At 47.0% G+C, this 288,358-nt stretch overlaps 2 protein-coding genes across 7 annotated transcripts; one reads left to right on the top strand and one right to left on the bottom strand.

Moving 5' to 3' along the window:
- Positions 1–104,581: 104,581 nt before the first annotated feature.
- USO1 (USO1 vesicle transport factor) lies at positions 104,582–253,111 on the bottom strand. Of its 6 annotated transcripts, XM_075351394.1 has the most exons (27): positions 252,929–253,111; positions 227,714–227,800; positions 223,577–223,641; positions 214,193–214,266; positions 205,351–205,392; positions 204,950–204,961; positions 196,681–196,781; positions 194,956–195,058; positions 194,405–194,460; positions 188,379–188,499; positions 186,872–187,050; positions 178,185–178,325; positions 157,232–157,320; positions 156,721–156,875; positions 155,658–155,863; positions 154,994–155,014; positions 150,967–151,077; positions 144,213–144,331; positions 141,036–141,217; positions 131,415–131,536; positions 122,654–122,792; positions 122,294–122,457; positions 121,011–121,082; positions 119,633–119,737; positions 117,927–118,028; positions 110,497–110,712; positions 104,582–105,904 (listed from the first exon to the last, which is right to left on the bottom strand). In XM_075351394.1, the coding sequence occupies exons 1-27, from the start codon at positions 252,995–252,997 to the stop codon at positions 105,812–105,814; spliced, it is 2,946 nt and encodes a 981-aa protein (XP_075207509.1). In that variant the 5' UTR covers positions 252,998–253,111; the 3' UTR covers positions 104,582–105,811. The 6 variants fall into 6 exon arrangements, with proteins under 6 accessions (XP_075207509.1, XP_075207513.1, XP_075207517.1 ...); XM_075351398.1 differs by lacking the exon at positions 154,994–155,014; XM_075351402.1 differs by lacking the exon at positions 205,351–205,392.
- A 45-nt stretch (positions 253,112–253,156) lies between these two features.
- On the top strand, positions 253,157–265,807 carry LOC142312492 (uncharacterized). Its single transcript, XM_075351443.1, has 2 exons — positions 253,157–253,257; positions 261,778–265,807. The coding sequence occupies exon 2, from the start codon at positions 261,788–261,790 to the stop codon at positions 262,703–262,705; it is 918 nt and encodes a 305-aa protein (XP_075207558.1). The 5' UTR covers positions 253,157–253,257; positions 261,778–261,787; the 3' UTR covers positions 262,706–265,807.
- The last annotated feature ends 22,551 nt before the right edge of the window (positions 265,808–288,358 follow it).

Below are 288,358 nucleotides of genomic sequence, written 5' to 3'. Positions count from 1 at the left end.
ACCAAGGTGCCAGTGGCCGGCCGCCTCGGCTGGGTTTTTTCTGTTCCCTCACCCGGGGTGATGTTCTGTGTCACTTTCCTCTGCACAGTTTTTAGTTCTCTTTGGACTTCCCGGTGTGGAACACGGGAGTCCACTCCCAGAACTACGGGTGGGAGCTTTGCCTGCAGATGTTGACCCGTGGGATCTAAAGGGGCCCTGGCAGATGCCCTATCCCCCGTGGTGGGCTGCCGGTCTGCTCTTTTAGGACTTTAGGTGGGACAGGACCTATAATCCTGTCCTCAACTGGTTAATTAACAAAGCCGGAGGTTCCGGTCCTTGCTTCAGGGTCCAGGTACCCCCTCTGTGCACGGTTTCCGGGTCGGTTCTCCGGGGGCGGTACCGACGGGTTCCTACCTTGCCCCGGTCCACCTCGGACCTCTAGCAGCCGTCTTCCCGTCTCCAGACAGACACGGACCACCGTCTGCCACCTAGCCAGCACGCCTGGGCTCCAACCCCAATACCTTTCCTCTCTGGCTTCCACTTGAACTTCACTTTCTCCTCTCCTCTCTCACTCCTCACTCCGAACTCTCTGCTCAGCACTCCACTGCACTGCACTTTTTCCCGCCCCAGATTCTCTAGACCCCTAAGTGGGCATTTCCTTCCACCTAGTCCCGCCCACTTGTGTGCCTTTTCTACCCTGGGGGGTGACGGCTCGGTGTAACCCTATGAGTGAAGGTGTTGTGTGGGGGCCTATTTTGTGTGTGACCACCTGGCAGCGCCAAGGCGTCACACAGGCACTACCGCCCCCATCATCACTGCACACACCGTCACTACCACCCACATCATCACCGGAGACACGCAGGCACTACCGCATCCATCATCACCGCACACACGCAGGCACTACCACACTCATCATCACCGCACACGCCCCGGCAGTACCTCAGTGACGTCCAAGCTGACAGTGCGACTCACTTCAGTTGCTGCGTGGAGCTCACAGGAGCGGTGGTGTTCTACGGCCACGACTGTCAGCTTCATGTAGCAGAGCTAGATGCATTGCGGGACCTCGTGTGGATTACGTCGGACCTGGAGGGGTATTTGGGGATTAATAAAGTGGTGAAAGAGGGTATTTTTTGTCTTTTATTCAAAATAAAGGATTTTTTCGAGTGTTTGTGTTTATTTACTTTCACTTACAGATTAATCATGGGGAGTGTCTCATAGATGCCTCCCATGATTAACCTAGGACCTAGTGGCAGCTATGGGCTGCCATTAACTCCCTATTACCCCGATTGCCACTGCACTAGGGCAATTCGGGATGAGCCGGGTAGAGTCCCGGGCCTGTCGCATCTAATGGATGCGGCAATTCCGGGCGGCTGCTGGCTGATATTTTTAGGCTGGGGGCTCCCCATAATGCGGGGCTCCCCATCCTGAGAATACCAGCCTTCAGCCATGTGGCTTTATCTTGGCTGGTATCAAAATTGGGTGTTTTTTTAAATTATTTATTTATTTATTGTACTGCATGATATAGACCTGCCCACCGGCGGCTGTGATTGGTTGCAGTGAGACAGATGTCACTCAGCGTGGGGGCGCGTCTGACTGCAACCAATCATAGGCGCTGGTGGGCGGGGGAAGCAGTGAATACGAGATGGAATAATGAGCGGCCGGCATTTTCAAAAGAGGAGAAGCCGCCAGAGCAGTGTGACAGCTGTGCAGCGCCGCGTCGGTGATCAGTGAGTATGAGAGAGGGGGTGAGAGGGAGAGACCGACCGACAGAGAGAGAGAGACCAGGAGTGATTTTAAACGATTTAGATCATTCTGCTGGACATGCTGATCATGTTCAGTAGAACATAACAGAAACTGTCAGCGGATTCCGCCACTTAGCGCATTGCGGCGGAATCCGCCACCATAGACAATCATTAGACACCTTGGCGGATTCCAACAGAATCCGCTAACGTGCGTTGTTTTAATGACACCAAAAATGCTACATGGTGCATTCCCTCCGCCTGGCGCTCAGTCAAAATAACGACTCAGCGTCGGCCAGCGGATGCAACGTAGACACTTGCGTCACAGTGCATCGTCAATACAAGTCTATGGAGAACAGCGCAGTCCATTAACTGACTGCGCTATTTTCCATAGCGGCGGATTGCGATGAATGCAAGTGTGAAAGCACCCTAACAGAGAACTAAGTACCTGAGCATGCGCAGTAGAGGATTTTCGGGATTTAGATCCTGAAACAGGCTAAACAGCCTGAGCATGCGCTGTGGGATCTTTTAGGGACTTAGCCTCTGGCGAAGGTAATTCAGGACACGCATGCTCAGTTGCCAAAACTCGACACTTAGTCGCAGAGACAAGAGCAGCAAGCTGAACCAACCTTGGCAGTGTCAGGATTCCGAGGTAGGTGCCCAGGCGGATTAGGAACCACATCAGGCTGTTTCAGGCATCTGCGGCGCCGGATCATAACAGAGACTTTGTTTAGAAACCACATCTGAATGGACTGTCATGTCTAGGACTTATGTTATGCTGCTACCAAGTTGGACATTTTTTTTTTAATCCCTGTCTGAAGTTAGACTGTGCATTTATGTTTGTGTACCGTGTGAATAAAACACTGACCTTTTTTACTAAAACCCATGTATGCCTCTTTTCTGTGTCCCTGCCATTGCCTACCAGAGCTGATTCCCTACACTGTACCCATCCCCCTTGCTTCCCACACTGTGTCTACACCCATCCTTCCCTCTCTCCATACTGTGTCTGCATACATTCCCCTATTGCTTCTCTTTCTGTTTCCTCATATATTCTCTCCATCACTCCCCATACTATTTCCTCATACACACCGCCTCACTCCCCACATAGTGTCTGAACCCATCTCCTCCTTTGCTCCTCATACTGTATCTGCATACATTCCCCCACTTGCTCTTTATACTGTTTCCTCAAACAACCTCCCCTCGCTCTCCATACTTTACACCCATCCCCCTTGCTCCCGATACTGTGTCCTTACCCATGTCCCCCTCGCTTTCCATACTGTGCGTGCACCCAAACCCTCCCTCTCTCCCCACCATACTGTGTCTGCATACATTCCCCTTTGATTGTCATATTGTTTCTGCACATATTCTCTCCCTCACTCCCCATACTGTTTCCTCATACATTCTCCTTCACTCCTCATACTGTCTCTGCACCCATGCCTCCTAGCTCCACATATTATGTTCACACTGATTCCACCTCGCTTCCCATACTGTGTCTGTCCTATGCCTTCCCTCTCTCCCCATACTATGTCCACATATATTCCCCTCTCACTCCTCATACTGTTTCCTCATATATTTTCCCCCTTGCTCCTCCTTTGCTCCTCCTTTGCTCCCCTTGCTCACTCTTTATACTGGTTCCTCAAATATCCTACCCTCACTCTCCATAAAGTGCCTGCACCCATCCCCCCTCACTTCCCATACTGTGTCTGCACCCATCCTCTCACTCTCTCACCAAAACTGTTTTCTCATATGTTCTCACTCTCCATATGGTTTCCTCATACATCCTTCCTAGCTCCCCATACTGTGTTCTCACCTATCCCTCCTCTCTTCCTACACTGTCTGCACCCATCCCCTCCCTCTCTCCCCATACTGTGTCTGCATACATTCCCCTTTGCTTGTCATATTGTTTCCGCACACGTCACAGTCACTTTGCCACTGGCAAGCGTATAAGTGGTCAGAAAGTATGTAAAGGAATATACAGTATTTCCATCATTCAACTCAGCACTCACAGGAGGATGACGTTACCACCGACAGTAACACAATCAATTTGAGTCAGTGTTCTGTACAGTAAACCTCCTCCGCCACCAAACCACCTAATCTCACACAGCAGCCTTTTAATTCTGTTACCTCTATCCATTCAGCCAATTAGTCCTCTAAATAACAGTACTCCAAAGGCTAAGGAAGATATTTCACAATAACAACTTTATTTTATTAATTTATTGGATGAGATGGACATGATGCCTTTGTACTCAAATGATATTGGGGCCAGGGGACATAGAGGAGACAAATCAAATTCCTGTGTTGTTGGTTCTGTAACATTTTGTGGTTGGGGCACTAGCAGTGGTTGTGGCCTTCTGAGCTAGGCAAATCTCAAGTTGTGAATCACACTGGGGACAAAAAGCTCTGGACACTTCCGATATTTAGACAACTTTAGCAGTCACAATTAATGCTGCTGAAGATTGAGAACCAGAACAAGGTGGTGTTTTCAGAAAGGGAGGGTAGTGTAGTTGGGATTAAAGAGAAGAGACAATGTCCTGTTGGCAGATCTCCTGCTGTAATACTACTGGAGAGTGTACCCTCTTTCGAGTACATAAACATGTAATAGCATCAAAAATAGGGATAATTTTTAATGGCTTGTTTTCTGACTATTGCTTCTTCAATTTGAAAACAGCTAACCTATTCCTGTTCTCTAAATAAAGGGATAATTTTTGGAAAATCTTGGAAAAAGCCATTGTAACTGATTAATCATTTTGAGAATAGCTAATCTGTTATAGATCCCTAGAAAGGGATATTTTCACTACTAGTTGAGAAACCATTGCTTCTTCAACTTCAAAACATCATGCCTGTTTCTACTCCCTAAATAAAGAGATTTCTGAATGACTATTCAAAGGCTTCCTATTATAAATTAAACAACAATAAATCTAAACTTCTTCTCTTTTTCCTTAAAACTAGTACTATTAGTCTCATTAAAAACGTTTCCTCTTTTACTTGGGAAGAAAACTCATTTGCCTATTTAGGGATCAAAATTACCAATAACCTGGATTCTTTAGTGGAAACAAATATGGAGGACCTAATTAAGATTACTCAAAGAAAGATTACAGAAATGCCCAAGAACAATATAAGTTGGTTGGGAAAAATTATGGCATACAAAATGATTATATTACCTAAGATTTTATACTACTTTAGAACGATACCCCTCTTAATCCCATTAAATTATCTATACAAACTACAAAGTCACTTGAATGAGTTCATCTGGGACAAGAAAAAGCCAAGAATTGCCAAGAATACACTGACAAAACACAAAAGAAGAGGTGGGTTCAGCTTACCCAACATATTATGTTACTATAAGACTAATATCATCAAACAGAGTATAAATTGGATTCTAAACATTCACTCCCTCCCATGGCTCGATTTGGAATTATCCCTCAATAACTACTCTTCCCTGCGATCCCTTATCCTACTTCATATCCTGAACCCTAAGCTACCTCTCCCAAACTCCCCTACAATTGCATCCACTTTATCAATCTGGAAAAACTTTCCCAAGCAAAAATCCAAATTAACCAAATTTGAACAAATCAGTAATTTCCCCCTAAAATTCCTTGCCTTAATGACAAATGAGACCATTCCTGAAACATGGAATGCTTTGGGTCTAAAACTAATAAAAGACATACACAATGGCAGAGATTTCATCTCATTCTTAGACATTAAAATAAGATATGATATACCTGACTCTGACTTTATGTTCCTAATTTCTCTGAGGACCTCCCTCCGGAAAATCCTATGCACTAACTACCCTCTCCCGGACTTTATTAGTATCCTATTCTGCAACTTAGAGAAACAAAGCGTCTGGAGTACTAGTAACATATATAGATTCTTAAATGATGACTATATATTTTGTAAGCAAACCTACATGGAAAGATGGGAGAAGGATTTAAAGATGTGTTTCTCTGATGAGAAATGGCAAAACTGCCTAAAAGCTACGTATTCCTCCACCATCTCCACTATCTTACAAGAAACCTTTTATAAAACTTTATCAAGATGGTATCTTACTCCGGTCCGTTTAAACAAATTTGATAAATCAAACTCTCCTGATTGTTGGAGAGGATGTGGACATAAGGGTAGCCTATTGCATATCCTATGGGAATGTCCTAAAATTGGAAACATGTGGTCAGAGATCAACAACCTCTTGAATCGAATATCTCCTTCAAAGGTTACAGTCTCCCCACAAATGGCCCTTCTGTCCCTAGATTTGGAGGACACTGACCCTGCCTTGGTTCCCATATTTATACATATATTTCTGATTATTAAGCAACTGTTAACAGTAAACTGGAGAAGTAATGTTATTCCTACCACCTCGGAAATAATTAAGCTAATGAATAAACACCAAGAATATGAGAGAAAGTATGCAATATACAATAATCTTTTCAGTTCATACTACAAAAGATGGAGTCTATGGCCTACTAACATCAGTAATGCCTCAATGTAAATGGAATGAACCCTTCCCCCCCCCCCCTTTTTTTTTTTTTTTTTTTTTTTTTGTATCTTTATTTTTCTCTCTCTTCTCTTTTTAATTCTTAGCTTCTTATTGCATTTAAATATGTCTTCACAGAGTCAAATAATAATGTAAAAAATAGCAAATGTTATGGGTGTCAACATCTGCAAGTCTACAATATTCACTAGTCTGATACAATTTTTGTAAATAGTTTAATCCTGTTTGTTTTCCCATTTCCCTCCCCTTGTGGTTTTCCCTTTACATTTCCAAAATTCCCCCAACAAAAGCCTTGTTCCTTATTTTTCCTCCCTCCCTTCCAATATCCTCCTCCCCCTTAAATTTCAATGGTTAAACATCTTTATGATTACTTATCTACTTTTGGATATACTTACATAAGAGTGTTTGAAATTCTATGACTGTTATGTTATGTTATGTTATGTAATAAAAATATTGAAACACTAAATAAAGAGATTTTTTCGATAGCTAGTGAAAAAGAAATTGCTTCATCATATAGCAAAGAATAAATCTCTTCATAGCACCCAAACAGTAATAATTTTTGCATGACCCCTTGTGAAAAAGCCTTACCTTCTTTTTACACCACTTGTGTATAAACACCAGCAAAACAGACATCTTCACCCCCTCCAAAAGCAAATTTTTGATGTGTTTACAATTTAAGTAGCCTAAAAAGCATTTTAGTATTGTGTTGTTTAATAGGCTATTGTTTACCAGTTCCCATCCTTTTCCCCTAGCTAGATTGTTTGATGTCACTTGGACATTAAGAAGGCTTTGTTTGTGTTTAAGAGCCCAAAAGGGATTCCATACAGTACTAAGAACCCTCAGAGGGTTATACACTTATTTTTCACGCTTTGCAGTATTGAGATCAGCGGCAAATTTATTCACCGTAATTTAAACTTTTTCGAAAAATGTATTGATATTGGTGGATTCGAATTACAAAAGATAAGCTCATCTCTAGTATTCATATCATTAAAATATTGTAACCAATTGTGTATACTTTAGAACTCTGTATATTGCACTTTTCCAGTGTTTGCTGAGATGTAGCATCTCTCAATCTTGTGGACCAATCCTTGTGAACTGTTTGAGTTTACATTGCAGAAATAAAACAGGATAAGTAATTGGCACCTTCTTTTGCTGAGCATATGTCTACTCCTAGTAAATATATGCATACGGTAACAGTTACCAAATGTATTAGTTTAAAGATAGGTCACAGACATATCCATTGTTTAGGACTAGTGATGAGCACTACCATGCTCAGGTGCTTGTTTCTCGTAACAAACAGTTAATGCTTGGATTGGTGTAACTCGAGTAGAATGGAAGTCAATGGGAACTCAAGCATTTTTCTGGAAAAAATTTTAATATCATAGAAACATTTGTCTGAGTTGACCAATTTTACTGTATTTTTAGCAAGGGACCCTAGATAATTAGTCTTGTTAGCTGTAAGCTGTAGGGAATATCAGCAGGAAGGGTTCATTTCTTCTACAGTGCCTCCAGAGGGAAATGAAGCATTACATAATTGCAATAGTTCACCACTATTAACTGAAGAATTACCTTATATCTCCTAACACCTATTACAAGATTTGACAATGGGTATTATAAAACAATCAACTCTATTTAAAGGGGTTCTCTACAACACTGATATTGATAACATATCCATAAGATAGGCCATCAATAGGGTGGAGGCGGCACCCAGCACCTTCTCTGATTAGCTGCTAGAAGCTCTGGCGGGATCCAGATGTAAACATTGTATCGGAACGGAACATCACTACTCAATGTCACTAGTGGCTGCTGTTGGGTGCTATAGAATTCCATTAATTTGGATAGGAAGTGTTGCAGTACCCAAGAGCAGCCACTAAACTGTGTAACAGAGTGATAGCATTATTCTCCATCACACTGTTAACATATGGCCGTTGTTGATGCTACAAGCATTTTATAGGTAGGAATGTTGGTTGCCAGACTAATTTAATAATTTTGACATATCCTAATGTTAGATCATGAATTAGTACAATTAATAGCGGCAGACCACGTGTCACCTATGGGGTCTGTGAGCTGGGTGGGCCCAGTGCCAATTGGCACCACTTCACCACACCTGCCATCTCAATTTCAATAGTACCCACATCTTCAGGAGGCACATAGTTGAATAAAATGGTGAAACATGAAGTCATTGGCTTCCTGTTCCACCATTTAGTCTGTAAATATGAGTCTCAAAGCAGCATATGCAATGATATCAATAGATTATGCCTACTGGGAGAAGAATTAGTCTACATGCCCCGCAGTACAGACCAGCACATCAATGGAATAGGGCAAAGTGAGAAGTTTTTATTTAATTTGTCATTACTTGTAGAAGGCTGTAAGAGGCATCATTTCATGTGTAGGAGTTTGAGGGGCCATCTTACTCTGTGGGAGGCTGTGGGGGTATCATACTATATGGAAAGCAGTGGGAGCCAACATTCTGTGTGAGGAGCTGTGGGGCCCATAATTCTGTTTTGGGGGCACTGGGTGGTCATCTCAGAGTGGTATGGGTAGTGGGTGCCATCATATAGTGTGGTTGGGGCATTGTAGGGGCATTACACTGTAGGAGACTGGGGTGGGATCAAACTGTGTGAAGAGGATGTGGGGACCATCTGTAGGGAGCTGTGGGGCCATCATTCAGTGGTGAGAGCAGTGGATGCCATCATACAGTGTAGTGGGTGCTTTGGGGCATCATACTGTGTGAAGAAAACTGTGGGGGCCCTTACATTGTGTGGGGGCCATCATACTATATAAGGACATCATACTGTCAGGAGGACTGAAAGCATCATTTTGTGTGGGAGGTCAGTGATGGGGACTATGGGGGCATCAAACTATGTGAGGGTCATTGTGGGCTCATAATGTGTGGGGGGAAGTATGGGGTCATAAACTTATGGGGGATGATTGTGGGTCCTAATAATGTGTGTGGGGAACTGTGGTGGAATATTGTTTGGTGGGCTGTGGTTCATTATGATGTTTTGAGGTACTGTGAAAGCATCATTATATATTGACATTTTACTTTGCTGGGTGCACTGTACATTTGAGGGTACTATAACAGTATCATTCTATGTGTGAGGCGGGCATCATACTCCATGGAGGCCATAAAAGGGGTATCACAATGGATGGAAACACATATGGGCTACAATAGGGGTAAAATTACTGTGAAAGAGCAGCAATACATGATATTCTCGCTGTCTTTTAAGATTTTGGAGGTATACCCTTCTGACTGTGCCTATGCTCTGTGATCCCTCTTACTATACGTAATTAGGGGAGGGCTGGAGAGAGGGAGCCATTTTAGGACATTTACAATAGGGCCCCATAATTTATGTGTACGCCTTGTGAGGTAGCAGCGTTGCTTGGGCAAAAACGTGAGGCAGTGAGGCAGCAGCGTGTTCACACCAACAGTCTATTTATTGTTGCAGCATAAATAGACCAATTTCCCACTGTCAAAGTCTCTTCCGGATCACAGCCGGTGCATATAGACAAATTCTTTGCATCAAAAAGTCTTGTTACCTTAGGACCCCGTTAACCGCAGGGATCTGTGTAAGGTTCTCCTAGGCTCACACTCTTGGCCTGTGTTCACTCCACACAGAGCCAGCCCAGCTCACACGGCATGTGTTAGCTTCACCAAGCCTGGCTCTCAACTGAGACACACCCTGCTGTGCTCTGCATGATTTTAAACGAAAATGCCGGACATGAGGATTGCTACAAAACCTGGACTGGGAGGAGGGATCTGTCTCCCTGTTACCCTTTGTGCTATACTCCCAGTAATAGCTATAGCAAACTCAGAGGGTTTCCAGACACATTCTGGGGGACACATAGCGGTCTTCAAATATTACCCCTGTCACTGCCTCACATATCCCCCCCTCAGTTCAAACGGGCGGGGTTGAACTTTTGCCAACATACAGGGACCTCTGGACAGGGCATCCGCATTGCCCTGCAACCTACCAGCCCGGTGTTCCACAGAAAAGTGAAAGTTCTGCAAGGAGAGAAACCACCTGGTGACTCTAGCATTTCTCTCCTTAGCATTCCTCATCCAGACCAAAGGGGAGTGGTCTGTCACCAGGCGAAAGTGTCGCCCCAGCAGGTAGTAGCGTAGGGATTCCAGAGCCCATTTTATGGCCAGGCACTCCTTCTCCACTATGCTATAGTTCTTCTCTGCCGGGCTGAGTTTTCTACTCAAATAGGTGATCGGGTGCTCTTCCCCATCTACCTCCTGGGACAGAACTGCACCCAGACCCACCTCAGAGGCATCTGCCTGTACTATAAACTCCTTTTGAAAGTCAGGGTTGACAAGGACAGGCTGACCACATAGGATAACCTTTAGCGCCTGAAAGGCTTCCTCTGCTTGTGTATTCCAGTGGACCATAACCGACTTCTTCCCCTTTAAGAGATCGGTCAAAGGCGCCGACCTTCCAGCAAAATTGGGTATGAATCGTCGGTAATACCCCATTATACCCAGAAAGGCTCTTACCTGTTTTGTGGTAAGGGGACGAGGCCAGTTTTGAATGGCTTCGATTTTGTTTACTTGTGGCTTGATAACCCCTTGGCCTATCACATACCCCAAGTAACGGGCTTCTTTGAGACCCATAGCACATTTGCTTGGATTCGCCGTCAGACCAGCAGCTCTGAGCGAATCCACTACCGCTTGTACCTGAGATAAGTGGGTGCTCCAGTCACTGCTATAGATGATGATGTCATCCAAATATGCGGAGGCATATGGTTGATGGGGTTCTAACACTATGTCCATTAATCTCTGAAACGTGGCCGGAGCACCATGTAAACCAAATGGCAAGACGACATAGTGATAGAGCCCCCCTGGCGTGACAAAAGTGGTCTTTTCTTTTGCCGCCTCTGTCAGCGGCATCTGCCAGTAACCTTTAGTGAGATCGAGAGTCGTGAAGTACTGGGCCCGTCCCAGTCTCTCTATCAGCTCGTCGACCCTGGGCATGGGATACATATCAAATTTCGAAACCTCATTTAACTTTCGGAAGTCATTACAGAATCTTAAAGAACCGTCTGGTTTCGGGATCAGCACAATGGGACTGGCCCATTCGCTCGTGGATTTTTCAATAACCCCTAGTTGGAGCATCTTTTTTACCTCCTCCGCAATGGCTTGCCTACGAGCCTCTGGTACCCGGTATGGCCTCAGGCGTACCCTTACTTGAGGCTCGGTGACAATATCATGGTGGATTACAGTTGTTCGACCGGGTAGGCTTGAGAACACATCCGTATTCCGCTGCACTAACCTCCGAGACTCCCGTCTCTACTGTTTTGAGGGAGAATCCCCTATCCTCACTCCCAATTCATCATCAGGGGACTCCTCCTTTGTTGTTGTCAAGGCACCTGAAAAGGTTAGGTCCAACGTTACGTCAGCCACCATACATTCCCTGTCTTTCCACGCCTTCAGCAGGTTTACATGGTAGATTTGCTCTGGTTTTCTTCTACCTGGCTGATACACCTTATAGTTTACTTCCCCCACTTTCTCCCAGATCTCATAGGGACATTGCCATTTGGCTAAGAACTTACTTTCTGCAGTAGGTATTAGGACTAAGACATGATCTCCCGGTTTAAAAGACCTGATGGAGGCCTTTCTATTATACTGAGTACTTTGGGCTGCCTGAGCATCCAGCAAATGCTCTTTAACAATGGGCATTATTGCCGTGATACGATCCTGCATACCCATAACGTATTCCACTGTGCTTTTGTGAGGGGTGGGCTCCTGTTCCCAAGTTTCCTTAACTATATCCAGCAGTCCCCGCGGATGTCTGCCATACAGTAACTCAAATGGCGAGAACCCGGTGGAAGATTGTGGGACCTCGCGGATAGCGAACATTAAATAGGGCAATAACATGTCCCAATCTTTCCCCTCTTTGGAGACCACCTTTTTCAACATAGCCTTCAGAGTTTTATTAAAACGTTCCACTAGACCATCAGTCTGGGGATGGTACACTGACGTGCGTAGCTGCTTGATCTGGAGGAGTTTGCACAGTTCCTTTGTAATTTTAGACATAAAGGGAGTGCCCTGATCGGTCAGGATTTCTTTGGGTAACCCCACGCGACAGAACATAGCAAACAACTCCCGAGCAATAAGCCTCGCCGAGGTGTGACATAGTGGAATGGCCTCCGGATAACGTGTCGCGTAATCCATCACTACCAGGATGTGCTGGTGACCACGGGCTGATTTTACAATGGGTCCGATCAGATCCATAGCAATCCGCTCAAAAGGCACCTCTATAATGGGTAAAGGTATCAGAGGACTACGGAAACGGTGCGTTGGTGCGGTCAACTGACAAACTGGGCAGGACTCACAGAACCTCTTAATTTCTGCGCCGACCCCTGGCCAGTAAAACCGCTGAAACATGCGTTCCCGCGTTTTCTCTTCACCTAGGTGCCCACTCATTAGGTGGTTATGAGCCAATTCCAAGGTCTGACGGTGGTACGGCTGAGGGACCACCAACTGTTCCACTATTTCACCCCGGATTGTATCAACCCGATAGAGCAACTCTCGCTTTAGAGCCATGTAGGGAGTTTCCAGCCTGGCACCAGGCCGCTGGGGTACCCCATCAATTACCTGTACATTTCCACGTCCAGGAGCCAATGTGGGGTCCCGGAGCTGTGCTGTTCCGAAATTATCTGGAGACACGTTCAACTCTGGGATGGCCTCGGGTGGCTCAACCTCTCCTGCCATTACCTCTAGGGGGAACCTGGCAGGGTTACACTCTGTCCCTATACTGGTGACCCCTACGGCAGGTATCCCTGAGTCGGGATCGTCCGGCTCAGGGCCTGGTTCAATCATACACCTCGGAGGGCTAGGTCGCCTCCCACATAATGTCCAGAACAGGGGCAAGTCTCTTCCCAAAATAACAGCATATGGAAGTCTTTTCATCACCCCCACTTCATGTTGAACCTCTCCACACGAGGTAGCAATGGTGACCCTTTTTCGGGTGTCTGACTTTGGGGAACCGGGACTCCGGCTGACCTTAGTCTGGGGTTTACTCTCTGCCAGGGCTGAAGACGGGGCAGCACCCGAGGAGGGACGGGAGTCTTTTACCAACTGTGAAGGGGGCGTATCCCTACGGAGTGCCCGCCGTGAAGCAGAGTCCCGGACCAACTCCTGGGTAGCTGTGTAGCGTTCTACCAAATTCACTAGCTGGTCTAGGGTACCGGGTCCCCCTGTCCCACCCACCGTTGAATGGGGGCTGGCAAAGTCCGCACAAACCATTCAATCACCACCCGCTCAATCATCTGTCCGGGGTTCAAGGTCTCCGGCTGCAGCCATTTTTTTACAAGGTCCAGTAAGACATGGGCCTGTGAGCGTGCACGTTTTCCCTCCTCAAAGGACCACTGATTCACTCGTTGGGCCCGGAGATAAGTGTTAACCCCCATTCGTGCAAGGATCTCACCTTTCAGTGTGCCATAGTCCTTGGCATCCTCCGTGCTGAGATCCAGGTAGGCTTTTTGGGGTTCACCTATCAAGAACGGGGCCACGACATCAGTCCAACGGTCGATAGATAATTTCTCTCGCTCAGCGGTCCTCTCAAACACGGAGAGAAAGGCTTCTGGGTCATCCTCTGCACTCATCTTCGTAAGTGCTGCCCTTACTCTGTCCTGGGCCGCAGGAAGGACTGGATGACCTGGAGTTACCGCTGGGAGCGCTTCTCGCAGAGCAGAAAGCTGCTTAGTCAACAAGCTGTTTGTCTCCTGTTGCTGAACTAACGCCCGCTGGAGCTGGACATTGGTTTGTTGCTGCTGAGCATTAGCCTGTTGCTGCTGAGCATTAGCCTGTTGCTGTTGTGCACTGGTTTGTGCAAAAGCCTGCTGTAGTTGAGCAGTAGACTGGGCCAGCTGCTTTACAAGATCCTCCATAGTGGCTGCTGAGTTAAACTGTAACTTTGCAGGCTTGATCATAAACATGTGAAAACCGGGTTGTTGCCCCTAGCAACCAGGCTGCAACGCCGGTAAGCTTCGTGGACCCGCCGATCCACCGCAAACAGTCAGTAAAAAAATTTTTTTTTTTTTTTTTTTCCGGGTAAGTACCTCTTAGGCCATTGCCCTTAGCAACCAGGCTGCCATGTCCGCATTCTCCACCATAATGTGAGGTAGCAGCGTTGCTTGGGCAAAAACGTGAGGCAGTGAGGCAGCAGCGTGTTCACACCAACAGTCTATTTATTGTTGCAGCATAAATAGATCCAATTTCCCACTGTCAAAGTCTCTTCCGGATCACAGCCGGTGCATATAGACAAATTCTTTGCATCAAAAAGTCTTGTTACCTTAGGACCCCGTTAACCGCAGGGATCTGTGTAAGGTTCTCCTAGGCTCACACTCTTGGCCTGTGTTCACTCCACACAGAGCCAGCCCAGCTCACACGGCATGTGTTAGCTTCACCAAGCCTGGCTCTCAACTGAGACACACCCTGCTGTGCTCTGCATGATTTTAAACGAAAATGCCGGACATGAGGATTGCTACAAAACCTGGACTGGGAGGAGGGATCTGTCTCCCTGTTACCCTTTGTGCTATACTCCCAGTTATAGCTATAGCAAACTCAGAGGGTTTCCAGACACATTCTGGGGGACACATAGCGGTCTTCTAATATTACCCCTGTCACTGCCTCACAGCCTCCATTATCAATATCAGTGCAGTGGAAAAACCCTTTAAGCTAGTGAGTCCTATTCCTTCCCTGAGTAACTCCTGATAGAGTAGCTTGCTTCAGAGACTGAACTTTATGGTTAATGTGAATTTCTTCCTTCATTGATTAAATTAATATATCATATCTCAATTTTTTCTGCAGCCTGCCAAATTTACTATCATTTACACCAGAAATTAGCATAAATGATGGCACACATCTATAGCAGCACATGGCTGCAATACATTTGATTTACCAACTCATGGATTTCAAGATATATGACTAATGGTGGCCAAATTGTAACTATTCGTGTTTGGATTATTTGTAATGAATCCCAAAGTACTGTTCTAGTAGTCATCATGAATAACGACCCTAATGCAAGTCAATGGGGGAACCTGAGCATTTTTCTTGTCTTGAAGAATACTGGAATAGGACTCGGTATTTGGTAAGCATTATCCAAACACAAATAGTCCCAATTTGCCCATCACTAGATATGACTAATGTATCACGAGGCTCAATAAATTATGGGCATATTACCATGAGATGCTTTTTATTAGGAGCGAAGCAAATGTGGCGCCCTGGACAAGCCAGGACGTCACAAGCACAACACCAACACACCCCACACTCCTGGTTAGGCACACCGAAGTCAGACAAAAACCCTTGTTGCCTTCCTCCAGGGGCTGATTTCCACACCAGGGGGTGGGCCAGGCTGTTGGCCCCGCCCACCGAGGAGTTCACAGTCCTGGAGGCGGGAAAAGTAAGGCAGATTAGTTTTGGAAGTACAAGTGGAAGGAGGAAAGTGGCAGTAGAGAAGCCTGAAGTTGGTCCGGGTGTGTGGCCCGGACGGATCAGCAAGGTTGGCAGACGGTGGTGACCGTCTGCAGGAGATGCCTATTGGAGCCAGCCGTAAACACCGTGGACGGGCGGTAGCCCGGCGGTACCGGAACGGTACGCAAAGAGAAGCCAGCACCATCCGGCAGGGGCTTACGGACCCCGGCAAGGCTAGGAGTCGCCGTGAATTTGCCAAATCCGTTAGCAAAGGGAACCTCCTGGGTTTCCCAGCAGCCAAGTCCCGACAGAAGGCAACAGTCCAACCGAGAGAGGGAAACACAGTCACCGCCAAGGCTAAAGTTCCCAGGGCCAGAGCCTGCGGGCAAAAGGGGCTCCTTCAGCACCCATCCAAGCTGGGGGAGCGGATTACCAGTGGGAACCCATTGCAACCGTACACGTTAAACAGGTGTAGGGAAAGGCAGTCACCATCAACCTGCCGGGAGGAGAAACACCGCAGCCGTCTGTGGGACCCGTCCATCCAGCCGTGTGTTTACCGAGAACTGTGTCCTCATCATTGGCTGAGTGAGTACCACAGTGCCGTGCGGCACAGCGCTGCCCCCGCGACCCTGCACCTCACCAGGCCCCGTAACCCGCCTGCCATTCACCCCTACCCCCATCACCGGGCCCCGGGACAACCAAACCCCCCCTACCCACGGAGGGGAGAACTAACATCCAGGCTGCTCCCTGTCATCACTCCCGGGATCCCCGTCCAGAGCAGCGGTGGTGTCACCAATATCACCACAACCGTGGGTGGCATCACGGACAATATCCAATCCCCACAATCAATCCCCACCCTTTTCACTTACGGGCGAGGAACGCCGCTCGAGTCCCCGGGATCCGGCCCATCGCTCGAGCCACCACCGAGCAGCAGCAGCAGCCGGACCCGAGCAGTGGGAGAGCACAGCGTCCCCTCCTCCGCCCGCGACACATACATTTCCAGACTTAAATTTCCAGAGAAAATCCAGCTCCATGGACATGTGTGGCGCCCCTGAGGCTTCAGTCACCATAGAGGTACTGCACCTCAGCCAGAGGTGTAGTATCCCATTCCCGGGTAAGGAGGAGGTCACAAATAGGTGCACACACAAACACAGCTACACTCTCATTTAGCAACACTCCATCAGACCAGGGTAATGTCGGCCTGCTGGGAGAGGAGCACACTGTAGAACATTAGCCAGTGAGGAAGTGGACGCAGAGGAGTGAAGACCTGTGATTTGGAGCTGGAGCAGCTCAGCCCAGGCATTGGACAGAAATGGTCCTAGAGCCCACGGAAAGTGTGAGCTACATCCGTGGTCTCGTTCCACAAATGGCATACCGGAGTGGAAGGACTTGGCCACAGTAGGGGACCGGCCCCTCAACTAGTGGAGAACTACACGACATATCCTCTGTAAATAATCCCACCACCATAAATAACGACACCGCCGGGGTCACGGAGCCGGGCCCTGTCGCTGTGACATCCTCCGAGCAGAACAGAGCCGACCCAGTGACGAGTAACCGTCAGCCATCAGGCCCCGGTGCGGGCATGTCACATGCAGACTTCTTTGTATGGATATGTATAACATATGGGACATACTGCTCTGGATGGCAGAAGACATATCAGGTGAGCTTTTCTTTTTACACCATACAGTGGCATTTAGCAGTCTGCAGGATCCTGTCTCTTTAAAGACAATAATGAACATATGCGTGTCTTGAAGTAGAATGAAACTCTGTTGTAAAACTGCATATTACATGGAATACTGAACCCATGCCTTCAATGTACAATTAAACTAATGAGACCATATGAAGTGCTTTGCCTGCATTACAATCCACCTCAGCCAGTTGTGTCATAATGTAATAGCTTCTTTCTTACCTGATTGGCTGTTTTTCACATTTAAAATGGTTTAAATTGAAGTCTTGGCAGAGAATGGACATTTATTTATGGGATGACAGCATTGATTGGGGAGATCTTTACAGAATAGAATAGCAGGAGTCTGGACATTGAATTGTAAGTTGACTTTTTATTTGGTATGAATGAACTCTATCCTTAGGTATATCCAATATATCATTGGATCGCCATGCTCGAAAACCTGTAATGCCTATTTGTAGTAATTTTTTCTTGAATAGGGGATAGAAATCATATGTATTAATGTGTCAATCCTTAATTTCCTTAGCAAAAGGCATTTTGCCATATCAGATAGCCTCTGGCTTTGGCCACTGGTATATAACTTATGATTTAGCACAATAGTTTCCATGCATGTCAATCTGACCCATCATGAAATCTGGCTAGTCAGGGTCAGTTACTGGGATCCTGAGCATAGGTTAGCTTCAGATGTCTCTCACAAGTCATTTACTAATGACGTATTTCTTCATATAGATACCTCAGAAGAACAATGGAGGAACTGGCAATGATGCTGTGCATGTTCGGAACTGTTTTCACCTATCCAGTAAGTACATTCTGACACTGCGTAGTATACTTTATTTAAACATGGTAACCCATGGTTGGCAAACTCATTCCACTAATTGGACATAGGTCAAAGGTTTACAATGTGAAATCTGTCCATCGTACGTCCGCTGCTAACATACTATGAATGTACCCTGTGATACTAGGAGGGACAATACACTGATAATGATATATTTATATATATTTTTACCTCTTGAGATAGCCACTAAACTAGTCTAGATTTTTGCAAGATATTTTTTATTAATTTCTCTCATTCCTATGTACACTGGCCTCTTTTTTTTCTTATTGGAGTACTCTTCTATCATTTTCCACAATAGTTCCTCACAGATGTCATTATATTGCTATTAAAATGCAGTATGACAAATAAAATTGAACAATAGTCACACAGATTCGCAATAATTTTATTCCTGATGTAACTTATTTCTGGACCAAAAATACAGTAAATAATATTTGTATAATTGTTAGCATTTCTTTTGTCTCAGACATTTCCTCAGTCAGCGGGAACACATGGAATAGCCAGTATGAGCCTAGAGGTAAGTTCATTCACAGCACCTAAGAGGTTCCCCCTTCTTCCAAGAAATGCGTTTTATATTCTTCAGTTCAGTTGATATAACTAAAGAAGGGTTAATATTGGCAGGAAAAGTTGCAGTTGAGTGACAGTTTTAATTTCATGATACAATGCACTAGAGCACAAGATTTGGGGGGGGGGGGGTATTTTTACAGTGTTCATTGCGCAGTAAAATGGAGCTTGGAACACGAGTTTTCAAGTTACTACAATTATGCCAATACCAAAATTTTAGTAGATTGTGTTGTATTAGGGCTTGTTTTCTGTATGGCGAGCTGATGTTTTTATTGCTTTATTATTCATTTTGAGGTACATATGATGTTTTGATTGCATTTTATGGCAAAAAGAGCAAAAAACATTTCTGGGTTTTATTTTTATTTAATTTATGAATGTGTCAATAATAATTATGCTTTTATTTTCTTAAATTTTAAAGGACGCATTTCATAAGTTTTTAAACTTTTGACAAATATATAAATTATGTACAGTGTACTTACAGACAGTGTTCACCCTTATTTTTCAAGACTTCTGTAATTGTCCCTGACATGCTGGATATCAGCTTCTGGGCTAAAACCTGACTGATGACAACTAGTGATAAGTGAGCACTACCATGCTCAAGTGCTCTGCAATCATAAGGAGTAGAAATGAATGAGTATTACCATGCTATTGTGTTCAGTACTCGTAACGAAATGTTGGACACTCAGATGAGCTCGACTCATGTACCAAGTATAAGGGAAGTCAATGGGGGACTCAAAAATGTTTCTGGAATATCGAGTTCCCCTTTGACTTCCATTATACTCGTTAAATGAGTCAAGCTCATCTGAGCATCTGACTTGTTACGAGTACTGATCACCCAAGCATGATAATCCTAACTCATCACTAGTTATGAGTACTGAGCACCTGAGCATGGTAGTGCTCACTCATCCCTAGTTACAAGTACCGAGCACCCGAGCATGGTAGTGCTCACTCATCACTAGTTATGAGTACCGAGCATCTGAGCATGGTAGAGCTCACTCATCACTAGTTATGAGTACCGAGCATCTGAGCATGGTAGAGCTCACTCATCACTAGTTATGAGTAACGAGCATCTGAGCATGGTAGTGCTCACTCATCTCTAGTTATGAGTACCGAGCACCTGAGCATGGTAGAGCTCACTCATCTCTAGTTATGAGTACCGAGCATCTGAGCATGCTCCCTCATCTCTAGTTATGAGTACCGAGCATCTGAGCATGGTAGAGCTCACTCATCACTAGTTATGAGTACTGAGCATCTGAGCATGGTAGTGCTCACTCATCACTAATTACAATCCATTCTTGTCTAAGCGGTTATTGGAGTTGGTCATAATTCCTGTGTCTTTGATTAATGATTGACCACAGTTTCTCAAAGGGATTTAGATCTGGGAAGTTTCATGGCCATGACCTAAAATTTTAATATTTTGTTCACCAAGCTACTTAGTTAACATTTTTGCCTTGTGGCATGGTCTCCATCATGCTGGTAAAAAACATTGTTCATCACCGAATTTATCATGTATCGTTTTGAGAAGTTGTTTTTGAGGGATGCTTAGATTTCATTCTTTATTGAATGTTTGCATAAACTCAGAATCCTCAATAAACTATAAAACTTGTAAGATGCTTATAATTGTACTGTAATAACCAAAGAAACATCCGTCTAAAAGAAACAGAAAACTGTATTTCAGTAATTAGGGATACTGGGGGTCTCCTTTGAAGCCCCGCCTAATGCTGGGCTAGACGGAAGTACTAAGATGGCAGCTACAGAGGCTTTCAAGAGGCAACCAGAAGGCATGGCAATCTAATCAACACTTCATGTATGGAGTGTACACTCACTGAAACCACTTCATAAATGAAGCAGGCACCCTGCTGAGTACACTCCAAACACCGGCAACCAACATAGGACATACCAGTATGTCCTGTGTTAGGATGAGGTTAAATTAGGGAGCATTTAAGGAGTAATTAAACTGCAACTGCCATAGTTGTATCAACTCTACCAAGTAATGGGCAAGGGAATGTGTGTTTGGAACTATAGGGTCCATCCGGGGTACACACTGTTTATGGCATCTGAGCTTGCACACTGATAATCTCACTGGCTGTTTTCATTGCAATGGTTTTTGCTTCATTATATTTGTATGTTGTACCTTTATTTCTATATATAAAACAATAATGGTAAATGTCATTTAGACCCTGCAGCAGCAGCAGGCTGCCAACAAGCTCACTGCTTTGCCTCAGGTAAGAATCTATTGTTATAAATAAAAATAGAACACACGAAAATGAGAATAAGAATTATGAGGATCACTACATTTAGCATTAGGAGTGTTACTATAATAACATACAAGCTGTAATACTCCAAATTCGTCAGCACTTCTTTTTGCATAGGGCCACTATTTTGAGGATGTCCTCCATTGGTGGGTCAGCAATAAGAGCTTGTACTGTAAAGGGTGCTTTACACGCTGCGACATCGATAGCGAATGCTAGCGATGTCGCGAGTGATAGCACCCGCCCCCGTCGTTGTTACGATATGTGGTGATCGCTGCCGTAGCGAACCTTATCGCTACGGCAGCGTCACACGCACATACCTGTTCTGCTACGTCGCTTCAGACACCGAACAATCCCTCCTTCAAGGGGGAAGTGCGTTCGGCATCACAGCGACGTCACACGGCAGCCATCCAATAGCAGCGGAGGGGCGGAGATGAGCGGGACGTAACATCCCGCCCACCTGCTTCCTTCCGCATTGTCGGTGGACGCAGGTAAGGAGAAGTTTGTCGTTCCTGCAGTGCCACACATAGCGATGTGTGATGCCGCAGAAACGACGAACAACATCGTACCTGCAGCAGCAACGATATTATGAAAAGGAGCGACGTCTCAACGATCAACGATTTTGGACGTTTTTGCGATCGTTGATCGTCGCTCCTTGGTGTTACACGCTGCGATGTCGCTAACGGCAATCTATCGTTAGCGATGTCGCAGCGTTTAAAGCACCCTTAAGCCTTGTGAGTTTGATGACTATATACCATGTAAAGTTATGAGAATACAACTTTATTAATACATTTTATAAGAGTAACTACAGAATAATGACACAAGCTTAAAGGGGATATCCAGTGCTTTTTTTTACAAAGTGCCTAAACACTAATAGGCAGCTAGTTGCTAACCACCTGCCTCTGGTGCCCAGTGCTGATCTCTGCCAGCACAGAGTGGTCACAGACATCATGTTGACAGAGCGGAGGCTTCTTTTTTTGCTCTGCTCTCTTGATGGGGTGTCACTGCCAATGTCATGCTGATTAACAGCCGGCTCCTGCTGCCAAATTGTCAATCAGTATGACTCCAGCAGTTGCGTCATGTTGACAGAGTTGCCCAAAAGAGAAAGAGCTGCTCTGTAGATGTAGAGTAGCTGAATCACCGGCAGAAGAGGTCAGTGACTGCTCTGAGATGGCGCTGAGTACAATAAACAGGTTGTTGCCCCTGTTCGCAATTAATTGCAATTAGGCACTTATTAAAAAAATAAATGATGGGTAACCTCTTTAAGAAAACCTGTCAGAATCGTTCCTTTAGGAAATACAAAAACTGACATGTCAGGAGGGGTGAAAAGTCCTCTTAAAATACTATGCTGTTTAACCACGTGACAGTAGTATGTGCATTTGTAACTTCTAGTACTTCAGATTCTATAATGAGAATCCCAAAAAGTAGACGTAGTCCACAATTACAGAACATTTACTCTTTGATAGCCACAGATGATCAAATCTGAAAAAGTCTGCCACATCGGCTGACACATATTGACCACCTTTACAATTTGACAATAAAGTTTGAGATACAGATCTGAATTTTCATTCTACAATAATTTAGCCTGACTGTCATTGGTATCTAAAAGGGAATTTATCAATGAAATAACGTGATGAATCTCCTTTATACAGACATTTTTATTGGTTTATTTGAAGCTTTAATAGCATTTTTATAAAGAAGGGAGGGTATTGAAGTATTTTATTATACAGAAGTTAGAAATAATAGATTGATGTCACAGTTTATATGTTATTTTGTTATGGTACAGTTTATATTCTTCCTTTTTACGTAGTTTTCAAGATTTGGATATAATGACCCTTATTCAACTCTGTGGCTACATGGGCTGTTGCCGGCACATACCACATTTCCTTGGCTTCATCAACGATCTCAGCTGCCAGACAACCAACAGGTATGTTTTCTTGTGTGTTATACAATATATATGAAACTAATCATCATCTAACCTTCTTATAGGACCCCTTAAATATTCTGCTTAGGAAAGAATAGAAGGGAAATTGACAGCTGATTCATTCTGCCTAAACACATTTAAATCCCTCTGGGCATCATGCTGCTCGGGTGACTAGTCAGAGAAGCCGGTCCCTGGTGGCTTGTCCCCAACTGCTTTGAGTGACAGATCTCTCCCTATTCAGGACATCATACTGCTCGGGTGACTAGTCAGAAAAGCCGGTCCCTGGTGGCTTGTCCCCAACCCCTTTGAGTGACAGATCTCTCCCTATTCACACATGTAGAGAAATAAATTTCACTCAAGGGGAATGGGGCAAGGAGAAGCTGCTGGGAATCCACCTCTTGGACTAGTCATTCACGAAGCATGGTCCCTGGCCGACTCTTAGCGAAAACATACATTTTAAGAGTAAAACATACTCAGGCAGCATGAATCAGCTGTAAAGTTTGCTTTAAAGGACAGTTTTCAAACTTTAACCAAATCTGATCATTTTAAAGCGTCTCCTTAAATGTGTAGTACCTACATTTTGATGTGGCAAAAATATGGGAATATGCAACCAATTAGAGCAGCACAGAGCATTTCAGAATATATATACAGTATATCCTGATCTTATATGTGGAAGCCAACAGAACATGATGACAGAAGGATTCTTTATTTCACTGCCGTTTTCTCAGTAATTAAACAATTCTTTGTTCTTATTTTGTAGTTTGAATATGCTTTGCCCATACATCCTCCACCTTTACCTGGTGTAGTTGATCCAGCAAAACCAGGCCAGGATACACAGGCCATTCCACAAAATCCACTAACTACAGAGCAACTCATGCAACCTCTGTTACCTCTGGGATTCCCAAGTCAAGTGGATCCGACTCTGACTCCTCCAAGGGGTGGTCCAGCCGATGGTCAAATCCAAACGGTAGCATTGTTTATGGTAATCATTACCACTGCACATATGGTTTTATTCAATGTATTTCAATATATTGTACTCACATACACAAACTGTTAAAACATACAAGACAAGAGATAAACTCTTACTGTCCTGATCAGAGATATATTGAACATTACTGGAGACACATTGTCTGCTTTAAGCCATAACGACTATTCGAAAGGAAGACTCGGGTATAAATCAAAGCTACTTACAAGCAAAGCACTACGTAGGGTTTAAGGGTTTTTTTTTATATAATGTATAGCTTTTCAAAACATTTATTGGCAAAATATTAATCATGGGGAAATTGTCACGATGTGACTGCAGTATAGCGAGGGACAGGGGGCTACTACACTGTCTCTCATGCTAAGGTACCCTAGGCTATTCCTATCCTCAGGGTTACCCCTAATGGTGGAGATGCTTGAGTCCTGTGTCTGACTATTCTCCTGACCAAAGCTAATCTGTTCTCTCTCCCCTGGGAAGTTATAGGCAGGAGTGTGATGGCAACAGTAGGAAGCTAAGGAGAAAAGCAAAAGAAGTAAGACACCAACAAAAGGACAACAAGGGTTAACACTACAATCACTCACAGCAATAATGCACATAACCTTCAGTAAGTCTGGATCAAACCACCTCTCCAGACCAGTATAGATAAACTATAGCTGGCACTAATTGAAACATCCAGCCAGCATATATAGGGGGGAGCATATGTGATCAAAGTAGATTAACAAGCAGCCCAGCAGAGATTAACTCTTACTAGCCTGCCTATGAACTGCAAATCTGTGGGTTGACACTCAAGCCTCCCTGCGCTGATCACAGAAATCAGAGAAGTTAGCAATCAGAGTGCAAGCATCTGTAGTTTCCACAGATCCTGATGCTGCCATGACAGTTACCAATGCTTACAAAAACCTTCTTGTGATAGATTTGCATGGCATAAATGGTTAAAGGCATTGAAGCTTTTACATCTTTTGCTTCCTCTATAATTAGGCCCTGGGCAGCACAATGCAGTCACATTTTGACTGTTCAAATATGCCAAATTTTCTTAAGAAACGTAACAATATTTTCTTAAAAAAAAAATCTATAATCTTGGTTGCCACTTCTGTGTAGTGACATAATAGTAAAATTCCAATTCATCCTGTATTTTCCCTATGTTTATTATATTTCTTTCTTAGCTATATGGAGTGGAATTAATGCTCAATATAAATAAGTAAAATAAAAATACAAAATAATTAAATAATGTCTGCTATTTAAATTATTGGGGAAAATGAGTTTTTCCACGTACTGTATATATGGAAAGAAGAAATACTGGCATACTTGCATATGTAATATTATACAAGTATGCCAATATATCTTCTTTTTATATGTACGTGTAAAAATTAATGTCTTTCCCAATAATTCAATTAGCAAGTATTATTTCTTTAATTTTTATTTTTATTTTACTCATTTACTGTATATAGAGCAATTCATTCCACTCCACATCCCATATAGCTAAGAAATAAAGGTATTTACATTCATTTTACTTACACATGTTTTTTTTCTTTAGTACCAGACAATAATGAATAAATTACTGCAACAAGGAGCAGCAGATCCTGTGCCAGACCCTGCGGCTGTGCCACCGATGCATCAGCATGTGAGTGAGCTATTCATTACACTTTATACCAGGTAGATGTTAGAAGTAGCACATAGTAGGTGATTAGTGGTGGCCATACACATTAAATTAACAGCTTCTTAATCTGCCAATGTCAACTAAAATACAGACTGTGCTAGAGTCCCAACTTTCCCTCACGGCAGATGTCAGACATAACAATCAGGCTGTTGAACTTCAATATACCCAATTCTTTTGTTCTCAAGAGAGAAAAGTTGCTGAAGAGCAGTCTTCAAACCATTCACATTAAAAATTGTTGGCCAAATGATCGTTCGTCCAACAGGTATCTCCCTGAATTCACCCATGCGCTACTGTGTTCTCTATCAAAGACTGGCTGCTAGACTCCATTGACACAGGCATTTCTCTATGGAGAACATGGGATTTCCAAAATCCATCTGTTCTCCAACATCACTTGTCAGGTAAAAGTCATAGAGGCCTCCACACAATTTAGATTGAGGGCTGATCCTGCCAATTTTGCGCTCTTTTACTTTTATCTGCCTTTCCCTTTTTCTTTCTCTCTTTGATATGTAAATGTTGGCATGGAGAGCTTTATCATTACATTTTTTTCTATTATTTTTAGCCATATTCTGGACATTATCCTTTCTTTATGAATTACGGAGGAGGACCTGGAGTAAGTGTTGTGTTTTATTTTCATGCACGCAGTGGTTATATACATATTTACAGTCATGAGAAAATCTAAGTACATATATTATTATTATAAGGTCTTAAAATTAGGTCATTTTTTTTGTCATACCATGAAGATTCATTTGTTAACATTTTAAATGGACTGCACTAATGCGAACCGAGTCTATGGAGCAAGTTCGCGGGATCTCAGCAGTTAATGGGTGTGTTTCACTAACAATTGCAGGTAGAGCACCTGTGATTGTTAACTTGTTAAATCCCACTGTCAAACTCTGACAGAAGCATTTAACACGCGCTACCATGGAGGCACACCATTTTAAGCTCCCATTGGAGCACTTGTGATGTGATCACAGGTCAGCAATGGGTTGAAATTACAGCAGTGCGTTAGCTGAAGACCTCCATGCTTGTCATAGCAGTACTCCTTTGAAATCCTGCCCGTGGCCAAGCTTCAAAGGAGACTGTGATTTTTTTGCTATATACAGTAATGATATGGCATTGCTGTATATAGCACAAGCGATCAGACAATCAAAGGCTACAGTCCCTTACAAGGACTGTTAATAATAATGAAAAGTAAAAACTACTAATTAATATTCATGCCAATTTGATAATGCTTTTCTTTCAGGGACCACCAGCCAGGCTTGGAGCCATGAGTTCAGAGGAAATGCAGGTACTGAAAGCTTTTGCTGTGAATTCATGCTGTATATTGTTATATTATTTACCACAATCTAATATATCAAGCTGAATGTGTGTATGTATGTGTGTGTGTGTGTGTGTGTGTGTGTGTGTGTGTGTATGTCTGAGATTGGCATCTGCACCGTTGCAGCTACAGCCACAAAATTTTGCACACTCACACTTCTGGACCCCGAGAGCGTCATAGGCTATGTTTTGAGGGGAAATTTTAACCCCGCACTTTACAGTTATTCACCAAAAAACCTGCCTCCGTTAAAGCGAATGGAGCTGGGAGCCACAGTGCAGCCAGAACTTCAGAAGAATGTGCAGCCACGCCATTATATGGAAAGTTGCAACCAGGGAAAGAGACAGACACAGACAGGGAAAGAGGCAGACACAGACACGGTAAGAAACAGACATAGACAGGGTAAGAGACAGACACAAAGAGACAAACTGACAGGGAAAGAGACAGACAGTGAAAGATAGGGAAAGAGAGAGAGACAGGTTAAGAGACAGACACAGACAGGTAAATAACAGACACAGACAAAGAGACAGAAACAGACACAGGGAAACAGACTGACAGGGAAAGAGAGGGAAAGAGACAGACAGGGTAAGAGACAGACAAAGACAGGTAAAAAGACAAAGAGACAGACACAGGGAAAGAGACAGAGGGAAAGAAGGAAAGAGACAGTCAGGGAGAGAGACAGACAGGGAAAGAGAGGGAAAGAGACAGACAGGGAAAGAGACAGACAGGGAAAGTGACAGAGATAGACAGACAGGGAAAGAGATAAGTAGACAGACATGGAAAGAGATTGAGACAGACGGAGAAAGAGATAGAGACAGTCAGAGACAGACAGGGAAAGAGACAGACAGACAAAGAGATAGAGAGAGAGACAGAGAGATATATACAGAGGGGGAGACAGACATAATTACATTTATATATATTTGTTTTGTGGTTTTTGTGTGCAGAATACATTTTTGTTAATACATTGTATTTTGTTAACAGCAGTTATTAACCCGGGCGAAGCCGGGTAGTACAGCTAGTTGCAATATAAAGTGAAACTTAGAGATGAGACCCTATCTAAATCTTTATGAGGTCATATTAAGATATTTAGGTTGGATATTAACCTGTCAGTGCTTCTAGCAATTTATCCCCCACCCCCATAATACAATGTACTATTACATTGACACTACTCATTGAGGCTAATGAGTGTGTGAGACTGAACATGACTAACTAGCAGGAAAACTGTACATGAGTTTCTTTTCATATATGATAATTGCATGATTTTTTGTTTTCTAGGGTGGACAAGCTGGGCAAGCTCATGCCCTAAATTCCTTGTATACAGGTCTGCTAGGAATGGGACCTGGATTTGGAAGATTCCCACAGAATCCTGGAACTGCAGGAGACTTCACTATAGAAGATGATTCTCCAGGAGCAGGAATAAAGCCAGTAGGCCAAGGAGCAGCAAAGAACCCAGTTGAAATGCCTTCAGGTGTAGGGTCCAATCCTTCCATACCAGTATTTGAGGGAATTCAACAAAATCAAGGAGATGCCACCGTATTCCCCAACTTTAATCAGCCTAACATGGTATTTAATCCCATAGGGCAGAGCAAGATGCCAACAGCCGTTACTCCAGCCTATACCCCAAAAGTAACACTTGATTTTGCACAATATGGTATAGATGACACCTTAAGTTTTGGTATTCAGAGAGAAATGCCCACTAATGTAGACATGACTCACACAAATAACGTTATTGATGTACCTATAATGCATAATGACATCCATCTACAGCATCATTATTTCCAGGAACCATAATACAGAAGATATATGAAAGAAATACTCTAGGTAAAATGAATGCTTTGTGTAATTCCTAGTTCTGGGCCTAAAGGGCAGTACATGATTCAGGGATTCCAAAAACAACCAAAGAGATGATTCCTGTGCCATACTGGTCCCTCAGGACATGCACCAGGCAGAGCATAGGGTATTCTTTTCAGCTGGAGTATTCCATCAACAGTTGCCAAACAATTTCTGGCTGCTTTATAATAATAATTTATGCAATAACTCTAATTAGTAATAATTAAAATGACTTTCATTAGTACTCATCTTTTATTTCAAATACATTTAGCTACCACCTCAGGAACGATCCCCTATGAGTCTGGTTGAAATCCACTCTTTGAAAGGTTCGGCAGTAAAGGAACTTGTTGCAATAAATAAAGGTTCCATATTCATCCATACAAGCGTGTACATATGACATAAAGCCCTTACACACATAGACAATTGGAAGTTCTCTCATTGTTTTTATAGTTTGCTTCACCATAGATTTTAGATATTTTTACAGATCCTAATAATAGATAGATAATTAATCAGATGTCATTGATGCTTGGCACACAATTGTCCAAGTCCTGCCATTGGGAGCAATGAATCTTCTTAATTAATCATATTGATAGGCTACCATTGGGGATAAATCTCATAAGTACACCTGACAATAACCAAAAACTCTGCTTGCACTTATCCTTAAAAATCTGCCCAGTTGATTGGAACGTTTTGACTCTATAACTATGTGAACTAATTCATGTAAATTTTCCAGTAATGGAAGTGTAGTAACAATTGCAGCAAATATTATCTCTATGTATTGCTCGGAGGTAGGATGTAACCATATGGGGTCAGAGGTAAGAGTCATAAGAAAACCACTGGACAGAAATCTGCATCTAAACCGTATCTGATACTATGTTCCAACACTCATTGTGGAATTGAATGCAGACTTCATGCAATGTTCTTGTTGTTCTTGTTATTAATATCTGCAATGTTCTCCAGCTGTTAAACATGTCTTCCTTATTCTATTTATATCTGTTTATGAAAAATGTGATCACCCCATGGAAGATCAATGTAAAAAATAATCATTTCAATCAAATTATATGTACTCAGTCAAATTAAGGACTTTATTAGATACTCATATTTTCTTGCTTAGTTCTGTGAAACGTGCCATATGAATATGTATGTGATTTTATGTTTAATCTTATTGACTGTGTTACTCTGTGTTAGGTGAATTGCTTTGCTTATTAATAAATACATTGTGGCATATAGAATGCATTGTTTTTAGGTTTTTTTGTGTTTGTTTTTCTGATACTCTATCAGCAAGTCACTAGTCATTTAATGACAAGCACCATACGTGTATGGCTCTTGTCAGAAACAGGGGTATGGGGTGGGCTCAGGAGATAAGCCTGCAGCGTTCCTGGCAGGTGATGGCTGTATTATTTAGCCATCATCTGCCTCTCACCATCGTTATCATCAGCAGTGAGTGGAGCCAATCTCTGGACAGTGGCATTTACAGCAAGAAGGCCTTTCCACAATTTTTGGGTGCTGGTGGGTTGTCATGGCAGCCATCGTTATGCTGAACACCCCTGTGCCTGTCATGAGGTGATCCTATGAAGACGAGTGTGTAGCTCAGCATCATAAGGTGCAGGAATTTTTACTATTTATTGCAATACTCTGGCATTGTAGTATATCGCATAGGTAATCAGACAACCATATGATAATGTCCCCAGAGGTGCTAAAAATATGTTTAAAAAAAAAATAAAAACATAAAAGTTTGAATTAACCCTCTTTTCCTTATGAAAAATAAACCTACAGTGGGCGAAATGAGTATTGAACACGTCACCAATTTTCAAATTAAATATCTTTCTAAAGGTGCTATTGATATGAATTTCTCACCAGATGTTGGTAACAACCCATCCAATCCACGGAGGCAAAGAAATCAAGCCGTAGATGTCCATAAATTTAGCGATGTGTAATAATGATAATTGACACAGGGAAAAAAGTATTGAAATTCAATTAATACTTCTTACAAAAGCCTTTGTTGGCAATGACAGCTTCAAGATGTCTCTTGTATACAGAAACTAGTGGCATGCATTGATCAGGTGTGATTTTGGTCCATTCTTCCACACAACACTCTTCAAATCCTGAAGGTTCTATGGGCTCTTTCTATGAACTTTGAGCTTTCATTCCTTCCATAAATTTTCGATTGGATTTAAGGGGGCTTTACACGCAGCGACATCGCTAGCGATGTCGCTGGAAAAAGCACCCGCCCCCGTCGGTTATGCGTCACGGGCAAATCGCTGCCTGTGGCGCACAATATTGTTAGGAGCCGTCACACGGACTTACCTGCCTAGCGACGTCGCTGTGGCCGGCGAACCATCTCCTTTGTAAGGGGGCGGTTCGTGTGGCGTCACAGCAGCGTCACTAAGCGTCACGATATGGTGAGTATTTTCCATGGTTAACGGCCACTCGTTGGTGTCACACGCAACGACGTCACTAACGATGACGGATGTGCGTCACAGAATCCGTGACCCCGGCGATATATCGTTAGATACGTCGCTGCGTGTAATGGGGCCTTTAGGTAAGGACATTGGTTGGACTATTCTAGCAGCTTTACACTGTGTGCAGAATTATTAGGCAAGTTGTATTTTAGAGGATTATTTTTATTATTGATCAACAACTATGTTCTCAGTGAACCTAAAAGACTCATAAATATCAAAGCTTAATATTTTTGGAAGTTGGAGTGGTTTTTTTTAGATTTGGCTATCTTAGGAGGATATCTGTTTGCGCAGGTAACTATTACTGTGCAGAATTATTAGGCAACTTAATAAAAGCCAAATATATTCCCATCTCACTTGTTTATTTTCACCAGGTAAACCAATATAACTGCACAAAATTTAGAAATAAACATTTCTGACATGCAAAAAAAAAATTAAATTAAATAGCCACCTTTATTTATGATGACACTCAACAGCCTACCATCCATAGATTTTGTCAGTTGCTTGATCTGTTTACAATCAACATTGCGTGCAGCAGCCACTACAGCCTCCCAGACACTGTTCCAAGAGGTGTACTGTTTTCCCTCCCTGTCGATCTTACATTTTATGAGGGACCACAGGTTCTCTATAGGGCTCAGATCAGGTGAACAAGAGGGCCATGTCATTATTTTTTCATCTTTTAGACCTTTACTGGCCAGCCACGCTGTGGAGTAGTTGGATGCATGTGATGGAGCATTCCCCTGCATGAAAATCATATTTTTCTTGAACGATACCGACTTCTTCCTTTACTACTGCTTGAAGAAGTTGTCTTCCAGAAACTGGCAGTAGGTCTCAGAGTTGAGCTTCACTTCATCCTCAACCCAAAAAGGGCCCACAAGTTTATCTTTGATGATAACAGCCCATACCAGTACCCCACCTCCACCTTGCTAGCGTCTGAGTAGGAGTGGATCTCTCTGCCCTTTACTCATCCAGCCTCTGGGCCATCCATCTGACTCATCAAGAGTCACTCTCATTTCATCAGTCCATAAAACCTTTGAAAAATCAGTCTTAAGATATTTCTTAGTCCAGTCTTGACGTTTTATCTTATGTTTCTTGTTCAAAGGTGGTCGTTTTTCAGCCTTCCTTACCTTTGGCTTATACCTGAGTATGGCACACCTTGTGCTTTTTTATACTCCAGTAACGTTGCAGCTCTGAAATATGGCCAAACTGGTGGCAAATGGCATCTTGGCAGCTTCACGCTTGATTTTCCTATATTCATGGGCAGTTATTTTGCGCCTTTTTTACCCAACACGCTTCTTGCGACCCTGTTGGTTATTTGCCATGAAACACTTGATTGTTCGGTGATCACGCTTCAAACGTTTGGCAATTTCAAGTGTGCTGGATCCCTCTGCAAGACATCTCACAATTGTGGACTTTTCAGAGCCCGCCAAATCTCTTTCTGACCCATTTTGCCAAAGGAAAGGAAGTTGCCTAATAATTAATCACACCTTATATAGGGTGTTGATGTCATTACATCACACACCTCGTCAATACAGAGATGCACATCACCTGTTTACTTAATTGGTAGTTGGCTCTCAGGCCTATACAGCTTGGAGTAGGACAACATGTATAAAAAATTATCATGTGATCAAAATACTCATTTGCCTAATAATTCTGCACACAGTGTATTTTCTTTGAAGCCAAATGAGAGTTTCCTTGGCTGTGTGTTTGGGATCATTGTCTTGCTGAAATGTCCACCCTTGTTTTATCTTCATTATCCTGGTGGATGACAGCAGATGTGTATCAAGAATATCTTGGTACATTAGTCCATTTATCTTTCCTTTAATTATGTGAAGTTTATTAGTGCCGTTTGCTGAAATACAGATGTCTTTGGGATAATATGCAGGGCTTTGTAGGCTCCAAACATGGCATCCATACAGTTCAATTTTGGTCTTATCCGATCAAACTATATTCTCCCTGTATTTCACAGGCTTATCTAAATATTGTTAGGCAAACTTCAAACTCACTTGAACATTCTTTTTACTCAGCAATGTATTCTTGCATGATGAGCATGCATACAGGCAATGGAAGTTGAGTGCATTACTCATTCTTTTCTTTGAAATAATTGTACCTGCTAATTCCAGGTCTTTCCATAGCTCTCCACAGGTGGTCCTTGATTCTTGGACAACTCTTCTGAAATTTTTTTTCTACTCTGTCTGAAATCTTGCTGGGATCTACTGGTTGTGACTGACCGTTTATAGTGAAATAATCGGGATTAAGGCCTCAACAGTGCTCACTGGAAGCTTCAGTAGTTTAGAAATTTTTCTGTATTCCAATGCTATCAATATGTGTTCCAACAAGAAGGTTGTGAAGGTCTGGGAAAATTCACTGGTTTTACCCATCATGAGATGTTTCTTGTGTGGCATCTTGGTAATGAGGCACCTTTTTGTAGACCATCAGTTAAAGCTGCTAATATTTTTTCACAAAGTGGCAGGATTGCTTTCTAATTACTGTGAGACTGTGACCGGGGTTGTCTATGATGGCCGGTATGTCTCGCCCCGGTTGTGCTCACTCCATGATAGAAAGTAACTCCACTCCAGGGTTAATGCTGTTTCCCTACAGGCTGAAGGAAGGGTTAAAAAGGAAACAGGAACAAGGGCGGGTGTGCCGGGTGTGAGGGAGTGAACACAACTCCCTGAGTTCTCTGCCGGAGAGGCACATGTGTACTGTTGTGGACTTTTTGTTTGGATATTAAACCGTGTGCTGTGACCCTTGGTGCCTGGATCCCGTGTCTTCTGCTGCGCAGCCGACCACGCTACCTCACATATGGTGGAGAATCGGCGGCCATGCCAGCCCGGTGAGGTGTAGCTTCCATTTCTGGTGACCCGGTAGCACATGTCCTGGATTCAAGCGGCTATACTACAGCCCAAACCCGGCAACGCTATGGAGGAAATACTAAAGCAGCAGCAACAGATCAATGCACACCTGCTCCGGTCGTTGGATCATCAGCAGCACTCTTTGAAATTGCAGGAACAAAGGCACCAAGAACAGATGGTTCTCCTGGCCAAGTCGATCCGTGCCGGACCGGCAGCAACAACCCCGGGACCGGGTGACGACGGCAGCGTCCGGAAAGCGGTGAGACAAGCATTGCAAAAGATGACCCCGGGGGATGATGTGGAAGCGTTCCTGGCGGTGTTTGAGCGGGTGGCCGAGCGGGAAAAGCTGCCGACCCCCCATGGGCTGAGGTATTGTCGCCCTAATCTGACGGGGGAGCCCCAAAAAGCATACCTGGACCTCTGTACCGAGGACGCCTTAGATTATGCGACCCTGAAAGCCGAAATACTTGCTCGGATGGGGGTGAATACCTATGTACGGGCTCAGCGGGTAAATCAGTGGTTCTATGAGGAAGCCAAACCCGTACGCTCCCAGGCCTATGACTTGTTGCATCTCGTAAAGAAGTGGTTGCAGCCTGACACTCTGAGCCCGGCGCAAATGGTGGAAAGGGTAGAAGTTGATCGTTTTGTGCGCACCTTACCCGTCACCATTCAACGGTGGGTAGGACAGGGCGACCCAAGTACCCTGGACCAATTAGTGTGCTTGGTGGAGCGGCATGTGGCTACGCAGGACTTGATATGGGACACTGAGACTTTGCGTGCCGCCCATCGGTCCAGCCCCTCCAAACCTCGGGCCAAGGACCCACCGCGGACACCGGTGCGGGAGTCCGCTACCATCCCGTCTGAGGCCGCGCCCGCCGTCCCTGAGGTCCGGAAGGTTATATACCCTAAACGACAACTCGTCAAGGGGGTTTCCTTCCCTATTAGATGTTGGCGGTGCCAGCGGGTGGGACATATGGAAGCCCAGTGTCCACTCACCACGGAGCCCATGGATTGTGGGGTTACCCGGTGGGGTTCAATGTATGCTCAGGTGGTGTGTACCGCTGACCTGGTCTCCCCAGAGACTGAGCCCCACTTGTGCCAAATACAGGTGAATGGATGTCCGGTTACAGGCTTGTTGGATTCCGGAAGCTTAGTGACCCTTGTGCGATCAACCTTGAGGGCTAAAGTAAAGGCCACAGGACGTACCGTGGGGGTGGTTTGCATACATGGGGACCGCCGAGACTATCCCACGGGGATTGTCACCATCACAGCACCTTGCGGTCAGGTGCAACATGAGGTGGCACTTATTAACGCTCTTCCCTATGACGTGATCCTAGGAAGGGATCTGCCCTATTTTTGGACTTTATGGAAGTGACCTCCTAAGTCCCCTCAGATATTGGTCAGTCCGGGACCTGAGCCCTACAATCATGAATCCGGGACGCCTGCCGTAGGGGTCCCCATGATAGGGACAGAATGTGAACCCGATAGGTCGCCCCTAGAGGTATTGGCAGGAGAGGCTGAGACGGTCGAGCCCATCCCGGAGTTGGAGGCATCCCCGGATACGTTTGGGACAGCCCAACTCCAGGACCCCTCATTAATACATGCCCGGAGTCGGGTGACAGTAGTTGACGGGGTGGCACAGCTGCCCGGTGCCCAGGTAAGGTACCCCCATTTCGCTCTTAAGCAGGATTTACTCTACCGGGTAGATGAAATACGGGGTGTGGGGGTAGAGCAGTTGGTGGTGCCCCAGCCGTATCGCCGGCGGGTCCTCGACTTGGCTCATAAACACCTGATGAGTGGCCACCTAGGGGTCAAGAAAACGCAGGAGCGAATATTACAAAGGTTCTATTGGCCCGGGGTCTTTGGGGAGGTAAAACGGTTCTGCAAAACCTGCCCGGAGTGTCAGCTTACCGCACCCCTGACCCACTTTCGCAGTCCGTTGGTACCGTTACCCATTATAGAAGTCCCTTTTGAACAGATAGGGATGGATCTGGTGGGGCCCCTCGTAAAGTCCGCTCGAGGGCACCAACACATCCTAGTGATCGTTGACTATGCCACCCGGTGTCCAGAGGCGATACCTCTCAGACATACTGCGGCGAAGCTTATAGCTCGGGAGTTGTTTCCTGTGTTCTGCCGGGTGGGGTTGCCCAAGGAGATCCTTACGGATCAGGGGACCCCATTCATGTCTAAAGTAACCAAAGAGCTATGCCGGCTACTCCAGATCAAGCAGTTGCATACGTCTGTGTATCATCCTCAGACGGATGGGTTAGTAGAACGATTCAATAAAACCCTGAAAACCATGCTCAAAAGGGTGATCTCCAAAGACGGGAAAGACTGGGATATGATGCTTCCCTATTTGATGTTTGCCATACGAGAGGTGCCACAGGCATCCACGGGGTTTTCGCCTTTTGAATTGTTATACAGGCGACATCCCCGGGGATTGTTGGACCTGGCAAAGGAAACATGGGAGCAAGAGCCCACCCCCCATAAAAGTGTGATTGAACACATTTTAGGAATGCAGAACCGCATAAGCGCGGTCATGCCAATTGTGAAGGAGCATTTACAGGAGGCTCAGGCCGCGCAAAGCGGCCGCTACAATAGACACGCCACCGTGCGGACCTTCAAACCCGGGGATCGGGTGTTGGTTTTAATCCCCACGGCGGAGAGTAAATTCCTGGCTCAGTGGCAAGGCCCCTACGAGATAAAGGAAAGAGTCGGGGTGGTCAACTATAAAGTATTGCAGCCCGGTAGGCGGAAACCCGAACAAATATACCATATCAACCTATTAAAACCTTGGCAGGAACGGGAAAGCCTGATGGTTGTTTTCTCCCCATCTCCCTCCTCTTCGGGTCGTTCACATCCGGCTCCAACGACCTCCGGAGAGGACGAACTGGAAGTAAGGATTGGAGAAGCCCTTACCAAGACACAGAGGCGAGAGGCCAGACGGCTGGTTCAGCAGAACCCCGATGTCTTCTCCGAGCTGCCTGGTAGGACCAGTCTGATACGACATGACATTGTCACCGAGCCTCACCTGAAGGTACGCCTGAAGTCATACCGGGTGCCGGAGGCTCGAAGACAAGCCATATCAGAGGAAGTGAAGACAATGCTACGCCTGGGGGTCATCGAAAAATCCCGGAGTGAATGGGCTAGTCCCATTGTCCTAATACCAAAACCCGATGGCTCCTTAAGGTTCTGCAATGACTTTAGGAGATTGAACGAAATATCCAAGTTCGATCTCTACCCCATGCCCCGGGTGGATGAGCTGATTGATAGGCTGGGACAGGCGCGATATTTCACCACGCTCGACCTGACCAAGGGGTACTGGCAGGTGCCACTGACGGAGTCCGCCAAGGAGAAAACCGCTTTTGTTACGCCGGAGGGTCTCTTCCACTATGTTGTCTTGCCTTTTGGGTTACATGGCGCTCCGGCCACGTTCCAGAGGTTGATGGACTTGGTGCTGGAACCCCACCAGGCGTATGCATCAGCGTACCTTGATGACATCATTATTTACAGCTCCGATTGGCAGACCCACTTGGAACAGGTACAAGCGGTGGTGGACGCGCTCCGAACAGCCGGATTGACAGCCAATCCCAAGAAATGTCCGTTGGGCCTCACGGAAGCCCGCTACTTGGGCTACGTAATAGGCCAAGGAGTGATTAAGCCCCAAATTAACAAAGTGGAGGCGATCCAGAAGTGGCCTAGACCCCTGACCACGAAGCAGGTTAGGGCCTTCCTGGGTATCGTGGGGTACTACAGGAGGTTTGTAAAGGATTTTGCGGGACTATCGGCCCCCTTGACAGACCTTCTCAAAGGCAAGAAGTCCGTCATGGTGCGCTGGACTCCGCAGGCCGAGGACTCCTTCCGGGCCCTGAAGGGGGTCCTGTGCGGACAGCCCGTTCTTGTCAACCCTGATTTCCGGAAGGAGTTCATAGTACAGACTGATGCCTCTGAGGTCGGCCTGGGGGCAGTGCTGTCTCAGGTGGTTCAGGGGGAGGAACACCCCGTCACCTTCTTGAGTAGGAAGGTCACCCCTCACGAGCGGAATTATAGCGTAGTGGAGAAGGAGTGCCTGGCGATCAAGTGGGCCTTGGAGTCCCTACGCTATTACCTGCTGGGACGACAGTTTCGCTTGGTGACTGATCACTCTCCGCTGGTCTGGATGAGGTCCGCCAAGGAACGGAATGCCCGGGTTACCCGGTGGTTCCTTTCTCTGCAGAACTTCCGGTTTATGGTTGAACACCGGGCCGGTAGGTTGCAGAGCAACGCCGATGCCTTGTCCCGCGGCCCGTGTTTGATGGCGGGAGTTCAACCCCACACGCTTGAACTGAGGGGGGGGGGGTATGTGAGACTGTGACCGCGGTTGTCTATGATGGCCGGTATGTCTCGCCCCGGTTGTGCTCACTCCATGATAGAAAGTAACTCCACTCCAGGGTTAATGCTGTTTCCCTACAGGCTGAAGGAAGGGTTAAAAGGAAACAGGAACAAGGGCGGGTGTGCCGGGTGTGAGGGAGTGAACACAACTCCCTGAGTTCTCTGCCGGAGAGGCACATGTGTACTGTTGTGGACTTTTTGTTTGGATATTAAACCGTGTGCTGTGACCCTTGGTGCCTGGATCCCGTGTCTTCTGCTGCGCAGCCGACCAACGCTACCTCACATTACGGATAGATTTCAGCTGGTGCCATGACTTTCCATGGCTTTTTTCCACCTTTCTTTCTTCATGTATTAAATACCGTTTCACTGTGTCATTTCTCATTATTACACATAAATTAATTTATGGACCTCTATGGTTTCTTTGCCTCTGTGGATTGGATGGGGGTTGTTACTGACATTGGTGAGAAATGTATGTTAATAGCACCTTTACAAATACATTTACTTAGAAAATTGATGACATGTTCAATATTCATTTCATCGGCTGTATTTTGGTCCATAAAATTCCAATTAATCAAAATCTAAAATGAATTAATTAATTAGTAAATGTAAACGGGAAAAAAAATGAAATGGCAGAATTGCATTTTTTTCGGTCACTGCAACACTGCAATAAAAATGCAATAAGAAGCAATCAAAACGTTATCTATCCCAAAATTATATCAACAAAAATGTCATCTCTCCATGAAAAAACGCCCAAATAATCACACAGCTCTATTGACTAGAAAATTAAAAGTTATGGGTCTTGAATGATGGCAGAACAAGCAATTTTTTATGTTATGATTTTCTTAATTTTTTTGTTTTCATCAAATAAATGTAAAAAAATAAAAATGTATAGGTTCAATTTCATCATAACAAGTCATTTCTAACATATAATAAATGCCATAAAACAAAACTTGAAAACTATTGCAGAATTGCATTTTTTTACAATTTCACCAGACTTTGAATCTTTTTACTGTTTTTCAGTACATCGAATGTCCAAATCGAAAAACACAAAGATTCAAAGAGCAACATTGGCGGTCCCTAAAAGGTTAAAAGAAAAAACATGATAAACAGAGATAAATGCATTTGTATATAGGTAAAAAATTAGTCTACTTACAACTTGCATTTTAGAGCAGTGCTACTCAACTCCAGTCCTAAACGTCAAACAGATCATAAGTTGAGGCTTTCCTTAAAATTGTACAGGGGATGTATTCCTAAAATCATGACCTTTTGGCATAGATCCCAGCCATTCCATGGGACTATCTTGATTAATGGAAGCTGTTCCGCTGTCCCAGGAGGTCTGTTGCGTAGCTTCTATTCACTTGTGCAGTCTTCTCTCCTACCGTCTTCACTGCTCCGTAATAGCTTCTCACCTCACGGGTGGGGGGCAGCATTTCTCCAAACTCCACATACTTACATTTGAGTAAATAAAACATTATTTTCTTTTCATTGGGATCCAAACACCAAATTTGCATAATTGTATGCATTAGCATTAGCCATTAGTGATGAGCTACAGCCTGCATAGACTACTTAAATGTGCATCGTGAGCTCCAAAATTAAAGGCAGATTACACTAATACATAGAGATACAGCTGTATATTTCAATATCCCTGTATTCTATAGGGAAAACAAAAGTCATATTTTTGTAGTCAGAACAGTCCAAACAATAGAGTGAATTGGTAAATGGCATAAAAATGGTATGATTGATTTTTCTGCATTAAATCCATAATAAATGTAGTAAAAATGTCATGTTTAGGCTTTGTTCACATGTAATGTAAAAATTGATGAGTGCACCCGGACTGTAAAGTTCAGGGTTCGCAGCTGAACTCGAACATGGACTTCTCACAGAAGTCCATGGCCAAGTTTGGATGCTGAATAAAGTTTGTTGAATGGCTGCAGAGCAGCCAATCAACAAGCCCTCATGGAGCCTGTTGCAAAGTGCCCTAACAGAGCATGATGCACAGTACCCTAACTGAGCCCGGTGCACAGTGCCCTAATTGAGTGTGGTTCAAAGTGCCCTAACAGAGCCTGGTGTAGGGTGCCCTAAAAGAACCAGGTGTAGAGCCTGGTACACAGTACCATAATTGAGCCTGGTGCAGGGTGCCCTAACAGAGCTTGGTGCACAGCGCCCTAATAGAGCCTGGTGAACAGTATAAGATACAAAAAAGTTAGCCAGCTCACCTGTGTCTGGGCTTCCCCACTGTGGACCACGGAATACACCCTGTTTGGTGTCAGCAACAAACTGAAGAAAAAGAATCCAGCTCCAGTAGAAAAATTGGATTAAAACACTTACTAGGTTAAAATCCAAAAAACAAAAATTGTATAGATCCCCTGGGGAAGAAAATGTGTACATACATTTATCAAAACATTCACAAATACAGTTCTTCAAAATTACAAAACATTCAAATATAACAGATAAAAAAACATCCTATTACAAAAGTTCTCTAAAAGGATGCCAGAAATTTAGACAAATAACAACATGAAAAAGCTATACGGTGACGGCCAGCACAACTTTCATTATATTTCACTGCATACCAAAAACAAACAGATAGCAGTATGAAATATGAAAAAACTATAAAATAGTAACAAATACCATTTTCATCACATTGTACTATATGCATGAATGCTCAATGTGCAAAATATATTTTCACAGAAAAATATGAATGAACCATTCTACATAAAAATGTTAATGTTCTACACAAATATAATTAATGACAGTCATAAACAAATTTGTCTTGTAAATAAAAAAATATATATAAAAACATTTCTTTAAACATTTTTTTTTAGACATCTCAATAGTTGCTTATATACAGTATATAAACATGCTATGTTCCCAAATAGAAAAAATGAAACAAAAAATAAAACATATCTGATATAAAAAGTATGGCAGATAGTCAGAAGTTTGTCAGTAATGAAACAACATTTATTTTATAGAATTTAACCCATTAGGAGTGCCGGTGCCCAAGTGAGATATCCAGTATGCTTCCTGTGCAAGCAACATTCTCCTATGATCACCCCATCGACTTGACAAAAAGACCTTTTCTATGCCACAAACTTTTAAGCATGAAGTTGAAAGGTTATGAGATTAAATAAAATGTTTAGCAACCTGTGAAATATTGCCAGTATTGTTCAATGAAATGATATCTGTGATATATTCAGAAATACACTTTTTTAAGGGATGTATCATACATCCCACATATTTAAGGTTACATTATACACATTCCATTAAATACACTATTTTTTTTTGTACTACAATATAATGTCGGATGTTGTTCTCCGTACTGCTATTGTGATCCGAAAATGTTTTGGTTATGTTCTGCAATTTGGGCATGTTCTGCAATTACTAACCCCGCATTTCTAAAATCTTTTATTTGACAACCAAGTCCCCATAACCACCCCAGCTGAATAAACACTAATAGAAATATAACTTCCTATGGTTTTGACCATCTTTGCTCCTACTGAACAATCTGAATCAAGAATTTTAAAAAGAATCTAATCATCATAAAGCATAGGTAGTGATCAGTGAATAAGTGATTTAATCTAATTAAACTGCAGACTATACTCTAATGTGATTACAGGTTTGGGGTTTCTATGAAAAAAAATATTTTTGTCCATGTTATGAACTATCATATCTCCCTGATTTTTGCTAGCCACAATTTGGGCAGTCCTGGATAAAGTCCATGGGGGATATCCCCTTCTGTACAGTTTACTCCTGGATCTTTTGATTTCAACATCCAAATTGTGTGAAGTACTTCAAATCTGTTTTATTCTAGTAAATTTTTCCACTGGGATAGCTCGTATAGTATGTTTAGGATGACTACTCCAGGCATGGAGAATAGTATTGCCCGATCTTGGTTTTACATATGTACAAGTTTTAATATATTAATCTGTTATGGTCAGGAGACCGCAAAAGATCTTGCAAATCCCATAAAAAAGGTTGATGATAATACATAAGAGTAGTTGGAAACTTAGCTGGCTGCAATGCACTGACTACACAAACTCAACTAGAAGTAGCGGTGGAGTGTTCCTAACAAATCTAGATGCCTCGTCACCACTGGAGAACTAACTAACCTTAAAGATGGAATGAGGAATCCTAACTTGCCTCAGAGCAGCCCCAAAGGAAAGTCAAAGCCCCAATATATAATGACAGTGATGTAAGAAAAAACAACACACAGATGGTAGATATAGAAATAAGCAAAGTGTGGCCCTGCTAGCTAGATACAAAAGTATAGTATAGATTGCTGGTTGTAGTCATTTAAAACCCTAAATAATACCAATACCTGATAATCAAAAATTCCCTTAAAGATCACATGATCTTTCCTCCGACTATATCAGGAACTCTTGTGCAAATACATTTAAATAGAAAATGCAAATATAATATAAAAGATCATAACTACAAAAACACATAAGATCCAAAAATACAAAACTCTTGATCAAACAGGGAGTAAAAACTCCCTTTCTTGCTGGGAATAAATTGCCCTCCAAAAATAGTGCAGGAAGAGCACTTATTCACTTGCAAGAAACAAAAGGGAATACTCTCAAACACTGATTTAGAAAAAGACATAGATTAAGCAGAAACGCTTTTCAGTGCAAATTCAGCCTTTAACCAAGCCCAGACTAAGAGAACAAAATACTTATCAGGCATAGCTGCAGACTCAGGATGACATGGGAACAAAACCAATGCAAAGGAACGAAAAACTGCTGTAGAAATCATTCCTGAAGGATCCAAAAAGGTGCAAAAAAGGCAAAACAAAAACTGAAAGGGAAAGGCAAAGCCTAAAGGCTGGAGGAAAAAATTCAGGACATCTTCACATAAAGCAGAAACAATTATCACCGGCAAAGGTTAGACAGAGACTGCCTTCCTATATCTCCCTAGGCTGGACTCCATAGGCTTCCTGAAAAATCAATCATCTCCAACACTTGTCTGAGCAACAGCTGCAAAATCTAACTCACTACCAGCACTAGCCACTAAAGGGAGTCCAGAAACACTCCTGGGAACAGCACCATCTCTGATGATATTCACAACATTAATCCTTCGCAGCCAAAAACAAGTAAATATATAAACTAAATTTGGGCAGAATCACTTGTACTTGTAAATCATAAATTGAATCAATTAGCATTCATGTATTCCACAAAGTCCGGTATGACAGACACAAATAAAGAAGAGGTCGTATCGCCATACCAGACAATGGAGGAAGAAAAGGGGTTACCAGTGGAAAATAAATTTCTACTCTTAACAGGCCATTACCAAATTGGCAAGGGATGGGAAGTAACTTGGCCACATCGAAGCAACACTTGATTGCAAATAATATTTAGAATTACCCGAGTTGTTAATATTATATAAAGCTTTCAACTCCCTTTACATGAACACCTGGAATTTGTCCATACATTCTCAGCGGGAATTTAAAGGACAAAGGGATTTTTAGTTTTCATATGAGCTATACTCTGAAGCTTGTTCTGCGAAATGCAATTTTCCCTATACAAATCCTGTAAAGAACATAATGCTTTTTGGTCACAAAAATCAAGTGATCTAAATTAATTCACAATCTGCTATTTAAAATCGGTGCAAAGTACATTGGTTCAGTTAAAAAAAAAGTCTCTTGACTGTAAAGTCCCAAATTAATTTATTAATGTCCATCAATGTAGTGAATAAATTAAATTTCTGGTCAGGAGAAGAAAGAACTTGTAATTGATCCTCCGTTAAATGTACAGATGACAAATTCAGAACATCACTTTGATTCTTCAAAATGGTTTCCTCTGTCGAGTGATCATGCCTGTTCTTTCAATGCTTACGTCCGACCTCGCCTCCTGCATTATTTTTATTTCCGCGGCTTTTTTTTTTCCTTTGTAATAAGAAGAATTATTCTGAAAAGTAACTGTGTCATCTGTATTACTGCCAGAAGACAATTTCAGATGAACCAAAAATGACCCTGCATTGAGCAGGTGAACACGCTTTGCGATTTTTAATAATTGATTTTGATGTGCGTATAATACCAGTCATATACTTGTGCAGTAGTATAGTCATTTAAGTCCCTTTGGAACTTGGTTTGCTTTCTAGACATGAAATCCTCCTCCACTTCTAGAATTAATTCCTGTGTTTGTTTCAGTGTATTATCATACTCAAGATCTGTGTTATATTTTTCAAGTTCCTTTTTAGTTAAAGGGGTTGTCCGACATAACAAAAATTTTTGAGTTTAAGCTAATCTGTGCTGTATTGTCATATAAAACACCCCTACATTGTTATTTTTTGTTTTCTAACTTTTGTTCCTCTTGAATTATCCCTTTATTCTCTGCAGCTCCTTGTTTACATTCAGCTCCAGCAAACATGACCACTTCCTGTGCAAAACCTCCCAGTCACAGCTGGCACCACCCAGCCTCAGTGTCCAGCCCCACCCCAGTGTCCAGCCTCGCCCCCTGCCCGCCCCCTGCACACACAGTCCCTGTCAGTATATTCTGCCCCAGCACCTGACCTGTTATTACTACAGCATTGCAAATAACAGCCCCACATCGGGGGCTCTGCACCGCATACACACATCAGGCTCTGCACCGCATACACACATCAGGCTCTGCACCGCATACACACATCAGGCTCTGCACCGCATACACATCAGGCTCTGCACCGCATACACACATCGGGCTCTGCACCGCATACACACATTGGGCTCTGCACCGCATACACATCAGGCTCTGCACCGCATACAAACATTAGGCTCTGCACCGCATACACACAAGAAGAAAAAACAAAAAGCCAGCACCAAATGTGCACTTCAGCACTAAACATTCCAAACTGTACTTATTATAAAAAATTTTATAATAAGTACAGTTTGGAATGTTTAGTGCTGAAGTGCACAATTAGTGCTGGCTTTTTGTTTTTACCGCATACACACATCAGGCTCTGCACCGCATACACACATCGGGCTTTGCACCGCATACACATCAGGCTCTGCACCGCATACACACATCAGGCTCTGCACCGCATACACACATCCGGCTCTGCACCGCATACACACATCAGGCTCTGCACCGCATACACACATCAGGCTCTGCACCGCATACACACATCAGGCTCTGCACCGCATACACATCAGGCTCTGCACCGCATACACACATTGGGCTCTGCACCGCATACACACATTGGGCTGTGCACCGCATACACATCAGGCTCTGCACCGCATACAAACATCAGGCTCTGCACCGCATACACACATCAGACTCTGCACCGCATACACACATCGGGCTCTGCACCGCATACACACATCGGGCTCTGCACCGCATACACACATTGGGCTCTGCACCGCATACACATCAGGCTCTGCACCGCATACAAACATCAGGCTCTGCACCGCATACACACAAGAAGAAAAAACAAAAAGCCAGCACCAAATGTGCACTTCAGCACTAAACATTCCAAACTGTACTTATTATAAAAATTTTTATAATAAGTACAGTTTGGAATGTTTAGTGCTGAAGTGCACAATTAGTGCTGGCTTTTTGTTTTTACCGCATACACACATCAGGCTCTGCACCGCATACACACATCGGGCTTTGCACCGCATACACATCAGGCTCTGCACCGCATACACACATCAGGCTCTGCACCGCATACACACATCAGGCTCTGCACCGCATACACACATCCGGCTCTGCACCGCATACACACATCAGGCTCTGCACCGCATACACACATCAGGCTCTGCACCGCATACACACATCAGGCTCTGCACCGCATACACATCAGGCTCTGCACCGCATACACACATTGGGCTCTGCACCGCATACACACATTGGGCTCTGCACCGCATACACATCAGGCTCTGCACCGCATACAAACATCAGGCTCTGCACCGCATACACACATCAGGCTCTGCACCGCATACACACATCGGGCTCTGCACCGCATACACACATCGGGCTCTGCACCACATACACACATTGGGCTCTGCACCGCATACACATCAGGCTCTGCACCGCATACAAACATCAGGCTCTGCACCGCATACACACATCAGGCTCTGCACCGCATACACACATCGGGCTCTGCACCGCATACACATCAGGCTCTGCACCGCATACACACATCAGGCTCTGCACCGCATACAAACATCAGGCTCTGCACCGCATACACACATCGGGCTCTGCACCGCATACACACATCGGGCTCTGCACCGCACACACACATCGGGCTCTGCACCGCACACACACATCGGGCTCTGCACCGCATACACACATCGGGCTCTGCACCGCATACACATCAGGCTCTGCACCGCATACAAACATCAGGCTCTGCACCGCATACACACAAGAAGAAAAAATAAAAAGCCAGCACCAAATGTGCACTTCAGCACTAAACATTCCAAACTGTACTTATTATAAAAATTTTTATAATAAGTACAGTTTGGAATGTTTAGTGCTGAAGTGCACAATTAGTGCTGGCTTTTTGTTTTTACCGCATACACACATCAGGCTCTGCACCGCATACACACATCGGGCTTTGCACCGCATACACATCAGGCTCTGCACCGCATACACACATCAGGCTCTGCACCGCATACACACATCCGGCTCTGCACCGCATACACACATCAGGCTCTGCACCGCATACACACATCAGGCTCTGCACCGCATACACACATCAGGCTCTGCACCGCATACACATCAGGCTCTGCACCGCATACACACATTGGGCTCTGCACCGCATACACACATTGGGCTCTGCACCGCATACACATCAGGCTCTGCACCGCATACAAACATCAGGCTCTGCACCGCATACACACATCAGGCTCTGCACCGCATACACACATCGGGCTCTGCACCGCATACACACATCGGGCTCTGCACCGCATACACACATTGGGCTCTGCACCGCATACACATCAGGCTCTGCACCGCATACAAACATCAGGCTCTGCACCGCATACACACATCAGGCTCTGCACCGCATACACACATCGGGCTCTGCACCGCATACACATCAGGCTCTGCACCGCATACACACATCAGGCTCTGCACCGCATACAAACATCAGGCTCTGCACCGCATACACACATCGGGCTCTGCACCGCATACACACATCGGGCTCTGCACCGCACACACACATCGGGCTCTGCACCGCACACACACATCGGGCTCTGCACCGCATACACACATCGGGCTCTGCACCGCATACACATCAGGCTCTGCACCGCATACAAACATCAGGCTCTGCACCGCATACACACAAGAAGAAAAAACAAAAAGCCAGCACCAAATGTGCACTTCAGCACTAAACATTCCAAACTGTACTTATTATAAAAATTTTTATAATAAGTACAGTTTGGAATGTTTAGTGCTGAAGTGCACAATTAGTGCTGGCTTTTTGTTTTTACCGCATACACACATCAGGCTCTGCACCGCATACACACATCGGGCTTTGCACCGCATACACATCAGGCTCTGCACCGCATACACACATCAGGCTCTGCACCGCATACACACATCCGGCTCTGCACCGCATACACACATCAGGCTCTGCACCGCATACACACATCGGGCTCTGCACCGCATACACATCAGGCTCTGCACCGCATACACACATCAGGCTCTGCACCGCATACAAACATCAGGCTCTGCACCGCATACACACATCGGGCTCTGCACCGCATACACACATCGGGCTCTGCACCGCACACACACATCGGGCTCTGCACCGCATACACACATCGGGCTCTGCACCGCATACACACATTGGACTCTGCACTGCATACACATCAGGCTTTGCACCGCATACACATCGGGCTCTGCACCGCACACACACATCAGGCTCTGCACCGCATACACACATCGGGCTCTGCACCGCATACACACATCGGGCTCTGCACCGCATACACACATCAGGCTCTGCAGTGCATACACACATCGGGCTCTGCACCGCATACACACATCGGGCTCTGCACCGCATACACACATCGGGCTCTGCACTCCACACACATATCAGGCTCTGCACCGCATACACACATCGGGCTCTGCACCGCATACACACAGGCTCTGCACCGCACACATCAGGCTCTGCACCGCATACACACATCGGGCTCTGCACCACATACACACATCAGGCTCTGCACCGCATACACACATCGGGCTCTGCACCGCATACACACATCGGGCTCTGCACCGACCCCCCTTCCCCATAGGCAACACATGTAGGGAGTACATACTCACCCGTCCTCGGTCCCCGCCGCTCCTGCACGTTCGCGCGTTGTCTGTGCTCTGACCATATCAGCACAGTAGTGACGTCACCGCTGTGCTGAAGAGAGCACAGACAGCGGGACAGCGATGAGAAGCAGCGCTGCGCTCCTTCTCATCAGCGCTTTCAAATATATCGGCATCTGTGATCTGTGATGCCGGTATATTTGAATGTGTGATCCTGAGCAGGGGCCCGGTGCTGGCGCTGACACCACAGCAGCCGCCGCCAGGCACCACCCCCAGGTCACGGACCCCACAGCAGTGCAGGGGGAGGTTGCGGATAGAGTAAGGGGTGCGGGGGAATGTGTGGGAGGGTGCAGGGATGGGGGGCGGGGCTCATCGCACTGTAGCCGCCCAGCAGGGTGGCAACATGCAGTGGCAGATTTGCATGTCAACATGGTCCAGCCCATGTTGACATGAAATCACCGGAAGCAGCAAAATCGCGGCAGGAGCGGTCACATGACCACTCTGAGCCGGGGGAGAGGGGCTGACAGCAGGGCAGGTAAGTGGTCACTATCTACTTACCTGCCCCAATGTAGCCCAATAGGGTAATAATGAAAAAAACTCAAAATAAGCCAGATAACCCCTTTAACTATATCTCTCCTTGTATTTGCTTGAGATTATCTTCCTCATATTTAATGAGCAAACACATGAAGTTCAAGGAACAGTTTGTTAGAAACTGATTCCAGTCAGTAACAAGTTCTTCTGAAAAATTGTAAATAATTAAATTGGACCTTTCACTAAATTTTTAAGGGTGAATTGGACACACGTCTTAGAGGCTGAAGAGAGGAATAAAATGGTTTTGTTTGTTTTTTTTTTGTTTTCAGAATCTTCGTTTACGTTACAATATTATTAAAAATTTGACCTCTAATCTGTTAATTTTCCAAGTGAGTGTTATCAGAAGTTTTCACTGAAGGTGAGTACCGTACATCTCCCTGTTTGATACTGAGCAATCGTAAGCAGTCTGCAACACACAGGACATACCCCCACCTCACAGCCCTGATCTTCTGGTTTATCGTTCTGCATCAGTCACTGTGGGTGGAGGAGCAGTCCGGTTGAGTTTAGCTGTGTCACATTACAAATCCTTCTATCAGTTGTCCTCCTTTCATAGAATGGTCACCTCCACTCTGCTGCTCCCAATAAAGATGTGCAAGCCCCGAATGAACACTTTCTAATATCACCCACTTGAACATAACGGAAATTAACTAATAAGTGGCAAAATACTTTGATTGTTAATATCTCTGCAACAAAAAGGCAAAATAAATAAATAATGGTGGGCGAGGGAAGCAGTGTATATGTATGAAGGATAATGAGCGGCCCCTGAAGTAATGTTACAGCCATGCGAGAGACTCGTAAGTATAAGACTCTTGCGCTATCCCTATTTTATTTTTCCTTTTAGTTTTTTAAATTACCCAAGTGACAGAATCCAGATAATTACCCGCAGTTTCCTGAGAACTCCGGACCCATGATCAGTGCACAGGTACTAGGTAACTCACGTGGATCAGGACTTTTACAGTCTGGGTCCGCCCATCACTACTCTTCAACCATTATTTTTTCCAATGTTTTCATTCCTTCTATCACCTCTCATCAGCCTAACACCACCGTACTGTATTTGAAATCATTCTAGCCCTCCCGTGGTTCTGCATCTTCCCAGCAACAGGGATTCGTTGCACCAGCAAAATGAGGCTTTCGGATCTGTCACTCAGGACACTTTTGCATTTCACATTAGATCCCGTTTAGGTCCGTTCCCACTGAGCTATTAGCTACACTGGGCCTTGTGCTAAGTCCTTCAGAAGTGACCACGATCTCCACCAGAGATGCTGACCCTCACTCTGGATCTCAGTTAACTTTTGTAAGCCTGTCCATTTCCATAAATCTTGCTATCTCACTGTGATCTTAACTTTGTTGTTGCCATGAGTCAGCCACTAAATGTGGCCTAATTTTCTTTTTTTTATTGTTGGTCTACATGACCATGGTCCCACTAGGTTGGGACCCTGGAACAAAGAGCTCAGATCCTACATGTGGGCCTTAGGCCATTATCCAGCTATCCCACCTAGCTATAAGATGGGGGCACAGTCCTTTAATGTTGTAACAGCCCACATTTTGCAAGGACGTGTATGCAGCAGTCCTTCCTTGCAATGGACAATATTCAACACTACTGACACAGCAGGCAAATGAGGTCATCTGACCTCCCCTCCCTCCAACATCAGTCCTTAGGAATAAGACACAGCCCATAGAATGATTTGGCGAAGTCCATAGCAAAGAGTGGACAACCCCTTTGTGGCTCAACATCCCTCAATCCAGCAGAGGTATGTGCAACATGCAGAAATGAACATGGTAGGGTCACAAAAACTTCAGCCGTCCATGGCCAACAAATGGGAGGCCCAAATTTGAGTAACCCAGGGAACTAGCAACTATCCCTCCAGTAGGCGTAACTGGCACAACACAAGCCACCAAGCATCCAACTCATTCTTTTTCATCCCTCTCTTTTAACAGACAAATCCAATGCCTCCTCCTTCATCGAATTAGGACTCAATTGCCAGTAATCCTCTAGCTCTTCTTCAGTTGGCGTCAATCTTCTCTCTCCTGATGGCCTGAGGTGAGTGACATCTGAGATCCCAGGTAGTTGGATGATAGCTGTTGCTCCAGCCATAATTTGTATCACTATCGGCCCCTGTGTGATCCAGATTTCAAGCAAGGTATTGTTCGTCGACTCCCTAGGGCCATTGGTAGGTTGGGCAGACTCCGCAATTGTCCTCCAGTCCCTTTGTGCAAAAGAGTTGTTGTTCGCAACCTTCTCTACTTTTAGCAAATGTCCAGACACCACCATCCTTTGGTCCATATACACCCAATGGTTTGTTCTGAACTCTTGGATATAGCTGAGCTCCTGCATCCAGTCATACCAGAGGGCTACTCTGGTGGATGCCAGTTTAAATACCACTCAAGGAAAGATTTCCAATCCTCAAGGTTTCCAATCCTCCCATCATGTGACCACTATCTCTTCTTTGATTGTCCTTGTGTATACTAATGCCCCTTAGGTTCTTAGGTTAAGGATTAACTGCAGGTCTTACCTTGGAATTCTTATTCTCAAGGTGAATTCATGAGATGAAGCGGTGACCCTACCTCAAGGTTAGCCGTGGGAGGTACATTGTAGTGTGTGACAGGTACGTGCGATTGCGATTGAACGTTAAAACGTTCATTGCATACACATCGAATCTGTCTCTAGAATTGAACGTGTGGTTATTCAATGTTCCCGTGGCAGCACACATCGCAGTGTGTGACACCCCGGGAACATTGAACAGAACTTACCTGCCTCCCACAGCTGCCACCGATAATGCGGAAGGAAAGAGGTGGGCGGGATGTTTACGTCCTGCTCAGCTCCGCCCCTCCGCTTCTATTGGCCGCTGCCGCGTGACATCGCTGTGACGCTGAACGTCCCTCCCATTCCAGGAAGTGGACGTTCGCCGCCCACAGCGAGGTCATATGGACGGGTAAGTACCAGTGTTTAAAAGGTCCTTCACAGATGGGGGGGATTTATGCCTTCCCTGATGAAGCGGTGAAGTACACTGACGCGAAAACGCGCGTTTGGAGGGTTCTATTATATTCTGGTGGGCACATTAACCTCCTGTGGAGACAACTGTGAATTTAAATGGGTAAGCAAATAACTGCAGTTTACTAACGTCCATTGTGACTAATCCACAGCTGATAGGAATGCAGTTGTAATTGGATTGTACCCTTCTTGGAAAAGGTTAATATTTAACCCCCACATGTAATTGTAGCCATATCACCTTGCCTGGGGGTATTTTCCTCCCCTTCTTTTGCCTCACTTTTTTTCTGTAATGTATTTTTGTATATGATCTTTTGTAATCAATTTATTCAATTTATTATGTGATAAAATAAAATTTACAATTTTTATTGACTTGGAAACTCCATTTTTCTTTGCTGTTCATGTAGTCCTTTTGGAGTAGTCTATAATGTCTTTTGACATCCTTTTGTAGGAACTATGGAAATGTTTGTATTAATACTTGGACGGGTAAGTACGTGTGATGGGGGTTAATCGTGTGTGCGGCACGTTCAACAAATTGAAAGTGCCGCACATACGATGGGGGCGTTGCAAATCGCATACGCTATCGTATGCGAAATTGCAACGTGTAAAGCAGGCTTTACTCTGATTTTAACATTGTTGTTGCCACGAATCACCCATTAAATGTGGCCTTGGCGACTTGGCTGCCCCGCATGTCCATATTCAACACTTGTCGATCCCTATCCCTCTCTAAACTTAAATTAGTCTCTTACTCTAAGAGCTAACTCCTCCCTTTGTGGGCTAGTCTCAACATTTAAAGGGGTTTTCCCACTAACAAAGTTATTTTAAAGTTGATTTTACTCAATAGATCTTTGAATAATAATTATTGCCACAATTGAATGGGTTTTAAAACAAAAAAAGTTCCTGTTCTGAGATAATCTTATAATTGTGCCCCTGTTATGTACCATGTAATGGCTGTGTCTGACCGTACAGGACATGGTCTGATCATACCACATCTCCTAGGAAGGGGAGGACGTAAAAGAGAGTATACAGGTATCACAACATGAGATCAATGCTGATTCTTTTTGTGAGCTAAAACATTTCTCTGCATGTTTTAAAAAAATGTTTTATCTCAAAGAACGAATCATTTACAATCCCATGCTCTAATGTCTATATACTTTTTTGTCCTCCTCTGCCCAGGAGATGTGATATCATCAGATCATGTCCCTGTATGGTCAGACACAGCCATAGCAGGAGTACATTTATAAATTTATCTCAGCAAAGGAACATTTTTTAAAAAAAATTACATTCACTTGTGGAAAATACTATTATTCTAACATCTATTGATTAAAATAAATTTTGCTAGTGGGAAAACACCTTTAACTATTACTTGAACAACAGTTAGTTCCTGACAGATCTCTCTTACTAAACATCCTACATAACAGTTCTATACCTCATACATTATATCAGCACTTTTCATCTTATTACTATGCATACACATTATATTATCACACAAGACATTGGCAGGATTGGGGTTTTCAGAGGCAGAAACATCACCACCTAGGTCACCCTCCTACATGCTCTGCAGCCACTATTTTATTCCTTGACTAGCTCACTTGAAAAATTTGGTGAAATATCTTCTTTAAGAATTTCCCTCCCTGCGTATTTAACGCAACCACGGGGCCTCAGGGCTACTTGTCACCGGGCCAGTGGTATATAGGGTTGCTGTGAATGGCCTGACCTGGCTCAGTGGCCCCATTGGTGTCAATAAAAGGGTGTATGGTGACCGGTATAGGTGATGATGGGGGTTTACTTTGTAGCGCCACCTATGGTATACGGCCAATGATCAGCCGCCGCTGCGAGATGTTGCTCTTCTCCAGGGTGGATGGTCACAAAGCTCAGATGGTCCAGCTCCTCACAGGTAGAGCTCGGCCCCAGGAAGGACGATGGTGGGTGGTAGCGGAGCTGGGGACGGCGGCATTAGCATTGATGGGATGACACCAGGACTGGGAACAAAGTCCATTTTATTCACTGTCAGGTTATCCCCATTGGAGTGCTGGTTTCCGCCATGATGGGCCCCAGACGATCCCGGATGATTCAGAGGCTACCACAGGTGTTGTGAAGCTGTGAGACCTTCCTTCCTTGTGCTCTGCAGTGTGGATCCTTGTGGCGTGAAGCTACTTAGGGACCCCAGTGCCCTTAGGTTTAGTTCCCTGTCCCGTCCGCAGGCAGCGCGAATCAGATGTGGAGCCGACCGTGGTCTAGACTCCTGACTCTATGTGCTACTGTGCCCCGGGACCTTTGTGGTGGGCAATGGGACATGAAATCCCCCTTTCCTGATGGCACAACGTGGAGTGTATGCCACCCTAGGGGTCTGCACCCTGACTGAACCCTTGGCTATTGTGTTGCTCCTTTGTCTCTCCAGCTCAACCAGTAAACTCATGCTTCTTCCAGTCTGTCCGGTCCTAACTAAGGAAGATCTAAAGCACTCTCCTTAGCGGCCGTGTTTCTGCGAGTCCCTGGATGTTATGGTACTCTTGTCCTGATCCCTGCAAGGAAGCTCTAAAACACTCTCCTTGGTTGGTCTCTCTGAGGAAGATACAAATCACTTTCCTCAGTGACCATCTTGCTCCAGTTCCCAGACTATTCTGAGGTGAAAACTGTGTGTTCTCTCACTTCCCCTGTGCTGTCCCATCTTCCTGATGACTCACTAGTGGCTGCGGAAGTCCCATTGCTATAGTGACCACCTTTAGCCCAGTTCCAGCGGGAAAGTACCTGAGCTGTGTGTGTTGTGTAAGTGAAAACCAGTGGTTAACCTCTTCCTTACCCAGGATGAGTACTGCACCTTAAGTGAGATGCAATACCCCGTGGCAACTGAGCCTCAGGAGTGCCACATATTTCCAATAATTTAAAAGGCTTGAAAAAGAACTATTGTTCAAATCCCGCTGCCTGGATGTAAACTCAAGTGATTTTATGACTTTTCTACTGCTTCACATAAATATAAAGAAGATCCATTTTGGCACTTTAAAAATCTCAGTAAATACATTTAATGAAGAAATATTCACAGCAAATTTACTATTGTTTGCTGTGAGTAGATGATGAAGTTTGTTGATGGGACAAGACCTTTAAGGTTCATGCGTTGGCTGCAAGCACAATGTTCAAATAAGCACTGTAATCTACTGAAGTAATTAACATTATTATGTAATCTGATCCTGTTTTGACATATTTCCATAGAATCAGCGCAATTCTCACTCCTAGACAGATAATTACTATCTATCTTTACACAATTTTTAAGCTTCAAAGCAGAATGGATTTTACATCACAACTCTAATTCCTAGTATGAAATCTATCTTGAGTGCAGGTAACAGAAAACAAAACACATCATTCAGGTGTATATATATATATATATATATATATATATAATCATAGAATGTTAGTGTACGTTTACACATTGCTTTTTGCTGCATTTTTTTGCATTGGTTATAATGGGTTTTATGCAAATTAAAAGTTGCCTTTCACATATAATAGTGTAGACTCAAAACAAGCACTGACATATGACAGACCATAGATGTGCTGTAGCAGGACAGTGCTCCTGATCGGAACCGTCATTTCAGGAGGAGCGCTCCACCAGCCCCAGCAACAAGGAAGTATGGAGACTAGACAATTTGAGAATACCCCTGAATGTGAGTGTAAAATCATTAGGTCAAGAAGATGTGTGAATGTAAATATACAGTATTTATATACAGTAGGGAGAAAAGTATTTAGTCTGCCACCAATTGTGCAAGTTCTCGCACTTACAAAGATGAGGAGGCCTAATTGACATCATAGGTAGACCACAACTATGAGAGACAAAATGAGAAAACAAATCCAAAAAAATCACCTTGTCTGATTTGGCAAGATTGATTTTGAAAATTATGGTGGAAAATAAGTATTTGGTCAATAACAAAAGTTCATCTCAATATTTTGATATATATTGTTTGTTGGCAATGACAGAGGTCAAACGTTTTATGTAGGTCTTCACAAGGTTGGCACACACTGTTGTTGGTATGTTGGTCCATTCCACCATGTAGATCTCCTCTAGAGCAGTGATGTTTGAAGCCTGTCTCTGGGCAACACGCACTTTCAACTCCCTCCAAAGGTTTTCTATGGGGTTGAGAGCTGGAGACTGGCTAGGCCATATGCGTCTTACGAAGCCACTCCTTCATTGCCTTGACGGTGTTCTTGGGATCATTATCGTGCTGAAAGACAAAGTCATGTTTCCTCTTCAATACCCTTGGTGATGGAAGGAGGTTTGCACTCAAAATCTCACTATACATGGCCCCATTCATTCTTTCATGTACACGGATCAGTCGTCCTGGTCCCTTTGCAGAGCAATAGCCCCAAAGCATGCTATAGCAAACGTTGCCACCCCCATGCTATACAGTAGGTATGGTGTTCTTTGGATGCAACTCAGCATTCTGTCTCCTCCAAACACGACGAGTTGTGTTTCTACCAAACAGTTTTACTTTGGTTTCATCAGACCATATGACATACTCTCAATACTCTTCTGGATAATCCAAATGCTCTCTAGCTAACTTCAGACAGGCCTGGATATGTACTGACTTAAGCAGGGGAACACGTCTGGTACTGCAGCATCTGAGTCCCTGGCGGCATAGTGTGTTACTGATGGTAGCCTTTGTTACGGTGGTCCCAGCTCTATGTAGGTTATTCACTAGGTCATTCTGTGTGGTTCTGGGATTTTTGCTCACTGTGCCTGTGATCATTTTGACCCCACGGGGTGAGATCTTGCATGGAGCTCCAGATTGAGGGATATTATCAGTGGTCTTGAATGTCTTCCATTTTCTTATTATTGCTCTCACAGTTGATTTCATCACACCAAGTTGCTTGCCTATTGCAGATTCAGTCTTCCCAGCCTGGTGCAGGGCTACAATTTTGTTTCTGGTGTCCTTCAAAAGCTCTTTGGTTTTCACCATAGTGTGTTTAGAGTGTGACTGTTTAAGGTTGTGGACAGGTGTCTTTTATACTGATATCAAGTTCAAACAGGTGCCATTACTACAGGTAATAAGTCGAGCACAGTGTAGCCTTTTAAAGAAGTTACAGGTCTGTGAGAGCCAGAAATCTTGCATATTTTAGATGACTAAATACTTCTTTTCCACCATAATTTAAAAAAAAATCTTGCCAAACCAGACAAGGTGATTCTGGAGATTTGTTTTCTCATTTTGTCTCTCGTATTTGTGGTCTACCTATGATGTCAATTACAGTTCTCGCTCATCTTTTTAAGTGGGAGAACTTGCACAATTGGTGGCTGACTAAATACTTTTTCCCCCCATGTTCTCATGTTTTTCCCCCCATATGTATATATATATATATATATATATATATATATATATATATATATATATATATAAATTTGGAGTAGGGTCCCTCCGTATTATGATACCCAGCATAGGTAAAGCATACGGCTACAGGCTGCAGTCCCCAGCCATGCGCTTATCTTGGCTGTGTATCAAAAACAGGAACTACATGCAGGTTTTTTTTTTAAATTATTTAAATAGCTAATTTAAAAAAGGGTATGTGGTCCCCCTCAATTTTGATACCCAGCCAACAGCTGGGAGCGGTGGTATTTTGAGGCTGGGGAGATCCATGCTTATTGGGCCCCCCAGCCTAAAAATAGCAGCTTTCAGCTGCCCAGGATTGCCGCATCCATTAGATGCAACAATCCCCGAACTTTACCCGACTCATCCCAATTGCCTTGGTGCGGTGGAAATCAGGGTAATAAGGAGTTAATGTCAGCTCACAGCTGACACTAAGCCATAGATTAGTAATGGAGAGGGTCAATGCGATCCCCCATTACTAATTTGTAAGTAAAAACAAATAAAACTCAAACATCGAAATAATCCTTTATTTGGCAAAACAGACAAAAAAGCATCCTCTTTCATTCTTTTATTAACCCCAAAAATACCCTTGAAAGTCCAATGTATTCCAGATGAGGTCACACAACAATTCTACCTCTGCTACATCTGAAGTGACAGCGAGTGCCATAGAACATAACCGCCTGCTGTGGACTTCAGGCAGTGAATGACAGCCGCAGCTATCAGTGGTGATATCATTCAGGTTTGTTGTGGTCACAGCTGGAGGGTCCCAAAGTCCTTCATTTTTGACCACAGGTAATTTGACTTCACTAAACTCAGTTATCTAACCTCAGCTGGAGAGAGTTGACTGTGATGTTAGGAGTTAATTCCTCTCCTGGGATGTAACCCATGCAGTCTCTGGTGGCTGAGCTTTTTATATACAAGCTGTGCACTATGTAAGCTCAAAGATCTTAGCAGAATTACAACAGATAGAAAAAGAAAGTAAACTGCAAACTTGCTTACTTTCATGCTATCTAACAAACTGAAGCAATTTGATAACTTAAAAATAGCCCTTTCATTGGTTCATGACTAGAGTTGAGCGCGGTTCGCGGTTTGAGGTTCTCCAGTTCGCGGCTCGAGTGATTTTGGGGGCTGTTCTAGATCGAACTAAAACTCAAGCTTTTTTGCTAAAGCTCGATAGTTCTAGATACGTTCGAGAACGGTTCTAGCAGCAAAAAAAACAGCTAATTCCTAGCTGGCTTTCCGCTGTAATAGTGTAAGTCACTCTGTGACTCACACTATTATGACATTTCAGTGTATGGTGTGCGGGAACAGCGCATTCAGATCACTGCCGTATGGATAATGGCGATCGCCATTTTTTTTTTTTTCCTTGTCTTCCTTCCCTAAGCGCGCGCGTGTAGTGGGGCGGGCCAGCATGTCAGCCAATCCCAGACACACACACAGCTAAGTGGACTTTTAGCCAGAGAAGCAACGGCATGTGTGATAGGATGTCTATGTCACATGTCCCTGCATTATAAAACCGGACATTTTCCTCCAGCTTGCCATTATCTGCCTTCTGCGTCCTTGGTGTCAGACATCACTGGCGCAGCTCCTATCGCAGATACTGCTGTATACGCTCCATACACAGCGCTGGACAGCTTAGGGATAGCACTTTCTATCAGTCCTTTTAAGGGCTCATACCGGCAGGGTCAAAGCCATAGGTGACAGGTCCGTGAAAACAGAGTTTAACAGCTACACAAGATGACAGCGTCTGTGTAGCTAAGGTCAGGGATTTCCTCGCTGCATTTCCCCATTAGAAGGGATAGAAAGGCAGGCATCCTTTACTCTACCCAGAGACCCACAACCCTGCCACTGTACCCTCCTGCCCTTTGCACACTCCAACTCATTGTTACTAAGCCATTATACTAGCAAACACTGAGTGAACTTAGTGGCATCCTAAACGTGGCTATTGGACTTCTGTATAGTCCCACTAGTGCAAAGATATTTGCAGCACGTCTGCCTGCATTGCACACTCAAACTCATTATAACTAAGCCATTATACTAGAAAACACTGAGTGAACTTAGTGGCATCCTAAACGTGGCTATTGGACTTCTGTATAGTCCCACTAGTGCAAAGATATTTGCAGCACGTCTGCCTGCATTGCACACTCAAACTCATTATAACTAAGCCATTATACTAGCAAACACTGAGTGAACTTAGTGGCATCCTAAACGTGGCTGTTGGACTTCTGTATAGTCCCACTAGTGCAAAGATATTTGCAGCACGTCTGCCTGCATTGCACACTCCAACTCATTGTTACTAAGCCATTATACTAGCAAACACCGAGTGAACTTAGTGGCATCCTAAACGTGGCTATTGGACTTCTGTATAGTCCCACTAGTGCAAAGATATTTGCAGCACGTCTGCCTGCATTGCACACTCAAACTCATTATAACTAAGCCATTATACTAGCAAACACTGAGTGAACTTAGTGGCATCCTAAACGTGGCTGTAGGACTTCTGTATTGTCCCAGTAGTGCAAAGATATTTGCAGCACGTCTGCCTGCATTGCACACTCAAACTCATTGTTACTAAGCCATTATACTAGCAATTTATGCTGTCAGTTTAAGGGCCGTAGTTGCATTGTCAGGGATATTTATTCTTTATTATTCTGCTGTTAATAAAGCTAGACCACCGCTGCAATCTACACCACCTCTCCATTTTTACTACCACATTTTCAGTGCACAATCTTGTCGCAATCAACATGAGTGGCAAAATGACAGATGCTGGTGGAAAGGGGAAGAGGCATGGTGGAAAAGGAAAAAAAGGGTTTGTCCGTGGGGAAGGTGGCAAAGCTCCATTAACATCTGCTGAATATAGACCATCTACCAGCAAAAGTAAGATGTCTACTACTTACCGTGGACAATCCGATGTGCTCCCTTTTTTACGGACACAAACAACAGGAACAAAGGTAGATGATGGCCAAAAAAGGAAAATGCTTGAATGGATCTCAAGTGGTCCAACAAGTGCCCTCTCAGCCACCTCAAGTACCGCATCCAAAAAACACCAGTCCTCTGAGTTGTCATCCCAATCAAACTTGCTTTCTCCCAGCTCTGAAGTCTCCATCAGCCCTGCACAGTATGGTGGAACTGAGATGGCTGAGTCTGCAGAGCTGTTCAGTCACACTATAGCCTGGGAATCAGAGGTCTGCTCCCAAGCTACAGTTAGTACAGACTAGGAAATGGTCTGCAGTGATGCCCAGAACCTTTGTGACTCTGATTCAGGCCGTGAGGACCAAGTTTCTGAGCATAATGTTGACCCTTTGTCACAAACTGTAACACCTGTTGCTATAGACAATGAGGAACATACCGATGACGATGAGACGCAGATACCAGATTGGGATGACAACTTAAATATTCGGTCAGGGCAAGAAGAGGCTCGGTCTGAGGATGAGGGGAGTGAAAACACAACAATTGATGATGAAGTTCTAGATCCCACCTACTGTCAACCCAGAGTCAGGCACTCGAGGAGGTCAACAGAGGCGGTGGAGGAGGATGCAACCGACGACGAAGTTACCTTGCACCTTCCTGGACAGAGTCGGAGCACTGGTAGCACGTCTACAACTGCATCATCAGCCACCACTCTGCCTCTGAGCACTAGTCGGGGGGCTCAGCAGGTCGCATGCCCTCTAAGCCTTGCCTAGCCTGGTCCTTTTTTGACATAGAAAAAGATCGCAAAAATTATGTGATGTGTAAAATTTGTCGTGATTCTGTTAGTAGAGGTCAAAACCTCAGCAGTTTGACAACTTCTTCCATGAATCGTCACATGAATAAATATCATAGGTCCCAGTGGGAAGCTCACCGTGCTGCAATGCGGCCTAGCGGAGCGAATCATCCACGGCCTGCCCCTTCCAGTGCATCCGCGCGCTCTTCATCTTCTAGGACTGTGGGGACAGCTGTCACACCTGGCTTTCCACGCACAACTTCAACCACTGTAACCGCAACAGGCAGTTTGCTTGGTAGGTCGTCAGTTGGTTTGGAAGGGGAAACAAGTGCGTGTGTACAGCTCTCTCAGACATCGATAGCACCAACGTTGGATGAAGGCAACATCATGTCTCCGCCTGCACTTTCCTCACAAAGATGCATTTTTCCAGGGACACCCTACTCAACACCGTCTACACACAGCAGCCAGATCTCTGTCCCTCAGATGTGGACAAATAAAAGGCCATTTCCTGCGACCCATGACAAAGCTAAGAGGTTGACTTTATCCCTCTGTAAGCTCTTGGCTACCGAAATGCTGCCTTTCCGCCTGGTGGACACACAGGATTTTAGAGACCTTATGTCTGTCGCTGTGCCCCAGTACCAGATGCCCAGTCGCCACTACTTCTCTAAGAAAGGTGTGCCCGCGCTACACCAGCATGTCGCACACAACATCACCGCTTCCTTGAGAAACTCTGTGTGTGAACGGGTGCATTTCACCACCGATATTTGGACCAGTAAGCATGGACAGGGATGTTACATGTCGCTGACTGGGCACTGGGTAACTATGGTGATAGATGGTGAAGGGTCTGCTACACAAGTCTTGCCGTCCCCATGACTTGTGTGTCAATCCTCTGTCTGTCCAAGTTCCGCCACTGCTTCTGCCTCCTCCACCTCATCTGTGTTTTCCACCGCCGCCCCAAGCCTGCCTGGTCAGACCACCAGCGTTCTCACTGCGCAGAAGGAATCACGCACCCCTCATTACTATGCTGGCAGCAGAGCGCAAAGGCATCAGGCGGTCTTTAGCATGACATGTCTTGGGAATAAGAGTCACACAGCTGAGGAGTTGTGGTCAGCTCTGCGGTCCGAGTTTAATAAATGGTTGTCTCCACTCAACCTGCAGCCTGGTAAGGCCGTGTGCGACAATGCCTGGGACGCGGGTGCGGCCCTTCGCCTGGGCAAGGTGACACACGTGCCTTGTATGGCTCACGTGTTGAACCTTGTTGTCCAGCAATTTTTAACACACTATCCCGGCCTAGATGGCCTTCTGACCAGGGCACGAAAACTGTCTGCTCACTTCCGCCGTTCAACCGCCGCAGCTGAGCGACTTGCATCGCTCCAGAAGTCTTTCGGCCTGCCGGTTCATTGCCTGAAATGCGATGTGGCGACACGCTGGAATTCGACTCTCCACATGTTACAGTGACTGTGGCAACACCGCCAAGCCCTGGTGCAATACATCATGACGTATAGCCTGGGCCAACGAGATGCAGAGGTGGGGCAGATCACCCTGATTGAGTGGTCTCAGATCAAGGACCTATGCACCCTTCTGCACAGTTTCGACATGGCAACGAATATGTTTAGCTGGAGCACACGCTAAACACTATTCGGAGTCAGGGTGTGGGACAACAGGAAGGGGAGGAACTACAGGAGGATTCATATGCGCAAGGGACAACAACATCACCAAGGTCCAGACGTTCATCATCACCAACGCAGCAGGCATGGGACCATGGGGGACAGGGATCAACAAGGGCGCATGGTAGCAGGCGAAATGTTGAGGAAGGTGCAGGAGAACATGAAGAAATGGAGGACGAACTGTCCATGGACATGGTAGACTCAGCGGATGAGGGCGACCTTGGTCACATTTCAGTTGAAAGAGGTTGGGGGGAGATGTCAGAGGAAGAAAGAACGGTTAGCACCTCTATGCCACAAACACAGCGTGGACTTGGTCCGCATGGCTGCGCAAGACACATGAGTGCCTTCTTGTTGCACTACCTCCAACATGACCCTCGTATTGTCAAAATTAGAAGTGATGATGACTACTGGCTTGCCACACTATTAGATCCCCGGTACAAGTCCAAATTTTGTGACATAATTCCAGCCATAGAAAGGGACGCACGTATGCAGGAGTATCAGCAGAAGCTGTTACTCGATCTTAGCTCGGCTTTTCCACCAAACAACCGTGCAGGTGCAGGGAGTGAATCTCCCAGTTGTAACTTGACAAACATGGGACGGTCTCGTCATCTCCAACAGTCTACCCGTACCAGTAGCACCGTATCTGGTGCTGGTAACAGCAATTTTATTGAATTTTTTCATAATTTTTTTAGACCCTCCTTTGCAAGGCCACCAGAGACAACAAGTCTGACACATAGTCAACGGCTGGAGAGGATGATACAGAAGTATCTCCAAATGAACATCGATGCCATGACTTTGCAAATGGAGCCTTGCTCATTTTGGGCTTCAAATCTTGAAAAATGGCCAGAGCTCTCCAGTTACGCCTTGGAGATTTTGTCGTGTCCAGCTGCCAGCGTTGTCTCTGAACGTGTCTTCAGTGCTGCTGGGTGTGTGCTGACAGATAAGCGCACGCGTCTGTCCAGTGACAATGTGGACAGACTAACGTTCATCAAAATGAACAAGTCATGGATCCACAAGGAATTTACTACCCCTGTGTCATCCTGGGGAGAGTAAATGCTTGTGGATTTGGAATGTGCTTGATGCAAATCAAAACATCCTGTTTGCAACTAGGGCACAAGTGCTGCCACTGATGGGGTGTCTGTGGGGCACAATTTTTGGAAAAAAGGGAGACTCTGCTTGGAGTAATCCTTGCTTACATTGTTTTAAAAAATGATCCAAGATGCATACAGCTGGGATCAAGAAAGACTTTGCTACCTACCCCGGTGTCATCCTGGGGACGGTTAAGTATGGCGTATTTTTGAATGTGCTTGATGCAAATCTAGCTGTGAAGTGTACAACTAGGGCACAAGTGCTGCCACTGATTGGGTGGGTGTGTGTGGGGCACAATTTTTGGAAAAAAGGGACACTCCGATTGGAGTAATCCTTGCTTACATTGTTTTAAAAAATGATCCAAGATGCATACAGCTGGGATCAGGAAAGACTTTGCTACCTACCCCGGTGTCATCCTGGGGACGGTTAAGTATGGCGTATTTTTGAATGTGCTTGATGCAAATCTAGCTGTGAAGTGTACAACTAGGGCACAAGTGCTGCCACTGAATGGGTGGGTGTGTGTGGGGCACAATTTTTGGAAAAAAGGGACACTCCGCTTGGAGTAACCCTTACTTACAGTGTTTTTAAAAATGATCCAAGATGAACAGAGCTGGGATCAGCAAAGACTTTGCTACCTACCCCGGTGTCATCCTGGGGACGGTTAAGAATGGCGTATTTTGAATGTGCTTGATGCAAATCTAGCTGTGAAGGGGTGGGTGTGTGTGTGGCCCAATTTTTAGAAAAAAGGGAGACTCCGCTTGGAGTCACCTTGCGTTGTTTTACATGATTTTAGAAGGGCGTGCCATGCCTATATCTGTGTCTCCTCCTCTTTTTCCTTGTCCAGCTCTTTTGTTTTCGCATGAGTATATGTCCTTGTCACTTTCCCATGTGTTTGTGTTGTGTTGTGAGTTGTTTGTCACCTTTTGGACACCTTTGAGGGTGTTTTCTAGGTGTTTTTATGTGTTTGTGATTGCCTGCCATTGTTTCCTATGCAGTTCGAGTTCGGTTCGTCGAACCGAACTCGAACGGGACCTCCGTTCGGCGAACCGACCTCGAGCCGAACCGCGACCGGTTCGCTCATCTCTATTCATGACCTTATATATAAAGAGAAGCAATCCTGATTGGCAAAGATCAGAAAATGTTAAAATCATACGATGTTTGACCGGATTGGATCGGGATCAGACATCCGAACATTTATTGCAAAAGTCGATGATCTTGCCATCCTCACCCTGCCCATCACAGCCATGTCAAGTTAAATATTGACATGGCTGTGATTGGCCACTGTAATAAAAAATAAGCAAAAGGGTTACTTACAGAGTCTCCCCGCAGTTGCAGTGCTATGTTTCAGGCCAATAATTATCCCTCAGCCATATTTACTGCTTTCACTGCCCTCTGGCATCTCTGATTGGCTGCAGTCAGACTCTGACCCCAGACAATGTCTGTGATTGGTTGGAATCACAGACACTGTCTGTGGGTCTATCATGGTATAAAATAAATAAATAAATTAAATTGGCATAGGGTCCCCCCATATATTGATACCAGCACACATAAAGCATACGGCCATAGGCTGCAACCCTAGCCATGCGCATATCTTGGCTGTGTATCAAAATAAGAGTAACCACATGCATTTATTTAAAGAAAATAAACAAAAAATATTAAAACATGACATGCGATCTCCTCCAATTTTGATACCCAGCCAAAATAAAGCTCGATAGGTGGGGCTGGTATTCACAGGCTGGGGTGACCCATGGACCCCCCATCCTAAAAATAGCAGCCTGCAGCTACCCGGAATTGTCGCATCCACTAGATGTGACTATCCCAGAACTTCACTCTGCTGTTCCCGATTGCCCTGGTACAGATGGCAATCGGGGTAATAAGGCCACTAAGACCTAGATTAGTACTGGGGAGGGTCTATGAGAACCCCCATTACTAATCTGGAAGTGAAAAGAAATTAACACAAACACCAAAAAAATCCTTTATTTGAACTAAAATTTTAAAACCACCCTCCTTCACCACTTTATTAACCCCCAAAAGACCCAGGTCCAATGTAATTTACATGAAGTCCCATGATGATTCCAGCTCTCCTAGATCTGGAGGCACAGCACGTGGCCATAGAACACTTACCTCACACTGTAACTTCAGGCAGAGACTGAGCCACAGTAATCACAGGTGACATCACTGAGGTTAGTTACGGTCACAGCTGGAGGTTCCCACGGCCCTTCACCTGTGACCGCAGGTAACCTGACCTCAGGGGACCTTCTGAGGTGAGATCACTGAGTTCATTGAGGTCCCTTGAGGTCCCATGACGTCAGGTTACCTGTGGTCACAGGTGGAGAGCCATGAGAACCTCCACCTGTGACCGCAACTAACATGAGTGATGTCACCGCTTATCGCTGTGGCTCATTCTCTGCCTGAAGCCCACAGCAGGTGCTAATGCTCTATGTCGGAGTGCTGTGTCTTGAGATGTAGCAGAGCTGGAATCATTGTGGTATCTTGCAGTGTAGATTACATCAGACCTGGGTGTTTTGGGGATAATAAATTGGTGAAAGAGGGTGAGTTGTTTTTTTTTTTGGTTTTTTTTTTAAATAAAGGATTTTTCTATGTGTTTGTGTTCATTTCTTTTTACTTTTGGGATTAGTGGTGGGGGATCTTATAGATCCTTACCCATCATTAATTCAGGGCTTAGTGGCAGCTCACAGCTGTTATTAACCCCTTATTACCCCGCTTGCCACCACACCAGGGCAATCAGGAAGAGATGGGTAAAGTTCTGGGATTGTCACATCTAATGGATGTGAGAATGCTGGGTTGATTCGGGCTGCTATTTTTAGGCTGGGGGAGCACCGATGACCATGGGTCTCCCCAGCCTGAGAATACCAGCCCACAGCTGTCAGGCTTTATCATGGCTTGGTGTCATGAACAGCCAGGTGGGGGTCTAAAAAGATCCACCCGCTGTTCACCAATTTGTCACAATCAGACTGCTCTCTAGTGCCCCCCTTGTCGGCAGGTCACTTTCGATACTGCCGGACAATAAGTAAATGAGCCTGCTGAGCTACTAATGGCAAATATTAAAGTTCTCCCAGCATGGGTAATGTATATATCACCGATTCCCTCTAATGGAATATATATATATATATATATATATATACGTATATATATATATATATATATATATATATATATATATATATATATACACATATATATATACATATATATATATATATATATATATATATATATATATATATATATATAGTACAGACCTAAAGCTTGGACACACCTTCTCATTCAAAGAGTTTTCTTTCTTTTCATGACTCTGAAAATTGTAGGATCACATTGAAACATTGAAGGCATCAAAACTATGAATTAACACATGTGGAGTGAAATACTTAACAAGAAAGTGTGAAGCAACTGAAAATATGTCTTATTTATAATTTAGGTTCTTCAAAATAGCCACCGTTTGCTTTGATTACTGCTTTGCACACTCTTGGCATTCTCTTGATGAGCTTCAAGAAGTGTTCACTGGTAATGGTCTTCCAACAGTCTTGAAGAAGTTTCCAGAGATGCTTAGCATTTGTTGGCCCTTTTGCCTTCACTCTGCCGTTCAGCTCACCCCAAACCATGTCGATTGGATTTAGGTCTGGTGACTGTGGAGGCTAGGTCATCTGGCGTAGCACCCCATCCAAAGATCTCAAATTTGAACTCAGCAGACCAAAGCACAGATTTCCACTTGTCTAATGACCATTCCTTGTGTTTTTTAGCCCAAACAAGTCTCTTCTGCTTGTTGCCTGTCCTTAGCAGTGGTTTTCTAGCAGCTAATTTACCATGAAGGCCTGCTGCACAAAGTCTCCTCTTAACAGTTGTTCTAGAGATGTGTCTGCTGCTAGAACTCTGTGTGGCATTGACCTGGTCTCTAATCTGAGCTGCTTTTAAACTGCAATTTCTGAGGCTGGTGATTCGGATAAATTTATCCTCCGCAGCAGATGTGACTCTTAGTTTTCCTTTCCTGGGGCGGTCCTCATGTGAGCCAGTTTCTTTGTAGCATGTGATGGTTTTTGCCACTGCACTTGGGGACACTTTCAAAGCTTTCCCAATTTTTTGGACTGACTGACCTTCATTTCTTAAAGTAATGATGGCCACTCGTTTTTCTTTACTTAGCTGATTTTTCCTTGCCATAATACAAATTCTAACAGTCTATTCAGTAGGACTATCAGCTGTGTATCCACCAGACGTCTGCACAACACAACTGATGGTCCCAACCCCATTTATAAGGGAAGAAATCCCACTTATTAAACCTGACAGGGCACACCTGTGAAGTGGAAACCATTACCGGTAACTTCCTCTTGAAGCTCATCAAGAGAATGCCAAGAGTGCGCAAAGCAGTAATCAAAGCAAAAGGTGGCTACTTTGAAGAACCTAGAATATAAGACATATTTTCAGTTGTTTTACACTTTTTTGTTAAGTATTTCATTCCACATGTGTTAATTCATACGTTTGATGCCTTCAATGTGAATCTACAATTTTCAGAGTCATGAAAATAAAGAAAACTCTTTGAATGAGAAGGTGTGTCCAAACTTTAGATATATATATATATATATATATATATAGGTATATATATAGCAGGCGCTAACTCTGACGCCGTGTGGCTGAGGATTAGAAATTTACATATGGCCAGTGAGAGAGAGGAACAGGCGGCGGGGGGGGGGATACACATGCATAACCCGCCCGGACATTAGCGGCGAAGACACACGTCAATCAAAAAGTGCATGAATTTTCAAACTTCATAAAGTTGAATTTCACAGCCTAAACACCCGAGCTGCCCACTAATGGTATGTACAGCCTGTGCCTGATAGTGCCAGTACTGCACTGGCTGCACCTTATATAGAAAAATGCTGATGTTTGGTTCCCTTTAAAGGGAACCTATCAGGTCCCTTATCGGTTCTAACCTAATGTAATGTATGGCCATGTAACCCCTTCCTACCCATTCCTGTGTTGTAATAATGTGTATTGTGAATGTATAATATGTTTTATTACTTACGTGTACCCTATGTAAATGAGCAGGGGCTCTAGCCCCATGGGCGTCACATCGCCCTGTGGGTGTTTGCATGTTTTCTATGGTATCACGCCCCTTTGGACATGATACAATGGATTTACTTGAGCAACGTCCCGTTGCTCCTTGAGATCCCGTGCGTGCGCACTTACCATTCCCTCAGCCTTGTTATCTGGGTGCTTGCTTCTCGTCTTCAGACGCGCACTGCGCATGCTCAGAAGCCTCCTGCGGTTCCAGTCATGCGCAGAGCACGTCTGAAGACGAGAAGCAAGCACCCAGATAACAACACAGTGGGAATGGTAAGTGTGCATGTGTCGGATCTCAAGGAGTTGATGGTGACGTCACTGATGTAAATCCATGGTATCACACCCACAGGGGTGTGATACCATGGAAAACATGCAAATGCCCACAGGGCGATGCCACGTCCATGGAGCTAGAGCCCCTGCACATTTACATAGGGTACACATAAGTAATAAAACATATTTTTATACATGCACATTACACAATATTACAACACAGGGATGGGTAGGAAGGGGTTACTAGCACATATCACCCTACTTCTAGGTTACAACGCATAAATTACCTGACAGGTTCCCTTTACAGAATTTATTTGCCTAGACAACATATAAAGAGTTGAAAAAGAGTTAGACTTGTAATCTTGTAAGGAGAATCTTTCCTTCCAAGCAAATTTTTGTGACTAGTAATTACCTATATAAGATGTTCTGTTGAGTCTAAACATATTTGATGAATGGTTTAATTGTATTGTTCTTAAAATCCCGATAGTAAACATCTCCTGGGTATCTGTGATTGGTCCTGTCCATATCAGACACTTCTTAAATGCTTCAGTCAAGTAAAGACTGGAGTGATTGATGTACATGCTGTGTCCTCCAGCATTGAGGACATGCTCGTCGTGAAGGTAATGTCTCAGACTTTAGTTGCTGTTTATATCTATATGTAAATACATTAGATTTAGATTGTCTACATTCTTTCTATAACACATGCAATATTGATTTAGGTCCCATTATCAAGAGGAATGAGAAGATTACACAAAAAATTATGCAACTCCAGGAGGTAAAACCTATACAACAAGGAGGACAAGAGCAAGGACGTTTGTAAGTTGTGTTGCATTTGGACATAATTTTAAACAATTATTTTTGTTATGCATTTATTTAGAAATTAGAAGGTATCATCTACTTTATGGATGTAATATTCATTGGTATTACCGTATGTTAATATTTGTTCTGTTGGGGGAAGGGGTCTACTAATTTAATTCCTTCCATTTCTATCCATCTGGTATGAATATATGAATTGCAAAATTAAGTTAGTCATTGTTTAATTCAATTATTATAGAGGAATTTTCAAAACAGCCAAAATGGAGCCTTCATTTATTGTTAGTTAGGGCAATAAAACATTTCGCACTTTCTTCCCAAGAATGCCTTATACAGATGCAGCATCTGATACCTGGTGTCCTTTTATTCCAGTGGTTACCAAGAGAGGATGATGATTGTTGTGCTCCTATACCTCCTGCAGCCCTCTGCTGCTATTCCTGTAAGTCATATGGTATTGCAATTACTGACCAATGCTCACAAGTATAAACCCTTGTGTGGATGTATAGAATAACTCAATTTATTCTTCCAGATACAATTTCCATACCGAGGAAGTAACAGTGAAGAGGTAAGAATATTCCACTCAACAGGACAGTACAAGTTTACATGGTGCACAAACTCATCTTGCATATACATTTAATTAGTATCATACATTATTTATTATGTATAGGGGACACCGCAAGGACTCTTTAACTATCCTAATTTACAGGTAAGCGAAAACACCGTATACTGTATATGTAACATGTTATAAAAATGATTGGATGTAGCTTTCTTAATTTCCTTTCATCTCTTAGCTGCCTCATGCAGGATCTATGTATGGATTTGGCCTTCCATACTCACAGATGATCCAGCTGCAACATGCATTATCATCACAGTCATCCCCATGGCAGCCACAGGGTAAAGCCCAGATCCAGCAAAATAATCGGGAGACCGTTTCCCATCAAATGCCAACATTCCAGATGAATCCACAGCACCAACCTATTCCAGCACAACAGCCACAACATGTATCAAAGCAGCCACTTCAGCATCCTTCTGCACCGCAGACACCTCCGGTGAGGCTGCAAGGAATTCTTATTTCTAAAACATATATGGGTACTCCAAGAATGAGATCATATGGAGTCCCTGATATAAATCAAACTGCAGCAAATGCTAGTTACGTGTTATTACAGGCTGCAGACTGAAGATTACAGCTACCAAGAGCTGGGTTTCAATTTACAAGCGCTGTATTACACATACTTCAGCCAGTTGGAGGGAACAGGGCTCTGATATGTGAAGATGTATGTTTTAACCTACATTGTGTTGAACAAGGAGTTGTGAAGGTTCATCCTCCTCCTCCATCACTCAGACAACTTTATACTAGTGCACCCAACTGGAAAACAACTAAACATTGAGGAGGATGAAGTTGGAGATAACCCTCGTGCTTTTCAAGGAAGAGATATATTTCTTCATATGTGATATGTGCCCCTAACTGACTGAGGCATGTGTGATAAAGCTCTTGTGAGTTGAAACACCAGTCTCGGGAGCTATACATCTTCAGACCGCAGCCCATTTTGAGATGTGACTAGGACAGGCTGCAGTTTGAATCATATCAGGGACACCATTTTATCTCATTCTCAGAGAAACCCATTAATGGGTATATGTGTAACTCATTTACCGATAACCTCACCATTAAAAGCTAATATACTGTATCTGCAATGGAGAGGAAAAAATAAAAAAATGAAAAGTACGTTTGCTAATCTCTGCAGCCACTATTCCATGATGTGGCTAATTTAACATGCTCATACTAGTGAATGGTTGAGTTACTCTTTAAGGAATGCCTTGTAGTTAGAGATTGTGGGGTGGACTTTTTTAACATTGACATATTATTCTATGACTTTTTTTTATTAGTTAAACAATGTATTTAACTTGTTATATATTCTTATTTCCTCAGATGTTTCTACCGTTTGCAAATCCAATTAACCCATTCTGGCCACAGGTAGGCAACACATTTGGAAAAAAAAAGTCTCAACTTGATTCTATAAAGCCCTTTGGCACTCAATAAATGAGAGCCTTCTTTTTATGCATGTTTATGCAGAATAGACTTTCAATCAATGATGATGGGTGAATTAGTCCAGTGGAAACAGAGTTTTAAAGTGAATATATCCTGCATAATATATATAATTAAAGAGGTTATCCATTACTTTTACATTAATGGCCTAACCTTAGGATTAGACATGAGCGAATGCAAGGCTTAGTGTTTATTAGAGTATTTACATTTAATTAAAGTAATATCTTCTTTTCTGATAATACAATTACATGAAATTGGTACATGTTAATTAAATTAGAATTGCAAAGATTTCATAATACAATTTGCATTTATTATTACATATTGTTGATATTATTGATTAAATCTTCCAAATGTTAAACATTCCCTAGGGAAATTATTTGGGTTACTATGGATTTGGAGGAAGACAACCATTTAATTCTGAAGAAGCAAATGAGGATGAAGAAGCAGCACAAGAGAAAGAATCACCCAAAAAAGAAGCTCCAGTTATAGAGTCCAACAATGCAACAATAGCTGACACTAATACAACAACGGTGGAGCAAGGACTAGGAAACAGTACAACACAAAATGACAGCTTAGTGGGGATAAATCCACAAAATTCTTATATTGGGTTAAATGAGAAAAGAATGCTTTCACCAGGGAGACAATTTACAGCTAATATTAATGGAAGACATGTAAACATATTACCAGGTGCACACAGGCCACAAAACCATATTATAACATTGCCAAATAGCATTGTAAGACACCCACAGCAGAGGTACTATGTCATTAACAGAGATCCTTTAGAAAATGAAGACCATCAAAAACAAGCTCATACTGCGAAACAAGTAATAAATAAAGAATCACCAATACACCTGCGACCTTCGGAAAAAAAAGAGTTTGTCAGAGAAGAAACACCTGTTTATTTAGAAAATGGGCTAAGAAGAATAAGTGTTCCACGAGGGAATGACGTAAGGGAAGTATTGCACAGTCCTAGTCTTACAGTTTATCGAAATAATATCCAACAACCCATTGATTTGAGTCAACAAAGGGAAAATCGAAACAGGATGGCAAATAATGGGCCTAATCGTAATATTTTAATAGTCTACCCACAAGACACACATCATCAAGATAACGTTTTTCCAGATGAAAATCAAAATCTTCCTAGAGGCATTTATGCAAACAACAAATATGGTAGATTCCAGTCAAAACCAAGTGAGACAGGTTTTTCTGATCATGGTGGTGTTACTGAAATCCAGAACAGCAAAGGTGGAATTGTTACTGCAGACAGTATATGGAATAGAAAACACCATATCTCGGAAATCAGTAGAGGAGATTCTGGACCTTTGCAAGAAACTATATATTTGGTAAATACTTTGCCATCTATTAATGATCCTCATAACAGTCCCCCAAAATATCACTGGGCAAGTCCTGCATTTCATGGAAACATACCCTACTCACCAGGTCAGAGAGAAACTGAAATGTATCCAGAAAATGACCCTTATGAACAAATAACTCCTACTCCTGTTGTAGAAAAACAGCTTTGGAAAGTCAATGATTTTACAACTCAACAAGAGAAAGAGCCCCAGCCATACAGTCAGATAGGCACTCGAATGAACAGGCAAAACCCTTCAGCAGGACAGATTAGAAAGGAATTTTACACTTCTACAAATGAAAGATATCCACTAAGTCATAGGCAGTTTTTATTAATCTCCAAACCTGACCCTTTAAGAACCGAAGAACAACTATTTCTTACTAATAGATCTTCATATAAGTTACGAAATGTAGCTCCAATTTCTCAAATGCAAGACAGTATTCTGGATCCTTCTGGTTTCTTTTCAAGGTTAGAAAATGATTCCCCAGGTCTGAACAGTAATTTAAACTACCCATATGACTATCCGGAAAGCATCCAATACACCTATGGTGATGAGATCCATCCAGAATACAATAACCCAAATGATTTTCAAATCTCTTTTCCTGAAACTCAATCTTGGAACTACAATCCAGAAGACTTCCCAACAGAACCTAAAGATCAAACATACTATGGTAGCTATCCCTCCAATTTAAGAGGTCAGCCATCTAATCAGAGAGAAATAGAAATGTACTGGAATGGAGGTTCAAGACATTATATTTGTTCTCTACCTCTTGAAGATTACCCACGAAGAGGACTTCCTAATTCTTTACTATATCTGTGTTGCAAGCCCAGTCATACAAAGCAGGGTAGTCCTACAGGGACTATTGGGAACATACATAACTTTAGAGCAGCTGTAAAAGAGTATAATGACTGGGTGCCATATCAAGACAGAACACACAAACAACATACAAGAAATGTAATAGATTCTCCAAAGGCAGAATATAATAAGCAAAGTATGTCAAAATGCAATATTTCAAATGACATTGCTCTGACTTCTGGGAAAGAACCCTCTGAAGGATCACCATGTATGAGAAATGTATGCGATGAGCAAAATTTAGAAAATGATTACCAACCTTGTGCTGCTAGAGGAGATAATTTCTTATTAACCAAACAGGAAATGCCAAGTCCTCAAAGCAAAACTTTCATCGCCCATGATGAGGGTTCATCTCATAGGGTAGAAGAGAAAAAGGGTTCTGTAAAATTATTGAGACTATTAACATGTCCTCAGGATAGGCAAATGCCGGTAGCTGATAAACCATCAGATAAATCTAATGCAATCTTTATGAAACATGATACATCGAATGGAGAGCCAACTTTGAAAACACAGGATGCAAATGTGATGTTGCATCAACCATCAGAGCCTTTAAGTAGCACACCTGGATGTTTACTGCTCAACAAGTAATCCTTCTAGAACATTTAGTCTGGAATTAAAAAAAAAAAAATGGGTCTGCTTTTTACCCAGAAACTGTGCCACACTTAAAGGGAACTTGTCACCAGATTTGGAGAGTGCAACCTGCAGCCAACAACAGTAAGCCCTTATATACCGCATTGCAGTCCGATGGGTGTCGCTGCTTTTCGGTCTGGTGCCTCCTCTCTGCTGCGATTGCTGTCCTCCTTCTACCCAGCCAAGTATGGATGACGTCTCCACACGTCATCCACACAAGCCAGCATTGCGGTCCTATGCAGGCGCACTTTGATCTGCCATGCTCAGGGCAGATCAAAGTACTGTAATGCGCAGGTGCGAGGAAAAGTGAAAAATTGCCCGCGCATGCGCACTTCAATACTTTGACCTGCCCTGAGCAGATCAAAGCATGCCTACACAGGATCGCAATGCTGGCTTGTGTGTACGACAAAGGACACGTCATCAATGATGGACTGGGTCGAAGGAGGATGGTAAAGGCAGCATAGAGGAGGCACCGGAAAGCAGCGACACCCATCGGACTGGACCGCCCCCATAAGAGAGTATTATAAATGTGATATTTATGCTATACAGTGTGGCCTGGGCTCTTGTATACAATATTCTGGAATTCTATACATAAGAGCTCAATGGTGGTGGCCGTAGATTATAGTTGCCAAATCTGGTGACAATTTCCCTTTAAAAACATGAAGATGATGGAAGAAAAAGACCAAATGGTCTATCTAGTCTGTCCTTCAATCATCTCCTTTTTATTTATAGCTTAGTATGGATTTATGTTTATACCAGACATGCTATTTTTCATTTCTTAACCTTATCTATTCAAAGTTTGGTCCAAGCAACTTCTACTACTTCAGCAAAATATTATTTTTTACATTGTTTCTGATTGTCCCTTTTAACAAACTTCAGATCAGATCCCCTTTTTGCTGAGGCATTAAAAAAAAGATAATCTGTCATATCCCAAATGTTATTAACCTGCAGATATTGTTACAATGCTGTGAGTGATGACTGTAACCTTTACAGACAAACCTTCATGACTGAAAGTCAGCGGCTCTCGGGAGGACTAAAGTTTATTTTCTCCCAGCAGCCGAGCCTTTAATAAGATGGGTGGACAGATTTGTAATGCTATTAACTTTCAGATTAGCCCCACATCTGCAAGCTAATAGCATTTGGGGGCATGACAGGTTGTATTTAAAAGCAATTGAGGTGATGAATCATTGGGGGCAGCTCCTATACAGCTTTTTCCCCACTGGCCGGGCTTTATTGACAGGTCTCTCCCTCTTTGTATATAATGTAGAGACACATAAACCAAGCTTGCAGCACAAGAAGAAGCCGGCAGGGAGCTTGGACTCTTCTCCCTATTCCCTGATTTGTTCCTAAACTATACTTTTTCTGAAATTCTGTAATGTTTCAGAATAAAACATTGGTTTGTAACAAAGGAGTCTTTCTATGTTTCATGCTGCCTGTGGTTCGGGCTTTATAAATATTTTCACAGGTTCTCTTTATGTTTTTTTAAGTCTATCTTCTTGTTTGTGGTCATGTATTCCAGCTGATTTAAGTGAAACTGTATTTCCTGACTATGCCGTGAATAAAATGTTAAGTCGAGAGACAGAATTCCTGCTGGTGAATAGGTGATCTGATCAAATACTTATTTCATGCAATAAAATGCTAATTAATTATTTAAAAATCATATAATGTTATTTTCTCAAATTTTGGGGGGACTCTGTCTATTACAGTTGAAGTATACCTACATTAAAAAATAAACGCCTCTCCAATCTTTGTAGGTGGGAAAACTTGCAAAGTCATCAGTGTATTAAATACTTATATAAGTATCTAAATAAGTCAAATTATTATCTGTTGAGGCCAGGCATCCCACTTTTCTTGAAGGGCGGCCCTCAGGTGACTGAAGTTCTGGGGTATAGAGTAACAAGCCTCTACACGGTGACTCAGATGATCTCATAGGTTTTCTGTGTGATTCAGGTTTGGAGACAGGGCAGGCCACTCTATTTGAGGTACCCCAGTCTCCAGGAGCCTTTCACTAAAGATGCTACCTCGATGAGTTGAAGCATTGTCATTCATGAAGATGAAGTTAGGTTCTTCATGCAGAGGCACGATGGCTGTATTAATGATGTTATTCAAGTCGTAGGGGCTTGTCACTGTATCATTCACAAAGTGTAGGGCAGTTCTATATTGACTAAAAACACCACTGTAACAATACCATCCCCACCAAAACTCATCTGGTGACAACAGTGGCTGAATCAAAGTGCTCTCCTTGACATCTCCAATATTGTTGACTGCAAACATCAACAGAGTGAATCGACTGTCATCAGTGAATATCACTTAAGCCCACCGGTCTCTCATCCAGCAAGACAATGATGCCTGTGCCTGGTGGTGAGGTCAGGTACCATTGTAGGTCGTCTAGCACACAGACCACACTGATGTAAACGGGTTTGAATGGTCTGACGTGACACTTGGATGCCTCTCACCTCCCTAAATGTGTCTGGAGTTGTGTGGTATTCATCATCCGGTTCCAAAGAGCATTTTAATCATAATGAAGTGGTTATCAGTGTGGCATGTGGCTAAAGGACGTCCACTTATATACCTTTCTGTGAGTCTTCCAGTCTCTCTGTATCTCTATTGCAACCTGCTGATGGCACTCTGTGGTAATCTAAGCTCAGTGGTCACTTCCATCTGAGAACATCTTGCTTAATCCCTTTACCACCTGGCGAGCTATAACTTTTTTATTTTTCCATCAATATATAGTCATATGAGGGTTGTTTTTTGCGGGATGAGTTGTACTTTTGAACAACACTATTCAATTTAATTTGCCCCATATTGTACTGGAAAACGGAAAACAAAATTGAAGTGCAGTGAAATTGCAAAAAAAAAGTGCAATTAAGTTCACCTGAAAAGGTTAGAGTGCATTTTAGGATCATCCAGAAATTTCGCCTGAAAACCAAAAATCCTTAACTTTTTGTGAGTAGTGTATATACATTTGGTGTCTCTTCATCAGGACATTCTGACTCTGACTAATATAAATACATTTCTGTTCATAAAGTTGCATTATCTATGCTTTTGCTTAGATGACAATGAAGTTCCTAAGGAAGAAAGATGTTCTTTTTCTATTTTCCTACAAGAATGGCCTCTCATGTAATCCAAAAGTAAATGCTACAGAAATATTGGCCTACTCCAGATAAAAAACAGAGCTTGGTGTGTGGTTTAACGCTATATACAGTATAACAATAATATTCTGAGTCCTCAGATAGCAGTTACAAAGCTGTATTTAAAGAGGTATTCCCAACTGCAAGATCCTATCCCAGTATGTACAGTCATGGCTAAAAGTTTTGAGAATGACACCAAAATTATATTTTCACATGATCTGTTGCCCTCTGGTTTTTAATTGGGTTTGTCTGATGTTTACATCACATACAGAAATATAATTGCAATCATATTATGAGTACCAAAAGGTTCTATTGACAGTTAGAAAGAGTTAATGCAGAAGGTCAATATTTGCAGTGTTGACCCTTCCTCTTCAGGACCTCTGCAATTCTCCCTGGCATGCTCTCAATCAACTTCTGGATCAAATCCTGACTGATAGCTGTCCATTCTTGCATAAGCAATGCTTGCATTTTGCCAGAATTTGTTGGTTTTTGTTTGTCCACCCGTCTCTTGATGATTGCCCACAAGTTCTCAATGGGATTAAGATCTGGGGAGTTTCCAGGCCATGGACCCAAAATCTCTATGTTTTGTTCCATGAGCCATTTAGTGATCACCTTTGCTTTATGGCAAGGTGCCCCATCATGCTGGAAAAGGCATTGTTGGGCGCCAAACTGCTCTTGGACAGTTGGGAGAAGTTGATCTTGGAGGACATTCTGGTACCATTCTTTATTCATGGCTGTGTTTTTAGGCAAGACTGTGAGTGAGCCGATTCCCTTGGCTGAGAAGCAACCCCACACATGAATCGTTTCAGGATGCTTAACAGTTGGCATGAGACAAGACTGGTGGTAGCGCTCACCTCTTCTTCTCCTAATAAGCTGTTTTCCAGATGTTCCAAACAATCGAAAAGGAGATTCATCTGAGAAAATGACTTTACCCCAGTCGTCAGCAGTCTACTCCCTGTACCTTTTGCAGAATATCAGTCGGTCCCTGATGTTTTTTCTGGAGAGAAATGGCTTCTTTGCTGCCCTCCTTGAAGCCAGGCCTTGCTCAAGTAGTCTCCGCCTCACAGTGCGTACAGAAGCACTCACATCAGCCTGCTGCCATTGCTGAGCTAGCTCGGCATTGCTGGTAGTCCGATCCCGCAGCTGAAACAGTTTTAAGATACGGTCCTGGCGTTTGCTGGTCCTTCTTGGGCGCCCTGGAGCCTTTTTGGCAACAATGGAAGCTCTCTCCTTGAAGTTCTTGATGATGCGATAGATTGTTGACTGAGGTGCAATCTTTGTAGCTGCGATACTTTTCCCTGTTAGGCCATTTTTGTGCAGAGCAATGATGGCTGCACGTGTTTCTTTAGAGATAACCATGGTTAACTGAAGCGAAACAATGATACCAAGCACCAGCCTCCTTTTAAAGTGTCCAGTGGTGTCATTCTTACTTAACCATGACTGATTGATCGCCAGCCCTCTCCTCATCAACCCCCACACCTGTGTTAATGGAACAATCACTAAAACAATGTTAGCTGCTCCTTTTAAGGCAGGAATGCAATGATGTTGAAATGTGTTTTGTGGGTTAAAGTTCATTTTCTTAGCCAATATTGACTTTGCAAGTAATTGCTGTTAAGCTGATCACTCTTTATGACATTCTGGAGTATATGCAAATTGCCATTAGAAAAACTTAAGCAGTAGACTTTGTAAAAATTAATATTTGTAGCATTCTCAAAACTTTTGGCCATGACTGTAGTATGTGTATTAATAATATTAGCTATGGTAATACCGCCAATTAGAAGTGTAATCTAGTTGTTCTGATTCACTATGTCAGGGCATGTGCTGGGCATTGCAGGACCTTACATATCCATGGTTACGACCATGCGTATAATCAGAGATAGTTAATTAGTTGCTAGTGGTCATAACCATGGATACCTAAGGTCCTGCAATGCCTTGAACATGAGGTAAGCTACATAGTGAATCAGAAGAACTATACTACTTTTATAATTTGATATATTTGCTAATATTTTTATTATTTCCCCTACTATATTTTGGGATAGGATCTTGGAGATGGGAATACCCCTTTCAGATCATCATGTTTCCAGAGAAGACCATATTCAGAGTTGGACAGCATGGTGGCTCAGTGGTTAGCACTACAGTCTTCCAGCACTGGGGTCCTGGGATCAAATCCCACCAAGGACAACATCTGCAAGGAGTTTTCATGTTGTCCCCATGTTTGTATGGGTTTCTTGCCACAAGACATACTGATTGGGAATTTAGATTGTGTGAGCTCCAATGGGGACAGTGTTGCTGTGTTGGAAGGGCCAATGATCATGATCTGCAACCAACCTTTCATATAAAACACTGTCTTTTCTGCATTGTGATTATGTATCCCTTTTAATGGTGTGACAAAGGTCCTGGGTTGACTGAAACGTTGCATAGTTTTGTATTTTTTTTCCAGTGTATGCTAGGACCAATAAAGAGATTTTTTTAAATTGAGATTTGGTGTCTTAGATTCTTTGGCATTAGTGGAGACAGAGTTTCTGATGTATGTAAAGCGCTATGGAATTAATGGCACTGTATAAGTGAATAAATATTATTATGCGATGACAAGGTTTGACCTATAGCTCCAAGGAATCGGTCATTCTTGAAATAGTACCAGAAGCCGTTTTCAACTAGAGATAAGCAAACTATTGGAAGTCCGGTTGGCCAGGTACCATTGAACCAAAAAAAGTTCAGTTTTTGATCCCAACTTGATCTGAACTTCTCTGGAATGACATGCTGCCAGCCATAAGCAGAATACTTCTGGAGGGTGTGCGTGGTTTTTCAAATTTTCTTTTATGTGTGCACACTGCATCCAATCACGCTGATTTTACCCCAATTACACTCCATTCAAACACTGCACGTGGCTCACGCAGGGCTGAGCATTATTCATACCCAAGCACAGCGCTGCACGTTTGAGTGGTATGCACTCGTAACTCCCTCGAACTTCGAATCCGAACTTTGTTCTTTGGTAGTTGGTTTCCGAACCCGAACTCCGAACATCAAACCTCGAGTTTGCTCATCTCTATTTCCAACATGACAACCACAGCTCGCATGTTCTTAGAGATACCGTGATCAGACTGCATGGCCTGAACGTGCTACCATGACAGGAATTCTTTACGATCCAATACACCCGAGACATCATTCATTGGTAACTGCAAAGAAGCTGGCAGCAGTGAACCTTGATATTTCTGCAAAAGGGCATTTAGGATGACAAAATATTCCTTAGAATGGCAGATAACCTCACTGATAACATGCCAAGGCATATAAGTGTGTATTTCCGTGCATGGCACAGTGTTCCTTTATAAATTGGGATGTTCTGAAATTTTTGTTTCCTTTTTTCCCCATAATTTGCATATCATTAACATGTTATCCTTCCTGTGATTTCCATAAGTGTACAGTTTTTCCTTCTTGGGTGCTGCAATTTCAGTGTTGGGAAGTGAAGATCTGAACGCTGCCATGACAGCTTTTATTTCAGTTTTTTTATACAGACGCGATGCTGTTAGGCTGCTTTCACACCTCCGGTTTTAGCAGAGCCGGCCAATCCGGCTCTAAAACCTATGCAATGGATGCGGCGACAAAACCGCATCCTTTGGATAAGTTTTTTACATGCGGCCCATCCGTTTTTTGCCGCTTGCGGCAGGCTACTGAGCATGCGCAGTGGAAAAAAACACATGCGGCAGCCGGATGCGGTTTTTGCCGCAGGATGCCGCATGTGGTGACCATAGGCATGCATTGCAAATCGCGCCGCATCGGCCGGATGCGGCGCTATGCGTTTTTTTTTGCCGGACAAAAAAACGTGCCAGGCAACGTTGCAACCGGCCGCCGCTTTGGCTAAATCTGCCGCATGCGACAAAAAACGGACGGAACGCAAGCCCATGCGGCACAATACAACACTGATGTTAGTCTATGCAAAAAAACCGCAACCGGCGGCAAAAAAAAAACGGTTGCGTTTTTTCTGCAAAGCGCCGGATTGTGCCGCACAGGAAAAACCGGATGTGTGACAGCAGCCTTATTTGATGACATTGCACTTATCAAATGGACTGTAGTGGAAACATAGATTATTTCTTTACCTTAAATATGAATATGGCCTGAGACTGCTGAAGCCAGTGCAAAGGTATACCAAGGAGAAGCAGTGCAGACATAATACTAAAATGGAGGGCAAGTAAGATTTATCGCTTCTTGTGCTTTTGTACAGCATGTACATAGCTCCATCTACTCCTTTAAATTTAAGTGAGGTTGGTCATGAGTAACGAATTTTAATAAGTGAATCATATAAAATCAATGATAATGAACATCTTGTCTACAGAAACTAAGCAAATTGCACAAAACTTGGCAGACAGCTAGGATCTTCTGGTTTGGTTCAGAGTTCTGAAAACAAACCTTTGTTTTGTTCCTTAGGTTTTTTCATAAATGACGCATAAAAATTCCCGATATGTAAGAAGTATCAGTAAGACAATAATCTCAATTGTGGCTTATGACTCAGGTTTAATTCCAATTAGTATATATAAAAGAGAAGTGGTGCACTAGTCATTGCCACTGTCCGACAACTGTCTGTCTGTCTTTTGGGTAAGACTACTACTTTACCTTACATACATGTGGGAGATACATGATGATTTTCATAGCCACTTTTTCTATATTTTATTTTTAAGGTTTGTAAAATGGCTCAAATTTCTTACAAATACATTGCATTAGCACTAATTGATCCTACAGCGCTTTCATCTTTATATCACACTAGCTGTAGTACCCAGCGTTGCCCAGGATAGTAACTGTCTCTCTGTCTCTCTCCCAGTCTCTGTCTCTTTCCCCAGCTGTCTCTTTCCTTGTCTCGGTCTCTTTTCATGTTTTCGTCTATTTCCCTGTTTTTGTCTCTTTCCCTTTGTGTCTCTTTTCCGGCCTGTCTCTTTCCGTCTGTCTGTGTCTGTCTACCTCTGTCTCTTTGACAGTCTGTCTGTCTCTTTCCCTGTCTGCTTCTTACTCTGTCTGTGCCTATGTCTGTCTGTCTCTTTCAGTCTCTCTCTATCAGTCTTCCTACAGCCATATTACCATGGGACCACGTAATGCATGGTTAGAGATAGAGACACTTTAACAAATAAGCATCTTTTACTCCAGAAATGCTATTCTATGACTTGAGAAGGATTTCTGAAGGATGGAAGCGCACACCACTGACAAGATGCACCAAATTCATTAGGCGGCCTGCACCTTTTAATAAATTTGGCACATCATACTCTAGTTAGGTCTTCATTAAGACTTGAATATGAAGCTTAGGATCATAGAAAATCATTAGGACCCAATAGTTCCTTTAAAACTTTTATTTGTATGCTAAACCTTCAATATCGTAATAACAAGTAATTTGTAGTTGACTTTGGATGACTGCAATAATATTATTAATAGGTTTTTGTTTTCTGTTGCTGCTATTAGGTTTTCAAGATGAAGTATCTGTTGGTGTTTGCCCTGTTATTGGTGACAGTTTATTGTTTTCCAGTAAGTTGCTTCTATGCAGTCAACCAGATAAGTTGCCTATACATATCAACCCAAAACCATGACAGTGACAAGTGCCACCATGATGCCACCATACCATCAATAATGATGCAATATACTAGGCAGCAGCACAAACTATAGAGCCTTAGGAGTGCTCCATGCCATCAGTATGGCCCCTGCTCCTAACTGCAGCTGGCTGTATTCTCTAGTGATCAATATATATGGCCATACAAAGTATGACTCCTTCACCTCCTATTTTGGGGCCCAAAATGCAATATGCCAAGTAGTATTGCTGATATTTATCAATTAGGATGTCATCACATTTTTTTACCTCAGTATTTGTAGCCAAAACCAGCAGTGGAACAATCAGAGGAAAAGTATAATAGAAACACGGGCACCACTTCTGTATTTATTACCCACTCCTGGTTTTGTCTTACAAATACTGAGGTAAAAAAACTCACCAAATACTCAACGTGTTTACGTGGCCAAACTCTCCAGATTACAGCATTGGTGGCCTCATAGAAGCGGTGGCCTTAGCTTAGCAAACAGACTTCTAAAATAATTTACAAAAATACTGCAGTAAGTATATAATGTGTAGTTTAGAGCAGTCATTCAATCTTAATTTTTTTTATTTTATTTTTTTTAACTATATAGTGTCTTGAAAAAGTATTCATACCCTGAATTTTTCCATATTTTTTTCCTTTTACATCCATAAACTTAAATGCAGTTTCTTGGGATTTTATATGATATACCAACACATAATATGTATGGAGTGGAAAAGGAAATGATATCTGGTGTTCTAAAGACTAAATATTTTACAAATACAAATCTGAAAATTGTGATGGGAATTTGTAATTAGCCTTCGTGATTGTAAATGCGACGGTGCGGATTACTTTAGCGGACACACACACACACACACACACACACACACACACACACACACACAGCTTTGTATATTAGATTAAAAAAATGCCTTGAAAATAATTTGCTGAACAAAACCCTCAGGTGCTCTATTTTAACCTGTAAAAGTTATTCATCATTATCTGAAAGACCTAAAATTAGTATGAAGTGTACTAGATAATTAGAGCTTTGCTAGAATATGTTCACATAGGTTGGACTTTGTTACCATATTTAGGCTAAAAATCCATCTGCAGGAGTTCTGTTCATTTGTGTAAGAAAAAAATTTCACTCGTAATTCTGGCTCCACAGCGAAGGAGAAAAAAATAGATTATGTTTTTTCCACCTATTTCATCTGGAAGGATTAGTCCAGTTGAAAGACAAAAGGAGGCAGCTAATCTGCAACCCAATCCAATTTTGTCACGTAAATGGAATCACTGATCTTAGAGAGTCGTAGACACAAAAGGGTTATTTCATTCTCTTTTAGGCTGAGTTCACATGTCCTGTAGTCATCTGTTATCATGGATCCGTTCTGCAACACAAAACTTTTTAGTCCCTTGTTAAGTAAAGGATGTCGTTCGGATCAGTTTTTAACATGTGGAGTCTATGGAGGACAGATCCGTTAACGGATTGCTATTTATCATCTATTTGTAACAGATCCGTTAAGAAAACAACAGATGTGTTAGAAATTCAAGTACCAGGGATAGCAAAATAGCAAAATGTTAATGGACCCGTTGTCCATAGACTCCCATGTTAAAAAGCTGGATCCGACAGAAATCAGTTTCCCAATGGACCCGTTCTATCAGATGACTACAGGACATGTGAACTTATATGTATTGGAGCAGTGAAAAATTGCAAACATGCACATAACCTTTAAATTCTTCACAAAATTCAATATACGAATGTTTGCAATACCTTTTAATGATCTGTTTATTTTTTTTTTCTTACTTTAGAGAGGAAAATCTCCAAAATATGGAATGAAAGATACTCCAAGAAAGGTATGCTTTATATGCCTATTTTTATAATTAAATTGGTCACTTTCATTTCAATAGTCTTTGTATTACTAGTAAAAGCAAACATAAGAAGCTTCGTAATACATCTTCAGAGAAATATGGTTGTTTCTCCATTTATAAGCTAAAACGTCTTAATCCCCCTGACCTCATCATTCACTATGAAAAACTGCTAAGATCATTTAAGGCGAAGTTCACGCTTCCGTTGTTTTGCATCAGTCACAATCCGTCGCCTTGAGGAATTACGGTATCCTGCAAAATATTTTGCAAGAATCTGTTTTTTTCCCCATAGACTTCTATTAGCGACGGATTGTGACTGATGGCATTGCGTTCCATCTACCGCTGATGGATCAGTCGTTTACTGACTGATCCTCAGGCGGGAGCAACGCTGAATGTAACGTTCTTTGTGTAAAAAAAACCATGATGACTGTAAATTCAGTTATAGCGGCTGGAACAATCAGCTGATCGCCCGGCAGCTGGCTTTTATGAACACTCAGCTGATCGTCTGGCGGCCGGCTGTGAATGATCAACTGATTGCCCGGCTTTTGTGAACGATCAGCTGATCATTCACAAAAGCCGGCTGCCGGTAAAACAGTAAAAAACAGAACAAAACAAAACAACGGATTGTGTTTTTTTTTTTTGCAGCATCAGTCACATCAGTTGTGCCACTATCTGCAATGCATCCGTTGCATCTGTCACACAACTGATTGTGACTGATGCAAAACAACGCAAGTGTGAACTTTGCCCAAGACAAAACCGACCACCAGATTTCAGAAAGCTCAGGTTACAGTTGCTCATTAAAGTCAATAGTGAGGTGGAAGAGCTTAGCTTCAGGGTGTTGCAGAGACAGATACTGTAGCTGTCTATAAAGTTCTTTATCTCTCCTCAGAGCTGGATTTACAGCTATACTGCTCAGTAATTTGGTACAATGAATTCCATGGGGTGGCACATGATAGAGCAGGAACGCCTCACGTTTGTGCGTGTTGTGAATGGAAGACGCTAGGCTCCATTGACTAGTTCAGAGATAGAGTATGGAAATGGGAAGATTGATAACACAATTTATTCAATAGCCCAAAATATAGTGTACATGCACAATGCTTTGTGAAAAATCAGCTAAAAGAGCTGGTACACGCTAAACACCAAAATACATGGGACAGTTATAGATACTGTAGAGGGGGTGGTCACGCAACTTGCTCTTAGAGATAACGACAGGAACACTTTTACTTAAAAAGTCCACAAGGTTTATTCAGCAACGCATAATCCTCTCTCCAAAAACATAACACAAGCTATTAACTGGCTTAAAAAAAAAACCAAAAAAACCCATAAAAATGGTTTCACAGCCCATTTCACTTGAGGGTACACCTGCACACGTTTGGATACCACTTATCTCCAGAAGTGGAAGTGTAGCAATCTTCAAAGACACCATACCTGGTCAGGACAAGCGAATCCTCTCTCTCAGAGGTTCCTTCTAGAGCTATAACAACATCCATACACTGAACATGTGTCAAACAAACAGATACCACTATAACATATGAGACACACCCATGGGTGGAAGTATATGGATGGGCAGACACACCCCTAATAAGTCTCCTAGTACTACAGGTAGCAGAGCCATCATTTTACAATACATATGTGCAGGAAAAGATGAGAACTTGAAATATGAAAGTTGTAAATAAAACATACATTGAACAACATCACCTATATGGTTTCTTCTAGAATCATCTGAAATATTCTTACTTCATTTGGAAGAAATGTGTAAGTATTCCAGCATAATTAAAGTTTATCCATAGATATATTATCCTTTTTTTTTTCTCTGGTAATAATGTAATCATTACTTTAGATCAGTTCTTCTCAAAATGTGAGGATGGCTCACAAGTGAGATGCTCTCTAGTTGTGGTAAGGCCCAGCTGGGGCATCTTTATTTACAGAAGATGCACAGTGTCATTTCTGGCTCCAGAAATCTCTAGCATAGCAACATAATTGACTCATTTTACCCTTATTTAATGTTAGAGTTCAGAAAGCAAAAATCTGTAAATTCAGCAGTATTTTTCATTTTGTCGTAATCTTACACCACTATCACCTGTGTGCTCAAGATTCAGGCATCATCTTGATCTATCTAGTAAGGCAGCAAAAGAAAGATTGAAAAACCTTGCACACATTATGGATATTGGATTATGGATATTGGATATTGAATTGATTTGATTATGGATTATGGATATTGAATTCTGAAAATATCTGCATATGATGTGTATAAACTAAATTACATTGTGTTTTTATAGAAGACACAGCCAACATGGAGTACAATCACCACCTCCCCAGACATACCAGTAACAACAGACCAGACTTCACTAGAATCGACTACTAAATTGGAGTCAACTGTGAGGGCTACTCAACAAACGACATCTACTGCAATGGATACTGTAGAGAGCCTTTCTACTCTAGACAAAGATGACTCTACAAGAGGAGATCAATGAGTTGCTTGCTCCACATTGTGTGACTATAAAATAATGTCTATCCATGAAAATAAAGAGAATTTTGTTTACTTACCGTAAATTCTTTTTCTTATAGTTCCGTAATGGGAGACCCAGACCATGGGTGTATAGCTTCTGCCTCCGGAGGACACACAAAGTACTACACTAAAAAGTGTAGCTCCTCCCTCCTAGCATATACACCCCCTGGATAACCAAATATAGCCAGTTTAGTACAAAAGCTGAAGGAGGACAGCCACCCATAAGTAGAGACAGAGCAAAAAACTGGAACAACCGGAGCCTCTGTCTACAACAACAGCCGGTGAAAACACACGGAACAAGAAAACTGCCAACAGGCAACAGGGAGGGTGCTGGGTCTCCCATTACGGAACTATAAGAAAAAGAATTTATGGTAAGTAAACAAAATTCTCTTTTTCTTCATCGTTCCTTATGGGAGACCCAGACCATGGGACGTCTCAAAGCAGTCCATGGGTGGGAATAAACAGAAAACTGAGAAGTAGGCGAAACCTAACTTCACAAATGGGCGACAGCCGCCTGAAGGATGCGTCTGCCCAAGCTCGCGTCTGCCGAAGCATGAGCATGCACTTGGTAGTGCTTCGAAAAGGTATGCAGACTAGACCAAGTAGCAGCCTGACAGACCTGCTGAGCCGTAGCCTGGTGCCGGAAAGCCCAAGAGGCACCGACAGCTCTGGTCGAGTGTGCCTTGATCCCCAGCGGGGGAGGCACCTGAGAACACTGGTAGGCATCGGAAATGGCCGACCTAATCCAACGAGCTAGGGTCGGCTTAGAAGCCGAGAGGCCCTTGCGCCGACCTGAGGTCAGCACAAAAAGAGAGGTGCACCGCCTAAGAGCAGCGGTGCGAGACACATAGATCCGGAGCGCCCGCACCAGATCCAGAGTATGCAACGCTTTTTCAAAGCAATGAACAGGAGCCGGACAAAAGGAAGGCAGGGAAATATCCAGGTTAAGGTGGAAAGGAGATACCACCTTAGGAAGAAAGTCCGGAGTCGGACGGAGAACCACCTTGTCCTGATGAAAAACCAAAAAAGGTGACTCCAAAGAGAGAGCAGCCAAATCAGAGACTCTCCTGAGGGAGGTTATGGCCACTAGAAAGACCACTTTCTGTGAAAGACGAGACAAAGAAACTTCCCTAAGAGACTCAAAGGGGTGTTTCTGTAAGGCCGTGAGGACCAGATTAAGGTCCCAGGGATCCAAAGGCCGCCGGTAAGGCGGAATTATGTGAGATGCGCCCTGCATGAAGGTGCGCACCTGAGCCAGTCGGGCGATACGCCGCTGGAACAATACTGACAGAGCCGAGACCTGACCCTTGAGGGAAGGGAGGGATAGTCCTAGCTGCAGACCGGACTGTAAAAAGGACAGAAGGGTCGGCAGGGAAAAAGGCCAAGGGCTGAGATAATCTGCCTCCCAGTTTTCCATGCCTGGGATGTGGACTGCGGATATGGTGGACTTGGAGTCCTCCGTCCACTGAAGGATGCGTTGAACCTCCAACATTGCCAGGCGGCTGCGTGTCCCGCCCTGGTGATTGATGTAGGCAACCGCTGTCGCGTTGTCTGACTGGACTCGAATGTGCTTGCCCACCAACAGATGGTGAAAGGCTAAGAGAGCTAGAAGCACAGCTCTGATTTCCAGCACATTGATCGAGAGGGCTGATTCGGACTGAATCCAAGTGCCCTGCGCTCTGTGGTGGAGATATACTGCTCCCCAGCCGATTAGACTGGCATCCGTGGTGAGGATCATCCAGGACGGAGCCAGGAAGGAACGTCCCTGAGACAGAGAGAGGGGCCGAAGCCACCACTGAAGGGAGCCCCTGGTCTGTGGCGACAGAGCCACCAACCTGTGCAAGGAGTAAATCCGCTTGTCCCAACAGCGGAGAATGTCCAGCTGCAGGGGACGCAGATGGAACTGGGCAAAGGGAACCGCTTCCATTGACGCCACCATCTGACCCAGCACCTGCATTAGGTGCCTGATGGAGTGACGGCGAAACCTCAGTAAAGAGCGCACCGCCAAATGGAGGGACTGCTGTTTGACTAAGGGCAGCTTTACAAGTGCCGGCAAAGTCTCGAACTGCATTCCTAGGTACGTGAGACTCTGGGTCGGAGTCAGAGTGGACTTGGGTAGATTGACAAGCCACCCGAACTGGACTAGAGTGGCGAGAGTGAGCGAGACACTCCGCTGACAGTCTGCACTGGATGAAGCCTTGACTAGAAGGTCGTCCAAGTAAGGAATCACTGCCAACCCCTGGAGGTGCAGAACCACAACCACTGCTGCCATGACCTTAGTGAATACTCGAGGGGCCGTGGCTAACCCGAAGGGGAGAGCCACGAATTGGAAATGTTCCTCTCCGATTGCAAAACGTAGCCAACGCTGGTGTGAAACTGCAATTGGCACATGCAGATAGGCATCTCTGATGTCGATGGATGCTAGGAAATCTCCTTGGGTCATTGAGGCAATGACTGATCGCAGAGACTCCATGCGAAAATGCCGCACCTGAACATGCTTGTTGAGAAGCTTGAGATCCAGGATGGGCCGGAAGGAACAGTCCTTTTTGGGGACTAGGAAGAGGTTTGAGTAGAAACCTCTGAACCGTTCCCGGGCGGGAACCGGTACAATTACTCCATTGGCCTGCAAGGATGCCACGGCCTGCGAGAAGGCGGCGGCCTTGGAGCAGGGGGGAGTGGACAGAAAAAATCTGTTTGGCGGGCTGGAAGAGAATTCTATCCTGTAGCCGTGGGAGATGATATCCCGCACCCACTGATCGGAGACGTGTTGAAACCACACGTCGCCAAAGTGGGAGAGCCTGCCACCGACCAAGGACGTTGCTGGCGCGGCCAGATAGTCAAGAGGAGGTTGCCTTAGTGGCAGCGGCTCCTGCGGACTTCTGAGGACGTGGCTTTGTGCGCCAGCTGGGTTTTCGGTCCTTGGCTGAGTTAGTGGACGAGGCTAAGGGCTTAGAGGATGACCAGTTAGAGGAACGAAAGGAACGAAACCTCGACTGGTTCCTGCCCTGGACAGGTTTCCTGGTTTTAGTTTGTGGCAAGGAAGTACTCTTCCCGCCAGTAGCTTCCTTAATGATTTCATCCAGTTGTTCGCCGAACAGCCTGGACCCAGCAAATGGGAGCCCAGCAAGGTACTTCTTGGAAGAAGCGTCTGCTTTCCACTCTCGCAGCCACAAGATCCTGCGTATAGCGAGGGAATTAGCCGAAGCAACCGCCGTGCGGTGAGAAGCCTCCAGAATGGCAGACATGGCATAGGATGAAAAGGCTGAAGCCTGGGAAGTTAAGGCAACCATTTCGGGCATAGAGTCCCTGGTGAGGGAATGCATCTCCTCCAGAGAGGCAGAGACGGCTTTAAGAGCCCATACTGATGCAAAAGACGGGGAGAACGAGGCCCCTGCCGCTTCATATACAGATTTGGCCAGAAGGTCAACCTGGCGGTCAGTGGAATCCTTAAGTGAGGTGCCATCAGCCACAGATACAACTGTCCGGGCTGAGATTCTAGACACCGGAGGGTCTACCTTCGGTGAATGAGCCCACTCCTTGACCACCTCTGGTGGAAAGGGAAAACGGTCATCAGAACTACGCTTTGGGAAGCGTTTGTCAGGACAGGCTCTGGGCTTGGTCACAGTGTCCTGAAAACTGGAGTGGTTAAAGAACACACTCCTTGCTCTCTTAGGTGATGTAAACTGGTGCTTTTCTACCAGAGAGGGTTGTTCCTCCGATACTGGTGGATTGAGGTCCAGTACAGAATTAATGGACGCAATCAAATCACTAACATCTGCATCACCTTCGGTCAGATCAATGGGGCACATGGAGGTAGCGTCCGAGCCCACAGTAAAGGCATCCTCCTCGTCCTGTGATTCAGCTCGTGAATCAGAGCTGCGGGACGAGGAAGGAGAGGAGCCCCTGCTTCTCCGTTTAGGAGGACGGGGTCTGAGCTCTGCTGAGCGAGCCGTAGCAGCAGAGGTGCCCTGAGAAGGGGGCTGATGCATGCTCAGCAGAGTCCGGGACAACTGTCCCATGGAGTCGGCAAAGGACTGGGAGATAGACTTAGAGAAGGATTCTACCCAAGCCGGGGGTTCAGCCACCGGAGCCGAAGCAGCCGGAGGGACCACTGGGAGTGAGACTCCAGGCTGAGGCACCACCATGTTAGAGCAGGCATCACAATGTGGATATGTTCTCGGTTCAGGCAGTACGAGCTTACATGCAGTGCATATTGAGTACAGCCTTGCAGCCTTGCTCCTTGTGTGAGACATGCTGCTGAAGTGGGGGTTCTGAGTAGAATGGCCTCCAGAGAGTATATAACTAGGTCCACAACCGGAGGTTGTGGCTTACCCGACCGTTTGTGTGCCCTCCAGATCCCACAGACCGGACCCCCAGAGAGATGCTGCAGGCAGCTCCAATCAGTGTGAGAACGCTGATAAAATGGTGCCGGAGCAAGGAGAGGGGGCGGGGCCTATCTCAAAGAGCGGGATCCGGAGGGCAAAGGAGGTATACAGGGGAGGGAATCTTTCCTCAGAGAGGAGTGTCCCTTCCCTGTGCTGAACAGCCGCTGGGCGGAGCCGCACTGTCCCTCTGCATGATTGGCATGCAGGGGCAGTGAAAACAAAAGTAGGCCTCAGGCGAAGCCGGGGCCTAAATTTAACAATGCGGCCGGCTTGCAGGCACCATCGGCGCGGTTCTCCGGTGAAAACCAGAGAACCGGCCGGAAAGTCAGCATAATTACACAGCACACTCTCCCCAACAATAAAGTACAAGGGACTCCCTGATAACCACGTCTCAGATACTTAGCTTGTGAGACGCAGGGCCAGGTCCCTGAGGGATGAGTGCTCCGTCCGGCAGGATCCAAAAGGGGCTGCGGATGGAGACCGGTCTCCTGCAAGGCAGTGAGAACCGTGCTGGCTCCCACTTCAAGCCAGAGTCCGAGGGGATGGTGAAGGAGTGCGGCATGAAGGGCTCCAGCCCTGAAATCAACCTTAACAGCACCGCCGACACAGTGGGGTGAGAAAGGACATGCCGGGAGTCCAGGCTTGGACCCGCTTTTCTTCAAACTCTTTTCAAAAATCAAAACAGATGAGGATGCATGTGTGGATGTGTGCCTCCTGAACACAAAGCATTGAACTGGCTATATTTGGTTATCCAGGGGGTGTATATGCTAGGAGGGAGGAGCTACACTTTTTAGTGTAGTACTTTGTGTGTCCTCCGGAGGCAGAAGCTATACACCCATGGTCTGGGTCTCCCATAAGGAACGATGAAGAAAATTGTGTAAGAAAAAAAAATATCAAAAAAAAAGTCTTTTCAGTCGAAATACAAGGCAAATATACAATAATCTGCATTTATAAGTGAACTGAAGTTAAAACAATAGCTTCAATCTGAAGATCCAACCTAGAATTATGAGGTTTGGTACAACTGATGTTTCGTACGTCGATATAAGCAGGGTGGGCAGACGTTAGTCTAATGTGTATGGGTACCTTTATATGTGGGATCCACAAATCATTTTGGCCTTGTGCACACTGCTGTTATCACAGAGTCTCCTCCAGGCCACTTTGTATATTTCCTGTAGATGATAGGCCATTTCCAAGCCAAAATTTCACCTCCCAAGGACTGAAGTTGTCACTTTCTGTGACATGCATGCTGCTGCACGTTAGGGTCTGTAACCCTCCTGAGACTAAAGTGGGCTTTACACACAACGACATCGCTCATGTCGTTGGGGTCACGGAATTCGTGATGCACATCTGGCCTCGTTAGCGACGTCGTTGCGTGTGAAACGCAGGAACAGCAGATAACGATCAAAAATACTCACCTAATCATTGATCGTTGACACGTCATTCTAATCCCAAATATAGTTGCTGTTGCAGGACGCAGGTTGTTAGTCATTCCTGCGGCAGCACACATCGCTACGTGTGACACCCCAGGAACGACGAACAACATCGTTCCTGCGGCCGCTGACAATGCAAAAGGAAGGAGGTGGGTGGGATATTCCGGCCGCTCATCTCCGCCCCTTCACTTCTATTGGGCGGCCGCTTAGTGACGCCGGACGAACCTCCCCCTTAAAAGGAGAGATTGTTCGGTGGCCACAGCGACGTCTGTGAAGAGGTAATTGCGTGTGACGCTGCTGTAGCGATATTTTTCGCTACGGCAGCGATCATCCCGTGACACGCCACCGACGTGGGCGGGTGCTATCGCTAGCGATGTCGCAGCGTGTAAAGCCCGCTGAACAGTCACAATGCACATTATAGGGTGGTCCAAAACTAAAATTACTTTTAATCCTAAATCACTATGTAATATCATAATCTTATCTATTTTCTATAATTCTTTAATTATAAAGTCTGTATCATTCCCTCACTACTCTGCTTTATTTTATTTCTTTTACTACTTCCTATGTGACGATTCTTCATTTCAGAATCCCAGTGCATACTGGGATATTCAAATGAGTCATCACCCCAGGCCAGTTATGCCCATTTCAGGTAATGGGCTAGTCCTAGCTCTACTGAGCATGCATCAGTTGTCAACTCCGACGTACGCTCTGTAGGATCTGGTCACTGTGCTCTATGCATGCAGTGACAATGCACTCCCTCGCTGACTCTGATAAGACCTGACGAGCCGGCAAGAGAGTGCTATTTGTAAAGCGAGAACGAGCAAGCAGAGACCAGCGCCTGAGGCTGCAGCAGTGAAAACACGATTTGCTCACTGTTGATGACTTGAGTATGCCAGCAGCACTGGTATTCTCAAATAAGGCTGAACCCAATGATATCTCCTCTCTCCTCATTGACAACGTAGGAATGTTCAGCCAAACAGGAGTGTACATGTGTATAAGGAAGTCAGGAGAGCGCTGTAGGCTGAACAAGGTGCACAGGCACCTTAGATGAGCAGCAGTGACTGTCCAACTGCTTACAGTTTTAATTGATATATAGTATATCAATATATTCTAACAAATGTGATCTGGCCACACCACCTTAGGTAATTGGCTGGGTAAGAAAATATGATGTATGTTCTATTGTGATCTAGGGTAGGTGTGTCTTTGAATTCATGAAATCGGCTGGATTTCCACTAAAAAAAAAAATCGCAAACTAAAATACAATCTGTCAGCAGGTGTTTGCTCTTTATTCTGAGAGCAGCATGATATAGGGCAAGAGAGCCCGATTCCAGGGATGCTTCACTTATTAGGCTGCATGTTGCGGTTTCCATACAGCGTTTTTTTTCAGAATTTCTAGAGTAAAATATTTAAATATTTTCTTTTTTATATGGAGATAAAAAAAAAAGCTGAAAAAATAACCAAAAACAGTAGCAAAAGAAGCTGTAGGTTTACAAAACCCTTGGGGTGAAGAAGAGTTTTTTGAGAAGTCTTCTGCTTAAAAAAACCCCAAAGTTTGCAAAGCTGAGGTGGGACGGGGACATGGCAACCGCGGCATTTGCTGTGCATCGAATCTTACTGCAGCACGGACTGGAGTATTGGTGTTTGGTCAGGTGAATACGGGGTGCACGCCTCTTCATGAATCAGGAGCATCTGACTCCAGAACATCTCCTCATCATGTCTGCATGAACAACACCGGTCTTGATGAATTGGGCTCATAGTGTAAACACAGGCGTGTCAGACTGGGGTGGTATGAAAACAAGACAAGGGGTCAAGAATTATCTAGTCCAGGGGTGGGGAACCTTTTTGCTGCCGGGGGCCATTTGGAAATTTCTGCCAACCTTCGGGGGACAGCACAAAATTATCAATGTGACAATGAACCAACTATATTTGGTCAAACAGTTAGTTAACTCACCCCTATTGTGGTGGCTGGAGCGGCTTCTCTTTTGTGCGGCTGTGATGTTCGGTGATACTTATGTTGCTTCTCTCTTTTCCAGGTTTGTCAGGGTCTGGAGCGCAGGCAACTCTTTGTGATAATAAGATTGGTAGACTATATACATCACACAGCAGACACAGGGACTGGAGTACATAAATCACAGGAGACACATACATGACTGAAGGGGCTGTTGGCATATACATCACATAGGAGATGCAGGGACTGCTGTATATACATCACATAGGAGACGCTGGGTCTGCTGTATGTACATCACAAGAGACACCTACATCACAGAAGACACTGGGGGCACATACATCACACAAGGGGCTGGGGACATGTATATGCCCCCTCCTGTGATGTATATGCTTTCAGCCTCTCCTTTGATGTATATGCGCCCAGCCCCTCCTGTGAGGTATATGCCCCCAGCCCCTCCTGTGAGGTATATGTTCTCAGCCCCTCCTGTGATATGTACAGCCCCAGCATCTCCAATGTGATGTATATACCCCAGTGTGTGTTGTATATATCACAGGAGGGGTTGGGGCATACACATCACAGGAGACACTGAGGCATATCCATGACAGGAGGGGCTGGGAGCATATACATAACAGGAGATGCTGGGGAACACACATTACTAGGTCACAGGGAGGCATAAGCATTGCTGTGGGGCACACACATCACTAGGGCGGCACAGAGAGCACTAGGGGGGACACGGACATCACTAAGGGGGGGCACAGAGACAACACTAAGGGGGGGCACAGAGACAACACTAAGGGGGGGGCACAGAGACATCACTAAGGGGGGGAACACAGACATCACTAAGGGGGGGTAAGGGGCACACAGACATCACTAGGAGGAGACTGGGAGGCACAGACAGCACTTGCAGAGCACAGACTTCACTAGGGGGTATACTGCACTTGGGGTGGTAAGGAGCACTGGAGAGAACTCAACAGTGGGGGTGATCCACATCGCTGGGGAGTCTGCACACAGCACTGCAGGGGGCACGCTGCACCGGAGAAGGGTCAGAGAGCAGGCAGCACACAGCATGTGGAGATGCCCGCTGCACCGGAGAAGGGGCAGAGAGCAGGCAGCACACAGCATGTGGAGATGCACGCTGCACCGGAGAAGGGGCAGAGAGCGGGCGGCACACAGCACGTGGAGCTGCACGCTGCACCGGAGAAGGGGCAGAGAGCGGGCGGCACACAGCGCCGGGGAGCGGCAGCACACAGCACGTGGAGCTGCACCGGAGAAGGGGCAGGGAGCGACAGCACTGATTGAGGCACGCTGCACGGGAGAAGGGGTGTAGAGCGAGCGGCACAATGCAGAAAAAGATGAAGCTGCTGTGGGACTAAACCCGCCCACAAAGTCTGTCCTGAGCATGCTGGCACCTGCCAGAGAAAGAGCTCATTGGTGCGCGCTAGCAGCGCCTGTGAAGCCTTAAAAGGGCCGGCGCCCGATAAGATCACGGCAGTGGCAGGAGCACTGCCACCCCCGGGAATCTGCCCGGGGGCCGCATAAAAGGTCTTGGCGGGCCGCATGCGGCCCGCGGGCCGGAGGTTCCCCACCCCTGATCTAGTCTATGGGGGCTATAGTTTGAAGGTGAAAAGCCAGACGGAACTGAGAACAGAAGGAGCAAGTGTGAGGAGGTTTACCCTTACTTTCTAATCTGCACATGAGAAATAACATCGGGAATAGCACACGACTGAATGCAGAAGGTGAAGGGGGGTGTTAGCCCCCGCTTATACGGAAATGTGAAGAGAAATGAGGAGCTGAGCACATTTCATTACTCAAGGGAATGAGGCGGGAAGGGAATCTGCTTTCCAAGCATGCCTAAAGACCATACAAGCTTTCATCTGGCTGCTAGGGAGTTACGTTAGGCTCCTTTCATACTGCGTTTTGCCTTACGTTCAGTGGTCCCGTCGGGGCATCCATCCGAACCGCCCCTCCCCCACCCTGCAAAGGGTATTTCGGACACATGCGCCGGCAGGGCCATTGACTACGTTAGCGTGTGCTCTGTTTTGTACCATTTTTGCACATATACGTTTTTTGCAGACGGACACCCGAACGTAGTTGAGTACGTTTTGGTGTCCGTCTGCAGAAAACGTATATGCATAAAAATGGTAAAAAAACACCTCGGTTACTTACCAGTAGCCGGTTTTCCCAGAACCCATGACAGCCCCACGTGAGAGAGGGATCCGCCCAGCGAGGACAGGAAACCATTCTGAAATAAAAGGGCGGTACCTCTCCCCTTCGTCAGTTGATTACCGAGAATTGAGAGGACCTCCAACAAACGTTAGAACTTAACTCTATCACCAACTAGAACACACACATGCACACCCAGAATAGTGCACACTAAGGATGAAAAGGGAGGGATTATATGGGTGCTGTCATGGGTTCTGGAAAAACCAGCTACCGGTAAGTAACCGAGGTGTTTTCCCCTCACCCATGACAGCACCACGTGAGAGATTTCCAGAGAATAACGTATTAGGGAGAGACCAATGTCTCAAGCACCCTTCTACAAAACGAGAGATCAGTCGAGGAGGATAGATCCAACCGATAGTGACGGAAGAAAAAGGAGACTGTGAAGACCAGGTAGCGGTCCTACAAATCCGGTCAATAGATACCTGCGTCTTCTCAGCCCCGGAGGGCGACACCACACTGGTGGAATGGGCCCTTAAGCCCTCAGGTAAGGCAGCCCCACTAGATGAGTAGGCTAAGCAATGGCCTCCCTAATCCACCTAGAGATAAGGTCTGTGGGTGTGAAACTGCACTATCTACTACAGACAGGGCTATGAAAAAGGACTGTGTTTTCCCGCACACTATGTGTCACTGAGATGTAGAGAAGCAGGGCCCTATGAACCTCCAACGTATGAATCTGTTTTACCACGGTATTTGTAAGATGGCCGCAAAAGGAGGGAGGATTATACCTCGTGTGCTATGGAATCGAGAGGCGACCATTGGGCGAAAGGGTCCTATTAACACCTGACCCGGCCTATCGTTGAACAACTGAGCGTAGGGCTGTACTACCGATAAGGCGCGTAAGCACTAATTCTGCGAGCGAATGCAAAGGCCCAGAGCAAATTAGTTTCCAATGTCAGCAACGTCAGGGAGATTTTTTTTTTGTTTTGGCAATAGGTTCAAAAGGGAGGACTCGTGAGGGTGGCCAACCCTAATTTGATCCCCCGGTGGAACTTTCAGGCATGAACTCACAAACCCAATAACCTTGAACCCGCCGGTTTGCTGCCAGTTTTCCAATGGATAAGGTTACTAGGGCAGAACAGAAACCCCTAGAGTGTACACTGAGAATCCTAGAGCAACCCCGTCTGCAAGAATGCCAATGTGCATGGAATAGGAACTCATACCCAAGGGACCATTTGCAAAGAAGGGGAACTTTTGCCACCCTCTCCCATAGAGTGTAGTGGTAACCGGTTTATGGCTCTGCAGCAAGGAAGAGACCGGGTCAGAGGAGAACCCTTGCGCATCAGCAACAACCTCTCAAGTTCTAAGCTGTGAATGAAAAAACCCTTTTCCTGCACGAGGAACACAGGTTACTGCACTAACAGGTCCGGAATCCCTGGCAGAACCCCAGAATCCGGGACAGACATTGTCCTCAGGAGAGAGAGCCATGGCCCCTTGGGCCAGAAGGGGGCGAGGGGAAGGAACCTCGCCTGAGCTTCCCCGAGCTCTTGGAGAACCATCGAGAGCATGACAACAGGGGGAAGGGCAGAGGCTATTCCGAAGGTCCATGGAATGGAAGTGCATTCACCGCAAGGGCCGGACTGCTGGGATCATGGAACAAGAGGTCTATATGCCAGTTTAGCCTGGAGGAAACAGGTCCCTCCGTGGTATTCTCCACAGAGCCGTTGAAAAGATCCGCGGATTCAGGGATCATTCCCCTTGCCGTGGTTGATGGCGCCTGAGGTAAGCTGCCAACTACAGGAATGGTCCATCGGGATTCAAACCCACAAGCTCACACATCCAATGCCACAAGCTTACCACGAGACCATGGAACGAACATTGGCATTTAGAATCCTGTGAAGTGTAGAGCCGAGGGGGATTCTGTCCCACCCAGTAAAGACCATAAGATGCCAGAATAAGGGTTGGGGAATCGTGCCAACCCCCCCCCCCCCACAGGGAGGAGACAGTAGACTGAGTGACTGACAGCAACCAAACGAGCTGACCCTGGAGGGGGGGGCAAAGGGAATTTAGTGCTCGTTCTTCAGACCCTAGCGTCAGGAGGCGTGAGGGCTGTGCTGCTTCCTGCGCTGACCACCAGCCCAGGGATATCTGCACCTGGAGGCGAGCATCCCCAGCCGTACCGGCTGGCATCAGAAGTGACCACCTTCAGATGCCGAGGTAGCCAGGAACCCCACAGACAGGTTGCCTATGGACGTCCACCAAAGCAGGGAAGTCTTGACTGGCAAGGAGAGAATGACGTCCCCTTCGAAATATCTTCCTAAGGGTTTTCCTTTTGTGTGTTTTTTTTTTTTTGTTTGGCAGACAGGATTTGCTATTGGAGAGCCCTGGAGTGGAACAGGCCCCATGGAGCCGCCGGTAAGCACAATATCATAGTGCCCCGCAGGGATATAGTGTGTCTCAGAGACATGATGGCATGGAAGAGCGCCCCCAGGGCCTATTCTGACACCTTGAGTATCTACTCTGCTGGAACAAAAGGGATAACCTTTGGAAGGGCTGCTTGGCGTCGGATACATTCTCCAACGCATCTTCCAGCTGTTTACCAAAAGGAGCAGATCGACATACGGCCCTGAACATAATTTATGCTTGGTTTGCAGGCATATGGGACAGCCCTTCAACCATAATGCCATTCCGGCCAGATTAGACAATCCTGCACAACGGGCTCCCAGCCTGATAGTATCGGCTGACGACTCTTCAAGAATGCCGCTGCTCCCTGCAGCAGTGGTAAGTTTAGAAAAAGATATACTCCCGAGGAGTTGTATCCTTCAGCTGATCTACAATAGTTTGTAGCCAGATCCTGAAAATCACGGGCAGTGCAGGGATTTGGCAATAGCCGGCTTCAGAATTCCTGCTTTTGTTTCCCACAAGTGCGTGCATACAGGAGCGTGCACATGGGACCTGGAGAGTGAGTGCCGTAACTGACAGTAACAAGCCCCCACTGTTTGTGACAGCTGTTAAGACAGAGCTGTCACCGTGTACATGTCAATCTGTAGGCATGGACCCCAACTTATGCTGTATGTCATAGGGGTGTTGTTGCCAACCGCGGAGGCTGCCGCTGCTGAATTGTCACAAAGGAAGGGGCTGCTACCAACCATATAACAATACATTGTGAGGATTAGCTCAGGTAGGCGTAGGCAAGGTCACAGGACGACACAATATCTTCATAAAAAATTCCAGCCGGTTATGAAAAACTTGTCATAAACGGCAAACATTAAACATAAAAGGTCTCTCCTGGCTTATGGCAAAAACATAGCACAACCACATACCGTGGGCTTCCAGTCCAATACGGTCTCTATTGGAAGTGTGGCGCCTGTACACACTGGCTCCTGACAAGGAACAACACTTGCTGTGGCTCCCTCCAAGAACCCAGAGACACTCTGCAGACTCCTGTCTGTCTCTCCACTCCAGGAGAGCTTTGGTCCAGTAGCCACAGCACTAACCAGCCTGGCTTGCATACTACTTCCAGCCTAAACCCAGACTGAATTCCAGAGCCCCGTGTTCAGCCTCCACAGAGACTGATACATCCAGAGCTCTCACACTCTGCAGAATACACACTGAGTCTCCTAATCAGACTGGACACACCCACAGGTGGAGGTCTGATTCTCCACACCTGCACAGCACACTGGGCTTATTAAAGGGAACCTGGCCCTTATATGCAGAAAGAAGCCTTTGTGGAACTACAAGTCCCATAGCAACCTCTGCGGCAGTCAGGAACCCCTGATGGGCCCTGCCGCATACCCCCGCACGGACACCAGGTTCCCCAAGGGCTGGTGGACGGCGCTTCCAGCCCCGAAGAACGGCGCCGCAGGATTCACCCTGCTTTTCCGGACAACGGACGGGGCTGGGTAAATACAGCTTCTGTACTTCAAACTTCTTACTTCAACCGCCGTATTCCAGAACAAGGTCTCCCATCAAGGACAGGAAACCAACTGACGAAGGGGAGAGGTACCGCCCTTTTATTTCAGAATGGTTTCCTGTCCTCGCTGGGCGGATCCCTCTCTCACGTGGTGCTGTCATGGGTGAGGGGAAAACAGAGCACATGCTAACGTAGTATGCTCCATTACAGTCAATGACCCTGTCGGTGCATGCGTCCGAAACATGCTTTCCAGGGTGGGGGAGGGGCGGTTCGGATGGATGCCCCGACGGGACCACTGAACGGAAGGCAAAACGCAGTATGAAAGTAGCCTTAGTGTGCAGGAGGCAGGAGGCTTGCAGGTAAATCTCCTATGGTATCTGCAAGATGTGTGCTTCCCAGTTACATGCAGTAGCTCTGAACAGGTCACTGCTATACAGGTGGTCCCCTGCTGAAGACAGACTGCTCCACTGTAATCAGCAGCCCTGCCCCCACCTATGGCAAGGCAGCAATGCTGTGTGGGTAGGGCAAAATGCAATTTTAAAAAAATGAGAACTGTTGTGCATGCCAAATTAATTGAACCAATTTGATTAATTGGCCAGCCCTAGTTGAGAATGACAAATTGATTCACCAGTTTCACAATTCCTCCATTCTGGACCTTTATAAAAAAAAAAAAATCATTAAAAAGGTTATTCTCAAGATGCCAAGTGAGCAGCTCAGAGGAACGCAGCTTTCTTCCAGCTGTCTTACTTCCTGGTAGGGTGGGTTCCCAACCTTGAGTGACAGTTCTGATAAGTAGCAGAGCTGTAGGAGTAGAACTATAAAGCTCAGCAAAAGTTATGCTATAACACATTCAGCTATCAGAGGTTCGGCCTCAGTCTACACGGTTATCACTTTATGTATAGAGATAACAGGTCATTTGAAGAAGCACACGACTCAGGACAGAGAGCAGAGGTGAGATTAGCAGACCTGCTCTCAAAGATGCCAGCTGGTGGTTTATAACTACATTTCTTCAGAAGCTGAGAAGGAGGGGGGGTGGTGAGCAGCTAACAACTGTAACAGCCTGCACTAAAATGTAATTACTGCGTACTCTAAGGCTATGTGCGCACAGTGCGTTTTTGCGCATTTTTCGGGTGCGTTTTTGGCCTTAAAACTGCAGGACTTTGCTTCCCCAGCAAAGTCTATGAGTTTTCATTTTTGCTGTCCGCACACATCTGTTTTTTTTACCTGCGTTTTTGAGTTAAAAAAAAATGGACATGTCAGTTCTTTCCTGCGTTTTTCGCCCATGCAATGCATTTGAAAAACGCAGAGATCAAAAACGCAGCAAAACGCAGCCAAAAACGCACCAAATCGCGGCAAAAACGCATTCGTTTTTTGATGCGTTTTTAGCTGCCAAAAACGCACAAAAACGCAGCGTCAAAAAGACGCAGTGTGCGAACCTAGCCTTAGGCTATGTGCGCACGTGTGCGTAATTCATGCAGTTACGCTGCGCTTTGTAGCGCAGCGTAACTGCATGCGTCCTGCGTCCCCTGCACAATCTATGGAGATTGTGCAGGGGCCGTGCGCACGTGGCATATTAGAACGCAGCGCTTCGGCTGCTGCCCGAATCGCTGCGTTGTAAGAAGTGACATGTCACTTCTTCCGTGCGCTTTGCCGGCAGCCCCTGCTCTGTCTATGGCAGGAGCTGCAGGCAGAGCGCACGTTCTCGCCGGCACCATGCGCTTCAGAACGGAGCTTTTCAGCTGCGCTCTGAAGCGCACCTTTTAGGTGCCGTGCAGAGAACACACGCGCACATAGCCTTAGGCTTCGTCTGGAAGTTAAGCTCCACAGAAACGAGCTGTAGACTATCAGACTGGAGTCACAAGGCCGTATGACTTGTGCAAGGATTGCATCGCACTGCTCCTCGGCTCTCCTGACCTGAGCATATCAGCTGCATACAAATAAATGCTATCACGCTTGAGTCAGGAGGGCCAACAGCCAGTGCAATTGGATCCTAGTGCGAGTCATACAGCAGTGTGAATCCAGCCTAAAAGATGTCAGAAGAATAAAAACTGATGGGGAAAAAAAGCAAGTCAATTGCAAACTTGCTTACTTTTATTCTAATTAAAGCAATTTAAGAACCTGAGAATACCCTATTAAAAGGGGTGGTTTGGTCTAAATCCACAAACCTGCAGTCACTCTATGCGACTGCAAACTTGTAAATCTCCCTACAAGTCACTGTGAAAATTCTCAGATTTTGTCGCCAGGAATGTCAGTCACCTTATTGCAAGTATGTGATATCAGACTAGAATCAGATATCAGAATCAGACTAGACAGTTTCCAGTGCCTTCAATGCAAATGTATGAAGTAAGGCAGGAAACAGTGCAGTTGGCTTCTGGCCAGGAGTATGCTTTTTGCATACCTACAGTCATGTAACCGCCATTCTCAAACCTGACACTGGAGAATTTTCACAGTGCACATGATGTGAGGATTCATAAATCTGCAGTCACAAAGTAACTGAAGACATGTGGCTTTAGACCGGACAACCCCTTTAACTTCCCTTGAAATAAATTATGCTAATTTTACCAATGGATCCATCATAATCACATTTTTTGCTACAATTGTAATCTAAGATCTGAGAGAAAAAATGCCGAAATGTGTGTCACATGATTTAAGCACCAGATATTATCATAATCAATCACTACACATATTGATAAGTAAATGCATTATTTTATTTGAAAAACATGAAATTAATGTAATTCATATTTTCAGTCTTTTAAAACATTGTTCTGCAGCTACATCTCTATGGCCTGACTTAAGCCAATAAATTATATACCTTTTGTCTGACTTAACCAGTAGAGTAAACTAGCGGCAATGGCAACAAGTTTGAAAATCTTTATCACGGTGTTGAGTGGGTTGTCCTCCTTTGGGGGACTTTTATTATTTGTTACTTAGATGCATTTAGAACCAAAAAATAATTTTTGCAGTTGGGTTTCATTACATTTTTTACACAGTTTGGCTTTTAGGAGACTATTTCTTTCACTGCTCCATGATCTTTGATGTGGCTTGTGGTCGTAAATCAGCTGCGAGAAGCTCAAAAAAGTCAGGTAAGAGGTACAAACTCCCTGTTAGACCGTGAAAATGAGCTCGCTGATGGATCCTCCGATAACTTATTGTGGAGCCAGCAATAGACGGTACAACAAACCGGCTATACGAGACAAACAATGCAAAATTTTAAATTAAACCAAATAACAAAAATGATTTTTAGCCCAAAATACATGCACTTAGGGTAAAAGAAAAAAAAAAAAGTCCCCAAAACTGGAAAAAGTCTTTTAAGTAACCCTGCCTCCAAATTAAAAACCTATTTTGGTGTAAATAAAAGGATGATCTACCAGAACTACAAATAGTGATGCCTCCATAGCGTACGCCAAACATGGCCACTGAGGAACGCAGCCGTTTCAGGCGTAAGGCACTACTTAAAATTTCAGGTCTACTACACTTGCATGAAACGAGGAGAAGGGATTAATCCCACCTCATCCCTTACTAGTCCAGTCTCTAGATGAAGAAATCTTTTCAGTGTGAGCTGTGAAGAGGCCGTAGCAGCAAATCCCAGCAGAGTCAACTAGATGCACAAGGGCTGGGGATCATTAGACATTGCATAGCAATGCTTTGTACTTGGCAAGCGTAAAGGGGAGCACCACAGAAATAAGGTGCGCTTATAACACTGGCAGAGCAATAAAAGACCACTTTTCCAAGCCATATTCCTCATGAAAGTAAAAGGCATGACGATGAGTGAACTATAATGAAGATGTATGGCCACAGCTCGAGAACCTTTATGACTTGCTAACTTTTCACCTTCATAACTTGTTATAGGCTCAATTAGGAGGATTACTAGAATTTTTTATTACTGTAAAAAAAAATTAAGATATCTGTTTGCACAATGAATGTCTCTAAACTTCGTCATCTCGACTATCTTCATCATCCAGATCATCATCATCATCATCACCGGCATCTCCAGATTCCAAATCATCTTCATCGTCCACCTAAAAAAAAAAAAAAAAAAAAGAGTAGAGCCATCGCGTTAAAGCCAATAATGTTCAACAGATCTAATTGACTGATGGAAAAAAAAATGCTAAACAAATAAAAAGTAGGGTAAAGCCACGACAATCAGCATTACCCTTCCAATCTGGGTGCTAAAGCATTCTCAAGACCCCACTGAATGGAGAATAGTTGCTGCTTGACACAACGGGCCTTTTAAAGCACCAACTATTTGCACTAGCCTTAAAAAGTTATTTTCAAATATTCTTTAATGGTTAAAATTGCTACAAATTGTAACAATCAACCTAACAGTCCACTTTTATTAATTGCTTATTGCCCAGTTTAGTGGACACTCCAAAATGGCCATCAGTGGAGACCAATGATCTAAACAACAATAGCAGTGCTTACAAGCCCTTTCCAATAGAGCTTGTAAGTGCTGCTTTGAAGCTGTCCAGCTTCATTCCCGTTGCAGTTCTTGAGATAAAGTTTCAGCATTGGAGAGTGCAGAGTTCGAGCCAGCAAAGTGACAATATTGCTGGCCCAAACTATCAATCAATCCACTGGAAGTAAGGAGACCGGGGAGCGGTGCACTCCTTAAGTGCATACATGAGACAAACCCTTTGAGCAGACTATAGATGATAGATACCTGTATCTACAGAATAATTATCCTGTCATTGACACTTTAGATCTATGGATTGACAAGATTTGGTCCAGTATTATGCTAGGTAAATGACGACTAAGCCAAGAGTCAGAACCAGTACTGTCATTACAATGGTATATCGGGCTGCTGGTGTGCACTGCACAACACAGCTATATTAACTGTATAGTGGCCACAGCCAGTTACTTCAGCCTCCTATTCAAATCAATAGGGGAGAGATATGCAGTACCTGGCAACAACCAGTGTGCAGTTAATGGAGCTGTGTAGTTCCTCTTCGCAACTGAGCGTATCCAGCTGCCAACTGATCGGTTGCTAGATGTCAAGCCCTCTTTGATCAGATATTGATGGGTCGTCCTAAGGCTATGCCATCAATATAAATGTCCTGAAACACTACTTTAATATAATTAAATTAGGAAAGCTGACCTGACCTGCACATATTCGTGTTTGTTCCAGTGGCTCCATTTTTGGTTTTGTCTCACCTTGGGAGAAAGCTTCCCTCAACTCACTTAGTGGATTGTACATTGGGGGCAGGGAGAATGCTCATCAAAATAGCTATGCCAACCCCCTCAATCATCACAGCTGATGAATGGAGAGATGGGGGCTGGGTTAGCTACTGAAATGAGACAGACAGCCAGTAACTATCAATACACGTCAATAACATGTGAAGAGCGAGGAAGCGTTTGAAAAGCCAGGACCAGCATGGATATCTTGGGTCAGCTTTGTTGAATCAACTAGATTTTCCACCTTTTATTTCATTGTACTCATATTGAAACTTAACTTTTTAGCTGGTCACTTTCTTGGTCCGTTACAGAATTGTCACAACTATATCAAATACATTTGTTGCCTTCCCTATAACTTACTGGCCAGATAAATAAATATTTCCCTTCTAATACCCAACACAACATGTAGGTGACAAATGAGAAAATATCGTTTAGATATGGAGCACCTCGGACTAGTAACACAAGAGTAAAACCCCTCGTGAAGTCTGTCCTAAGTCAGGAGCCTCACTAGTGACTCTTGGGGGCCTCTATATACACACAGCGTATTTTTCGGACTATAAGACGCACTTTTTTTGCCCCAAATGTTGGGGGAAAGTGTGGTGGTGCGTCTTATAGTCTGAATGTAGGGTGCGGGGAATGAGGGTGCTGCGGTGGAGCGGGTCATCGGGGGCACGAGCAGGCTGCAGCAGCCTGCCGTGACCACGTGGGCCCGCTCATTTCATATGCACGCCCATCCTCCCACCCATCTCTCAGCGCTGAAGCCGGCGCTGACAGGTGGGCGGGATGATGGGCGGGGGACGCGCACATAGTAAAGAGCTAGCCCGCGTGATCACCCCTGGCAACTACAGCCTGGAGTGATCATGTGCGGCCATATTCACTGCTCCCTGCGCATCATTATCAGCGCAGGATGCAGTGAATCAGTGTACCCACCCGTCACCGCTCCCCTGCAGCTTCGCGATGTCTTCCTGTCTGTGCCGATCAGCTGATCTGTGTAGAGAGCGGTGAGCACAGAGATGATGTCATTGCTATGCGCGCCGCTAGTGTTCACACAGATCAGCTGACCGGCACAGAGAGGAGGACATTGCGATGCTGCAGGGATCGTGGCCGGCTCCACACTCCAGCGCTGCTGCTAACACAGACGGAGGAGGAGCGATGCTGCAGGGAGTGAGGTGAGGTAAGGTGAGTGTAAATGTTTATTTTTTTTTAATGTGCCACAGGATGCGGGCCGTATACCAGGATGGGGTTATATTATGAGCAGGATGGGGATATATTATGAGCAGGATGGAGGTATATTATGAGCAGGATGGAGGTATATTATGATCAGGATGGAGGTATATTATGAACAGGATGGGGGCATATTATGAGCAGGATGGGGGCATATTATGAGCAGGATGGGGGCATATTATGAGCAGGATGGGGGTATATTATGAGTAGGATGGGGGTATATTATGAGCAGGATGGGGGTATATTATGAGCAGGATGGAGGTATATTATGATCAGGATGGAGGTATATTATGAACAGGATGGGGGCATATTATGAGCAGGATGGGGGCATATTATGAGCAGGATGGGGGTATATTATGAGCAGGATGGGGGTATATTATGAGCAGGATGGAGGTATATTATGAGCAGGATGGGGGTATATTATGAGCAGGATGGGGGTATATTATAAGCTGGATGGGGGTATATGAGCAGGATGGAGGTATATAGCAAAATGGGAGTATATGAGCAGGATGGGGGTTTATGAGCAGGATGGATGGGGGTTTATGAGCAGGATGGGGGTATATGAGCAGGATGGATGGGGTTATATGAGCAGGATGGATGGGGGTATATGAGCAGGATGGGGGTATATGAGCAGGATGGGGGTATATGAGCAGGATGGGGGTATATGAGCAGGATGGGGGTATATGAGCAGGATGGGGGTATATTATGAGCAGGATGGGGGTATATTATGAGCAGGATGGGGGTATATTATGAGCTGGATGGGGGTATATTATGAGCTGGATGGGGGTATATTATGAGCTGGATGGGGGTATATTATGAGCTGGATGGGGGTATATTATGAGCTGGATGGGGGTATATTATGAGCTGGATGGGGGTATATTATGAGCTGGATGGGGGTATATTATGAGCTGGATGGGGGTATATTATGAGCTGGATGGGGGTATATTATGAGCTGGATGGGGGTTTATGAGCAGGATGGGGGTTTATGAGCAGGATGGGGGTTTATGAGCAGGATGGGGGTATAATATGAGCAGGATGGGGGTATAATATGAGCAGGATGGGGGTATAATATGAGCAGGATGGGGGTATATTATGAGCAGGATGGGGGAATATTATGAGCTGGATGGGGGTATATGAGCAGGATGGAGGTATATAGCAAAATGGGAGTATATGAGCAGGATGGGGGTTTATGAGCAGGATGGATGGGGGTTTATGAGCAGGATGGGGGTATATGAGCAGGATGGATGGGGTTATATGAGCAGGATGGATGGGGGTATATGAGCAGGATGGGGGTATATGAGCAGGATGGGGGTATATGAGCAGGATGGGGGAATATGAGCAGCATGGGGGTATATTATGAGCAGGATGGGGGTATATTATGAGCTGGATGGGGGTATATTATGAGCTGGATGGGGGTATATTATGAGCTGGATGGGGGTATATTATGAGCTGGATGGGGGTATATTATGAGCTGGATGGGGGTATATTATGAGCTGGATGGGGGTATATTATGAGCTGGATGGGGGTATATTATGAGCTGGATGGGGGTATATTATGAGCTGGATGGGGGTATATGAGCAGGATGGGGGTATATGAGCAGGATGGGGGTATATGAGCAGGATGGAGGTATATAGCAGGATGGGGGTTTATGAGCAGGATGGGGGTTTATGAGCAGGATGGGGGTATATGAGCAGGATGGGGGTATATGAGCAGGATGGGGGTATAATATGAGCAGTATGGGGGTATAATATGAGCAGGATGGGGGTATATTATGAGCAGGATGGGGGTATATTATGAGCAGGATGGGGGTATATGAGCAGGATGGGGGTATATAGCAGGATGAGGGTATATAGCAGGATGAGGGTATATAGCAGGATGGGGGTATATAGCAGGATGAAGGTATATAGCAGGATGCGGCCATATGCCAGGATGACGGTATATAGCAGGATGGGGGCTATACCAGGATGAGGGACATATACTGTATATACAAGGCAGGAGGATCATTACCAGGATGGGGTACCTTAGTAGAGAATTTGGGGACATTATCCCCATAACAGTGTCAGCAGCAGATCCTCGCCCCATAACAGTGTGTCATGACCCCATTTTTTGCTTAAAATTTTATTTTCCTTCTCTAAAACCAGGGTGTGTCTTATGGTCCGGTGCATCTTATGGTCCGAAAAATACGGACACTTGTCATATTTCTCTGCGTTCTAACCTGTTCTCCAAGTTCTTTTAGTTTATTCTTCAGACTAAGGATTTTTTGGTCTTGATCAGCTAAAAGTATTAAAAGATCATCTTGTTCCTTCTTGGACTCCGTAACCTCTTGCGCCAGTTTAAGTTTCTCATCCTGTAAGATAGCCGTTGTGCTTTGAGCTGCATCTAGTTCTCGCTTTAAAGAAGACTTTTCTTCAGCTAGGGCCTTGTGTTCATCCTAAAATTAAAGAAATCTGGTTATGGCAGACCTTGTGGTGACATGTAACAGATTATTTTTCTTTATATCCATTTGTCTGTCTTTGCATTATAAAATATCACAAACCCACATGAAAAGAAATAACGTATAATGAGCAAAAAAGGTGACCACTGCTGTAAATCAATGACAGAGATTGACTGCCACCATCATCCTCACGATGGGCATGTAAGCAGGGTACCGCATGGGGACATCGAACAGCATGTCTGGGTATGCACCAAAGAAGGGAATTTTGTTTACTTACCGTAAATTCCTTTTCTTCTAGCTCCTATTGGGAGACCCAGACAATTGGGGTGTATAGCTTCTGCCTCCGGAGGCCACACAAAGTATTACACTTTAAAAAGTGTAACCCCTCCCCTCTGCCTATACACCCTCCCGTGCATCACGGGCTCCTCAGTTTTGGTGCAAAAGCAGGAAGGAGGAAACTTATAAATTGGTCTAAGGTAAATTCAATCCGAAGGATGTTCGGAGAACTGAAGACCATGAACCAAAAGAACAATTCAACATGAACAACATGTGTACACAAAAGAACAAACAGCCCGAAGGGAACAGGGGCGGGTGCTGGGTCTCCCAATAGGAGCTAGAAGAAAAGGAATTTACGGTAAGTAAACAAAATTCCCTTCTTCTTTGTCGCTCCATTGGGAGACCCAGACAATTGGGACGTCCAAAAGCAGTCCCTGGGTGGGTAAAAGAATACCTCGATAAAAAAGAGCCGAAAACGACCCCCTCTTACAGGTGGGCAACCGCCGCCTGAAGGACTCGCCTACCTAGACTGGCGTCTGCCGAAGCATAGGTATGCACCTGATAGTGTTTCGTGAAAGTGTGTAGACTAGACCAGGTAGCTGCCTGACACACCTGCTGAGCCGTAGCCCGGTGCCGCAATGCCCAGGACGCACCCACGGCTCTGGTAGAATGGGCTTTCAGCCCCAAAGGAAGCGGAAGCCCAGAAGAACGGTAGGCTTCAAGAATCGGTTCCTTGATCCACCGAGCCAAGGTTGACTTGGAAGCCTGCGAACCCTTACGCTGGCCAGCGACAAGGACAAAGAGGGCATCTGAATGGCGCAGGGGCGCCGTGCGAGACACGTAGAGCCGGAGTGCTCTCACCAGATCTAATGAGTGCAAATCCTTTTCACATTGGTGAATTGGATGAGGGCAAAATGAAGGTAAGGAGATATCCTGATTGAGATGAAAAGGGGATACCACCTTAGGGAGAAATTCCGGGACCGGACGCAGAACCACCTTATCCTGGTGAAAAACCAGGAAGGGGGCTTTGCATGACAGCGCTGCCAGCTCCGACACTCTACGGAGCGATGTAACTGCCACTAGAAATGCCACCTTCTGCGAAAGACGTGATAAAGAGACATCCCGCAGCGGCTCGAAAGGTGGTTTCTGAAGAGCCGTTAGCACCCTGTTAAGGTCCCAGGGTTCCAGCGGACGCTTGTAAGGTGGGACTATGTGGCAAACTCCCTGCAGGAACGTGCGGACCTGCGGAAGCCTGGCTAGACGCCTTTGAAAAAATACGGATAGCGCCGATACTTGTCCCTTGAGAGAGCCGAGAGACAAACCCTTGCCAATCCGGATTGAAGGAATGAAAGAAAAGTGGGTAAGGCAAAGGGCCAGGGAGTAAAACCATTATCAGAGCACCAGGATAAGAAGATCCTCCAAGACCTGTGATAGATCTTGGCGGACGTTGGTTTCCTGGCCTGTCTCATAGTGGCAATGACATCTTGAGATAACCCAGAGGACGCTAGGAGCCAGGACTCAATGGCCACACAGTCAGGTTGAGGGCCGCAGAATTCAGATGGAAAAACGGCCCTTGTGACAGCAAGTCTGGGCGGTCTGGGAGCGCCCACGGTTGACCCACCGTGAGATGCCACAGATCCGGGTACCACGACCGCCTCGGCCAATCTGGGGCGACGAGAATGGCGCGACGACAGTCGGACCTGATTTTGCGCAGCACTCTGGGCAGCATCGCCAGAGGAGGAAATACATAGGGCAGTCGAAGAGCCGCCAGAGCTCTGTGATCTTGAGACCGGGCCATGAATGCCGCGACTTTGTTGTTGTGCCGTGACGCCATGAGATCGACGTTCGGCGTTCCCCAGCGGCGACAGATCTCTCGAAACACGTCTGGGTGAAGAGACCATTCCCCCGCGTCCATGCCCTGTCGACTGAGAAAATCTGCTTCCCAGTTTTCTACGCCCGGGATGTGAACTGCGGAGATGGTGGAAGCTGTGGCTTCCACCCACTGCAGAATCCGTCGGACTTCCTGGAAGGCTTGACGACTGCGAATGCCGCCTTGGTGGTTGATGTATGCGACGGCAGTGGCGTTGTCCGACTGGATCCGGATCTGCCTGCCCTCCAGCCACCGATGAAAGGCCAATAGGGCTAGATACACTGCCCTTATCTCCAGAATTTTGATCTGAAGGGATGACTATCGGAGTCCAGGTTCCCTGAGCCCTGTGATGGAGAAAAACCGCCCCCCACCCTGACAGGCTCGCGTCCGTGGTGACCACAGCCCAGGTGGGGGGTAGGAAGGATTTTCCCTGCGATAGAGAGTTGGGAAGGAGCCACCACTGAAGTGACATCTTGGTTGCAAGGGAAAGAGAGACGTTCCTGTCGAGGGAAGTCGACCTCCTGTCCCATTTGCGGAGAATGTCCCACTGGAGTGGCCGCAGATGGAATTGCACGAAGGGCACTGCCTCCATCGCTGCCACCATCTTCCCCAGGAAGTGCATGAGGCGCCTCAAGGGGTGTGACTGACCCCGAAGAAGAGATTGCACCCCTGCCTGCAGCGAAAGCTGTTTGTCCAGCGGTAGCATGACTACTGCTGACTGAGTATGAAACTCCATCCCAAGGTACGTCAGTGATTGGGTCGGTGTCAACTTGGATTTTGGGAAGTTGATGATCCACCCGAACTGCTGGAGAGTCGCCAGAGCGACGGAAAGGCTGTTTTGACACGCCATCTGAGAGGGTGCCCTGACCAGAAGATCGTCTAAGTAGGGGATCACCGAGTGGCCCTGAGAGTGTAGTACCGCCACAACAGATGCCATGACCTTGGTGAACACCCTTGGGGCTGTCGCCAGGCCGAAAGGCAAAGCCACGAACTGAAGGTGTTCGTCCCCGATGGCGAAACGCAAAAAGCGTTGATGTTCGGGTGCGATCGGCACATGGAGATAAGCATCCTTGATGTCGATCGATGCTAGGAAGTCTCCTTGTGACATCGAAGCGATGACCGAGCGGAGAGATTCCATCCGAAACCGTCTGGTGCTCACATGTCTGTTGAGCAGTTTGAGGTCCAGAACGGGACGGAACGTCCTTCTTTGGCACCACAAACAAGTTGGAGTAAAAGCCGCGACCATGTTCCTGGGGGGGAACAGGGATCACAACTCCTTCTGTCTTCAGAGCGTTCACCGCCTGAAAAAGTGCCTCGGCTCGCTCGGGGGGCGGAGAGGTTCTGAAGAAACGAGTCGGGGGACGAGAGCTGAACTCTATCCTGTAACCGTGAGACAGAATGTCTCTCACCCATCGGTCTTGCACATGTGGCCACCAGGCGTCGCAAAAGCGGGAGAGCCTGCCACCGACCGAGGATGCGGTTCGGGGATGCCGAGAGTCATGAGGAGGCCGCCTTGGAAGCAGTGCCTCCTGCGGCCTTTTGGGGGCGTGACTTGGACCGCCACGCATAGGAGTTCCTCTGGCCTTTCTCCGGCCTGCTGGACGAAGAGGATTGGGGCTTGGCGGAGGGACGAAAGGACCGAAACCTCGATTGTATTTTCTGTTGCTGAGGTCTCTTCGGTTTGGACTGGGGTAAGGAGGAGTCCTTTCCCTTGGATTCCTTAATAATCTCATCCAATCGTTCGCCAAACAAGCGGTCACCAGAAAACGGCAAACCGGTTAAGAACCTCTTGGAAGCCGAGTCTGCCTTCCATTCGCGCAGCCACATGGCCCTGCGGACTGCCACAGAGTTAGCGGATGCCACCGCTGTACGGCTAGCAGAGTCTAGAACTGCGTTCATGGCGTAGGAAGAAAAGGCTGTCGCCTGAGAAGTCAAAGACGCAACCTGCGGAGCAGAATTACGTGTGACCGCAGTAATCTCAGCCAGACAAGCTGAGATAGCTTGGAGTGCCCACACGGCTGCAAAAGCCGGGACAAAAGACGCGCCCGTGGCTTCATAGATGGATTTCACCAGGAGCTCTATCTGCCTGTCAGTGGCATCCTTTAGCGATGAGCCATCTGCAACCGATACCACAGATCTAGCCGCCAATCTAGAGACTGGGGGATCCACCTTGGGACATTGAGCCCAACCCTTAACAACGTCAGAGGGGAAGGGGTAACGTGTGTCAGTAAGGCGCTTAGTAAAGCGCTTGTCCGGAACCGCTCTGGGCTTCTGGACAGCATCTCTGAAGTTAGAGTGATCGAAAAACGCACTCCGTGTACGTTTAGGGAACCGAAACTGGTGTTTCTCCTGCTGAGAAGTAGACTCCTCTACAGGTGGCGGCGGGGGAGATATATCTAACACCTGGTTGATGGACGAGATAAGGTCATTTACTATGGCGTCCCCTTCAGGTGTATCAAGATTGAGAGCAACGTCAGGGTCAGAGCCCTGAGCTGCGACGTCCGCCTCGTCCTCCAGAGAGTCCTCAAGCTGGGAACCCGAGCAGCGTGAAGAAGTCGGGGAAGATTCCCAGCGGGCCCGCTTAGCCGGTCTGGGACTGTGGTCCGGGCCGGAGTCCTCCACATGAGACCTAGGGCCCCCCCTGGGAACGTGCTGCGGCGCGGACAGAGAGGGGCCTGGAGGCGAAGATCCAACAGGGCCCGGGGCCTGTGGAAGGACCGGTCTGGACTGCAAAGCTTCAAGCAGCTTGGCAGACCATTTGTCCATAGACTGAGCCATGGATTGTGAGAGTGACTCAGAGAGTTTTTCAGCAAAAACTGCAAACTCTGTCCCTGCCGCCTGGACAGGGGGAGCAAGGGGTTGTACCTGAGCCGAGGGGCCCACTAGTGACCGAGGCTCCGGCTGAGCAAGCAAAACCGGGGTTGAGCATTGCTCACAGTGAGGGTAGGTGGAACCCGCAGGTAACTTAGCCGCACAAGAGGTACAGGTCGCAAAATAACCCTGTGCCTTGGCACCCTTGCTCCTTGTGGACGACATGCTGTTGTCTCCTAGGAGAGTGATCACTGAGGGTATATGGGAAAGGGTATACAGCCCGACCAAACAGAAATATATAAATATATATATAGTATCTATTCCGGCACCCTAAGGGGACCAGCACCGGGTGACCGGTGTGGCTTACCGACCGCTAAAAAGCGGAGTGTGTGTCCTCCAGATTCCCTGCCTTAGGTCTCCCAGCGTTGCAGAGCTCTTTCCTGGAAATCCTCCACAGGCAGAATGCCAAAAAAATGGCTGCCGGAGCTCTCTGGGGAGGAGTGGGGCCGTGGGCGGCGCTAGAAAAGTGCGGGAATCTGGAGTCCCCACAGTGATCAGTGAGGGGGGAGGAAACATACAGGATGCTCCGGCCCTCACAACCGACGTCAGGTCGGCAGTCCCGCCCTTACCCCTGATAGACAGGCCCGGGGGCGGGAGTTTTGCTACTAGGCCGCAATTGAAGCCGGGGACTAAATTTAAGACCGCGGCCGACAAACAGGCGCGGTCGGCGCGGAAGTCCGCCGGCCGTCACAAATAAGCAGCTGCTGCAGCGTCCGGGATGAAGGCGCTCCATGCACATCCCCCATGGGGACACAGAGTACCTTAGTGATGCAGGGCCCGGTCCCTGAGGATAAATCAACTCCTGTCCGACAGATTCCCACAGGGGCTGCGGAGGGAGCACGGTCCCAGTGAATCGATGACCGCTCAGGATCCCACTTCTCCCAGAGCCGCTAAGGGATGGTGAAGGAGACGGCATGAGGCTCCGGCCTTTGTACCCACAATGGGTACCTCAACCTTAACAGCACCGCCGACTTAGTGGGGTGAGAAGGGAACATGCCGGGGGCCCCGTGGGGGCCCACTTTTCTTCCAACCGATATAACTAAAATGAGAATGCATGAGTGGATGTGTGCCTCCTTCCACACAAAGCATAAAACTGAGGAGCCCGTGATGCACGGGAGGGTGTATAGGCAGAGGGGAGGGGTTACACTTTTTAAAGTGTAATACTTTGTGTGGCCTCCGGAGGCAGAAGCTATACACCCCAATTGTCTGGGTCTCCCAATGGAGCGACAAAGAAATTCATCTTTAAGTTTCAAATTGTTATTTCTACAATAATGTAGAATTACTTATGAAAAATGCCTTACGTCTTTTCATTGTTTTTGCATTTTTTAAGCCCACAACAAGAAAGTAAGGTTAATATTTTTTCTAAACTTCAGAATTCATTTTGCTAAAGGCATGATTGGATGATTTGTGTTGACAAACTTGACTGGACCATACAGAGCTCTGACTTCATCACACAACACACTTGAGCTCCTTTAGGATGATCTACAATGGAGTTTGTGAGTTGAGCCCCCTCATCCAACATCAGTGTTTGACCTCACAAATGTTCTTCTGGATGAATGGGCAAAAGTTCCCACAGACAGACTCTAAAATCTTGTAGAAAACCTTTCCAGAAGAGTAAAGTTGTTTCAATTACAAAAGGGGACCACCTCCATATTAATGCGTATGGATTTCGAATGGAAAGTCATAACAGTTTCTTTACGATGTAATGTGTGGTGGTGGTGTCCATATTTTGTACACAGTCACTAAAAAAAAAAGTAAGGGCCTGATTCTGGCCATTAAACAACCACAGATCAGCTATAAGCAAGTCAATAGACAGTGGTTTAATAGCTTGTTTAGTCAGGCTGACCACACTTCCATGAGCTGGGCACAGAATGATCGTTCTGAGAGCACAGAACATTATGTTCTCAGCAGCACATGGCCTGTTTACACAGGACGGTGTCTTACCGAGAACAGCTCTTTTTAAATATCTCACCTGACAAACAAGTGTTTTGCTTGTTGGTCGGGTGATGGTCGGCTTCATTGGGAAAGCGGATAATCAGGAAATGAGAGTTCATAGGATTAACTGCTTGTCTAAATAAGTCCACTCTTGTTACTGCTCTTAATAATCAGTTGTACTATGCACTTGACGACAACCTGAATTTTATTTATTTATTTTTTTTAATAACGTGAATAATAAAGAACAAAACTGACAAACCTTTAAAGAGCTGAGCTCCTTCTGCAAATTTGCTATTTTCTCTTCATAGGCATCATTTTTAGAAGCCGCAGTAGCGCTGTCACCCGTCACAGTAACTGTGGCCTGTGGGTAACGGAAGGAAAGATATGTATAAGTGATTAACATTAACATTTTTCAACAAATGTCTAAGCTGAGTAGTGACTTTTCTATTGAATGGTGTTTAAACAAAAGATCTATGCATGCCATTTAAACTGATTGTCTTAGTTAATCTCTGAATCGAGGATTAAAGGGTCATAATGTGGTCTTGGTTTTCTGTACATATAGAATTATTCATGTCACTACTATTTATTTTTAAATCTGCACTTATTTGCAGCTATCACCCCCCCCTAATGATGAACCTACGAGTGACTGCATTACCAACTTTCCACTGGATCTGTCCTCCTCGAGTTCTAATACCATCAATTGAGCATGTTTATATGCACAAACCACATCTGACAGCTTTACTGAACATTCCATAAATATTAGCTTCATTTATACCTCATGACCCTGTCTAATACATGGAAAACAGATGTATTTACATATGTCTTTTTATATTGTCTAATAAAACTTCCAGTAGACCTTCTTACAGCACCTTCACTGACTTAACAGCTGTGTTATAGCCACAACTCAGCTATTCTATGCTCAACTCTGCTATGTATGCAGGGGAGAGGATGATCATGCGCTGAAGACTGAAAGGAACAACCCAAAAAATGAGAATATTGTAAATAATAATACTGAAGTTTGGTCAAATAATAATAGGTCACTGTAAAAACATTTAAAACCATCAATGGTCCCTTTAGCCACAAAAATAATAGTTGCCCATCATTTTGAGATCTATCAATCTTTATAGGGAAACAGACAGGAGGCTAGAGAGGGGGCCTGCAGCACTGAGAATAAGCAGGATACTGCAGGGATATGTAGTTTTAGCAGACAAGAATATGACTACCTCTTAACCTCTATGACACTGGATGCACATGGGGAAAGAAGGAGGTGAAAAAAGACAAAAAAAAGTACAAGAAAGAAACTTTGAGCCTAATTCACAAAGCAGTTATCACAAGAATACTAGTGTAACATTCCTTCAAAAGTAGCAAAATCCTTACTGCGTAAAAAAATTGAGACTTCTCTCACTTTCACACCAGTACATATACAAACTTATAAAAGCTAAAGCTAAGGAGACGGGAGTCCCTTCAAATGAAATGGAAGGTATTTCATTTATGTTTAATTCTTTAGATATAAACAGACTAGAAATGGACACATTTAATTGGTGAGAACTATGCCAAAGTATTTATATCTGGAGTACTTTGACTTATCTTAAGGAGTAGTACACAATTGTGTTTCTCATTTAAGGTTTTTTTTTTTTCTTTTTCAACCTTCCCCATCTAGGCCTTCAACAGTGCAACAGAGTTGCTATTAAACCATCGACCCTAATTATGTTAACGAGATGGCTCCATTCATTCTGCCCAAGTCTATTCAGCAAAGCTGAAAAGTAAAGTTCAGAAGACAGCCTATTTTGTTTGCTATAGTGGGGATCTGGAATATTTTATGCTTTTAATTTATGGGGATAGTCAATTAAAAAAGCAACATCTAAACCCCTATTACAATGTTTTATATATGGTTAACTTTTTAATGATGCATTCAATTTCAGAGACAAATGACTACATGATGATGCATATACAAAGGCAACTTACATTGGATTCTATTTTTTGGACTAATTCCATTCTTTCCGCTTGTAGTCTGTTGATTTCGGTAGACTGAACATGTAGTTGAGATCTTAGTGTTTCCATTTCCTGCATCTTAATAGAGGAAAAAAAAACAAACAAAAAACTGTCTTTGATACTATGCAAGTTAACCCCTTCAGCCCCGGGGCACTTTCCGTTTTTGCGTTTTGCTCCCCTTCTTCCGAGAGCCGTAACTTTTTTATTTTTCCGTCAATCTTGCCATATGAGGGCTTGTTTTTTGCGGGACAAGTTGTACTTTTAAATTAAACCATAAGTTTTACCATATGGTGTACTGGAAAACCGCAAAAAAATTCCAAATGCGGAAAAATTGCAAAAAAAGGGTGATGGCACAATAGTTTTTGGGATGTTTTGGGATGGCTCAGTGACAGCTTATTTTTTGCGTCTCGCGCTAACATTTTTAATGGTACCATTTTTGCGCAGATGCTACGTTTTGATCGCCTGTTATTGCATTTTGCGTAAAACTTGCGGCGACCAAAAAAACGTAATTTTGGCGTTTGGAATTTTTTTGCCACTACGCCGTTTACCAATCAGATTAATTGATTTTATATTTTGATAGATCAGGCATTTCTGAACGCGGCGATACCAAATATGTGTGTATTTATTTATTTTTTAACCCTTTAATTTTCAATGGGGGGAAAAGGGGGGGGATTTGAACTAAGGTTTTTTTATTTTTTTTTTATTTATTTTTAAAAAATTTTTTTTTTTACTTTTTTTTTATTTTACTAGTCCCCCTAGGGGGCTACAGCGATCAGCAATCCGATCGCTCTTATCTATCTGCTGATCACAGCTATACAGCTGTAAACAGCAGATACAGTCACTTTCTTTTTCCCTCTGCTCCGTGTCGAGGGAAAACGAAAGTGAAACATCATAGCTGCAGGCATCCTCACATGACCCTGTGCTACGATGGCAACCACCGATAGTCACATGATCACGCACCTGACTTCCGGTGGGGGCGGCGGTAAGTAAAAAAAACATGGCCGCGCGCATTTAGATCTTGCTGCCAGACTTTGGCAGCAAGATTTAAGGGGTTAATGGCCGTGGGTGGAAGCGATTCCACCCGCGGCTAGCAGGCACACATGTCAGCTGTTGAAAACAGCTGATATGTGTGCCGACCGCCGCCTGCCCGCAGCAGGGGGCGGGGCTTAACGGGACATGCTCCATGATGGATATATCCGTCCATGGTCGTGAAGGGGTTAAAGAAAAACTAGAAATGTATTTGTAAAAAAGTATCATTAGTTTTGTTATATGAATGTGCATATCTTCAAATGATTTTGTGATCAAACTGTATGGTAAGGAGATGCCTGCTGCTCCTGTTAGTAGGACGTACCTTCTGGATCTCACTGACTTGCTCGAATACCCCAGTGCTTTGCTCGGTCTGACCTCCAGCTTGACTGCACTTCTGTGGAAAAAAAAAACCCACAAGAAATTTCAGTGTGCATGATGCATATGCCGTGCTGACAATCACAGGCAGATTTTAACCAGACCACTACCTAGTTTTAGACTGATAAATCATAGTGTTTCATCTATACCGGTATGTTATTTTGTGCATTGTCCCCCATGGTTACAATATAGTTTAGAAAGTCTTTGGCTGCTTTCTTTCTTTGATGTTTTTAAAGGGAACCTGTCACCAGTTTTGGGGCCTATAAGCTGTGGCCACCACCAGTGGGCTCTTATATAAAGCACTCTAACATGCTGTATATAAGAGCCCAGGCCGCGGTGTATAACATAAAAAACAGTTTATAATATTCACCTAAATAGTGGCTGCGGTGGACTTGGGTCATATGGGCGTCTTCATTCTCCGATGCTGGCGCCTCCTCTTTCGGCCATCTTTGTCGTACTTCTTCTGAAGCCGGGGTGCATGACTCGTCCTACGTCATCCACACTCGCCGGCATTGAGGTCCTGCGCAGGGCAGATCAAAGTATTGTCGTGCGCCTGCGCGGGACCGGCGAGTGTGGATGATGTAGGACGCATCATGCACACAGGCTTCAGGAGAACAAAGATGGCCGAAAGGGGAGGCACCGGCACCGGAGAAAGGAGACACCCATATGACTCAACTTCACCGCAGTGACTGTTTTAGGTAAGTATTATAAAGTGATTTTTACGTTCTACACAGCGACCTTGGCTCTTATATACAGCATGTTTGAATGCTGTATATAAGAGCCAACTAGTGGTGGCCGCAGCTTATAGGCCCCAAATCTGCCAACAGGTTCCCTTTAAGTGCGCTTTCAAATGTCCGTTATCATAAATCTGATCACAAATCGCTTTATGTATTTTTAATGAGGCTGCCACTCTCTGGTCAGGAGACGTCCAGTGCATGCATTGCAATCTGAGATTGGACCGATGATGACAGACATTGGAAAGAAAGGCCCTTACCCACATCAGGTCACAATACCAATGCACTAGCATTATGCAGCAGTCCTCCATGAATTGGTAGGTGGTGAGCGGTTGTTTCATCAGTATTTTGGACCAGTGCTGCCCCCACCTTTATCATGGGGGTTTGCAGCATCCTATAGTGCATTTGTATTGTGTCCTGGTGTTGGTAAGGCTTTCTTTTTCTGTGCTGTTTCTTTGAATGTCTATTTTTCACTGAGCTGTCTAGAAAATCTTACCAAGTTTTCTAGAAGAACATTCTTTTCAGAAAGCTCCCCTCGTAGTAATTCATGCTGTTTCGTCAATTCTTCCATTTCCTCTTTTAATCGGCTTACTTCTTCAGACTGGAACCCGTTCACCTGTACATTGCTGTTATGTGAGTTGTGGTGCTGGCTATCCTTTCCTATATATTTTGGTGACCGAAAAAAGGAGAGAATGAATGTAGCGCAGAAGCAAACGAGGATATACAAGGAATAATGTGAGATTAACAGTACAAGTATGGCTTCACTCAGATAGGATAGTAAAGACCCTCTATGCATTTATGAGTCTAATAGTCAGAGTAATGACAAACACTGAACACCGGACTATCGGAATATTACCTAGCTGCACCTTCAGGAGATTGTACTGATCTTTGTGCTGCTGAATCTGGGCCAGCTGCTGGGAGATCGTAGTCTGGAACTGCTCAGTTTTAACTTGTAAAGAAGAGACGGTTTGTTTCAGATCTTCCAGTTGTAGGTCCTGTAGGACAAAAATATTGTAAGGATTAAAATTCACCCTTAATCATAAAGGCGATGCCACTCATCCAAGCCATTGATTAGTGGATTATGCATGCCATAAGGCAGTTATTGTAAAGTGGAGGTCCAGCCATCCTGAAACATGACACGTCACTTTAGTTTTATACAAAATGGGGTGCACATTAGTAGATACGCTATATTTCAGCGCATAAAGTGACGAAAAAAAGAGAGAAAAGCAAAAGCTTACTAAACACGTAAAACATTGTGATGTAAATGTTTCCCGGAATTCGAAAAATTTACCTGCCCTTTCAAATAAACAAGAACACTCTTGTGTATTAGTTTCTAATACTGTGCCATACTACAATACATGACAGAGACCATAGACAAAAGAACCACTGTTTGTAGAAAAAAAGAATTTTGTTACTTACCGTAAATTCTTTTTCTTATAGTTCCGTATTGGGAGACCCAGACCATGGGTGTTTAGCTTCTGCCTCCGGAGGACACACAAAGTACTACACTTAAAAGTGTAGCTCCTCCCTCTGAGCTTATACACCCCCTGGTAGCCAGTCCTAGCCAGTTTAGTGCAAAAGCTGAAGGAGAATAGCCACCCACAAGTAGAACCGAGTAAGAACCGGAACAACCGGAGACTCTGTCCACGACAACAGCCGGTGATAACACATGGAACAAGAAAATTGCCAACAGGCAACAGGGAGGGAGCTGGGTCTCCCAATATGGAACTATAAGAAAAAGAATTTACGGTAAGTAACAAAATTCTCTTTTTCTTTATCGTTCCTTTGGGAGACCCAGACCATGGGACGTTCCAAAGCTGTCCCTGGGTGGGAATAAACAGAAAAAACTAAGAAGTAGGCGGAGCCTAACTTCACAAGTGGGCGACAGCCGCCTGAAGGATGCGTCTGCCCAAGCTCGCATCTGCCGAAGCATGAGCATGCACTTGGTAGTGCTTCGAAAAGGTATGCAGGCTAGTCCAAGTGGCAGCCTGACAGACTTGTTGAGCCGTAGCCTGGTGCCTAAAAGCCCAAGAGGCACCGACAGCTCTGGTCGAGTGTGCTTTGATCCCCGGCGGGGGAGGCACCTGAGTACTCTGGTAGGCGTTCAAAATGGTCGATCTAATCCAACGGGCCAAGGTCGGCTAAGAAGCAGAGAGACCCTTGCGCCGCCCTGTGGTTAGCACAAAAAGAGAGGTGCACCGCCTAAGCGCAGCGGTGCGAGACACATAGATCCGGAGAGCACGCACCAGATCTAGAGTATGCAACGCTTTCTCAAAGCGATGAACAGGGGCCGGACAGAAGGAAGGCAAGGAAATATCCTGGTTAAGGTGGAAGGGAGAGACCACCTTAGGAAGAAAGTCCGGGGTCGGACGGAGAACTACCTTGTCTTGGTGAAAAACCAAAAAAGGTGACTCCGAGGAGAGCGCAGCCAAATCAGAGACTCTCCTGAGAGAAGTTATGGCAACTAGAAAGGCCACCTTTTGAGAAAGACGATACAAAGAAACCTCCCTAAGGGGCTCGAAAGGGGGTTTCTGCAATACCGTGAGGACCAAGTTAAGGTCCCAGGGATCCAAGGGCCGCCGATAAGGCGGAATGATGTGAGACGCACCTTGCATGAAGGTGCGGACCTGAGCCAGCCGGGCGAGACGCCGCTGGAACAGCACTGATAGAGCTGAGACTTGTCCCTTGAGAGAGTTGAGGGACAGTCCTAGCTACAGACCGGACTGTAAAAAAGACAGAAGGGTCGGCAACGAGAATGGCCAAGGAAGAGCGACACCAGGACAGGAAAATTTTCCAAGTCCTGTGATAGATCTTGACGGAGGAAGACTTACGGGCCCGAGTCATAGTGGAGATGACTTCAGGAGGAATACCAGAAGCCGTCAAAATCCAGGACTCAAGAGCCACGCCGTCAATTTGAGTGCAGCAGAATTCGGGCGGAAAAACGGACCTTGCGAGAACAGGTCTGGACGGTCCGGAAGATGCCACGGCATCTCCACGGACAGTTGGAGCAGGTCCGGATACCAAGCTCGCCTGGGCCAGTCCGATGCAATGAGGATGACTCGACGGCCCTCCATTCTGATCTTGCACAGGGCTCTGGGCAAGAGAGCTACAGGGGGAAACACGTAGGACAGACGAAACTGGGACCAGTCTTGAACCAGAGCGTCCGCGGCGAAGGCCTGAGGATCGTGGGAGCGAGCCACGTAAACCGGAACCTTGTTGTTGTGACGGGATGCCATTAGGTCCACGTCCGGAGTGCCCCACTTGCGGCAGATTGACTGAAACACTGCCGGGTGCAGGGACCACTCGCCACCGTCCACGGATTGACGGCTGAGATAATCTGCCTCCCAGTTTTCTACGCCAGGGATGTGGACTGCGGATATGGTGGACTTGGAGTCCTCCGCCCATTGAAGAATGCGTTGGACCTCCAACATTGCCAGGCGGCTGCGTGTCCCGCCTTGGTGATTGATGTAGGCAACCGCTGTCGCGTTGTCTGACTGGACTCGAATGTGCCTGCCCGCCAACAGGTGGTGAAAGGCTAGGAGAGCTAGAAGCACAGCTCTGGTTTCCAGCACATTGATTGAAAGGGCTGCCTCGGACGGTATAACGGCGGGGCCTCAGGAAGAGAGCGCACCGCCAACCGGAGTGACAGCTGTTTGTCTAAGGGCAACTTCACAAGTGCCGGCAAAGTCTCGAACTGCATCCCTAGGTACGTGAGACTCTGGGTCGGAGTCAGAATGGATTTGGGAAGATTGACAATCCACCCGAATTGGGCTAGGGTGGCGAGAGTGAGCGAAACACTCCGCTGACAGTCTGCGCTGGATGTACCCTTGACCAGAAGGTCGTCCAGATAAGGAAGCACTGCTAACCCCTGGAGGTGCAGGACCGCAATCACTGCCGCCATGACCTTGGTGAATACCCGAGGGGCCGTGGCTAACCCGAAGGGGAGAGCCACGAATTGGAAATGATCCTCTCCTATCGCAAAACGTAACCAACGCTGATGTGACACTGCGATTGGCACATGTAGATAGGCATCTCTGATGTCGATGGACGCCAGGAACTCCCCTTGGGTCATAGAGGCAATGACTGATCGCAGAGACTCCATGCGAAAATGCCGCACCCGGACATGCTTGTTGAGAAGCTTGAGATCCAGGATGGGCCGGAAGGTACCGTCCTTTTTTGGAACTAGGAAGAGATTTGAGTAAAAACCTCTGAACCGTTCCTGAGCGGGAACTGGGACAATCACTCCGTTTGCCTGCAAGGACGCCACGGCCTGCGAGAAGGCGGCGGCCTTGGAGCAGGGGGGAGTTGAGAGAAAAAATCTGTTTGGAGGGCTGGAAGAGAATTCTATCCTGTAGCCGTGAGATATGATGTCTCTCACCCACTGATCGGAGACTTGCTTTAACCAAGCGTCGCCAAAGTGGGAGAGCCTGCCACCGACTAAGGACGTGGCTGGAGCGGGCCGAGAGTCATGAGGAAGCTGCCTTAGTGGCAGAACCTCCTGCGGTCTTCTGCGGACGCGCTTTTGGGCGCCAGTTGGATTTCTGATCCTTGGCTGAGTTAGCGGACGAGGCGGAAGGCTTAGAGGATGACCAGTTGGAGGAACGAAACCTCGATTGATTCCTACCCTGGGCGGGTTTCCTGGTCTTGGTTTGTGGCATGGAAGTACTCTTCCCGCCAGTAGCTTCTTTAATGATTTCATCCAGCTGTTCACCAAACAGCCGTGAACAAGCAAAAGGGAGCCCAGCAATGTACTTCTTTGAAGAAGCATCTGCCTTCCACTCTCGAAGCCACAAGGTCCTGCGGATAACGAGGGAATTAGCTGAAGCCACCGCAGTGCGGTGAGCAGCCTCTAGCATGGCAGACATGGCATAAGATGAAAAAGCTGAAGCCTGAGCAGTTAAGGTAACCATCTCAGGCATAGATTCCTTGGTGAGGGAATGCATCTCCTCTAGAGAAGCAGAGATGGCTTTGAGAGCCCACACTGCTGCAAAAGTCGGGGAAAACGCGGCCCCCGCAGCTTCATACACAGATTTGGCCAGAAGGTCAATCTGACGGTCAGTGGAAGCCTTAAGTGAGGTGCCGTCAGCCACCGACACAACGGTCCGGGCTGATAGCCTAGACACCGGAGGGTCTACCTTTGGGGAGTGAGACCACTCCTTGACCACCTTAGGTGGAAATGGAAACCGGTCATCAGAACCACGCTTTGGAAAGCGTTTGTCAGGGCAGGCCCTGGGTTTGGTCACAGCGGTCTGAAAACTGGAGTGGTTAAAGAACACACTCTTCACTCTCTTAGGCGAGGTAAACTGATGTTTTTCTGCCAAAGAGAGTTGCTCCTCTGACACTGGCGGATTGAGATCCAGCACAGAATTAATAGAAGCAATCAAATCACTAAGATCTGAGTCACCCTCAGAGAAATCGATGGGATACATAGCCTCCGAGCCCCCAGTGAGGGCATCCTCCTCATCTTGAGAGTCAGCTCTTGAGACAGAGCCGTGGGATGGGGAGGGGGAGGAAACCCTGCGCCTTCTCTTAGAAGGACGGGGTCTGGGATCAGATGATGAATCCTCCATGAGCTCCGATGGACGGAGGTCAGAGGATAGGAGTCCTCTGTCAAGAGTATTAGAGGCACCCTGTGAGGGGGGCTGATGCATATTCATCAAAGTCCTGGAGAAAAGCCCCATGGACTCAGCAAATGACTGGGATATGGACCTAGAAAAGGACTCTACCCAGGCCGGGGGTTCAATCACAGGTGCAGCAGCAGCCTGAGAGACCACTGGGGGTGAGACTCCAGGCTGTGGCACCGCCAAGTTAGAGCAGACATCACAATGTGGATAGGTGCTCGGCTCAGGCAGCAGGAGCTTACATGCAGTGCATGCAGAATAAAGCTTTGGAGCCTTGCTCCTTGTGTGAGACATGCTGCTGGAGTGGGGGTTTGCAGAGAATGAACCCCAGGGAGAATATACAGAGGTCCACAACCGGAGACCGGCTGTGGCTTACCAGACCGCTGAGCGCGGTGTTGTGTGCCCTCCAGATGCCGAAGCCCGGTCCCCCAGTCGCAGCACCTCAGCAGAGATGCAGAATGCAGGATTTCCCAGAGCAGAGTGAACTCTGCCTGAGAAGAGGGCGTTCCTATAAAAGAGCGGGAACTGGAGGGCTATAGAGACCTGCAGGGAAGGAGGGACGCCCCAGCAGTGGGGAGTGTCCCTCCCCTGTGTAGAACGGCCGCCGGGAGGAGCCGAACCTGTCCCTCTGCATGAGTGACATGCGAGGGCAGGAAAATGAAACTAGGCCTCCGGCGAAGCCGGGGCCTAAATTTAAGCGGCGAGGCCGACAAGCAGGCACCATCGGCGCGGTTCTCAGGCAAAAGCTGGAGAACCCGCCGGAAAAGTTAAAAACAATCACATACAGCATACTCTCCCCTTACAATAAAGAACCGGGACCCCCAACATAAACGTCTCAGGTACTTAGCTGCCGAGACGCAGGGCCATGTCCCTGGGGATGAGTGCTCCGGTCCAACAGAATCCTCAAGGGGCTGTGGATGGAGACCGGACTCCTGCCAGGCATGGAGACCGTGCTGGCTCCCACTTCAAGCCAGAGCCCAGAAGGGATGGTGAAGGAGCGCGGCATGTAAGGCTTCAGCCTTGTAAATCAACCATAACAACAGCGCCGACACAGTGGGGTGAGAAGTGACATGCCGGGAGTCCAGACATGGACCCGCTTTTCTTCAAACTCTTTCCAAAAGTCAAACAAATCAGATGAGAATGCATGTGTGGATGTATGCCTCCTGACACAAAACAATAAACTGGCTAGGACTGGCTACCAGGGGGTGTATAAGCTCAGAGGGAGGAGCTACACTTTTAAGTGTAGTACTTTGTGTGTCCTCCGGAGGCAGAAGCTAAACACCCATGGTCTGGGTCTCCCAAAGGAACGATAAAGAAAAAAACAATAAAAAAACAAAAAAAAAAAATAACTTCCTTATTTTGAGAACCCCATTCTCAACCAACATTTCAATCTCTTTTCAGAAGAATTAAAAAAGCCCTCTCAAGACGTTTTTTTCTTCAGTAAATCTGTATAATTGCTGGTAGTGTGAATGTTGTCATATACTCACCTTCTGCCACCCTCACCGGTGTCCAGCTCCATTCTACTCCTCTTCTCAGTGACGTCAACGATCTTCAAACTCTCCGACTCAATCTATGCTCTGTGTGAGAGCCAAAGTCTCAAGCACAATGAATAACCATGGTGCCTCATTCTGACACGCCATACACTTACATTGTAAAAGCCACTGCCAGTTAATGCAGAGTGCAGGGTGACCCATGGAGTCTGCAGAGGGGTGACATCACTGAGAAGAGGAGCAGAGTGGTGCTGGCTACCGGAAAAGGCGGCAGAAGGTGAGTATCTTAACACACTCGCGCTACATGCAGATATACACTGAGTTACTGAAGAAAAAACTTCATATGAGGCTTAATTCTTCTGAAAAGAGATTGAAATGTTGGTTGAGAATAGGGTTCTCAAAATAAGAAAAAGTCGTCTTTTATTCTACAAACAGGGACTTCTTTAAAGTGAACCTAACAGGGGGTACATGCACCCCAAACAATAGGCAGCATTGTGTCAGACCCTGGCTGTATGATTTCAGCCAGGTATGTTTGACTTTGGAATGCTACGGCGTTTCACAGAAAAACAAAACATACTTTAAATATCAGCGGGAGGACAATCAGCGGGAGGACAATCAGCGGGAGGACAATCAGCGGGAGGACAATCAGCGGGAGGACAATCAGCGGGAGACCAAGCTGCACTGAAGACTAGTCTGAGAGGTGGTTCCCCAGAGGCTTCTCCCTTCCTGCTGCCAATGACTGACTGGTCTCTCCCTACACATGCATGGAGGGAGTAACTTGTTATTCAAGGAGAGCAGGTGGAGAGAAACCACAGGGAACCCACCTTTTTAACTTGTTACTCATGCAGATCAGCCCCCAAAAGCTCTTATAGGATATTTTTCTCTGAAATATCGAAGTGTTTCAGGCGTAAACATACTTGAGTGAAGTCGTTCAGCCAATGTATCTGATACATGCCCATGGATCAGGCAGCATGTAACAGCTGTCAAGTGTCCTTTAAGACAAAGATTGACTAAAACTGGTCATGGGGCCCATAGAAAATCGGTGCACCACAAAATTCTAGCAGAGTAGGGGGTGTTATTGGAGACGGTAGCAGCGGCGGCGTGGGGAATGTCATTGGAGACGGTGGTAGCAGTGGTGGCGAGGGGAGGGGCGCCGGTACTCATGCAGGCCGACAGGTGACAGGCCGGGGTGGGGGTGGGGGTGGGGGTTGAGAGCAGGGGTGTCATTGTGGACGGTAGCAGAGGGGGAGGAGCGCCGGTACTCACACAGGCTGAGCAGGTGACAGGGGGAAAGTGCAACACACAGCATACGCTGTGGGCTGCACAAAGATGGCGGTGATCTCCTCCCTCTGCTGTGATCTGGACAGCCCGGGGGGCGCGTCCAGGTCACTGCGGGGAGCTGTCCTGTATTAAGTATAGAGTCGGAGTCTGACCATCAGAGTGAATGCACAGGGGGCTGCCGTAAAGGAGGTAACTGTAATTACACACAGTAAATCCAAGATGGCAGCCCCCAGTGCTTCAGTAAAACTAGAATTAAATAAAAACTAAATAAACAATGAGTGTAATTTTGTATTAAAAATACTTGATTTCATAATTATTAATACAAAAATATAAAATGCGGCACCTTCCCTTTAAACTCTAAGGCTATGTGCGCACACTGCCTTTTTTTGACGCTGCTTTTTTGACGCTGCGTTTTTGGCCGCAAAAACGCACCCGCGCAAAGACGCAGTGGTAAAAACGCATGCGTTTTTACTGCGAATATGTGCGTTTTTGATTACTGCGTTTTTCCAATGCATTGCATGGGTGGAAAAACGCAGCAAAATGCAGGAAAGAATTGACATGTTCATTTTTTTTTTCAACTCAAATACGCAGCTTAAAAAAACTACACCGTGCGGACAGCAAAAATGAAAACTCAGACTTTGCTGGGGAGCAAAGCTATGCAGTTTTCTGACCAAAAAACGCACCCGAAAAACGCGCAAAAACACCGCGAAAAACGCACTGTTCAAGTGCTATCCTTGTTTTCATGAACCACCTATGAGTCTATGGGGCAGTTCACTTGTCAGACTTTTTCCTTGGACTAAGTGGTCTGTACAAAATCACAGAGAAATGTCCGATATGATCAGTGTCAGATGCAAACCGGCAATGCGGCCTGGCTTTCACCGATAGGAGAAAGTGGAGAAACTTTATTTTCTCTCATCAGTGACGTGAATCACTGAAAAAAAGATGCATAAAATGAAGGTGAAGCTCAGTCCGCTTTTCTCACATGTAAACAAAACCTGATGTTTGAATGAGGCTTAATCACGGAATAACTTTGCACCCAAGAAACTGAATAACAATATTAAGTTACAAAAACCCAGTGAAAATGTAACAAATGCCATTGCTACCAACCCCATAACAATTTCCAGTATTTGTTATGTCATTTTCAGCATTATTTTATCCAGTGTAATGGAAACTTGTAGCCCTGCAGGATTTTAGGGACTATTTATTTAGTCTCATGCTGTTTTACCTGCTCTCGGATGACACTTTTGTAGTGAGATATAATGTTATCGTGCTGCTCAAGTGATTTTTTCACTTCTTCTTCCTTCTTGTCTTCTTCACTTGATTTGTAAATCGCTTTAATAATGACCACTGGAGGCAAGAAAATGGAAAGAGTTAAAGGGAATCTGTCACCAGGTTTTTGCCACCTAATCTGAGAGCAGCATAATGTAGGGGTAGAGATCCTGATTCCAGCGATGTGTCACTGAGTGTAGTTTTGATAAAATCACTGATCAGCAGTAGATTTTCATTAGAGGACCACTTGACCTGCAGCTAGGTAATACCAACATATTCATGAGCTCTGTATAACTTCTAGATTTGCAGCAAAGAAAACATTGATTTTATTAAAATGACAGCAAACAGCCCAGTAAGTGACACATCGCTGGAATCAGAATCTCTGTGTCTACATTATGCTGCTCTCAGATAGGAAAGCAAAAACCTGGTGACAGAATCCCTTTAATAATCCATTATTTCACTACTTTATTTTTAGCATAGTAATATGCACAAATACATAAAAAATGCACAAAGAAATCCATATATATGTTATCAGAGTAATCATAGGGACTAGCTGGTACCTCTCAAAGCATTACAGGAATATTCAAAACAATCCAACCCGGAGAAGAAAGTCATTTTAGGACTTCCATCGTTATCTGGGACTGGTCTTCAAGTCATTTGTGTCAACTGTATAGACGTTCATGGCTTTCAAACGCGCATTGCTAATCTCTGCCTCACATGATCATCTATCACATAGATGCTCCAATACCACTCATTTAACAATCAGTCAACTTTTGCACTAATCCTAATAATCTTGGTGCATATAGGCACACATGTTCTACTATTTCTCATTGCAAATGCAAATGTAGTTAAATTGCATCTCTATAGAAAAATGAAAACTTCCGAATGATCTTGGCTCCTCAGACACAGCATGTTTGTGAAGGTTCTCGCTCATTAAAGGGAACCTGTCAGGTGTAATATGCACCAAGAACCATGAGCAGTTCTGGGTACATATTTCTAATCCTTGCCTAACCGTCCCTGTATACACTAACATAGATAAAGAGATCTTTAGAAAAAGTATTTCTAAAGATCCTTTATGATATGCTAATGAGGCCAGGGACTAGTTGCAAAGGCGTTAGGCTCCTTTCACATTGCGTTTCAATGGCTCCGTCAGGGCATACGTCCAAAATCCCGCCCCTCCCCCCACAAAACGTGTTTCGGATGTATGCGCCGACAGGGCCAATGAGTATAATAGAGCAGACAGAGCAGGCGTATGCTCTGTCTTGCAACATTTTCGGTTGTATATGTTTTTTGCAGGCGGACACCCGAACGTAGTCTGCTAGGTCTGGGCATCCGCCTGTAGAAAGCGTATACACTCAAAAATGGTGCAAGACAGAGTATACGCCTGCTCTGTCTGCTCCATTATACTCAATGGCCCTGTCGGCGCATACATCCGAAAAACATTTTGTGGGGAGAGGGGCGGGATTTTGGATGTTTGCCCCGACGAAGCCACTGAAACGCAATGTGAAAGGAGCCCAACGGCCTTTCAACTAGTCCCTGGCCTCATTAGCATATCATAAAGGATCTTTAGAAATACCTTTTCTAAAGATCACTTTATCTATTCTAGTGTATACAGGGACGATTAGAAAGGGATTAGCAATATGCACCCAGAACTGCTCGTGGATCTTGGTGCATATTGCACCTGACAGGTTACTTTAAACTGTACTTGGCTGCTCTTCAAAAGTTCTCCTTATCGGGCATGTTACACATGCAGTGTAGCTGCGGCCTGATCATAGACATTCTCTCTACATGAATGCCAATTTACATTACACTTCTCCTCTCACACTGCAGTCAAAGCCAATGTGACTATGATCCCAGGAACTAATTAGCGAGCAAGTTTAAAGGGTACTTTACACGCTGCGATATCGGTACTGATATCGCTAGCGAGCGTACCCGCCCCCGTCGGTTGTGCGTCACGGGCAAATCGCTGCCCGTGGCGCACAACATCGCTAACACCCGTCACACTACTTACCTGCCGACGTCGCTCTGGTTGGCGATCTGCCTCCTTTCTAAAGGGGCGGTTCGTGCAGCGCCACAGCGACGTCACACGGCAGCCGTCCAAAAGAAGCGGAGGGGCGGAGATGAGCGGCTGGAACATGCCGCCCACTTCCTTCCTCATTACCGGTGGACGCAGGTAAGGAGATGTTCGTCGTTCCTGCGGTGTCACACATAGCGATGTGTGCTGCCGCAGGAATGAGGTACAACATCGCTACTCACCAGAAAACGATATTTGGTGTTTGGACGACCTCTCCAACACCAACGATTTTTACCACTTTAGCAATCGTTGGAGGTCACTCCTTGGTGTCACACGCCGCGATGTCGCCAACAACACCGGATGTGCGTCACAAACACCATGACCCCGACGATAAATAGTTAGCGATGTTGCAACGTGTAAATGGCCCTTTACTCTATAGAGACAATCTACTTGCCCATCCCTCCTTGGGTATTGTATTTAGGTTATGTGTCAGCAGTAACATTCTCATTCTTTACATATGAAGCTAGCCAGCTATCTCTATTAAGAAATTAGGGGCTGCAGGTTTTTACACTTGTCAGAAGGTTTAAGGCCCCAAGACAATTAACAATTCTTCATCCAACATGGTATCAAGATAACATCTATATTCTAGCCAATGCAACATAATATAGAAAAAGAAGGGAATTTTGTTTACTTACCGTAAATTCCTTTTCTTCTAGCTCCAATTGGGAGACCCAGACAATTGGGTGTATAGCTACCGCCTCCGGAGGCCACACAAAGTATTACACCTAAAAGTGTAAAGCCCCTCCCCTTCTGCCTATACACCCCCCGTGGGATCACGGGCTCCTCAGTTTTAGTGCCAAAGCAAGAAGGAGGAAAGCCAATAACTGGTTTAAAACAAATTCAATCCGAAGGAATATCAGAGAACTGAAACCATTCAACATGAACAACATGTGTACCCGAAAAAACAAAAAGCCCGAAGGAAACAGGGCGGGTGCTGGGTCTCCCAATTGGAGCTAGAAGAAAAGGAATTTACGGTAAGTAAACAAAATTCCCTTCTTCTTTGTCGCTCCATTGGGAGACCCAGACAATTGGGACGTCCAAAAGCAGTCCCTGGGTGGGTAAAATAATATCTCGTGATAGGGCCGTAAAACGGCCCTTTCCTACATGGGGGCAATCGCCGCCTGAAGGACTTGTCTACCTAGGCTGGCGTCCGCCGAAGCGTAGGTATGCACCTGATAATGCTTGGTAAAAGTGTGCAGACTCGACCAGGTAGCCGCCTGGCACACCTGCTGAGCCGTAGCCTGGTGCCGTAATGCCCAAGACGCACCCACGGCTCTGGTAGAATGGGCCTTCAGCCCTGAGGGAACCGGAAGCCCAGCAGAACGGTAGGCTTCAAGAATTGGTTCCTTGATCCACCGAGCCAGGGTGGATTTGGAAGCTTGCGACCCTTTACGCTGACCAGCGAGAAGGACAAAGAGTGCATCCGAGCGGCGCAGGGGCGCCGTGCGGGAAATGTAGATTCTGAGTGCTCTCACCAGATCCAACAAATGCAAATCCTTTTCACATTGATGGACTGGATGAGGACACAAAGAAGGTAAGGAGATATCCTGATTGAGATGAAAGGGGGATACCACCTTAGGGAGAAACTCCGGAATCGGGCGCAGAACCACCTTGTCCTGGTGAAACACCAGAAAGGGAGATTTGCATGACAGCGCTGCTAGCTCGGACACTCTCCGAAGAGACGTGACAGCTACTAGAAAGGCCACTTTCTGTGAAAGGCGAGAAAGGGAAACATCCCTCATAGGCTCGAAAGGCGGCTTCTGGAGAGCAATTAGAACCCTGTTCAGATCCCAGGGCTCTAACGGCCGCTTGTAAGGAGGGACGATATGACAAACCCCTTGCAGGAACGTGCGTACCTGAGAAAGTCGTGCTAGGCGCTTCTGAAAAAATACAGATAGCGCTGAGACTTGTCCTTTAAGGGAGCTGAGCGACAAACCTTTTTCCAAACCGGATTGCAGGAAGGAAAGAAAAGTAGGCAATGCAAATGGCCAGGGAGAAACTCCCTGAGCAGAGCACCAAGATAAGAATATCTTCCACGTCCTGTGGTAGATCTTGGCGGAGGTTGGCTTCCTAGCCTGTCTCATGGTGGCAATGACCTCTTGAGATAATCCTGAAGACGCTAGGATCCAGGACTCAATGACCACACAGTCAGGTTCAGGGCCGCAGAATTCAGATGGAAAAACGGCCCTTGAGACAGCAAGTCTGGTCGGTCTGGTAGTGCCCACGGTTGGCCTACCGTGAGATGCCACAGGGTACCACGACCTCCTCGGCCAGTCTGGAGCGACGAGGATGGCGCAGCGGCAGTCGGACCTGATCTTGCGCAGCACTCTGGGCAACAGTGCCAGAGGTGGGAACACATAAGGTAGCCGGAATTGCGACCAATCTTGAACTAAGGCGTCCGCCGCCAGAGCTCGGTGATCGTGAGACCGTGCCATGAAAGCCGGGACCTTGTTGTTGTGCCGGGACGCCATTAGGTCGACGTCCGGCATCCCCCAGCGGCGACAGATCTCCTGAAACACGTCCGGGTGAAGAGACCATTCCCCTGCGTCCATACCCTGGCGACTGAGGAAGTCTGCTTCCCAGTTTTCCACGCCCGGGATGTGAACTGCGGATATGGTGGATGCCGTGTCTTCCACCCACGTCAGAATCCGCCGGACTTCCTGGAAGGCTTGCCGACTGCGTGTTCCTCCTTGGTGGTTGATGTATGCCACCGCTGTGGAGTTGTCCGACTGAATTCGGATCTGCTTGCCTTTCAGCCACTGCTGGAAGGCTTGTAGGGCAAGATACACTGCTCTGATTTCCAGAACATTGATCTGAAGGGTGGACTCTTGCTGAGTCCACGTACCTTGAGCCCTGTGGTGGAGAAAAACTGCTCCCCACCCTGACAGACTCGCGTCCGTCGTGACCACCGCCCAGGATGGGGGTAGGAAGGACTTTCCTTTTGACAATGAGGTGGGAAGAAGCCACCACCGAAGAGATTCCTTGGCCGCCTGAGAAAGGGAGACGTTCCTGTCGAGGGACGTCGACTTCCCGTCCCATTGGCGGAGAATGTCCCATTGTAGTGGACGCAGATGAAACTGCGCGAAAGGGACTGCCTCCATTGTTGCTACCATCTTCCCTAGGAAGTGCATGAGGCGTCTCAAGGGGTGTGACTGGCCTTGAAGGAGAGATTGCACCCCTGTCTGTAGTGAACGCTGTTTGTCCAGCGGAAGCTTCACTATCGCTGAGAGAGTATGAAACTCCATGCCAAGATATGTTAGCGATTGGGTCGGGGTCAGATTTGACTTTGAAAAGTTGATGATCCACCCGAAACTCTGGAGAGTCTCCAGCGCAACGTTCAGGCTGTGTTGGCATGCCTCTTGAGAGGGTGCCTTGACAAGTAGATCGTCCAAATAAGGGATCACAGAGTGACCCTGAGAGTGCAGGACTGCTACTACTGCTGCCATGACCTTGGTGAAGACCCGTGGGGCTGTCGCCAGCCCGAAAGGCAGAGCTACGAACTGAAGGTGTTCGTCTCCTATAACGAAGCGTAGAAAACGCTGGTGCTCTGGAGCAATCGGCACGTGGAGATAAGCATCCTTGATGTCTATTGATGCTAGGAAATCTCCTTGAGACATTGAGGCGATGACGGAGCGGAGGGATTCCATCCGGAACCGCCTGGTTTTCACGTGCTTGTTGAGCAGTTTTAGATCCAGAACGGGACGGAAAGACCCGTCCTTTTTTGGCACCACAAACAAATTGGAGTAAAAACCGTGACCTTGCTCCTGAAGAGGAACAGGAGTCACCACTCCTTCTGCCTTTAGAGTGCACACCGCTTGCAGAAGAGCATCGGCTCGGTCGGGAGGTGGAGAAGTTCTGAAGAATCGAGTTGGAGGACGAGAACTGAACTCTATCCTGTACCCGTGAGACAGAATGTCTCTCACCCAACGGTCTTTGACCTGTGGCAGCCAAATGTCGCCAAAGCGGGAGAGCCTGCCACCGACCGAGGATGCGGAGAGAGGAGGCCGAAAGTCATGAGGAAGCCGCCTTGGTAGCGGGTCTTCCGGCTGTCTTTTTGGGGCGTGACTGAGCCCGCCAAGAATCTGAGCTCCTCTGATCCTTTTGAGTCCTTTTGGACGAGGAGAATTGGGACCTGCCCGAGCCTCGAAAGGACCGAAACCCCGACTGTCCCCTCCTCTGTTGGGGTTTGTTTGGTTTGGGCTGGGGTAAGGATGAATCCTTACCCTTGGACTGTTTAATGATTTCATCCAATCGCTCACCAAACAGTCGGTCACCAGAAAATGGCAAACTGGTTAAGCACTTTTTGGAAGCAGAATCTGCCTTCCATTCCCTTAACCACAAGGCTCTGCGTAAAACCACGGAGTTGGCGGACGCCACTGCCGTACCGCTCGTAGAGTCCAGGACAGCATTAATCGCGTAAGACGCAAATGCAGACATTTGAGAGGTTAAGGATGCCACCTGCGGAACAGATGTACGTGTGACCGTGTCAATCTGTGTAAGACCAGCTGAAATAGCTTGGAGTGCCCATACGGCTGCGAATGCTGGAGCAAACGACGCGCCGATAGCTTCATAGATGGATTTCAACCAGAGCTCCATCTGTCTGTCAGTGGCATCTTTAAGTGCAGCCCCATCTTCCACTGCAACTATGGATCTAGCCGCAAGCCTGGAGATTGGAGGATCCACCTTGGGACACTGGGTCCAGCCCTTGACCACGTCAGGGGGAAAGGGATAACGTGTATCCTTAAGTCGTCTGGAGAAACGCTTATCTGGATAAGCGTGGTGTTTCTGGACTGCCTCTCTAAAGTCAGAGTGGTCCAGAAAAGTACTCAATTTACGCTTGGGATACCTGAAATGGAATTTCTCCTGCTGTGAAGCTGACTCCTCCACTGGAGGAGCTGGGGGAGAAATATCCAACATTCTATTGATGGACGCTATAAGATCATTCACTATGGCGTCACCATCAGGTGTATCCAGATTGAGAGCGGTCTCAGGATCAGAATCCTGATCAGCTACCTCCGCCTCATCATACAGAGAGTCCTCCTGCTGGGACCCTGACCAGTGTGATGAAGTCGAGGGCCGCTCCCAGCGAGCTCGCTTAGGCTGTCTGGGACTGTCGTCCGTGTCAGAGCCTTCACCCTGGGATGCATGGGACACCCCCGGAGCCCGGAGCTGTTCCAATTGAGGGGGACCAGGGAGCAATGATTCAACAGTGCCCATGGTCTGAGTAACCGGTCTAGATTGCAAAGTTTCTAGAATTTTAGTCATAGTCACAGACAATCTATCAGCAAAAACTGCAAACTCCGTCCCCGTCACCTGGACAGTATTCACAGGTGGTTCTCCCTGGGTCACCTCTAGCAGAGGACCCGGCCGAGCAAGTGCCACAGGGGCCGAGCACTGCACACAATGGGGGTCAGTGGAACCTGCCGGTAGAGTAGCCTCACATGCGGTACAAGCAGCATAGAAAGCCTGTGCCTTGGCACCCTTGCTTTTTGCGGACGACATGCTGTTGTCTCCTCTGCCAAGAATCAACAGCGACCGTACAGTGCAATGTATAGCATGCAAGCATAAAAATACAAATGTACACTTCGGCACTAGTGGGGTCAGCACCCGAGGTGCTGCTTACCGCCCGCTCAAAAGCGGGTGTGTGGTCGCCAGAATCCCGTGTCTGGGTCTCCCAGAACTTGTCTCCCCTCTCCAGCTCAGACTGCACACAGGAATGGCTGCCGGCGTTCTGTGAAGAGGGGCGGACCGTGGGCGTGCCTCAGACAAAGTGCGGGAAACTGGCGTCCCACTGTGCCCAGTGTGAGGGCTGGAGTATGTAAAGTAGACTCCAGCCCTCGGCGCTGACGATCTGTACAGCGTCCCGCCCTTCCCCTGACTGGCAGGCCTGGTGGCGGGAACGAAACGAAACTAGGCCGCAAAAGCCGGGGACTCGAGTAATAAGCGCGGCCGTCATATATGCACGGCCAGCGCGGAAGTCCCCGGCGCACCACAAGTCCCAGCCGCGCCGCAGTGTAAAACTGACAGCAGCGGCCGGCGCGGCAGTTCCCAATACATTGACTCACTCAGCAGAGCTGTAGTTAGTAATGGCACAAGCGCGCAGCGCTGTTGTCCCCGGCGCACTAACACACCCAGCAATGCTGCAGTGTGTCTGCGCGCGGTCTGTACGGGGACACAGAGTACCTTGACGTAGCAGGGCCCTGTCCCTGACGATACTCCGCTCCATATCCAGCAGATTCCCCAGGGGCTGTGGATGGAGCACGGTCTCAGTGCCTGGAGACCGGTAAGATCCCACTTCACCCAGAGCCCTAAGGGGGATGGGGAAGGAAAGCAGCATGTGGGCTCCAGCCTCCGTACCCGCAATGGGTACCTCAACCTTAACAAACACCGCCGACAAAAGTGGGGTGAGAAGGGAGCATGCTGGGGGCCCTAGTATGGGCCCTCTTTTCTTCCATCCGACATAGTCAGCAGCTGCTGCTGACTAAACAGTGGAGCTATGCGTGGATGTCTGACCTCCTTCGCACAAAGCATGAAAACTGAGGAGCCCGTGATCCCACGGGGGGTGTATAGGCAGAAGGGGAGGGGCTTTACACTTTTAGGTGTAATACTTTGTGTGGCCTCCGGAGGCGGTAGCTATACACCCAATTGTCTGGGTCTCCCAATGGAGCGACAAAGAAAAACAACTTTGAAAACAGTGTGTATATCTATCTATCTATCTATCTATATATATTTTAATGCATCTAAGTAGACTCATGGGGGCTGAGCCGCTCCCTTAGGCTACTTTCACACATCCGGTTTGAGCCGTGCGGCTCAATCCGGCTGTGAAACCTATGCAACGGATGCGGTGAAACACCGCATCCTTTGCATAAGTTTTTACATGCGGCCGGTCCGGTTTTTTCCGGTTGCGGCACGCTATTGAGCATGCGCAGTGGAAAAAACCGCATGCGGCGGCCGGATGCGGTTTTTTCCGCATCGCGCCGCATCCGGCATCCATAGGCATGCATTGAAAATGCGCCGCAGCGACCGGATGCGGTTTTTTTTTGCCGGAGCAAAAAACGTTGCAGGGAACGTTCTATCCGGCCGCCGCATTTATTTATTTTGCCGCATCCGGAAAAAAACGGATGCACCGCAAAGCCATCAGGTACAATCCGGTTACAATGCAAGTCTATGGGGATAAACCGGATGCGATACCGGATCCGGTTTACCCGTTTTTTTCCGGATTGTACCTGATGGGAAAAAACTGATGTGTGAAAGTAGCCTTACAGTGTCACACTGGCAGGTCCTTCTCTTGGTTTGACTGTTGTCCCACAGATCTGGTACATCACAAGCCGTATGTTATGCTTCATGGGACAGAATTTAGAAAGACCTTAATGTCAACATCCCGGATAGGAGGTTAATGACAGTTTGGGGGTCCAAGACCTTCAACACTACAAGTGGATTACTGGAGGTATACTGTAACATATATTCTACATGGCACCAACCTAAAATGGATAGGAGTCTTACCCTCTAATTCCTTCACCAATTTGGTGAACTCATGGTCAAACATCATGTGGTCAGGACTAGAGAAAATTGGTTGAGGTTTCTGAGCAGCCTTTGAATAAAATTCATGCTTTGTGATGAAGCCCAGCTTTTCAGTGAAGATCTCCTTCCCTATTCTCTTTTCTATTAATTGCTTCAACTTCTCTCTGAAGAAAAAGAACCAATGTATTAACATTAAAAGGGGGTTCTCCATGCCCAATTTTGAGATCTTATCTTTTGTACAGGTTATCAATATCAGATGAATGGTGGTCGGACATTTCACACCACCAATGATCAGGTAGCGGGATGTGAACAGTGAACGGAGCTGGAACAGTATAATTCAGTAAATAGTAGCTGAGCTGCTGCACCCAATTCACTTAGATTGGAGACAACTGCCAGCGACTGTGAACGGCCACTTCATAGTGAATGGAGCTGCGGGGATCATGGTTTACATCTAGTCACTGGTAACTCTAAGCTAATGCATAGGGGTGCCGGGTGTCAAACCCCAACCAACTTAATACTGATGACTTATCCAAAGGCATCAATATCAGAAGCCTGGAAAACCCCTTTAGTAATAATTGAACCTAGTAACTAAAGCCCAAAAGGTCCATAAATAAAATCTCAAGCAGATTTCCTGTGATGTAATATTCCCAAGCAGATTAAACCTGTAATGTGACAATTTTGTGCATTACTCCTAAGGGTACATGCCCATGATCAGGACCCACTGCATCCTGGACTTGGCGGGTCCTGACCTGTGGGGCCGCGAGTCTCCTCCGCAGGAGAATGCAGCTGCTCATGCCCACGATCAGGCTTCGGGCCGCTGCAATCTGTTGCTTTTGCTCTACCTATGGAGGATGCCTGTAACTTCGCAGCAAAGAATTGACATGCTGCAGCTCAGAAAGCCGCACTGCATGTCAGTTTTCGCTGCGGGCCATATACGCACAGTGGGAATGTGATTTCTTGAAATCTCATCCAATATGGTTGTACTGTACAACGCAGCGTTTTGGACGCAGCAAAAACACGCTACATCCAAAATGCTGCAAACACTAAGCGTGGGCACGCATACGAGTGCTGTGCCATCAGTTTTTGTGTAATCACAATGTAAACTCTCTACATTGTAATTTCATTTTGAGTATTATCCCTGCACATTATGCCTGCATCACTTTTATGCAATAACTCTGAAATAACTGAGCCGTGACATCATTTAAGTAGATTATTCCTGCATTATGACATTACTGTGTGCAAGACCTCTCTGCTGTGACATCACTAAGTACGTTACTTTGGGGCTGTGACCTCACTGTGTGCAATATCTGAGCTGTAACATCATTGTGTGCAATAACTGTGTTATGACCTCACTGTGTGCAATAGCTGTGTTGTGACCTCACTGTGTGCAATAACTTTGTTGTGACCTCACTGTGTGCAATAGCTGTGTTGTGACCTCACTGTGTGCAATAACTTTGTTGTGACCTCACTGTGTGCAATAGCGGTGCTGTGACATCACTGTGTGCAATAGCTGTGCTGTGACATCACTGTGTGCAATAGCTGTGCTGTGACATCACTGTGTGCAATAGCTGTGCTGTGACATCACTGTGTGCAATAGCTGTGCTGTGACATCACTGTGTGCAATAGCTGTGCTGTGACCTCACTGTGTGCAATAGCTGTGCTGTGACCTCACTGTGTGCAATAGCTGTGCTGTGACCTCACTGTGTGCAATAGCTGTGCTGTGACCTCACTGTGTGCAATAGCTGTGCTGTGACATCACTGTGTGCAATAGCTGTGGTGTGACCTCACTGTGTGCAATAGCTGTGCTGTGACCTCACTGTGTGCAATAGCTGTGCTGTGACCTCACTGTGTGCAATAGCTGTGCTGTGACCTCACTGTGTGCATTAGGTGTGCTGTGACCTCACTGTGTGCAATAGCTGTGACCTCACTGTGTGCAATAGCTGTGCTGTGACCTCACTGTGTGCAATAGCTGTGCTGTGACCTCACTGTGTGCAATAGCTGTGCTGTGACCTCACTGTGTGCAATAGCTGTGCTGTGACCTCACTGTGTGCAATAGCTGTGCTGTGACCTCACTGTGTGCAATAGCTGTGCTGTGACCTCACTGTGTGCAATAGCTGTGCTGTGACCTCACTGTGTGCAATAGCTGTGCTGTGACCTCACTGTGTGCAATAGCTGTGCTGTGACCTCACTGTGTGCAATAGCTGTGCTGTGACCTCACTGTGTGCAATAGCTGTGCTGTGACCTCACTGTGTGCAATAGCTGTGCTGTGACCTCACAGTGTGCAATAGCTGTGCTGTGACCTCACAGTGTGCAATAGCTGTGCTGTGACCTCACAGTGTGCAATAGCTGTGCTGTGACCTCAGTGTGCAATAGCTGTGCTGTGACCTCACAGTGTGCAATAGCTGTGCTGTGACCTCACAGTGTGCAATAGCTGTGCTGTGACCTCAGTGTGCAATAGCTGTGCTGTGACCTCACAGTGTGCAATAGCTGTGCTGTGACCTCAGTGTGCAATAGCTGTGCTGTGACCTCACTGTGTGCAATAGCTGTGCTGTGACCTCACTGTGTGCAATAGCTGTGCTGTGACATCACTGTGTGCAATAGCTGTGCTGTGACATCACTGTGTGCAATAGCTGTGCTGTGACCTCACTGTGTGCAATAGCTGTGCTGTGTCATCACTGTGTGCAATAGCTGTACTGTGACATCACTGTGTGCAATAGCTGTGCTATGACCTCACTGTGTGCAATAGCTGTGCTGTGTCATCACTGTGTGCAATAGCTGTGCTGTGACCTCACTGTGTGCAATAGCTGTGCTGTGACATCACTGTGTGCAATAGCTGTGCTGTGACATCACTGTGTGCAATAGCTGTGCTGTGACCTCACTGTGTGCAATAGCTGTGACATCACTCTGTGCAATAACTCTGTTGTGACATTACTGTGTGCGCAATATCTGTGCTGTGAAATCACTGTGCGCAAGACCTTGGTGCAGTGACATCATTGTGTGCAATAGCCCTTTGCAGTGACATCACTGTGTGCTATAGCTGTGCTGTGACATCACGGTGTGCAATAGCTCTGTGTTGTGACATTACTAATTAGATTACCTAAGTGCTGTAACATCACTATGGCAAGACCTCTGCGCTGTGACCTTACACTACACACTTACTTGGTATTGTTTTCAAGTGAGTTATCGTTATAGTAAATGCAGATTCCTAGAAGCAGAGCACACAAGCCCTGAACAAGCTGCTCCTCTTCTCCAAGATTCTCAGATATCTGCCCTGTGAGCTATAAATTCATTAAGGAAGAAGAAAAAAAAAAAATCTAAAATAAAAAAGAGAATTTTGTTTACTTACCGTAAATTCTTTTTCTTATAGTTCCGACATGGGAGACCCAGACCATGGTGTATAGCTTCTGCCTCCGGAGGACACACAAAGTACTACACTAAAAAGTGTAGCTCCTCCCTCCTAGCATATACACCCCCTGGATCACCAAATACAGCCAGTTTAGTGCAAAAGCTGAAGGAGGACATCCACCCACAAGTAGAGATAGAGTAAAACCCGGAATAACCGGAACCTCTGTCTACAACAACAGCCGGTGAAAACACACGGAACAAGAAAACTGCCAACAGGCAAAGGGAGGGTGCTGGGTCTCCCATGTCGGAACTATAAGAAAAAGAATTTACGGTAAGTAAACAAAATTCTCTTTTTCTTCATCGTTCCTTATGGGAGACCCAGACCATGGGACGTCTCAAAGCAGTCCATGGGTGGGAATAAACAGAAAACTGAGAAGTAGGCAAAACCTAACTTCACAAATGGGCGACAGCAGCCTGAAGGATGCGTCTGCCCAAGCTCGCATCTGCCGAAGCATGAGCATGCACTTGGTAGTGCTTCGAAAAAGTATGCAGACTGCACCAAGTGGCAGCCTGACAGACCTGCTGAGCCGTAGCCTGGTGCCTGAAAGCCCAAGAGGCACCGACAGCTCTGGTCGAGTGTGCCTTGATCCCCGGCGGGGGAGGCACTTGAGTACACTGGTAGGCATCGGAAAAGGCCGACCCAATCCAACGAGGTAGGGTCGGCCTAGAAGCCGAGAGGCCCTTACGCCGACCAGTGGTCAGCACAGAAGAGAGGTGCACCGCCTAAGAGCAGCGGTGCGAAACACATAGATCCGGAGCGCCCGCACCAGATCCAGAGAATGCAACGCCTTTTCAAAGCGATGAACGGGAGCCGGCCAAAAGGAAGGCAGGGAAATGTCCCGGTTAAGGTGGAAGGAGAAACCACCTTAGGGAGAAAGTCCGGAGTCGGACGGAGAACCACCTTGTCTTGATAAAAAACCAAAAGAAAAAGGCGACTCCGAAGAGAGTGCAGCCAAATCAGAGACTCTGTGAAAGACAAGACAAAGAAACCGCCCTAAGAGGCTCAAAGGGGGGTTTCTAGAAGCCGTGAGGACCGGATTAAGGTCCCAGGGCTCCAAAGGCCGCCGGTAAGGCGGAAAGATGTGAGATGCGCCCTGCATGAAAGAGCACACCTGAGCCAGCCGGGCGATACGCCGCTGGAACAACACTGACAGAGACGAGACCTGTCCCTTGAGGGAATTCAGGGACAGTCCTAGCTGCAGACCGGCCTGTAGAAGGGACAGGAGGGTCGGCAAGGAAAAAAGGCCAAGAAGCATGGCCCGAAGAGCGACACCAGGACAGGAAAATTTTCCAGGTCCTGTGAAAGATTTTGGCCAAGGAATACTTCCGAGCCAGAGTCATAGTGGAGATGACTTCAGGAGGAATACCAGAAGTCGTCAAGATCCAGGACTCAAAAGCCACGCCGTCAATCTGAGAGCCGCAGAATTCTGGCGGAAAGACGGACCTTGAGAAAGAAGGTCTGGACGGTCCGGGAGATGTCACGGCACCTCTATGGACAGACGGAGCAGGCCAGGGTACCAAGCTCGCCTGGGTCAGTCTGGAGTAATGAGAATGACCCGACGGCCCTCCATTCTGATCTTGCGCAGGACTCTGGGCAAGAGCAAGAGGGGGAAACACGTAAGACAGACGAAACTGGGACCAATCTTGAACCAGCGCGTCTGCTGCAAAAACCTGAGGATCGTGGGAGCGAAGATCCACGTCCGGAGAGCCCCACTTGCGGCAGATTGACCGAAACACTGCCGGATGCAGAGCCCACTCGCCTCTGTCCACGGTTTGACGGCTGAGATAATCTGCTTCCCAGTTTTCCACGTCTGGGATGTGGACTGCGGATATGGAGGACTTGGAGTCCTCCGTCCACGGAAGGATTCGTTGAACCTCCAATCTTGCCAGGCGGCTGAGTGTCCCGCCCTGGTGGTTGATGTAGGCAACCGCTGTCGCGTTGTCTGACTGGACTCGAATGTGCTTGGCCGCCAACAGGAGGTGAAAGGCTAAGAGAGCTAGAAGCACAGCTCTGATTTCCAGCACATTGATCGAGAGGGCTGATTCGGCCGAAGTCTAAGGGCTACTTTGCACACACAGATAAATCTTTGGCAGATCTGTGGTTGCAGTGAAATTGTGGACATATTATTCCATTTGTACACAGCCACAAACCTGGCACTGATTGTCCACAATTTCACTGCAACCACAGATCTGCCGCAGATTTATCTCTGTGTGCAAAGTACCCCTAAGAGCCCTGCGCTCCATGGTGGAGATATCCTGCTCCCCAGCCGGATAGACTGGCATCCGTGGTGAGGATCACCCAGGACGGAGCCAGGAAGGAGCGTCCCTGAAGAGAGAGGGGCCGAAGCCACCACAGAAAGGAGCCCCTGGTCTGTGGCGACAGAGCCACCAACCCGTGGAAGGATGGAAGGAGGAAGTCCGCTTGTTCCAACAGCGGAAAATGTCCAGCTGCAGAGGACGCAGATGGAACTGGGCAAGGGAACCGCTTGTATTGACGCCACCATCTTACCCAACACCTGCATTAGGTGCCTGATGGAACGACGGCGGGGCCTCAGAAAAGAGCGCACCGCCAGAGGAGGGACTGCTGTTTGACTAAGGGCAGCTTCACAAGTGCCGGCAGAGTCTCGAATTGCATCCCTGGGTACGTGAGCGGAGTCAGAGTGGACTTGGACAGAAAGACAAGCCACCCGAATTGGCTAGAGTGGCGAGAGTGAGCGAGGCACTCCGCTGACAGTCTGCACTGGATGAAGCCTTGACTAGAAGGCCGTTCAGGAAAAAAGGATCACTGCCAACCTCTGGAGGTGCAGAACCGCAACCACTGCTGCCATGGCCTTGAGAATACTCGAGGGGTCGTGGCTAACCCCAAGGGAAGAGCCACGATTGGAAATGTTCCTCCCCGATTGCAAAACGTAGCCACCGCTGGTGTGAAACTGCAATTGGCATATGCAGATAGGCATCTCTGATGTCGATGGATGCTAGGAAATCTCCTTGGGTCATTGAGGTAATGACTGATCGCAGAGACTCCATGCGAAATGCCGCACCTGAACTGCTGGTTGAGAAGCTTGAGATCCAGGTCGGAAGGCACCGTCCTTTTCGGGGACTAGGAAGAGATTTGAGTAGAAATCTCAGAACCGTTCCCAGTCGGGAACCGGTACAATTACTCCGTTGGCCTGCAAGGATGCCACGGCCTGTGAGAAGGCGGCGGCCTTGGAGCAGGGGGGAGTTGACAGAAAAAATCTGTTTGGCGGGCTGGATAGAATTCTATCCTGTAGTCGTGGAGATGGTATCCCGCACCCACTGATCGGAGACGTGTTGAACCCACACGTCACCAAAGTGGGAGAGCCTGCCACCGACCAAGGACGTTGCTGGCGCGGCCAGATAGTCAAGAGGAGGCTGCCTTAGTGGCAGCAGCTCCTGCGGTCTTCCGAGGACGCGGCTTTGTGCGCCAGTTGGTCCATGGTCCTTGGCTGAGTTAGTGGAGGAGGCCGAGGGCTTAGAGGACGACCAGTTGGAGGAACGAAAGGAACGAAACCTCAACTGGTTCCTGCCCTGGACAGGTTTCCTGGTTTGTGGCATGGAAGTACTCTTCCTGCCAGACGCTTTCTTAATAATTTCATCCAGTTATTCACCGAATAGTCTGGTCCCAGCAAAAGGGAGCCCAGAAAGGAACTTCTTTGAAGAAGCATCTGCCTCACTCTCGAAGCCACAGGAGCCTGCGGATAGCGAGGGAATTAGCCGAAGCCACCGCAGTGCGGTGAGAGCTCCAGTATGGCAGACAGGGCATAGGATGAAAAGGCTGAAGCCTGAAGGTTAAGGCAACCATTTCGGGCATAGAGTCCCTGGTGAGGGAATGCATCTCCTCTAGAGAAGCAGAGATGACTTTCAGAGCCCACACTGCTGCAAAAGATGGGGAGAACGAGGCCCCTGCCGCCTCATATACAGATTTGACCAGAAGGTCAACCTGGCGGACAGTGGAATCCTTAGAGAGGTGCCATCAGCCACTGATACAACTGTACGGGCTGAAAGTCTAGACACCGGAGGGTCCACCTATGGTGATTGAGCCCACTCCTTGACCACCTCTGGTGGAAGGGGAACAGTCATCAGAACCACGCTTTGGGAAGCGTCTGTCAGGACAGGCTCTGGGTTTGGTCACAGCGGCCTGAAAAACTGGAGTGGTTAAAGAACACACTCCCCGTTCTCTTAGACAAGGTATACTGATGCTTTTCTGCCAGAGGGGGTTGCTCCCCTGATACAGGCGGATTGAGGTCCAGTACAAATATAATGGACGCAATCAAATGATTAGCATCTGCGTCACCTTCGGACAAAATGGTACATGGAGTAGCGTCCGAGCCCCTAGTAAAGGCATCCTCCTCGTCCTGCGAGTCAGCTCGTGAATCAGAGCCGCGGGACGAGGAAGGAAAGGGGACCCTGCGTCTCCATTTTAGGAGGACGGGGTCTGAGACCAGATGAAGAATCCTCTGTGAGCTTTGCTGAGCGAGCCGTGGCAGCAGAAGCGCCCTGAGAAGGGGGCTGATGCATGCTCAGCAGTGTCTGGGACAGCTGTCCCCTGGAGAGAGGGATTCAACCCAAGCCTGGGGTTCAGCCACCGGAGCCGGAGCAGCCGGAGGGACCACTGGGGATGAGCTTCCAGGCTGAGGCACCACTATGTTAGAGCAGGCATCACAATGTGGTTATGTGCTCAGTACAGGCAGTACGAGCCTACATGCAGTGCATATTAAGAACAGCCTTGCAGCCTTGCTCTGATGTGAGACATGCTGCAGAAGTGGGGGCTCTGGCCAGAATGACCCCCAGCAGAGAATATAAACAGAGTATATAAGCAGCTCCACAACCGGAGGTTGTGGCTTGCCAGACCGTTTACATAGAGACATCTCTGTGCCCTCCAGATCCCCCAGCCCAGGCCCCCAGTGTCACAATGTGGTTATGCAGACATGCATGAGAACGCTGATAAAATGGCGTCCGGAGCGAGGAGAGGGGGCGGGGCCTACTCTGAGAGCGGGATCCGGAGGGCAAATGAGGTATACAGGGGAGGGAATCTTTCCTCAGTGAGAAGTGTCCCTTGCCTGTGCTGAACAGCCGCTGGGCGGAGCCGCACTGTCCCTCTGCATGACTGACATGCAGGGGCAGTGAAATCGAAACTAGGCCTCAGGCGAAGCCGGGGCCTAGATTTAAACATGCGGCCAGCGCGCAGGCACCATCGGCGTGGTTCTCCAGTGAAAACTGGAGAACCGGCCGGAAATGTTAACACAGTCACATAACACACTCTCCCCAACATATAAAGTACAAGGGACCCCTGGAAAGACCACTTTCTGTGGTAATAACGTCTCAGTACTTAGCTTGTGAGACGCAGGGCCATGTCCCTGAGGGATGAGCGCTCCGTCCGGCAGGATCCATACGGGCTGCGGATGGAGACCGGTCTCCTGCAAGGCAGGGAGAACCGTGTTGGCTCCCACTTCAAGCCAGAGCCCGAGGGGATGGTGAAGGAGCGCGGCATGAAAGGGCTCCAGCCCTGAAATCAACCTTAACAACACCGCCGACACAGTGGGGTGAGAAGGGACATGCCGGGAGTCCAGGCTTGGACCCGCTTTTCTTCAAACGCTTCCAAAAATGAAAATCAGATGAGAATGCATGTGTGGATGTGTGCCTCCTGAACACAAAGCAATGAACTGGCTGTATTTGGTGATCCAGAGGGTGTATATGCTAGGAGGGAGGAGCTACACTTTTTAGTGTAGTACTTTGTGTGTCCTCCGGAGGCAGAAGCTATACACCATGGTCTGGGTCTCCCATAAGGAACGATGAAGAAAATATATATTATGTGCACTCACTAGCTTTTTGCAATATTTAAATAGTAAAATTAAAGGTCCAAGATTGAATTTTAAGATGGATCATGTGAAAAATGGTAAGAAACTAGATCTGGCTTTGGGAGGGACAAGAGGGGGAATTCTAGTTGTCGGGATGAACATGCGTGCTCACGATGTTGCTATATAAAGCGGCCTATGCAACACTGGAAACTCCATGATCGTGACAGCAGGGTAGTGGGAACATTTACAGAATGGGTTCTGCGCTTTTGCACAACCTACAGATGTGAACTAGGATGGAAAGAGGTGCCAGGGATGGGAGACACTGCGCATGCGCAGGAACGTGAGCTCCAGACCCCAGACATACACCATAGACGTAACCACAGGCTGAGAATCGGACTCTGCTGTATAGTGGAGTCGGCCGTAATCTTTGACAACAAGCTATAAACAATGAAGTGGGGGAGAATAAAATATCAGGAGTATGGTAGATTTTGTCAAATATTTCCTTGGGTGAGTTTCTTATTTTTGTCATATCTAGTGATACATAGCCCTTTGAATGATGAGAATAACCTACTAAACAAAGAATACATAACGTTGCAATTTTTTTTTTTCAAAACTGGTATTCCATTGCTATAAAAATGATAATAGCATTGTGATTATGAACAGTAAATACTCAGAATATAAAAGGATACAAAAGGCACGTTTGCTGCATTGTGTAGGAAATGTGTAACAGCAATCGGACAGTTGGTTAACCAAGTGCACAGCAGCATTAACAGGCCAACTCTGGTCTGCACCTTACTACCCTGCAAAAACGGAGACACAAGCAATTATAAGATTATGCCACCATGTCAAGTGATAGGAGACCCACAAGTAGATGGCCCCAGCTGTTACTAGTATAGCCTAGGCGTCTTACTGAACACTATAGAAAAATGTAATGCTAGACAGCGGAAACTGTCCTTAGGATAGGCCAGCAATATGTGATTATGAAGAGTCCAAGTAATGACTGGACTGCTTCCGCGCCTTCCCCTGATGTCACATCGACAAAGAAGAGCCTTCTCTTCTGCCCTGATGACTGCATGGCATCAAAAGAGACCCCCTACCTAACTGTGGGTATCCGAAGGTCAATAAGCAAAACGTGTGCAGTGATGCCCCGCCAACAGAGCAGACCAGCAAAGAAGGTGCTCTCTGATCAGCAAGGGGTGAAATTAAGTAGGGAAATCTGCAAAGGTCAGGCCGTTACCATATGTTCCGGACTATAATACGCACCAAACCATAAGAAGCACCTAGGTTATAGAGTAGAAGAATATTAATACAAATTTTGAAGCAAAAAATGTGGACATGATGTACTGTAATGGGGGTATCAGCTGCTGATATTGTTATGAAGTAATGTGCCCCAATTCTGCACTAATTTCCCCATCCTGGTATATATGATCCCCATCCTGGTATATATGTCCCCCATCATGGATCCATCCTGGTATATATGCCTCCTGTTATGCTGCACAAAAAAAAAAAAACAAAAAAAAAAAAAACATTCTTCTCACCTTCCGCCCACGCCTCCGATGCGCAGTGTCCTCTTCTGATGCCGGGAACTGACTTTGACATCAGTTGCCGGCTAATCCAAAATGAACATTCACTATAGGCGTGGGGAGCAGTGAATGTTCATTCCCTTTAGTAGCAGACACACGGGATTGCCCCTGTCGCTGCAGGAAGATGGTGACTGGGGCAATCACGTGTGCCCGCTATAAAAGAAAAGTAATATTCACTGCTGTCCACACCCATAATCCCACCCACCTCTTGGCAGCAGCTTCAGTGCAGAGTGGTGAGCGGGATTATGGGCGTGGGGAGCAGTGAATATTAATTTTATTTAATAACTGACACACGTTAACCCCAGCCACCGGCTTTCTGGATAGGTGACCCTACACCTGCCTTTTATGAACTGGTCTGCCCCAACCCCCACTGTGAGCCAGGTACCTGCCTGTTACCTTTTAGCCCCATACACAAAAATAATCAAAGTCATAGCTGTGTACACAAAGTTGTGTGTAATTCTACGAGCACATACTGGCAATTGATTTGTCCAATATTTAGTTTTAAAAAAAAAAAATGGAGCAGACTTCTCTGCGCACACAAAGAAGAAAAGAAAGCATTCCTAGCATGCCAGGACTATTAGTGACAGGTCCTGGGTCAGACATTCTGCAGAACAATAACCAAGTTAGCAGGTTGTTTAGGAAACTCCATAATGCAATAGAAAACGATTATAAGGTTAGTACAAGGCAATTTTATAAATCTATTCAAGCAAATTTTATAACAGGTGGCCATATATTTTAGATAGTGGTCATCAAAATGCCTCTTCCCAATCCCCCTTATACATGCATGCTCAGTGGAGCGTGCATGTATTCTCAGAGGGGAGAGGGATATAAGCCACTGCCAGACATTGCAAGTTGAGATTATTTCCCCGCCTTTCCAGATCTCCCCGATGCATTAGACATTCATGGCCACCTTAACAGTGTTCATACTAACAAAGCAGCCAAAAAAAAAAAAGACGGCAGTAATTTACACATACAGAGGATTACTACCACTTGTTTGAAGCCTAAAAGGGTATTCACAACTCTAAAATCCTATCCCAATATGTAGTAGGTGTAATAATAAGCATATTAAAAAATACCTCCAACTAGAAATGTAGTATAGTTCTTCTGATTCATTATGTCACTTCAAGTTCAGGGCATTGCAGGATCCTAGGTATCCATGGTTATGACCACTAGCAACCAACTAACAAACTAACTATATGGGTGGTCATAACCATGGATACCTAAGGTCCTGCAATGCCCTGAACTTCAACACAAGATATGCAACATTGTGAATTAGGAAAACAATACTACAGGTCTCATTGGAGGTATTTGCCAATATTATTATTATAATACCTACTACATATTGGGATAGGATCTTGGAGATGGGAATACCCCTTTAAGCCACAAAATACACTGCAAATGTTGGTGTACTAACAATATGGATGAACAGGTGTGAGTCACCTAATGTCCACTGGAAGAGAAGCAAATCTGGTATCTGTTAGCTTTCCTGGCTGGCATACACGCCCTGATACGCTATGGTAAGTGCTGACCGTGTCAGACTTTGTAAAAAGACAATATGAACTGTAAAGGGTGCTTTACACACTGCAATGTGAGCGATAACACCCGCCCCAGTCGTTTTTGCGGCATTTGGTGATCGCTGCCGTAGCGAACATTATCGCTATGGCAGGGTCACACGCACATACCTTTTTAGTGACGTCGCTGTGACCGCCAAACAATGCCTCCTTCATGGGGGAGGTGCGTTCAGCGTCATAGCGACGTCACAGCGGCGTCACTAAGCGGCTGCCCAATAGCAGAGGAGGGGCGGAGATGAGCGGCCGGAACATGCCGCCCACCTCCTTTCTTCCTCATTGCCGGTGGACGCAGGTAAGGAGATGTTTGTCGTTCCTGCGGTGTCACACATAGCGATGTGTGAAGCCGCAGGAACGACGAACAACCAGCAGCATGCACCACCGATATTATGAAAAGGTGCGACGTGTCAACGATCAACGATTTTTGACGCTTTTGCGATCGTCGATCCTTGGTGTCACACGCTGCGATGTCGCTAACGGCGCCGGATGTGCGTCACTAACGACGTGACCCCGACGATATATCGGTAGCGATGTCGCAGCGTGTAAAGCACCCTTAATGCTCAGCCATCAACGTATTCACATATTTAAAGCACCACTCCAGCATTTTTATTTTATTTTTCTATTTCAGCGCTGGAGTGGTGCTTTAAATCTAAGTTCCCTTACCCTACTCTTATAGTTTTTCGGCACCGCTAGGGTCCCGTGGTGTCATGTTGTGCTTGTACCTTATGGCTGGCTAGAAGTCAGAAGTTAAGTCACAAGGTCGCAATGTATCTCCATGAGAGCCAGAATCAGGCCAGAACGAGGCTCTCCTAGAGATGTATTGAGGTGTGACCTCTGGCGCGTTCCAGGAAACACTGGAGCTGCCGGCAGGTCGTAAATAGCTGGAGACTGACTGGAGCGCCAATGGAAAAGGATGAAGATGGCAGCAGGTCAGCATAAGACATGGGGAGAAGATTTACATTTAAAGCACCATTCCAACGGTACTATAAAAACAACAATAATGAAATATTGGACGCAAACAACGTTAGACAACATTTTACTCGTATTCAATAAAGGATCTGAAAGGGGAGACATCAAAAACAAGACAAAAGAGATGAATTTAGAAAATGAAATTCACCCTTTAGTAAAAGAAAGGTGCGAAGGATATTTAAATAAGATTTGTTTTTTACTTTAAAGATGCAACTGCAGCATTCAACCCAGAACTGAGGGTCTGTCAATGAATCTAAAGGTATTAAATATAAATATAATGAAAGAAACCTTATGTGCCGATTTATATGGTGATACAGAATGCATCTTAAAATAAGGAATTAAGTGCCTCGTCCATCTCTCCTGGTTCTAGAAGACATGGACTCTAGAATCATGGAGGAGCCATGCTGCTTACTGAAAGCACCAGTGATGAGCCCAGCACCCTGTAATGGGAATACCCCGGCAGGGGAGATAACATGTGAGTAAGAGTCACTTCAGAGCAGTTAAGAGGTTAGATGGGAAAAAAAACAAGACCCATACGGAAAAAGCAAGTCAAAGAAGCCCTGCAGTGTCAGAAAGCAGTGCCAACGTATACATACCCGTCTGTCGATCTTATCCCCCTGCAAATTATGTCATAAACGTGTTATTAGAATTATCATTATTGCACTTTTAATATTTGTAATGGAATTTACCGAAATCCCCAAAATTGTGCACTCCTATTAGAGGTGGCATAATCAGTTCATTGGTCAGTTCAGTATTCTGTGACCACCGGATGGGAGGCCAACGAATCTCCTCACCTCCCAGCATTTCCAACCCTTCTCTCGATTACCCAGGCTTGTGGTATGTAGCGTGTGCGTGACAACGCAGTGATGACTATGCTCCAGCCCGGTGAGTCAAAAGAAAAGCTATGGAAATCCACAGTCTCCCATCCAGCCATCACCGATTTCAAAGCAGGCCAGTAGACTGGAATCCTGCAAATCAATTCTCCCATGTGTACTGTTCCCATCCCTATATTTCTCATTAACCGTAGTACAGCTCAATACCCTCTTACTTCAGCTCCCAAAACGGAAAAAGAACTAAGCCTTCATAATCTAGAGAATGTGAATATCTGGTCAGATCTGAGGACAAGCACTACATTGTTTTCCCAAATTGTAACCTATTGTAGAGCTTCCTAACGATGAAACTTATTAAACGTTTTCTAGAAGTACAGTGAAACCTCCACAATACTTTGGCTCATATCAGATGCCATGTGAATACTGGTACCTGTGCCAAGATGTTGGTACATTGCTGCAGCAGAGATACGGGTGGATTGCCGATACTCGTAGCCAGCTGGACTCTGAGCAGTTGTTCTTTCTGTGTAGAATTGTCCAGCAATGCATGAGCCAGTGCCACTGCGGCACACCAGTTTGAAAGTGAATCCGTGGAAAAGAGACCTCCGCAGAGCAGCTGTCCGGCTGACAATGAAGTAGCTGTGGGAAGGGACAGACATCAATATTTATCTATTCTCTGTAACCGGTTAGATAACTTTAGTAGAATTCCTCGGAATCAATCACCATATGTCTAGGAGTACAATTAAGTTACTGGTCCAGTCACATTCAGATGGGACTGGCTCCTTTTACAGCTACTGAAGCTCATCCGTATCGTGGATTTGTACAGGAGCTGTCTGCCGGTATATGCACAATTTTTTGTGCAGAATGTTGCACATATGGACCACCACATTGACCAAATATGCCCTATTTGGAACCCGTCCTAAGTCAGCAATTGGGGATTGAGGTTTGGTTAAAATATTAAGTTGACAAAGAAAGTAACTCATGCTATTCGAATAATTAGAAAATATCAAACAGACCCTGTTTTATACTACGTACTGGGAGAATTGGAGAACCTGACCCCATGCCTTGTGAAAACCATGTGGTAACCAACTGAAAATACACGAGGGTGCCAGACTAATTATTCAGAGTGGAGAGACATGACAACCATAAGACTGGTGGTCTGCCAATGAGCCCCATACCAAACTGGAGAAATGGTCCTGTTCCTGGGGTATAAATGGCCCCTCATTAAAAGATCTAGTGACACATGAAAATCTTCAATTATACTGCTAAGTCCACGTATGCACAGCCACATTGCCAGGAATCATCTCCGTAGACTTTCTTGTCTGGATAGGTAGGACCCCCACTTTTATAGTATATACAGTTATAGAAGCCGTCCATAGCAGAACAATCCACATGGAATGAAATGGTGCTTCAGCGTTCTACAAGTGAAGCCGGATTCAGACAGGTCATTCATCTAATGTCAAGAGATCAATGAGAATACATAAAAGAGGCGCTACCATCAATAGTGGAAGGGAGAAGAGTGGCTACAATCTCCCCTTGACCCTTCTGATTCTTGTAAAGGAAGCACTGGAAACAGTAAAGAACGGCACATCTCAGGACGAAGGGTTGCCTTTCATTCACCATGGACATTAAAAGCACCACAATGGCAGGCCTTCAGAGAAACGAGAGGAAGGAAAAAGATATGAGGCAGACAGGAACACAATATTTACCCCCCAATTTTTTCTTTATTTTTTTTTTCTGGAAATCTTAAAACAAAAGTATTCTTTTTTATTTAAAATGCAATTTCAGTACTGCACAATGTGATCATTGAAGGATATTACCTTTATGACTACTGATGGGCAAATTTCCCAAAATATGTTTCATGAAGATGCCTTCAAATTACCATTAGATTTCATTCAAGTGCCTAATTATTTTGCTCGTGTCTCCCCAGACCCCAAAGTGTAATAAACTGAGGTGAGGAAAGAGGAATCTAAGAGAAGCCACCTTTAATCAGTATATAAAGATTACCTTGGAGGATTTGATGGAGCATTTACGGATGCGAAGTAGTCCTGATTGACCTGGCTGCCTCTGATGACCTCCGAGACGGTGTTTATGGTCTTTTGAACACAAAGATAAGTAACAATACTTCAATTAAATGTGCAAAGTCAACAAATAAAAATCATTGCACTGTATATGTAACGAATCCTCTCTATATATGGTTGTTCGGGCTCATAATGTTTAGTCTTAAAGTGAACCTGACAGTGGATATACGCTGCCCGATCCGTGGCCAGCATGCATCACTGGCTGTATGATCTCAGCCACATATGCTTGACTCTGCAGCATGTCAGAGAAGTATATACTTTACCACCAGAGACCGAGCTGCATGGAAGGTTAGTCGGAAATTCCCGTCTCCAGCAGCTTCTTCCCATCAGCTACCCTAGAGTGACAGGTCAGCCTGCGTACGTGCAGAGACCTGTCCGTCATTAGCAGTGGGTGGTGAGTAGCCAGCAGGGACTCTCCTGCCCTACTAGTCTTGAATGTGGCTTGGTCCCCGCAGATTCTGAAGTAGGTTTTCTCCGAAATATTGCAGAATTTCAGCATAAAATATATCTAGCTGATATCATACAATCAGTGCTTGATACATGCTGTCCGCAGCTTGGGCAGCATGTATCCGCAGTCAAGTTCCCTTTATAAGGGTATGTGCGCACGTTGCTTTTTACCTGCTTTTTTGCTGCTTTTTCTTCTGCGCTGTTTAATGCCAAAGTGGATGTGTTCTTCTATTCAAGCAAAGTCTATGGGAATTTGGGTTTCTTGTTCACACTATGTTGTTCAAAATGCTGCCTTTTTGTGGCAGAACTTTGGTCAAAAACTCAGCTTTGCAGTGCAAAACCCAAATGGCAAAAACAATTGACATGTTGCTTCTTTGAAAAGCTGAGTTTTTGACCAAAGTTCTGCCTCAAAAAGGCAGGATTTTGAACAACATAGTGTGAACAAGAAACCCAAATTCCCATAGACTTTGCTTGAATAGAAGAACACATCCATTTTGGCATTAAACAGCGCAGAAGAAAAAGCAGCAAAAAAGCAGGTAAAAAGCAGGTAAAAAGCAACGTGCGCACATACCCTTACATTGTATCACAGTTCTCAGCCTGTGGAAGGCACCAAGGTTTGTATTACGGTCAGCAAAATGGTGAAAAATACCAAAATAAAAATGTATAAGACAATTTTCACATTGAATTTTTGGCATCCATTGAATGTATATGAAAGAAAAGCTACTGATGTCTACGTTTAACAGAACCTTGTGACGGGTGCACATTTTATTGCCAAGAAATAAAGTTTTTGTTTTTTTACTGGATGCAAGTCTATGAAATAATACAATTTCCTGAACTAATAAGCACAATATCCTTAATATAATACATTTTAAAATGCCTATAAACTCAATTACATAGAATAACCCACATAGAAAACCTAAGTATTTGTCTAAAAATATTTTTTTTATTGAAAAAACTTCATTAAAAATAGTGTTCAATACAAAAAAGGCTGCTAATAAGCCATAATCTGGTGGAAATTTACATCATTCAAAATAGATTACACACATATATATATACACACATATATTTATTTTAATTTGGATTCCTAAAAAGTAAGTGTATACAAGTATATAAAAATATACAAAAAAATAATAAATAACAATCACTGTGAGAAATCAAGATCAAAGTGCAAAGAGCAGGTTAATCTTAATAAGAAAAATAGCCAGTGCTAAATTAATGGTAATTAAAACCAATTCAAAAGTGCATAGTGCATGTATTATAATGAATCAGAGTAACATTTACTTATAGGAAAAAGCTGACCACCAGACCCGGCCACCCCAACATATGTTTCAAAAGCGTCTTCTTCAGGAGCTATTCTACACAGTGTAGCAAGGTAAAAGAGAGGACCGCACTCCTTCGCTGTGCTGGAAACGTCTTTTATTCAAACAGGTGCAGAGTAAAAGGCCGGAAACAACCTGTATGCCAGCTCCTGATAATGGACGACGGCCGTTTCACCTATTGATTAAGCTTCCACGGGTCCACAGGTGTCCTAATCAATAGGCGAAACGGCCGTCGTCCATTATCAGGAGCTGGCATACAGGTTGCCTCCGTCCTTTTACTCTGCACCTGTTTGAATAAAAAGAGAATTTTGTTACTTACCATAAATTCTTTTTCTTATAGTTCCGACATGGGAGACCCAGACCATGGGTGTATAGCTTCTGCCTCCGGAGGACACACAAAGTACTACACTAAAAAGTGTAGCTCCTCCCTCCGAGCATATACACCCCCTGGAAGACCACATCTAGCCAGTTTAGTGCAAAAGCTGAAGGAGGACATCCACCCACAAGTAGAGATAGAGTAAAACCCGGAATAACCGGAACCTCTGTCTACAACAACAGCCGGTGAAAACACACGGAACAAGAACTGCCAACAGGCAACAGGGAGGGTGCTGGGTCTCCCATGTCGGAACTATAAGAAAAAGAATTTACGGTAAGTAACAAAATTCTCTTTTTCTTCATCGTTCCTTATGGGAGACCCAGACCATGGGACGTCTCAAAGCAGTCCATGGGTGGGAAATAAACAGAAACTGAGAAGTAGGCAAAACCTAACTTCACAAATGGGCGACAGCCGCCTGAAGGATGCGTCTGCCCAAGCTCGCATCTGCTGAAGCATGAGCATGCACTTGGTAGTGCTTCGAAAAGGTGTGCAGACTAGACCAAGTGGCAGCCTGACAGACCTGCTGAGCCGTAGCCTGGTGCCTGAAAGCCCAAGAGGCACCGACAGCTCTGGTCGAGTGCGCCCTAATCCCCGGCGGGGGGGGGCACCTGAGAACATTGGTAGACATCGGATATGGCCGACCTAATCCAACGAGCTAGGGTCGGTTTAGAAGCAGAGAGACCCTTGCGCTGACCTGTGGTCAGCACAAAAAGAGAGGTGCACCGCCTAAGGGCAGCGGTGCGTGACACATAGATCCGGAGCGCCCGCACCAAATCTAAAGTATGCAACGCTTTCTCAAAGCGATGCACAGGGGCCGGACAAAGGGAAGGCAATGAAATGTCCTGGTTAAGGTGGAAAGGAGACACCACCTTAGGGAGAAAGTCCGGAGTCGGACGGAGAACCACCTTGTCTTGGTGAAAAACCAAAAAGGGTGACTCCGAAGAGAGCGCAGCCAAATCAGAGACTTTCCTGAGAGAAGTTATGGCCACTAGAAAGACCACTTTCTGTGAAAGACGAAACAAAGAAACCTCCCTAAGAGGCTCAAAGGGGGGTTTCTGTAAGGCCGTGAGGACCAGATTGAGGTCCCAGGGATCCAGAGGCCGCCGGTAAGGCGGAATGATGTGAGATGCGCCCTGCATGAAAGAGCACACCTGAGCCAGCCGGGCGATACGCCGCTGGAACAACACTGACAGAGCCGAGACCTGTCCCTTGAGGGAATTGAGGGATAGTCCTAGCTGCAGACCGGACTGTAGAAAGGACAGGATGGTCGGCAAGGAAAACGGCCAAGGAGCATGGCCGGAAGAGCGACACCAGGACAGGAAAATTCTCCAAGTCCTGTGGTAAATCCTGGCCGAGGAAGACTTCCGAGCCTGAGTCATAGTGGAGATGACCTCGGAAGGAATGCCTGAAGCCGTCAGGATCCAGGACTCAAGAGCCACGCCGTCAATCTGAGAGCCGCAGAATTCTGGCGGAAAAACGGACCTTGTGAGAGAAGGTCTGGGCGGTCCGGGAGATGCCACGGCACCTCTACGGACAGACTGAGCAGGTCTGGGTACCAAGCTGGCCTGGGCCAGTCTGGAGCAATGATTATGACCCGACGGCCCTCCATTCTGATCTTGCGCAGGACTCTGGGCAAGAGAGCTAGAGGGGGAAACACGTAGGCCAGACGGAACTGGGACCAATCCTGAACCAGCGCGTCCGCCGCCAAGGCCTGAGGATCGTGGGAGCGAGCCACGTAAACCGGGACCTTGTTGTTGTGCCGGGATGCCATTAGATCCACTTCCGGAGTGCCCCACTTGCGGCAGATTGACCGGAACACTGCCGGATGCAGGGCCCACTCGCCGCTGTCCACGGTTTGACGGCTGAGATAATCTGCCTCCCAGTTTTCTACGCCTGGGATGTGGACTGCGGATATGGTGGACTTGGAGTCCTCCGTCCACTGAAGGATACGTTGAACTTCCAACATTGCTAGCCGGCTGCGAGTCCCGCCTTGGTGATTGATGTAGGCAACTGCTGTCACGTTGTCTGACTGGACTCGAATGTGCTTGCCCGCCAACAGGTGGTGAAAGGCTACGAGAGCTAGGAGCACAGCTCTGATTTCCAGCACATTGATCGAGAGGGCTGATTCGGACGGAGTCCAAGTGCCCTGTGCTCGGTGGTGGAGAAACACTGCTCCCCAGCCGGATAGACTGGCATCCGTGGTGAGAATCACCCAGGACGGGGCCAGGAAGGAGCGTCCCTGGGACAGAGAGAGGGGCCGAAGCCACCACTGAAGAGAGCCCCTGGTCTGTGGCGACAGAGCCACCAGCCTGTGCAAGGAAGAGGTCCGCTTGTCCCAACAGCGGAGAATGTCCAGCTGCAGGGGACGCAGATGGAACTGGGCAAAGGGAACTGCTTCCATTGACGCCACCATCTGACCCTGCTGTTTGACTAAGGGCAGCTTCACAAGTGCCGGCAGAGTCTCGAATTGCATCCCTAGGTACGTAAGTTCCTGGGTCGGGGTCAGAGTGGACTTGGGCAGATTGACAAGCCACCCGAATTGAACAAGCGTGGCGAGAGTGAGCGAGACACTCCGCTGACAGTCTGCACTGGATGAAGCCTTGACTAGAAGGTCGTCCAGGTAAGGAATCACTGCCAACCCCTGGAGGTGCAGAACCGCAACCACTGCTGCCATGACCTTGGTGAATACACGAGGGGCCGTGGCTAACCTGAAGGGGAGAGCCACGAATTGGAAATGTTCCTCTCCGATTGCAAAACGTAGCCAACGCTGGTGTGAAACTGCAATTGGCACATGCAGATAGGCATCTCTGATGTCGATGGATGCTAGAAAATCTCCTTGGGTCATTGAGGCAATGACCGATCGCAGAGATTCCATGCGAAAGTGCCGCACCTGAACATGCTTGTTGAGAAGCTTGAGATCCATCATGGGCCGGAAGGAACCGTCCTTCTTGGGGACTAGGAAGAGGTTTGAGTAGAAACCTCTGAACCGTTCCCGGGCGGGAACCGGTACAATTACTCCGTTGGCCTGCAAGGAAGCCACGGCCTGAGAGAAGACGGCGGCTTTGGAGCAGGGGGGAGTGGAAAGAAAAAATCTGTTTGGCGGGCTGGAAGAAAATTCTATCCTGTAGCCGTGGGAGATGATATCCCGCACCCACTGATCGGAGACGTGTTGGAACCACACGTCGCCAAAGTGGGAGAGCCTGCCCCCGACCAAGGACGTTGCTGGCGCAGCCAGATAGTCAAGAGGAGGCTGCCTTAGTGGCAGCGGCTCCTCCGCTCTTCTGAGGACGCGGCTTCGTGCGCCAGCTGGGTTTTCGATCCTTGGCTGAGTTAGTGGACGAGGCTGAGGGCTTAGAGGATGACCAGTTAGAGGAACGAAAGGAGCGAAACCTCGACTGGTTCCTGCCCTGGACAGGTTTCCTGGTTTTAGTTTGTGGCAAGGAAGTACTCTTCCCGCCAGTAGCTTCCTTAATAATTTCATCCAGTTGTTCACCGAACAGCCGGGACCCAGCAAAGGGGAGCCCAGCAAGGTACTTCTTAGAAGAAGCGTCTGCTTTCCACTCTCGAAGCCACAAGATCCTGCGGATCGCGAGGGAATTAGCGGAAGCCACCGCCGTGCGGTGAGAAGCCTCCAGAATGGCAGACATGGCTTAGGATGAAAAAGCCGAAGCCTGGGAAGTTAAGGCAACCATATCCCTGGTGAGGGAATGCTTCTCCTCCAGAGAAGCAGAGAGGGCCTTAAGAGCCCACACCGCTGCAAAAGACGGGGAGAACGAGGCCTCTGCCGCCTCATATACAGATTTGGCCAGAAGGTCAACCTGGCGGTCAGTGGGATCCTTAAGTGAGGTGCCATCGGCCACAGATACAACTGTCCGGGCTGAGATTCTAGACACCGGAGGATCTACCTTTGGTGAATGAGCCCACTCCTTGACCACCTCTGGTGGAAAGGGAAAACGTTCATCAGAACTACGCTTTGGGAAGCGTTTGTCAGGACAGGCCCTGGGCTTGGTCACAGTGGCCTGAAAACTGGAGTGGTTAAAAAACATACTCCTTGCTCTCTTAGGTGAGGTAAACTGGTGTTTTTCTACCAGAGAGGCTTGCTCCTCTGATACTGGCGGATTGAGGTCCAGTACGGAATTAATGGACGCAATCAAGTCACTAACATCCGCATCCCCTTCAGATAAATCAATGGGGTACATAGAGGTAGCGTCCGAGCCCACAGTAAAGGCATCCTCCTCGCCCTGCAATTCAGCTCGTGAATCAGAGCCGTGGGACGAGGAAGGAGAAGAGTCCCTGCGTCTCCGTTCAGGAGGACGGGGTCCGGGAACAGATGAAAAATCCTCTGTGAGCTCTGCAGAGCGAGTCGGAGCAGCAGAGGCGCCCTGAGAAGGGGGCTGATGCATGGTCAGCAGAGTCCGGGACAGCTGTCCCATGGAGTCGGCAAAGGACTGGGAGATAGCTTTAGAAAACGATGCTACCCAAGCCGGGGGTTCAGCCACCGGGGCCGGAGCAGCCGGAGGGACCCCTGGGGAGACTCCAGGCTGAGGCACCACCATGTTAGAGCAGGCATCACAATGTGGATATGTGCTCGGTTCAGGCAGTATGAGCTGTCATGCAGTGCATATAGAGTAAAGCCTTGCCGCCTTGCTCCTAGTGAGAGACATGCTGCTGAGGTGGAGGCTCTGCAGTAAAGAACACACTCCTTCAGAATGACCCTCAGAGAGTGTATAATAAAGTCCACAACCAGAGGTTGTGGCTTACCAGACCGTTTTGTGTGCCCTCCGGATTCCACAGCTTGGACCCCCAGACAGATGCAGAGCTGCAGCAGCCAGCGCCGATCAGTGTGTAAACGCTGATAAAATGGCGCCGGAGTGAGGAGGGGGGGCGGGGATTAGTCCAAGAGCGGGAACCGGAGGGCCAAGGAGAAATACAGGGGAGGGAAACATCTCCTCAGAGAGGAGTGTCCTCCCCTGAGCTGAACGGCCGGTGGGCGGCGCCGCACTGTCCCTCTGCATGACTGACATGCAGGGGCAGTGAAAACGAAACTAGGCCGAAGCCGGGGCCTAAATTTTCTCATGCGGCCGACGAGCAGGCACCCTCGGCGCGGTTCTCAGGAGAAAACCAGAGAACCGGCCGGAAATCACAGCACAGTGACATAACACACTCTCCCCACAATAAATGCACAAGGGACCCTTCAATAACGTCTCAATACTTAGCTTATGAGACGCAGGGCCAGGTCCCTGAGGGGTGAGCGCTGCGTCCGGCAGGGTCCTGAAAGGGCTGCGGATGGAGACCGGTCTCCTGCAAAGCAGAGAGAACCGTGATGGCTCCCACTTCAAGCCAGAGCCCGAGGGATGGTGAAGGAGCGCGGCATGTAAGGCTCCAGCCTTGTAAATCAACCTTAACAGCACCGCCGACACAGTGGGGTGAGAAGGGACATGCCGGGAGTCCAGCTTGGACCCGCTTTTCTTCCAACTCTTTGAAATCAAAAATCAGATGAGAATGCATGTGTGTGTGTGACCTCCTGAACACAAAGCATTGAACTGGCTAGATGTGGTCTTCCAGGGGGTGTATATGCTCGGAGGGAGGAGCTACACTTTTTAGTGTAGTACTTTGTGTGTCCTCCGGAGGCAGAAGCTATACACCCATGGTCTGGGTCTCCCATAAGGAACGATGAAGAAAAGACGTTTCCAGCACAGCGAAGGAGTGCGGTCCTCTCTTTTACCTTGCTACATGTGGACTTTGTTATTTGCGACGAGCACCCCGCTCTGGATTTGAACAATTTGCAGGCTGACCTCCTGGCATATGCGGTACCGCAGGTAACTTGCGGTGGTGCAGGACCACCCCTGTTTTTGCGCTATTCTACACAGTATAAGGGCTCAAATTCACACTTATACCTCTAGAATGGAGGTTCCCTGGACAAACAAGGTCTAGGGATGTCGTTTACGTATGTGACAAAAGCTTTCCAGGCTCAAGCACAAAAGTAACATGAAAAAAAAGACTAATATTTCATTAAAAAACATGCTTAAAAGAAGGGAATTTTGTTACTTACCGTAAATTCCTTTTCTTCTAGCTCTTATTGGGAGACCCAGACGATTGGGGTATAGCTACTGCCCTCCGGAGGCCACACAAAGCACTACACTAAAAAGTGCAAGGCCCCTCCCCTTCTGGCTATACCCCCCCGTGGTATCACGGGTTCTCCAGTTTTAGTGCCAAAGCAAGAAGGAGGAAGCCAATAACTGGTTTAAACAAATTAACTCCGAATAACGTCGGAGAACTGAAAAACCGTTCAACATGAACAACATGTGTACCCGCAAACAACCAAGAAATCCCGAAGGACAACAGGGCGGGTGCTGGGTCTCCCAATAAGAGCTAGAAGAAAAGGAATTTACGGTAAGTAACAAAATTCCCTTCTTCTTCAGCGCTCTATTGGGAGACCCAGACGATTGGGACGTCCAAAAGCTGTCCCTGGGTGGGTAAAGAGATACCTCATGTTAGAGCTGCAAAACAGCCCCCCCCTACGGGGATGTCACTGCCGCCTGCAGGACTCTTCTACCTAAGCTGGCATCCGCCGAAGCATAGGTATGCACCTGATAATGTTTGGTGAAAGTGTGCAGACTCGACCAGGTAGCTGCCTGGCACACCTGTTGAGCCGAAGCCTGGTGTCGTAGCGCCCAGGACGCACCCACGGCTCTGGTTGAATGGGCTTTCAGCCCTGAAAGAACCGGAAGCCCTGCAGAACGGTAGGCTTCCAGAATTGGTTCTTTGATCCATCGAGCCAGGGTGGCTTTAGAAGCCTGCAACCTCTTGCGCGTACCAGCGACAAGGGCATCGGAACGGCGTATGGGCGCCGTGCGGGAAATGTAGATTCTGAGTGCTCTCACCAGATCTAGCAAACGTAAACATTCTCATACCGGTGAACCGGATGAGTGCAAAAGGACGGTAAGGAGATATCCTGATTAAGATGAAACGAGGATACGACCTTAGGGAGAAACTCCGGAATGATGCGCAGCACTACCTTGTCCTGGTGAAACACCAGGAAGGGAGCCTTGGATGACAGAGCTGCCAGCTCAGACACTCGCCGAAGCGATGTGATCGCAACGAGAAACGCCACCTTCTGTGACAGGCGAGAAAAGGAAACTTCCTTCAGAGGCTCGAAAGGCGGCTTCTGGAGAGCAACTAGAACCCTGTTCAGATCCCATGGATCTAACGGCCGCTTGTACGGGGGTACGATATGACAAACCCCCTGCGGGAACGTGCGCACCTTAGAAAGACGTGCTAGACGCTTCTGAAAAAACACGGATAGTGCTGAGACTTGCCCTTTGAGGGAGTCTAGCGACAAGCCCTTTTCTAACTCCTATTGTAGGAAGGAAAGAAAAGTAGGCAATGCAAATGGCCAGGGAGACACTCCCTGAGTAGAGCACCAGATTAAGAAAATCTTCCACGTTCTGTGGTAGATCTTAGCAGACGTGGGCTTCCTAGCCTGTCTCATGGTGGCAACGACCCCTTGGGATAATCCTGAAGACGCTAGGATCCAGGACACAAAGGCCACACAGTCAGGTTCAGGGCCGCAGAATTCCGATGGAGAAAACGGCCCTTGAGACAGATAGTCTGGTCGGTCTGGTAGTGACCCCGGTCGGCCGACCGTGAGATGCCACAGATCCGGGTACCACGATCTCCTCGGCCAGTCTGGTGCGACGAGTATGACGCGGCTGCAATCGGATCTGATTTTTGCGCAGTACTCTGGGCAAGAGTGCCAGAGGTGGAAACACATATGTGAGCCGGAACTGCGACCAATCTTGCACTAAGGCGTCTGCCGCCAGAGCTCTGTGATCGCGCGATCGTGCCATAAATGCCGGGACCTTGTTGGTGTGCCGAGACGCCATTAGGTCGACGTCCGGCACCCCCCAGCGGCAACAGATTTCCTGAAACACGTCCGGGTGAAGGGACCATTCCCCCGCGTCCATGCCCTGGCGACTGAGGAAGTCTGCTTCCCAGTTTTCTACGCCCGGGATGTGAACTGCGGATATGGTGGATGCTGTGTCCTCCACCCACATGAGGATTCGCCGGACTTCCTGGAAGGCTGCTGACTGCGTGTCCCTCCTTGGTGGTTGATGTATGCCACCGCTGTGGAGATGTCCGACTGGATTCGGATCTGCTCTCTTTCTAGCCACTTCTGGAAAGCTAATAGGGTAAGATACCCTGCCCCGATTTCCAGAACATCGATCTGAAGGGTGGACTCCTGCTGAGTCCACGTCCCCTGAGCCATGTGGCGGAGACAAACTGCTCCCCACCCTGACAGACTCGTATCTGTCGTGACCACTGCCCAGGATGGGGGCTATGACAATGAGGTGGAAATAAGCCACTATTGCAGAGAGTCCTCGGCCGTCAGGGAAAGGGAGACTTCCCGTCCAGGGAGGTTGACTGCCCATCCCATTGGCGGAGAATGTCCCATTGCCGTTGGCGCAGATGAAACTGCGCAAAGAGAACTGCCTCGATGGCTGCCACCATCTTCCTTAGGAAGTGCATGAGGCGCCTTAAGGGGTGCGACTGGCCTTGAAGGAGAGACTGCACCTCTGTCTGCAGTGAACGCTGCTGGTTCAGCGGAAGCTTCACTATGGCTGATAGAGTATGAAACTCCATGCCGAGATACGTTAGTGATTGAGTCGGAGACAGATTTGACCTTGCCAAATTGATGATCCACCCGAAAGTCTGGAGAGTCTCCAGCGTAACATTCAGGCTGCGTTGGCATGCCTCGAGGGAGGGTGCTTTGACGAGTAGATCGTCCAAGTACGGGATCACCGGGTGTCCCTGAGAGTGCAAGACTGCTACCACTGCTGCCATGACCTTGGTGAACACCCGTGGGGCTGTCGCCAGACTGAATGGCAGAGCTACGAACTGAAGATGTTCGTCTCCTATCACAAAACGTAGAAAAACGTTGGTGCTCCGTAGCAATTGGCACGTGGAGATAGGCATCTTTGATGTCTGTTGAGGCAAGGAAGTCTCCTCGAGACATTGAGGCAATGACGGATCGGAGGGATCCCATCCGGAACCGCCTGGCGTTCGCATGCTCGTTGAGCAGTTTCAGGACCAGAACAGGACGGAAGGAACCGTCCATTTTTGGAGCCACAAAGAGATTGGAGTACAAACCCTCGCCCTCGTTCCTGAGGGGGGACAGGGATCACCACTCCTTCTGCTCTTAGAGCGTCCACCGCCTGCAGCAGGGCATCTGCTCGGTGGAGAGGTGGGGCCGTTCTGAAGAATGGAGTCGGAGGACGAGAACAGAACACTGTCCTGTGCACGTGAGCACAATGTCCGTCACCCACCGGTCTGTGACCTGTGGCAGCTAAATGTCGCCAAAGGCGGGGGAGTCTGCCATCAACCGCGGATGCGGAGAGAGAGAGAGAGAGCTGAGAGTCCTGAGGAGACCGCCTTGGTAGCGGTTCCTCCGACTGCCTTCCTTGGGCGAGATTGAGCCCGGCCGGAATCTGAGCCCGTCTGAGGTTTTGTAGCCCTTTTGCACGAGGACAATTGGGACCTGCCGGAGCTTGGGAAGGACCGAAACCTCGACTGTACTTTTAGGACAGTATTAACAGGGTAAGTCGCAGTGCAGACATTGCGGGGTTACGGACGCCTCTGCGGTACAGATGTCCCTGCTCAAGGTCAGCTGCGCAAGAACAGCTGAAAAGGTTAGGTTGCCAATACGGCTGTGGATGCCGTAGCAACCGACACGCCGATAGCCTCCTAGACAGATTTCAACCAGAGTCCATCTGTCTGTGAATGGCATCTTTAAGTGAAGCCCCATCTCCAGTGCAACTATGGCTCTATATGCAAGCCTGGAGATTGGAGAATCCACCTTTGGACCCTGGGTCCAGCGCTGACCACGTCAGGGGAAAAGGGATAACGTGTATCCTAAAAACGTTTGGAGAAGACGCTTATCTGGTAAGCGTGGTGTTCCTGGACTGCTTCTCTGAAGTCAGCGTGGCCAGAAAAATACTCAATATCTGCGTGAGATACTGAAAAGGAACTTCTCCTGTTCGTCTCCTATCTCCACTGAGGGAGCTGAGGGAGAAAGATCCAACCTTCCATTGATGGACGGCATAGGATCATTCCGTATGGCGTTACCACCCGGTGTATCCGGATTGAGAGCGATGTCAGTATCAAAGCCCTGAAGAGCTGCCTTTTGGTCAAGTAGATTGCCCATGGGTGCAAGTCTCTATATTATGACTACTCCGTCCCTGTCCATGGACAGGGTTGACAGGAGGTTTCTTTGGCCACAACTAGTAGAGCCCCGGCAGACGAAGTGCTAGAGACCCCGGCAGACGACGTGCTACAGGGGAGCATGCACACAATGGGACGGTGTCATGAACAGCATCCCATGTAGTAAAAACAGCACTGAAATCTGTGTTGCTTTTTTGCCGCTGCCGACTAGCTATCTAGAAGTATATAGCCAAGATTGGTGACCGTACATTGCAATGTATAGCATACAGGCATAAAGTACAAAAGACCACTGCAGCACAAGCAATACAAGCAGCATAGAAGCCTGTGCCCTGGCACCCCTGCTCTTCTGCTGCTGTATACTAGTCATCTAGGGGAATATAGCCCAGAAGAGTGACCCTACAGTGCAATGTATAGCATACAAGCACAAGTACAAATGAACACTGCAGCACATGCAATACAAGCAGCATAGAAGCCTGTGCCCTGGCACCCCAGCTCTTCTGCTGCTGTAGACTAGTCATCTCGGGGAATATGGCCCAGAAGAGTGACCATACAGTGCTATGTATAGCATACAAGCACAAGTACAAATGCACACTGCAGCCCATGCAATACAAGCAGCATAGAAAAAAACCTGTGCCCCAGCACCCTTGGTTTTCTGCTGCTGTAGTCTAGCCATTCCAGGAGAATATAGCTAAGACTAGCGACTGTACAGTGCAATGTATAGCATATAAGCATAAACACAAATGAACACCTCAGTCGTGCAATACAAGCAGCCTAGAAAGCCTGTGCCTTAGCACACCTGCTTTCCTGCTGCTGATGTGTCGCTCCCCAAGCGGGCATATAGCGACCTATGCAGTAAAAAACAACACATGTACACACTGCAGTTATATCGTGGTCAGCACTATGTGTGCCTCTTACCGCCCGCCTATAAGCGGGTGTATGATCGCCACCGTCCTGCCTTGGTGCCGAAAGTCCGAGCTCGGACTGCAGTAATGGCTGCCGGCTTCTTCCCCAGCTCATGTGAGGAGGGGCGGGCCGTGGGCGTGCCCCCAAGGCAGAGCGGGAATCCGGCGTCCGACAGTGTGCAGTGAGAGGGCTGGAGCATGTAAAAAGGCTCCAGCCCTCGGCGCTGCTGATTGCTCAGCGTCTGTCCCCTTCCCTGAGTGACAGGGAGGGGGCGGGAACGAAGCGGCACTAGGCCGCAGAAGCCGGGGACTGGATTTATAAGCGCCGCCGCCGTAAAAGCGCGGTCGGCGCCCAGTCCCCGGCGAACTACAAGTCCCAGCCGCGCCGCCGCTCCCGAAGCGTCCGGCGCGGTAGTTCCCCAAAACACAAAGTCACTCAGCAAAGCTGCAGTGACTGTAACCCTTTACTGTCCCCGGCGCACTAGCACACCCAGCAAGTCTGGAGTGTGCTGTGCCTGTGTGTACGGGGACACAGAGTACCTGTAATGGTGCAGGGCCATGTCCCTGAACGGTACTCCAGCTCCGTATCCAGCAGGTTCAAATGGGTCTGTGGATGGAGCCCGGCGTCAGAGCTTTGAGGCCGGCAGGATCCCACTTCCTCAGAGCCCCTCAGGGGGATGTGGAAGGAAAGCAGCATGTGGGCTCCAGCCTCCGTACCAGCAATAGGTACCTCAACCTTACAACACCATCCACGGGTGAGAAGGGAGCATGCTGGGGGCCCTATATGGGCCCTCTTTTCTTCCATCCGAAATAGTCAGCAGCTACTGCTGACTAAAATCTGTGGAGCTATGCATGGATGTCTGACCTCCTTCGCACAAAGCTTGAAAACTGGAGAACCCGTGATACCACGGGGGGGTATAGCCAGAAGGGGAGGGGCCTTGCACTTTTTAGTGTAGTGCTTTGTGTGGCCTCCGGAGGGCAGTAGCTATACCCCAATCGTCTGGGTCTCCCAATAGAGCGCTGAAGAAAGGATGGCTACCTAAGCTGTAATGCCCTGCACATGAGGTAAGAGACATGACTATATCAGGAGAACTGTACTATATTTCTAATTGGAGGTTTTTGCTAATATTATTATTACACCTACTACATATTGGGATAGGATCTTGGAAATGGGGATACCCCTTTAAAAGATGGCCTCTCATCACTCCCATTTATCACCTAATCATCACTGACTTTGATTAGGCCAGGAGGGCATAGAGAAGTCCAGACCCTCATTTAGTGATACATAGATGTCCCAGCAATTATACAGCTTCCTGCATAAAAGTTATAAGGGTCATTAGTAGGAAACACCCTTTAAGGCTAACCTGTAGGAAGATTTCACATTACAAACTGCATTCATGAGTACATAGATCTCAGGTCTTTCAAGGATGCTGTATGTCTTAAGCTGGGTTCACACATAGCGACAGCGACGTCGCTGTTACGTCACCATTTTCAGTGATTCAACAGCAACCTTGTAAGTCGCTGTTATGATTGCTGCTTAGCTGTCAAACACAGCACGCGCAGCAGCGATCATAACGACACGCGGCGCTGTGGAGCGATGCTGCGCTTGGTAACTAAGGTAAATATCGGGTAACCAACCAAAGTGCTTCTCTGGTTACCCGATATTTACCTTGGTTACAAGCGCACACCGCTTAGCGCTGGCTCCATGCACTCCTAGCCAGAGTACACATCGGGTTAATAAGCAAACCCTTGCTTATTTCCCGATGTGTAGTCTGACTGCGTGCAGGGAGCACTGGCAGCGTGAGAGCGGCGGACGCTGTAACTAAAGTAAATATCGGGTAACCAAGGAAAGGTCTTCCCTTGGCTACCCAATGTTTACCTTAGTTACAGCTTACCGCAGGCTGCCAGAAGCTGGCTCCCTGCATCCTGCTCGTTTCAGTTCGTCGCTCTCTCGCTGTCACACACAGCGATGTGTGCTTCACAGCGGGAGAGCAACGAGCAAAAAAGGAAGCAGGACATTCAGCAACGAGCGGCGACCTCACAGCAGGGGCAGGGTCGTTGCTGGATGTCACACACAGCCACAGCGGCGGGACGTCGCTGCTACGTCACAGAAAATGGTGATGTAGCAGCGACGTCGTTGTTGCTATGTGTGAACCCAGCTTTATTAATAACTCATATCAGAGTGAATGTATAATCCTTTCTGAAAGTTTTCCTTTCAGGAATATTAACCCCTTAACGACCCTTGACGTTCTGGGTATGTCATCGTGACATGGTGCTAAACGACCCATGACGTACCCAGTACGTCATGGCGAAATCGCGGCCCCGGAGCCCCTGTGAGTGCAATCAGTTTACAAAAACCTTAGATTCGGGGACCTCTGCCTAACCTCAGGAGGGGTGGTGCCTCCTCCCCGGACCTACGGAGGCTGTGATTGGCTGACGAACACCGCTCAGCCAATCACAGCCACTGTAATATTTCAGCCATTGAAAATGGCTGAGACATTGAAATCCAGCCCTGATCAGTGCAGCTGTTGCACTGATCATTGGCTGGAGCTGGGTGATCGGTGCTTCACCCCCCCCCAACTCTGATTGGAGAGATTGGCCTTGTGACCGATCTCTCCAATCACCTTGGATCTGGGGCCGGAGACCGCTCCCCTCCGCTTTACTCCGTCCGTGGAAGCCAAAGGGAGTGATCCCTGCAAGTGCCCTGGTAAGGCCCCGAACCGCTGCCACTGATCCCCCGATGCGCTGCCGCCGATCTCCTTTATCTGCTGCAGCCGCCTCCATCTGCCACCGCTCTCTCCCATCAGCCGATGCCCCCCTCCGTGATATCCTGCCCACTCTCTCCCATCCTCATCTGCTGCCCCCTCCACCATCTCCCTCCCTGTGCAATCTGCCACCCGCCTCCGCCATCTCACCTCCGCGATCTCCTGCCCGCTGTCCGCCATCTCACCTCCGCGATCTGCTGCCCGCCATGTCACCTCTGCGATCTCCTGCCCGTTGCACGCCATGTCACCTCCGCGATCTGCCGCCCGCCTCCGCCAAGTCACCTCCGCGATCTGCCGCCCCGCTGCCCGCCATGTCACCTCCGCGATCTGCCGCCCGCTGCCCGCCATGTCACCTCCGCGATCTGCCGCTCGCTGCCCGCCATGTCACCGCCGCGATCTCCTGCCCGCTGTCGCCATCTCACCTTCCCGATCTGCTGCCTGCCTCCGCCATGTCACCTTCCCGATCTGCTGCCCGCTCTCCACCATCTCACCTTCCCGATCTGCTGCCCGCTCTCCACCATCTCACCTTCCCGATCTGCTGCCCCCTCCCCATCTCACCCTCCCGGATCTACTGCCCCCTGCCCCATCTCACCCTCCCCGATCTGCTGCCCCCTCCCCATCTCAACCTCCCCGATCTGCTGCCCCCTCCCCATCTCACCCTCCCCGATCTGCTTCCCCTTCCCCGATCTGCTGCCCCCTCCCCCATCTCACCCTCCCCGATCTGCTGCCCCCTCCCCCATCTCACCCTCCCCGATCTGCTGCCCCTTCCCCATCTCACCCTCCCCGATCTGCTGCCCCTTCCCCATCTCACCCTCCCCGATCTGCTGCCCCCTCCCCCATCTGCTGCCCCCTCCCCCATCTCACCCTCCCCGATCTGCTGCCCCCTCCCCCATCTCACCCTCCCCGATCTGCTGCCCCCTGCCCCATCTCACCCTCCCCGATCTGCTGCCCCCTGCCCCATCTCACCCTCCCCGATCTGCTGCCCCCTGCCCCATCTCACCCTCCCCGATCTGCTGCCCCCTGCCCCATCTCACCCTCCCCGATCTGCTGCCCCCTCCCCCATCTCACCCTCCCTGATCTGCTGCCCCCTCCCCCATCTCACCCTACCCAATCTGCTGCCGGCTCTCCCATCTCACCCTCCCCGATCTGCTGCCCCCTCCCCCATCTCACCCTCCCCGATCTGCTGCCCCCTCCCCCATCTCACCCTCCCCGATCTGTTGCCCCCTCCCCCATCTCACCCTCCCCGATCTGCTGCACCCTCCCCGATCTGCTGCCCCCTCCCCCATCTCACCCTCCCTGATCTGCTGCCCCCTCCCCCATCTCACCCTACCCGATCTGCTGCCCGCTCTCCCTCATCAGCTGCTGCCCCCCTCCCTGATCTGCTGCCCTCTCTCTCACCCTCCCTAATCTGCTGCCTGCTCTTTCCCATCCTTTTCATCTGAAGCTCCCTCCCCCACCTCTCACCCTCCCCGATCTGCTGCCACCTCTCACCCTGATCTGCTGCCCGCCCTCTCCCATCCTCCACCGCTCTCCCATCGTCCACCGCGCCCTCTCACATCCTCCGCTGCGCCCTCTCCCATCCTCTGCCCATCTTTTTTTCCATCCCATCTAGTCCCCCCCCTTTTTGCAGCACATCCGTGCGTGCGTCCTGATTTTTTTTCTGTAAACTAAGAAAGAAATACAAATAAACTTAGTTTAGGGCCAGTAAAATTATACTGTAGTAATTGTCAACTACAGTATTTTTTACTGAATATTGTAAGGGTCAGCCCAGTGCCACACGTGAGAGCGATGCACGAGTCTCACATCGCATCATCCGGCACGGTCGCTCTCTTCCAAACAGGAGTGTGCGGCTGTGCCGGATGATGCAATGCGAGATTCGTGCATCGCTCTCACGCGTGGCACTTGCCTTAGTGTCAGTTGCAGGCGCTCATTATTTTATTATTATTTTTTACTGACGTCCGTATTTTTTATTTCGCCAAACTAATTTTTTTGTATGGGGGGTCTAGTTTCCAAAATGGGGTCACATGTGGGGGAGCTCCATTGTTTAGGCACCTCAGGGGGTCTCCAAATGCAACATGGCGTCCGTTAATAATTCCAACCAATTTTGCTGTGAAATGGCGCTCCTTCTCTTCTGAGCCCCGCCGTGCGCCCAAACAATTGATTTCCACCACATATGAGGTATCTGTGTACTCAAGAGAAATTGCACAATACGTTTTATGGTGCATTTTTTCCTGATACCCTTGTGAAAAAAAAAGCTACCTGTTTGAAAAAACAATTTCGTGGTAAAAAAAATAAAATTATTTTCACGGCTGAACATTACAAACTTTTGTGAAGCCTCCAGGGGTTCAAAGTGCTCACTAAACAGCTAGATAAATTCCATGAGGGGTCTAGTTTCCAAAATGGGGTCACTTGTGGGGGAGCTCCATTGTTTAGTCACCTCAGGGGGTCTTCAAACTCGACATGGCGTCCAGTAATGAGTGCAGCTAATTTTGCACTCAAAAATTCAAATGGCGCTCCTTGCCTTCCGAGTCCTGCCGTGTGCCCAAACATTTCATTTCCACCACATATGAGGTATCTGCGTACTCAGGAGAAAATGCACAATACATTTTATGGTGCATTTTCTCCTGATACCCTTGTGAAAAAAAAGCTACCTAGTTGAAGCAACAGTTTTGTGGTAAAAAAAATGTTTTTTCTTTTCACGGCTCAAAGTTATAAACGTCTGTGAAGCTCCCAGGGGTTCAAAGTGCACATCAAACATCTAGAAAAATTATTTGAGGGCCCTAGTTTCCAAAATGGGGTCACTTGTGGGGGAGCTCCATTGTTTAGGCACCTCAGGGGGTCTTCAAACCCGACATGGCGTCCGCTAATGAGTGCAGCTAATTTTGCACTCAAAAATTCAAATGGCGCTCCTTGCCTTCTGAGTCCTGCCGTGTGTCCAAACATCTGATTTCCACAACATATAAGGTATCTGCGTACTCAGGAGAAAATGCACAATACATTTTATGGTGCATTGTTCCTGATACCCTTGTGAAAATGCTAAATTTTATGACTAAAGTAACATTTTTGTGTAAAAAAGTAAAATTTTGATTTTTTTTTCCTTCTACATTGCTTTGGTTGCTGTGACGCTCCTAAAGGGTTAATAAACTTCTTGGATGTGGTTTTGAGCAGTGTGAGGGGTGCAGATTTTAGAATGGGGTCACTTTTGGGTATTTTCTGTCGCCTAGGTTTCTCAAATCACTCCAAATGGGATGTGGTACCTAATAAAATTATTTTGTAAATTTTGTTGGAAAAATTAGAAATTGCTGATGAACCCTTCTAACTTCCTAACGGGAAAAAATTTTGTTTTAAAAATTGCGCTGGTGTAAAGCAGACAAGTGGGAAATGTTATTTAGTAACTATTTTGTGTGACACATCTCTCAGATTTATGGGAATAAATTGCGAAATTTTCAAAATTTTCGCCAAATTGCCGAAATTTTCACAAATAAACGCAAAACATATCGGCCTAAATTTACTACTGACATGAAGTACAATATGTCACGAAAAAACAATGTCAGAATCGCCAGGATCCGTTAAAGCGTTCCAGAGTTATAACCTGTCAAAGTGACACTGGTCAAAATTGCAAAAAATGGCCGGGTCTTTAAGGTGAAAACAGGCTGGGGGCTGAAGGGGTTAAAATATTCCACCTGATATCATGCACAGCTTTTCAAAGTAAGTGCACCAGCCTCATCAAGTCAGAGAGATCTATTTAGCAAAATATGCAGTATTGTAAAATCTGCCGACTATGAAAGAGTGAGTCAATCAGTAGTTTGTGGTCACTGGATGGGAACCCTGTGAACAGCTTTCCTGCATGCCAGAATCCCTGGCGCGTTTTCCCATGTGTGGACATAGAACAATGTAATTGTTGTGGCATGACACAAAACAAGACAGCTCGGATCTACAAGTCAGCAAAGATGCCAGAGATCTGGTATGCCAGAAGTGTCTCGCAGGGTTAAGGTCAGACGGCCATGAACTACTGATATGGCCACTGGACTAAGGGTACCTTCACACTTTAGCGATGCAGCAGCAATCCGACCAGCGATCTGACCTGGTCAGGATCGCTGCTGCATCGCTACATGGTCGCTGGTGAGCTGTCAAACAGGCAGATCTCACCAGCGACCAGCCCCCAGCGACGTGCAAGCGACGCTGCGCTTGCACAGAGCTGGCGTCTGGAAGCTGCGGACACTGGTAACTAAGGTAAACATCGGTTATGGTTACCCGATGTTTACCTTAGTTACCAGCTCACACCGCTTAACTTAGCGTGTGCAGGGAGCAGGAGCCGGCACTGGCAGCGTGAGAGCTGCGGAGGCTGGTAACGAAGGTAAATATCGGGTAACCACCTTGGTTACCCGATGTTTACCTTGGTTACAGCTTACCACAGGCTGTCAGACGCCGGCTCCTGGTCCCTGCACATTCAGTCGTTGCTCTCTCGCTGTCACACACAGTGATGAGTGCTTATCAGCGGGAGAGGAACAATAAAAAAACGAACCAGGGCTGTGTGTAACGAGCAGCGTTCTCACAGCAGGGGCCAGATCGCTGCTCAGTGTCACACACAGCGAGATCGCTAATGAGGTCACAAAAAACGTGACTCAGCAGCGATCTCAGTAGCGATCTCGCTGTGTGTGAAGTACCCCTAAGTTCCTGAGACTCAATTTGCTCATCTCTATTGGTGACAGATTAGCCTTAAGATTTATATAATTGGTAGCCTGCCATCTACAGATTTTATACTGACACTCTCAACAATTGTATCTTATAAGGCACAGCAAGAGGTTTCAGATCATTATATTACTAGTTTGTGTGTGTATATACTTACTTCTGTTAAAATGTCTGCAGGGACCCCAGTCGCCATCAAGATGATGCAGAGCTGTTGCAGTAGACCGCACTGGTACATGAACTTTTGGCAGCTGCTGGTCGCCCCCGGAGGATTCCCCGGAGACACCAGGACCCGGACCAGCTGCAATCAGAAATACATCACAGTCACATCTGAGCTTTGAAATCCCCCAAATGTACTCATGGTTAGAAGAAAATGCAGCATGTCAGAAAAAAAAAATCCCACTTCCATCAATTTTGACCAGACTAAAATATACAAATCTCATATGTCTAGAGTTATCTACAGGTAGAGGTAGACAATTGTAGGTATAGTTACAATACAGTAACATATAAATGTACCAGATCATCAGATGGTTATAAAAAGAAAAACAGTTACTGAATGGACCACAGAAAACAACTCCATAGAGCTCCGATGTGCAGAAAGAAGGATTTTTGTGTACTCACCGTAAAATCTCTTTCTCTGAGTCTTCATTGGGGGACACAGGACCATGGGTTATGCTGCTGTCACTAGGAGGCTGACACTAAAACAGAAAAAGTTAGCTCCTCCCCAGCAGTATACACCCTGAGCCGGAGGCGGGCTCAATTCAGTTTAATGCACAAGCAGTAGGAGGAGAACCAAAACAAAGACCCATAGATAAGTCACAGTAAAAATTATAACCGAGTCGCCGTGCGACAAGTGGCCTGGAAATATGGACCAATGAGGCGATAGGCAGGCAATATGTAACAAGACAAAACAGGGTGGGTGCTGTGTCCCCCAATGAAGACTCAGAGAAAGAGATTTTACGGTGAGTACACAAAAATCCTTCTTTCTCTATCGTTTCATTGGGGGACACAGGACCATGGGACGTCCAAAAGCAGTCCCTGGGTGGGAAAAGAGCAAGCACCGGAGATAGGTAGGAAACATCTTCCCCCTGTCGGGCTTGACCCAGACCTGCCAGTACCTATCTTGTTACAGGTGTGCTACCGCCGCCCGTAAAAACCTACACCAAGACTGGCCCTCTGCCGATACCTGGGTGTGATCATGGTAGGACCTAGTACAGGTATGCAGACTAGACCAGGAGGCGACCTCGCGGACCTGGCCGGTCGACGTCCGAAGTCTAATCGACCAAGATGCTCCCGTTGCACGGGTATAGTGCGCCTTCACTGCTCGCGGCGGGGATCCGTTCTTCCTTCGGTAGGCCTCAACTCTAGCGAAATTGGAACCATGATGCAATCTTGGCCTTGGGCGCCGGCATGAACTGACTGTCGGTGTCACCGAAAGGTGCGGTCCTGAGGACATAACAAAAAACTGAGAGCTCGTACCAGGGCCAGAGTAAACAAGGCCCCTTTCAGGCTGAGAGAAGGACTAGGACAGAATGATCGAAACCCAATCTCCTATCTAGGTGGAACGGCGAGACAGCCCCGGACCGAAGGCGGGGTCTGGTCGGGGCACCCCCCCCTGTGCAGGTGGAGGTCCAGAAAAAGGAGGAGAAAACGACCAGAGAGGACTGCCCGTCCTGATGCCCTTCGTAAAAAACGTGATGGCAATGAGGAACCCACCTTCCAAAACAGGTGAGAACCGAAGGAAACTAGGAAAGAAAAAACAGGATACCCTGAAGCGAACCCCTCGCCAGATCTAGGTCCCACGTCTCTAGTGGATGACGATACAGTAGAGTCAGATGGGTGACTTCTTGGGTGAAAGTCCTGATTTGGCAGACGAGAAGCGAGAGGCTTCTGAAACCGAATTGATAGAGCAGACACCTGGCCCTTAAAGGGACGCGCGAGAGACCCGCATTCAGACCTGACTGCAAAAATGCCAGCAATGACGGAAGGGAGAAGGAGCAAAGAGAAGAGCAGATGCGCTCCTTACACCACCGGAGGAACTCTCCCCGTGTGGAAACAGATTCTCGATGAAAACTGGCTGTCCGGCCTTAAACATTGTGTGTATCGCTCCTGTCGAAAGGCCTGTCTGAGCCAGTAGCCGGGATCCACTAGTAAGGTCGTCAAATTAAGGACCTTTGAGTCTTGGTGGAAGAGAGGGCCCCTACACGGAAGATCTGGAGGGTCTGGAAGGTGCCACGGGGCAACTGTGAGAAGCTGAGTGAGTTGTGTGAACTATGCTCGCCCGGGCCACTCTGGCGCCACCTTCTGCCTTGATTCTTTGGAGAAACCTTGAAATCCTGGGAAGCAGAGGGAAGATGCACGGGAGCCTGAACTGGATTCACAACAGGGCGAGGGCGTCGACACCTAGGCCAAGTGGAGGTAGCACCACTCGATGAACCGTGGACCTGATAGTTGAATCGGGAGGCCATTGGGTCCCCGACCGGAGTTTTCCTTCGCCGAAAATCTGGCTGGGGACTTCTCTGTTGAGGAACCGTCTGCCTGACGCGGGGCCATCCCTGCCGAGAAAAGAGAGCCGTTCCATTGTCCACGCTAGGGATGTGCACTGCCGAGATTAGAGCGCGAAGAGATCCGGCCCAGTGCAAGGTCCTCTTGACTTCACCCATTGCCATGATACTCCTTGTGTCTTCCTGGTGGATGATGCACGCCACCACTGCGGCATGGTCAGACTGGAATCTGACTGGACAACCCAGTACACGGTGCTGAAATCGTAGCCGGGCTAGCCGTATGGCTGAATTCCGGAATGTTGATAGGGAGACAATATTCAGGGGTGTCCAACAGCTTTGTGCTGCAGGAATGGAGAGGCACACCCCAGTCTTGGAGATCGGTGACGGTGAACACTATCCTCTAGAGGAGAAGGAGAAGAAGAAGAAGAAGAGAAGGGACTCTCCCCAGGGAGGTTGCGAAGAATGGTCCACTTAGGAAGGGAATGGCGGTCATTCGATATAGACGGGACCAGCGGTCCATAGCAAGGAGAGATTTGACCCCCTTCTTCGTCAGGGCCCGCTGAAAGGGCCGAGGATGCAACTGGGTACAGTGTACTGCCTATATCCCCGCCGACAACTGACCGGGGACTCGCATACCAAGACCGATGGAAAAACGGGTGCGGATGGCAGAGAGTACGGAGGCCTCGGTGCAGGGAAGAGAACCACTCTTGTGCGAGGAGTACCTGACCTCGGACGGTATTGAATACCGTGTCTAAAGGGATGATCCGCCGGGGCGGGATCTGAGAAGACGTTTCCTGAAAGATCAGCTACTCTAGAAGCGAAAAGGCGACGATGGCTATCTACACACCCAGACGACAGCCCTTGAGGGAAGAACTCTTGACCACCAGGCCGTCCCAGGGCGGAGTGACTATAATAGCTCTGGAGTGTAGGATGGCATGGCAGCCGCTATGATCCCTGTAACGACCCTTAAGCAAGGAAGAGGTCCCTTGCCTCGCAAGGTGGATGAGCTATTGGTGGTATAGAGGCGCCTTGAAAGGTTGAGGCGCGACAGGACTGGAACCGAGCGGTGGAGCGACGCACCCGCATGCGTCTGGGCCGATGTTGGGTAGGGAAAGAATCTCTTCCCTCAGGTGGCCTAGGGGACCAACTGGACTAGCCCATTTCCGAAGGGACGCTGCCCTAAGAGCGGAAGGGAGACCAGCCATAGAGGTCGCATCCGCATTCCAGATCTTGAGTTAGAGTGCTAAACGGGTGGTCACACTGCTGCTAGAGGCTTAGACCGTGCCGCTGGCAGACGCCAGGGCTGTGTTGAGAAGATACTCACCGAAGATGTCAACCAGTTCTGAATCGGCAGAGATGGAACGTAGACCGCTGCGTAGGGTGTCCGTGGAGTCCCTGAGAGACGTCACGTTATGGATGATAAGCCAGGTGGAACCCTGGCGGGTCGATCACAGGGGAGCATGCCCCTTCTCTCCGGAGCCCTTTGGGGAAGGGATAATGACAATAACAAGACTTACCGCTGGTAAACGTCGTGTCTGGGTGTTGTCTGCCATGACACAGTAACCCGGCGAACTACTGGATGTCCACTGAATACATCATGGGTCCGCCAGAAAAGTCTTAAAGGAGACCTGTGTGCTCAGAGAGGAGAAGAGGACTCACCGTGCTCTTATGGTCTGACTCACCGTTTCTACCAGGCTAGTCGTCATGCGCCGAACCTCGGGTGCCTGCTCGGAATCCAGCAGAGGTGGTACGCCTGGGTCATCACCAGAGAGGTCGGAAGGCTTCCAGGGGAGCGGAAGTTTGGACCTGGGAATCAAGGAAAAACCAGGGGGGGCGCCGAAGAGACCCGGCGGGTCCGCTTCGAGCCGTGGATAAGGTCCCTGGCACGGGACTCACCTCCCCCTGTGTGTGCACGGAGAGAAAAGGGCTGTCCGTACCTTTATGGCTTGACTCACCATTTCTACCAGGCTATTCGTCATGCGCCGAACATCAGGCACCTGCTTGGAATCCAGCAGAGGCGGTACGCCTGGGCCATCACCCGAAAGGTCGAAAGGCTTCCGGCGGAGCGGCCGTCTGGACCTGGGGATGAAGGTGAAAACTCCCCGAGGGGATTGCGCCAGTCCTGTGGAGGTATGACAGAGCGTCGGCCAGGGACGCAGCGTATGCGCACCGACCCGAGGACGTCAGCGAGGGGATTTATGGCTTGAGACAGGGGCGCTAACCAGCCGGCCGGGGGGGATACCGGGACCTGCAGTGTCAGGGGCTGCGGTGGCTGTAATCACTAAATCTGACATGATTTGGGTGAATTCAAAAGTTGAGGGTATAGCAATCTTGACCGTTACCGGTCCGGAATAATTAACTTTTTTTTTTTTTTTTTTAAGCTCTGAGGATTCTATGCATTAACTCTATTGAGATAATATTCTGGGAATATATGTGGATAGTAAAAACCACCGTTCCCTTCTATATGTATGTATCTATCATGCCAACTAGTTGCCCGATAGCACCTGTACAAAATATATATATATATATATATATATATATATATATATATATATATATATATATACACATATACATATATATATATATATATATATATTATATATACATATACATACACACATACACATACAGTTAGGTCCAGAAATATTTGGACAGTGACACAATTTTCGCGAGTTGGGCTCTGCATGCCACCACATTGGATTTGAAATGAAACCTCTACAACAGAATTCAAGTGCAGATTGTAACGTTTAATTTGAAGGTTTGAACAAAAATATCTGATAGAAATTGTAGGAATTGTACACATTTCTTTACAAACACTCCACATTTTAGGAGGTCAAAAGTAATTGGACAAATAAACCAAACCCAAACAAAATATTTTTATTTTCAATATTTTGTTGCGAATCCTTTGGAGGCAATCACTGCCTTAAGTCTGGAACCCATGGACATCACCAAACGCTGGGTTTCCTCCTTCTTAATGCTTTGCCAGGCCTTTACAGCCGCAGCCTTCAGGTCTTGCTTGTTTGTGGGTCTTTCCGTCTTAAGTCTGGATTTGAGCAAGTGAAATGCATGCTCAATTGGGTTAAGATCTGGTGATTGACATGGCCATTGCAGAATGTTCCACTTTTTTGCACTCATGAACTCCTGGGTAGCTTTGGCTGTATGCTTGGGGTCATTGTCCATCTGTACTATGAAGCGACGTCAAATCAACTTTGCTGCATTTGGCTGAATCTGGGCTGAAAGTATATCCCGGTACACTTCAGAATTCATCCGGCTACTCTTGTCTGCTGTTATGTCATCAATAAACACAAGTGACCCAGTGCCATTGAAAGCCATGAATGCCCATGCCATCACGTTGCCTCCACCATGTTTTACAGAGGATGTGGTGTGCCTTGGATCATGTGCCGTTCCCTTTCTTCTCCAAACTTTTTTCTTCCCATCATTCTGGTACAGGTTGATCTTTGTCTCATCTGTCCATAGAATACTTTTCCAGAACTGAGCTGGCTTCATGAGGTGTTTTTCAGCAAATTTAACTCTGGCCTGTCTATTTTTGGAATTGATGAATGGTTTGCATCTAGATGTGAACCCTTTGTATTTACTTTCATGGAGTCTTCTCTTTACTGTTCACTTAGAGACAGATACACCTACTTCACTGAGAGTGTTCTGGACTTCAGTTGATGTTGTGAACGGGTTCTTCTTCACCAAAGAAAGTATGCGGCGATCATCCACCACTGTTGTCATCCGTGGACGCCCAGGCCTTTTTGAGTTCCCAAGCTCACCAGTCAATTCCTTTTTTCTCAGAATGTACCCGACTGTTGATTTTGCTACTCCAAGCATGTCTATCTCTCTGATGGATTTTTTCTTTTTTTTCAGCCTCAGGATGTTCTACTTCACCTCAATTGAGAGTTCCTTAGACCGCATGTTGTCTGGTGACAGCAACAGCTTCCAAATGCAAAACCACACACCTGTAATCAACCCCAGACCTTTTAACTACTTCATTGATTACAGGTTAACGAGGGAGACGCCTTCAGAGTTAATTGCAGCCCTTAGAGTCCCTTGTCCAATTACTTTTGGTCCCTTTAAAAAGAGGAGGCTATGCATTACAGAGCTATGATTCCTAAACCCTTTCTCCGATTTGGATGTGAAAACTCTCATATTGCAGCTGGGAGTGTGCACTTTCAGCCCATATTATATATAATTGTATTTCTGAACATGTTTTTGTAAACAGCTAAAATAACAAAACTTGTGTCACTGTCCAAATATTTCTGGACCTAACTGTATATACACACTAATATATATATATATATTATATTAATATATATATATATATATTATATTAATATATATATATATATATATATATATTATATTAATATATTATATTAATATATATATATATTATATTAATATATATATATATATATATATTATATTAATATATATATATATATATATATATATATATATATATATATATATATATATATATATATATATATATATATATATATATATATATATATATATATATATATATATATATATATATATATATATATATATATATATATATATATATACATATACATACACACATATACACAATAATAAACTCAACCTCTGATAAAACACAATCCCTGTATGATTGTGGCTCTTTTGAGGCTTGTTTTTACTGTTATAAACGGTTGCTGCAGCCTCAGCAATCCGCACACCGGGAGTCCTATTTCTTTTCTATTTTTTTTTTTTTTTTTTTTTTGAGAAGCTGGACGCTGAAGGAGTCTGGAGAGCAGGAAAAACACAGCCACCGCCCCCCCCTGTGATGCCTGGGGCAGAGCGGAGGGCGGAGACGGACGGCCGGCGACCAATAGCGCTGCAGTGAAGGGCGGGCCTGGGACACTGGAGACAAGGCCGGAGCCGGGGCCTAAATTTTGGGGCTGCCAGCTCGCAGGGAGGTAGAGACAGGCTGCCATACCTGCAAGCAGTGGTGGCGCAGCAGCGATGACCGGAGCGCCAAGAGGGAGCTCTGCCTTTGTGCCAGCGCGCGCCGCCGACTGCTGAGACGTGGCTGGGGCGCAGAGCGCGTAGGCCGAGACCGGGGCCTCAATTTTGTAGCCGCCTGGAGAAGAAGGTAGGAGAAGGTCGGTCCTACTTGACCTCGGCGGCGCCGGCCCAGAGATGGATGAGGTGCAGGCAGGGCTCCCTGCCCCTGCCTGTGTGCAGTGCCCCCGTCCTGGAAGACTGGTGGCTCCGGGGGAGCAGCGTGCTGAGGCAGGGAAGTGGACATCATGATGGGGGTAAGGAGCCCCCCCTGCAGGAGAAGGCAGCGATGCGGGCCCCATCGGATTTCAGACGTGCTGCTGAGGTCCCATCCCTGCTGTATGCCCCTGTACGCCCTTTGGGGTGATACCGCAGGCGAATCAGGGGTGCCCACGACAACCTGCCCACACGCGCAACCCCGGGAGTGGTACCACGGGGATGGACGGGGGAGAGGGCCCGAAATCTCAAGCCCCTGCGACCCTGGGGAGTGGTACCCACAGGGCTGCGGAGGATGAGTGAAGAAGAAAATACCTGCAGAAACGAAAAGATAGGTATGAGAGCGATGAGCGGCGCCGAAAAAAGGGAAAAAAGCGCAAAAAGCAAATGGCTGAGGGGGGCCGAGACGGCCCACATCAGCCTCCTACGACACTAAGCTAAAACTGAATTGAGCCCGCCTCCGGCTCGGGATGTATACTGCTGGGGAGGAGCTAACTTTTTCTGTCTACTTAGTGTCAGCCTCCTAGTGACAGCAGCATAACCCATGGTCCTGTGTCCCCCAATGAAACGATAGAGAAACTAGATTTTCAAGAGCTCGCAATATACTGCAATTAACCTTACTACTATTTAGTGGGACTTTGTTATCATTACGTTGTCATTACCCCATCTATTATCAGCATGATATAGAGGCAGAGATGCCGATTCCAGGGATGTATCATTTACTGGGCTGTGTGCTGTAGTTTTGACAAAATCACTATTTCATGTGTTTTCAGATCTACCAATTCTCTGAATACTGAGCTCTGCATAATTCCAACCATATAACTGATTGGCAGCTGTGTACACTGTGCATAGGCAAAAAGCTGCCTATCGGTGGTGGCGTTATACAGAACTCATGTAAATGGAGGACTACATGGCAGCAGGTTTATTAGTCCTCTAGTGGTAATCTCCTGCTAATACAATGGATTTTAGCAACACTATAGCAAGCAGCCCAGTAAGTGACATCACTAGAATCAGGGTCTCTTATTCTGCTGCTTTCAGAGTAGGTGGTAAAACCCTGGTGACAGATTCCCCTTAAATCTAGGATATTTACCTGCAGCATCAAATGAAGATTTGTTACTTTCTGTGCAGACCACCCAGAGTTGTCATCCCCCACTTCAAACCATGGCTTCATCCGTTGGATGTAGGAGCCCTCTTTGAAGAAGTTTTGGTTGGAGTTGTTATACTTCAGTAGATTCTGGAGCAGCAGCAGGCAATCTTCTACTACAATACCTACAGGAAAAGGAGGAGTTCTAAAGGGTCATTACTAGCTACTAAGATGAACACATAGCAATAATAGATAAATAGCGAAGTTTGCCTGTTCTTCCAAAATCTTGGATTTTTATTTTTGCTGCTTATGGCCAAGGGGTAATTGTCACTGCTGGGGTCTCTCTGTTGCGGCTAAACAAGCGCAGTGTTTATAAGTAGTGTTGAGCGAGAAGTTAGCGAGAACTGTCCGCTACTCGCACTAAAGCTGGCCGGGATGAAGACCTATGGGTGCACTCTAATGATCCTTACATAACTCGGTGCAGAGCTTTCAAGCTCTTTATAAAAGAGCTTGTAAATAGTGTTGAGCGAGTAGTTGACTATTCGTACTTGCTATGCTCTTAGCACTGTCCGCTACTGCCTATTCATTACAAGTAGAGGGCGCAATGTAAGTCAATGGGAAATACTCACTTAGTAGCGAGGAACCCGAAAGACGTACTATTCGCTACTCGCACAAAAAGTACGGCTTTCGGGTCCCTCGCTACTGAGTATTTCCCATTGACTTACATTGCGCCCTCTACTTGTAACGAATATGCGAGTAGCGGACAGTGCTAAGAGCATAGCGAGTACGAATAGCTAACTACTCACTCAACACTATTTACAAGCTCTTTTATAATGAGCTTGAAAGCTCTGCACCGAGTTATGTAAGGATCATTAGAGTGCACCCCATAGGTCTTCATCCCGGCCAGCTTTTGTGCGAGTAGCGGACAGTACTCACTAACAGCATAGCGAGTACTTGCTCAACACTATATACAAGCTCTTTTATAATGAGCTTGAAAGCTCTGCACCGAGTTTTGTAGGGATCATTAGGGTGCACCCATAGATATTCATCCGGGTCAGCTTCAGTGCCCCTGTACTTCTGATGCTGCAGAGGTAAAGTTAGGTGAGGTAGCAGCATCAAGAAGGCATAGTTGGGCTAGCTGTGGGCAATGCCACAACCTGAACTGTTAATATAGAGTACCCATCGCCCAGCAGTCAGGAAATCGGGAGGCAGGAGAGTGGTGCACCCCTGAAAACAGGGTATGAGAATAACCCTTTAGCAGGTCTTTAATAACAGTACTAATATAATGCATTGTATTGTGAATGCCTGTTGTGCTTTACAAGCATCCATCATCATAAATGCTGAGAAAATAATACCGAAAAGCAATTCTGTATGCGGTGCACAAAGTAGCAGACAATTGACATAATAAAATGGTTCAGATGATGACGTGTGAACTACATGTACATAACTGGTCATTAGCCAGGTGTAGACACTATGTACTTCGCTCGGTGTATCATTTCTTCGCCACACTCACCGCCATCGCTGTTCCCTTCCTCTGTAATGATGTCAAGGAGCCGCTCAAAAGCGTTTTCAAAAGCTACAATCTTCTGGATGGCGGCATTGCTTTTTGTCAATTGCTGGAGCAACAAAAGGCCCTGCAGAAAAGAGACATGCACTTTCAGCCGAGCGCGCTTCATGCCAGGTCATCACTGCCCCAATGGCAAATTACTTTAATGACTGTGAAAGCGCACAGCTATAATTAGATGGAGAGCCATACTCATTAGGATCCGGTCATAACATACATATATTTATGCAGTCGTAGCCAAACGTTTCAGACTGACCAAATTTTGGTTTTCACAGTTTACTGGATTTTAGAACTTTTTACAGCTTTATTGACAAATGCATCAAGTTTATGTAAAGACTCAATAATTAGAGTTTTCACCCAAATTTCGCAAGACTTCTGCAATTTTCCCTGGCAGCTGGATAGCGGCTTCTGGGCCATCTGATGAATGACAACCCATTCCTGTCTAAGCAGTGCTTGCAATTAATCACCCCTTTTGTGTTTAGGTTTGTCCATCCGTTCTGACCATAGGTTCTCAATGAGGTTGGCATTTGGAGTTTCTTAGCCAGGTACTCAAAATTTCAATGTTTTGTTCCTCAAGCTAATTTGCCTTGTGACTGTCTCCATCATGCTGGAAAAACCTTTGTTCATCACCACATTTCTCCTGGATAGGTGGGAACAGCTACTCTTGAAGGATAATTAGACACTAGAGTTGATTGAACCCGCCAAAAACCAGGACCGGCGGATCACTGCCAGAGTGAAAAAAAAAAGTCTGGATCCACTCCGGATTCTGATGCCCGTATATAAATCTGTGGGGACCAGAATTCAGAGATTAAAAACGTTTGTGGCGGTGATAGGGGGGGTAGGAGCATGCACGGTGTACTCAACTGAGGCTGTGTCAAGGCGGCAAACTCCTTCTGGGTCATGCTTTTCCCTTCCGGAGCCGACAATTCAATATTCATTGTTTTGTGCGCCCACCGGAACGTGTAATTGGTTGCAGTTAGACGCGTCCCTACTCTGAGTGTCAGCGTGTCAGCTGAATGCAACAAATCACAGGCGGCAGGATGGCCGGTAGACGGGGAAAGCAGTGCAAGTGTCTGCGGGTCAGCATGGTGAACATGCATATTTCAGCAACACATGCACGTTCCAGTCAGAACTGCGCGGCAGTGCCGGTGATGCAGCTTTTTTTCTATTATTTAGATAAATAATTAAAAAAACAAACAAACAAAAAAAACGATGTGCGGTCCCCCCCTAATTTTGATACCCAGCCAAGATAAAGCCAGCTGGGGGCTAGTATTTTCAGCCCACAGCCGCCCGGTAATTGCCACATCTATTAGATGTGACAATCCCGGTGTTTTACCGGCTCTTCTTGTTGGCCTGGAGCGTGCCAATTGGGGTAATAAGTGGTTAATAGCAGCGTACAGCTGCTACTAAACCCTAGGTTAGTGATGGCACAGGCATTATGAAATACCTTCATCACACTAACCTGTACATGAATGTAAATACACAGACATAGAGAAAAATCCTTTATTAGGAATAAAGTACAAAACACACACCCTCCTTCACCTTTTTATTAACCCCCAACACCCTGCAGGTCTGGCGTAATCCACATGAGGTCCCCCCACGCCGCTTCAGCTCTACTACATAACACAGCCAGCGGTCATAGAGCACAACCGCTGGCTGTGCAGACAATGACTGACCTGTGATGACTGAACTGCAGGCAGATACTGTCACAGGCTGGGGGCGCGTCTGCCTGCAACCAATCACAAACGAGAAGACGGCCGGTGGGTGAGGAAAAAACGGAAAGCTGTGTGTATACGATGCACAGCACAGGAAGTGAATGCGCGACCTGGAAGCAGTGTGCCACCATGACACTGAGTCTCGGTAAGTATGAAACGCTGTTTTATTTCTGTTTTTCTTTATTTTTCAATTATGTTCCCCAGTGTCGGACCCGGATCGTGCACCCGAAATCCCGGATTTGGGTCTGGCGCCCCGGACATTTTTGAAACCGCTCGGATCTGGACTTTTACAGTCCGGATTTGCTCAGCCCTATTAGACACTATTTATACAGTGATTTTAGGCAAAAGTCTGTGTGAGCCCACTCCCTTGGATGAAAAGGTCTCAGAATGCTTGGCAGCTGGAATTACACGTCTCATGGAAATACCCAGATTTTCTTCTCCAGAGAATTATTGTTCCAGATGTTCCCAACAGTCTGAAGAGGGCTTCATCAAAGAAAATCCCTTTAACCCAGTCTTCTACAGTGCAATCTCTCTACTAGCTGCAGAAGGTCAGTTTGTCCTTGATGTTTTTCTTGGAGAGACTTTACTACTTTGCTGCCCTTCTTGACACCATGCCACCCTCACAGCCAATACCTCACTGTGGATACACATGCATTGACATGTCAGCAGACATTCCTGTGCAAGCTCTGCGCTGGTGTTGAACAGATCCCGTAACTGAATCCTTTTTAGGAGCTGGTCCGATCACTTGCGGAACTTTCATGGGATCCATGAAGCCTTCTCCGCAGCAATTGAATCTAAGTCTTTTAAGTTCTTGATGATCCGATAAATGGCTGATATCAGGACAATCTTACAAGCTGCAATGTCCTTGCTTGTAAAGCCCTTTTGATGAAAAGCGATGATAACTGTGTTCTTTGGGTTTACCATACTTCACAGAAGACAATGATAACAAGCACCAGCCTCCTTCAAAGGGTTCACTCACATTTGTGTGTGCAAAAAAAAAAATCAGGCCGATTCTCATCCAGAAAAGTTGGATGAGTGTCATGCTTGTCATTCTGTATGTTATGCAAGTGTGCGATAGTTTTTTAGCTCAACTAGCATCAGTGTGACATGCGTAAGCCATTTGTATGACTTTTTTTCTCAGTAGCTATTCTACAATCATTTACAGAACCATTTAGTGTCCTATGCGGCAGAATGGTGATGTATCTGTAAAAAAACAGACGCCACAAAGATGTTCCGTGTATTGTCCATTTTTTTCTTGCACCTATTGACTTGCATTGGTGAGTCTCGTCTGATATACACAACCACGTGCAGCATGCCGCAATTTTTCCATCATGCCAATAAAAGCTGAGGGAAAAAAAAAAATAAAAAAATGCAGATCAGCACTGACTCAATGAATAACATTGGTCTGATTTTTTTTTTTTTCCTGACACTGCACTTATTCATTTTATACACAAGTGGGAGCAAATCCTAAAGCAAAAAGTCAGCTCTTATAATTCAAACCACATGATCGTGATATCATCTGCCTTGTCCTTGTTAACACTTTCTCCTAAACTAAGCAGATAATCATTGAAATGTCATTTTGTAGCAGGGCTGAAAATCAGTTGAAATGGGAGTTTTGTGATTAACTTTATTTTCATGGCAAGGAATGACTGCAAATGTTTGTAATTCATCTGATATGATTGCTACTATAAAAAAAATAAGCCAGCAAACTTTATGAAAACCAAAATATGTGTCAGTCTCAAAACTTGACCACCACTGTATTTACAGCCTAATTATTAAGTGCGCAGGTATAGATGCCAGTGTTTAACTACTTGCAGATCGCCCATAGACTTTAAATGACTAGGCAGTTTATATCACTCTGCAGTGATGATCTAAAACATCATTGCACAATAAAGTGCTGAGTGAGACAAAATTGTGTAGATGCTGGAGCGAGGAGCCAACTGTTAGGGGTACTTTGCACACTACGACATCGCAGCTGCGATGTCAGTGGGGTCAAATCGAAAGTGACACACATCCGGCGTCGCTGTCGATATCGTAGTGTGTAAAGCGTTTTTTATACGATTAACGAGCGCAAAAGCGTCGTAATCGTATCATCGGTGTCCGACACTTTCATAATTGCGCGGCAGCAACGCTACGATGTTGTTCCTCGTTCCCCTGCGGCAGCACACATCGGTGTGTGAGAAGCCGCAGGAGCGAGGATTATTAGCGTACCTGTGTCACCACGGCTCACGCCGGCTATGCGGAAGGACGGGGGTGGGCGGGATGTTTACATCCGGCTCATCTCCGTCCCTCCACTTCTATTGGCCGCCTGCCGTGTGACGTCGCTGTGACGCCGCACGACCCGCTCCCTTAGGAAGGAGGCGGGTCGCCGGCCAGAGCGACGTCACAGGGCAGGTGAGTGCATGTGAAGCTGCCATAGCGATAATGTTCGCTACACCAGCAATCACAAGATATCCCAGCTGCGACGGGGGCGGGAACTATCGTGCTCGGCATCGCAGCATCGGCTTGGGATGTCGTAGTGTGCAAAGTACCCCTTAGATTCACCATAGAAAAGGCAAGGATGGTTAATTACCGTCCATAGCACTGAAGGAAATATTCAAAGCAAGAAGGCCTGCGGAGACACCATCACGTGTTTCTCAACGCTGGCAGGAAACTAGCCAGGTCTTTCACCGGGAAGGAACAACCACGGGAAGGGCAGCCTCCAGTCAAGGAGACCACCTATGCCAAACATGGTATCCATCCACAGACAGCCGTTTCGGGGTATTTGCCCCTCATCAGTGTGGAGTAGGAATCTGGCTAGTGGGAGCATTGCCTAGTAAGAGACTCTAGAATTGCTCTAGAATCACTGCGTTGAGAAACACGTGATGGTGTCTCCGCAGTGGTGGATGTTGATCTCCCTAAGGTCAACCATCCTTGCTCACATAGTACTGAAGGAGCACTGGAGCTTTTCCTCCTCTGGACACAGCAACCATGCTCTGCGAATTCACCATGTAACTGGGACTAAAATACCACCCTCACTTAGAAGGGAAATTCAAAATTACACACATAAACATATGAGATATATACTATATAAAGCTGAGAGTGAGTGTGTGTGTGTGTGTGTGTGTGTGTGTGTGTGTGTGTGTGTGTGTGTGTGTGTGTGTGTGTGTGTCCACTAAAGGAATTTGCACCGTCGCATTTACAATCACAAAATTTTGCACAGACGCCTCATGTGACCCAGGGAACGTCATAGACTGTTTTGACAAGAAAATTTAACACCATGCTATACAGTTACTCTCCAAAAATCCTGCATTAAAGTGAACGGGGCTGCGAGCTATAGGTTAATAGTAGATGTGATTGGCTGCTATAGGAACGAAGGACATTCATAGTATAAGAAGCTTATGTGTGAGGTCATGTGATGTCGGTGCGGGGAAAGAAAAAGAGTCAGGCGGGGAAAGAGTCAGGCGGGGAAAGAGTCAGGCGGGGAAAGAGTCAGGCGGGGAAAGAGTCAGGCGGGGAAAGAGTCAGGCGGGGAAAGAGTCAGGCGGGGAAAGAGTCAGGCGGGGAAAGAGTCAGGCGGGGAAAGAGTCAGGCGGGGAAAGAGTCAGGCGGGGAAAGAGTCAGGCGGGGAAAGAGTCAGGCGGGGAAAGAGTCAGGCGGGGAAAGAGTCAGGCGGGGAAAGAGTCAGGCGGGGAAAGAGTCAGCCGGGGAAAGAGTCAGCCGGGGAAAGAGTCAGGCGGGGAAAGAGTCAGGCGGGGAAAGAGTCAGGCGGGGAAAGAGTCAGGCGGGGAAAGAGTCAGGCGGGGAAAGAGTCAGCCGGGGAAAGAGTCAGCCGGGGAAAGAGTCAGCCGGGGAAAGAGTCAGCCGGGGAAAGAGTCAGCCGGGGAAAGAGTCAGCCGGGGAAAGAGTCAGCCGGGGAAAGAGTCAGCCGGGGAAAGAGTCAGCCGGGGAAAGAGTCAGCCGGGGAAAGAGTCAGCCGGGGAAAGAGTCAGCCGGGGAAAGAGTCAGCCGGGGAAAGAGTCAGCCGGGGAAAGAGTCAGCCGGGGAAAGAGTCAGCCGGGGAAAGAGTCAGCCGGGGAAAGAGTCAGCCGGGGAAAGAGTCAGCCGGGGAGAAAAAAAGAAACACACAACACAGTATGTCTGCGATATATATATAAAAATATGTTTTTACGGAACGTGAAACTGAGTTTAATATGTATTCAAGTAATGCTTTGTGGGCATAAAAATTGTTTGCCCTGTCACAAGTCTGGTTCTAGAATGGATGCTTAGTCTTTGACTTACATCATTACGGATCACCTCTCTCGAGTCAGCTAGCAAATCCATAAGTCTGGAAACACCTGAAAAATAAAATTTCATCATTACAGAATACATAGAAAACACCTGACATAGTTCACACAGAGCTATTATGTGACAGCCATGACCCTAATGAAGCATCTGTGACTAGGACAGACATCTTTCGCTCCAGCGCCTCCTACATGACACGGAGGGCTCTGTGACTAGTGCAGTCATTTTTCATTTTAGCTCCTCCTACATGACACTGAGGGCTCTATGACTAGGACAGTCATCTTTCACTCCAGCTCCTCCTACATGACACTGAGGGCTCTGTGACTAGGACAGTCATCTTTCATTTTAGCTCCTCCTACATGACACTTTGAGAGCTATTAAGTCACATCCATTACAGTCACTGTTCTATCTCCAATGTGAGTGCTGCACTAATGTAATCTGTCATAGTGACAAGTTGTAAACTCAAAAAAATCTGGTGATTTTAAGAGATGTCTAAATATATAGCATGCACAAAGACTAGACCAGTCATTGGGGCACATGTCACTTACCCATAGGGCTGACCAAAATTATCTGCTGAACTTGAGGGCCCTGTTGTTTCAGAAGACTTGTCAGTAATTTCACACACGGCCAACGTACATGGAAATCAAATTCCTGTATAAATAATAGACACCAACAGAAATAATGGAGAAAATTTACTGGGATAGGTGCCATACTTCAAGTTTATTCTGCCCCACAGAACTGGCGCAAATCTCGTACTCCATATTTACTACCTGTTCTATGCCTATTTTTTTTATTAGACGATTTTTAAAAGGTTGGCATAAAATGTAGCTGACAGGTGTAAAATACTGGTCTGAAGTAAGCCTACCTGGAGCTAGTCTAAAGTAGAGAAAAGGGCCCAACTTCTAGCAAAATATGCCAAATCTATTGCATCATACAGTACGTGCCACTGTAGGGGTCTAAAATAAACCTACTGGCCAGGGTGAAAAGTGCAAGAGTAATCATGTATATTTTTAATAAAGATCATAATATTAATTAAAAGAAAAAGTTAAAAATAATTATTAATAATAATAATAATAATAATAATAATAATAATAATAATAATAATACATATAATAGAAAAAACATACTACTATGGTAATATGAAATTCATAGGCCTTTTTGGTTCTTGTTCTGTTTAAAGGGAATTTATTGACAAGTTTTGATACCGCATGTGACAAAAGATTTATGCAGCCAAAAGAGACCCTGAATCCATCAATGTATCACCTAGTTTACTGGGTGCAGCGGTTCTAACACTATTGGAATTTTTAGATTTAGCAAGCTGCAGACCTGAGACAGCTGCTCCCACCCACACCAGGCTCTCTATGTACAATGTCTATAGAAAGTGAGCTGCTGATTAGAGAAGAGACATGTCAAACCAGGGGTCACTGCCTGCTGTAGTCCAGCAATGATAAGATCCAGGTGTTAAAACAATTTAAAGTAAACAACAGCACATAGCTTGATAAGAGACATCATTGAGATCTGAGTTTTAACCCCTAAAGCAACGCGATCTTCAGATTTCATAGCAAAAACCTGCTACCAGATCACCAGGGTTTTGCCAACTAAACAGTGAGAAAGTGACAGCTGCAGCTTGCACGGAGCAGTAAGAGATATGAAGAGGAGGAGGGACACTAAGGAGCTGTAGATTAAGCTACCGTAAATAGGTGGAGATTGAGTTTAATCTGTTATACAGCTATTCTGATGTCACTTTGAACTGTGAATTCTGGTGACAGATCTGCATTCAGTGGTATCCAGGAGCAGACTAAATGACACAATGTATGCTTAGAACATATGCGTTTTCTGAACTTTTGTTAGGGTTTTCAGAGTACAGTTAATGTTGGAGGCAGCAGCTGATTTTCCAGCTTGTAGAAGTCTTCGCTTGCTTGTCTGCCAGGTATAACATAACATGAGAAGGATGTCTTCACTGACAGACTGCCACTGAGGGTCATCTTTGAGAACATCATTAAAAAATGAAGATTTCTTTTCTGATAGACAAGTACTATCAGGAAGAAGCATAATACTGGACTGTTGGATTCTCGAACATGCCCTTCAATCCTGTTGCATTAGGACAGCTTTTTCACAAACGTCATGACGCCTGACTTAATATAATAAAAAAAAATTAGATTTTATCTTCTGATAAATAGTTTCTAAAAATAAAAAGATGGCTTTCATTTTTTTTTTTTTTTAAACCACCTTCTTGTTGGAGAAAAACTAAAAAATATAAAAAAGAGACTAACCTCTAAAATAGATAGTAACATTGTGACGTTCTCCTGTTGTTTAATGAACATTTCTGTGAACTGGACCCCCAGATCGTCCGCCTGTCCTTGCTGGTTCTCTTCTGGAAAATCAATCAGAAACATGAAAGGTAAAGAAGGGAATTTTGTTTACTTACCGTAAATTCCTTTTCTTCTAGCTCCAATTGGGAGACCCAGACAATTGGGTGTATAGCTATTGCCTCTGGAGGCCACACAAAGTATTACACTTAAAAGTGTAAGGCCCCTCCCCTTCTGGCTATACACCCCCAGTGGGATCACTGGCTCACCAGTTTTAGTGCCAAAGCAAGAAGGAGGAAAGCCAATAACTGGTTTAAAGACCAATTCAATCCGAGGAAACATCGGAGAACTGAACCATACCACATGAACAACATGTGTACCCGAAAAAACAGAAAAACCCCGAGAAAACAGGGCGGGTGCTGGGTCTCCCAATTGGAGCTAGAAGAAAAGGAATTTACGGTAAGTAAACAAAATTCCCTTCTTCTTTGTCGCTCCATTGGGAGACCCAGACAATTGGGATGTCCAAAAGCAATCCCTGGGTGGGTAAAAGAATACCTCATGATAGGGCCGTCAAACGGCCCTCTCCTACAGGTGGCCAACCGCCGCCTGAATGACTTATCTACCTAGGCTGGCGTCTGCCGAAGCGTAGGTATGCATCTGATAATGCTTGGTAAAAGTAAGTAGACTCGACCAGGTGGGTGCCTGACACACCTGCTGAGCCGTAGCCTGGTGCCGTAATGCCCAGGATGCACCCACGGCTCTGGTAGAATGGGCCTTCGGCCTTGAGAGAACCAGAAGCCCAGTAGAACTGTAGGTTTCAAGAATTGGTTCCTCGAGCCCCCGAGCAAGGGTGGATCTGGAAGCTTGCGACTGTTTACGCCGACCAGCGACAAGGACAAAGAGTGCATCCGGGTGGCGCAGGAGCGCCATGCGGGAAGTAGAACCTGAGTGCTCTCACCAGAACCAACAGATGCAAATCTTTCTGAAATTGATGGACTGGACGAGGACACAAAGAAGGTGAGGTGATATCCTGATTGATATGAAAATGGGATACCACCTTAGGGAGAAATTCCGGAACCGGACGCAGAACTACCCTGTCCTGGTGAAGGACCAGGAAGGGAGTTTGTATGAGAGCGTTGCTAGCTCGGAAACTCTCCTAAGAGACGAGACCGTTACTAGAAGGCCACTTCCCGTGAAAAACGGGAAGGGAGACATCCTTCAAAGGCTCGAAAGGCGGCATCTGGAGAGCAATTAGAACCTTGTTCAGATCTCAGGGCTCTAACGGCCGCTTGTACGGAGTGCTGAGAAGACAAACTCCCCGTAGGAACGTGCGTACCTGAGGAAGTCGTCGTTTCTGAAAAAATACAGATAGCGCTGAGACTTGTCCCTAAAGGGAACTGAGCGACAACCCATATTCCTACCTAGATTGCAGGAAGGAAGGAAACATAGACGATGCAACCGGCCAGGGAGAAACACCCTGCGCCGAGCACCGAGATAAGAACATCTTCCACGTCCTGTGGTCAATCTTGGCGGACGTTGGTATGCTAGCCTGTCTCATGGTGGCAACCACGTCCTGAGGTAATCCTGACGACACTAGGTTCCAGGACTCAATGCCACACCATCCGGTTGAGGGCCGTAGAATTCAAATGGAAGAATGGCCCTTGAGACAGCCAGTCTGATTGGTCTGGTAGTGCCCCCGGTTAGCCTACCGTGAGGCACCACAGAACCGAGTACCACAACATCCTCGGCCAATTTGTAGCGACGAGGATGGCGCGGCCGCAGTCGGTCTTGATCTAGCGCAGTACTCTAGGCAACAATGCCAGAGGTGGCACCTAAGGTAGCTGGAACTGCGACCAATGCTGAACTAAGGCGTTTGCCGCCAGAGCTCGATGATTGTGAAACCGTGCCATGAAGCTGGCACATTGTTGTTGTGCCGTGACGCCATTAGATCGACGTCCGGCCTCTGTCAGCGGCGCCAGATCTCCTGAAACCCGTCCGGGTGAGGAGACCATACTCTTTCGGCCACACCTCAGCGACTTAGGAAGTCAGCTTCCTAGTTTCCACACTTGGGATGTGAATTGTGGATATGGTGGATGCCGTGTCTTCCACCCACATCAGAACCTGCCGGACTTCCTGGAAGGCTTGCCGGTTGCGCGTTCTTCCTTGGTGGTTGATGTATGCCACCGCTGTGGAGCTGTCCGACTGAAGTCGGATATGCTTGCTTTCCAGCCGCTGTTGGAAGGATTGTAGGGCAAGATACACTGCTCTGTGTTCAAGAACATTGATCTGAAGAGTGGACTTTTGCTGAGTCCACGTACCCTGAGCGCTGTAGTGGAGAAAAACTGCTCCCCACCCTGATAGACTCGCGTCTGTCGTAACTATCGCCCAGGACGGGGATAGGAAGGACTTTCTTTTTGACCAAGAGGTGAGAAGAAGCCACCACCGTAGAGATTCCTTGGCCGCCTGAGAAAGAACGACGACTCTGTTGAGGGACGTCGACTCCTCGTCCCATTGGCGGAGAATGTCCCATTGTAGTGGACGCAGTAAAACTGCGCGAAAGGAACTGCCTCCATTGCTACCATCTTACGTAGGAAGTGCATGAGGCGTCTCAATGTGTGCGACTGGTTCTTAAAGAAGAGCTTGCAGCCCGTAGTGAATGCTGTTTGTCTAGCGGCAGCTTCACTATCGCTGAGAGAGTAAGAAACTCTATGCCTAGATATGTTATCGATAGGGTCGGGGTCGGATCTGACTTTAAAAAGTTGATGATCCACCCAAAACTCTAGAGAGTCTCCAGCGCAACGTTCGGGCAGTGTTGGCATGTTTCCTAAGAGAGTGCCTTGACAAGTAGATCGTCTAAATACGGGACCACAGAGTGACCCTGAGAGTGCAGGACTGTGACTACTGCTGCCCTGACCTTGGCGAAGACCAGTTGGACTGTCGCTAGCCGGAAGGTAGAGCTACGAACAGAGGGTGTTCGTCTCCTATAACGAAGCGTAGAAACGCTAGTGCTCTGGATCAATCGGCACGTGTGGATAAGCATCCTTGATGCCTAATGATGCTAGGAAATATCCTTGGGACCTTGAGGCGATGACATGGCGGAGGGATTCCATCCGGAACCGCCTGGTGTCCACGAGCTTGCTGAGCATTTTTAGATCCAGAACGGGACGGAACGGCCCGTTGTTATAGGTACCGCAAAGAATTTGGGGTAAAAACCGTGACCTTGTTCCTGAAGAGGAACGGGGGTCATCACTCTTTCTGCCTATAGAGTGCACCCTGCTTGCAGAAGAGCAGCGGCCCGGCCGGGAGGTGGAGAAATTCTGAAGAATCGAGTTGGAGGACGAGAAGTGAGCTCTATCCTGTACCCGTGAGACAGAATGTCTCACACTCCATGGTCATTGACCTATGGCAGCTAAATATCGCCAAGGCGGGAGAGCCTGCTACCGACCGAGGCCGCAAGTCATGAGGAAGCCGCCTTGGAAGCGGGTTTTCAGACTGTCGCTTTTTTGGGCGAGACTGAGCCCGCTAAGAATCTTAGCTCCTCTGATCCTTTTGAGTCCACATTGGACGAGGAAAAATGGGACCTGCCCGAGCCTCGAAAAGGCCGAAAACCCCGACTGCCTCTTGCTCTGTTGGGGTTTGTTGTGTCCGGGCTGAGGAAAGGATGAATCCTTACCCCTGGACTGTTTGATGGTTACATCCAACGCTCACCAAACAGTCGGTCAGCAGAAAAAGGCAACTGGTTAGGCAACCTTTTTTGGAAGCAGAATCTGCCTTCCATTCACTTAACGAGCAGACCAGGCTCTGCTTAAAAACACGGAGTAGCGGAGGCTACCGCCGCACGGTTCGCAGAGTCCAGGATAACCTGAATCGCGTAAGAAACAAATGCAGACATTTGAGAGGTTAAGGATGCCACCTGCGGCACAGATGTACGTGTAACCGTGTCAATCTGTGTAAGACAAGCTGAAATAGCTTGGAGTGCCCCAAGGGAGAGAATGCCGGAGCCAACGGTGCGCCGACAGCCTCATAGATGGCTTTCGACCAGAGATCCATCTGTCTGTCAGTGGCATCTTTGAGTTTGCAGTTCCATCTCCCACTGCAACTATGGATCTAGCTACAAGCCTGGAGATTGGAGGATGCCGCTTGGGACACTGGGTCCAGTCCTTGACCAAGTCAGGGGACAGGGATAACGTGTATCCTAAGCCGTTTGGAGAAGCGCATATCTGGATAAGCGTGGTGTTCCTGGACTGCCTCTCTGAAGGCAGAGTGGTCCAGAAAAATACGTGAAGCTGACTCCTCCACTGGAGGAGCTGTGAGAAATAACCCACATTCTATAGATGGACGCTATAAGATTATTTACTATGGCGTCACAATCAGGTGTATCCAGATTGAGAGCGGTCTCAGGATCAGAATCCTGAGCCGCTACTTCCGCCTCATTACACAGCGAGTCCTTCTGTTAGGACCCTGATGAAACCGAGGCCGCTCCTTCAACAGTGCCCATATTGTGAGAGACATGTCCGGACTGCTAGGCTTCTAGTATCATAGCCATAGTCTCAGAAAAACTGTCAGTAAATACTGCAGACACCGTCCTCATCCCCTGGCCATTAGTGCATACAATGGGAGTCTATGTACCTGCCGGCCGTATAGCCGTACATGCTGTACCAGCTGTATAGAAAAACATGTGGTTCTGCACCTTTGTTTTACACAGAGAATATGCTGATAACTCCTCCGCATAATCCAGGAGGGTATATACAACGTGCGACCAAACAGTGCAATGTATATAGTACAAGCATATCTATAAGTGCACTTCTGCACTAGTGGGGTTAGCACCACAGGTGCTGCTTAACGCCTGTTACAGCGATTGTGTGACTATCAGAATGCCAGGGTCTTCCACACTTGTCTCTGTATAGTACAGAAACTGACACTAATGGCTGCCGGTGTCCTTGTAGAGAAGGAAGCCGTGGGCGTGCCTGAGAAAGTGCGGGAATCCGGATTCACAGTGCACACAGTGAGAGGGGTGGAGTATGCAAAACATACTCCAGCTCTCAGCTCTGCTCTATGCAGCGTCACGCCCCTACCCTGACTGTCAGGGCTGTGGGCGGTAACGAAGGGAGCTAGGCCCAGAAGCCGGGGACTCGAGTTAACAGCGCGGCCGCCGTAAAAGCGCGGGCCGCGCTGAAGTCCCCGGCGCACCACAAGTGCCAGCCGCGCCGCAGTTCCAGCGGCCGGCGCGACCGATTCATAGAAGTGGCCAGCGTCCCGCCCCTCTCCTGACTGGCAGGTCTGGGGGCGGGAACGAACGGAAGCAGGCCGCAAAAGCCGGGGACTCTAGTTATCAGCGCGGCCGCCGTAAAAGCGCGGGCCGCGCTGAAGTCCCCGGCGCACCACAAGTGCCAGCCGCGCCGCTGCCAGCGGCCGGCGCGACCGATTCCTGGAAGTGGCCAGCGTCCCGCCCCTCTCCTGACTGGCAGGTCTGGGGGCGGGAACGAACGGAAGCAGGCCGCAAAAGCCGGGGACTCTAGTTATCAGCGCGGCCGCCGTAAAAGCGCAGGCCGCGCTGAAGTCCCCGGCGCACTACAAGTGCCAGCCGCGCCGCAGTCCCAGCGGCCGGCGCGACCAATTCCCATAAGTGAGCCTGCTTCAGCAAAGCTGAATGAGGCCATGGCACAGGCGCCGCAGCGCTGATGTCCCCCGGCGCACTACAACACCCAGCATGCTGCGGTGTGAGCGCCAAATGCACGGGGACACAGAGTACCTTGAGGAAGCAGGGCCATGTCCCTGATGTACTCCGCTCCATCCAGCATCTTCTCCAGGGGCTGTAGATGGAGCACGGTCTCAGTGCCTGGAGACCGGTAAATCCCACTTCACCCAGAGCCCTGTAAAAAGGGATGGGGAAGGAATCAGCATGTGGGCTCCTGCCGCCGTACCCGCAATGGGTACCTCAACCTTACAAACACCTCCGACATACAGTGGGGTGAGAAGGGAGCATGCTGGGGACACTATATGTGTCCTCTTTTCTTCCATCCGACATAGTCAGCAGCTGCTGCTGACTAAAAAGTGGAGCTATGCGTGGATGTGTTGCCTCCTTCGCACAAAGCACAAAACTGGTGAGCCAGTGATCCCACTGGGGGTGTATAGCCAGAAGGGGAGGGGCCTTACACTTTTAAGTGTAATACTTTGTGTGGCCTCCAGAGGCAATAGCTATACACCCAATTGTCTGGGTCTCCCAATGGAGCGACAAAGAAATGGTAGATGAATAGATTGTCATGTAGACGGCATCATTTTCAGCTTCCTAATGTCACTTTGTGGGTACCAGAGAGACCCGATTTCATCTATGGGACAGCTTCTTAGCATTAGAAAGGTGAGCTTACTAAATCACGGATTTTTAATGAGGCTTTAATTTGGCGCTTGCCACTAATCTGCCACCCAATCATCCAAAAATCATGGTTATTTGACAGATAAAAAAAAATCTAAAATAGTAAAAAGATTCCCATGTAATGCAATTTAGGACATCACCAGACAACGAATGGCATGTGTATGTTGTATAATATATTTTCATATATTATATACTACACCTATAGCTTGAAATTTCCACTAATTAGACATCTCATCTGCATAAACTGCGATCTCTCAGTATACTTTTATGCCCTAAATTTAAAAATGTAAAAGTACAATCAATGTAGAAACAAGTCAGGCAAGAAACAAAAAAAGTTTCAAGCGCTGTATGTGGATCCATCACAGATACAAGAAATACATGGTGACATTTCTATTCTATTTTATTCTGATGATTGTTTTGTAAAGCAACAGAGTGGACATTTCGGTATAGTTAGAAGAAAGTGCTTGCTTTTAAACAGAAATTAGGCGTTGTGTAGTATGTTAGCATAGACCAAATATGTTCTACATACAATATCATCTTGTCATTGATTCTTTAGATGTATTGTATCTGGTTTCATTAACCTTTGTCCGGCTGAATAGGTACAATTGTAACTATTCAGTTTTAAAATTGCAATACATTTTTTTTCCAAAAGCCATAGAGGGCTGAAATTTCGTGACATCTCTGCAGTTTTGGTCCAGAATATATTGGCCAAATTTCAATAAAATATCTCCACCCCCTTCCGAGATAAGGGGTCGCTGTTAACGTTGTAAAATTATGCAGCCTGACAAAGGTTAAAAGAGTGCTTAATATTAGAGAGAAACAGCACCAGTAAGGTTCCCCCCCCCCCCAAAAAAAAAACAGCACCACTAAGGTTCCTCCCCAAAAACAGCACCACTAATGTTCCCCCTAAAAAAAAATGCCACTAGTGTTCCCTCAAAAACAGCGCCATTAGTGTTCCCTCAAAAACAGGGCCACTAGTGTTCCCCCCAAAAAACAGCGCTGCTAATGTTCCACCCCAAAAACAGCGCCACTAATTTTCTCCCAAAAAAACAGCGCCACTAAAGTTCCCTCAAAAACAGCTGCACTAATGTTCCCCCAAAAACAGGGCCACTAATGTTCCCCCCAAAAACAGCGCCACTAATGTCTCCCCAAAAACAGTGCCACTGTCTCCCCAAAAAAAAGCACAACTGTTTCCCCCCCCAAAAAACAGCGCCACTAATGTTGTTCCCCCCCAAAAACAGCGCCACTAATGTCCCCCCCCCAAAAAAACAGCACCACTAATGTCCCCCCCAAAAATAGCACCACTAATGTTCCCCCCCAAAAAACAGCACCACTAATGTTCCCCCCCAAAAAACAGCACCACTAATGTTCCCCCCCAAAAAACAGCGCCACTAATGTCCCCCCCCCCCCAAAAAAACAGCGCCACTAATGTTCCCCCCCAAAAACAGAGTCACTAATGTCCCTCAAAAAACAGCGCTACTAGTTTTCTCCCAAAAAACAGCACCTATAATGTTCCCCCAAAAAACAGCACCACTAAGGTTCCCTCAAAAACTGCGCCACTAATGTTCCACCAGAAACAGCGCCATTAATGTTCCACCAGAAACAGCGCCATTAATGTTCCACCAGAAACAGCGCCATTAATGTTGATAGGCTGTGACTTATACTGCATGCACTATATTATAGGAAATAAAAAGAAGACCTTTTATGATACAACCCTAGAACAATAATTGAATATGAAAATTGTATGAAAGTGGAATTAGTTTTAATGGATTAGTTCACTAGGGGAACAGAAAACTAAACCAAAACCAGTTAGCCAGTATGCAGGATGAGAAGTCAAACCATGCAGACACTAATTTTTACCTTCAGATTCGGCTGCAAAGACATGAAAGAAAGAAAGAGAAGTTTACAACATAAAGATAAATAGAGGCTAAAATTCACAAGGTATATACATTGGTGGTGACTGAGCATGCCTGGTTAATAAAGCAACACTATCAGAAATCAACGGCCGGTATACAGAGCCACTCTGCCTGGATATACAGCGCAAACCTGAAGAAATCCAAGAAGTGTTAACAGTGCTGCTATCATCCAATACTACACAAGTGCGGAACAAGCACAACCGGCATTTTGCAACAAGATACATGGTGAGAAGAAGCAATTGTGATAAATTGCTCTGCATGATGCTGCTGCGGACAGCGATACGTGCATGCGTGGTGGGCCTGCACCAACACAAGCAGCCTGTCTGTTTCAGGGGTGCTAGTCACCTGCGTCTCTGGGAAGAAGGCTCCATGGAGGGAATCGACCAACTGCATAAACAATTTGGCAAGGAAGCAAAATCAGAGTAGCAGGGAGTAAGTGGCTATTTCCTGAATTAATGAAGACTGACATAACGAAATAGATCATACATCCTATCGGGTAATATAAACTGCCAGCAACTCGATGTCCTAAGGGTACAATGAAAAGCAGCGGCGCTGGGTGAGGGAAAAAAAAAAAAAAAAAGGCAGCAAAAGGCCCACAGTCTGAAAACCGCTGTGTTTCACGGCAGGGGACAGTGAAGTATAGAAAAATTGCCACGTTGTTCTGGGCCACGGACAATAACTGCAGCAGAAGTGCAATGTGTGAACAAAGCCTAAGAGATGTAATACGAGCTAAAGGCGCCAATTATTGAGTTCAACCTACTGCAATTACTCAAAGCAATCATTGTCTAGGACCACCAGCTACTTGTAATAGGAGATTGGGGGTTTGTGTTCTCATTTGGGCAAATAAAAAAAAAAAAAAAAAAAAGTATTCCCATCTCCAAGATCCGTTCCCAATATGTAGTAGGTGTAATAATAATAATAATAATAATAATAATAATAATATTAGCAAATACCTCCAATTAGAAATGTAGTATAGTTCTCCTGATTAGCTATGTCGATTATCTCATGTGCAGGGCATTGTAGCTTAGGTATTACGACCACTAGCAACTACCTGTCACTATATGAGTGGTCGTACCCAAGGAAACGTAAGCTGCAATAACCTGTACATGAGGCAAGTGAAATAGCTAATCAGGAGAACTATACTACATTTCTAATTGGAGGTATTTACTAATATTATTACACCTACAATATATTGGGACAGGATCTTTGAAATGGGAATACAGTGGAACCTCGCTTAATGAGTAACCCACTTAACGAGAATTTCGCTTAACAAGCAAAGCTTTCTGTAAATTTGTAATCCGCTTTACGAGCAAGCTTTGCTGTACGAGCAAAATCCTAACCGCACACACTTCCGGTTCCGTCCATCCACTGCGCTCTAACCCGCACTTGCAGTCCACACAAACACACACAAACACACATACAGTATTATGCTCACCTTACCTTCCATTTCACCGCCGGCCTCCTGGATCTGGTAGTCCGCCGGCTCATTGCGAAGTCCTCGCGGCGAACTACAAGACCCAGGAGGCCGGCGGTGGAACGGAAGGTAAGGTGAGCATATAATATGTGTACCTTCCGTTTCATCGCCGGCCTCCTGGGTCCTGTAGTTCGCTGCTCCACTCCAGGCTGTGCATCGGCAACCATAGCGACGAAGCAGGAAGTTCCCCTGTCAGCCGTTATTCAAAGGCAGTACGCTGACCAGTCAGAGGCAAGCGGCTCCTGCCTTTGACATAAGTGCGCTGGGAGCGGAAGTTCCTCCCTTGTCGTTATGGTAACCCGATACACAGCCCGTGCCGGAGAACAGCAAGTCCCAGGAGACTGGCGATGGAACGGAAGGTAAGGTGAGCATATGTGCGTGCTTGTGTGTGTTTGTGCATGTGTGGAATGACGCAATAGGGGACCTGAATGGGACATTTAACAAGTTGTGGAAGAAATCGTCTGCATTGCAATGATTTCCTATGGGAAATCTTGCTTTGCTGAACGAGTAACTTGGTTTACAAGCACACTCCCAGAACGGATTGTTCTCGTCAACCAAGGTTCCACTGTACCCTTTTAAGCCAGGCCACAATGAGAAGGAAATCCTTATCTAGAACAGCTTGATAACTTTTCTCCGTTTCTCCTCCTCTTTCCACCAGGTACTGCAAAACTCAATGGTAAATCAGGGGACACATGACCCCATTCTGCTAAGGTAAGGGATTCCTGCACAGAGACCTGGATTTATCAGACATTTATGACATAACCTAAAGTATACAAACTAGACCAGCAGCAGATGCAAAGTCCATACAATAGCAGATAACAGCAGCTAACGTCCTGGTGAGCACGCGTATATCATCACGACAGGCAATAGATTGCAGCATCCAAAATTCTAAGTGAATATTTACTCAAAAACCACATGCTTTGCTCCTACACTAAAAAGTCTCAAGTGTAGGGGGAAAGGTGAACCTTTTGGATTTTGGAGTGTCACGGTCTATTCCTTCTTGTTGATATTTTAAAGAACACTCAAGGCTGTGTACCCAATGCAACACCCAGATATGGACCAATTCTACATATTAATGTGTAAGGAAGACACTATCAGGGCTCCAGGAGCAGAATCATGGGTAATTATGCAAATACAGCGTATCCTCATCTGTCCTACAAACCTACATGTTCATTACGACTTCTAGTTTACTTTGCCAGGCTGGTTTCATATCTAAGAGGGGTGTCCAGCTAGTGGTTTCCACCTGAGCAGGATATAACAGATGACCCTTGTGGAATCGGCGGGTGCACAAAGCCAGGCGGAGAAACACTGGATGTAACCTTTTTCAGTCCAGGTCCGCTCGGTTCCGAAAGCACAGTGAAGTCTTGTCCCCACGTGGCAGTTTTGCTGCATTTTTTCATGTGTTTTTCCCTGCTCATTTTAATCAATAAAGCAAGGAAAAGCATCCCAGCAAAGACTATGAGACTTGCTGTGCACATGTTGAAGATTACTTCCGTGCAGATTTTGTTGCTGAAAAAAGCAGTATGTCAACTGTTTCCATGTTTATTTTCTGCGTTTCTATAATCCCCTGCAATGCTTTATCACTACATTGGATTATATCACAGGACTTTGTGTGTGAGGCTCTCCGTAGCTCAGTAACCCGGGTCATCATGGTTACTATGGCAGCGATCGGGTCCCTGTGATTGCCAGGGAAAGGTAAGCAACTCATCTCCCTACCTATTGAATGCTACATTGCAGAATTCAGGAGGTTAAAGGGAACGTGTCAGGTCCTATATGCGTTCTGACCTACAAGCAGGGTGATTTGTGGCCTAGTTACCCCTTCCTACCCATCCCTGTGTTGTAATATTGTGTAAAATGAATGTATAAAAAAACCTTTTTATTGCTTACATGTTCCCTATGTAAATGATCAGAGGCTCTAGTCCCCTGGACGTCGCATCGCCCTGTGAGCATTTCCATGCTTTCCGTGGTATCACGCTCCTGTTGGCGGGATACCATGGATGTACATGAGTGATGTCACCGTCAACTCCTGGAGATCCCGTGCGTGCGCACTTGCCATTCCCGCAGCCTTGTTATCCGGGTGCTTCCTTGTCGGTTTCAGATTCGCTCTGCACATAGTCGAAAACCCAGGAGACTTCTGTGCATGCGCAGTTCGCGTCTGAAGCCGAAAAGCAAGCATCCGGATAAGAAGGCTGCAGGAATGGTAAGTGCGCATGTGCGGGATCTCAAGGAGCGGACTATGACGTCGCTCATGTAAATCCATGGTATCACGCCCACAGGGGCGTGATACCACAGAAAGCATGCAAACACCCAAGGGGCGATGAGACGCTCAGGGGACTAGAACCTCTGATCATTTACATAGGGAACATGTAAGTAATAAAACTTTTTTCATACATTCATATTACACAATATTACAACACAGGGATGGGTAGGATGGGTTACTAGGCCACATATCACCCTGCTTGTAGGTCAGAACGCATATGGGACCTGACAGGTTCCCTTTAAGCTGCCAGGAACCGCTCCAAGCAATGAGAGTTGGGCCCCAGCTGCAACATCAGCCGGAGACTCAGCGGTGATTGTGGGGGTACAGCACTTGAACCCCTGCAATCGCTATGACAAAAAAAAAAAAAAGCACAAAAAAATGCACGGGAAAAAACGTGCAAACACAATAAAAAAAATGCGCATTTTTTTCAAGTGCTTTTTTCATGCCACAACATGCCTTTTTTGTGCAGAAAAGAAGCACATAAAAAAGCAACGTGGGCACATAGCCTAATATCGCAAGGAACATACGTGCTCCAAGAGGAAACCTAAAATCAATGTTGCCATTCGTCTCATCCTGGTGTTTTTGTATCACCACAACAGAATAATTAGACATGTTACAGGGCTCTTATAGGTTCTTTAAAGGAAGGGGCGGCCCAATTTTTACAATCTTTTCTGAATAAAATAAATAGCCCTGGTTGTCATAGTTTTATGGATATTTCCATCTCAGCCTTTCTTGGAATGACAGTGTCCCCCTCTAACCATAGGAGGTAAAACTACAAAATCAGACCAAAAGTGGCAGAGTTACATTGGTTCCGTAACGCTCATAGAAATTAATGGGACTTACAGAATTAGTAGCCGGGGCTGGAGAGACAGGCAGAGGATAAAGTAACAAGTTACTAATCGGTGGATATCCGAGCGCTGCACCGATTGGTGGGGAATTTTCATCCCCATTAGAAAATGAAGCGGCAAGTTAGATGTCTGTCCACTGTTCCCTCGATTCTCTTAGCTAGGAAAGAAAAAAAAAAGTGCAGCGCTCGGCAGCCTCAAAAGAGAGTGACCAGAGCGGCGGTCAGGAAAGGGCAGCACCACTCCAATCTAATGGGGATTAAAGTTCCCCATGGTGCAAATTGGTGCAGATCTAAAAGGTACCGTCACACATAACGAGATAGCTAGCGAGATCGCAGCTGAGGCACGGTTTCTGTGACGCAGTAGCGATCCCGTTAGTGATCTTATGTGTGACACCTACCAGCGATCAGGCCCCTGCTGTGAGATCTCTAGTCGTTGCAGAATGGTCCGGGCCATTTTCTTCAAAGGTGATGTCTTGCTGGGCAGGACGCATCGCTGTGTTTGACACTGTGTGACAGGGTCACAGTGACTGCTGAGATCGTTATACAGGTTGCTACTGCAACCTGTATTGTTCCTGCATCGCTGGTAAGATCTGACTGTGTGACATCTCACCAGCGACTTACCTGCGATCCCTATCAGGTCGCATCGTTTTCGGGATCGCTGGTAAGTCGTTGTGTGTGACTGGGCCTTAAATAGTCAAATCCCCACCGACCAACAAGTTATTCATCCTGTGAACAGGTAGAAATGGAGTTGTCTGGTGAAAATGAGTATGTGGAAAACTCCCCAGAAACAACCACTTATTTTCTAACATTTTTCTTGCAGTATTTGAAACCAATTGGTTGGTACAGAATCTACTATTTTTTATTGTATGAAGGTTTTAATATTTTAATGTTCCTATGAGCATTTAATCAAAAGAGAACAAGCTCTTGAAAGCTACAAATACCTTTACATTTTTGTTACTGTATTAGATTTATGTGCAGCAAAAAATAAATCTGTAATTAGCTTAAATAAAAAGAAATGTTTTATCATTTCACTTCTGTAGCATGCATCTATTGCAATGCATTGCAAGCTTTCTGATGCCTTTCAGTTGCAATCCTGACAGCCATGCCTACTAATGGCTCCATGACCAATTATTCTCGTCTTCTCCTGAATGGGAATTTAGACATAATACAAATTTTATATTATCAAAATTAAGTTCCGGAAAAACAAAGGTGGCTGGGGACAAAACCATCAAGAATTCAGCTGTATGATAGACACTGAAAGGCACTAAGCAGTTTGCAATATACTGTAATACATGCATGCTGCAAAAGCAAAATAGTTAAACATTTTTGTCAAAACCAATGTTTTGTTTTTTTTAACTTAACATGTAATGCGATAAAAAAGATGATTGGTGTTTATAGCATTTAAATACAACCTAAAAGTCAAAGTGTTTCAAGGTAAATATTCAGAAACAAGCCAACGGTTTGTTGCCTAGACATATTCCAATGCTCAGAAGGAACTTGCACCCAAACCATGAAGAGCACGAATTAGAATCTGGCTTCAAAAAAACAGAGAAAATATAGTTTGAAGATCCAGCCGGGGACCGTAGCCTGCGATGAGGTCAGTTCAGCAAGGCCCCCAGGACAGTCATTCCACAACTAGTTGACAGAGCTCACCCATGTGTGTACATAGAGAAACCTGTCAATCACCTGGAGAAACGTGGATAGAAGCGGGCCCGAGGAAGTGCTGGACAAGTCTTATCTGTCCGTATAGTCCTGGGACGGCTCTGAAAACGATGTCTCTAAAATGCTCCAGCTTAAAGTATACCTTGTGGCAGTCAAGCAGCCAGGCTCTTATTCATGCTAGTCATGGTTTGGGCAGCATGAAGCAACTGACAGGATCACTGTAAGGCCTAAGACGCACGGCATGAAAATCGGACAGAGTGCAATGCGATAAAACATCGCATTCCACTCGGACCAATATTAGCCTGTGTGTCAGCACCCATGAGCGATTATTTTCTCGGCCCCAATTGGACCGACAAAACAACCGCAGCATGCTGCGACTGTAATGCGAGACTCTCTCACACCCATTCAAGTCTATGGGGCAAGAGAAAGATCGCACTGCACTCGCAGTACACCGGTGTACCGCGAGTGCAGGGCGAGAATGGCAATAGCCGGCTACGGAGGAGACAGGGAGATAAATTTCTCTCCCTCCCTCCTCTCCGCAGCGCCGGCCCTCCCCTCCTCAGTGCTGGCCCGCCCCCCACAGCTGAGGTTTGATCGCATGATTAAACCTCAGTTGCAGTATTACTCTCATGACACTCAGCTCCTGCTGTGCTGCCAGCGTGAGCCGAGTGTTATGCGAGGGTCGCATTAGTCCCCGGTGTGGCCCTGGCCTAACTGACCGTTACAAAACTATATTCCTTGTTATAAACTAGTATTTGTTGTTGATAATAATTATATATATATATATATATATTATTATTAACAAAATTTGTTTTTAAGTTCCCTTTTTTTATTTTTATCCTCAAGGGGTTTTTTTTGTTTTCTTTTTTAAATTCCGTTCCATAATTAAATTAGAACTGTTTGACCATTTTCATGGACTTCTAAAATTGTCAATGGGATGTGGCAACCATTACAGGTCATCAACTTATTGTTCTGAACCCTTGAAACATAAAACTGTCTGGTTAGACATGTCTGTCTGGTTATGCGGGTTTCTTTTTTTCCTCTCTGAATTGTTTAACACATTTGGCATTCTGGAAATACTACCGTGTTTTTCCAAAAATAAGACCTCCCCCAAAAATAAGCCCCAGCAGGGATTTTCAGCATTTTCGGAGAAAGGCTTAAATATAAGCCCTCCCCCGAAAATAAGCCCTAGTCGCGGATCTATAATGAAGTGTCCGTGCAGCTAAAAAAGTTACAGATACTGCATGACACTTCATTATAGACAGCGGCACCTGGCAATTACACTCACCCAACACTGAGCGGCAGGACCTGCAGTGATCACACACCCGCACTCATCAGCTCTCTCTCACACACACACACACACACACACACACACACACACACACACACTCAGATCTCACACATACACCAGATCTCGCACACAAACATCGGATCGCACACATAAGCAGATCGCACACACAAACATCGGATCACACGCAAACATCAAATCACACACACACAAACATCGGATCGCACACACATCGGATCGCATACACACTCACCTCATCCAGCGACACCGATCTCTTCTCGCCGGGAGAATCCTGAGAGGCAGTGCAGTGGAGCGCAACGAACAGGACCTGCGGCCGGACACGTGACTTGCTCTCATTCCCTGCTGCCGTAAGTGCTGGATGTGATCTGCTGTGTGTGTGTGTGTGTGTGTGCGCCTGCGATCGGCTGTGTGTGCGCCTGCGATCGGCTGTGTGTGCGCCTGCGATCGGCTGTGTGTGCGCCTGCGATCGGCTGTGTGTGCGCCTGCGATCGGCTGTGTGTGCGCCTGCGATCGGCTGTGTGTGCGCCTGCGATCGGCTGTGTGTGCGCCTGCGATCGGCTGTGTGTGCGCCTGCGATCGGCTGTGTGTGCGCCTGCGATCGGCTGTGTGTGCGCCTGCGATCGGCTGTCTGTGCGCCTGCGATCGGCTGTCTGTGCGCCTGCGATCGGCTGTCTGTGCGCCTGCGATCGGCTGTCTGTGCGCCTGCGATCGGCTGTGTGTGCGCCTGCGATCGGCTGTGTGTGCGCCTGCGATCGGCTGTGTGCGCCTGCGATCGGCTGTGTGCGCCTGCGATCGGCTGTGTGCGCCTGCGATCGGCTGTGTGCGCCTGCGATCGGCTGTGTGCGCCTGCGATCGGCTGTGTGTGCCTGCGATCGGCTGTGTGTGCCTGCGATCGGCTGTGTGTGTGTGTGTGTGTGTGTGTGTCAGCGTGTGTGTGTGTGTGTGTGATCTGCTGTGTGTGCCTGCGATCTGCTGTGTGTGTCAGCGTGTCAGCTAGCAGCAGGGTAGGACGGCGTGCAGCACCGACCGGAGATCACAGGAGGACCTTGGAACCACGCAGACGTCCTGGTCTGGTGAGTATGAGTCTCCTGGGAAGTGGGGGGGGGGTGGGGGGGTCTGCTTTTTTGGGGGTAAACTTACCCCCAACCTTGTTTCTCCAAGATTTATTATTTTTGGAAAAACACGGTAGGGCTGCAAGGAAAAAAAAAAAAAAAAAAAAGGAGCAGATTTCACGGGATTATCCTTTGACCTTAACTACGCAGTCAGACTAATTGCTCAATATTTTATTTTACCTCCACAGGATAACTAAAAAAGAACAAAAAAAACAAAACGGTCATTAAAGACCACGTTTAAATTGTCACTGCTTGCATATAGTTAGGCACTTTTCACACTGATGTCACGCTCCGAGGACATTTCATGCGTTGTCTATACAAGGGATGGGGGCTACAAGAGTGATAAAAGCAGAATATATAAGGAGTACTTCTGGCTGTAAGACAGACAGGCGCTTACTGTCAGCTGAGTAATGTCAATCATTTCAGTGGACAATGATGTTATTTTTGTGAAAACGTCATTCAGATATACAAAAGGAAAGTGCAAGAGAGGTGAGAGGACATCTATGAGACACGTGTGACTTACCAGCCTCTTCTGCATCATTAGACATGACATTGTAAATTGTATCCAGAGCATAGCCGATTATTTCAGAATCAGCACTGCAAGATAAAAAGCACAATGAATAAAACGTTCAGTATTACGATGGGTTGCTGTGCAAGAAGTGTAAGGGTGAGTTCACACTGCGTCTTTTTGTGTTAAAAGGTAGCAGAAAAAAAAAAGCGCCATAAAATTAACATTCATTTCTATGGAGAAACGACTTGCTGTTCATATGAAGTTATATCTTTGAGCTACTTTTAAGCGCTGCACGCCTCCAAAAGACACCAAATGTTTAAAAAAGTGCATTCTGCTGGTGTTTTGCTCTATGAAAAACCTACAATACAATTCGAGGGAAAGGATGAAAAGATAACCAGGCTGTTTTGCCTTTTTTTCCTCTTTAAGCGTTTTTGTCGCAAATAATGCTAGGGTTCTTTTTATTGCTTAATGGAGTTGAAAAAAAAACCAAAAAAAACAAAAAAGCAACAACATGCCATAAAATGCTCAGGAAGTTACAAAGAGACTTCAAGTTTACAAAGCTCCAAGAGAAAAGGAGAGATTTCCGAGGTGTCTTTGGTTTGCAAAATGGACATTTTGACCACTGGAAAAAGACAGTGTGAATACACCTTAATTTGTTTTTATGCTTTTCCTGTGTTCTGAAATGGAACCAGTCATGTAGGGGGGGGGGGGGGGGGGGGGGGGAATGGACAAAAACACACCATTAACCCCTTCAGCCCCCAGCCTGTTTTCACCTTAAAGACCCGGCCATTTTTTACATTTCTGACCAGTGTCACTTTGACAGGTTATAGCTCTGGAACGCTTCAACGGATCCTGCGATTCTGAGATTGTTTTTTCGTGACATATTGTACTTCATGTCAATGGTAAATTTAGGCCGATATTTTTTGCGTTTATGTGTGAAAATTTTGGAAATTTGGCAAAAATTATGAAAATTCTCATATGTGGGGGAAATCAATTGTTTGGGCGCACGGCAAGGCTCGGAAGAGAAGGAGCATCATTTGAATTTTTGAAAACAAAATTGTCTGGAATAATTAGCAGATGCGATGTTGCGTTTGGAGACCCCCTGAGGTGCCTAAACAATGGAGCTCCCCCACAAGTGACCCCATTTTGGAAACTAGACCCCTCATGGAATTTATCTACCGTATATGCCGGCGTATAAGACGACTGGGCGTATAAGACGACCCCCAACTTCTGCCCTAAAAATATAGAATTTGGGATATACTCACTGTATAAGACTACCCCGCTCCCAAATGAAAAAAAGTCTGCTTTGATTGCAACATGTTAATTTTAATTCTGCGAGAGCCGTACAATATGTTTTTAAAGGGCCATTGACAGATCAATCGCTCCAATGTTCACTTAGTACAGCAAGGAATGCTCCTCCCTGCTGTATAAAGCCACAACTGGACTGAAACAAAGGTACTACACTCTGCTACAAACAGACACACAACTCTGCTACAAACAGACAAACACACACAACTCTGCTACATACAGACAAACACACACAACTCTGCTACATACAGACAAACACATACAACTCTGCTACATACAGACAAACACATACAACTCTGCTACATACAGACAAACACATACAACTCTGCTACATACAGACAAACACATACAACTCTGCTACGTACAGACATATACACACAACTCTGCTGCTATGTGGGGCCTGCACCAGCGGCTCGGCGGGTACAGCACCCGCGGCATCGGCGGGGGGGGGGATTGGCAGGGCATACATCTGGGGGGTTAGAAGCAGCTCACCGGGGCCCATAATGGGGAGGCGGGGAGGGCATTTACCCGATTAGGTCACGGTGGAGAGGGGGCCCACACAGTGCCGGACAGAAGCTCGCCTCCTTCATCTGTGGGACTGAGAAGGCGGTAGCTCCGCCCACAGATGAAATTCAAAACAGGATGTCTGCGCGCCTTAAAGTGACGGCGCCGCAGATTGCTGCCGAGGACTGCGGTCCCCGGAACTCGGCCGGGGGCAGCAGAACTATAAAGGCGAGTGGGCCCCGGCCAAGGGACAGGAGAACTGACGAGGCCGAGTGGGCCCCCCCGGCTGTCCAGGGCCCCGGCATTTGCCCATAGACAGGTAGGAGCCCTGTCTGCGAGCCAGATACGGCCATCAAAAGAGCCATATCTGGCTCGCGAGCCATAGGTTCCCGACCCCTGCTGTATGATATATACCGTATTTTTCGCTTTATAAGACGCACCTGATTATAAGACGCACCCCCAAATTTGGTGAAGGAAAAGAGAATTTTTTTTTTTAATGTTAAATGGGGTCCATCTTATAATACCAGTGTCCCTCTAACAAATCATATAGGGTATATGTCCCTCATAGCCCCCCATCCTAAAATTAGCCCCCTTAATCTGGATATGGCCCCCTTATATTGAATATAGCCCCCTTGTGATGGCACACGTTCCCCTGTGCTGCCTATGGTCCCCTATGGATTGCACACGTTCCCGTGTTAGATAACGCCCCCATGCTGCTGCCCATGGCCCCTATAGATCGCACAAGTCCGCCTGTGTTAGATATCACCCCCATAGTGCTGCCCATGGCCCCTATAGATCGCACAAGTCCCCCTGTGTCAGATATGGCCCCTAGGCTGCTGCCCAAAGTAAAATAAAACCCTCTTTCCTTATCTCCTCCAGCGCTGAGCTCCCTCCTGTCTGGCTCTTTGCTTCTGTTCTTCCACTTCCTGGTTCTCAGTGCGGTCATGTGATCGGCACAGCAGGCTGAGCTCTCTGCCTGCCTGATCACAGTGGAAGCAGGGACACGGGGAGAAACGCTGCAGGGGTAAGTAAAGCTTTTTTATTTTAGAATGAGCAGCAGCCTGGGGGCCAAATCTAACACAGGGGTGGGCATGTGCGATCACACTGGGACGCAGGCTCATATAATATGCACCGCTCCCCCAGCCCATCACTGCGTGCGATTTCAGCACCATTGGAGATGGACAGCGGCTGTGCATATTATATGAGCGGGTGCAGGAGATCAAAGGCTGCAGCCCGCAGCGTTCCCCTGTGCTCCAGAGCTGCTGTCCCCACCTCCCCTGGACGCTGCAGTGTACATATATATATATATATACACACACACCCCCCCGTATATCCGGCGTATAAGACGACCCCCCACTGTAGCCATTATTTTAAGGGGGTAAAAAGTCGTCTTATACGCCAGTATATACGGTAGATGTTTATTGAGCACTTTGAACCTCTGGGGGCTTCACAAAAGTTAATAACTTTGAGCCGTGAAAATAAAAAAAAAAAAATATTACCACGAAATTGTTACTTCAACCAGGTAGCTTGTTTTTCACAAGGGTATCAGGAAAAATTGCAACATAAAATGTATTGTGCATTTTCTCCTGAGTACACAGATACCTCATATGTGGTGGAAATCAAATGTTTGGGTGTACAGCAGGGCTCGGAAGGCAAGGAGCGACATTTGACTTTTCAAACACAAAATTGTCTGGAATCGTTAGTGGATGCCATGTTGTGTTTGGAGACCCCCTGAGGTGCCTAAACAATGGAGATCCCCAACAAGTGACCCCATTTTGGAAACTAGACCCCTCATTGAATTTATCTAGATGTTTACTGAACACTTTGAACCCCTGGAGGCTTCACAAAAGTTTAGAATGTTCAGCCGTGAAAATATATATATATATATATATTTTATTTTTTTTTACCATGAAATTGTTATTTCAACCAGGTAGCTTTTTTTTCCACAAGGGTATCAGGAAAAAATGCACCATAAAATGTATTGTGCAATTTCTCCTGAGTACACAGATACCTCATATGTGGTGGAAAGTAATTGTCTGGGCACACGGCAGGGCTCAGAAGAGAAGGAGCGCCATTTCACAGCAAAATTGGTTGGAATTATTAGCGTACGCCATGTTGCGTTTAGAAACCCCCTGAGGGGCCTAAACAATGGAGCTCCCCACAAGTGACCTCATTTTGGAAACTAGACCCCCATGGCATAATTCTACATGGGTAATGAGCACTTTGAACCTTCACATGCTTCATACATTGGAGGCATAAAAACAAAAAAGTACTTTTTTTTTCCCACAAAAATGTTATTTTAGGATCAATTTTTTAATTTGTACAGGGGTAACAGGATAAAATGGACCGCAAAATTTGTTGGGCAATTTGTTCTGAGTACGCTGATACCTCATATGTGGCAGAAAACCACTGTTTGGGTGCACGGCAGCGCTCCAGAGGGAAGGAGTGTCATTTGACTTTTTAAATGGAAAATTAGCTGGAATCGTTAGCCGCACCATGTTGCGTTTGGAGATCCCCCTGATGTGCCCAAACAGTGGAGCTCCCCCACATGTGACCCCATGTTGGAAACTAGACCCCCCCATACAAAGAAATATTAGTTTGGAAAAAAAAAAATACAGACGTCAGATAAAATAAAATAAATATATATATATTTTTTTATTTTATTTTATATATATATCTGCAACTGACACTAAGGCAAGTGCCACATGTGAGAGCGATGCACAAATCTCGCATCGCATCACCCGACACAGCCACACACTCCTGTCTGGAAGAGAGCGACCGTGCCAGATGATGCGGTGTGAGGCTTGTGCATCGCTCTCATGTGTGGCACTGGGCTGACCCTTACAATATTCAGTAAAAAAATACTGTAGTTGACGATTACTACAGTATAATTTTACTGGCCCTAAACGAAGTTTATTTGTATTTCTTTCTTAGTTTACATAAAAAAAATTAGGACGAACGCACGGTTGTGCTGCAAAACGGGGGGGGGACTAGGTGGGATGAAAAAAAAGATGGGCGGAGGATAGAAGAGGGCGCAACGGATGCAGGAGCGGCGGAGGATGGGTGAGGGGGCGCGGCGGAGGATGGGAGAGGGGGCGCGGCGGAGGATGGGAGAGGGGGCGCGGCGGAGGATGGGAGAGGGGGCGCGGCGGAGGATGGGAGAGGGGGCGCGGCGGAGGATGGGAGAGGGGGCGCGGCGGAGGATGGGAGAGGGGGCGCGGCGGAGGATGGGAGAGGGGGCGCGGCGGAGGATGGGAGAGGGTGTGGCGGATGGATGGGAGAGGGTGTGGCGGATGGATGGGAGAGGGTGCGGCGGATGGATGGGAGAGGGCGCGGCGGATGGATGGGAGAGGGCGCGGCGGATGGAGGAGCGGCGGAGGATGGGTGAGAGCACAACCGATGCAGGAGAGGCAGAGGAAGGGGGGGCGAGGGGAAAGGTGGAGATTGGGGATAGCTACCTTACAGAATGGATCTAGGCAGCAGGATTGCAGCAGATCCGGGAGGGGGGAGAGGGGGCAGAGGATTAAGGGGAATGGGAGAGAGCAGGCAGCAGATCAGGGAGGGGGCAGAGGCTGATGGGGGAGTGAGGTGGCAGATGCAGGGGCGCAGAGGCTGATGGGGGAGTAAGGTGGCAGATGCAGGGGCGTAGCGGCAGATGGGGAGAGTGCGGCGGCTGATGGGGAGAGTGCGGCGATTGATGGGGAGAGTGCGGCGGCAGATGCAGTGGCGGTGGAGCGGCTGATGGGGAGAGTGCAGTGGCTGATGGGGAGAGTGCAGCGGCAGATGCAGGGGCGGTGGAGCGGCTGATGGGGAGAGTGCAGTGGCTGATGGGGAGAGTGCAGCGGCAGATGCAGGGGCGGTGGAGCGGCTGATGGGGAGAGTGCAGTGGCAGATGCATGGGCGGTGGAGCGGCTGATGGGGAGAGTGCAGTGGCTGATGGGGAGAGTACAGCGGCAGATGCAGGGGCGGTGGGGCGGCTGATGGGGAGAGTGCAGTGGCTGATGAGGAGAGTGCAATGGCAGATGCAGGGGCGGTGGAGCGGCTGATGGGGAGAGTGCAGTGGCTGATGGGGAGAGTGCAGCGGCAGATGCAGGGGTGGTGGAGCGGCAGATGCAGGGTCGGCGCATCGGCGGATACAAGGAGGCAGCAGAAAGAAAGCAGCGGCGTCAGATGCAGGGGGGGCGCAGCGTGAGTAGAGCAGCGGCGTCAGATGCCCCCATGCATCTGACGCCGCTGCTCTCCTCCCGCTGTGACACCCCCTGTATCTGACGCCGCTGCTCTCTTACTGCTGAGTAGCGGCGTAACATGCAGGGCGCAGCGGGAGAGTAGCGGCGTCACATGCAGGGGCGCAGCGGGAGAGCAGGGGCGAAGCACATGGAGCAGGGCAGCGGTGGATCGGGGGCTGTGACTCACAGATGGGCACCCGCAGGGATCGCTCTCCTCAGATTCCACGGAGGGAGAAGCTAAGGAGAGCGATCTCCTACAGCGAGCTCACCCGATCCCAGATGCACGGTGCTTGGAGAGATCGGTCACAAGGCCGATCTCTCCAATCAGAGCTGGGGGCGGGTGCAGTAAAGCTCACTGAGCTCCAGCCAATGGCCAGTGCTGCAGCTGCACTGACATAGCTGGATTTCAATGCTTCAGCCATTTTCAATGGCTGAAACATAACACTGGCTGTGATTGGCTGAGCGGCGTTCGTCAGCCAATCACAGCCTCCGTAGGTCCGGGAAGGAGACACCACCCCTCCTGAGGTCAGGTGCAAGTCCTCTCCTTCCCGAATCTACAGTTTTTTAAAACCGATCGCGGTGCCCGGCACTCCGGGGCCGCAATTTCGCCATGACGGATGTATCCGTCATGGGTCCTTAAGTACCAGGGCACCATGACGGCTAGATCTGTCAAAGGTCGTGAAGGGGTTAACCTACAGAAATGGGGTTAATCTGCAGGTAATAGCATTCTGACACCGTGCAGCCGCTTCACTGAGAGCCCCGCTGACTGGAGATCATTATTTCTCCTGGCAACCTTAAGCTTTCATTCATAGGAGCATGACCTGAAGGGTTTCAGTAACCCCTCAGTACATAAATAGCAGCGGCTGTCACCACACCCCCGGCACTGACTGACAGCTGGCTCTGTACCGATGACATGCAGAACCAGCTGTCAGTCAGTGCCAGAGGTGTGGTTACAGCCGCTGCTCACTATGTACTGAGTGATGACTGAAACTGCGCCAGCCGTGACCCTATGGCTGGAAGCCCAAGGCTGCCTGGAGGAATAAAGATATTTCCTCCCAGCAGTGGGGCTCTCAGTGAAGCAACTGCACGGGGTCAGAATGCTATTAACCTGCAGATTAACCCTATATCTGCAGGTTAGTAGACAGTTTTTGATATGATAGGTTTAAAGATGAGCGATCCCGAACTATAAAGTTCATGGTTCGTACTGAACAATGACATATACATACATACATACATACATACATACATTATATAAAAAAAATAATCAGTGTCCAATTTTGGAGTCCGGGTGTTGTACATATGTTAACCACTTGATCAAGCATTGTAAGCTCGGGTGTGCTCGGCCCAGGGGGAGCCGCTTGCAGTCTCTCAATGGCTCTCTCTGGGTGTAACAACAGTGTTCACAAAAAAAAATAAAACCCTGTCCTTCCTCCCTCAGAAATGCTTTGTTTATGGCTGACTGTGTGTGGGTAGAGAGCTGAACTGCCTATTCATTGACTTCCAATGGGGACCGGGCTACGGGATGCATTCATAGATTCCATCTATCGATTCCATCCATCCATTATCGATTCCATCCATCCATTATCGATTCCATCCATCCATTATCGATTCCATCCATCCATTATCGATTCCATCCATCCATCCATTCCATCCATTATGGATTCCATCCATCCATCCATTATCGATTCCATCCATCCATCCATTCATTCCATCATCCATCCATTCATTCCATCATCCATCCATTCATTCCATCATCCATCCTCGATTCCATCCATCCATCCTCGATTCCATCCATCCATCCTCGATTCCATCCATCCATCCTCGATTCCATCCATCCATCCTCGATTCCATCCATCCATCCTCGATTCCATCCATCCATCCTCGATTCCATCCATCCATCCTCGATTCCATCCATCCATCCTCGATTCCATCCATCCATCCTCGATTCCATCCATCCATCCGGTTCCATCCATCCATCCGGTTCCATCCATCCTCCACCCGGTTCCATCCATCCGGTTCCATCCATCCATCCATCCGGTTCCATCCATCCGGTTCCATCCATCCATCCATCCATCCGGTTCCATCCATCCACCCATCCGGTTCCATCCATCCGGTTCCATCCATCCGGTTCCATCCATCCGGTTCCATCCATCCATCCATCCGGTTCCATCCATCCATCCGGTTCCATCCATCCATCCGGTTCCATCCATCCATCCGGTTCCATCCATCCATCCATCCGGTTCCATCCATCCGGTTCCATCCATCCATCCGGTTCCATCCATCCATCCATCCATCCGGTTCCATCCATCCATCCATCCGGTTCCATCCATCCATCCATCCGGTTCCATCCATCCATCCATCCGGTTCCATCCATCCATCCATCCGGTTCCATCCATCCATCCATCCATCCGGTTCCATCCATCCATCCGGTTCCATCCATCCATCCGGTTCCATCCATCCATCCGGTTCCATCCATCCATCCGGTTCCATCCATCCATCCGGTTCCATCCATCCATCCGGTTCCATCCATCCATCCGGTTCCATCCGGTTCCATCCATCCATCCGGTTCCATCCATCCATCCGGTTCCATCCATCCATCCGGTTCCATCCATCCATCCGGTTCCATCCATCCATCCGGTTCCATCCATCCATCCGGTTCCATCCATCCATCCGGTTCCATCCATCCATCCATTCATCCATCTTGAGGTTCTGGATATACCTCTATGTCAGAGCAACAATTCAGCCAATAGATAAGGCGATGTTCACATGAGCGCAGTGAGGGGGGAGATGAATATGGACCGTTGATTATGCATGCACCTTGCTGATGCATTTAATACCTATAGAACCTGGAGGAGGAATTAAATGCTCGGGATCTCTCAAAGATCAGACATTAGCTCTCCTATCAATAAGTGATAAACGTCCATGCTTTGGACAAATCTCCATGAAGAATTCTCACATGAAATACAATGGAAAAGAACGGATTTGGTACTTCAGGAAATTGCTGAAAACACTGGTAACTTGTAGCACCTTAGGTACACAGGAAGCTGAGGTATAACAACTGATGGAGATGTCAGCACATACAGAAGTGTCCTTTGGGACACGCTGCAAACACATGTAAACACGCCAAGCTATTTATAAAAAGGAGAGCAGAAAACAAATGGTGTTGTACAGTAAAGCCAAAACATCCAATTTATTTTTTATATTGTTTTTCACTCATGTACACAAGACGAATAAATGGAGAAAATGTGCATTAACACTTCATTTGGATTGAGCTATATTGTTTAAGGCTTCTGGTAGTAATGGCAGTGTATAAGGCTATGTGATAAATGTACGTCTCTATAATTTAATTGTCTCTTACCGGTCAGTCTGTAATACACTCAGCAGATGGTCCATTGCCTGGGTGCCGACTTCAAGACGATATTTCTGGTCATAGAAAGAGAAAATAATTGTTTATGTTGTCTTGTTGGTCTATGTACGTGCTCCAATGCAAAGACACATTGCAAGTGCACTTCTATTGTTTTGGGTCATAATGCTGTCAAACATGGAACCTAAGAAATTACCTTTGTCATTCCAGCCAAAACTACTGTACGCCCCATTAACAAAGAAAATAGTACAAAACGTACCCAACTTTAGACGTGAAGGGTGAAGCCTTAAAGTGAATCGGTCATGTCGTTTTTTTTTATATTAAACTGTCCCCTGTGTGTTTTAAATGATTCACATCCCCAACATGGTTTTTAACAAAAAAAACAAAAAAACAACAAAAAACATGTATTTATCTTAAAAAAAAAAGTTATATACTTAGGTAAAACCAGTAGAGACCTATGTTTTCAGTCATGAGGGCGGCCTTTTGCTGAGAATCAGTCACTGTCACTCACATTCAAGCAAAATTCTCATTTGAACTAAGTCACTCCCCCCGCAGTGTAATAGATTATACAGGTCCTTCACCAGAACTTCTCTGCTGAGCTCCACACAGGTCCTGCATAGACCAGCTGCGCTGTGGAGAACAGCATTGGTCTAGCCAGGACTTGTGTGATGTCACGACCATATCACTGTAATGGGGGGAGCTCAGGATTGGACAAATGGTCCATGCAGGCAGGACCTGTGTGATGTCACGATTCTGTGACTAATCTGTGGAGCTCAGCAGACACGTTCTGGTGAAGGACCTGTATAATCTATTACACTGCGGGGGGAGTGACTAAGTTCAAAAAACCATTTTGCTTGAATGTGAGTGACAGTGACTGATTCCCAGTTAAAGGCCTCATGACTGAAAACATAGGTCTGTACTGGTTTTACTGAAGGACATAAAAAAAATTAAAAAAACGTTTAAGAAAGCCATGTTAGTGATACACATTGCATCATTTAGAACACATTGGGGGTGGTTTCAGACCGGTTCCCTTTAAGCAACTTAAAATAAACACAAAAAAGTAACTTTTTAACAGGGTTCTCTCAAGAATGTAATAAAATGGCATCTGTGATTGAATTCAAACTACAGGCCATCATATTCACGTTAGGATAGACTGTAAATTGAAGACAAACAACTCCCGAGTCCTGTGTCTTAAGTGACAGAAAAGTCATATCACACATACCTCAGTCAGCAGGCCTGTGATATATGAGGAAGTATATAGTCTTCTCGCCAAACACAAGGTGGGTTATCCAGCTTTATCCTCCATCTCGATCAGTCTGAGGGCTTTTTAGCAGTGCACAGAAGACCAAATATGCAGAACGGGAATACATACTGTATATACAGTGAAAAGGATGGAGCTGGAGATAACCACCATTGTGCTTAGCAAGAAGAAGATATATTTCTTCACATATCAAAGGCCTGCTCCTAGCTGACTAAGGCATGATAAGGCTCTTTTCTCACATATATTGGTCTTTAAAATAATGGTTACATGGTCCTTCACAAAGGGTTGTGTGCAACCTCAAGAAAATAAAACCTGTATAAGCACAGTTTATAGAAGGGTCATGAAAGCAGAAACAGTAAACCATTCCTGCATCGCTGACCACTATAACCACAGAGCTTATACAGGTTTTATTTGTAGGTTTATAAAGGAAATCTCATCACCATAATGCAGGGACCGAAACCCTGATAACAGTGATGTATCACTTAATATACTGGGTGAAACAGTTGTGATAGAATCAGTTTTCTCTGCTGAATACCTTATTATTGAAATGCCGAGCCCTGTATTAGGCCCTGTGCGCACTGGAAAACTGAATTTTCTGAAGAAAATTCCGCATGGTCTGAAAGATTACCCCATCCGCGGTAAAAAAAACCGCGACAAACCGCACCCGAAAACCGCATGCGGTTTGCCGCGGTATTTTTAAAGCGGTTTAAACGCGAGTTGGTACATGTGTTTTAATGCATTCAATGCAATAAAGCACATTGAAAAAAAAAGTCATTTCCTTCTGGGATAGATAGAGGGATAGATAGAGGGATAGATAGAGGGATAGATAGAGGGATAGATAGAGGGATAGATAGAGGACAGATCAATCAACAATCGACACACTGCATTTCTCCCGGCGGTAATGTGTTCACGTTACCGGCCGTGAGAAATGACCTGTGGTTACCTCTGCAGGCTCGTTGCGAGGCTGCATTCAGTACAGCGTCAGTCGCGGCTGGATGCAAGCGATGTGGGACCTCGATGGATTACACCGTGTGTTTGGGGGGGGGGGGGGGTTAATAAAATGGTGAAAGAGGGGGCATTTTTGTGTTGTATTTAAAATAAAGGATTTTTCAGTGCGTGTGTTTTTTCACTTTACTTACAGGTTAATCATGAAAGCTGTCTCATAGACGCTGCCATGATTAAATCCTGGACTTAGTGGCGGCGATGTGCTGCCATTAACTCATTATTACCCTGATTGCCACCGCATCACAGCAACAGGAAGATCCGGGGACACTCCGGGACTGCCGCATAATGGATGCGACAGTCCCGGGGCAGCTGAGGGCTGATATTCTCGGCTGCGGGAGGGGGGTGCATTAACCCTGGCCCTAGCCCTCCCCAGCCTGAGAATACCGGGCCGCCGCTGTGTGCTTACCTCGGCTGGACGGTAAAAATACGGCGGAGCCCACGTGTTTTTTTTTCTATATGTCCGTTTGATTTCTATGTGTATTCTATATGTCTGTGCCTGTGTGTGAGTGCGATATGTGTGTGTATTCTGTCTATGTCTGTGATGTGTGTGTGTGATCTGTGTCTGTTTACTCTCTGCACGGCTTCTTCCTCCTGTCATAATGACATCACTTCCCTGAAAACCGCAGGCAGTGATGAACATTTTGTCCCGAAACCGCAAAATACCGCAGGGAATAACACAGGAAAACACAGTGAACTGCACAGAATTTGCTGCCTGCGTTATTCCCTGTGGGATTTCACGATTACATTGCAGTCAATGGAGTGAAATGCCTCAGCTATCTGCGGAAAAGAAGTGATATGCAATTGTTTTTGCTGCGGGTATCCCGCAGCAAAACATGCAGCTGTCAAAATCCGCATAGTGCGCACAGCAATTTTTTTTCCCATAGGATTTGCTGGTGAATCACTGCAGAGATGTTATGAACATAACATGCAGCGAAACATGCAGGAAATCCACGGCAAAAAACGGTAAGTGCGCACAGGGCCTTATTCTGCCCACACCACTGATTGGCATCTTTCTGTGTACACTGTACATTGACAGAAAGCTGCTCATCAGTGGTTGGGCATGGTTACATAGAGCAGATGACCAGGAGTTATCTAATCAATCTCTTACAGATAAAACACTACATTTTATTCAAACAGCAAAACACAGCCTAGTAAGTGACATATCGCTGGAATCAGGGACTCTGCCCTTACATTATCCTGCTTTTAGATTACACATTAAAAACCTGCTGACAAATTCACTTTAATTCCAATGTTTTAAAAAATAGATAAACAGGTTGAACGTGAAAACAATTTTTTTTTTTTTTAAACATAAGAAAAGTCCAAACTTGATAAAAAGTAACCTCAGACATGTCGGAAGTTTGGATCAGTGAATGCCTGTATGCCGAGACCCCTGCCAGTCACTAACACAAAGGTGTGCTGTTCTCATCTGAGACAGGGTCAAACGTAAGACAATGGACTCCTTGATCTGGACTAATCACAACTTATAATTGAGACTGATAAAAAAGGATTTACTATGTGTTTAGAAAGTCAGACATTCGAATGTAGATAGTTTGCAATAGTGACAATGAAGATGTACAGTCATAACATCTACAAGAAGCAAATTCGTAATTGACAACCAACAACCAATATGGCTGCACTTCCTATGGTCACTTTACTACTGTCTCTTCTCCCCTGTCCTTACCCCGCACCCTACTTCTAGTGTTGCCTGTGATCACGTAGTCACAGGATCAGATGCAGACAGCAAAGCACAAAGCAAAGTGCTAAGAAATTACAGGAACAGTTCAGTTTCCATTATGAGGCATTTGCCTACATAGTATCCGACATGCCACCGGATCCATGCGTCTACCTATGCTCCGATAACAAACCTTGGACAGGGATTTGAGGGCTCGGACGGCATCTCTTCGGTCATCAAGTAAGGTCGATGAGGCAACTCTGTCACAAAGCTTTTGGATCTGGGATAAAAAGGGGGAGATAATTAATATCTATAGGCTCCATAAAAAAGAAAACACAATTTAGGTAAAAAGTATAATATCACCACCAAAAAACACAGTGCAGAAATCTGCATTATGAGAAATATCAATGTGTAGGATATTGTTTATTCCTTCATTTATGCGGAATGTAATGGTGTTTACCAGCAATGCAAACGGAGCTAGAAAAGCCTGATGCAAGACCATACAGCATTCCTACGAGTATGGGATTTGTAACTACATGGCGGATACACATTGAGCAAAACCAACATGTCTGATCCTAGGTTATCAATTTACTCACCTCACCCTGCTAAAAACACATGCACACTAGGAAGAGCCCACCGAGGCTGGGGGAATAAGATGGCAGCCATATTAAGGTGTATGGACACAAATATATTTACAGATTACACAAGGATCTGATTTTTATTTAGGTTTAGCATATATGCCAAGAAAACTCGTCTACATGCTAAACGTGTGGAGCTCCGCTAGCCAAGACCACAAGAGTGTTCTTCAGGCTTCCATCAGACTGTCAAAAAAAAAATGTATGGAATAGGAGACTATGCCATGTTATCCCAAGCACTTGAATGGAAAGAAAAGATATACCGTATTTTTCAGATTATAAGACGCACTTGAGGGGTGTGTCTTAAAATCCGAATATAGCTTACCGGTGGGGGGCTGTCTGTGCAGCTCTGTGTGCGGGCGGCCAGGTGGATGCGGTCGGTCAGGTGCGTGTCGCTGCGTGCGGGTGGCCGGGTGCCTGCCGGTGCCGGCTGCCTCTCTGTGCGTGGGTGGCCGGGTGCCTGTCGGTGCCGGCTGCCTCTCTGTGTGGCGAGTGTCCAAGTCTGTCCGTGGTCCCAGTTTCAAATGATGCTGCCGGGAGAGTCAGCGTGAGGGCAGATGGAGCTCTTGAATGAGAGCTCCATCTGCCCACGCGCCGCTCCGGGCGGCATCATTTCAACCGAGACTGCTGACAGACTGGGACACTCACCACACCGGCCTGCTCCACCACTGACCCACCACTGTCACTGACTCACCGCTGCCACTGACCCGCCGCTGCCATTGATTCGCCACTGTCACTGACCAGCCGCCGCTGCCAGCACAGCCTCTGCCTCCTGTGACCCTGCTCCACCACCGCTGCCGTCCCACTCTGGTAAGACAACACCGGAGTGTAAGACGGACCCTATTTTTATTTTTGTTTTACCTTTTTATATATCTAAATTTGGGGTGCGTCTTATAAAACGAAAAATACAGTACTTTGCAGTCTTCGGGGGGGGGGGGGGAATTTACATTCGGTCAATGGGTGACAGATGCCACTGTATTGTAATGAAAAGCGTACCTCAATATTTCTTCATGATGTTAAATTGATACAATATCACCACATAAGTTGGGGATTGCTGTTACGGATGTCTAAGGCTATGTCCGCACGTTGCGTTCAGTAACTTGCAGAAGTGAACGCATCCTCTGGCAGATATTTGTTATTGTCAAATTTGGTTTTGACCACATAAACGCAGGTAATACGCATGCATTTTTATAGCGCTTTTGCCGCGTTTTTCATGCATTTTCAGTGCTTAAATTGAGATGCGTTTTCAATACAAATACACAACTAAATAAAGTTTGACCAGTCAAACAGTAGTTTTTCCTACTGTTTGAATTAAGAAAAAAAAACAACCTTTAAACCATACACTATAATGATAATTTACCGAAAATGATTAATGAGATTTAATAATTATGTTCAAAATAAAGTTAAAAGTATTGTTTTACTCATTTTTTAAAGTCGGGCTGGATGTGAGGGCAAATGGAAACCTCTAGACCTCACTATAATGCCAAAAACGCAAGCTTTCATTTTGTCAAAAAAGCATGTGTTCTGCATCATAAAAGCATGAAAAACGCTAGAATTTTCTTTTCGGATGCGTTTTGAGCATTCTCATTGACTTCAATGTTATCAAAACGCTGCCAAAATGGCAAAAACAATTGACATGTTGCTTCTTCAAACGCAGAGATTTTGACTAATTTTTGACACCAAAAACGCTGCGTTTTTAAAAGCATCGTGCGCACAAGAAAGCCCTATTTCCCATAGACTTTGCCTGGAAATCAAAACGCATGCAATTTTGCATTAAAACGCTGCAGCTCAAAACGCTGCGGAAACGCATGAAAAACCGCAACGTGCGCACATAGCCTAAGAATGGCATCTATCCTTCTTAAAGGTATTCTACAAGGATAAGATATTGATGACCTAGTTGTAGGAAAAGTAATTGATATCAGATCAGTGGATGTCCGCCACCCACACATTGAATGGAGCTGCACTGCGCCGCTCTGGTACGTGTGTAGCGGTTGCTGTTGAGCACTGAAGATCAGCTCCTCTAGGATCCGGCAAATATGCTTAGCTAGTTATTTTGGAGGATTATTAAGAATTATTCTCTGAATTTCAACTGTGTTTTCAAATATTTTTTACATTCTTCTAGGGACTTGAAACCGTGATCTCTTGATTTCTTATGCAGTGCACTGCAATGCTATCATTTGCAATCTCTGGAGCCCTTCTCTAAGCCCGCTTTCACACATCCGTTTTTTGCAGTGCGGCTCAATAACCTATGCAACAGATGCAGCAGGAAAAAACGGATCCGTTGCATAAGTTTTTCCATGCGGCCCGTCCGTTTGACGGATGCGGCTTGATACTGAGCATGCGCAGTGCAAAAAAAACGCATCCGGCGGCTGGATGCGTTTTTTGCAGCAGGGCGCCACATCCAGCGTCCATAGGCTTGCATTGTAAATCGCGCCACATCGCGCTGGATCCGGCGCGATGCGGTTTCTTCACCGCACAAAAAAAACGTGCCAGGCAACATTCCATCCGGCTGCCGCATGGGCTAAATATGCCACATCCGGCAAAAAACGGACGCATTGCAAGGCCATGCGGCACAATACGGCGCTGATGCAAGTCTATGCGAAAAAAAACGCAACTGGCGGCAAAAAAAAAAACGGTTGCGTTTTTTCTGCAAAGCGCCGTATTGTGCCGCTCAGCAAAAACCAGATGTGTGAAAGCAGCCTAAGCCCTCAGCTGCCTTAACAAGCCCACTGGACCAGAGTTGGAGAAAGCAGGATGAGGTTACAGAAGATACCACCAGATATCTAACAGCTTTAATAATGCTGACACAATTGAAAGCAGCATCCGAGAGCTAGGCCAGCAGTGATGAGAGATAGCTTTGATCAATGTGGTTAGAGGTAGGTGTTAGCTGTGTAACACAGCCGGAACCAGCCATGTATAGAGCAGGATCAGCTCCTGAGCCTGCTCCATGCACCCACACCTGACATGATGTCCTGGATCTGGTTTGCATTGTTGAAAATGATTCAGTACAATGTATTTACATTAGGGCCATTTAGGGTGCCTTCACACTGCGTTTTGTTCCCCGTTCAGTGATCCCATCGGGGCTTACGTCCAAACCCCCCGCAAAACAAGATTCTGGACTGCATCTGGGTGTCCGTCTCCAGTAGAGATTTATACATTCACACACGATGACTCCATCTGCTTGTACGTTCGAATCCCACTTTAGAGACTTGGATGTAAGCGCTGTTGGGACAACTAAATGAGGACAAAGCGCGGTGTGAAAGCAAACTTTCTGTTCTACGGGTTTTCTGCTTTATTTTTCTTTACAGCAAACCCATTTTTCTGTTATATAAAAAAAGGAGGGTGAAATGAAGAACCTTAGCTTAAAGGGAATCTGTCACATCCACAAATGCTATAGGTGGAATATGCAGGCAAATCGTGTTTAGGCATGTTTGGCAGGCTTAGGGGTACTTTACACGCTGCGACATTGCTGCCGATATATCGTCGGGGTCACGTCGTTAGTGACGCACATCCGGCGCCGGTAGCGACATCACAGCGTGTGACACCAAGGAGCGACGATCAACGAGCACAAAAACGTGAAAAATCGTTGCTCATTGACACATCGTTAATTTCCAGAATATCGGTGCTGCTGTCGGTACGACGTTGTTCCTCGGTCCTGCGGCAGCACACATCGCTATGTGTGACACATCTGGAACGACAAACACCTCCTTACCTGCGTCCACTGGCAATGAGGAAGGAGGTGGGTGGGATGTTCCGGCCGCTCATCTCCTCCCCTCCTTTTCTATTGGGCGGCGGTTCAATGATGCTGCTGTGACGTCGCTGTGATGCTGAACGAACCGCCCTCTTAGAAAGGAGGCAGATCGCCGGTCACAGCGACGTCGCAGAGCAGGTATGTGCGTGTGACGCTGCCATAGCGATAATGTTCGCTACGGCATCAAGCACCACATATCGCATGTGCGACGGGGGCTATCGCGCTCGACATCGCTAGCAATGTCGCAGTGTGTAAAGCCCGCCTTAGAGCACTCACAGTATAGTGAGCGGTGACTAACTCCTCCCTTCACAGCCCGACGCACAGAGAAAACAACGGAACATTTTCCCTGAAGCCGCTGCTCCAGTACACCGGCCAGACATGATATGAATGTGATTTACCTGCAGGTTATACCCATTTCTGAAGGCAAAAGGCATTTCTGGGCATTTTTTTCCCTTTAATGAGACCGGTCACGAATTGTTGTTCAGATGGATCTATTGTAGTTCTGTATGGAGCTTTAGCAGTGTATCAAACATGGTCCATTCAAGGCAGCTTGAAACCACTAGAGGAATCAATTGTCCATCCTGAGACAAAACATACAGCTCATGACTGTTTGGCATCCCGATAACCAGCAGACTAATGTTCTGTACTCTTTGGTACCCTACGCTGACTTGCTGTACTCCTTGCAGTTGGTACAGGACTGTATCCCCATTCCAGCTGCCTCATTACAAGGTCCTGCTGCTCAGTCTTCAGAGTCTCATATATACAGGACATTTGTCACGAGACAGCACCAGATGTCAGGAAACAGTTGGCCCCTATAAAAAGCTCCAAAGCAAAAACACGCACAACTTTATATACTGTTTTCTTATTTAGTAACGGCAGATACGTGTTGCCCTATCTGCGGACGTTGGCTGTATGATCTCAGCCAGGTATGTTTGACTGAGAATGAAGAAGGTATAGGAAACAAAATACTTATAGTAGCCACCGGGCACCGAGCCGTGATGATGGACATTTTACTCTGACATGCTGCGGGTGTGTCAGAGGACTATGCGTCTTGGATGGCTAGTCCTAGGCTGGTCTCTGGCGTCTCCTCCCCATCACGCTCTACTAGATTGACACTTCTCTCCCTACATACAAATACAGGGAAAGACCTGTTAGTCATGTGCAGCAGGGCAGGGAAACCATGCCTAGGTACTGCCTCAGACTAGTCATCAAACATACATCCAGTCCGATTCAATAAGACTGACAGTCATAATGAAGGGTCTTGCTTAATTACCATGTGTCTAACTCACTAACAGGCGCATGCCACTTTATTAATTAGATGCATCTCTTAATGGGAGTGTGCTGCCGACAGACACGTACTCCAGTCAAGGACAGGTGTACATTCATAAGGCAAGTAACGCCGCTAATATGGCATAACGCTTCATGAATTTGATGGGCGGGCGCAACTATGCCCCTCCCGTATTAGGCTGGCCGGCATGACTGCCGTGTACATGACCAATGTTGTCATATTTTTCACGGCTTCCTAGTTGTGCAAAAATATTGGGACTTAAGGTGTATACTCCAGATCTGAAACACCACAGCATTTCAAGCAATACATACCGTACTCTGCTGAAATAAGGTGGTCTCTAAGTCATGGCAGCAAGAATCAGCTTATGGAGTGCTTGTAGTGGGACCCAATTTACTACTTAATCACGACCGTACAGACCCCCACAGATCTAGAGACAGTGTGGAAGGAAAGGTGTGCACGCTCAATCTCCACCAAATCTATGAGACTAAGGCTGTGTGCGCACGTTTCGTATTTGCATGCAGTTACGCTGCGTTCTGCACCGCAGCATAACTGCATGCGTCCTGCGTCCCCTGCATAATCTATGAAGATTGTGCAGGAGACGTGCGCACGTGGCATATTAGAGCGCAGCGATTCGGCTGCTGCCCGAAGCGTGCGTTCTAAGAAGTGACATGTGACTTCTTTCCTGTGCTCTGCATGCAGCTCCTGCTCTGTCTATGGGAGGGGCTGCACTCAGAGCGCATGGAATCGGCTTTTCATTACGGACTGTTTCTGCAGCGATTTGAAGCGCACGTGTGCTGTTCAAATCGCTGCAGAAATTTCTGCAGGGACAGAACGCAACGTGGGCACATAGGCTAACAGAAATTGCTGCGCGCTCTACTTGGCCATCTCCAGAAGTCCCATAGAGGTATACAGGATCTGTTCAGTAGACACACTGTGCGCCATTTCACACCGTAACCAGTAAATGGATGGAATTATAGTCATTGGTTGATAGATGGCAATCCCAATAGGCTCAGTCACCATTAGACTATATTGACATCAGTATTAAAGCTACATTTTGAAAACTATTGAAAACCTGATAACAGTTAAAGGGTATGTGCACATGGCACCTTTTTTTAGGGGGATTGCAGGTTACAAAAGCCCCCCATAAAATGCATAGCAGTGTCAAAACGACATTGCTGCACACGTCAGGAATGCAAAACCTTGAAATGGTTAAAAATAAATGTGACCTATCCATTCTTCAGGAGCCTAAGCCACCAGCTCTATATACTTAAAAGTATATAGTAAAAGATGCCAAAGCAGCTTCAGAAAAATGGCTGCCGACTTTTTCCTGAAGTGTCTTGGCTTGGGAATACGAATAGGTGCTGAGTGCACTTACCCTCACAAGTGCCTGTAAGAGTCTCTGTACAGTGGTAGCTGTCACCCATAGTACTAATACGTATAATAAAACAATACATTTATTTCTTCATGCTGCCCATGGATTGAGCACCACGTTCTCGCTGCCATATGTTCCCTTTAATATGGAATGTTGCAGTCTACGATCCAGACAGAATCCAGAATACTCTAGGCCTCCGCTTAGCAATAGGGACTGTGAGGTAGCACGGTCGGCTGCGCAGCAGAAGACACGGGATCCAGGCATTAAGGTTCACAGCACACGGTTTTAATGTCCAAACAAAAGTCCATAACACAATACATGTGCCTCTCCAGCAGAAAACTCAGGGAGTTCTGTTCACTCCCTCACACCCGGCACACCTGCCCTTGTTCCTGATTCTATTTAACCCTTCCTTCAGCCTGTAGGGAAACAGCATTAACCCTATAGTGGATTTACTTTCTATCATGGAGTGAGCACAACCGGGGCGAGACATACCGGCCGTCATAGATAACCCCGGTCACAGTCTCACATACCCCCCCCCCTCAGTTCAAGCGTGCGGGGTTGAACTCCAGCCATCAAACACGGGCCGCGGGACAAGGCATCGGCGTTGCCCTGCAACCTACCGGCCCGGTGTTCAACCGTAAACCGGAAGTTCTGCAGAGAAAGGAACCACCGGGTAACCCGGGCATTCCGTTCCTTGGCGGACCTCATCCAGACCAGTGGAGAGTGATCCGTCACCAAGCGAAACTGCCGTCCCAGCAGGTAATAGCGTAGGGACTCCAAGGCCCACTTGATCGCCAGGCACTCCTTCTCCACTACGCTATAATTCCGCTCGGGAGGGGTGAGCTTCCTACTCAAGAAGGTGACGGGGTGTTCCTCCCCCTGAACCACCTGAGACAGCACTGCCCCCAGGCCGACCTCCGAGGCGTCAGTCTGTACAATGAACTCCTTCCGGAAATCAGGGTTGACCAGAACGGGCTGTCCGCACAGGACCTCCTTCAGGGCCCGGAAGGAGTCCTCGGCCTGCGGAGTCCAGCGCACCATGACGGACTTCTTGCCTTTGAGAAGGTCCGTCAAGGGAGCTGATAGTCCCGCAAAATCCTTTACAAACCTCCTGTAGTACCCCACGATACCCAGGAAGGCCCTAACCTGCTTCGTGGTCAGGGGTCTAGGCCACTTCTGGATCGCCTCAACCTTGTTAATTTGGGGCTTAATCACTCCTTGGCCTATCACGTAGCCCAAGTAGCGGGCTTCCGTGAGTCCCAATGCACATTTCTTGGGATTGGCTGTCAATCCGGCTGTTCGAAGCGCGTCCACCACCGCTTGTACCTGTTCCAAGTGGGTCTGCCAATCGGAGCTGTAAATAATGATGTCATCCAGGTACGCTGATGCATACGCCTGGTGGGGTTCCAGCACTAAGTCCATCAACCTCTGGAACGTGGCCGGAGCGCCATGTAACCCAAAAGGCAAGACAACATAGTGGAAGAGACCCTCCGGCGTAACAAAAGCGGTTTTCTCCTTGGCGGACTCCGTCAGTGGCACCTGCCAGTACCCCTTGGTCAGGTCGAGCGTGGTAATATATCGCGCCTGTCCCAGCCTATCAATCAGCTCATCCACCCGGGGCATGGGGTAGAGATCGAACTTGGATATTTCGTTCAATCTCCTAAAGTCATTGCAGAACCTTAAGGAGCCATCGGGTTTTGGTATTAGGACAATCGGACTAGCCCATTCACTCCAGGATTTTTCGATGACCCCCAGGCGTAACATGGTCTTTACTTCCTCCGATATGGCTTGTCGTCGAGCCTCCGGTACCCGGTATGACTTCAGGCGTACCTTCAGGTGGGGCTCGGTGACAATATCGTGTCGTATCAGACTGGTCCTACCGGGCAGCTCGGAGAAGACATCGGGGTTCTGCTGAACCAACCGTCTGGCCTCTCGCCTCTGTTGCTTGGTGAGGGCTTCTCCAATCCTTACTTCCGGTTTGTCCTCTCCGGAGGTCGCTGGAGCCGGATGTGAACGACCCGAAGAGGAGGGAGGTGGGGAAAAAACAGCCATCAGGCTTTCCCGTTCCTGCCAAGGTTTTAATAGGTTGACATGGTATATTTGTTCAGGTTTCCGCCTACCGGGCTGCAATACTTTATAGTTAACCACCCCGACTCTTTCCTTTATCTCGTAGGGGCTTTGCCACTGAGCCAGGAATTTACTCTCCGCCGTGGGGATTAATACCAACACCCGATCCCCGGGTTTAAAGGTCCGCACGGTGGCTTGTCTATTGTAGCGGCCGCTTTGCGCGGCCTGAGCCTCCTGTAAATGCTCCTTCACAATTGGCATGACCGCGCTTATGCGGTTCTGCATACCTAAAATGTGTTCGATCACACTTTTATGGGGGGTGGGCTCTTGTTCCCATGTTTCTTTTGCCAGGTCCAACAATCCCCGGGGATGTCGCCCGTATAACAATTCAAAAGGCGAAAACCCCGTGGATGCCTGTGGCACCTCTCGTATGGCAAACATCAAATAGGGAAGCATCATATCCCAGTCTTTCCCGTCTTTTGAGATCACCCTTCTTAGCATGGTTTTCAGGGTTTTATTGAAACGCTCGACTAAACCGTCCGTTTGAGGATGATACACAGACGTACGCAACTGCTTGATCTGGAGTAGCCGGCATAGCTCTTTGGTCACTTTAGACATGAATGGGGTCCCCTGATCCGTAAGGATCTCCTTGGGCAACCCCACCCGGCAGAACACAGCAAACAACTCCCGAGCTATAAGCTTTGCTGCAGTATGTCTGAGAGGTATCGCCTCGGGATACCGGGTGGCATAGTCAACGATCACTAGGATGTGTTGGTGCCCTCGAGCGGACTTTACGAGGGGCCCCACCAGATCCATCCCTATCCGTTCAAAAGGGACTTCTATAATGGGTAACGGTACCAACGGACTGCGAAAATGGGTCAGGGGTGCGGTAAGCTGACACTCCGGGCAGGTTTCGCAGAACCGTTTTACCTCCCCAAAGACCCCGGGCCAATAGAACCTTTGCAATATTCGCTCCTGCGTTTTCTTGACCCCTAGGTGGCCACTCATCAGGTGTTTATGAGCCAAGTCGAGGACCCGCCGGCGATGCGGCTGGGGCACCACCAACTGTTCTACCCCCACGCCCCGTATTTCATCTACCCGGTAGAGTAAATCCTGCTTAAGAGCGAAATGGGGGTACCTTACCTGGGCACCGGGCAGCTGTGCCACCCCGTCAACTACTGTCACCCGACTCCGGGCATGTATCAACGTAGGGTCCTGGAGTTGGGCTGTCCCAAACGTATCCGGGGACGCCTCCAACTCCGGAATGGGCTCGACCGTCTCAGCCTCTCCTGCCAATACCTCTAGGGGCGACCTACCGGGTTCACCCTCTGTCCCTATCATGGTGACCCCTACGGCAGGTGTCCCGGATTCAGGATTGTAGGGCTCAGGTCCCGGACCAACCAATATCTGAGGGGACTTAGGGGGTCCCCTCCATAAAGTCCAAAAATAGGGCAGATCCCTTCCTAGGATCACGTCATAAGGAAGAGTGTTAAGAAGTCCCACCTCATGTTGCACCTGACCGCAAGGTGCTGTGATGGTGACAATCCCCGTGGGATAGTCGCGGCGGTCCCCATGTATGCAAACCACCCCCACGGTGCGTCCTGTGGCCTTTACTTCAGCCCTCAAGGTGGATCGCACAAGGGTCACTAAGCTTCCGGAATCCAACAATCCTGTAACCGGACATCCATTCACCTGTATTTGGCACAAGTGGGGCTCCGTCTCTGGGGAGACCAGGTCAGCGGTACACACCACCTGAGCATACATTGAACCCCGCCGGGTAACCCCACAATCCATGGGCTCCGTGGTGAGTGGACACTGGGCTTCCATATGTCCCACCCGCTGGCACCGCCAACATCTAATGGGGACGGAAACCCCCTTGACGGGTTGTCGTTTAGGGTACAGAACCTTCCGGACCTCAGGAATGGCGGCCGCGGCCTCAGACGGGATGGTAGGGGACTCCTGCACCGTTGTCAGCGGTGGGTCCTTGGCCCTAGGCTTGGAGGGGCCGGACCGACGGGCGGTACGCAAAGTCTCAGTGTCCCGTATCAAGTCCTGCGTAGCCACATGCCGCTCTACCAGGGACACTAATTGGTCCAGGGTACTCGGGTCACCCTGTCCGACCCACCATTGAACGGTGACGGGTAAAGTGCGCACAAAACGATCCACTACTACCCTTTCCACCATTTGCGCCGGGCTCAGAGTGTCAGGCTGCAACCACTTTTTTACAAGATGCAACAAGTCATAGGCCTGGAAGCGTACGGGTTTGGCTTCCTCAAAGAACCACTGATTTACCCGCTGAGCCCGTACATAGGTATTCACCCCCAACCGAGCCAGTATTTCGGCTTTCAGGGTCACATAGTCAATGGCGTCCTCGGTACAGAGGTCCAGGTACGCTTTTTGAGGTTCCCCCGTCAGATAGGGCGACAATACCTCAGCCCACTGCGGGGTCGGCAGCTTTTCCCGCTCGGCCACCCGCTCAAACACCGCCAGGAACGCTTCCACATCATCACCCGGGGTCATCTTTTGCAACGCTTGTCTCACCGCTTTCCGGACGCTGCCGTCGTCACCCGGTCCTGGGGTTGTTGCTGCCGGTCCGGCACTGATCGACTTGGCCAGGAGAACCATCTGTTCTTGGTGCCTTTTTTCCTGCAATTGCAAGGCTTGCTGCTGACGTGCATTGGCCTGATCCATCTGTTCTTGGAATTTTTTTTCCTGCACTTGCAAGGATTGGAGCAGGTGTGCATTGGTCTGTTGCTGCTGTGCATTAGCCTGTTGCTGCTGTGCATTAGCCTGTTGCTGCTGTGCATTAGCCTGAGCCAAATGCTTTAGTATGTCCTCCATGGCGTCGCCGGGTTTGGGCTGTAGTATAGCCGCTCGAATCCAGGACATGCGCAGCTGGGTCACCAGGGATGGATGCTACACCTCACCGGCTGTCATGCCCGCCGATTCTCCACCATATGTGAGGTAGCACGGTCGGCTGCGCAGCAGAAGACACGGGATCCAGGCATTAAGGTTCACAGCACACGGTTTTAATGTCCAAACAAAAGTCCATAACACAATACATGTGCCTCTCCAGCAGAAAACTCAGGGAGTTCTGTTCACTCCCTCACACCCGGCACACCTGCCCTTGTTCCTGATTCTATTTAACCCTTCCTTCAGCCTGTAGGGAAACAGCATTAACCCTATAGTGGATTTACTTTCTATCATGGAGTGAGCACAACCGGGGCGAGACATACCGGCCGTCATAGATAACCCCGGTCACAGTCTCACAGGACCTATAGATATGTTTAATATGTGCGCTGGGAATTTCCCAGTAACCTCTAAATGGAGAGCAGAAACCTGATGTGAACAGGGTCTTATTAACCAGACGACTCTGTGCAGCCATAACCTTAAGGCTATGTGCGCACTAGGCCGTTTTACCCGAGGTTTTGCTGCGGAAATTTCTTGAGAAATGTTTGTGATCTTTCTGCAGAGATTTCCCAGCAAAACCTATGGGAATAAAAAATAGCTGTGCGCACGCTGCGTTTTTTTCTCAAGAAAATTCTTTGTGAAGATTTTCTTGAGAAAATTTCTTGAGAAAATGTGCATGTCACTTCTTTTCCGCAGGTACCTGTGGAATACCCCTGGTATTTCACTCCATTCACTGTAATGTAATCGCGAAATTCCGGGGGTATACCGCAGGTAGCAAATGATGTGCGGTATACCCCCGGTATAGCCGCGATTTACCTGCGGTAATGCTCATCGCTGCCTGCGGTTTTGCATGGCGTGATGTCATTATGACAGAAGAGGAAGCGGAGCAGAGTAATCACAGATGTCACACTCCCTGGACGCCGCACAGCAGCGCTTCCGTGCGACATCCAGGTGCCTGTGCAGTCTGTGTCCCGCTCCGGCCCCGCGGCTGCACGCCCTGCAGTGTCAGTGTCTGCCCGCGGTATCAGCAGCTTGTCACACTGCAGCGCAGCCAGACACTGACACACAGCAGTGCGTGCAGCCGCGGGGATGCAGAGCGCTGCTGTCAGGAGGTGAGATGAGATCATTACCTGCTGTGACGATATCCTGCCTCCTGACGTCACCGCTATCACTGCCGTCTATGCCCGCGGCCCGAGACTGTCACTAGTGGTGACGTCACGGGCTCTCGCGATACTGCTGACAACGCGGCGGGCATAGAAGGCAGTGACAGCGCTGATGGCAGGAGATCATCACAGCAGGTAATGATCTCATCTAACCTCCTGATGGCAGCGCTTGGCATCCCCTGCAGTGACCTGGGCTGACCTATTGATGTTAGCTCAGGTCACTGCATTACTCTCCCAGCCAATGGGGAACCTTCTGTTCTTCATTGACTAGGACAGTAACTATGGTATGGATCGTCGTGGGACCCCCCTACCTTATTGGATTACGCCGGACCCGGATTTGATTGTTCTTGTCAATAAATTGGTGAAAGAGGGAATGTGGGGAGTGTTTTTTCAAATAAAACTTTTTTTGTTGTCTATTTTTTATTTCGTACTGACTGGTTGGTGATGTCAGGTATCTGATAGACGCGTGACATGACTAACCCCAGGGCTTGATGCCAGGTGACATTACACATCTGGCATCAACCCCATATATTACCCCGTTTGACACCGCACCAGGGCAATGGGATGAGTTGGGGCGAAGCGCCAGGATTGGCACGTCTAATGGATGCGCCACTTCTGGGGCAGCTGCGGCCTGCTATTTTTAGGCTGGGGAGTGTCCAATAACAGTGGACCTCCCTAGTCTGAGAATATCAGACCCCAGCTGTCCGCTTTACCTTGGCTGGTGATTCAATATGGGGAGGACCCCACGTTTTTTGTTTTAAATTATTTATTTAATGTAAAATAACAGCGTGGGGTGCCCTCTGTTTTGGATTGCCAGCCAAGGTGAAGCTGCCAGCTGTGGTCTGCAGGCTGCAGCCATCTGCTTTACCATAGCTGGCTACAAAAGATGGGGGGACCTCACGTAATTTTTTTTTAATTATTTATTTTTTGGCTAAATACAAGGCTAGGCACGCTTTAGTGCCACATGAAAGTCACTAAAGGGTGCCAGCTTAGAATATGCAGGGGGGTGGAACATTATATAGGTCTTTCTCATCTATCTATCCATCCTTCCCTCTATTCATTATCTGTCTATCGATTATCTATTATCTATATTATTTATTGCAGTTCAGCATAAAAAAACCACAGGGACCAACCTGCGGAAAAACCGCGGCAAAATCGCATGCGTTTTTCCCGCGGTTTTGGTGCGGTTTTTTACCGCAGGTGCGGTAATCTTCAACTCCCAGAAGTTTCTCAAGAAATTTTCTTGAGAAAAATCACTCTTCTAGTGCGCACATAGCCTTACTTGTCCCAACAGCTGCAAGCACAAGTAGACAGCCCTTCACGATGCTGCCAAAGGTCTACAGCTTTTTTTTTGTTTGTTTTAATTTGGACCAAGTAGAATAATACTGCAGCCAATATATATAATTCTGCCAGTGATATATTTTCTTGATTAGCACAGGCTGGTGACTGCTGGCCTTCAGCATCACAATTCCTTTGCGCTCAATAGGAAACGTTTCCTAATGCATAAATCAGGGAGAAGCTGCAGCAGAACAGTCACAGATAACACAGCTTGGCTGGACCCCGCCAGCCTACCCTCACATTAGGACTGGAAGGATCTGCCCATACTGAGCCCTCAATGGCCAGCGCATTGTCCATGCTGCAAGTGATCTGGATTTTCTGTAAGCCTCAGGACAATGTAACGCCATGTCAGCTCACATCCTGACACAGACAGCACGCTCTCAGACCCGCATGGGCACTCAGCAATCACTCTTCTACAGTAATGATTACTTTTCTATTTTAGAGAGGTATTCCCATCTCCAAGATCCTATACCAATATGTAACAGGAGTAATAAGAATATAATAGCAAAAACCTCCAATTAGAAATGTACCATTTAGTTATGTCTCTTACCTCATGTGCAGGGCATTACAGCTTATGGGTCCATTATGACTACTAGCAACTACCTGTCGCTACTCGAGTGGTCGTAACCATGGATACCTAAGCTGTAATGCCCTGCACATGAAGTAAGAGACATGGCTATATCAGGAGAACTGTACTATATTTCTAATTAGAGGTATTTCCTAATATTATATTATTATTATTATAATACTTACTACATAATGGGATAGGATCATGGAGATGGAAATATCACTTTTAGTCCAAAAAGTTTTATTTTTTCATTCATACTTAACCCAAAGCTGACCCGTTTACCTCATACATAATAGATGGATTGTTTGGCAGATGGCTCTCTCCGGATTCCTCCATACACAGGAATGCTCAACCGAGATCCTGTTTTCTATGAAACAGACGCTACCTTTGGTGGTGGCTTTCCCAGAGAACTAAAGCATCGGCTGTCAGAAAAATCAACACGTCTGGATCCATCTCTCCCTCCTTAAAGGGGTTATCCACTACGATTACATTGATGGCCTATCCTTAGGATAGGTCATCAATGTCTGATACCCCGCCGATCAGTTGTTTTTGGTCCCAGTGGCGGCAACAGGTAGTCTCCTATTGATTAGAATGGGAGGTGGATGTGCAGTACCCGGCTGCGGTCACTATCAGAAGATGGAGCAGCTCTGGACAACCCCTTTATGCTGGCTCCCCACACACAGACTGTCAGCTGAGTCTGCCAACATCAGCTGTCAGCAGAAACAAAAGACTGCTGAAGCTTCTAGTACAACGGGAGTAAGACCTCATACAGACGTCCATTATTCTTCCCTGTGTTTCTTCAGTGTTTCTCACAATCAGAAGACATACTCATTTTAGTCTATATCTGTATAGTCTGTATCTAGACTAAGGACACATACGTCCGAAACGCGTATCCATTTTACACCTGCTATGATGCGTTTTTAATGGAACATGGAATTTTAACTTTGTTCTGAATAAAAATTGATGTTTTAAATTTCTGGAACTGGATGCTGGCTTATCTTCCTCTCCCTGATACTCATTTTAGTCTATATTTAATGTTGACAAAACCTACAAGACATCCATTTTTGATCCCACGCTATCAATTAAATTCACCATGCAGGAGAATGGGTCTGTGACCACAAAAAACGGACAGCACTTGAATGCCATTAGTGTCTCATCCGAGTGCTGTCGGCAATGCAACCTGAGAAGCCGATAGGAGAAGCTTTGAAAAAAACTCTGATTTTCTCCTTCATACATGTCAATTAGGGGAAGATGTAAAAACTGACAAGCCAAAAATGGATCCAGCAAAGTGGAAAAAAAAACCCCCATAAAAACCAAAAACAAAGCACTTTCCAAGTATGAGAAAAATAAATGGATGTGCGAGTGACACCCGAGTGTTAGAAATTAGGATACAAGTCACATAATGGGCAGAAATATACAGGAAAAAGCAGTACCGCTGTAGTTTGTTTTCTGGCATCCAACAATCATCTTGCTGTTATGGTTGTAATGACATTAAATATGGGAATATTATTTAATGTTTTTAGGGGGACTTATATTTAATATAAATATATTTGTGGACCTTTTTCAGGATTGTTATTAAACATTGCTTTAATATTTCCTTTTTAAATTATTTTTTTTATTCTGGTTTTGATGCTTTAAAAGGGAACCTGTCAGCAGATTTGGGGCCTATAATCTGCAGCCACCACCAGTGTGCTCCTACAGTATATACAGCATTCTAACATGCTGTATATAAGAGCCCAGGCCGCTGTGTACAACATAAAGAAGGGAATTTTGTTACTTACCGTAAATTCCTTTTCTTCTAGCTCTTATTGGGAGACCCAGCCGATTGGGTGTATAGCACTGCCTCCGGAGGCCACACAAAGCAATTACACTAAAAAGTGTAAGGCCCCTCCCCTTCTGGCTATACACCCCCAGTGGGATCACTGGCTCACCAGTTTTAGTGCAAAAGCAAGAAGGAGGAAAGCCAATAACTGGTTTAAACAAATTCACTCCGAGTAACATCGGAGAACTGAAAACCGTTCAACATGAACAACATGTGTACCCGCAAACAAACCAAAAATCCCGAAGGACAACAGGGCGGGTGCTGGGTCTCCCAATAAGAGCTAGAAGAAAAGGAATTTACGGTAAGTAACAAAATTCCCTTCTTCTTCGGCGCTCTATTGGGAGACCCAGACGATTGGGACGTCCAAAAGCTGTCCCTGGGTGGGTAAAGAAATACCTCATGTTAGAGCTGCAAAGACAGCCCTCCCCTACGGGGAGGCAACTGCCGCCTGCAGGACTCTTCTACCTAGGCTGGCGTCCGCCGAAGCATAGGTATGCACCTGATAATGTTTGGTGAAAGTGTGCAGACTCGAACAGGTAGCTGCCTGGCACACCTGTTGAGCCGTAGCCTGGTGTCGCAATGCCCAGGACGCACCCACGGCTCTGGTAGAATGGGCCTTCAGCCCTGATGGAACCGGAAGCCCCGCAGAACGGTAGGCTTCAAGAATTGGTTCTTTGATCCATCGAGCCAGGGTGGCCTTAGAAGCCTGCGACCCTTTGCGCTTACCAGCGACAAGGACAAAGAGTGCATCCGAACGGCGCAGGGGCGCCGTGCGGGAAATGTAGATTCTGAGTGCTCTCACCAGATCTAACAAATGTAAATCCTTCTCATACCGATGAACTGCATGAGGACAAAACGAAGGCAAAGAGATATCCTGATTAAGATGAAAAGAGGATACCACCTTCGGGAGAAACTCCTGAATGGGGCGCAGCACTACCTTGTCCTGGTGGAAGACCAGGAAGGGAGCCTTGGAAGACAGGGCTGCTAGCTCAGACACTCTTCGAAGAGATGTGATCGCTACCAGAAAAGCCACTTTCTGTGATAGTCTAGAAAGTGAAACCTCCTTCAGAGGCTCGAAGGGCGGCTTCTGGAGGGCAACTAGTACCCTGTTCAGATCCCATGGATCTAACGGCCGCTTGTACGGGGGAACTATATGGCAAACCCCCTGTAGGAACGTGCGCACCTTAGAAAGTCGTGCTAGACGCTTCTGAAAAAAGACGGATAGCACCGAGACTTGCCCTTTAAGGGAGCCGAGCGACAAACCTTTTTCTAACCCAGATTGGAGGAAAGAAAGAAGGGTAGGTAATGCAAATGGCCAGGGAGACACTCTCTGAGCAGAGCACCAGGATAAGAATATCCTCCACGTTCTGTGGTAGATCTTAGCAGACGTGGGCTTCCTAGCCTGTCTCATGGTGGCAACGACCCCTTGGGATAAGCCTGAAGACGCTAGGATCCAGGACTCAATGGCCACGCAGTCAGGTTGAGGGCCGCAGAATTCCGATGGAAAAACGGCCCTTGGGACAGTAAGTCTGGTCGGTCTGGTAGTGCCCACGGTTGGCCGACCGTGAGATGCCACAGATCCGGATACCACGCCCTCCTCGGCCAGTCTGGAGCGACGAGTATGACGCGGCTGCAGTCGGATCTGATCTTGCGTAGCACTCTGGGCAAGAGTGCCAGAGGTGGAAACACATAAGGGAGCCGGAACTGCGACCAATCTTGCACTAGGGCGTCTGCTGCTAGAGCTCTTTGATCGCGAGACCGTGCCATGAAGGTTGGGACCTTGTTGTTGTGCCGGGACGCCATTAGGTCGACGTCCGGCCTTCCCCATCGGCGACAGATTTCCTGAAACACGTCCGGGTGAAGGGACCATTCCCCTGCGTCCATGCCCTGGCGACTGAGGAAGTCTGCTTCCCAGTTTTCTACGCCGGGGATGTGAACTGCGGATATGGTGGAGGCCGTGGCTTCCACCCACATCATAATGTGCCGGACTTCCTGGAAGGCTTGCCGACTGCGAGTCCCTCCTTGGTGATTGATGTATGCCACCGCTGTGGAGTTGTCCGATTGAATTCGGATCTGCTTCCCTTCCAGCCACTGCTGGAAGGCCAGTAGGGCAAGAAACACTGCTCTGATTTCCAGAACATTGATCTGAAGGCTGGACTCCTGCTGAGTCCACGTACCCTGAGCCCTGTGGTGGAGAAACACTGCTCCCCACCCTGACAGACTCGCGTCTGTCGTGACCACCGCCCAGGACGGTGGTAGGAAGGATCTTCCCTGTGATAATGAGGTGGAAAGGAGCCACCACTGCAGAGAGTCCTTGGCCGTCTGGGAAAGGGAGACTTTCCTGTCCAGGGATGTCGACTTCCCGTCCCATTGGCGGAGAATGTCCCATTGAAGTGGACGCAGATGAAACTGCGCAAACGGAACCGCCTCTATTGCCGCCACCATCTTCCCGAGGAAGTGCATGAGGCGTCTTAAGGAGTGCGACTGACTTTGAAGGAGAGCCTGCACCCCTGTCTGTAGTGACCGCTGCTTGCTCAGCGGAAGCTTCACTATCGCTGAGAGAGTATGAAACTCCATGCCAAGATACGTTAGTGATTGGGTCGGTGACAGATTTGACTTTGGGAAGTTGATGATCCACCCGAACGCCTGGAGAGTCTCCAGTGCAAAATTCAGGCTGAGTTGGCATGCCTCCTGAGAGGGTGCCTTGACCAGTAGATCGTCCAAGTAAGGGATCACAGAGTGTCCGTGAGAGTGCAAGACTGCTACCACTGCTGCCATGATCTTGGTGAACACCCGGGGGGCTGTCGCCAGACCAAATGGCAGAGCCACGAACTGAAGATGTTCGTCTCCTATCACGAAGCGCAGAAAGCGTTGGTGCTCCGTAGCAATCGGCACGTGGAGATAAGCATCTTTGATGTCTATTGATGCTAGGAAATCTCCTTGGGACATTGAGGCAATGACTGAGCGGAGGGATTCCATCCGGAACCGCCTGGCGTTCACATGCTTGTTGAGCAGTTTTAGGTCCAGAACAGGACGGAAGGAGCCGTCCTTTTTTGGAACCACAAAGAGATTGGAGTAAAATCCTCGCCCCCGTTCCAGAGGGGGGACAGGGATCACGACTCCTTCTGCTCTTAGAGAGTCCACCGCCTGCAGCAGGGCATCTGCTCGGTTGGGGTGTGGGGAGGTTCTGAAGAACCGAAGTGGAGGCCGAGAACTGAACTCGATTCTGTACCCGCGAGACAAAATGTCTGTTACCCACCGGTCTTTGACCTGTGACAGCCAAATGTCGCAAAAGCGGGAGAGCCTGCCACCGACCGAGGATGCGGAGGGAGGAGGCCGAAAGTCATGAGGTAGCCGCCTTGGAAGCGGTTCCTCCATTTGCTTTCCTGGGGCGTGAGTGAGCCCGCCAGGAATCTGAGCTCCCTTGTCCTTTCTGAGTCCCTTTGGACGAGGAGAATTGGGGCTTGCCCGAGCCTCGAAAGGACCGAAACCTCGACTGCCACTTTTTCTGTTGAGGTTTACTTGCTCTGGGCTGTGGCAAGGAAGAGTCCTTACCCTTGGACTGTTTTATGATTTCAGCCAATGGCTCACCAAACAGTCTGTCTCTAGATAATGGCAAGCTGGTTAAGCATTTTTTGGAACCAGCATCTGCTTTCCAGTCCTTTAACCATAAGGCTCTGCGCAAAACCACAGAATTGGCGGCCGCCATAGAGGTACGGCTCGTAGATTCTAGGACAGCATTGATAGCATAGGTCGCAAACGCAGACATTTGCGAAGTTAGGGACGCCACCTGTGGCACTGCTGGATGCATGATAGCATCCACCTGTGCTAAACCAGCTGAAATAGCTTGTAGTGCCCACACGGCCGCGAATGCTGGAGCAAACGACGCGCCGATAGCTTCATAGACAGATTTCAACCAAAGGTCCATCTGTCTGTCGTTGGCATCTTTAAGTGAAGCGCCATCCTCTACTGCGACTATGGATCTAGCCGCAAGTTTGGAAATTGGAGGATCCACCTTTGGGCACTGGGTCCAGCGTTTGGCCACTTCAGAGGGAAAAGGATAACGGGTATCCTTAGAACGTTTAGAGAAACGCTTGTCTGGATGAGCGTCGTGCTTCTGGATTGATTCTCTGAAGTCAGAGTGGTCCAAAAAAGCACTTAATTTACGCTTGGGATACAGGAAATGGAACTTCTCCTGCTGTGCAGCTGCCTCCTCTGCTGAAGGAGCTGGGGGAGAAATATCCAACAGTCTATTAATCGCCGATATAAGGTCATTAACCATGGCGTCACCATCAGGGGCATCCAGATTGAGAGGGGCCTCAGGATTAGAATCCTGATCACCGTCCTCAGTCTCATCACAGAGAGACTCTTCTCGCTGAGACCCTGAGCAGTGTGATGACGTCGAGGGTCTTTCCCAGCGAGCTCGCTTAGGCTGCCTGGGACTGTCATCTGAGTCAGAGACTTCAGCTTGTGATGCTTGAGACCCCCTTGAAGTACGGATTAGTTCCAACTGAGGGGGACCAGAGAGCATAGCCACAGCAGTGTCCATGGTCTGAGGAACTGGCCTGGCCTGCAAGGTCTCCAGGATTTTTGTCATAGCCTCAGACATTTTATCAGCAAACACTGCAAAGTCTGTCCCCGTCACCGGGGCAGGGTTCACAGGCGTCTCTGCCTGGGCTACCACCACAATAGGCTCTGGCTGACGAAGTGCCACTGGGACTGAACATTGCACACAATGTGAATCATTGGAGCCTGCCGGTAGATCAGCCCCACATGCAGTACAAACAGTGCACACAGCCCGTGCCTTGGCAGCCTTGCGTTTTGCGGATGACATGTTGCTGCCTCCTCAGAGCAGTACAGGGTGTCCAGCCAAGAAGCGACCTTACAGTGCAACTATATATATATATGGTACCAAGAAAAAAGTACACTAATATATCACTGAGGCACTAGTGGGGCCAGCACAACTGTGCAGCTTACCGCCCGCTTAGGAGCGGTGTGTGGTCGCCAGAAATCCCTCTAGTCTGGGTCTCCCAGAGCCTGCTGCCTTTCCCCAGCCAGAACGCATGTGTAATGGCTGCCGGCGTCCTTGTGGAGAGGGGGGGCGGGCCCTGGGCGTACACCGACGAAGAGCGGGAAGTCTGCTTCCCCCTGTGCCTAGTGAGAGGGCTGGAGCATGTAAATAAAGCTCCAGCCCTCGGCGCTGCCATTGAGCAGCGTCTCTCCCCTACCCTGATTGACAGGGTGGGGGCGGGAACGAAGCGGCGCTAGGCCGCAGAAGCCGGGGGCTAAAGTTAGAAGCGCCGCCGCAAAAGCGCGGTCGGCGCAGAGCCCCCGGCGCACCACAAGTCGCAGCTGCGCCGCCGCTCCAGGAGCGGTCGGCGCAGTAGTTCCCAACACACAACGTCACTCAGCAAAGCTGCAGTGACCTAACCCCCAGCGTACAGCGCCACTGTCCCCGGCGCACTACAACGCTCAGCAAGCCCTGAGAGTGTCCGTGCCTGCCGGGGACACAGAGTACCTGAAAGTTGCAGGGCCTTGTCCCTGAACGGCACTCCCGCTCCCAATCCAGCAGGTTCTATGGGTCTGTGGATGGAGCCCGGCCCCAGGGCTTGGGGGCCGGCAAGATCCCACTTCCACAGAGCCCTCCAGGGGATGTGGAAGGAAAACAGCATGTGGGCTCCAGCCTCTGTACCAGCAATAGGTACCTCAACCTTACAAGCACCACCGCGGGTGAGAAGGGAGCATGCTGGGGGCCCCATATGGGCCCTCTTTTCTTCCATCCGATAGAGCCAGCAGCTACTGCTGACTACAAACAGTGGAGCTATGCGTGGATGTCTGACCTCCTTCGCACAAAGCAGAAAACTGGTGAGCCAGTGATCCCACTGGGGGTGTATAGCCAGAAGGGGAGGGGCCTTACACTTTTTAGTGTAATTGCTTTGTGTGGCCTCCGGAGGCAGTGCTATACACCCAATCGTCTGGGTCTCCCAATAGAGCGCCGAAGAAAAACACTTTATAATACTCACCTAAGGGGCAGGGCGATGCAGACTGGTCGGATGGGTGTTTCCGTTCTCTGGTCCTGGACCTCCTCTTTCGGCCATCTTTGTCCTCCTTCTTCTGAAGCCGGGGTGCATGACGCGTCCTACATCATCCACACTCGCCGGCATTGATGTCCCGTGCAGGTGTACTACAATACTTTGATCTGCCCGGTACCGGAGAACAGAGACACCCATCCAACCAGTCTGCACCACACAGCCCCTTAGGTGAGTATTATATAGTGATTTTTCCGTTCTTCACAGCGGCCTGGGCTCTTATATACTGCATGTTAGAATGCTGTATATAAGAGCCCGGTGGTGGTGGCCGCAGCTTATAGGCTCCAAAACTGGTGACAGGTTCCCTTTAATTACAATGTCTCGCCAGAAATTTGGGCTCTCTTCCCTTGCCAGGTATGGGCCTCAATCTTATCATATGGCTCTGCCGTAAAGCATTCTGACAAAGCGGTTTCCTCCGAATCCCACAATGAGCATTGATCGCGACATTCAACAGATTATACCGGGGAGTCTGGACGTTTCACTGATTTCTGCCATTAAGAGGGGGTTTCTGAAACTGTGCCACTCGCCCCTGATTTGTGAATTAAAGAAAGAAGGGGAATGATGACACATCCAAGAACTTTCCACCACATTTATCCATTTCAAGCAAGTAATAAAAAGCCAATTAACCTCCATGGATCTTTGACGTTTTTGAAGGACAGCCCTTACGCATCATGTACTGCAGCACAGACGCTGGTATAAACCAGCTGCATGAAGACCATGAGCACTAGGCACCTGAATTAGGCTGGCCATACACTTCTGCAGCCAGCAGCTATTCTTTCCCATCCCATACATGAGCTTGCTCTTTCATGATGGTGTATTAAATGGGGATAGTGGAAAGAGCTGCCACGGGGTCCCCCCCCCCCCCCAAGAACAAAATGATCAGGCATATTGAAATCCAACAGCCCAATCACATGCCATCAGGTACCACCTCTCCCAAACACATGAAATGGCCAATGAAGCTCTATGGAGTGGCACAACAAGGTGGAAGGTAATTCTGCGTGGCACTGGAGTGGGAGACTACACACGGCTTTGGATCACAATGGTAGACAGTGAGTGTGAGACCTTAAAGGGGTTGTGCAGAACCGTGATCTATTCTTAGTAGTGTGTGGAAAACAAGACTGAACAGGCTACGCTAAAAAGATGGAAAACATATAGCAAGGGACCTAAAAAAGCAAGGTATACTTTGTGGGGGAAGAAATATGGCTACTCAGACTCCATAGGGTTACGCTGGCCTGATGGTTTCTCTTTATTAGGAGATAAGCGAGGGTCCAACACCCTGCGATCTGCTGTTCTCAGATGTACCATAAGCAGCACAGCTCCGCACAATGTCCCATTCACTACAATAGAACCTGAGCTGCACGGCCAGGGCACAGTGAGCGGAGCGGGGTGTGCTGTCCACGTATCGTGGCAGTGCCAGGTGCCGGACCCTCCGATCTGATACGGTGGTCCGGCCTCAGCATAAGACATCAATGTCATAGCCCTGGGCAGCTCTTTAGTCAATGCAGATACAGGGGCGTCTCTATTACAGCTCTCATTACTTTACAATGTGACGTGCTGGCATTCTGGGATGGCACCCGGAACATATCATGTGCTTCCTGGTAGTTGTCAGGTGTCTGACCACCAGGCGGTGGACAGGTCCACCACATTCGTGCTCCATGCTCCGCTCCTGGCACCCTCTGCTCAGTCTTCAGTGTGGGTAGCAGCCATGCACCCCCTGCACTGGCCACACAAGGTCTAAGTGCAAACCTGGCACCCTGTGTTCAGTCCACAGCGTGGGTAGCAGCCATATAGACCCTGCAGTGGCCACACAAGGTCTAAGTGCAGCCCTGGCACCCTGTGTACAATCCTCGGGGTGGGTAGCAGCCATATAGACCCTGCAGTGGCCACACAAGGTCTAAGTGCAGCCCTGGCACCCCGTGTACAATCCTCGGGGTGGGTAGAAGCCATATAGACCCTGCACTGGCCACACAAGGTCTAAGTGCAGCCCTGGCACCCTGTGTACAATCCTCGGGGTGGGTAGAAGCCATGTACCCCCTGCACTGGCCACACAAGGTCTAAGTGCAGCCCTGGCACCCTGTGTACAATCCTCAGGGTGGGTAGAAGCCATGTACCCCCTGCACTGGCCACACAAGGTCTAAGTGCAGCCCTGGCACCCTGTGTACAATCCTCAGGGTGGGTAGAAGCCATGTACCCCCTGCACTGGCCACACAAGGTCTAAGTGCAGCCCTGGCACCCTGTGTACAATCCTCAGGGTGGGTAGCAGCCATATACCCCCTGCACTGGCCACACAAGGTCTAAGTGCAGCCCCCCGAGGGTATGGAATCACGGCCAGTGCCAGCACAAGACATGGCGGGCACTCGTACTGACGTCTACATAATAAGCTGGCACAGGCTGCTGCCACTCACGGTCTCGGCTCCAGACGGCTGCACCCCGGAGCTCTGCTGACCTCCCATCACTCCCCGCAAGAAATTCATGGTGAAGGATGAGCCGGAGAAACGGGAACACACAGGCCCCGGTGCTGTGAAGAAGGGGCGGAGGGTGATGCCAGTCTACACGGCGGAGGTGTGATGACGTGGGCATCCAGGAATGAAACCAGGAAGCGGCTGGCGCATGCGTGGAGGACGTGGCGGTGACGTTTGGCTGTAGTTGTGTCACATGACCTCTCGGTCCCGCGCTGTGGTCGGTCGTGTAGCTCTTCGGTACCATCGGTCAGGGCTGCTGGACACCGGGTCAGGTACAGATCGCACCACGGCAAGTCTCAGACGAGTCCCATAATGCATGCGTTTCCTTCTCCCAGCAAAGTCTATGGCTATGTTCACACTCTGCTTCTTTTTCCTGACCGCATCTTTTTCTTAGGCTACTTTCACACATCCGGTTTGAGCCCTGCGGCTCAATCCGGCTGTGAAAGCTTTGCAACGGATGCGGCTAAAACACCGCATCCTTTGCATAAGTTTTTACATGCGGCCCGTCCGGTTTTTTCCGGTTGCGGCATGCTACTGAGCATGCGCAGTGGAAAAAAACGCATGCGGCGACCGGATGCGGTTTTTTCCGCATCGCGCCGTATCCGGCCTCCATAGGTATGCATTGAAAAATGCGCCGCAGCGGCCGGATGCGGCGCGATGCGGTGTTTTTTGCCGGAGCAAAAAACGTTGCAGGGGACGTTCGATCCGGCCGCCGCATCGGCTAAGGCTACTTTCACACATCAGTTTTCTGTATTCAGGTACAGTCCTTTTTTTTTCCGTATCCAACGTTTCCGGTTTTGTTGTGCAAACCGGACCCACCGGATCCGGTTTTAAGCGGATCCGTTGGTGACGGATCCGGAATAAAACGGATCCGGTGGGTCCGGTTTGCATCCGTTTTGCATCCGTTATGTCCGTTTTTTTACGGATCCGTTTTTTAAACACTAAACAAACAATTAACGCGTTCCGTATTCTGATTGGCTATTGGGAAAATACGGTATATATACAGTATTTTGAAGCATATATTACAGAATGAAGACAGAGACAAGCAGAAACCATGGATGCTATTCTTGCAAATATCACAAAGATCACTGCAGATTTTATATTTGAGGCAAATCGCTTGGCTATCATCGTCAGGGAAAAGGAGCGACAGCGACTGAGGCGTCAGCGACATCGACGCTTTTGGATCCATCCCCTGACTGCACAGAGACTGACACGTGGGGTGTTTTCAACCCTATACCTGGAGCTCCGTGGAAACCATGAAAAATTCACAAGCTATGTCCGGATGGCAGTGAATAATTTTGACGTCCTCCTTGGCCTTGTTGCGGACAACATACGTAAAACGGACACCTACAGCCGGTTCTCTATAACACCCGAGGAGCGTTTGCTGGTTACGCTTAGGTAAGTTTTTTTTTTTAATTGTATCCTCCTGTAACTGTAATGTGTTTGCTATTATTTTTTTATAATTATTGTCTTTCCTTTACAGATTCCTTGCAACTGGAGAGTCGCTTTCGTCCCTCCACTACCAGTTTCGACTAGGAATTTCCACCATCTCGGGAATCATTAGAGACACTTGCCAAGCCTTGTGGGATTGCCTCCATGAGGATTTCATCCCCCAGCCCACCAGGGACAGATGGCTTGCAATTGCTGAACAATACTATAACATTTGTCAGTTTCCAAATTGCCTTGGCTCAGTGGACGGCAAACATATAAGAATTGTGAAACCTGCTGCTTCGGGGTCTGAATACTACAATTATAAAAAGTATTTCTCAATTGTCCTAATGGCAATAACGGATGCGGACTACAAATTTATCTCAGTGGACATTGGCGCATATGGGAGATCCAATGTCTTGCAGGTCTTTAAAATGTCCCCAATGGGGCGGCGAATCTATGGGAATACTTTTGATTTCCCTCCTGCAAGACCTCTTCCTGGCACATGTGAGCCCCCAATGCCCTTTGTTTTTGTGGCCGACGAAGCCTTTCAACTCTCCCAACATCTATTGAAGCCATATGCAAGCCGTGGATTGACGCAAACACAAAAAATATATAATTACCGATTATCCAGAGCCAGAAGAATGGTGGAATGCTCCTTTGGGATACTAACCAGCAAATGGCGAGTGTTGTTAACAGCCATTAATTTAAACATTGAAACTGTTGATGAAATAGTGAAAGCATGTGTGGTACTGCACAATTTTGTTTTAACAAAGGAACCTTTGTCCTTGGATGACCAGAATTTGGAAGCCACCTCTTTGACTGACTACACCAGTCCTGGATTTAGGAGTAGTGTTGCCTGTTCAACAATACGTGACAAATATGCTGACTATTTTGTGTCCCCAGAAGGTAGAGTAGATTGGCAAGATCAAATGGTATAAGATTTTTCTTTAGTTTTATAACAAATAAAAATAGTTAAAAATAAATTAAAAAATATCTTGTTAACCTTGTTAATTTTAATCTTTGAATCTCTTTAAAAATTTGTAATTTTTACACCGTCAAATTACAACATGTTATGTTTTTGTATTACCTTATTATTAACTTAACTTGCAAAATAATATTCCCCCCCAAAAAAACAAGAACAAATAAATACATTTCAACAAAAATGTTTTATTTTTTATTACATAGATAAATAAATTATAAATTTGTATATCTTGGGCTTGGGGTGGAGATAGTACTGGAGGGGCTGACAGATGGGAACACACGCACAGTGGGAGTATGGAGGGTGGAAAGTGGTGTTGGTGGTGGTGGGGAAGTAACAGAAGGTGAAGGTGTGGTTGAGAAACCAAGAGGGAAACCAGGAGATGGGATGGGATTTGGTAAGGATTGAGGGGTGGAGTGGAGGGATTGGGAGACAGAAGAGGTGGCGGGTGAATTAGTGGCTTGAGTTGGGGTCATGATGGGTGTGGAAGGCGAGATGTGGTAGTGGGTAGGAAGTGTAGGGGCAGATGTGGTTGGGAGCTGGTACTGGGCAGCAGGCTGGTACTGGGCAGCAGGCTGGTACTGGGCAGCAGGGGGAGTAGGGACAATGGCTGGAGGGGGGGCAGGTGCTGGAGGAGGGGTGGGTGGAGGTGGTTGGGAGGAAACCTGCGCCAGAGCCTGCCGTGTGGCTTGCATTACATGCATCTGCTGGTCAGGAGATAGCTTTTCCATGCGCTCGAGTACGGCTTGAAAAAAACAATGATTGGGTGATTTACTTGCATCTAAATGCAGCCTGTCCAGACGCGTGCACAATTCGTGTGTATTTTTATCCATATTGGCCTTTATGAAGCTAAAACCAGAACTAGATTGTTCTGCTAATAATTTAATGGCGTTCTGGAAGGCTGCATTTAGATGCAAGAACTCGGGCGCATAGTTCCTTTCCTGACCCCTATGACGCTGACGCCCAGAACCCAAAGGTGTTCTACTGAGGGCAGCAGTGTCAGAGGGGTGGGGTAGGGGAAAAGCTATCTCGTCACCAGCAGCTTCAGGTAATGAAGTCTCACGTGAAGCTCCAGCGCAGGTGGATGGGACAGATGTCGATGGAAGGGAAGGTTCAGATGGGTGGGGTCTGTGCCTGTGTTCCCCAGTGGCGGACTGTTCAGGGATCGCTCCTGTCGGGTTCGATGCAGGCTCCCGAGTGCTGCAGACGGTGCTGTTAAAAAGAGGAAAAACAAAACAATAATTAATTTAATTGCTATACATTGGCACTGACTAAAAAAAAAGGCAAAAAAAATCAGACATAAAATATTATACTTTGTACATATTGTGGGGAATATTTACCTTCTGCACACCATAGTTGTCCGGAGGAACGACAACGCTCTAAAGTAACGGTATTTCGATCTGCGTCCTCCGGATCCACTCGGGGCCTGCATCTCTTGATTCAACTCCGCCACCGCTTCTGAAGTTTGTCACCTGAAAGTGGAAAGCACAAAGTGGTTAGTATACAACACATTACATCCTGCAGCATAACCTACTGAACTGTGAATACTTACGTGTTTTCTTCTGGCCACGAGAATTGAGCTCCCCCCAACCTTCTATCGCTGCGTGGCATACCTCGTCCCAGAGTCGACGGGTTACGATAGAATCAGCGTGGCGGCGGTCAGACATTTTCCACAGCGGCTCCCTCTCTCTAACTTCATCGATGAGGAGGTCGATGTTGATAAATCCGGCCTCCTCACCGTCAGAATCGGGAGCACGCTGTGATGCCTGTTCAAAGAAAGAAAAAAGAAATTAAAAAAAAAAAAAAATTAGACAGAAATTCACACAGACATGAAAAAAAAAAAAAAAAATCTTACACTATGACCACCGCCACCTCGACGACGACCCTGGGACGGTCTTGGGGGAGCTCTATCGTGAGCCCTAGAAGTTGAAGCCTTTAGTGAAGAAAAAAAAAACCATTATTTACTTATGTGTTTGGTGTGCTGTGGTAAACAATTCCTGTATGAAACTTACACTATGACCGCCCGCTCCGTGGATTTCTCCACCCCTTCCGTCCTCTTCTGGCAGCATCTCCTGTGATGTTTCTGCCACCTGTGTAAATTTAGTTTATTTAAAAAATTTTTTTTTTTTTTTTTAAAAAAAACACCAAAAAAAAAAAAATATATACCTCAGTTTGTGAACAGGAGGGCGGGCTACCAGAAGACGACATCTCTTTTTTTATTACAGGCCTCGCTTACACACCAACTGGCTGGACCAAACTATTTGCTGACCGCAACACTGCACCTGTAAAAAAAGAAAAAAAAAATGTCTAAGTACATGTACGCAGCTCAGAACAGTGATCTGTGGACAGTACTGTGGACATTACCTCAGGAACACTGTACTCCCCAGAAACGCACACCGGGACAGAACAGAACGTACACACCAACTGGCTGGACCAAACTATTTGCTGACCGCAACACTGCACCTGTAAAAAAAGAAAAAAAAAAGTGTCTAAGTACATGTACGCAGCTCAGAACAGTGATCTGTGGACAGTACTGTGGACATACCTCTTCCCTGGAGCACTGGACTGGAGGACAGCAGAACTTGAAGTCAGGAACGAACGGCAGGAGGTGTGTAGAATGTGCTGGATCCTTTTATAAGTTTTGTGATGATGAAAAAAAAATTTGCGCATGCTCTGTTTACCAAACCGGATGCGGTCACCGCATCCGGTTTAAACCGCATTGCGCCGGATCCGGCATGCATAGACAACCATTGTATACAATGCCGCATTGTACCGGATCCGGCAGAATGCGGTTTTTTTAAGGGGCAAAAAAACGTTACATGACACGTTCTATCCGGCCGCCGCATTTAATTATTTTGCCGCATCCGGAAAAAACCGGATGCACCGCAAAGCAATCAGGTACAATCCAGTTACAATGCAAGTCTATGGGGATAAACCGGATGCGATACCGGATCCGTTTTATCCTTTTTTTTCCGGATTGTACCTGATGGCAAAAAAGTGATGTGTGAAAGTAGCCTAAGGGTACTTTCACACCTCCGGTTTTTCTTCTGCGGCACAATCCGGCACTTTGCAGGAAAATCGCAACCGGTTTTTTTTGCTGCCGGTTGCGATTTTCCTGCATAGACTTTAATTAGTGCCGCATTGTGCCGCATGGCCTTGCGTTCCATCCGGTTTTTGCCGCATGCGGCAGATTTAGCCGATGCGGCGGCCGGATGGAACGTTGCCTGGCACGTTTTTTCGTGCGGCAAAAAAAAACGCATCGCGCCGCATTCGGCCAATGCGGCGCATCTCTCAATGCATGCCTATGGCGGCCGGATGCGGCGCGATGCGGCAAATACCGCATTCGGCCGCCGCATGCGTTTTTTGCCACTGCGCATGCTCAGTAGCATGCCGCAAGCGGCAAAAACCGGGCGGGCCGCAAAGGAAAAACTTATGCAAAGGATGCGGTGTTTTCACCGCATCCGTTGCATAGCTTGCACAGCCGGATTGAGCCGCAGGGCTCAAGCCGGATGTGTGAAAGTAGCCTTAATCTGCCGCATGCGGCCAAAACCAGACCGAACGCAAGCCCCTGCGGCACAATACGGCACTAATGTAAGTCTATGCAAAAAAAAACGCCACCGGCGTTACAAAAGCCGGTGGCGGTTTTTCTGCAGAACGCCGTATTGTGCCGCAGAGCAAAAATCCGGATGTGTGAAAGCACCCTAATGGTCTCAGAAAAAGCAGCCTGTAGTCCAAAAAACGCATGACGTTATGCCACGTTTTTGCCGTATTTTGTGCGTTTTTTAAAGGAGAAACCAGATATGATAGGATAATTGATAGCTAGAATAGATAGAAAATAGATAATAAAACATAGAATATATAATAAGAAAGAACAGATAAAATAGAAAGAAATAATAGCTTGGCCAGCTTTTTGTTTTTTTTTATGTTAATCCCCCCATTTTTCATATCAAGCACAGGAACAGCAGCTGCTGCGAGCTGCAGCCCTCAGCTCTCTGCTGTACCTTGGCTGGTTATGAAAATAGAGGGGATCCCACGCTTTTTTATTTTTGTTTAAATTATTTAATTTATTTTAAAATAAAAATGATGTGGGGTCCCCCCCCATTTTTTTTTTAATACCAGCCAAGGTGCTGCTAATATTAATAGGGTGGGAAGGCCCATCGTTATTTGGCCCTTTCCAGCCTAACAATAACAGCTCACAGCTGCCCCAGAAGTGGCGCCTTGGGCCAGGCTCTTCCCCGTTGCCCTGGTGCGATGGCAATCAGGGTAATAAAGAGTTAATGGCAGCCCTCAGCTGCTGCTAAGTCCTAGGTTAATCATGGCAGTCGTGAATGAGACACCCCTCATCACTAATCTGTAAGTGAAAGTAAATAAACAAATACACCCCCAAAATCCTTTATTTGAAATAAAAGACAAAAAAAATCCTCTTTCACCACTTTATTAACCCCCCGAACACCCCTCCAGGTCCAACGTAATCCACATGAGGTCCCACGACGCTTCCAGCACTGCTACATCTGACACTCACAGCGAGCACCATAGAACAAGACTGCTCGCTGTGAGCTCCATGCACCAGCTGAAGCGAACCGCACGATAAGCGGTGACGTCACTCAGGTTACCCGCGGCCACAGCTGGAGTCCTCCACCTGTGACAGCAAATCACCCGAGTGACTGAAGTGAGCAGCGCGGTCAGTGGGACGTCACTCAGGTGATTTCCGGTCACAGGTGGAGTCCGTGGCCATACTGTGGCCGCAGCTAACTAGAATGACGTCACCACTGAGCACACAGCTCACTTCAGTTGCGGCCTGAACTTTATAGCAGGCAGTTCTTTTCTATGGCGCTCGCTGTGCGCTTCAGATATGTAGCAGTGCTGTAAGCGTTGTGGGACCTCGTGTGGATTACGTCGGACCTGAAGGGTTGTCTTGGGGTTAAAAAAGTGGTGAAAGATGGTGCTTTTGTCTTTTAGTCCAAATAAAGCATTATTTAAGTGTTTGTGTTAATGTCATTTCAATTAGAGATTACTAATCTTGAACTTATTGGCAGCTATGGGCTGCTGCCATTAACTCCATATTACCCCGATTACCACCACATCAGGGCAATGGCAGCCCATAGCTGCCACTAAGTCCTGGATTAGTAATGGCAGGCGTCTACCCGAGACGCCCCATTACTAATCTGTAAGTGAAATGAAATAAACACAAACACCGAAATAATGCTTTATTTGGAATAAAACACAAAAAAACACCCTCTTTCACCACTTTATTAACCTCAACACAACCCTCCAAGTCCGACGTAATCCACCTGAGTGACGTCCCACTGATTGCACGGCTCACTTCAGTCACTCGGGTGATTTGCTGTCGCAGGTGAATGACTCCAGCTGTGGCCGCGGATAACCTGAGTGACGTCACCACTTATCGCGCTGTTCACTTAAGTTGCTGCGTGGAGCTCACAGCAAGTAGTCTATGGCACTCGCTGTGAGCTTCAGACATGTAGCAGTGCTGGAAGCATTGTGGAACCTCGTGTGGATTACATCGGACCTGGAGGAGTGTTTGGGGGTTAATAAAGTGGTAAAAGAGGGTGGCTTTTTGGCTTTCACTTACAGATTAGTGATGGGGGGTGGTCTGTTATTAACTCCTTATTACCCCGATTGCCACCGCACCATGGCAACGGGAAGAGCCGGGCCCAGCGCTAGAATTGGCGCATCTTATGGATGTCCACTTGTGGGGTGGCTGTGGGCTGCTATTGTTAGGCTAGAAAGGGCCAAATAACGATGGCCCTTCCCATCCTAATAATATCAGCCCCCAGTTATCTGCTGCACCTTGGCTGTATTAAAAAAAAAATGGAAGGGACCCCCTGTCTTCTTTTTTTTTTTTTTAAATAAATAAAAAAAAAAAGCGTGGGATCCCCTCTATTTTTCATAAACAGCCAAGGTACAGCACAGAGCTGAGGGTTGCAGCCTGCAGCTGCTGCTGTTTCTGTGCTGAATATGAAAAATAGGGGGGAACCCCACGTCAATTTTTTAACAAAAAAAATAGAAAAGCAGCTATCCCTCTATAGAGCTATTCTATTATTTCTTTCTATGTATTCTATATGTTCTTTCTATTCTCTACCTATTATCTGTTATCTATTATCTGTTGTCTATCTATTTATCAGTCATCCTATCCTATCATATTTTGTTTCTCCTTTAAAACACATTAACAAAATCACGGCAAAATGTCATGCGTTTTTTGGGCCTCAAGCTGCTTTTTCTGAGACCACAGGAAAAAAGATGCACTCAAGATGCAAAAAGATGCAGCGTGTGAACATAGCCTAATAATGTTTGGTGGACAAGCCAGCAGCCATATTTATTACCGTTTTGTCTAACGCTAAAAAATTCTCACCCAACCCAACAGGAACCACATAATGGCTAGTGAAAACCCATTTTACCTTCCTGGAATGGCAGACCTGCGAGGCGACTCATGCTCCCAGTGGTCCCGAATTCTTCCACGCCATAGCCCGTTACCAGGAGGCGCCCCCATTCATTCGTGGCTCCGTGGCCTTTTATCTCTACAGATTGGACAAGAATTACAGCGAGAGGGCATGATTCGTGATAGAGACATGCGAGAAGCCATTGTGGCAATCAATGCTGTAGGAGGGGCACTGAACATAGACCCCACTAGGTGTCTCAGCGTGCATTCAGTGAATGAGCTGATCCGGCAGTCCGCAGGCGCTGACACCGTCGCCTTAGGTGGTGTTTCGGTCCCCGTGGAGGTCGATATTCGCACCATCACAAATTCTTGGCCGGTAGACTTCCCTGTGCAACCTGCTGACAACATGATCTCATTTCATCCTGCCCACTGGGCTGCCTGGCTGCTGACTCTTGTGCCTGGAGGTGCCGGACTAGTGGCTGCACGGAAAGCCGATAATCCTCCAGCCAAAATAACACCGGTCCCAGTCTCCGGGGAGCTTCATCCTTGGGCAGTGCCAATGTACATTGATGTTGACATCACGACTGGGGCAGCTGTGAACCAACGGGAGGGGGATGACTTGGCCGTTTTGGAATTGTTACTGATCATTTCTCTCTTTTCCCCTCGATCATCTGCACGTCATGGTCAGATCATCAACGCTGTAGTGTTAGGCGTTACAAGTGTGACAAGTGGTGGGAATATCATGAATTCAGAAGTTCAGAAGATCATTAGGCAAGCTAGACGGGAATCTAAGGTAGACACAATTAATTTCACCCGAAATATGGTCCTGCGGGGATGGGACTTCTTCTCCAATCATTGTTTGCATGGGATGACCAAAGGGGACGACTTCAGGCAAATGTTCCAACTGCTGTAAACTACCACCCAACCGTTCTTCCCATGCTTAGCATCATTATGCCAACAGACTGAGCTCAAGAAGTTGACGCCGATTGTGACAACTATTCGCGCCATCAAAGATTATCAAGACTTCCCATGGCAAGAACTCTTTGATCTGATAGCTCTTCAAACAGGGACTGATGAACTAGGGTCTATTCAGCAGTATGGGGCATACATAACCGCCGCTCCATCAGCACCCCAGCCAGTTGGATCAGCTGGCACTGAGGCTCCTGCAGGAGGTCGCTGGGCAGGATGGGAATTTATTCTGAGAGGGATGGGTGGCAAAGGCCACGTGAAGATTGCCAGTTTTGTTAACAGTCTATATGCTGCTATTCAACTAACGGTTCAGGTTGGCGGTAACGTGGCTTTGAGGGAGTATAAAGGTGTGGAGAACCATACTGTGCCTCTGAGGCACATCATTGATCGCTGGATTGCACAGTATATACAAGCTCGAGCAAAAGCCGCTGCCGTTAACAATGCGGCTGCTGATGGTGCTGGCCTCCAAGCCATAGGAGCTCTGCACTTGTAGTGTAGTCACTCATCGTGTGGATTAGTTGGCATCCTGCAATCCAAACTAATGATATATCTGTAGGCAGTGTTAATAAGCAAAGTGTGTGCCACAGTTATCAGTAGTGCCTTCTAAAGTGGCCAAATATATGCACCAATGTATTATTTCTAGATTTCAAGTGGTTATGTTATGTCTTTCCTTTACCAAGGACTGACATACTGGGGTGAAAAAAAATGTCATCCCAATATGCCAGTGCTTGGTGGCTCAACACACTAAATACCATAACCTTTAACATAAAGAACACCACTATAGTTCTATTCTGCGCACGCTTGATAACTAGGAATCATATTTGTCTCCGATCTCTCCTTCACTCCCTACATCTGATCGCTCGCTCATGTCATCTCCACCTGAAAAACATCTTTCCAATTCAAACTTCTTATTGTTCACTGTGCAAAAACTCTCACTGTCGCTTTAATTCATTGTTATCTAGACTATTGCAGCTGTCTACTAATCAGTCTCCCTGTTACTAAACTCCCCTCTCCAATCCACCCTGAATGCAGCAACCATGATCATATTCCTCTCCAACCGCTACACCAATGCCTCCACCTTGTACCACTCATTGCATTACACAGTACAATATAATCTTAAAGGGAACCTGTCAGATGCAGTATGCATCCAGAACCACTGGCAGTTCTGAGTGTATATTCCTAATCCCTGCCTAACCATCCCTGTATACACTAGTATAGATAAAGAGATCTTTAGAAAAAGTATTTCTACAGATCATTTATCTTATGCTAATGAGCGCAGGGACTAGTCCACCCACTTATCATGTTAGTACGCTCACAGGGGTGTACTAATATGATATGCAACGCAGCGTCACCAGCGGTGACAATCGTACCTGTGTTTGCTGTTACCACGCTTCTGAATGCCGGGCACTTCCGGTCATGCGCAGTATGAAGTCGGGTGTACGCGACCCAGCTTCAGAGAGGTCTAATGTGCATGATTGGCATTCCGAAGAGCGTTGACAGCGAACACAGGTACGCACGTCACCGCTTAGTGATGGTGAATTGAATAGCATGTTGGTACACCCCTGTGGCTGTGCTAACATGCTAAAAGGGCGGACTAGCTGGAGGATGTAACGCCTTTGGGACTAGTCCCTGCGCTCATTAGCATAAGATAAAAGATCTTTAGATTTTTTTTTCTAAAGATCTCTTTATCTATGCTAGTGTATACAGGGATGGTTAAACAGTGATTAGCAATATGTACCCAGAACTGCTCATGGTTCTGGGTGCATATTGCACCCGACAGATTTACTTTAAAGTCATCCACAGTTCTGCACTGCCCTACATCTCCTCCCTGATCTCTGTATATCACCCTACCCGTGTCCTCCATTCCGCTAATGACCTAAGACTATCATCCTCTATAATCCAAATCTCCCACTCTCTCTCTAAGACTTCTCACAAGCTGCACCTATTTTCTGGAACGCACTACACAGGACAATTTGCTGTATCACAATACCCACAGTTTTAAGTGAGCTCTAAAAACTCATTTATTTAGACTAGCCTATCAACTCACTTATCTACCTATTCTCCCTTTAATCTTACAATATATTCTTCACAAACTGGTCCTTTTTTATCATCTATATACACACCCTCTATGCACTTAATAGCCCCCTGTACTTGTACAAATACTGGCTGGTGACTGGTTCATGCAGCGATATGTGAATCCTCTATTATTTTGATGACTGGACCATGCAATTTAAAGGGAACCTGTCAGGTGCAATATGCACTCAGAACCATGAGCAGTTCTGTGCATATTGCTAATCCCTGCCTAACAGTCCCTGTATACACTAGCATAGATAAAGAGATCTTTAGAAAAAAGTATTTCTAAAGATCTTTTATGATATGCTAATGAGTCGCAAGGGCATTAGTCCCTGCGCTCATTCCACCCTCTGTGTCCGCTGTCACTGCTGATTTGAAGTGCCGGCACTTTCGGTCATGCATACTATGAAGCTAGGTGTACGTGTCCCAGCTTCATAGAGGTCTAGTTAGCATGACCGTAAGTGCCGGGACTTCTGATCAGCGGTGACAGCAGACACAGGTACGCGCGTCACTGCTGATAATGCTGGGCATTGTATAGTATGTTAGCATGCTACCATGCTAAGAGGGCGGAATGAGCGCTTATCCCCGTGCTCATTAGCATATCATAAAGGATCTTTGGAAATACTTTTTCTAAAGATCTCTTTATCTATGCTACTAGATACAGAGACACTTAGTCTGCGATTAGAAATATGCACCCAGAACTGCTTGTGATTCTGGGTGCATATTGACAGGTTCCCTTTAAGCACCTTTTATCATTTACCTTTTGTGCCTCCCCTATTTCCCCATAGATTGTAAGCTTGTAAGCAGGGCCTTCACTCCTCTTGTTTCTGTTGAATTGTATTATTCTTTAATGTCTGATATTATCTGCATATATCCCCTTTCAACTTGTTAGCTGCAGAATATGTTCGAGCTATATAATATATAAATAAAAATTATGTTACGGAGTGAAAATTGCATATTTGCCATTATACGAGAGGCTGCTGCTAAGTGTTTGGCTTTACCCAGAAAGAAACGAGATAGGATGATGAAACTTTACATTTATTCCACATACTCTCCACTGATGTCAAGACACTTCTTACATCAGTATTGCAAGTTCTGTAAGCCTAGCACAAAGAAGGATTTCGGTTGTGCCTCAAACCATGCATCCATAGCAGCCATGGCATCAGAAATGGTGTGAAATTTGGTTCTCTTGAGGTGTATCTTCAAGTTTGGAAACAGATGATAATCAGAGGGAGCTAGATCTGGTGATTAAGGTGGGTGGTCAATCAGTTGGAAGCCCAGCTCTGCCAGTTTTGCCATGGTCGCTTGTGCAGTGTGACCTGAGGCGTCTTGCAGGAACAAGATTCCTTTGGACAGCTTGCAGCGCCTTTTAGAATTCAGAGCTGCCTTCAATTGGTCCACAAGTTGAATGTAATACCTTGCATTGATGGTGGAACTCTTTTGAAGGTAGTCCAGTAGCAGCACACCCTCCTTATCACAGAACACAGACGCCATCACCTTAGTGGCTGATTTTTGCACTCTGAACTTCTTTAAACGAGAACCACTGTGCCTTCACTCCTTTGACTGATTCTTGTTTTCAGGTTTTCAGGGTCATACAAATAATCTAGGTCTCATCCATAGTGACTAGTCAATCCAGGAAGTTCTTATCAGTCCGGAAGTGCTGACAAATGGACCGGGAAGTTTTCACTCGCATGCTTCTCTGATCTGTTGTCAAACATTTGGGGACTCACTTTGCAGATAGTTTCCTCATGTCCAAATGTTCATGGATAATGACACAAACACGTTCACGGGAAATCCCCATGATATCTGCTATTGCTTTAGCTAAATTAGTTGATTCTCCAGTATAAGGTTGTGCAAAGCATCGACGATCTCCGGAATAACAACCACTCTCGGTCGTCCAGGACGTTCCTCATCATTGGTGCTGAAGTGGCCCGTTTTAAATTTGGCAACCCATGTCTGGAATATGAAGTACATTGATCACCCAATGTCTGCGACATATCACCGTGAATATCCTTTGCGGACTTTCCTTGCAGAAACAAGAATTTTATCACTCCTCTGCTCTCAGTTGCTGTGAATATCGCATTAGACTCCGCCATTTTGTTTTCCCGCGTGTGTAGAACACTGTCACCATAAGCAACAAACACAAAACTTTGAAAACATATATTAGACACATAAGGCTTTCATGTGATGTAACATAAGTTACCATAAAAACAATTGCAAAGCCAAAGACTTATCAGCAGCCCCTCGTAGTGCCTAAAACATTATAGTGCTCTTACACTGTAGTGCCCATACTTTGTGCCCAGCTCATGCACCCCATAAATTAAGCGGGCTGTCCTCACTACAGAAATGCGAAAAGTGAACGCTAAGTGTGATTTAGAAACACTATAGGGCACATAAGGGAGGGGGCAACTTGGATTTGAGAGAGCAGATTTTTGTTATGCGGTATCTGGCTCAAAACTCGCCGAGTGTCAGGACTACTTTTGATACTGTTCACACAGCAGAGTTCGACACTCCACACGATGCTGCTTTTGAGTTGCACAGACAGGCTCAGGTGTAGTCCTCCTGGGTGAAGGGAGGGGGGCCATTAGTCCAGAGTTGTCCAGGAGCTAAGGCAAGGAAGGTGGCCCAAACATCCTCACCTTCAGAAGTATCTTTGGGATTGGGTTCAGCTAGGGTCCCCTAGCCTGAAGGACAGTGTAGGCTCCCCTGTCCTTAGAGATCTCGTCACACCCCGTGACAATTTTGCTGAATTTCTTTTTGGGGAAAAAATAGCGCTTTTCTGGAGCCTTTGTGTTACTAGAAGCATGGAAGCTTTGTATATTTCCATTGATGGACCTGAGCGTTGACTTGGTTTTTTTTGGAATGAGTTAAAGGTTTTATTAGGACCATTTTGCATGACATTTTGGATTAGATTTATCTTTGGGATTTTCATGTAAATCTCCAAATGAAGTGATTCAGAAGAATTCACTGATGGATCCATTCACTAAAATAAGGCAGGCAGAGATACTTTGGACTCTGACCTCTTTTTGGTGGTGTCCTTCTTTTTAGAAGTGCACAAAACTGTGGTGGACTGCTCTTTTATGAACTCTTAAATAGACGGACACAGCCGGATCATAGGCAAGAATAAGCAGACACAGTTCAAAGTGATTCCATCCAGGGCCATCATCACCAAACGGGCAAGTGGTCTGGAGAAATGGGGGAGCTAACTCACCATCGGCAGGGGCCATGACCTTTTCTGTGGCTCCAGGGCAGAGTTCATCTGTGGGCAGAGTTAGCATGCAATGCTCTCCTGTCCCATACATGAAGAGAGGAGCAGAATCCCCAGTGCTGTATACCACCACAGTAACGTGTATGCCCTCTCCAGTAATGTGTATTACCCCCAGTAACATATGACCATCAGTAATGTGTATACACCCCCAGTAACATGTATGACGCCTCCAGTAATGTGTTTCCCTCTAGTAATATCTATGCCTCCAATGATGTGTATGCCTCCAGTGATGTCTATGCACCCCAAGGATGTCTACGCCCCCATCCTCCCCCTTGAGTTATTTGCCCCCAGCCCCTCCTATGATGTATACACTGTAGTCCCCATGTCTCCTGTGATTTATATACAGCAGTGTCAGTGTGTGCTATGCAGCCTTGTCTGCTAGCAAGCGATGCTCTCAGGCCGACAAACAAACATAATTAAAGTGAATCTGTCAGCAGGTTTTTGCTGCCTCATCTGAAAGTAGCATAATATAGGCAAAGAGAACCTGAATCCAACAATGTATTATATAGTTTACTGGGTGAAGCCTTGATGACATAATCTAAGATTTTATTTTTTCGATGTAGCAGAACCCATACAGCTGCCCCCGCCCACACCAGGCTTTCAGTGTACATTTCCATAGACAGAAGCTTCTAATCACAGAGGGGGTGGAGTCGGACTAGGCTCACAATCTCCTCAGACCCACTAATGATAAAGCTACTGTAGCTAAACTACCATGGCAGGTAAACAAAAGCAGACAATAAGATAAGAGATGGCTAGCTATAAACTGAATGTTAACCCTTGCGGCATGCTGTCTTCAGATTACAGAGCAAAAATTTGCTGACAGAGTTCCTTTAAAGGCAGCAGTGTCATGACGGCCATCATACAGACCACCCTGAACAGCCACATGCCCAGGAAGAGATGGATGGAGACAAGTGGGGGAGGTGAGCGAGGCTGCTGCAGGCTTCCGCATATTAAAAATAAATATAATGTGTGTATGTGTGTATGATATGTATCTGCAGTCCCTGACAGAAGTTCTGTCGCTTATCCATGTTATATAAATAAAACCTTATAACCTGACTTTAAATTCATCCATTGGTTTCATAAATTACTCTTTTGAAAGCTGAAACCCTCCCAAATTTGGTTTAGGTTATGAAAATAAAATTCCTGCAAAGCTGAAATAGTGATCATTTAATGAACACAGAAAGGTCAGATTTTGGCAAGACGAAACTTCTAAGGCCAGAATCACACTTGCTAGTGCCTTGCGTGTTTCTCGCGCGAGTCTCTCATGGTAGAACCCGGCATGGCCGCACACTATGCATACAGGAGCGTCTGAGCTGCATAGAGATATATGCAACCGACCCGCTCCTGTCAGGGGAGTGTGCGGCCAAGCCGGGTTCTACCATGAGTGACTCGCGCGAGAAACACGCGAGGCACTAGCAAGTGTGATTCTGGCCTAATACAAAGATATGTTGCATAACATTGGTGAATGAAATTGTGGTGCTATTAGAGCCATATTTAAGATTTTGTGTGACTTCCATGAGCTTGAAGGACTGCATCCATGCGGTTCAACAATGATTCATACAATTTATTGATGAAGTCATCAGGAATAGCAAAGAATGCAGTCTTACATGCCTCCCATATTTCATCTAGATTCTTTGGTTTTGTCTTCCAAGCTTCCTCTTTCATCCTACCCCAAACATGCTCAATGATGTTCATGTCTGGTGACTGGGCTGGCCAGTCCTTGAGCACCTTGATCTTCTTTGCCAGGAGGAACTTTGTCGTAGAGATGGATGTATGAGATGGAGCACCATCCTGCTGTAGAATATGACCCCTTTTATGATTGGGAATGTAAGAGGTAGCTAATACTTCTTGATATTTTAGGCTATTGATATTGCCTTCCACCTTGGAAATGTTTCGCACACCCCCATACTGAATGTAACCCCAGACCATGATCTTTCCACCACCAAACTTAACTGTTTTCTAGATCCATACGAGCTCCAGTAGGTCTCCTGCAGTATTTGCGGCGGCTGTGGTGTAATTCAACTGAACATTCATCAGAGAAATCCACCTTCTGACACTTTTCCAGCGTCCATCTGTTTAGCAGGCTGTGGGACTTGGCAAATGCCACACAGTTTTATAATTGCCTTTTGTTTAGTGCTGGCTTCTCGGCACTGATTAGACCATGGAGGCCATTTCGAGACAGAATCCTACAAACTGTTCTAGCTGACACAGGGACGTGAGGTGACCAGGCCTTTTGGAGCTCTGCTGCAGTGGAAGAGGGGTTGGCTTTGGATTTTCTAACCAACAAACGTTCCTCCTGAGCAGTTGTCTTGCGGGGTCTGCCGGACCTGGGCTTGTCAAAAACATCTCCAGTCACTTCAAATCTTTTTTGAATTCTTTGTACTTGACCCTGAGACACATTAAAGGTACCAGCCACCTCTGCAGTGGATCTGGTCTTCAGCCTCTTGATAATCAAGGCTTTGGTCGCAGGGTGGATTTTTGGCATGTTGTCAGAGGTCAAGTTGCAGTTCAAGTGAAGGTCTGTGGTGCTGGGTTTCTTTACACACCCACTAATTAACCGATCATTTAGTGAGCACAGGTGAGGATGTAAATTAGGATTGGGTGCATTATATGACAAGGCGACAAAACTTTTGTCTTCCCAAAATCTGACCTTTCAGTGTTCATTAAATGATCAATATTTCAGCTTTGCAGCAACTTTATTTTCATAACCTAAACCAAATTTGGGAGGGTTTCAGCTTTCAAAAGAGTAATTTTTGAAACCAGTGGATGAATTTAATGTTATAAGCTTTTATTTACATAACATGGATAAGCGACAGAACTTCTGTCAGGCACCTTTATGCTGTGCCGCCATATTGCTGTGCCGCCATATTGCTGTGCCGCCATATTGCTGTGCCGCCATATTGCTGTGCTGCCATATTGCTGTGCTGCCATATTGCTGTGCCGCCATATTGCTGTGCTTCCATTTGCTTTGCCCCATATGCTGTGCCGCCATATTGCTGTGCCGCCATATTGCTGTGCTACCATATACTGTGCCACCGTATACTGTGCCGCCATATTCCTGTGCAGCCATATTCTTGTGCAGCCATATTACTGTGCCCCATATACTGTGGCACCATATTGCTGTGGGGACAGACAGTTTTAGGAGGTATACAGCACTGTGATTGGGGAACTTACAGTTCTAGGGGGTATACAGGCAGAACTGCAGTTGGGGGACAGACAGCTCTGGGGGGTATACAGGCAGCGCTGTGGTTGGGGGGACAAACAGCCTGGTGGGATGTTGGTGCATCAGCTCCTCTCTTCATCTGTGGGACAGGAGCTCAACACACATGCTCGGTAGCTCTCCCCCAGATGAACTTGTCCTGGACGCAGCGCTCAGCAAAGAACGCTACGTGCAGGTGTGGATTTAACTGTTGGCAGCCAAGAAAGCACTGCGGTCCCAGGAACTCGGCCCATGGGCCGCAGGATACATCACCGCCGCTGCCGACGATGAGTGGGTTGTGATGCCGGCCCTGCCTGACAGCCCAGTGTCACCGCTTGGCTACTGAGCAGTGGCACAGAGCGGGTGACAGACAGAAAGTACAGCACATAGCATACGCTGTGGGCTCCACAAAGATGGCGGCGGTCTCCTCCCAGAGCTGTGATCTGGACAGCCCAGGGGGTGTGTCCAGGTCACAGTAGGAAGCAGCCACAGTGCAGGAGTTAGGGTCGGAGCCCGACTATCAGCCCTTATGCACAGGGACTGTCGTATTAGAGGTGAGTAACTATAAATAACTAGCAATTGATGATTCTATAAAAAAAAATACTAGATAACAAACAGGAATATAATAAATGTAATTTTTATTAATTATATTTACACACTGCTTAAGATAAACATTAACACAACCCCATTAAAAACAATTAAAGGACAGTGTCATCAGTTGGCAAATAACATGATGGCTATGAAGAGTTAAGGGGGCTTTAAACGCAGCGACATCGCTAGCGATGTCGCTGGTGAAAGCACCCGCCCCCGCACAATATCGTTAGTCCCCGTCACTCGGATTTACCTACCAACGTTGCTGTGGCCGGCAAACCGCCTCCTTTCTAAGGGAGGCGTCACAGCGACGTCACACGGCAGCCGTCCAATAGAAGTGGAGGGGCGGAGAGCAGCCGAAAGAAAGTGACGCCCACCTCGTTGCCGGCGGACGCAGGTAAGCTGTAGTTCCTTGTTCCTAGGGTGTCACACATGTGTGCTGCTTCAGGAACGACGAACAACCTGCATCCAGCACTAGCAACGATTTTTTGAAAATGAAAGACGTGTCAACGATCAACGATTAGGTGAGTGTATTTGATAATGGCCGTTCGTAGCTGTTACACGCAACGACGTCGCTAACGAGGCCGGATGTGCGTCACGAATTCCGTGACCCCAACGACATCTCATTAGCGATATCGTTGCGTGTAAAGCCCCCTTAAGCATGAAGAAATTCAGATCCTATTAGAAGGACAAAACCTCTATAGCCAGGTGAAATATGTAACGTGCCATAGTGCAAACATAACAAGTACCCACCAAAATATGCCATGGTATATGTACCAATAATGGAAACCACACTGCCCTGTTCTGGTTGGTTTACAGTTAGGTCCAGAAATATTTGGACAGTGACACAAGTTTTGTTATTTTAGCTGTTTACAAAAACATGTTCAGAAATACAATTATATATATAATATGGGCTGAAAGGGCACACTCCCAGCTGCAATATGAGAGTTTTCACATCCAAATCGGAGAAAGGGTTTAGGAATCATAGCTCTGTAATCCATAGCCTCCTCTTTTTCAAGGGACCAAAAGTAATTGGACAAGGGACTCTAAGGGCTGCGATTAACTCTGAAGGCGTCTCCCTCGTTAACCTGTAATCCATGAAGTAGTTAAAAGGTCTGGGGTTGATTACAGGTGTGTGGTTTTGCATTTGGAAGCTGTTGCTGTGACCAGACAACATGCGGTCTAAGGAACTCTCAATTGAGGTGAAGCAGAACATCCTGAGGCTGAAAAAAAAGAAAAAATCCATCAGAGAGATAGCAGACATGCTTGGAGTAGCAAAATCAACAGTCGGGTACATTCTGAGAAAAAAGGAATTGACTGGTGAGCTTGGGAACTCAAAAAGGCCTGGGCGTCCACGGATGACAACAGTGGTGGATGATCGCCGCATACTTTCTTTGGTGAAGAAGAACCCGTTCACAACATCAACTGAAGTCCAGAACACTTTCAGTGAAGTAGGTGTATCTGTCTCTAAGTCAACAGTAAAGACAAGACTCCATGAAAGTAAATACAAAGGGTTCACATCTAGATGCAAACCATTCATCAATTCCAAAAATAGACAGGCCAGAGTTAAATTTGCTGAAAAACACCTCATGAAGTCAGCTCAGTTCTGGAAAAGTATTCTATGGACAGATGAGACAAAGATCAACCTGTACCAGAATGATGCGAAGAAAAAAGTTTGGAGAAGAAAGGGAATGGCACATGATCCAAGGCACACCACATCCTCTGTAAAACATGGTGGAGGCAACGTGATGGCATGGGCATGCATGGCTTTCAATGGCACTGGGTCACTTGTGTTTATTGATGACATAACAGCAGACAAGAGTAACCGGATGAATTCTGAAGTGTACCGGGATATACTTTCAGCCCAGATTCAGCCAAATGCCGCAAAGTTGATCGGACGGCGCTTCATAGTACAGATGGACAATGACCCCACGCATACAGCCAAAGCTACCCAGGAGTTCATGAGTGCAAAAAAGTGGAACATTCTGCAATGGCCAAGTCAATCACCAGATCTTAACTCAATTGAGCATGCATTTCACTTGCTCAAATCCAGACTTAAGACTGAAAGACCCACAAACAAGCAAGACCTGAAGGCTGCGGCTGTAAAGGCCTGGCAAAGCATTAAGAAGGAGGAAACCCAGCGTTTGGTGATGTCCATGGGTTCCAGACTTAAGGCAGTGATTGCCTCCAAAGGATTTGCAACAAAATATTGAAAATAAAAATATTTTGTTTGGGTTTGGTTTATTTGTCCAATTACTTTTGACCTCCTAAAATGTGGAGTGTTTGTAAAGAAATGTGTACAATTCCTACAATTTCTATCAGATATTTTTGTTCAAACCTTCAAATTAAACGTTACAATCTGCACTTGAATTCTGTTGTCGAGATTTCATTTCAAATCCAATGTGGTGGCATGCAGAGCCCAACTCGCGAAAATTGTGTCACTGTCCAAATATTTCTGGACCTAACTGTATATAGCATGCACATCCATTTGCCCACCTGTTGAGATTCGGCACACGCCACTCGCCAATCACCTTGGCCAACGCCGGCACCAAGACATCACACTGCACATGCATGTGTAGCACAGTGAATCATTAGACGCTAGTCGGGGAGAGGGAGGAAGTGACTATGTGGGACTGTGCATACCTCAAGAAGGCCTATTCCGTCATATTGGAATTGGGTTATATAGTAAGTACACAATTTATACCAGGGCAAGTATAGGACCTTCAAATAACGCTCAGAAATTCAGTAATACAAGAAGTTGATCAACTTCCTCCCCAGAATTCGATTCATGCCACCGTATGCCACCCAGTGGTTGTCAAAATTACTGCACCCTGTGGAAAAAACCTTTTCTGAACAACATAGAGATAATACCCGCATAGTAAATGTGAAACGGGAAATATATAGGAAACAAAAAAATATACATGGCTATGAAGGAAAAAAGCATGTGAAATTGAAGTTGCGTTATACATTAAAATAAGCATATATATATATATATATATATATATATCTCTCCTGAAGAAGGACAATAATCTCTGAAACACGTAGACTAATAAATAGAATGGTTCCTATCTATTAGGTCTTGAATTTTCTTCCACAGCAGCACGGCATTTAACCCTTTCTTTAATCTGCACCTATGAATGTGATCGAGATCATACCCAGAAGGATTCAGGCAATGCTGAAAACCAAAGGTAGATTTACAAAATACTAACAAAATACTAAACATTTAAATTTAGATTTTTAGGAGCAAAACATTAACAATGCAGCAACATGAAATTAATCTGTATAACTTATATGCTAAATAGTTGAAAGTCAAATTTATCTATGAGCTAGCCAAGATGATTGTCTATAAAATGAAGGTATTTTCATGCTCAAGGCTGTAGTGGATTCGGAAATATGAAGCCTGAAAGTCAAAAGTTCAAAATATTGTTACCCTATGGCTTGCCATTGTGTGTATTTTTCAGTACAAGAAAAACTACTTTTTCTCCTCCCTTTGCCTTCTGAATTGTATTGGATCACCTAAGGTGGATTTGCTAAGCTGCAGGATTGGTGCCATTGATCCAGCTAAGGCTGCTTTTACACATCCGGTTTTTGCTGTGTGGCACAATCCGTCTCTTTGCGGAAAAAAGCAACCGGTTTTTTTTTGCCGCCGGTTGCATTTTTTTCGCATAGACTTTCATTTGTGCCGCATGGTCTTGCGTTTGGTCCAGTTTTTGCCGGATGCAGCATATTTAGCCCATGCGGCGGCCGGATGGAACCTTGCCTGGCACGTTTTTTTGTCAGGCAAAAAAAAACGCATTGCGCTGCATCCGGCCGATGCGGCGCTTTTTCCAATGCATGCCTTTGGATGCTGGATGCGGCGCTATGCGGCAAAAACCGCATCCGGTCGCCACATGTGTTTTTTTGCACTGCGCATGCTCAGTAGCCTGCCGCAACCGGCAAAAAACGGACGGGCCGCATGTAAAAACGTATGCAAAGGATGCGGTTTTTTCGCCGCATCCGTTGCATAGGTTTCACAGCCGGATTTAGCTGCACTGCTAAAAGCTGGTTAGGCTGTACGGTGGATGAAAGAGTAATGATCAGTGTAGATAGATTTGCTGGACAGCACATGGAACATGGAACACCAAAGATCAATTGATCAGGATATGCTGGACAGTACGTGGAACAGCAGAACTGGCCATGCAGATAGGCACATTAAAGTAACAGAGCCAAAAGTGTGGACAGCAACTTAACTTCGGGCTGGGAGTATGCATATCTCATACTTGCGGCCACATGACCACTGTTTCTGGCTCTGGAATTACATTGCAGTTAAAACTTAGTAACAGTATCATAGCTCTTATCGATCGGTAAGGCTGCTTTCACACATCCGGTTTGTGCTGAGCGGCACAATCCGGCTCAAAAACCTATGCAACGGATGCGGCGAAAAAAACGGATCCGTTGCATAAGTTTTCCATGCGGCCCGTCCGTTTTTTGACGGATGCGGATTGATACTGAGCATGCGCAGTACAAAAAAATGCATCCGGTGGCTGGATGCGGTTTTTGCCGCAGGACGCCGCATCCGGCATCCATAGGCTTGCATCGTGAATCGCGCCGGATCCAGCGCGATGCGTTTTTTTCGCCGCACAAAAAACGTGCCAGGCAACGTTCCATCCATATGCCACCCGGTTTTAGTGTAGGACTGCCTCAAATGAGATTTGCCGTGACGTGGCGAGGCAGCTCAAGAAATTGCAATTTTTTGCCAAAAATCTCAAAATTTTTATAATAAGTACAGTTTGGAATTTTTAGTGCTGAAGTGCACATTTAGTGCTGGCTTTTTGTTTTTCTTCATGAATATCCTTTGCGGACTTTCCTTGCAGAAACAAGAATTTTATCATTCATCTGCTCTCAGTTACTGTGAATATCGCAGTAGACTCAGCCATTTTGTTTTCCCGCGTGCGTAGAACATTGTTGCCATAAGTAACAAACACAAAATTTTGAAAACATATATTAGACATAAAAGGCTTTCATGTGATGTAACCTTCATTACCATAGAAACAAAAAAAGATCACAAAGCCAAATACTTATCATTAGCCCCTTGTACTTCATGATAGTGGTACATTTAGGCCGATATATTTTGCTTTTGTTTGTGAAAAATTGGAAATTTGATAAAAAAAATTTAAATTTTGCAATTTTCAAAATGTAATTTGTATGGACTTAAACCAGGGAGATATGTCACACAAAATAATTAATAAATAACATTTCCCACATGTTTACTTTAAATCAGCACAATTTTTTTTAACAAACTTTTGGAAGGTTAGGAAGTTAAAAGGGTTCAAAGTTCATCAGCAATTTTTCAACAAAATTGACAAAACTATTAATTTTTTTAGGGACCACATCGTGTTTGAAGTGACTTTGAGAGGCCTAGGTGACAGAAAATACCTAAAAGTGACACCATTCTAAAAACTGCACCCCTCACACTGTTCAAAACCACATCCAAAAAGTTTATTAACCCCTTAGGTGCGTCATAGAAAATACAGCGAAGTGGAATAAAAAAAACCCCAAAATTTAACGATTTACCTAAAAATGTTGCCCTAACCCCAATTTAACTTTTAATAGAAATAACACAACAAAAAGGACACCAACATTTGTTACCCAGTTTCTTATGAGCTCACTGATACTCCTCAAGTGCTCAGAAACCTCTGTTTGGACAAATGGGAGGGCTCAGAACGGAAGGAGCAATATTTGAATTTTGGAACAGAAATTTGGCTGAAATAGATTGCAAGCACCATGTTGTGTTTGTAGGGCCCCTAAAGGTACCTAAACATCAGAAACCTCCCACAAGTGACCCCATTCTGGAAACTAGACCCCTCAAGGATTTAATCTAAAGGTATAGTGAGCATTTTTAACCAACAGGTACTTCACAGAATCTGAAAACATTAGGTCATCATATTGAAAATTTTAATTTCTCTATCGTTTCATTGGGGGACACAGGACCATGAGGTGTATGCTGCTGTGACTAGGAGGCTGACACTAAGTAGACATAAAAAAAGTTAGCTCCTCTCTAGCAGTGTACACCCTGAGCCGGAGGCGGATCTATGCCAGGTTTTTGCTTAGTGTCGTAGGAGGCTGATGTGGGCTTGCTCGGCTCCCTCAGCCATTTGATTTTTTGTCTATTTTTATGTTTTTTCTCAGCGCCGCTCGTCGCTCTCATGCCTGTGTCTTTTTCTCTTACTGCAGGCTTCTTCTCTTTAGCCCTCATCCTTTCGCAGCCCTCTGGGTACCACTAACCAGGGTCGCAGAGTCGTGAGATGTCGGGCCCTCTTCCCCGTCCATTCCCGTGGTACCACTCCCTGGTTTGCACGAGGGGCAGAACCTTCATGCGCACCCCTGATACACTCTGCGGTACTACCCAAAAGGGTGCACAGGGCTATGCAACAGGGACTGGACTTCCGCAGTGCGTCTGGAATCTGATGGGGCCCGCACCGCTGCCTTCTTCTGCGAGGGGGCTCCTACCCCCCATCTGCCTCCACCTCCCTGCCTCTCCTCTCCGCTTCCATGGAGCTTCCAGCCGGTGTGCGCTGCACACAGGCATGTGCATAGCGCCCTGCCTGCACTTCTACCTTCGCTGGAGCAGCGCCGCTGAACTCAGGTAGGACCGACTTTTTCCTACCTTCTCCCCCGGGCAACTGCAAAAATTTAGGCCCCGGTCTCGGCCTAGTCGCTCCTGCGTCCCGGCCACGCCCCCGACTCCGCCCACCGCTCAACCTCCCGGCATGGCTGTGCGGGCAGGGAACGCCCCGTTTTTTCCCGCCCAAACGCGGCCCCTCCCCCTGCCTCCTCCAGACTTCCCTCCCTGGTCTGGGCCCACCTCAGGCCGGAGCACTCCGCCCCCCTTTTTTCCAGCACGCCCCCTGCATCTTCTGCCCGGATACAAGCCGGCCAGCCTCCCTGCATGTTCTCCAATAAAAAAAAAAAAAAAAAAAAAACACATTTGTTTTCCTGCTCAGCTCACCTCCTCAGCCAGTAACAGGCCTGTGAGCAGCAGCTTCCTGATTACCCCCGATGCTGTCCCCGCAGCTCTGAGACCTCTGCTGACCTGGGAAGGACACAGGACGTGGGTGAGTGCTGCTCCTACTTAGGACCAGCTGCGTCTTACTTATCCTTTATTTTATTTTCTTCTCCTATCTCCTGTCTCGTCCCTAGTGTCACTAGTGTGAGTCTTCTGAACAGCCATGCCTAATTCTCCAAGGCCAGGCTACACCCTTCTGCTCGGCTTGTGTCCCTGACACACAGCCCACGCAGATTGGCCCCAGACGCCACCAGCACCCCCGTCCCCGCCGCTACTGCGGCAGTACAGGACGCCCCGGGCACCAAGGTACCCCCCCCTGGAGTGGTTGACCCCTCTGTCCCAGTTGGTAGACTCTCTTTCAGGAGCGTCTCTGACCATCGCGCAGGCGTTGCAGGCACCCCCTTGTCCGGCCATACCCCATGGTTCAATCGGCTCAGTACGGCAGTCAGGCTGATCCAGACCATGCTACTGGAGTGCAGAAGCGGACCCACTGGGTTCCCGCTCAAGTGGCTCCCAGAGGTCTCTCTCTCTCCCTCTCACCTCCAGGGCCCGAGTACCTCCTGCCCCTGGGCCCGTCCGACCTTTTCAGGAAAAGAGTCGGAGGCAGCCCCGCTGCCGGATCCAGATCTACAGCCGGCATCAGACGTATGGGGCATAATCTGGTTAAAGCAGTAAATCAAAAGCTGATCCTCCAGACGGACTCCATTGCCTCCCAGAGCTCGCTTGTCCCCTTCAAACAGATTTAGCGGCCCACAGGCAACTCTGTGACCTCTCAGAAATTGCTGAAATTCTATGCAGGCACAGGCAACAACTGGATAAGTTATTCAACAATGGTAAGTCCAGTGATTTACTTTATCCCTTCCCTTAGGTACTAAGAAAGGAATGGGCAGGCCCGCCTGGGGTCGCCCTCCCTTTTTCCCGCCTGTCATCACACAAGGGGGCCTCGCTCCGAGAGAATTCGGATCGGAAAACAGAGATTCGGCCCTGAGGTGGCGGGCGCGGTCCCTTCACCTGCTTTCGCCGCCGTCTGGGTCGCGGAGGCCAGGGTGGCTGGGACCGATACTCCCCGCAGGGGTCTTCGCTCTGGGTCAAGCAACCCTGAGTTCCTCAACATTGCAGCACGGATTGCTCTAGCGGGTGAGTACATTATCAATGTATCTCTGTCAGCAGCCGACTGCGTAGTGCAAGCGGCTAGCACCACGGGGGCTATCCATCGGGCGTCCTGGCTCAGAGCCGGGAGCGCGGACACGGCTTCTAAGAAATCCCCTACCGCCCTCCCCTTTGCAGGAGGTCGTCTGTTTGAGGTCAGGCTGGATCAGATTATCGCCGAGGCCACAGGAGGTAAGAGCACCTCTCTTCCACAGCTGAGTCCAAAACGTATCCCTAAGAGAACCAGATCCCCGCAGAGGAGCAGGAAGAATCCGTCCTTCGAAACAAAACCTTCCTGGCATTCTAGGCCTCGCCAGCCATCCAGATCGACGTCCGGATCACAGCAATACCCCGCTAAATGACTCGTGGTCTTCGCGCGCCTGCGCAGATCAGGTAGGGAGGGGCGCCTGTCTCTCTCTCACACGTCTGCCTGCCTTTGATCACGGACGCCTGGGTCAGAGAATTTCTAGACTCTGGGTAGATAGAGTTCTCATCAATTTCACCAAGTCGTTTTTTACCAGCTCCAACTTCGGACCGATTCGGGGGAATCTACTCAAATCCTTTCTTCGTCCCCAAGAAAGAGGGCACTGTGCACCCTGTTCTCGTCAAGTTTTTCAACAGATACGTCAGACCCCGGAAAATTCGCATGGACTCGTCCCGATCTGTGATTGCCTCCTTGGAGTTCGGAGAATTCCTCCCTTCGCTGGTCATGAAGGACGCATACCCGCACTTTCCTGTTGCCCAACAGCACCGGAAATTCCTGCGCTTCACAGTAGCAGAAGTTCATCAGCAGTTTACTACCTTGCGGGCTTGCATCTGCATCATATGTGTTCACAAGGGTCATGGCAGCGGCCATGTTTTATCCCGCACCCCAGAGGTATTTTTAGTGACTCCGTACCCGGTCCACTTGCTGAGCTGATCAAGAGGTTTTCTTTCGACGACTGTCTCCTAAGTGTTCAGGTCACCATCGGCTCTTTCCCGACTCAGCTGGCTCACCATTTGGATGACATCCTCTCTGACCCCGGCCCGCATGATTACCTTCCTAGGAATAGAGTTCGGTACTTCCCAAGGACGTGTGTCCCTCCCGCAGGAAAGGATTGTGTCCCTCCAAGGAGACCTCAGGATCCTCCGCCATTCCAAGACGGTGTCCATACGTTTTGACACCAGAGGCCTCGGTCGGATGGTGGCGACAATAGAGGCCGTTCCGCTTACCCGCTTCTGCCTGCGTCCCCTGCAGTTCACCCTGCTGAACAGAGGGGGACAATTCTATATTTTCCTTGGCTCGCGGGATCCATTTGCCTCCGGGAACCCGCTACTGGCTTCTATGGGGGACCAGAGGTCTAGATCCTTCCAGAAGAAGGTCTTGCTGACCGGTGCACTGGCACAGTCACCACAGATGCCAGTCTTCGAAGCTGGGGAGCGGTGTTTCCACCATCACACGGCTCATGGTCGGTTGTCTCCCCAAGAGAGCCGGCTCCCTATCAACGTTTTTTAGACATCAGAGCTGTTTTCCGAGCACTACAGAAGTTTTCTGTGCTTCATACAGGGATGGCCGATCAGGATCTGGTCGGTCAACGCCACTGCAGTGGCATACATCAATCTCCTGGTCGGCACAAGGAACGCCATGGCGACGAGAGAGGTGGAAAAGATCATACAGTGGGCAGGGTCTCACTTCTCCAGGTTTTCCGCAGTACATTTCCCCGACGTGGAGAATTGGGCAGCCGACTACCTCAGCGCTAGGAGTCGACGCCCTCATCGTTCTGTGGAATCAGTTCAGAGTTCCATTCATCTTCCCACCGCTGCCACTGATCCCATGAGCTCTCAAGAAAATCAAGGCAGAGGGCATTCCAGTGATTTGCATTGCCCAGAATGGCCCAGTCGAGCGTGGTTCGCAGATCTCGCGCAGCTCATCGCAGACGCCACAGGCCGGCTCCCAGATCGTCCGGACCTGATGTCTCAGGGTCCTCTCTTCCATCAAATTTCAGGGCTTCTCAATTTGACGGTATGGCTCTTGAATACTGGTTGATAGCCCAGGCAGTCTTTGCTCCAGGGGTGGTGCAGTCTTTGGTCGGGACTCGGAAGCCTTCGTCTTCAAAGATTTACTACCGCACTTGGAAGCCCTTCCTTCAGTGGTGCGAGGTCAATGTCAATTTATCTCCGCTGATTCTGTTGCTCCTGGTGTTTCTGGCCTGCCTACAGTCAGGTTTACAGGCGAGTCTCTCACGGGCACCTTTCAAGCAGGTGTGGGCTCCGTCGGTCTTTTTCCGACCATCTCGGCCATAAGTCAAGATGTTTCGTCCAGCCAGTTCGTTCCCCGCTAGAACCAGGGGGCCTCAATCCTGCGTCTCGAGAACTGCCCTTTTCCGTGATTCAGACAGCATGTTCCTCCTGCCTGCTGGTCACAAGATGGGCATGCCGGCATCCATGACTACCATTGCAAGATGGATCAAATCGGCCATATCAGAGGCCTATAGGATTTGAGTCAAGTCTCATCGAACGGAGTAAAAGCCCATTCCACCCGCGCAGTTGGGGCGTCTTGGGCAATCAGACGCCGGGCGCCAGCCGAACAGTCTGCAAAGCCGCTACGTGGTCCAACCTTTATATCTTCGCCAGGTTTTACAAGGTGTACACCCAGACGTCACCTGAGACCTGTCTTGGGAGAAGGGTGTGGCAGGCGGCTGTCACACACTTATGAAACGGGCGCTGCGCATTTGAACAGAGCATTCTCACAGATTGTTTTTCTGGATCTGTGTGATTGATTCTTTACCCACCCAGGGACTGCTTTTGGACGTCCCTTGGTCCTGTGTCCCCCAATGAAACGATAGAGAAAGAAGGATTTTTGTGTACTCACCGTAAAATCTCTTTCTCTGAGTCTTCATTGGGGGACACAGCACCCACCCTGTTTGGATATTGGGTTGTCCTAGTTTGCCGGTCTATCCCGGTTCTTTACGGGACAGTGTTTTTTCGCACCCGGCTTGTATAGGTTTTTATATCTATGTGTGTGTGTATATATCTATATAATATAATATTTATCTAGAGGTCTATATAAGTCACTGTGTTTCCTCACACGTATTTTCTTGGTATTACCTTGATTACTTAGGGTAGTTCAGGTTTCTCCTAAGCCTCCGGCTCAGGGTGTACACTGCTAGGGAGGAGCTAACTTTTTTATGTCTACTTAGTGTCAGCCTCCTAATCACAGCAGCATACACCCCATGGTCCTGTGTCCCCCAATGAAGACTCAGAGAAAGAGATTTTACGGTGAGTACACAAAAATCCTTCTTTTTTTTCACAAAAATGTTGCTTTAAGATCAATGTTCTCTCTTTTTCAAGAAGTAACACCAAAAGATTGACCCCACTCTCTTATGAGCGCGGTGATACCCGATACCCCACATGTAGTTAGAAAGTTCTGTCTGGACAAACAGTAGGGCTCAGAACGGAAGGAGCAATATTTGAATTTTGGAAAAGCTGAAATAAATTGCAGGCATCATGCTGCATTTTCAGGGCCCCTACAGTAACTAAACAGCAGAAACCCCCTTCAAGTGACCCCAATTTGGAAACAAGACCCCTCAAGGATTTTATACAGGTGTATAGTGAACATTTTGATACCACAAGTACTATAGTATTTGATAACATTGGCTCATCATATTGAAAATTTTCATTTTTTTCATAAAAATGTTGCTTTGGCACCAAATTTCTTACTTTTTCAAGAAGCAACACAAAAATGTGGACCCCAAATTTAATTACACAATTTTTTATGAGTGCAGTGATAGCCTACATGAAATAAAAGTGCTTGGAACGGAAGGAGCACCATTTTTTGAACTTTGGAAACGCTGAAATAAATTGCAGGCACCATGTTGCATTTGCAGTGCCCCTACAGTATCTATACAGCAGAAACCTCTACAAGTGACCCCCATTCTGAAAACTAGACCCCCCGCAAGGATTTTATTCAGGGGCATAGTGAGCATTTTGAACTCACAGGTACTTCACAGAATTTGATAACAATAGTTTGTCATATTGAAATTTTCTTTTTTTTCACAAAACTGTTGCTGTAGCAGCAAATTTCTCACTTTAAGGCGGGCTTTGCACACTACGACATCGCAGGTGCGATATCAGTGGGGTCAAATCGAAAGTAACGCACATCCGGCGTCGCAGTCGATATCGTAGTGTGTAAATCCTTTTTGAAACAATTAACGAGTGCAAAAGCGTCTTTATCGTATCATCGGTGTAGGGTCCGACATTTCCATAATTTGGCAGCAGTGACAGGTACGATGTTGTTCCTCGTTCCTGCGGCAGCACACATCGCTGTGTGAGAAGCCGCAGGAGCGAGGAACATCTCCTACCTGCGTCACTGCGTCTAACGCCGGCTCTGGGGAAGGAAGGAGGGGGGCGGGATGTTTACGTCCTGCTCATCTCCGCCCCTCCGCTTCTATTGGCCACCTGCCGTGTGACATCGCTATGACGCCGCACGACCCGCCCCCTTAATAAGGAGGCGGGTCGCCGGCCAGAGCGACGTCACAGGGCAGGTAAGTGCGTGTGAAGCTGCCGTAGTGATAATGTTCGCTACGGCAGCAATCACAAGATATCGCTGCTGCGACGGGGGCAGGGACTATCGCACTCGACATCGCAGCATCGGCTTGCGATGTCGCAGCGTGCAAAGTACCCCTTAGGCTATGTGCCCACTATCCAGCAACATTGCGTATAGGTCTCAGTGTCAGCCCTCCAGCAGAGATGCGAGTGTTGTCCGCGAGAGAATGCAGCTCTTTCTGCCCACGATCAGGGTTTGGGCCCATGCAGGCTTTAGCTCTATTCTCCCCATGGAGAACACTCACATCTCTGCAGCATAAATTGACATGATATGATATTTCTATAAATCCCATCTACTATACAATGCAGAGTTTTGGATGCAGCGAAAAAAAGCTGCATGCAAAACACTGCAAAACCTGATCATGAGCATGCAGCCTAAAAAGTCAGGATACATAGAAACATATGTGATAGCTGTCAAACACATACAGTATATAATGTCCCACCCCCTATATATTTTGCACTTGCACCTTATTGTGCCTTTCATGTGGCACTAAAGGTTGTTTAGCCTAGTATTTAGCCAAAAAAATAAATAAGTTAAAAAAATGACGTGTTATCCCCCCATTTTTGATAGTCAGCTAAGGTAAGGCATATGACTGCAGCCTGCATACTGCAGCTGGCAGCTTTACCTTGGCTAGTAATCCAAAACAGACGGCACCCATCCTGTTTTTTTTGTTTGTATTTTTTTCAAATTTATAAATAAATAATTTAAAAAAACGTAGGTCTCCTCAAATTGGATTACCAACCAAGGTGAAGCAAACAGCTGGCACCTTGTATTCTCAGCGTTGGGAAGAGCCATGTTTATTTGACCCTTCCCAGACTAAAAATAGCAGGCCACAGCCGCATCAGAAGTGTCACATCTATTAGATGCACCAATGCTGGCGCTGTGACCCAGCTCATGCCATTGCCCTGGTGTGGTGGCAAACTGGGTAATATAAGGGTTGGATGCCAGGTTAGTAATGTCGAGGCATCTATCAGATACTCGAAATTACTAAGCCAGTTAGTAAAAAAAAATATAGATCACAAAATTTTTATTTGAAAAAAACATTCCCCAACACATACCTCTTTCTCCATTTTATTGAATAAAAATCGCAAGGAAAAAAAAAATCACAATCCAGTCCGCCATAATCTAATTTGGTCCACCGTAATCTATTTTGAACGTCCCATGATGACTCAGTTTGTCAGCATATGGGGGGCACACTCAGAGAATGCATCCCCCATGTCCTGGAGGTGCAGGTGTGATGCCCTGGACCCCAGGGGTCACAGGTCACAACACTCACCATATACACCCCCACACTAGAAAGGTACCACCAGTCAACCACAAAAACCAGATTGCCTCCCTCAGTGTTAGACAGGCACACCAGGTGGGCGGAGTCAGGTGGAAAGACACGCCCCCCGAGGAGTCTGCTGGCCTGAGGCAGGAAAACAGAAAACAGTTGAGTTCAGGCAGTCAGTGGGGACAGACGGTTCAAACAGTCAGACAGGCAGACGGCAGTGGCCGCCTGCAGGAGACCGGGAATACGACCAGCGGAACCGTAAGGGACCGGGACATGGTAGTAGCCCGCCGGAACCAAACCGGGGAGCTACCGGAGCACCAGGCAGGGTACTCAGACCCCGACTAGGCTATATGCCACCACCATAGTCAGATTAACTGATTGCGGTCTGGACCTCAGGGGTTCATTCCCACCAAAGTCCTGATTGAAGGCAACAGCCCAACGCATCTGGATAGTAGCCACCGCCAGAGGCCAGAGATCCAAGGGCCAGCGCCTGCGGGCAACAGGGGCTCCTACGACACATACACGCCGGGGAGCGGACTACCAGTGCCCACGCACAGTGGTCACACTACAAACACAGGTGCAGGAGAAAGGCGGACATTGCCAACCTGACTAGGAAGCTGCAGCCGGCTGCAGGCCCCATTCATTCCTCCGTTTGGTTACCAGTGACTCTGTGTGGTTTAATCGTGAGTACAACAGTGCCATCAGGCACCGCACCGCGCTGCACCACAACACTGCGCCCTGCACCCCTGCCCAAAGCTCGACTGGGCCCCGGGACCAACATCCCCTACCCAAGGAGGGGTCAACACCTAGCTGCGCCACTACACTGCTCCCGGGAGTCCCCGTACCTTCACCGCAGCGGTGGTGCCCACCATCATTACAACCCGTGGGTGGCGTCACGAACAATCTTCCCATAACCAAATACCCGCATCCCCCGTATGTAACGCCAACCCCCCTTGCAGAGCGACGTGACCCCCAGATCCGTGAGAGGCTCGAGCCACCACCCGTAGAACGCGAGCACAGATCCGAGCGGCTCGGCGCCCGCAGCCGAGGCCGCGCGGTGGTACACATCGACTCTTCTGGCGCTGTGAACAGGATAGAGCCAGTCTACTACGGGTAGAAGTGCGCCTTGTGGTTCCCGTCAGCGGCGTCCCGCTGAAAAATCTGAAGATCTGCCATCTTTGGCGCGAAAGTTTCCTGCTCGAGTCGTCTTCCCCAAGCAGTGAGGCGCAAAAGTGAAGCCCCGCCCCCAAAGGGAGAAGTGCTGTAGAAAGACCAAGGTGGGGACGGGAAGAAGATGTCCGTGCCTACCGGAGACGGCGGAGAGGCGTCAGCCGCAGGAGCGGCGGTGCCCGAAGAGGGGAACGTGGCGGCCCTCGCTCCGGTCACAAGAGCAGGGGAGGCCACAGGTCGCCCAGGTAATGCCGATCTCCCTGCCGTACATGCCCGGTGCTACTTGGCTACCCCAGTACGATGGGAAGCCGGACGCCTTACAGGTGTTCCGGAAAAAGATAAACCCAATTCTTGACCTGTATGCCATGACTGGCAGACAGCGGGCGACGGTGGTACTCGGGCAGCTGACCGGCGCAGCCGAGCAGGAGACGGAGACCTGGACTGACGCGGAGGACCGGGCCTCAGTAGCCACTATCTTTGAAAAACTCCAGGCCGCCTTTGAGACCCGGACCGAGGCTCAGTTGCGGATGCAGTTCTACCAATGCCGGCAGCGGCCCGCAGACAGTATCAGAGACTATGCCCTGCGCCTGCAGATGACCCTGAGGCAGGTGGATACCATCAGCGACGCCGACAGCAACAAGATGCTGGTGCAGCAGTTACTGGGGTCTGCTGAAGACCGCAAACAGCTGCGATTATGGACTCTGGAGCACGCCGACTTAGACTTCACAGTACTAAAGGAGCGGGCCATCAAGGCCCTGCAAACATCAACTGGTGGCGCTCCCGACACGGCCCCTTGGCCAGTGGAAACCGCTCCCGTCTCAGTGGCACCCCCTCCCTTGGCTCTAACGGCCCCTGCTATGCCCGTCAAGACAATAGAAGTGCTGGCCTCGCAGGTCCAACGTATGAATGAAGACCTTACCCGGATCCTCGCCGCACTCCAGCTCCCGATGAGAGTCAAGCTCCAGGAGAAGATCCAGCTCGCTGACAGCCCGGAGGGCGTCCCGTGGATGCAGCGGAGGAAGAACACTGACCTGCGGTATGGGCCACCTGTGTGCTACAGGTGCAACAAGCCTGGCCATTACACTAGGCGATGTACGTTAAACGAGCAACCCCTGAGGCCAAGGGCCAATCCTCAGGAGTAGACCCGCATGACCCGGCTGACTGGAGAGACCGGTTTGTGGGAGGGGCCCCATCATTCCCCTGGCGGTGGACGGCGTCCCGACTATGGCCATGCTGGTCACTGG

This window comes from Anomaloglossus baeobatrachus, chromosome 1 (assembly GCF_048569485.1).
Source record: "Anomaloglossus baeobatrachus isolate aAnoBae1 chromosome 1, aAnoBae1.hap1, whole genome shotgun sequence".
NCBI lineage: Eukaryota > Metazoa > Chordata > Amphibia > Anura > Aromobatidae > Anomaloglossus > Anomaloglossus baeobatrachus.
This window is presented reverse-complemented; position numbering and strand designations above follow the sequence as displayed.

Excerpts from the sequence above, each read along its gene's own strand:
- LOC142312492 (XM_075351443.1), top strand. The coding sequence starts at position 261,788 with ATGGCTAGTGAAAACCCATTTTACCTTCCTGGAATGGCAGACCTGCGA.
- USO1 (XM_075351394.1), bottom strand. The coding sequence starts at position 252,997 with ATGAATTTCTTGCGGGGAGTGATGGGAGGTCAGCAGAGCTCCGGGGTG. Across the intron at positions 187,051-188,378 it reads GGAAGGGAACAGCGATGGCG|GTATTGTAGTAGAAGATTGC; the intron begins GTGAGTGTGGCG and ends CTTTTCCTGTAG. Across the intron at positions 141,218-144,212 it reads TCACTTGAAAACAATACCAA|AGAGAAGTTGAAGCAATTAA; the intron begins GTAAGTGTGTAG and ends CTTTTTCTTCAG.